Source organism: Coregonus lavaretus, assembly GCF_964263955.1.
Source record: "Coregonus lavaretus genome assembly, chromosome: 27".
Lineage (NCBI taxonomy): Eukaryota > Metazoa > Chordata > Actinopteri > Salmoniformes > Salmonidae > Coregonus > Coregonus lavaretus.
The window spans coordinates 33,317,146-33,605,503 of record NC_140014.1 but is presented as its reverse complement, the minus strand read 5'-3'; the positions used below and the strand labels follow the sequence as shown (position 1 = coordinate 33,605,503).

The 288,358-nt window shown below is 42.9% G+C and overlaps 12 protein-coding genes across 15 annotated transcripts in view; 9 read left to right on the top strand and 3 right to left on the bottom strand.

Annotated features, from left to right (window-relative positions):
* Positions 1-4,794: 4,794 nt before the first annotated feature.
* Positions 4,795-5,901, top strand: sstr1a (somatostatin receptor 1a; the record flags this gene model as incomplete). Its single annotated transcript, XM_084144306.1, has 1 exon — positions 4,795-5,901. The coding sequence occupies one exon, from the start codon at positions 4,795-4,797 to the stop codon at positions 5,899-5,901; it is 1,107 nt and encodes a 368-aa protein (XP_084000432.1).
* A 63,362-nt stretch (positions 5,902-69,263) lies between these two features.
* Positions 69,264-118,299, bottom strand: sec23a (Sec23 homolog A, coat complex II component). The gene is made up of 18 exons (XM_084144729.1): positions 118,221-118,299; positions 116,748-116,990; positions 110,732-110,876; positions 110,040-110,356; positions 108,882-109,026; positions 108,282-108,440; positions 104,063-104,178; positions 101,985-102,108; positions 101,590-101,670; positions 101,266-101,355; positions 92,522-92,628; positions 91,574-91,727; positions 91,079-91,156; positions 90,699-90,860; positions 89,233-89,319; positions 74,655-74,810; positions 74,511-74,576; positions 69,264-70,894 (listed from the first exon to the last, which is right to left on the bottom strand). Exons 2-18 carry the CDS (start codon positions 116,966-116,968, stop codon positions 70,805-70,807), a joined length of 2,298 nt encoding a protein of 765 aa, XP_084000855.1. The 5' UTR covers positions 116,969-116,990; positions 118,221-118,299; the 3' UTR covers positions 69,264-70,804.
* On the top strand, positions 93,342-98,785 carry LOC311102581 (adenosine receptor A3; the record flags this gene model as incomplete). The annotated part of the gene is made up of 3 exons (XM_084143956.1): positions 93,342-94,035; positions 94,506-94,659; positions 98,512-98,785. The coding sequence occupies 3 exons, from the start codon at positions 93,342-93,344 to the stop codon at positions 98,783-98,785; spliced, it is 1,122 nt and encodes a 373-aa protein (XP_084000082.1).
* Positions 118,300-118,388: 89 nt separating the features above from the next.
* Positions 118,389-126,361, bottom strand: srp54 (signal recognition particle 54). Its single transcript, XM_084144596.1, has 17 exons — positions 126,284-126,361; positions 125,719-125,832; positions 125,521-125,618; positions 125,276-125,367; positions 125,106-125,190; positions 124,525-124,629; positions 124,350-124,416; positions 124,183-124,240; positions 123,817-123,967; positions 121,561-121,709; positions 121,321-121,421; positions 121,119-121,205; positions 120,891-120,964; positions 120,547-120,655; positions 120,264-120,434; positions 119,854-119,949; positions 118,389-119,570 (listed from the first exon to the last, which is right to left on the bottom strand). Exons 3-17 carry the CDS (start codon positions 125,596-125,598, stop codon positions 119,479-119,481), a joined length of 1,515 nt encoding a protein of 504 aa, XP_084000722.1. The 5' UTR covers positions 125,599-125,618; positions 125,719-125,832; positions 126,284-126,361; the 3' UTR covers positions 118,389-119,478.
* A 273-nt stretch (positions 126,362-126,634) lies between these two features.
* Positions 126,635-138,336, top strand: LOC311102564 (uncharacterized protein). Its single transcript, XM_084143945.1, has 8 exons — positions 126,635-126,790; positions 126,902-127,023; positions 127,679-127,817; positions 136,481-136,602; positions 136,741-136,851; positions 136,961-137,067; positions 137,624-137,714; positions 137,836-138,336. The coding sequence occupies exons 1-8, from the start codon at positions 126,694-126,696 to the stop codon at positions 137,950-137,952; spliced, it is 906 nt and encodes a 301-aa protein (XP_084000071.1). The 5' UTR covers positions 126,635-126,693; the 3' UTR covers positions 137,953-138,336.
* Positions 138,337-139,129: 793 nt separating this feature from the next.
* On the top strand, positions 139,130-182,504 carry baz1a (bromodomain adjacent to zinc finger domain, 1A). 3 transcript variants are annotated; one of them, XM_084144467.1, is made up of 26 exons: positions 139,130-139,220; positions 139,567-139,697; positions 141,159-141,437; positions 145,885-146,034; positions 146,223-146,321; positions 146,448-146,535; positions 151,056-151,190; positions 151,466-151,541; positions 151,799-151,959; positions 152,083-152,178; positions 152,460-152,598; positions 152,778-152,924; positions 153,148-153,243; positions 153,353-153,577; positions 154,067-154,426; positions 154,667-155,227; positions 155,499-155,674; positions 155,984-156,129; positions 159,794-159,957; positions 167,239-167,313; positions 170,487-170,734; positions 171,452-171,630; positions 178,120-178,469; positions 178,768-178,949; positions 181,278-181,365; positions 181,481-182,504. In XM_084144467.1, exons 2-26 carry the CDS (start codon positions 139,585-139,587, stop codon positions 181,651-181,653), a joined length of 4,506 nt encoding a protein of 1,501 aa, XP_084000593.1. In that variant the 5' UTR covers positions 139,130-139,220; positions 139,567-139,584; the 3' UTR covers positions 181,654-182,504. The 3 variants fall into 3 exon arrangements, with proteins under 3 accessions (XP_084000593.1, XP_084000592.1, XP_084000591.1); XM_084144466.1 differs by having other exon boundaries at positions 154,067-154,435; positions 178,771-178,949; XM_084144465.1 differs by having other exon boundaries at positions 154,067-154,435.
* Positions 182,505-182,850: 346 nt separating this feature from the next.
* cfl2 (cofilin 2 (muscle)) lies at positions 182,851-187,362 on the top strand. Its single transcript, XM_084143863.1, has 4 exons — positions 182,851-182,945; positions 185,076-185,383; positions 185,728-185,804; positions 186,201-187,362. Exons 1-4 carry the CDS (start codon positions 182,943-182,945, stop codon positions 186,311-186,313), a joined length of 501 nt encoding a protein of 166 aa, XP_083999989.1. The 5' UTR covers positions 182,851-182,942; the 3' UTR covers positions 186,314-187,362.
* A 6,218-nt stretch (positions 187,363-193,580) lies between these two features.
* Positions 193,581-203,914, top strand: snx6 (sorting nexin 6). Its single transcript, XM_084143603.1, has 14 exons — positions 193,581-193,614; positions 193,780-193,830; positions 194,674-194,778; positions 198,106-198,216; positions 198,497-198,618; positions 198,853-198,976; positions 199,194-199,289; positions 199,788-199,893; positions 200,691-200,766; positions 200,866-200,905; positions 201,108-201,194; positions 201,416-201,575; positions 202,643-202,728; positions 202,826-203,914. The coding sequence occupies exons 1-14, from the start codon at positions 193,609-193,611 to the stop codon at positions 202,877-202,879; spliced, it is 1,224 nt and encodes a 407-aa protein (XP_083999729.1). The 5' UTR covers positions 193,581-193,608; the 3' UTR covers positions 202,880-203,914.
* A 526-nt stretch (positions 203,915-204,440) lies between these two features.
* eapp (e2f-associated phosphoprotein) lies at positions 204,441-207,626 on the top strand. Its single transcript, XM_084144331.1, has 6 exons — positions 204,441-204,622; positions 205,020-205,207; positions 205,593-205,703; positions 205,910-206,027; positions 206,813-206,938; positions 207,037-207,626. Exons 1-6 carry the CDS (start codon positions 204,552-204,554, stop codon positions 207,332-207,334), a joined length of 912 nt encoding a protein of 303 aa, XP_084000457.1. The 5' UTR covers positions 204,441-204,551; the 3' UTR covers positions 207,335-207,626.
* A 461-nt stretch (positions 207,627-208,087) lies between these two features.
* Positions 208,088-217,930, top strand: sptssa (serine palmitoyltransferase, small subunit A). Its single transcript, XM_084144333.1, has 2 exons — positions 208,088-208,265; positions 215,980-217,930. The coding sequence occupies exons 1-2, from the start codon at positions 208,163-208,165 to the stop codon at positions 216,081-216,083; spliced, it is 207 nt and encodes a 68-aa protein (XP_084000459.1). The 5' UTR covers positions 208,088-208,162; the 3' UTR covers positions 216,084-217,930.
* Positions 217,931-221,343: 3,413 nt separating this feature from the next.
* Positions 221,344-239,261, top strand: LOC311103141 (prolyl hydroxylase EGLN3-like). 2 transcript variants are annotated; one of them, XM_084144686.1, is made up of 5 exons: positions 221,344-221,925; positions 228,725-228,841; positions 237,887-238,023; positions 238,243-238,316; positions 238,968-239,261. In XM_084144686.1, exons 1-5 carry the CDS (start codon positions 221,437-221,439, stop codon positions 239,003-239,005), a joined length of 855 nt encoding a protein of 284 aa, XP_084000812.1. In that variant the 5' UTR covers positions 221,344-221,436; the 3' UTR covers positions 239,006-239,261. The 2 variants fall into 2 exon arrangements, with proteins under 2 accessions (XP_084000812.1, XP_084000813.1); XM_084144687.1 differs by lacking the exon at positions 221,344-221,925 and adding an exon at positions 222,694-223,327.
* Positions 239,262-256,127: 16,866 nt separating this feature from the next.
* Positions 256,128-288,358, bottom strand: part of npas3 (neuronal PAS domain protein 3) — a gene marked incomplete at both ends in the record, with an annotated part of 490,733 nt that continues 458,502 nt past the window's right edge. Inside the window, 6 exons of the mRNA XM_084144362.1 lie at positions 256,128-257,581; positions 258,315-258,430; positions 259,067-259,214; positions 273,133-273,239; positions 274,696-274,889; positions 280,638-280,756. Of these exons, the coding sequence (XP_084000488.1) occupies positions 256,128-257,581; positions 258,315-258,430; positions 259,067-259,214; positions 273,133-273,239; positions 274,696-274,889; positions 280,638-280,756 (2,138 nt within the window). The remainder of the gene's footprint in view (positions 257,582-258,314; positions 258,431-259,066; positions 259,215-273,132; positions 273,240-274,695; positions 274,890-280,637; positions 280,757-288,358) is intronic.

Below are 288,358 nucleotides of genomic sequence, written 5' to 3'. Positions count from 1 at the left end.
TTTGAAAAAAGTGTTTTATGCAATTGACAACTGAGTCAAAGGCTGAGAAATAGCTTATGGTTTTGGAGATTTGGTGTGTAGTTTTGCACTTTGAGTGAGAGGTTTCAAAAATCGTGTGACATGAAAAGAGTTTGTGTGTAAGCAGTTGGAAAAAACTGTAATTACTGTTGTCACATTCTGTTGCAAAATTCAACAAGTGTGTCAAGGGAAGGATACCCATACATTTAAAATAAATTGCTTGGCTCTAGATTATACCTATCTATATATACTTTACATTGTTTGCGAGATCAGACATAATATCACTATAATCCAAGTGTTATTTTCAGAAGTTGCTTTTATTTCAGCGCATCTAATTTGTAAACATTTCAACTGTATTAAATCATATATTTTTTCAATTGCACGAAAAATCAAACACCCACCAAAATAAAGTTATCTTTGTCTCTTTCTTGTGATGTAACTGTCGAGATGGTGCGTTAAATCCAGACTGAGCATAAGCGTTTTTATAGATGCAACGGAAAGCCAATGTATTCCATTGAGGCCATTTCAGCCATTACTGGAGTGTGTTTGACAAGTCATTACAAACGTTTACGTTAGCGAAAAAAATAATTGCACATGCATGAGTGGAAAATAGTCGAGAGTAAAATGAAAGCAATCAATCCAGCGAGATTTAAGTGACAAGTGGATTTTGCACCCAAATAAATGTCTGAAAGGGAGAGGAGCTCCTCAGGTGGGCGGGGCATGCGAGTTGCTACTCAATGTGTTCACTGTTGAGTAGTTTTAGTCCAATGTGTACCAGATATTGTACAGAGATTTGTCATAACAAGTTACAAGGTCAGATGGTTGTATTGTGCTGTAGTGTAAAATGTTTTTTGTATTAAGTACTTGATGTGTTTAGGCCTGTTAAATCAGTCTGTCTCAAGGATATGTGGTTCAGTGCATTGTGTTGTGTTGCAGGCCATGTGGTAATGAATCAAACCCACAACCTCTGCCATTGCAGGCTCCATGCTCCAGCCAACTGAGCCAATGGGTCTTATTTCCCTAATGACTTGTGATTGGCCTGCCAGATTAGATTCAGCAATTGTGGCCAAGGATTTTAATTAAACCTGGGTGATGAATGTGACCCGGCCGGCTGGGTGCTATGACAGCCGTCCTGTTGTTCTGTCAGCAGGGCTGCTATGTTTCACACACTGCTGTTGGGTCTCTGATACCATTATTTCATACATTTATTTTAATTCAGTTCCACTGATTTAATAAAATAATGTTTTTTTAGGTGCTGTTGCATACTTGTTGACTTGATTGTATTGTTGATAGTGGGATTGCATGGAACTCAATCAAATCTTTAAATTGATTGTTTTAGCATAGACCAAGACCATTCAATTCATAAGGTGTATGTGGAGAATTCAAGTGTTATGACTTTAAAAACTATAGTTAGCTATGAATAGACAGCCTCAAACTGTTTGGGCTTGGTTTTACTGTGTGTGTGTATTCCCTAGCTCTTCTCCTCCAGCCCAACGATGCCCTGGTCTGCCAGCTCCGTGCTGATGTCAGAGGCCACATGGGCTTGACTGACAAAGCGGTGGAAGGCTACAGAACAGCAGTGGAACTCAGAGTCACTGGAGGGCTGAGATGAGCCATCCCCATAGTAGTGGTACTGTACCGTCTGTCTCCATATGACGCTACTCAAATCAAATCAATGTTTTTTGTATTAAGTACTTGATTTGTTTAGGCCTGTTAAATCACTCTACACGACAGGTTCAGACCTACTGGTTATGGTTGACAGTAAAGATATGCTGTCAATCAAAATGGATACTTTGTGATATTGTGCATAGGAATCTTTATTTTTTGTATTTTTTTGTTACATGTTTAATGTAACTTCCATGACATTGCATTTGAGTGTTTCAAGAGTCATGTTTGATGTGCAATCCTGTCTTAAGTGCAGGTGCATTTACTGTGGGTGTTTTGAAAAAACACTTATAGCTGATATACTGCTTGAAAAAATAGATATTGCTTCGTGCCAAGTTCAATATCTAACTTCATTAATCCCCATTGAGTAGTTGGAAACAGCTTGCAGTGACAGTGATTGAATCAGAGAGAGACCATTTTGTCTCAGCATACACAGTATCCCAACAAACAAACACATTGTATTTCATTGGCTTTGGAGCTCTTTCCCAGTGAAATAACTGGTTTATTTCTTGCCCATCCAAATCAGCTGAGTCAGTCATCATAAAACATGAGCTAGAGAGATGAGTAGGAGGCCTATGGAGTATGAAAAACACCTGCCAAATGAACCGGTGTGCATCCAGGAGGGAGCGAGAGATAGGAGTCTGTTCCACTCACATACTGAGACGGTGTATGTGTGCGCTGCTTGTTGCATTTCAAGGGCAATCATGCAGTCATTCTCTGAGAACAATGCTAGCAAAAATGATATGGCTGACCCAACTGAATGCAGTGTGTTTCTCAGTGGCGACCCGTCATTCAGGGCAGGTACTAAAACGTATTGCCTGTTTTGCATGTAATTTTGGCATTAATACATGTCACATATCAGTTTGCAAACAATGTAAAAAATAAATAAATCATTGAGTTAATAAAGCCGCATACAAACATGGTCTCTTTTTTTGCTTTCTTGAGTAAGGCAGCACGTGTTTCAGCCTAGCTCAGTGCTTTCTGTGGTGGTGGGGCAGCCAGCGGAAAATACGGAGCGTAGGGGGTGGTAATGTTCTCTAGTTGCGCCGTGATTGGCTCAGTGTTCTGTCACTCATTCGGACACTACATCACCGCCAAATCTAAGGGTAGAGCTCGAAAATTCAAGCCCCTTGGGTGCTGCCATAGTTACATTAACAGTGCCCATCTAAGAAGGCTCAAGGTCATTGGCCACAGATAAAATGACGTCAAATCACGTTATATCTACAGTAGCTTTGTTTGGACTGATCATGTCAACATACTTTCAAAATCTTAGCTAGCAGTCATGAATCAAGTTGACAATCTACTGGCAAATCCTTTTTAATCCTTGTCATATGAAGAGAAATTATGAAGAGAAATTATAGATAAAACTTATCGGTGCTCCTTGGCCATTGGACATAAACATTACACAACAAGTTGGAAATTGCAAATTCAACAATGATTGGTTTGGAAGGAATCAGTGGATAACTGCAAGCATTGCAATGCAATCACTAGCCTGCTATTCAGTGGAGTGGCTGTGTGGTCTCAAGTCTGGGTTCAAGGGTCTCTTTTCCAAGCTTAAAATGATAAACATTCAGCATTGGCCATGCTGTCAATCCAGCATGATTTCTGCCGCGCTCAAAACAACTTAACTCGGAACTGGGAAATCTGACTTCAGTGAGTTCAAGACAACTGTTAACTCGGGGAAAAAAAGAGCTCGGACTGGGAAAATATGTTTTGAACAGTCATCCAACTCGGAATTGTAAATCGGGAACTCGGGCCTCTTTCTAAAGCTACAACCTGAAGGTCACTGACATCATTATGATTCGACCTTGTTTTTTCAGAGTTCCCAATTGTCTTGAAAGCACCATAAATCCAGAGAATGCCAGACTTTAAGGTCAAAATTTGCCCACCAACAACCGCTGTGCCACCTTCCTGTTCAAGTGAGCACAGCACAAAAAGGTGAGTCCAAAAAGGTATTGTATGCTGCTGCATAAATGATGTAATATGCCAGGGAGATATGTATACTGTAGCTAAGAAAGTAATACTAAGTGTATGTGTAGTAAGCTGTTAGTAGCCCATGTGCCTCACCCTAATAACTTTGTCAACACAGATATTGCATTTAACTTTCCTCATGAAACTGTATTTACTTACTTTGATTTTCAGTCCTAGAGCAGGGAGTGTCGCGAGTACTGCAGGATTCTGTTCCAACTAGGCACCACACCTGACCCACTGAGCTAATTGATCAGTTCAATGATTGACTAAATTCAACACACCTGGTCTTCCAGGTCGGTTTTAAGGAAAAGCATGAAGCGCATGCAGCACTACAGGATCAGGGTTACCTACCCCGTCTCTAGAGTGAGTCTCTAATCTGTTTGTGTACCAGAGGGCCATACTGTGATCTGAGTATGACGCACTTCCATTGACTTTATTAATTAAACATTAATTAAAAAATAACACTGTCTTATTTGAAATTATCTGTGACATTCCCCCATGACGTGGAGATTATTTGTGATTTTCTCGTCTGTAATAATTATAGTTGGTATGACAGCTCACCTATTTCAAAATGAAGACTATCTTTGTGCTCTGTAGCCTACACATGCCAGGTATGCTTTTTGATTGTCATTTTAAGATGAAAATCTAAGGAAGATGACACATCATTGTTGTTAAATATCACAATATGTCAAAACACAATGTATGCAGTTGTATTAGTCTCATACATTTTCAATAGTGCTGAGTGTGTTTTGATTTAATTGTGAAATTGCTGATATGAAGAAAACTAGTGGAAACATTTAACTATTGTGCTTTGTCATCAAAAGACAAGGCTCTGCAGCAATTTACCAATCAATCAGTTGAAATTGAATGTGTGTTTTGACGTTCAACGACATTTCTATTTCAGATTACAGTGGTGTATATAGATTAGGATCTAGCCTATACCCACCGTTACGTCATTTTACGACGTCTGAAGCTGCGTCTCTCAAATGACTACAGCATTCGTAGCTATCCATGGTCCTGAAACGCACCGTCTGCGCGCTGCACCACCGATCAACTGCGGTGAGGAGATGGGTTATCTGGACAGTAGCACTGTCTGAGAAGGGTTATTTAAGATATTTTTGAAGAGAAAAAACGGCCAAAATGCTCCTTAACAGCTCTTTCAGGAATCTAACACTGGAGGACGGGTTTTCCCCAATAAACAACTCGTCTGGGAACGGAACGTACAGCGAGTCTCACGGCAGCGCTATCCTCATCTCCTTCATTTACTCCGTTGTCTGTTTGGTCGGACTATGCGGGAACTCTATGGTTATCTATGTCATTTTCAGATATGCCAAAATGAAAACGGCAACAAATATTTACATTCTGAACTTGGCCATCGCGGACGAGTTACTTATGCTGAGTGTCCCCTTCTTGGTGACATCTTCACTCCTTCATCACTGGCCTTTCGGCTCCCTTCTCTGCCGACTTGTTCTAAGTGTTGACGCTATTAATATGTTTACGAGTATTTACTGCTTAACTGTACTTAGCATAGACCGATATATTGCGGTTGTGCACCCCATCAAAGCCTCCCGGTACAGGAGACCCACAATAGCTAAAATAGTCAACTTTGGGGTTTGGATGTTTTCTATCCTGGTAACTTTGCCCATTATTATATTTTCCACGACCGTTCCAAACTTGGACGGTTCGCTCGCTTGCAACATTCAGATGCCAGAGCCAGTGAACCAGTGGATGGCTGTGTTTGTGATTTATGCCTTTCTCATGGGCTTTCTGTTCCCAGTCATTGCGATCTGTATGTGTTACATCCTCATCATCGCCAAGATGAGAGTGGTGGCAATGAAGGCAGGCTGGCAGCAGCGTAAGAAGTCGGAGAGAAAGATCACTCTGATGGTGTTGATGGTGGTGACTGTGTTTGTCATCTGTTGGATGCCCTTTCACATTGTGCAGCTCGTTAATGTCTTTGTGGAGCACCATAACGCAACACTCATGCAACTCGCAGTGATTTTGGGGTACGCAAACAGCTGCGCCAATCCTATACTGTATGGATTTTTATCAGACAATTTCAAACGTTCGTTCCAAAGAATTTTGTGCCTGCGGTGGATGGACAATGCAACGGAGGAATCAATAGATTACTATGCCACGGCTCTGAAAAGTCGTGGTTACAGTGTGGATGAATTTCAACCGGACAACATGGAATGTGACAGCACTTATAGAAATGGAATCTGCACTTCGAGGACAACGACACTGTAGCCTAGCATATGGACATAAAGTGATGAAACGCTATGAACAAAATCATAAATGTGACCACTGAGTGTTTCGCTCATTAGGCCTACTAGTCTGTTACTTCGGTATTTATTAGTTTTGTTTTCTTGCAACTATTTATATGAACTGAATTAAAATGTTGACTAATCAAAATGTCTTATTATTGTTTGTATCTTTGCAATGTGGATTCAGGTGGCACTGTGCGTAATAGTCCTCCAATTATGACAAGTAGCATACAGAGCAGAAACAGACTGGCAGTGTAGTGACATTATTTCCACTGTGAGCCAGAGGTGTGTTGAAGTTGAAGTCACAAATATGATGACCTGAGACTGGACTTGATAGAAAATACAATAACTTGAGACTTGACTTCAACTTGGAGCCTCAAGACTCGGGACTCGACTTTGACTTGAGACTGATTACTTGAAATTATCTAACGTTTTGTCACTCATTTTGTGAGTCTCCATGGATTAGTCTACTCTCCACGCAGCCAGAGACAGCATCACACTTGAAAAAAATATATTGGCTTGTGAAACGCACACTCCGCCCTCTCTCTGATTGGACCAACTGTCAATCAACACAGGTCGGATGAGCTAGCGCAGTGAGAAGGTTTTGGGGGGTCGCGAGTGTGAAACTGAGTGGGAATATATATTTAAATAGGCTACATATAGTCTACCATTTGTATTTTATATCAATATCTTTGATTATTCGATCTGGTCACTAACATAGGCCTACAGCATTGAACCAAATGTTTGTTTCTAAAACACCTCATCTATGCTTCAGAACCAAAACGTTGTGCATTTTGACTGTTGACCAGTCATCAGCATTGGCGCGCAAAGACGGGCTCACATATCCAGATCAGTGACCAGAAAGCGCTTGTTTCATTTTCTCCGGTTTTGCTAGGCAAAAATAGAGTAGCCTACCTAAGTGTTGTGATAATTGCGTTGTTTGCTCTATGACCTGTTAGTTCATAGGCCTATATATCATGGTGTCAAGGCATAAGGCCAAGACAATAAGAAGACAGTGGCAGGATAAATTCAAACACACATTTGCTTCATTACAAACGCAGAGTGCAACATCTGTCAGGTGAAGTCCTGTAGGGTAACATGGGGTAAGACGCCCCACTAAGATCAGTGTCTAATTGCTGACCAAAAAAAAGCAAAGTTTGGAAAACATTGTAGGTCAATGATGGCCATGCTTAGGGTAACAAACTATAAAAGAAAATAAATAAATACATATTCTATTGGGGGCAACTTGTGCCATGGGGTTTCACAGAAGTGTCCCTATTTTTTACCTCACCTGCACATAAATGATCTTTCTTCTTTTTACCTTTTCCTTACACTCCATTATGTAGCCTACAGTTAAACTAAACTCATTATCATTTGAATAAAGCAATATTTTTAATCCCAGCAGTCTTTAAAATGAAATTCAAGAGCAAACAGTTTTCAATAGTTTGTAATGTTGTAATTCATTGGAATATAACTGATTAAATATTGATTACACACACACACACTAAACATTTGATAACAGTGGTGGCGCCTCAGGGTTTTGGGTGGCACATTAAAAGCATGGGCAGCTGCCCTAATGTCCTTCCCATTTCAATACCATTCAGGGCACAATGAAGCGCCTCTTCGCCATAGCCACCACGATCAGATATTTTCTTGTAAACTCTCATCTGAAAAGAAAAAAATGAAAAGTATTTTAGGAACAGTGGAGAATTGACCCCTAATCTAACCCTAACCCTAACTCCTACTATGACCCTAACATAACCCTAACCCCTATTCTAATCCTAACCCTGGCCCCTATTCTAACTCTGACCCCTAACCCTAACCCTAATCCTGCTAATTGAGGGTTAGCTAGCTATGCTAGCAGACGTTACCTTATGCTAGCTAGCTGGCTAGCATTTATTTCACCTCAGACTTTCTGCTAGTGAGGTTGCTAGGGGCACTGTTTAGTTTGCTGGGATGCCTTTCTCCAGTGAGATACATTTCCTTCAATTTACAAGAGGCTGAATGTACGAAACACAAAGGCTGCACTCCAAACACATTCTTTTTACCCCCTCAGCCCTCGCCCTAGACACTTTCTCTTGGGGGCATCCCCGTCGAAACTGGATGCAGTTTGATTGCCATTTTAAGTTGAGGTCCAATTCGATAAAGTTGCCCACTCCGCTCTCAATTTAGCTCGAGGGAGCGAGTGAAGAACTATGATCACTTGTGGGGTTAATATGATCACAATTCAATGCAAACTGTAGTCAAGTGTCATACTCTGGTGTAAAATGTAATCAACAAGGCTGCATTTCCGGCATGTCAGACAAAATTCTGAAGCTAGCTTGCAAAAAATATATATAGATGACATTGATTTTAGCGTTGGCAAATTGGCTTAGTCTCGTAGTGAGGACCCTATAAAATGTAGCTAGCTTCATAAACATATTTTGGGGAATTCTGAAATGTATTGGAATAAATTACCAAACTATAAAACTACCTAGCCAGCTATGGGTAACTGTAGCTTACTAGCTCGCTACCTGACAGGAGTGTTAGCTAGCTACGTTAGCTTGCTATGCATATTCATAGCTTTAGGTTGGTTGTTTTTAAGCTCAATTTCAAGATTTCCACCAAGGACGTTGCCTCTCCGATCATCACTCTGCCTCGCTTGGGCAAGGGACATTTAAAGGTACACTCGGATGTGACGATATAAAACGTAATTCAAAGGCTGAGGATTTAGGGCTGAGGGCTGTCTACTTTGAATTTGGACTGCTGCCAGCAACAGGGCCGGCGTTATGGGGAGGCCTGGCCCGCCCTACCGTACGTCCTTGCCTGTCCAAATAAAATATTGAAATATTGATCATTTATTTGACCGAGACGCGCGCCGACAGAAAGACGCATCAATCTCAGTTAAAGCATTCGAACGAGCGAAACAGCGCATCTCTGTCTCAGCATGTGTTGACCATGTATCTGATGCTGTCTGGTTCAAAAGAGTATGGCATGTCATACTATTTCTGTCCAGACAGCATCAGATACATGGGCTTACATATAGAGGGCCGCTGTTTCGCTCGCTCGGATGCTTTCTCCTGTGATATAGTTTCAGCAGAGAGGAAGAGGCAAAGCAAGAGGGCTTACTCTCGCCAAACTCTGTCCAGTATAAACCCAATGCGTTTATATGGGAATACATGTAGACCTAAGGTTGTCGCCTTCCTTCCTGCCTTTGGAAAAAGACTCCCGTTGTTAGGGCGGAGACATGAGCATCTCGTCATTATATACAGCTCTTGGGTTTCAGCCTCTTGCGAATTGAAAAGAAAAGTTGGCGCAACGTTTATTGCCCTAAAGTAAATTGACGTTTCGCCAAAATTATATTATTAGGCCTACTCCTGTCTAAATAAAATCATTCAAAATACTTAACCAGGGACCATGACTTAGACACAGAGGATCACTAGCTTCTTTAAAAAAAATAGCTGTGTATTGTTTAAAATCACAGGTGTGTTTGGGAAGTCTGCAATTTGGGTAGTGCGCGAGCTGATTGAGTAGTGGCTGTCAGTGAAAAGCGTCTAAAATATGTGTGAAAACAATGTGTCTTGAGTATAATTTAAAATGTTCCATCAAGAAGAAGGGGTGTGGCGAATATATGGTGCGTCTCCAGAATGCATGCATATGTAGGAAAATACCCATTTGGCAATGTCTTATTTCTGATTGTCTTAACTCACCACGTACACAACTCATTATTTCTTCGCCTCACACAAGTCAACAATGTCTGGGTTTGTTTAACATCCATTGCTAATGATGGTTCCTCAGTGTTTGACCATGTGATGATTTGATACGATGTTGAACTTCACTAGCAATAGTCAAGACAGATAGAAAGGGAGGCAGACAGGCGGAGAACCGGCATTTATCATGATATTTTCTACTGTTTTTATTTGTCGGCTTTAGGCCTATATGTATTTGACTTAGTTGATGATTGGACATATAGGCCTACTGCTGCATTGGCCTATAGGCTGTCTCTGAGTTATATGTTCTCATTTCTTTAGCCGCCAATGGATCACAGTGAATCAATGTGTCCATATTGCAGAGGCTAGTGCTCTCGGCATAGTCGAAGTTTAACTTTTAATTTGTGTCATTTTACTTCACATTTGTATGATTAACCACGTGACAATGATTTTGAGAAACGAAAACGTTATTATTGAAATGAAACTGTTTCACGAACATTTTCATATATATACATATTCATAACTGGCACGCAGATCGGTATAAATGGTAGGATAAATTGTAAGCTTCCCCAAACTTGAAACTCATGAGCTGCCTATGGTCTTTACTATTACACCCATTTAAAACTATGTGCAAGCGCGTTCACACATTGGAGGTCCAGTGAAAAAACGGGCCGCCTATGGAAATCAAATGCCCGTCCAACTGATTCGTTCTAGCGCTGGGTCTGCACAGAGAGACGAAAGATAAATTATTGTTTCTTTTTTCCTGGTACATTTTTCAGGAAGATTGGCTTCCCTTGGCATCCATTAATACAAGCCACTGCCCAGATCTCAGAACTTTTTGGTAGTGGATTCTTCTTTCATAACCCATTAAGGTCCTCATCTTAAAAAATACCTAAAGTACAAATGTCTATCTGGGTTCAGCCATAAGGTTCTATCTGACACTTTTGAATTAGACATGTTCAGTATTTAAGAAGACTGTAGCTATTTGAATACATAAATGATAGAATAACACTTTTACCAAGATAGTCAGAACACATCATCAAATACATTAGGAAATGTATTATGAGCATCAGACAAATTACTGTCATCACTGAACAATGATGTGACAACATCATTACTTTAAGATGTTTTTTTAAATTGTTCCTTGTGTGCCATTATTGCTAGCTAGATTAGCCTAGACCAGTGGTTCCCAACTAGGGGTACTAGGACCTCTGGATGTACTTGGCCTATCCACAGGGGGTACTTGAGAAGACTCATGAGACCATAGGCCTACTGGTAAAATGCACATGAGGGGGTACTTCTGGAGTACTCCGGGCAGAGCAAAATTCAGTTGGTGGTACAGTAATCGAAAAAGGTTGGGAACCACTGGCCTAGACCATACATAGAGTGAGATGGCAAAGACATGTCTTGTGATTGGTCTGTCTGGATTTGTTCAGGCTTGTGATTGGATTGCAGATAGAACCTTATAGCACCAAGTTCTAATGGGTTAATGCAGATATAACTTTCTAGTTTTTCATTTCTTTCACTTAAAATTCACAGACATATGTAGAACCATCTAAAGATCTATTATTTGTGACTAACTCATTTTTGACAAAAATATCAGATAGAACCTATAGTCCCAAGGTCTCGATTTGTAGTTGAACAAGTCATTGCATGTATAGATTTTTTTCACTTGACTTGAACTTGTGTCTTGACTTGCTCTTAATATGTATGACTTGGACTTGACTCGAGATTTGACCCACTCTACTTGGGACTCGACTTGAGACTCGGACCTTGTGACTTGAGACTTGCTTGTGACTTAAATAATAGTGACTTGGTCCCGCCTCTGGTGTGAGCACATACAAAAAAAGTGTTCAACCCTGCTGCCTATGATTAATTTATTCCAGATTTCTTGGAGAGTAAAAGGAGATGGATGCACAGTTCAAATTCAGATTTATGCTCAGTCTCTATGATTCATTATTCATTGTGCAAGTTCAAGTTAAAACAGCAGCAGTGAGTTTAGCTTTTAAATCTCTCAGGCAGAGAGCAACAGGAAAACTTGTTTACCATTGGCAAAACGACCACATCCTGCTCCGCAGTCCTCTCTTTGGTGCATATTTACTCGGTCCTCTGTAGGCTAGAAGATAAACCTGCCCACAGTGTCTGTTTACTCATAATTAATTCATCCTTTATTTTCAATTATAATAAAATCATTCCTTTTAAAATCAGTTGATTTATTGACAAGATATGGTCTTTCTTTTGAACTGAGAAAGAACTAGGTTAATATGGGCTCAACATTTTAAGCCATGGGCAGAGGCTATGATCTTTTATATCAGGACTAGAGACTTCCAAAATACTGAAACATCAAATTAATGTCACGCCCTGACTCAGGGGACTCTTATATGTTGAGTCAGGGTGTGTATATTCTTTGTTGTGTATGTTCTATGTTGTATATTCTAGTATGTGTGGATCTATGTTGGCCGGTGTGGTTCCCAATCAGAGGCAGCTGTAGCTCGTTGTCTCTGATTGGGGATCATACTTAGGCAGCCTATTGGCACTAGTGGGTTGTGGCATCTTGTTAAGGTTTGTTGTATCTACCTTAGGACTTCACGTTTCGTTTCGTTTCTTGTTTTGTCGTTGTGTTTATTAAGTTAAATAAACATGGACGTATATCACGCTGTGCCTTGGTCTGTCCCGTCATTCAACGAACATGACAATTAATCTTCATATGTTACATGATGCCTTATATATGCGCACACAAACCACATATATACACACAACAACATTTTAATAAGTAAATAAATATAAAGGCCTAGCAAATATTATGAAGAAATGTGAGCCCACATACAAATCCTCAAAATAAAATAATATCCAAAGCCTTCATTTTCTCTACTGCAGAGAAAATTAACATTATATTGTCTAAGTAGTGGTCAATCCTAACTATGAAGACATTTTATTCAAGTGCTTATTGACAACTAACTGTAAGGTAGTGATGAGTCTGAACTGAAATCAGACTTACACTACCAGTCAAAAGTTTGGACACACCTATTCATTCAAGGGTTTTTCTTTATTTTTAATATTTTTTACATTGTAGAATAATAGTGAAGACATCAACACTATGAAATAACACATATGGAATCATGTAGTAACCAGAAAAGTGTTAAAAAAATCAAAATATATTTTATATTTGAGATTCTTCAAATAGCCACCCTTTGCCTTGATGACAGCTTTGCACAGGCTTGGCATTCTCTCAACCAGCTTCATGAGGTAGTCACCTGGAATGCATTTCAATTAACAGGTGTGCCTTCTTAAAAGTTAATTTGTGGATTTTCTTTCCTTCTTAATGCATTTGAGCCAATCAGTTGTGTTTTGACAAGGTAGTGGGTATACAGAAGATAGCCCTATTTGGTAAAAGACCAAGTCCATATTATGGCAAGAACAGCTCAAATAAGCAAAGAGAAACGACAGTTATCATTACTTTAAGACATGAAGGTCAGTCAATACGGAACATTTCAAGAACTTTGAAAGTTTCTTCAAGTGCAGTCGCAAAAACCATCAAGCGCTATGATGAAACTGGCTCTCATGAGGACCACCACAGGAATGGAAGACCCAGAGTTACCTCTGCTACAGAGGATAAGTTCATTAGTTACCAGCCTCAGAAAGTGCAGCCCAAATAAATGCTTCACAGAATTCAAGTCACAGACACATCTCAACATCAACTGTTCAGCGGGGACTGTGTGAGTCAGGCCTTCATGGTCGAATTGCTGCAAATAAACCACTACTAAAGGACACCAATTAGAAGAAGAGACCTGCTTGGGCCAAGAAACACGAGCAATGGACATTAGCCAGTGGAAATTTGTCCTTTGGTCTGGAGTCCAAATTTGAGATTTTTGGTTCCAACCGACGTGTCTTTGTGAGACGCGTTATGGGTGAACGGAAGATCTCCACATGTGTAGTTCCCACCGTAAAGCATGGAGCAGGTGGTGTTATGGTTCTTTGCTGGTGACACTGTCTGTCCTTCACTTGGACAACAGAGTGAAGGAAAATCAGCCAACAAATGCTCAGCGTATGTGGGAACACCTTCAAGACTGTTGGAAAAGCATTCCAGGTGAAGCTGGTTGAGAGAATGCCAAGAGTGTGCAAAGTTGTCATCAACAAAAAGGGTGGCTATTTGAAGAATCTCAAATATAAAATATATTTTGATTTGTTTAACACTTTTTTGGTTACTACATCATTCCATATGTGTTATTTCATAGTTTTGATGTCTTCACTATTATTCTACAATGTAGAAAATAGTACAAATAAAGAAAAACCCTTGAATGAGTAGGTGTGTCCAAACTTTTGACTGGTACTGTATATATTGTCAATTTAAACGTTCAGGTTGTCTGAGTCTTTGCTGTGTTCTCCGTTCAAACTTCTGCTTAAATTGCCTCCTTCTCATTTGTGTTTTCCAGGGAGTATTTTTCCGTTGAGGCCTCTGCCCTCTTCATTGCCATTTTCTCTGCATTTTTCATGGCCAGTTTCTGCAATCGCCTCCTGAGACAGCACTTAACAATAGCCAACACCACGACCACCAGAACAACCAAGGCCATCACTGCTATCAGCACGGGTATGAAGATTTTGTCTTGTTCTCCACTCTTGTCCACTGTCTCAACGTCATCCGTAGGGGAAGTGGGAGTGGGTTGGTCCGGCAGAAAGATGATAATAGGCCTCTCCTGAATTGTTGGCTTGGGAGTTGGAGTGTGGTCTTGGACCAAATAGGTTTCACTTCCTTCAGGAGTAACGGTAGCTACTGGTAGTTCATTGCATGACACTGAGCCCTTGTCTTGAAGATTTCCATTTTTATCACGGCATTTACAGAGGTAAGAACCCTCAGTGTTGACACATTGGTCTTTACAGGGCTGATCTCTGCATTCGTCAATGTCCACACAGTTTCCAGACCCATCTCTCATATAACCTGCTTTGCACGAAGCACAAATGCCATCTATAGCCGATCGATCGTCACGTTTCCATGTCAGAGTCGTTGCAGAGCAAGTCAGTTCAAACAATTCCCCAGACCAACATTCTAGCTCCAGTTTATGAGGATAATTTGGGTTTGGCCTGAGTGATCGGGCCTCAGGTATGTGTGGGGTAGGACACTGGTCCATGGAAAGCATCTTTCCATCACGTTGTTTACAAATGAATGGATGCTTTGTCTTACAGGTACTGGGAACAAACCCCCAGTTCACTATCTCAGTTCCATTAAACTCACCGTAGAGAAATACACAGAGTATACCCGTGCAGGTTGGTTGGGGCAAAGACTTCCACTGATCCAGTTCTGTGTCACTGCTGCTGTCCACTGTCCACTTGAAACCATTCAGAGATGTGTCATTTTTCACACAATCCCACTTTCCTTTCCTCAAACCCACCCAAAACTCAAATGTACCTTCTATGGAATGCATGTTCGTGATGACTTTTAAAATCTTTGAGGCTTCCTCCATACTGGCCACTTTAGTTAGGAAACTGTCAGGCAGACAGGCTTCTAAAGCTTTGTCGAAGTTGAGAGGATTCAGATGAAGAGTATAGTGTTCATCATCAGTAACACACAGACCCACCCCCAAGACGCTCCACAGGCATATCCAGTAGTACTCCATTCTCCCCGCTCGCATCAATTGATCTGACGACAGTGGTTCTCAGTCAGACTGATGATGGTCCTCCTGCTAGCTGCTTCTGTAATGGACTGGCTGACGATGCTCATTTTCCTGCTACTTTCTTAGCTGCCCCTGAGAGGTCCTCCCAAGACAACAAGCACAGGAAGTGTGCTTAGACTTGATACAGCCATCCACTTCCTCTGCAGAGGGGGTGGTGGCATATCCAAACAATAGCAACTTTTAAATTAATTATCTTTGTCATAAAAGTACACAGCAGACTTAGGTCCAAGGCCTGGCAGGTGAGTTGTGAGAAAAATACACACATGTACTCCAGGTCATATCAGCATAATAACTCCAGTAATTGAAATCCTTTGGCTCTTTGATAATATTTCCCCATGAGATCACCAGGCCATCTTCACTTTTTGTTGTGGGAGATGCAGGAAGTTTTCCTTCACAGAAAAGGCTAGCAAAATAAAGAAAATAACCAGTGTCACAAATGGGTGCTGAGATCCAACTTGAAAAACAGAACTTGTGAGAGGATATGCCAGCCTGCTGATACTGTCCTGGTATCAGGATGTGATGATAAAAGCAGACGTATGATTCATTCCCTCAGGGAATAGACCCCTCGCTAATGTTTGTTTTTTATCAACCCTAAAACACGAAACTCAGAAAGTCATTGTGTCATTGTATAACAACTTGACTTTGTAAGGCATTCAGGAGGGACCCTCACTTGGGATATACAGAGTATTCCATGACTATTATTTAGGTTTTACGGCAGTGTTTCTTTGTCAGAGAAAAGCAGATGCTTCCTGGGGAAGTGCCAGAGAATGGCAGGAAGAGAGGCTGAGGTGGTGTGCATTTCTACAGCACAGTTCAGATAGGAGAGGACCTTGTCCACAGCCTAATCTCAGACAGGAGAGGACCTTGTCCACAGCCTAATCTCAGACAGGAGAGGACCTTGTCCACAGCCTAATCTCAGACAGGAGAGGACCTTGTCCACAGCCTAATCTCAGACAGGAGAGGACCTTGTCCACAGCCTAATCTCAGGCAGGAGAGGACCTTGTCCACAGCCTAATCTCAGACAGGAGAGGACCTTGTCCACAGCACATCTCAGACAGGAGAGGACCTTGTCCACACACCTCAGACAGGAGAGGACCTTGTCCACAGCACAACTCAGACAGGAGCAGTCCAAGGGACACAGAGAGGGAAGGGTCCGGGGTCAGGGAACCAAAGGAAATGGAATTCTGAATGCACAGGAAAGGAGTCACCCCAAAAGCCATCAGAGAGCGAGAACAAGGGAACAAGGGAGTGAAGTCACACTTCCTTTTGGCTACTTACTGTGAAAATGTATGGGAACTCCACTCAGGTTTTAATTAACGCTTTCCATTTAAGACAGAAAAAAGAAACAACCCTGTCGTGTACTTCAGACTGTATGGTTTGAGTGTGATTTGCAAAGGATTGTGGGTAGAGGATTTGTATCATCATTTGCATTCCCACTCCCTACAGTGACCAACCACACAGTCCTTCAGGGGAGGAGGCAACTGTCTCTGCCGTGGTGGATGGAAATCTGCCACGGTACCCCTGCCAAACATCATCCGGTCGAAGGACCATGAAAAATTAACCCAAGATAGGTAACTGGGTGGATAGATGTCTCCAGAGGTACTCCGCTCCGGTCAGAGAGCAAGCAGACGACAGAGACAGTGCCATAATTTACATATTTATTGGTTGGACGTGGTAAAGGTGTGTGATCCTGAAACAAAGGAGCGACAACATGAGCAGGTTGCATAACATAAAAGCTAATGTTGATAAGGATAAAGCTATTAAAACATATCTCAAATGATGAAAATAAGGGAATTCTATGACATTGTTAGGTAATGACAACTACAATATATATGGAAAATAGGAAACAAACTTACTCTTAACTTGAACGCACACAACTGGAAAGACATTTAGGAAAGGTGTGAATGAGCCTATCAGGGCAGTCCTGATAATTAGTGACAAGTTTGTGGCATTGAGAGAGTCAACAGGTGAAGTCAATTTGGTTGATCAAGTTCCATCTCAGCAGTATGCTGCACCACTGAACGCTTTTGTACAATACCAGTAACACCCCTTGGAGTATTGTGTCAGTGCAATGTCCTTCATCTTATCCTCCTAAAAGCCAATTTATGCTTGATCTGAAAATTTGGTCGGAGGCTTCGTATGGAGAGTGTGATGCAATTGAGGAGCCTCCGGAGGCATGCAGAGGCCAAATCAAGCTCCTTACCGCATCGCCGTGCACTTCTCAAATGTTGTAGCCCTCTGCATTGTTACTTATAGCTCCGCATTGACATGATTGGTGGATGGTAGGTGGGGGCGGGAGGTCCTGTATAAACACAAACTCACTTCCTTGACAACTTCTTTCACAATAACTCTGCTCTGCGAAGCGCAAGAAGTATGAAAACCCTGACTTCTGCGGAGGCTGCATCACAGTAAATGCTGTACGGCCACTTCAGACTCCAGATTGACCATGCAGAGCCTTTAACACACTGCTGTAATTGAGGACCTCTGGATCGTTAGCTGATGGCAGTTCCACTCATACAATTAGGATAATTATTATTATATTTCTATGGTTTTACTTTGTGGGAGTCATGACGCCAAATGTCGAATTATGATATTAAAGTAATGCACGCTACCTACACAACGCTTCTGAAGACTATTGTAGCAATTTTTTTGTGAACACCAATTCATGTAGCAATACAATGAGTGGTTGAATGATCCAGTACCACTTCAGGTCATTTGTTTTCAGGTTGTTTTATTTTTCAATGTTTATTCAAGAAAACGTACAGTACACTTGATGGTTGCTCCAAACTGTCCCCCTATTTTTATACCCCCACCCCCGCCCCGCATGTCAAAAATGTTATAAATTGATTTGCATTTCAATGAGGGAAAAAAGTATTTGATCCCCTGCTGATTTTGTAAGTTTGCCCACTAACAAAGAAATGATCAGTCTATAATTTGAATGGTAGGTTTATTTGAACAGTGAGAGACAGAATAACAACAAAAAAATCCAGAAAACGCATGTCAAAAATGTTATAAATTGATTTGCATTTGAATGAGGGAAATAAGTATTTGACCCCCTCTCAATCAGAAAGATTTCTGGCTCCCAGGTGTCTTTTATACAGGCAACGAGCTGAGATTAGGAGCACACTCTTAAAGGGAGTGCTCCTAATCTCAGTTTGTTACCTGTATAAAAGACTCCTGTCCACAGAAGCAATCAATCAATCAGATTCCAATCTCTCCACCATGGCCAAGACTAAAGAGCTCTCCAAGGATGTCAGGGACAAGATTGTAGACCGACACAAGGCTAGAATGGGCTACAAGACCATCGCCAAGCAGCTTGGTGAGAAGGTGACAACAGTTGGTGCGATTATTCGCAAATGGAAGAAACACAAAAGAACTGTCAGTCTCCCTCGGCCTGGAGCTCCATGCAAGATCTCACCTCGTGGAGTTGCAATGATCATGAGAACGGTGAGGAATCAGCCCAGAACTACACAGGAGGATCTTGTCAATGATCTCAAGGCAGCTGGGACCATAGTCACCAAGAAAACAATTGGTAACACACTACGGCGTGAAGGACTGAAATCCTGCAGCGCCCGCAAGGTCCCCCTGCTCAAGAAAGCACATATGCACGCCCATCTGAAGTTTGCCAATGAACATCTGAATGATTCAGAGGAGAACTGGGTGAAAGTGTTGTGGTCAGATGAGACCAAAATCGAGCTCTTTGGCATCAACTCAACTCGCTGTGTTTGGAGGAGGAGGAATGCTGCCTATGACCCCAAGAACACCGCTTTGGGGGTGTTTTTCTGCTAAGGGGACAGGACAACTTCACCGCATCAAAGGGACGATGGACGGGGCCATGTACCGTCAAATTTTGGGTGAGAACCTCCTTCCCTCAGCCAGGGCATTGAAAATGGGTCGTGGATGGGTATTCCAGCATGACAATGACCCAAAACACACGGCCAAGGCAACAAAGGAGTGGCTCAAGAAGAAGCACATTAAAGTCCTGGAGTGGCCCAGCCAGTCTCCAGACCTTAATCCCATAGAAAATCTGTGGAGGGAGCTGAAGGTTTGAGTTGCCAAACGTCAGCCTCGAAACCTTAATGACTTGGAGAAGAACTGCAAAGAGGAGTGGGACAAAATCCCTCCTGAGATGTGTGCAAACCTGGTGGCCAACTACAAGAAACATCTGACCTCTGTGATTGCCAACAAGGGTTTTGCCAGCAAGTACTAAGTCATGTTTTGCAGAGGAGTCAAATACTTATTTCCCTCATAAAAATGCAAATACATTTATAACATTTTTGACATGCGTTTTTCTGGATTTTTTTGTTGTCATTCTGTCTCTCACTGTTCAAATAAACCTATCATTAAAATTATAGACTGATCATGTCTTTGTCAGTGGGCAAACGTACAAAATCAGCAGGGGATCAAATACTTTTTTCCCTCACTGTATGTAACAACACAGTGAAACTTTGCTGTGATGTGCTGGATGGGTGGTGTGTACCAACACTGAGGCTTTATGCATCTCTCCCACAAACCGCACTGACTCATACAGACGATGGGTTGTGATGTGACAAAAATATATATTTCTTGAGTGATTCTAAGCTACCTGTCGAAAGACTGATATATTGATAACATTCTTTTGACGGACCATGAGCTTTTAATGTCAATGCCCATCTATTCAGAATTAATATTAAGTATTGTGCCATCTGCCAAACACACAGCAATGAATGAATATCACGGCCAACTGAACCTCTCATATAAGATTTTAGGGCAAATAAAGTATATTTTTCCACCAACACTGAATCTATAATAGGACGGTCTGACAGTCGGCAGTGTGAAGGCTGATTGTGGTGAGGTCCAGCAGGACCTCTCTAAGTGTGAATGGATCTCCAGTGATACATGAAGACGGATATACTGTGTGGGAGGGTGGGAGGCAGCCCAGTCACACATACAGTGCCTTCAGAAAGTATTCACACCCCTTGACTTTTTCCACATTTTGTTGTGTTACAGCTTGAATTTGGAATGGATTAAATTTAGATTTTTGGTCACTGGCCTACACACAATACCCCATAATGTGAAAGTGGAATTATGTTTTAGACATTTTTACAAATTAATTAAGCTGAAATATCTTGAGTCAATAAGTATTTCACCCCTTAGTTATGGCAAGACTCACTCTGTGTGCAATAATAGTGTACTGTGCATTAATAGTGTTTAACATGATTTTATGACTACCTCATCTCTGTACTCCACATATACATTTATCTGTAAGGTCCCTCAGTCGAGCAGTGAATTTCAAACAGAGCTTCAACCACAAATTATTTTCAAGCATAGTGGTGGCTGCATAGTGTTATGGGTACGCTTGTAATCTTTAAGGACTGGGGAGTTTTTCAGGATAAAAAATTAACGGAATGGCGCTAAGCAAAGGCCAAATCCAAGAGGAAAGCCTGGTTCAGTCTGCTTTCCAACAGACACTGGTAGATGAATTTACCTTTCAGCAGGACAATAACCTAAAACAAGGCCAAATCTACGCTGGAGTTGCTTACCAAGAAGACAGTAAATGTTCCTGAGTGGCCGAATTACAGTTTTGACTTAAATCTACTTGAAAATCTATGGCAAGACCTGAAAATGGTTGTCAACAACCAATTTGACAGAGCTTGACGAATTTTGAAATGAATAGCGGGCAAATGTTGCACAATCCAATTCCAGTGTGCCACATAGTTACGCAGAAATGCGTAAAAACACTCCAGTGTGCAAAACAGGGGCACTGGAAATTACAAGGCACACGGGGAATATTCCCGGCGATACAAAATACACGGAGCTCCACCGAGCTTCTCTCCTCCACAATACACAATCACACACAAAGACAAGGGGGCAGAGGGAACACTTATACAGGTACTGATGAGGGGATATGAACCAGGTGTGTGTAATAAACAAGACAAAACAAATGGAATGATGAGAGGCAGTGGCTAGGAGGCCGGTGACGACGAACGCCGAAGCGTTTTTGTGCGCCGCCCCATGGGTCTCCCGGTCGCGGCCGGCTACGTCAGAGCCTGGATTCGAACCAGGATCTCTAGTGGCACAGCTAGCCTTAGACCACTGCGCCACTCGGGAGATGTGGTATGACCATCTTAAAACAATTCCATATGTTAGCTTACACTTTTGGCGGTTTTCTGGCTGTAACACAACAAAATGTGGAATAAGTCAAGGGGTATGAATACTTTCTGAAGGCACTGTATAGATGAATTCACACTGATCCCATCATACCATGTGGTCCCAAGATCCCTGACATTTACTCTCAATAAATCCCTGCAAATATGAGAGAAATAATCTACTCTTTATGAAAAGGATGACATGGTTCGATATGTGTGTACGTGTGTACTTGTGTGTGTGTGTGTGTGTTTGTACGTGTATACGTGTGTACTTGTGTGTGTGTGTGCGCGTGTGTACGTATGTGTGTGCACGTGTACATCTGTAAACTGAGAAGAGGACTGTCTATTGGTACATGCCGTGGCGATTTTAGCATGTAAATCTTGGTGGGGCAACGCCAGGGTTGTGGGTTCGATTCCAGTGTAAAAAATAAAAATGTATGCACTCACTAACTGTAAGTCGCTCTGGATAAGAGCGTCTGCTAAATGATGTAAATGTACTGACAATTGAGCTGTACAAACTATGGCATATGGGGACGATGAGCAGATAAGAGGCAATCTGTAATTTCGATTAAGACATTAATGAGCGAGCTAGGACGGACGTAGTCAATATACAGTGGGGAGAACAAGTATTTGATACACTGCCGATTTTGCAGGTTTTCCTACTTACAAAGCATGTAGAGGTCTGTAATTTTTATCATAGGTACACTTAAACTGTGAGAGACTGAATCTAAAACAAAAATCCAGAAAATCACATTGTATGATTTTTAAGTAATTAATTTGCATTTTATTGCATGACATAAGTATTTGATACATCAGAAAAGCAGAACTTAATATTTGGCACAGAAACCTTTGTTTGCAATTACAGAGATCATACGTTTCCTGTGAGAGACGGAATCGAAAACAAAAATCCAGAAAATCACATTGTATGATTTTTAAGTAATTAATTTGCATTTTATTGCATGACATAAGTATTTGATCACCTACCAACCAGTAAGAATTCCGGCTCTCACAGACCTATTAGTTTTTCTTTAAGAAGCCCTCCTGTTCTCCACTCATTACCTGTATTAACTGCACCTGTTTGAACTCGTTACCTGTATAAAATACACCTGTCCACACACTCAATCAAACAGACTCCAACCTCTCCACAATGGCCAAGACCAGAGAGCTGTGTAAGGACATCAGGGATACAATTGTAGACCTGCACAAGGCTGGGATGGGCTATAGGACAATAGGCAAGCAGCTTGGTGAGAAGGCAACAACTGTTGGCGCAATTATTAGAAAATTGAAGAAGTTCAAGATGACGGTCAATGACCCTCGGTCTGGGGCTCCATGCAAGATCTCACCTCGTGGGGCATCAATGATCATGAAGAAGGTGAGGGATCAGCCCAGAACTACACGGCAGGACCTGGTCAATGACCTGAAGAGAGCTGGGACCACAGTCTCAAAGAAAACCATTAGTAACACACTACGCCGTCATGGATTAAAATCCTGCAGCGCACGCAAGGTCCCCCTGCTCAAGCCAGCGCATGTCCAGGCCCGTCTGAAGTTTGCCAATGACCATCTGGATGATCCAGAGGAGGAATGGGAGAAGGTCATGTGGTCTGATGAGACAAAAATAGAGCTTTTTGGTCTAAACTCCACTCGCCGTGTTTGGAGGAAGAAGAAGGATGAGTACAACCCCAAGAACACCATCCCAACCGTGAAGCATGGAGGTGGAAACATCATTCTTTGGGGATGCTTTTCTGCAAAGGGGACAGGACGACTGCACCGTATTGAGGGGAGGATGGATGGGGCCATGTATCGCGAGATCTTGGCCAACAACCTCCTTCCCTCAGTAAGAGCATTGAAGATGGGTCGTGGCTGGGTCTTCCAGCATGACAACGACCCGAAACACACAGCCAGGGCAACTAAGGAGTGGCTCCGTAAGAAGCATCTCAAGGTCCTGGAGTGGCCTAGCCAGTCTCCAGACCTGAACCCAATAGAAAATCTTTGGAGGGAGCTGAAAGTCTGTATTGCCCAGCGACAGCCCCGAAACCTGAAGGATCTGGAGAAGGTCTGTATGGAGGAGTGGGCCAAAATCTGGTGTGCAAACCTGGTCAAGACCTACAGGAAACTTATGATCTCTGTAATTGCAAACAAAGGTTTCTGTGCCAAATATTAAGTTCTGCTTTTCTGATGTATCAAATACTTATGTCATGCAATAAAATGCAAATTAATTACTTAAAAATCATACAATGTGATTTTCTGGATTTTTGTTTTAGATTCAGTCTCTCACAGTTTAAGTGTACCTATGATAAAAATTACAGACCTCTACATGCTTTGTAACTAGGAAAACCTGCAAAATCGGCAGTGTATCAAATACTTGTTCTCCCCACTGTAACTATTTGTTCAGCACTTTTGAAATGTACAGCGACAGAATTCAGAACATGGGCCGTTCTTACAGTATTCTCCCTGTACACCAAGTCAGAACCGTAGGATAAATAAAGGGGGCATATAAGTAGACAATGAAAGCTCTTACAATATTTGATGATGACATTTCTCTAAAACATGTTATAGGCTACATGTGCACCACCAAGTCAGAACAGTAGGCTAAATTATGAGGGGAAACGGGACCAAATTATTAGGGTGAGGCACATGGGCTACTAACAGCTTACTACACAACATACACTTAGTATTACTTTCTTAGCTACAGTATACATATCTCCCTGGCATATTACATCATTTATGCAGCAGCATACAATACACATTTTGACATCAAACTTTGTCATAAAAGTCTGGCATTCTCTGGATTTATGGTGCTTTCAAGACAACTGGGAACTCGGAAACAAACAAGGTCGAATCATGACATTAGTGATCTTCAGGTTGTAGCTCTAGAAAGAGGCCCGAGTTCCCAGCTTGGAATTCCGAGTTGGATGACCGTTCAAAACGTATTTTCCCAGTCGGAGCTACATTTATTCAGAGTTCCCAGTTGTCTTGAACTCACTGAAGTCTGAGATTTCCCACTTCCGAGTTTCCAGTTGTTTTGAAAGCGGCAGAAGTCATGCTGGATTGACAGCATGGCCAATGTTGAATGTTTATCCTTTTAAGCTTGGAAAAGAGACCCTTAAACTCAGACTTGGACCACACATCCACTCCACTGAATAGCAGACTAGTGATTGCTTTGCAATGCTTGCAGTCAACCACTGATTCCTTCCAAACCACTCATTGTTGAATTTGCGATTTCCAACTTGTTGTGTAATGTTTATGTCCGATGGACGATGAGCACTGATACGTTTTATCTATAATTTCTCTTCATAATTTCTCTTCATATGACAAGGATTGAAAAGGATTTGCCAGTAGATTGTCAACTTGATTCATGATGATTACTGCTAGCTTGCTAGCTAAGATTTTGAAAGTATGATGTTGACATGATCAGTCCAATCAAAGCTACTGTAGATATAACGTGATTTGACATCATTTTATCTGTGGCCAATGACCTTGAGCCTTCTGCGATGGACACTTCTAATGTAACTCTATGGCAGCACCCAAGGGGCTTGAATTTTCGAGCTCTCACTGTAGATTTTGTGGTGACGTAGTGTCCCCATGAGTGACAGAACACTGAGCCAATCACGGCGCAACTAAAGAACATTACCAACCCCTAGGCTCTGTATTTTCCGCTGGCTGCCCACCACCATAGAAAGCACTGAGCTAGGCTGAAACACCTGATTTTGGAGCTGCGTTACTCAACAAAGCAGAATAGTGACCATGTTTGAATGAACCTTTATTAACTCAATTATTCTTATTTTTTTTACATTGTTTGCAAACTCATTTGTGACACGTATTAATGCCAAAATAACATGCAAAACAGGAACACCCCCCAAAAAAAAAAATATATAGATATATATATTTTCTTACCCAATAAATGACTGGGAGTTTATACATAGAGTGTGCGACTCTCTTTATTTGTTTTTATAGCTTCCAGTTTATTCTCCGTTGGTCAGCACCTCTACACTAAGTGATGTCCTCTGGGAGTGCGCCAGCTCATGCTTTTTATGCAAACTCATATGTGACACATATTAATGCCAAAATAACATGCAAAAAAGGCAAAACATATATAGATTTTTTGCTAAACAGGTGGTGCCCCACCTGCCCTGAATGACGGATTGCCACTGGGTACATGGGGTTAAAGACAGAGTCCTGTATCTCCTGGATGCAATTAAAAGTGTAACCTCCTAATTGGACGAAACACTGGCGGTTATGCAGCCTCTCAACACATTAATAAAATATGATGACATTTAAAGAATCAATACACAATGGCAATGATGCCTGTGGGTAAACAGATCTGCTAACATTGACTTAATGAGGAATGATCTTCAGAAGTGACTGCAAGTCAACACAAGTGCTTACTGACAACGCATTTATATATATAATAGTGTTGTTCACTCATTACTGTAGCTACTTTTGTTAGTTGGCAGCTCTATAAACCAGTAAATGGCCTGCTATAATATGTGTTTTAGTTGCAGAAGGCAGTAGAAAGTTTTTCTCACACTTTACAATGAATTTCATTCCCATGTATCCGTAGGTACTGTGCAAACAGTATTCAGTGCATCAGAACGCTTTTCTTTATCCACAATTTGACCTGAGGATGACCTCAGATATCAATGAGAAAATTGACATAACTTTGAAAGAATAAACTCTGAGACATTTCAACTTAACTGGTTATGGCAAATTACCTTCTGACATGACTATTCATATCCATGTAGTACAAACAGTTTTCAGTTTGTTAGAACACAGTGCTTTGCTTTTGCCACTGACCTAGGGATGACCTGAGAGCTCTGTCCAACCACATGTATCCAATAAAGGTAAGTGCTGTGGGAAATGCTTTCATTCTGAGGCGGATATTTACCCTTTGTTCTCGACATAGTACTTGAATGGTGGGATTCTTGGCGAATACAAGGTGCAGGAAATGAACTGACCCCGGCTGCGGCTGGTAGTTAGACAGACCCGAAGGCCAGACCAGAAGGCCGTTTGAAACTCCTTTCTCTCTTCTCTACATTTTACATTTACATTTGAGTCGTTTAACAGACGCTCTTATCCAGAGTGACTTACATTTCTATTATTATTATTATTATATTATTAGTTTATTTTGGTTTTTAGACAATACGCAAATATACATAGACAACTTAACATTCCACAGACATTGATTCACTAAACTAGACATTACATTGGCTGGGACTTAACCTTCAGCATAAAGTAAAAAGACAAATAAAGACACTACCTTTCAAGTTTGGGGTCACTTAGAAATGTCCTTGTTTTCCATGAAAACATACATGAAATTAGTTTGAATAGGAAATATAGCAAAACGAATAGGAAATGTAGTCATTGACAAGGTTAGAAATAATGATTCTTAATTGAAATAATAATTGTGTCCTTCAAACTTTGCTTTCGTCAAAGAATCCTCCATTTGCAGCAATTACAACCTTGCAGACCTTTGGCATTCTAGTTGTCAATTTGTTGAGGTAATCTGAAGAGATGTCACCCCATGCTTCCTGAAGCACCATCCACAAGTTGGATTGGCTTGATGGGCACTTCTTATGTACCATACGGTCAAGCTGCTCCCACAACAGCTCAATAGGGTTGAGATCTGGTGACTGTGCTGGCCACCCCATTATAGACAGAATACCAGCTGACTGCTTCTTCCCTAAATAGTTATTGCATAGTCTGGAGCTGTGCTTTGGGTCATTGTCATGTTGTAGGAGGAAATTGGCTCCAATCAAGCGCCGTCCACAGGGTATGGCATGGTGTTGCAAAATGGAATGATTGCCTTCCTTCTTCAAGATCCCTTTTACCCTGTACAAATCTCCCACTTTACCACCACCAAAACACCCCCAGACCATCACATTGCCTCCACCATGCTTGACAGATGGCATCAAGCACTCCTCCAGCATTTTTTCAGTTGGTCTGCGTCTCACAAATGTTCTTCTTTGTGATCCGAACACCTCAAACTTCGATTTGTCTGTCCATAACACTTTTTTCCAATCTTCTTCTGTCCAGTGTCTGTGTTCTTTTGCCCATCTTAATATTTTATTTTTATTGGCCAGTCTGAGATATGGCTTTTTCTTTGCAACTCTGCCTAGAAGGTCAGCATCCTGGAGTCGCCTCATCACTGTTGACGTTGAGACTCGTGTTTTGCGGGTACTATTTAATGAAGCTGCCAGTTGAGGACCTGTGAGGCATCTTTTTCTCAAACTAGACACTCTAATGTATTTGTCCTCTTGCTCAGTTGTGCACCGGGGCCTCCCACTCCTCTTTCTATTCTGGTTAGAGCCAGTTTGCGCTGTTCTGTGAAGGGAGTAGTACACAGCGTTGTATGAGATCTTCAGTTACTTGGCAATTTCTCGCATGGAATAGCCTTCATTTCTCAGAACAAGAACAGACTGACGTGTTTCAGAAGAAAGTTATTTGTTTCTGGCCATTTTGAGCCTGTAATCAAACCTACAATTGCCAATGCTCCAGATACTCAACTAGTCTCAAGAAGGCCAGTTTTATTTTTTTACAGCTGTGCTAACATAATTGCAAAAGGGTTTTCTAATGATCAATTAGACTTTTAAAATGATATACTTGGATTAGCAAGCACAACGTGCCATTGGAACACAAGACTGATGGTTGCTGATAATGGGCCTCTGTAGATATTCCATTAAAAATCAGCCGTTTCCAGCTACAATAGCCATTTACAACATTAACAATGTCTACACTGTATTTCTGATCAATTTTATGTTATTTTAATGGACAAAAAAATTGCTTTTCTTTCGAAAACAAGGACATTTCTAAGTGACCCCAAACTTTGAACGGTAGTGTACATACATTTCATCAAACATTAATGACATCAAACTTGCTCAGACCCATACGCTCCCACCGTGTTCATACGCATCCTGTCCGTCTCACAATAACATCCCTTCACATTTCTCATCTTGTGGCTATCTCCAGTGCTTGTAACACTTCATGCCATATGGCCCACATTTGTTAAATATTTAAATAATAAAGCATTTGATTCATCCACTGTCTTAACAATGGAGGATCATTTGATTTCCAGTTAAGTGAAAGTTTTTTTCAAAATGATTGATGAGAAAAGTATGGTCCAACACATTGGGTATCTCAGCGCACTCTTACAGTGGGGAAAAAAAGTATTTAGTCAGCCACCAATTGTGCAAGTTCTCCCACTTAAAAAGATGACAGAGGCCTGTAATTTTCATCATAGGTACACGTCAACTATGACAGACAAAATTAGAAAAAAAATCCAGAAAATCACATTGTAGGATTTTTCATGAATTTATTTGCAAATTATGGTGGAAAATAAGTATTTGGTCAATAACAGAAGTTTCTCAATACTTTGTTATATACCCTTTGTTGGCAATGACACAGGTCAAACGTTTTCTGTAAGTCTTCACAAGGTTTTCACACACTGTTGCTGGTATTTTGGCCCATTCCTCCATGCAGATCTCCTCTAGAGCAGTGATGTTTTGGGGCTGTCGCTGGGCAACACGGACTTTCAACTCCCTCCAAAGATTTTCTATGGGGTTGAGATCTGGAGACTGGCTAGGCCACTCCAGGACCTTGAAATGCTTCTTACGAAGCCACTCCTTCGTTGCCGGGCGGTGTGTTTGGGATCATTGTCATGCTGAAAGACCCAGCCACGTTTCATCTTCAATGCCCTTGCTGATGGAAGGAGGTTTTCACTCAAAATCTCACGATACATGGCCCCATTCATTCTTTCCTTTACACGGATCAGTCGTCCTGGTCCCTTTGCAGAAAACAGCCCCAAAGCATGATGTTTCCACCCCCATGCTTCACAGTAGGTATGGTGTTCTTTGGATGCAACTCAGCATTCTTTGTCCTCCAAACACGACGAGTTGAGTTTTTACCAAAAAGTTATATTTTGGTTTCATCTGACCATATGACATTCTCCCAATCCTCTTCTGGATTATCCAAATGCACTCTAGCAAACTTCAGACGGGCCTGGACATGTACTGGCTTAAGCAGGGGGACACGTCTGGCACTGCAGGATTTGAGTCCCTGGCGGCGTAGTGTGTTACTGATGGTAGGCTTTGTTACTTTGGTCCCAGCTCTCTACAGGTCATTCACCAGGTCCCCCCGTGTGGTTCTGGGATTTTTGCTCACCGTTCTTGTGATCATTTTGACCCCACGGGGTGAGATCTTGCGTGGAGCCCCAGATCGAGGGAGATTATCAGTGATCTTGTATGTCTTCCATTTCCTAATAATTGCTCCCACAGTTGATTTCTTCAAACCAAGCTGCTTACCTATTGCAGATTCAGTCTTCCCAGCCTGGTGCAGGTCTACAATTTTGTTTCTGGTGTCCTTTGACAGCTCTTTGGTCTTGGCCATAGTGGAGTTTGGAGTGTGACTGTTTGAGGTTGTGGACAGGTGTCTTTTATACTGAAAACAAGTTCAAACAGGTGCCATTAAAACAGGTAACGAGTGGAGGACAGAGGAGCCTCTTAAAGAAGAAGTTACAGGTCTGTGAGAGCCAGAAATCTTGCTTGTTTGTAGGTGACCAAATACTTATTTTCCACCATAATTTGCTAATAAATTCATAAAAAATCCTACAATGTGATTTTCTGAAGAAAATAAATCTCAATTTGTCTGTCATAGTTGACGTGTACCTATGATGAAAATTACAGGCCTCTCTCATCTTTTTAAGTGGGAGAACTTGCACAATTGGTGGCTGACTAAATACTTTTTTCCCCCACTGTATATGCCATGTCTTGAATATGTAGATAGACTAATTAAAAGTAAACTTATAATGTAAAACTTCTGACATCCAACTTTCTAAGTCCGGGAGCCATGAGAGTTATTTAAGATACTTTTCAAAGAGGTAGGCTTTCAGACGTTTTCGAAAGATGGGCAGGGACTCCGCTGTCCTGACTTTAGGGGGAAGCTTGTTCAACCATTGGGGTGCCAGGACAGAGAAGAGCTTTGACTGGGCTGAGCGGGAGCTGCCCTCTCGTAGGGGTGGGAGGACCAAGAGACCAGAGGTGGTAGAACGGAGTAATCGGGTTGGGATGTAGGGTTTGAGCATAGCTCCTTGGCCCTCTTTTCATCATGTCTGTACTTGTAAAGGAAGTGACAACAGGACTCCTCTTTCTGCTCCTCTCTCAATAAAGCCACATCATTACATTTTTGGGAGGAGAGGAAATGTTTCATATTGCCCCAGGAGGCTCCATTATTGCAATAATGGTATTAACACAGACCACAGCCTGTCAAACCCTGGCCATCCCCCATCCTTCCCCCTCGGGGAACAGCCCAGGGAGCCCGACAGCAAAAGTTGGCCATAATTTCAGGAGGAGGACTATTTATAGGTGTAGCCCATCAATCCCATGCAGATTAGCCCTGGATATTTAATTACAGTTTACCGCCTCTCCCTGTTGTCCTCCTACTCACTATCTGCTGTGTGAGTTGTGGGGTAGAGAGAGAGAGAGAGAGAGAGAGAGAGAGAGAGAGAGAGAGAGAGAGAGAGAGAGAGAGAGAGAGAGAGAGAGAGAGAGAGAGAGAGAGAAAGAGAGGCAGAACTATAAACCATTATCATCAGCACAGAGGATCCTGGTATTTACTTTGATTAACATCCCCCCTTCCAAATCCCAAGAGGGAGCAATTTATCCAAGATGAAAATAGATCCTGATTTAATCTTTAGGAAACCATTCAAACGGGAAATGAATGTCAGAGATACAATTTTGAATACGCTGCTGAGATGAAACTGATGTATTCACTCCCCCTCTCTTTTGACAGGCATATGCTAATTACCTGCGTATGAAAGTAAGGTATTTAGAGAAGTTAAAGACCTGTTTAATGTTAGCTCTAAGAGCATCTGTTCTTCAATCCTGGTCCTGGAAACTTACAGTGAGGGAAAAAATGATTTGATCCCCTGCTGATTTTGTACGTTTGCCCACTGACAAAGAAATGATCAGTCTATAATTTTAATGGTAGGTTTATTTGAACAGTTAGAGACAGAATAACAACAACAAAATCCAGAAAGACGCATGTAAAAAAAATTATAAATTGATTTTCATTTTAATGAGGGAAATAAGTATTTGACCCCTCTGCAAAACATGACTTAGTACTTGGTGGCAAAACCCTTGTTGGCAATCACAGAGGTCAGACGTTTCTTGTAGTTGGCCACCAGGTTTGCACACATCTCAGGAGGGATTTTGTCCCACTCCTCTTTGCAGATCTTCTCCAAGTCATTAAGGTTTCGAGGCTGACATTTGGCAACTCAAACCTTCAGCTCCCTCCACAGATTTTCTATGGGATTAAGGTCTGGAGACTGGCTAGGCCACTCCAGGACTTTAATGTGCTTCTTCTTGACCACTCCTTTGTTGCCTTGGCCATGTGTTTTGGGTCATTGTCATGCCGGAATACCCATCCACTACCCATTTTCAATGCCCTGGCTGAGGGAAGGAGGTTCTCACCCAAGATTTGACAGTACATGGCCCTGTCCATCGTCCCTTTGATGCGGTGAAGTTGTCCTGTCCCCTTAGCAGAAAAACACCCCCAAAACATAATGTTTGACGGTGGGGATGGTGTTCTTGGGGTCATAGGCAGCATTCCTCCTCCTCCAAACACGGCGAGTTGAGTTGATGCCAAAGAGCTCAATTTTGGTCTCATCTGACCACAACACTTTCACCCAGTTCTCCTCTGAATCATTCAGATGTTTATTGGCAAACTTCAGACGGGCATGTATATGTGCTTTCTTGAGCAGGGGGACCTTGCAGGCGCTGCAGGATTTCAGTCCTTCACGGCGTAGTGCGTTACCAATTGTTTTCTTGGTGACTATGGTCCCAGCTGCCTTGAGATCATTGACCAGATCCTCCCGTGTAGTTCTGGGCTGATTCCTCACCGTTCTCATGATCATTGCAACTCCACGAGGTGAGATCTTGCAAGGAGCCCCAGGCCGAGGGAGATTGACAGTTATTTTGTGTTTCTTCCATTTGCGAATAATCGCACCAACTGTTGTCACCTTCTCACCAAGCTGCTTGCCGATGATCTTGTAGCCCATTCCAGCCTTGTGTAGGTCTACAACCTTGTCCCTGGCATTCTTGGAGAGCTCTTTGGTCTTGGCCATGGTGGAGAGTTTGGAATCTGATTGATTGATTGCTTCTGTGGACAGGTGTCTTTTATACAGGTAACAAACTGAGATTAGGAGCACTTCCTTTAAGAGTGTGCTCCTAATCTCAGCTCGTAACCTGTATAAAAGACACCTCATTAAAATGCAAATCAATTTATAACATTTTTAGCATGCGTTTTTCTGGATTTTGTTGTTGTTATTCTGTCACTCACTGTTCAAATAAACCTACCATTAAAATTATAGACTGATCATTTCTTTGTCAGTGGGCAAACGTACAAAATCAGCAAGGGATCAAATATTTTTTTCCCTCACTGTAGTACTAACACAACTGATTCAACTAACCAAAAATCATGTATTAGAACAAAAGCCGGCAGCTCCTGTGGGCTTCTAGGACCACTGTCCTAGAGAATATTCTGCCTAAGTGGTTTTGCTGGAGCATCGCCAAAGAGAAGATTACTATCAGACGTGGAATTCTCCAGTGATTCAATATGAACACTGTATGTGGGTGTACAACCAGACATAAACACTAGAGCTCTGAAAGGGTACATAGAAAACACAAAGATGGTGATCAGCAGGAAAGGAGTTGAAAAACCAATGAAAGGAAAGGATGCATAGCCATACAGCATCACAGGGCTTCAAAAGTGATATGTAAAATGTACTATATAAAGCTTGTGAGATTTGACAGCAGAGCGGATTGGGTGAAGTAAATAACAGGTAAATGACAGGTTCACATTACTCAAGGTAATTTCATAGACTATGATGGAGTTTGGCGGTTTTCCCCGTTGAAAAAGGGGTTGAATTTAATTGAAACCCCAGATCTGATCCATCTTGGATACCACTGGAACAATAATTTCTAAGTAGGTCAATGTCAACACTGAGAAATCACATTCCCCATCAGCAGCAGAGAAGATGTTTGTGCTTTGCTCTCTATACCCAGTGCTGTGCACAGACAGGGGTACATGCTAAACTTGCAGGCTGTGGGTTCTGAAGAACAACGACAAAAAAAAACAACATAGTATACAAAATTGTTAATTTGTCATTTATACCACCGGCCAAAGGGGCTTGCTTATACCATTACTGACACTATGGGTTAATACAGTGTAGGACGGCAAGACAATACATCTACACAAATGATATGATACAACTTGTGTCAAAGACATTTCACCACTTGACCGTTGTTCTAATTTTACAATACAACAGCGGTGGATCCTATTTAGAGACTATGTATTTCAAAGGATTTGCAGATTTGAATGAGCCATAATGAGCAATAGTTTAATTTGTAGAAAGCTTAAGGCAGTGAGGTGGTTTTCATTGAGAGTTGATACATGTGGAAAAATAACTCCCTTTCTGATTTATTTGATCCTTGACCAGAAGTGTTTTCAACAAATTATTCTTTCCTGGATTTACAAAATGGTAGATAGCAAGAGGAGAAACACCCTACAGGGGAAATTGTTATGCTGTTATATTGTTATCACAGGAGCCTGCTGAGGAGAGAACGGCTCATAATAATGGCTGGAATGGAGCAAATGGAATGGCATCAAACACATGGAAACTATGTGTTTGATGTATTAGATTCCCTTCCACAGACTCCACTCCCGTCATTACCACAAGTCTGTTCTCCCCAACCTCCTGTGATTGTTACACTCCAAAGTGTTGACTGGTACATTATTTTCTATATTGTTCCTTGAACCTGAATACTGTTGGAAAATTGTGTACACTTATATGAACGATTGAAAAGAATGTTCTACCGTCAACAGTCAATCTAACGATCTGTCCCATAATAGTTCACTATGGTCTGCTAAAAGCTTTCCTTCACTTAAGTACCAAAGTAGTTGTAATTGTCCCTGTACAGATGTAGTATCTTAATTTGAGCCAGTTTGCTACACCAGGAAAATAATCCTGCAGCAACAGGACATTTGAATTATTATGTGGATTATAATTAATGGACATTTTCGTAGGGGTTGATTCCTTTTTCGTAAGGGAAAATTAAGTCCGAAATTTCAAAGTGGAAATTACAACCTTCAGAAGCCTTTTTAAACCTCAAATACACTACACGTTTTACATTTCCTGCAAAGTTCTCCTGCAACAGGGTGATCAAATTAACATCCTATATCTGTAGGCCAACTCAGAAAACAAATTGATCTGTCACTGCTAATGACTTTGGTGGCCCCTCTATAGTGTTCTAGTCTTTTTCTTATAAACAACTCAAAAAGCATAGAATCCAGTAGCATACTATGCGTCATAATCATATTTCTTGGTATCTTCTTTGTCTAGATGAAGATAGCAGAACCACATGTTGAGCAATTCATCCAATTGCATTGAGGAGTATACCACCTCAGTCATCGGCTTCACCAATAAGTGCATCGACGACGTCGTCCCCACAGTGACCGTACATACATATCCCAACCAGAAGCCATGGATTACAGGCAACATCCGCACCGAGCTAAAGCCTAGAGCTGCTGCTTTCAAGGAGCGGGACACTAATCCGGACGCTTATTAAAAATCCTGCTATGCCCTCAGACGAACCATCAAACAGGCAAAGCGTCAATACAGAACTAAGATTGAATCCTACTACACCGGCTCTGACGCTTGTCGGATGTGGCAGGGCTTGCAAACTATTACGGACTACAAAGGGAAACCCAGCCAAGAGCTGTCCAGTGACGGAAGTCTACCAGACGGGTTAAATGCCTTTTGTGCTTGCTTCGAGGCAAGCAACACTGAAGCATGCATGAGAGCACCAACTGTTCCGGACGACTGTGTGATCACGCTCTCCGTAGCCGATGTGAGCGAGACCTTTAAACAGGTCAACATTCACAAGGCCGCGGGGCCAGACGGATTACCAGGACGTGTACTCCGAGCATGTGCTGACCAACTTGCAAGTGTCTTCACTGACATTTTCAACATGTCCCTGACTGAGTCTGTAATACCAACATGTTTCAAGCAGACCACCATAGTCCCCGTGCCCAAGGACACTAAGATAACCTGCCTAAATGACTACTGACCCGTAGCACTGACGTCTGTAGCCATGAAGTGCTTTGAAAGGCTGGTCATGGCTCACATCAACACCATCATCCCGGAATTTGCATACCGCCGCAACAGATCCACAGATGACGCAATCTCAATCGCACTCCACACTGCCCTTTCCCACCTGGACAAAAGGAACACCTACGTGAGAATGCTGTTCATTGACTACAGCTCAGCGTTCAACACCATAGTGCCCACAAAGCTCATTACTAAGCTAAGGATCCTGGACTTCCTGACGGGCCGCCCCCAGGTGGTAAGGGTAGGCAACAACACATCTGCCACGCTGATCCTCAACACGGGGGCCCCTCAGGGGTGCGTGCTTAGTCCCCTCTTGTACTCCCTGTTCACCCACAACTGCGTGGCCAAACACGACTCCAACACCATCATTAAGTTTGCTGACGACACAACGGTGGTAGGCCTGATCACCGACAACGATGAGACAGCCTATAGGGAGGAGGTCAGAGACCTGGCAGTGTGGTGCCAGGACAACAACCTCTCCCTCAATGTGAGCAAGACAAAGGAGATGATCGTGGACTACAGGAAAAGGAAGGCCGAACACGCACCCATTCACATCGACGGGGCTGTAGTGGAGCGGGTCGAGAGTTTGAAGTTCCTTGGTGTCCACATCACCAACAAACTATCATGGTCCAAACACACCAAGAAACGCCTTTTCCCCCTCAGGAGACTGAAAAGATTTGGCATGGGTCCCCAGATCCTCAAAAAGTTATACAGCTGCACCATCGAGAGCATCCTGACCGGTTGCATCACCGCCTGGTATGGCAACTGCTCGGCATCCGACCGTGAGGCGCTACAGAGGGTAGTGCGTACGGCCCAGTACATCACTGGGGCCAAAGTTCCTGACATCCAGGACCTACAGTGGGGAAAAAAAGTATTTAGTCAGCCACCAATTGTACAAGTTCTCCCACTTAAAAAGATGAGAGAGGCCTGTAATTTTCATCATAGGTACACGTCAACTATGACAGACAAAATGAGAAAATAAAAATCCAGAAAATCACATTGTAGGATTTTTTATGAATTTATTGGCATATGATGGTGGAAAATAAGTATTTGGTCAATAACAAAAGTTTCTCAATACTTTGTTATATACCCTTTGTTGGCAATGACACAGGTCAAATGTTTTCTGTAAGTCTTCACAAGGTTTTCACACACTGTTGCTGGTATTTTGGCCCATTCCTCCATGCAGATCTCCTCTAGAGCAGTGATGTTTTGGAGCTGTCGCTGGGCAACACAGACTTTCAACTCCCTCCAAAGATTTTCTATGGGGTTGAGATCTGGAGACTGGCTAGGCCACTCCAGGACCTTGAAATGCTTCTTACGAAGCCACTCCTTCGTTGCCCGGGCGGTGTGTTTGGGATCATTGTCATGCTGAAAGACCCAGCCACGTTTCATCTTCAATGCCCTTGCTGATGGAAGGAGGGTTTCACTCAAAATCTCACGATACATGGCCCCATTCATTCTTTCCTTTACACAGATCAGTCGTCCTGGTCCCTTTGCAGAAAAACAGCCCCAAAGCATGATGTTTCCAACCCCATGCTTCACAGTAGGTATGGTGTTCTTTGGATGCAACTCAGCATTCTTTGTCCTCCAAACATGACAAGTTGAGTTTTTACCAAAAAGTTATATTTTGGTTTCATCTGACCATATGACTTTCTCCCAATCCTCTTCTGGATCATCCAAATGCACTTCAGACGGGCCTGGACATGTACTGGCTTAAGCAGGGGGACACGTCTCGCACTGCAGGATTTGAGTCCCTGGCAGCGTAGTGTGTTACTGATGGTAGGCTTTGTTACTTTGGTCCCAGCTCTCTGCAGGTCATTCACTAGGTCCCCCCGTGTGGTTCTGGGATTTTTGCTCACCGTTCTTGTGATCATTTTGACCCCACGGGGTGAGATCTTGCGTGGAGCCCCAGATCGAGGGAGATTATCAGTGGTCTTGTATGTCTTCCATTTCCTAATAATTGCTCCCACAGTTGATTTCTTCAAACCAAGCTGCTTACCTATTGCAGATTCAGTCTTCCCAGCCTGGTGCAGGTCTACAATTTTGTTTTTGGTGTCCTTTGACAGCTCTTTGGTCTTGGCCATTGTGGAGTTTGGAGTGTGACTGTTTGAGGTTGTGGACAGGTGTCTTTTATACTGATAACAAGTTCAAACAGGTGCCATTAATACAGGTAATGAGTGGAGGACAGAGGAGCCTCTTAAAGAAGAAGTTACAGGTCTGTGAGAGCCAGAAATCTTGCTTGTTTGTAGGTGACCAAATGCTTATTTTCCACCATAATTTGCAAATAAATTCATTAAAAATCCTACAATGGGATTTTCTGGATTTTTTTTTCTCAATTTGTCTGTCATAGTTGACGTGTACCTATGATGAAAATTACAGGCCTCTCTCATCTTTTTAAGTGGGAGAACTTGCACAATTGGTGGCTGACTAAATACTTTTTTTCCCCACTGTATATACTAGGCAGTGTCAGAGGAAGGCCCAAAAAATGGTCAAAGACTCCAGTCACCTAAGTCATAGACTGTTCTCTCTGCTACCGCAAGGCAAGTGGTCCCGGAGCGCCAAGTCTAGGTCCAAAAGGCTCTTTAACAGCTTCTACCCCCAAGCCATAAGACTGCTGAACAATTAATCAAATGGCCACCCAGACTATTTGCATTTTTACACTGCTGCTACTCGCTGTTTATTATCTATGCACAGTCACTTTACCCCTACCTACATGTACAAATTACCTCGACTAACCGGTGCCCCCGCACATTGACTCGGTACCGGTACCGCCTGTATATAGCCTCATTATTGTTATTTTATTGTGTCATTTCTTTTTTCTTTTTTTTTTTAAATTTAGTTTATTTAGTAAATATTTTCTTAACTCTATTTTCTTAAAACTGCATTGTTGGTTAAGGGCTTGTAAGTAAGCATTTCACGGTAAGGTCTACACCTGTGACAAATACAATTTCATTTGATAAAGTCTATGAAAGCAGGTCTGATTTCACTTGAGTTCTGCTAATGTTCTCTCTCTGCTGGTGTGATGTGCTGCTGTTTGCGACTGCATGCTGAATGCTGCACATTTCCCTGTAGCCTCCAGAGGCCAATTTTACACAAACACAAAGCAGTGCACCGAGTTCATTTGACAAAGAACAGTATTACTGCATCCTCAGTGCATCTCAATTTGGTGAGCGAATGCAAAATGTAATAGTTGTTCTGTCAACCAGAGTCCCACCAGACAGTCCTCTGATGCTCACTTCTCCAGAGACTTTTAGCATTACACTATTGTGAATCAACATACGTACATAGTAGCAATACGAGTGTCTCTCTTGAGAAGCACAAAATTGCTCTGGATGTGCATTAGTCTTGCAGGACCATCCTTCCAAATCTTGTCTTATTGACTCAAAGCCTGGGCTTCCGAGGCTAGGTTTGCAGTACCTAACAGAAAGTCTCCAATATGCAATCTGTCTCTTGGAGCAGCCCCCTTGGCCTTATCAAACCACAGTGTAGTGACAAACAGTAACTCGCCATCCTGCACTGTTTAATTGGGGTTGACCCCTTTCTTGGCTTCATTATCAACATGGCCCCTTCAAACCACACCTGACACCCAATCTGAGCTCTCACAGCTGCCTTGCAAGGCAAAGTCTGGTTTTTGTCTTGATTTGTTTTTTTTGGTGGCCAGACATTAAATCAAAGATGACATCCCATGAATATTTATGCCTTCTAGGAATGAGACCTTGTAGGTTCCAAGAGGAAGAGAACAGGCTTTGTAAATATGTCTTTGTCCCGAATGGGACCCTATTCCCTATATAGTGCACTACTTTTGACCAGAGCCCTATAGGCCCTGGGCCCTTGTCAAAAGTAGTGCGCTACATAGGGAATTGGGTGTCATTTGGGTCGCAGCCATGTTGGACCTTTTTGGTGACCACTTCTCAGTGCCTGCTGGGGCAAGAAAGACATTTGTGTATCCCCAATTGTATCCCCAATGGCACCCATAGGGCTCTTGTCAACAGACCTGCACTATATAGGGACTAGGGTGCCATTTGGGACATAGCCACTATTCCACTGCCATTTATCCATCTCCTTATATTTAAAACTCTTGGCCCTGTTGTGCCAGTAATCCATGACAGAATGCCATACGGTCCATTATTGCAGTGGCAATAAATGTAATTGTGTGTCATGTGGATGTCAGCTATGCTGATTTAAGCTAAGCCTGACTGTCTAAGAGAGGAGGGTATGTTGTGTCATCAGATAATGCAGTCAGCAGGATCGGATTCATGGCTTTTTCACTCCCACCAGCCATTTGATTAATTGAATGGGTCTTGCCAGGTTTTGTGTTGATTGCTAATGGCACAATGCATATGGGATTTGTTGGCCGACGAGTAAAATGTTATCCCATATTCAAAGCATCTCTCTCTCTCTCTCTCTCCATCTCTCTCTCTGATCTGCCAGAATGCTATTGCATAATGCAGATAAACTGTTAGAGGACAAATATGAGGGCCACTCTATAGCATCATACACTGAGTGTACAAAACATTAAAGTGGAACTGACATCATTTTAGCAACATGAAATCTTATTAAAATATGTTCATATGTAATAATCGCATCTCTGCATGTCTGGCAGACATATCAGTGTGGATGTTGGATCACCACCTCAAGCTGAACCTCGGCAAGACGGAGCTGCTCTTCCTCCCGGGGAAGGACTGCCCGCTCCATGATCTCGCCATCACGGTTGACAACTCCATTGTGTCCTCCTCCCAGAGTGCAAAGAACCTTGGCGTGACCCTGGACAACACCCTGTCGATCTCCGCTAACATCAAAGCGGTGACCCGATCCTGCAGGTTCATGCTCTACAACATTCGCAGAGTACGACCCTACCTTACACAGAAAGAGGCACAGGTCCTAATCCAGGCACTTGTCATCTCCCGTCTGGATTACTGCAACTCGCTGTTGGCTGGGCTCCCTGCCTGTGCCATTAAACCACTACAACTTATCCAGAACGCTGCAGCCCGTCTGGTGTTCAACCTTCCCAAGTTCTCTCATGTCACCCCGCTCCTCCGCACACTCCACTGGCTTCCAGTTGAGGCTCGCATCTGCTACAAGACCATGGTGCTTGCCTATGGAGCTGTGAGGGGAACGGCACCTCCTTACCTTCAGGCTCTGATCAGACCCTACACCCAAACGAGGGCACTACGTTCATCCACCTCTGGCCTGCTAGCCCCCCTACCTCTACGGAAGCACAGTTCCCGCTCAGCCCATTCAAAGCTATTCGCTGCTCTGGCACCCCAATGGTGGAACAAGCTCCTCCACGATGCCAGGACAGCGGAGTCACTGACCACCTTCCGGAGACACTTGAAACCCTACCTCTTAAAAAAAATAATTTAAAAAATAAGTGGCTATCATAAGTTCAATGCACCAATTTGTAAGTCGCTGCTAAATGACGTAAATGTAAATGTGAATATACACCCCCAGGAAGAATGACACTTTTAAAAACATTTTCTGACAATCGAGCACTTAGATATGGTCATTTTCACGTTTTCATAAATTCTTAGAATGTTTGGGATTTACAGTGCATTCGGAAAGTATTCAGACCCCTTCACTTTTTAAACATTTTGTTACGTTACAGCCTTATTCGAAAATGGATTTGAAAAAACAATTCACATCAATCTACAGACAGTACCTTTCCCCAGATCTGTGCCTCGACACAATCCTGTCTCGGAGCTCTATGGACAATTCCTTGGACCTCATGGCTTGGTTTTTGCTCTGACATGCACTGTCAACTGTGGGACCGTATATAGACAGGTGTGTGCCTTTCCAAATCATGTCCAATCAATTCAATTTACCACAGGTGGATTCCAATCGAGTTGTAGAAACATCTCAAGGATGATCAATGGAAACAGGATGCACCTGAGCTCAATTTCGAGTCTCATAGCAAAGGGTCTGAATACTTAAGTAAATGTTTTTATTTGTTATTTTTTTGTGTGCAAAAATTCTAAAACCTGTTTTGGCTTTGTCATTATGGGGTATTGTGTGTAGATCATTTTAATCAATTTTAGAATAAGGCTGTAACGTAACAACATTTGGCAAAAGTCAAGGGGTCTGAATACTTTCCGAATGCACTGTATGTATACTAAGGCATTTGTGAAAATTCTATAGCAATATAGAGTGGGAAAGCGGCCATGTGTTTGGACAATTAATAGACACTGCAGTAAATAAAAACATCCATCTCATCCAGCTCCAGAGTCTACGCAGACCGGTGCACCATAGCCAAATCAGAGCTACAGTAGGCCTTTGTGAAAAACAAGCCATTTACCACACAGGCCTGCCATCATTCACGTTGAACTGTTTACAGGCAGTTGCAACAGCGCGACTTTAGATCATTAGAACGCATTCGCCAAAAGCCACAAAATACACCTGAATGGATTTCTGCAAATATGTCAATACCACAGGAGTCCTCTTACATTTGGGAACTTTACAGTCCTATTGATCAAACAATCATGAAAAGGTAGTCTCTCTCTCCCTCAGTTATGCACATCAACAAGATCAACAACTAATGCTAGCCAGAGCAAGATGAGCTCAAATCTAACAAAGGAACATTAGATAAACCCTCTCAAACTTTTTCAGCTAGTTGGCCGTCAAAATTGCACTGATAAACGATTGGGAATTGTAGCCTACTCCTCCTTCTGCAGCTTGCCTGCCAATGGCTACTTCCAGACACAAATGAGAGAACATCTCACTCTGACTATTTTACTCGCCATAGCAGAGCTGGTTAGTTAGGCTGTTTACATGTTATCTAGAGCGTTCGTGACTAACTATTACTTTTTTTGCCGATGTTTACTGACACCGGCCATATTGAACTGGTGTTGAGCGTTTGTAAATTCATCAGTTATTCTGCGCTCTGGCACACTCAGACGAGAGTGCTCTGAAATCGGAGTAGATAGCCAGAGTGAATTTGCGAACGCAAGAGATATGCTAATTGGATAACAGTCGTTCAAGTTCTTGCTAGCTAACCAAATGACACGTGCATCTCTAGCTCTGTATAGCCACTGAAAAACGATATGAGGGGAAAAAGTCAGTCACTCACCCACTCCTCTAATGACATAACATGACATCCTCCTAGCAGCTAGCTAGATATCTAGCTAACGTTAGGTTGTGTGTTTTTAGCTTGCTGCATAAATATATATGCTAGCCTATTAGCCACATTATGACTGACTTTTGGTCATTGCCCTTGCTAGTTTGATTATATTGACTATGCTAGCCTTGTTTATATTTGTCAGTTTTTGTCAAAAATATTGAGTCATTGAAACTGGAACAGTGCATCTCGAATGGAGGCAGCAAACAATGTAACAGGCCAGCTGTGATTTATTCGGAGAGTACGACCCTGCCTTACACAGGAAGCGGCACAGGTCCTAATCCAGGCACTTGTCATCTCCCGTCTGGACTACTGCAACTCGCTGTTGGCTGGCCTCCCTGCCTGTGCCATTAAACCCCTACAACTCATCCAGAATGCCGCAGCCCGTCTGGTGTTCAACCTTCCCAAGTTCTCTCACGTCACCCCCCTCCTCCGCACACTCCACTGGCTTCCAGTTGAAGCTCGCATCCGCTACAAGACCATGGTGCTTGCCTATGGAGCAGAGAGGGGAACGGCACCTCTGTACCTTCAGGCTCTGATCAGTCCCTACACCCAAATGAGGGCATTGCGTTCATCCACCTCTGGCCTGCTGGCTCCCCTTCCTCTGCGGAAGCATAGTTCCCGCTCAGCCCAGTCAAAACTGTTCGCTGCTCTGGCACCCCAATGGTGGAACAAGCTCCCTCACGACGCCAGGACAGCGGAGTCACTCACCACCTTTCGGAGACATTTGAAACCCCACCTCTTTAAGGAATACCTGGGATAGGATAAAGTAATCCTTCTACCCCCCCCCCCCCCAAATTGTAAAGTGGTTATCCCACTGGCTATAGGGTGAACGCACCAATTTGTGAGTCGCTCTGGCTAAGAGCGTCTGCTAAATGACGTTAATGTGCCCTTGAGCAAGGCACTTAACCCTAATTGCTCCTGTAAGTCGCTCTGGATAAGAGCGTCTGCTAAATGACTAAAATGTAAATGTAAATGTAAATGTAAATTTACAACCTGATAGCAATATTTTTGGGACTACCAATACATTTATTGGTGAATTATATTAAATCATGCATTGAACTGCATCCAAGAACACTTTCCTAATATTGAGTTGCACCCCTCCCAGCCTCAATTCCTCGAAAGTGTTCCACAGGGATGCTGGCCCATGTTGACTCCAATGCTTCCCACAGTTGTGTCAAGTTCGCTGGTAGTGGATCTCTACACCGAATAGCTCGTTCCATCTCATCCCACAGATGCTCAATTAGATTGAGATCATGGTGACTGGGCAGGCCACTGCAGTAAACTGAATTCACCGTCATGTTTGTGGAACCATTTCTGGACAATGCTAAACTTGAGGCATGAGGCATTATCCTGCTGGAAAAAATTAATTCTCAGATGGATACACTGCTGCCATGAAGGCATGTACTTGATTGGCAATGATGTTCAGATATCCTGTTGCATTCAAACGTTGCTCCACTTTTATCAAGGGGCCTGATGTGTGCCATGAAAATGCACCCCACAACACCACCACCAGCCTGGAATGTTGACACACGGCATGATGCATTTACTAGTAGCCCGTCTGTTGCTCTGCACAATTCGTGTCAGCCTCCTTTGTCCTCTTTCATCAATGAACCGTTTTTGACCACTGGCCTGCCATTGCCTCGATGTCCTTTGGGTGGTGGACCATTCTTGATACCCTTTGGTTGGTGGACCATTCTTGAAACTGTTGAGCATGAAAAACCCAGCAGCGTTGCTGTTCTTGACACACTCAAACCGGTGCACCTGGCACCTACTACCATACCCCTTTCAAAGGAACTTAAATATTTTGTCTTGCCTATTCACCCTCTGAATGGCACATATACACAATCCATGTCTCAATTGCCTCAAGGCTTAAAAATATTTCGTTAACCTGTCTCCTCACCTTCATCTACACTGACTGAAGTGGATTTAACAGGATTTAACAGTTAATTTATTCTGTACATAATGTTTCTGCCATCGTCTCTTATAACCAAAAAGAGCTTCTGGATATCAGGACAGCGATTACTCACCTCGTATTGGACGAAGATTTTTTCTTCAACGAGTCGGACGTGAAGGATATCCTACAGACACCCGACAAGGCCCAAATCCCTGTCATTCGCAGGAGAAAGAGACAGAGATATCGTGGACGTAGGTCGGGGTGCCTTGTAAGGATCCAACGGTGAGCGAGTAAACTTCCTCTTCCATCATCCTTTTTACGCTGCTGCTACTCTGTTAATTATTTATGCATAGTCACTTTAACTCTACCCACATGTACATATTACTTCAACTATCTCAACTAGCCGGTGCCCCCGCACATTGACTCTGTACCGGTACCCCCCTGTATATATAGCCTCCCTACTGTTATTTTATTTTACTTCTGCTCTTTTTTTCTCAACACTTTTTTTGTTGTTGTTTTATTTTTACTTTTTTTGTTAAAAATAAATGCACTGTTGGTTAAGGGCTGTAAGTAAGCATTTCACTGTAATGTCTGCACCTGTTGTATTCGGCGCATGTGACCAATACAATTTGATTTGATTTGATTTGATCATCCTCCTGATTCCTGCTTATAAGCAAAAACTAAAGCAGGAAGCACCAGTGACTCGGTTAATAAAAAAGTGGTCAGATGACGCAGATGCTAAGCTACAGGACTGTTTTGCTAGCACAGACTGGAACATGTTCCGGGATTCTTCAGATAGCATTGAGGAGTACACCACATCAGTCACTGGCTTCATCAATAAGTGCCTCGATGACGTTGTCCCCACAGTGACCGTACGTACATACCCCAACCAGAAGCCATGGATTACAGGCAACAACCGCACTGAGCTAAAGGGTAGAGCTGCCCCTTTCATGGAGCGGGACTCTAACCCGGACGCTTATAAGAAATCCCACTATGCCCTCCGACGAACCATCAATACAGGACTAAGATTGAATCGTACTACACCGGCTCTGACGCTCGTCGGAATGTGGCAAGGCTTGAAAACTATTACAGACTACAAAAGGGAAGCACAGCCGCGAGCTGCCTAATGACACAAGCCTACCAGACGAGCTAAACTACTTCTATGCTCGCTTCGAGGCAAGCAACACTGAAGCATGCATGAGAGCACCAGCTGTTCCGGTTGACTATGTGATCACGCTCTCCGTAGCCGATGTGAGTAAGACAGCAGGTCAACATTCACAAGGCCGCAGGGCCAGATGGATTACCAGGACGTGTACTCCGAGCATGTGCTGACCAACTTGCAAGTGTCTTCACTGACATTTTCAACATGTCCCTGACTGAGTCTGTAATACCAACATGTTTCAAGCAGACCACCATAGTCCCCGTGCCCAAGGACACTAAGATAACCTGCCTAAATGACTACTGACCCGTAGCACTGACGTCTGTAGCCATGAAGTGCTTTGAAAGGCTGGTCATGGCTCACATCAACACCATTATCCCAGAAACCCTAGACCCACTCCAATTTGCATACCGCCCCAACAGATCCACAGATGAGGCAATCTCTATTGCACTCCACACTGCCCTTTCCCACCTGGACAAAATGAACACCTACGTGAGAATGCTATTCATTGACTACAGTACAGCGTTCAACACCATAGTGCCCTCAAAGCTCATCACTAAGCTAAGGATCCTGGGTCTAAACACCTCCCTCTGCAACTGGATCCTGGACTTCCTGACGGGCCGCCCCCAGGTAGTAAGGGTAGGTAACAACACATCTGCCATGTTGATCCTCAACAAGGGGGCCCCTCAAGGGTGCGTGCTCAGTCCCCTCCTGTACTCCCTGTTCACCCATGACTGCATGGCCAGGCACGACTCCAACACCATCATTAAGTTTGCCGACGACACAACAGTGGTAGGCCTGATCACCGACAACGATGAGACAGCCTATAGGGAGGAGGTCAGAGACCTGGCCGTGTGGTGCCAGGATAACAACCTCTCCCTCAATGTGACCAAGACAAAGGAGATGATTGTGGACTACAGGAAAAAAAAAAAGAGGACTGAGCACGCCCCCATTCTCATCGACGGGGCTGTAGTGGAACAGGTTGAGAGCTTCACGTTCCTTGGTGTCCACATCACCAACGAACTATCATGGTCCAAACACACCAAGACAGTCGTGAAGAGGGCACGACAAAGCCTATTCCCCCTCAGGAGACTGAAAAGATTTGGCATGGGTCCTCAGATCCTCAAAACGTTCTACAGCTGCACCATCAAGAGCATCCTGACTGGTTGCATCACCGCCTGGTATGGCAACTGCTCGGACTCCGACCGCAAGGCACTACAGAGGGTAGTGCGTACGACCCAGTACATCACTGGGGCCAAGCTTCCTGCCATCCAGGACCTCTATACCAGGCGGTGTCAAAGGAAGGCCCTCAAAATTGTCAAAGACTCCAGCCACCCTAGTCATAGACTGTTCTCTCTGCTACCGCACGGCAAGCGGTACCGGAGCGCCAAGTCTAGGTCCAAAAGGCTTCTCAACAGCTTCTACCCCCAAGCCATAAGACTCCTGAACAGCTAATCATGGCTACCCGGACTAATTGCACTGCCCCCCCACCCCCACCCCATCTTTTTACGCTGCTGCTACTCTGTTAATTATTTATGCATAGCCACTTTAACTCTACCCACATGTACATATTACCACAACTACCTCAACTAGCCGGTGCCCCCGCACATTGACTCTGCACCGAAACCCCCCTGTATATAGCCTCCTTACTATTATTTTATTTTACTTCTGCTCTTTTTTTCTCAACACTTTTTTGTTGTTGTTTTATTAAACTTTTTTTATAAAAAAATTAATGCATTGTTGGTTAAGGGCTGCAAGTAAGCATTTCACGGTAATGTCTACACCTGTTGTATTCAGCGCATGTAGCAAATTAAATTTGATTTGATTTGATTTTGACAAAACATAGAAACACGCCATTTTCACATGTTGATGTTGGGGTGGTGCTGGAGATGATGAATATGAAGTTAAAAGTATGTGAAATTTCCCTTTAAATTACTACCCACTAGATTTGACTTGTTCCCAGATAAAAAAAAAAATGTTTTATCATGTACTTTTGCTTGCCTGCTCACTGGAAATGTACATTATGCATAATGTTTCTAAAGTGACATGGCTGTTTGATATGCTTGTAACAATGCATACAAAATATAACTGACAGAAGCCTAAGTATAGTGACCCGTGGTTACTGTAATGGTTCTTGTTTGTTTTGCTTGTTTGTATCTATATTAGATTGCAGCCAATTAAATGAAGGATGTGTCCCAAATGGCACCCTATTTACTACATAGTGCAATACTTTTGACCAAAGCTCTATGGGCCGTCTATGGTGCACTATATAAACAATAGGGTGCATTTTGAGACACACTGCCAAAGTCTCCATTAGTTGGTAGTGCTGTCGTTAATCCATTAACCTGCTACTATATTTTGGAGCGTAATGGTTCAGCACTGACTGTCAGTCGTAGAATAATGTTCTGTGGCTAATTGGGTTCGCATCAAAGCCTAATTGCATATCTGTCTTATTGAGCAATGTGTTCGAAATGGGGTCAAATAACGAAATCAACAAACCATCAGAGTTGGATTTTATTTCATAGAGAGTTTTTTAAACTATTTTTTCCTTTTAAACCATGTTTGTGGTGATTTCTGTGGGTTTTCTTGATGACGATCCTGATTTACGTAATTTGGCACAATTTGAAGTGATTTCTGTCAGTATGAGGACAGAATCATCCACTCTCAGAAAGAGAGTGAATCACAGGAAAGTTAAAACTCTTTCTGAGAGTGAATGATACTGTCCTCATCTGCTCCTCATACTTCAACTGAAAGAAATCACTTTTCACAATTGCTATTGTCACGCCCTGACTCGGGGAACTCTTATATGTTGAGTCAGGGTGTGAATGTTCTATGTTAGTATTTCTATGTTTCTATCTAGTATGTGTAGTTCTATGTTTGGCCGGGTGTGTTTCCCAATCAGAGGCAGCTGTCGCTTGTTGTCTCTGATTGGGGATCATACTTAGGCAGCCTATTGGCAATTAGGGGTTGTGGGATCTTGTTCCGTGTGAGGCTTGTTTTGTGTTTAGCCTTAGGACTTCACGTTTCGTTTGTTTATTGTTTTGTCGTGTGTTTATCTGTTTAAATAAACATGTACGCATTTCACGCTGCGCCTTGGTCTGACCCGTCCTTCAACGAACGTGACGGCTATATATCGTATAAATCATATGAATAAAGTCACTGAATGCCTACTTCCTGTATAACTCATCCATGTGGGTTATAGGGTACAGCAGAAATAATGATGAATGATCTCGCTCTCTCTCACACACGCATGCACACACACACACACACGCACGTCCTTGTCTTCAAAGAGGAAATTCACTATTACGTGGATTAATATCACACTTATTGGCATAATCACATTTGATTGAAATCAGTGTTGTCATGTGTCAAATTTTGGTTGCCTGGTTGACCTCCCACATATTCACACTGTAAATAGTGTCACACTGAGCACATGAACGCTTACCAACAGCCAATGTGTAGCGGGTGATTTGGATGGAGTCAGGCGCAGAAGGGTAAATCACAGAATAAATGGTTTATTCGGCAAATACAGCGGTACGCAGCAATGCGTAAAACTCTACAGTGCGGTATAACGGCGCACTGGAGAAAATAAAGCACATGGGTGAATATCCCGGCGATACAATACATAACGCTCCACCAAGCTATCATCACCTCCACATGAAAACAATCACACACAAAGACATGGGGGGCAGAGGCAATACTTATACAGGTACTGATGAGAGGATATGAACCAGGTGTGTGTAAAAACAAGACAAAACAAATGGAATGATGACATGAGGAGCGGCAGTGGCTAGAAGGCCGGTGACGACGAGTGCCGAAGCCTGCCCGAACAAGGAGAGGAGGCAGCTTCGGAGGAAGTCATGACACAATGTCAAACACTAAAACGGTTGTAACGTCAAAGAGAAAGGCACTCACAAAATTCTGTTATCAACGTAAACAAATAACGCAATTCAAGTTCTGGATTTCATACACAATATAAAACATTTATCCAAATAACAAAACAATAATGACAGAGGAAGGAAGAAGGAACCATGCTGCTGCTGTTGGTGGTAATGCAAATCCCCCCTCTCTCTAGAGACCCCTGGAGTCCTCTGTAGCTCAGTTGGTAGAGCATGGCGCTTGCACCGCCAGGGTTGTGGGTTTGATTCCTGGGACCACCCATGCGTAAAATGTATGCACTGGAAGTCGCGTTGGAAAAAAGCATCTGCTAAATGGCATAGATTATTTTATCAAGGTCATTTCAGTTCACATCATTGCTATTCATATTCACAATGATGAACAACACCCTTATGTCGTCACCCTTTCCACCAGAATTAAAGTATATTATAAAGCCTATTCCCCTCACACTCACTATAGCCTTCATCACCCTTTCCTCCAGAAGTACAGTAAAGTCTATTATAAAGCCTTTAAAGAACAGTATTCCCCTCACAGTATGGCTTTATCCCAAATTGCACCCTATTCCCTATATAGTGCACTAATTCCCTATATAGTGCACTACTTTTGACCAGGGCCTGGGAATAGGGAGCCATTTGGGACACACCCTCTGCCTTCCCCAGTGCTTCCTCCTCTCTCAGTCAGCCCCAGCCCTCTCAGCCGTCTTTGTGTTCTGTGGCCATGGTCAGCCTTAATGATGACAGACTTAGCATGCAGCTGCCATCCTAGCCTGGCTACCTGTGCCCTGTTATACTCAATTAAAGTGATGCTGCAGAACTTGTGTATAATTTCAGCTAAAACGGGTCCCAGTTTTTTATGTACTACGTCATCCATTTCGTATGATATGGAACGTTTTTTTTGCGATTCTTATGATATGTTACATATTCAATTCGTACTTAAGGAAGGCATCTTTAACTTCACTACTTTTGACCAGGGCCCATAGGGCTCCCATAGGGCTCAGGTCAAAAGTAGTGCACTATTTAGGGAATAGGGTGCAATTTGGGACATAGCTTCAGTGACTACACACTACAGTGGCAGCAGCCGACCCTCCACCTGTACCAGAACATTCTAGGAGAGAGACAGAAGGCAAAGTCAGAAGCCAAAGTGCTTCGCAGGCAGCAGAGAGAGCGACTCATCACTATGTATTTCATCATCAGCATCGGGCCTCATTGTCTATTTAGGACCCATTCGCTCTGCTAAAGCTTTATTACTGCCAGCGTTTCCCATTTGAAGCACCTCATACTTTTTATTATAAATGGCCTTCAGGGGCCAGTGATTTCGCTGGCTCACAAGCTGGCATGAAAGGATGATTGCAGATAAAATATGAAAGTAAAAAGGCCTCAGGGTATCTAGTGTGGATATATATTCACCCATAGTGTACCTGTTACTAATGATGAATGTAAAGGCATTGTGATTACTGTTTTATATGCATATCAGGTTAGGATGGGGGATGTCTTCCTATGAAAGCCATCAAGACAAACCTAACTTCACATCACCATGGCAGTGACCAGTTTACACAGCAGTTGGCTTCATCATCAAACACAACAAAGCAGGAACACATCAAAACACATCAATCATTACAGCATATTATACAGCGGGTGGGTCTAATCCTGGATTCTGATTGGTTAAAACTGCATTCCAGCTGGTGTCTATTCCAAAAGTTACCACCGGGAAACAAAATGAAATGCAGCTAGTTTGCAGTCTTTCCAGCTTCAGTTTGAAGTGATTGTGTTAGCTGTGTTGTTGGCTAGCTCCTCTGAACAAGTGTCCTGACGAGAGAGCACATTTTCTATGCCAGGCGAAATCGCACATCATTAGCTCATTGTTATGGATGTATCCAGATAAATGTCACAAGAAAACATCTTAAACAAACACGAATGCAACTACTTTGCTGTTATTCTGGCTGCACTGTTTGACGTGACTGTAAATTAGCCGTAGTTGGCTAGCTAGCAAGCAAGGGATAAGAACGTTGCCAGCCAGTATGGCAATGGAACATTCAGAATGAACGACTGTCCATAGATACAGAACAAAAATACTTAACGACTGGGTCACTTCTCTGGCAACCGAACTGATAGAATGAACGACCAGCCGGCTTGGGTAGCAACCTTAGATTTGTGTCGGAACTATATCTCGTGGAAGGATGAAATAGTATGAATAAATTCATCAAAATACCATTTATGAAAATCTATTACATTATAGGGCGGCAGGTAGCTTAGTGGTTAAGAGCAGTGTGCCAATAACCGAAAGGTCGCTGGTTCTAATCCCCGAGCCGACTAGGTGAAAAATCTGTCGATGTGCCCTTGAGCAAGGCACTTAACCCTAATTGCTCCTGTAAGTCGCTCTGGATAAGAGCGTCTGTTAAATGACAAAAAAGTTATATTGCACTCCAAGCAAATGCTCAAAGAATTTGAAAGATTTTCCAATATTATCTGAACCCAGTAATATGTAGAAGGGTCAGTGTTAACTCAGTGTAAAGAGATGCAACACAACTCTAAAGACATGTGACAGTGGCACACCATTTTCCTCTGCAGTGCTTTGAGATGTTCTGTTTTCAGATGTCTGTCTAATCAGTTTTAGTTCTGTTTTCAGGTGTCTGTCTGTAATTAGTTGTAGTTCTGTTTTCAGGTGTCTCTCTAACCCACGCGTATGCTGTACACATGCATCGTGATCAATGGAGCCCCAGAATATAGAAGTGTCAGTATGTTAACTGGAGAATGATTGCCTTGTTGTTTGGTTAGACATTGTGTCAGGGGGTGATATGGGCAAGCAGCTTTTGTGTAAAATCACCAGTGGGCTTTCAGGGATGTGAACATTAAACACAGCCCTTGTTTCGTGCAGTTAGTGCTCATTACTCAAGGTATCAAAGGTATCTCAGAATGCACAGCCATTGCCATAGAGACAGAAAGGCCCTGCTATAAAAGGAGAAGAACTGGAGGTGGCATATTAGTACAGTATATGAGAGATCTAACTCATGCATAATATTCCCTGTATGACTTAATGGACTCACTCTCACAGTGTACTCGCACAGTATATTTTGAGTCGCTGAAAGTGGAATGAATTAACTTTTCTTTGTAACTCCACAAAATGTCTTTATATTATACTGAACAAAAATATCAACACAACATGCAATAATTTCAACGATTTTACTGTTACAGTTCATATAAGGAAATCAGTCAACTGACAAATTCATTAGACCCTAATCTATGGATTTCACATGACTGGGCAGGGGCACAGCCATGGGTGGGCCACCCACTTGGGAGTAAGGCCCACCCACTGGGGAGCCAGGCCCAGCCAATCAAAATGAGTTTTCCCCCACAAAAGTACTTTATTACAGACAGAAATGATCCCGCAGGTGAAGAAGCCGGATGTGGAGGTCCTGGGCTGGTGTGGTTACACGTGTTCTGCAGTTGTGAGGCCAGTTGGACGTACTGCCAAATTATGGTAGAGAAATGAACATTCTGTTCAGCTCTGGGGGATATTCCTGCAGTCAGCATGCCAATTGCATGCTCCCTCAAAACTTGAGACATCTGTGGCATTGTGTCGTGTGGCAAAACTGCACATTTTAGAGTGGCCTTTTATTGTCCCCAGAACAAGGTGCACTTGTTCAATTTTTATTTATTTTTTATTTCACCTTTATTTAACCAGGTAAGCCAGTTGAGAACAAGTTCTCATTTACAACTGCGACCTGGCCAAGATAAAGCAAAGCAGTGCGATAAAAACAACAACACAGAGTTACATATGGGGTAAACAAAACAAAGTCAAAAATACAACAGAAAATATATATACAGTGTGTGCGAATGTAATAAGTTATGGAGGTAAGGCAATAAATAGGCCATAGTGCAAAATAGTTACAATTTCGTATTAACACTGGAATAATAGATGTGCAAAAGATGATGTGCAAATAGAGATACTGGGGTGCAAATTAACAAAATAAATAACAATATGGGGATGAGGTAGTTGGGTGGGCTAATTTCAGAATGGCTGTGTACAGGTGCAGTGATCGTTAAGCTGCTCTGACAATTGACGCTTAAAGGTAGTGAGGGAGATAAGAGTCTCCAGCTTCAGAGATTTTTGCAGTTCGTTCCAGTCATCGGCAGCAGAGAACTGGAAGGAATGGCGGCCAAAGGAGGTGTTGGCTTTGGGGATGACCAGTGAGATATACCTGCTGGAGCGCAGACTATGGGTGGGTGTTGCTATGGTGACCAGTGAGCTAAGATAAGACAGGGATTTGCCTAGCAGTGATTTATAGATGACCTGGAGCCAGTGGGTTTGGCGACGAATATGTAGTGAGGGCCAGCCAACAAGAGCGTACAGATCACAATGGTGGGTAGTATATGGGGCTTTGGTGACAAAATGGATGGCACTGTGATATCGTTTCTAATTCTTATTAAATCCAGTATTACTGAAACAGAGGAGAGGCTGCGTTCCAAATGACACACTATTCCCTTAACAGCCCCGTAGGGCTCTTGTCGAAAGTAATGCACTATGTAGGTAATAGGATGCTTTTTGGCACACATCCATGGATTGTGGATAGATTCTCATTAGAGCAATGTGTCCAGACCTCCATTAGCCACCACAGGAATACATCTCAGGATTACCTGTCAAACCAGGATTATAGTACAGCAGTCAATTATTTAGTATCTCCTGTGTATCTAAAGGTCAATGTATAGACAGCACATGTTCAGTATGTTGTGGAATAATATGAATCAATAGGAAAGGAAATGAAAGGAGAAGAAGGGAAAGCAAGGAAAGAAAGCACTTCCTCCTCCCTCAACAAAACACATTCTTTGATGCGAGGAATAAGGAAAACAATGCACATCTGTCTTTATATGCCTTTGACCTTTGTAACCGTGAGGCACATGCCATGAAAGTCATTCTGTCAGGTAAACTGCCTTTTGATGAATCCCATCCAATCCCCTCAGCATAGTGACAGCTACCAGCTCAATGAAGCAACTGACTGACCGTGTCTTGGGCAGAATGACAGGGGAGGCAGACAGGCAGAGCGACCTGGACAAGACTGGATTGGAGAGACCTGGACTAGACTGGATTGGAGAGACCTGGACTAGACTGGACTGGACAGACCTGGACTAGGCTGGAGACACCTGGACTAGGCTGGACTGGAGACACCTGGACTAGGCTGGACTGGAGACACTTGGACTAGGCTGGACTGGAGACACCTGGACTAGGCTGGACTGGAGATGAGGAGGAAGATGAAGGCTTCTTTCCAGGAAGTTAGATGACACATTCAGATGCCGCTATAAATTAACTGATGTGATTTGACAAAAGTGTAAAAACAATACAATGACACAATGTTCTCTTCTACAATGTGGCTGCCTGGCCATGTATTATAGCAGTATTGTTTATGCAGTCACATTACTTAGGCAACTGTCCTCTGCTGTCATTGCAATCAAGGGCTTGGAGGATGGAGTAACAGACAAACAGAGGATGAGCCTTACTGCTCCGGTCCAAAGCAACACCACATCTAATCCACTGTTAATTAGCTCACAGGAAATGGTTCCAGCCATAAAAATCACCATTACGCAAGAAAGTGAAGCCTAGTTAGTGATTGCTTAATATAGCTGGCAATCACATCACATCAGTTGATTATGTTTTAGACATCAACGTTTTTCTTGAAGTGCATGGTAGCTCAATAAATCCATAAAATGGTTCACAGTCATATGTATATTTTGTTATGCTTTCTCCGATTTCTCAAGGTTAAATGTCAAATACACACAGGAGAGTATCATGAATGTCAGCCCAAATGGACATCTGCTGAATCTGCGGAATTAATGAAAGAAATGCCTGAGGGATACTCTGAAACACATGGTCCTATGTTCCTATGGGACTTGAGCTGTAGTATTAGTAGCTTGCTCAGAGTGTCTGCTCTTTTCCATCCATCGGGGCATGAGTCTTATCATTACATTGTCATACATAAGGCCTATTGAAGAGATTGGAAGTGGAAGTAATCAACTACATAATTTGTGAAAGTGAGCCACATCGTTTTGGGGTAATTTTTCTCAGTTGCAGTTTGATTTCTCGTCCTGGATTGATCAAACTCGTTCTAAATAATTCATTAGACAGCCTTGGCAACAGAGCTATGTCATGAAAGCTCAGTTGATTGGCACAGAATATCAAGCTAAAATACCTTTTCACAGCTAAATGGTTAGAGATTTCTCTTACAACAGAAGGCAAATACTTTGATTCAGTCTACACATCATTTAACTGCCACGGCCAATCCATACATCAGTGATGTGTTGTTTCACCAAAACTCTGGACATACCCCCAGCCTGCTGTGATGAGCCTATAAAATAGCATGGCCATTGAAGCCAATGGAAGCACTAGAAAACAGGGACAAATTAGAATGAAAATCAAATATATTTATTTATTCTCTTCATAACTATTGTGTAGGTTGTGCTGAATGTTAGTGAATGGCTCATTCATTATGTATAGTCAGATTATGAGATAAGTACAGCATTGCTTCAAATCTCTTCTCAGTCTCTTGGTATTATTAGCGTCAATAAACAAGAGTGCTGCCTACTTGAATAGCAATTAAACTCATGATGAGTTCATGCATGATATCATCATGTGATGATTGACACTTCAGCACAGCGAACAAGCCGACCGTCATACAGTGAGGGAAAAAAGTATTTGATCCCCTGCTGATTTTGTACGTTTGCCCACTGACAAAGAAATGATCAGTCTATAATTTTTATGGTAGGTTTATTTGAACAGTGAGAGACAGAATAACAACAACAAAATCCCCTCTCAATCAGAAAGATTTCTGGCTCCCAGGTGTCTTTTATACAGGTAACGAGCTGAGATTAGGAGCACACTCTTAACTCTTAGTTTGTTACCTGTATAAAATACACCTGTCCACAGAAGCAATCAATCAATCAGATTCCAAACTCTCCACCATGGCCAAGACCAAAGAGCTCTCCAAGGATGTCAGGGACAAGATTGTAGACCTACACAAGGCTAGAATGGGCTACAAGACCATCGCCAAGCAGCTTGGTGAGAAGGTGACAACAGTTGGTGCGATTATTCGCAAATGGGATGTAGCTCAGTTGGTAGAGCATGGCGTTTGCAACGCCAGGGTTGTGGGTTCGATTCCCACGGGGGGCCAGTATGAAAAATAAAAAAAGTATGTATGCACTCATTAACTGTAAGTCGCTCTGGATAAGAGCATCTGCTAAATGACTAAAATGTAATGTAAATGGAAGAAACACAAAATAACTGTCAATCTCCCTCGGCCTGGGGCTCCATGCAAGATCTCAACTCGTGGAGTTGCAATGATCATAAGAACGGTGAGGAATCAGCCCAGAACTACACGGGAGGATCTTGTCAATGATCTCAAGGCAGCTGGGACCATAGTCACCAAGAAAACAATTGGTAACACACTACGCCGTGAAGGACTGAAATCCTGCAGCGCCCGCAAGGTCCCGGGGCCAAATCTTCGGTAAGAACCTCCTTCCCTCAGCCAGGGCATTGAAAATGGGTCGTGGATGGGTATTCCAGCATGACAGTGACCCAAAACACACGGCCAAGGCAACAAAGGAGTGGCTCAAGAAGAAGCACATTAAGGTCCTGGAGTGGCCTAGCCAGTCTCCAGACCTTAATCCCATAGAAAATCTGTGGAGGGAGCTGAAGGTTCGAGTTGCCAAACGTCAGCCTCGAAACCTTAATGACTTGGAGAAGATCTGCAAAGAGGAGTGGGACAAAATCCCTCCTGAGATGTGTGCAAACCTGGTGGCCAACTACAAGAAACGTCTGACCTCTGTGATTGCCAACAAGGGTTTTGCCACCAAGTACTAAGTCATGTTTTGCAGAGGGGTCAAATACTTATTTCCCTCATTAAAGTGCAAATCATTTTATAACATTTTTGACATGCGTTTTTCTGAATTTTTTTGTTCTGTCTCTCACTGTTCAAATAAACCTACCATTAAAATTATAGACTGATCATGTCTTTGTCAGTGGGCAAACGTACAAAATCAGCAGGGGATCAAATACTTTTTTCCCCTCACTGTATAACCTTTAAACCTCCATATAGGCTTTAGTTCAATCAAGAGCCATAAATTGAAATAATAAACGTATGTGGAAAATGTTCAGTCGAGCCAAAGTTGCCATGGAAACTTAACTGCAATTTTTATCACTGTATAGGTCCCTTCATGTATTCATGTTGTATAAAAGCCTTTATAACTTAATGTTCTCTTTCGCTGACCAGATCAAATGAAAACAAAGTCAAGTGTCACACTGCCTACACCACAGCATTTATTTGCATCATGGATGTGTCATAGGGCAGATTCGTGTTCACTCATCTGAATATATGGTTTCAAGTGCTGTTCCATGAATACATGTTCAGCACAATGAATATATTGTCTGTCAGCCCGGAGCTGTTTATTACATGTTTGTTTTTTTGTGCCAATCAGCCTCTGCTGAACTCTAATGATGTTGCAGCCTATCTAGCTCTCTGGAGGATGGTTTGTGTCCATATATTACATTACAGCGTGTCTTCTATGTGAGAGTGGGAGGTTGGAGGTTTGAGGTTGGAGAGTGAATGGGGAAAAGCAATCTTATAACTGAGCTATAGCACTCTTTTCTGCTCTGACCTGAACATGATCTAGGCTGGCAGCTTCCTCCTGATCTGACAGGGATGTTCCAGGCTCTATTCAATCCACATTGCGGAAGTTCAGCTTTACGGCGTGATTTAAATTTAAAAGGCAATGTTTTCGCTTTAGCAGAGACTGCATTCACGGTAAACACTGCACATATCGGCTCAATCTGAAATTACCTTTGAATTTATATTGTGAAACCTGTAATGCTTCAGCTTTACAGATTGAACAGAGCCCTAAAAGCCTCCGAGATGGTCCTATTTGAGGGGTAGGAACAAGGCAGAAATTGACATTTGGACCAAAAAGCTGAGAACATTCCTAGTCGCACTGTACAGAAGCCATAGGTGATTAGTGACATCTGTAATCCACCCCTGGACATACCCTCAGGAATTTGGAGTGATATTAGTGCCAACAGATTCAAAATGGTTAAATCCAGATTCAATTTCTGTTGGCACTAATATAACTCCATATAGATATGCCTACACCTAGCCATGTCTCTCTTATCAGTCCTATAGAAAAGCTTGGATCAAAACATTCTCTTCCCTCCCAATAACCTATGCATGGTTGAATAGAAAAACAGATAACATTAAAGTGTTCTTATAGGGGGCTGTGTACTGTAAAATTGGTTAAGAGAGAAAAAAGTTACTGAAATGGATTTACATTACTGGTACATTCAACCAACCATGAAATTCTCTGCTGCAAGGCTCTATATAAATGCAAAGTACTACTACTGCACGTGGGGGCTGCCAGGTCCCCCTCGCAAAAGAGGTTTCTAACCTCAAATGTCTTTCCTGGTTAAAGAAAGATTAAAAAAAGGTTAAATAAAGGTTAAATAAAATAAAAACAATACATGTGCATGTACAGTACCTATAGAAAGTCTACACCCCCTTTCAAAATGTTCACGTTTTGTTACCTTATAGCCTGGAATTAAAATAGGATTTTCCCCATTGATCTGGAAATCCTACCCCACAACTTCCAAGTGAAAAAAATATTCTGGATATTTTTGTAGTTGAAAATCTATTTTAAAAAATAAAAGCTGAAATAGCTTAGTTGGATAACCTTTATTTATGTCTCCTGAGTGGCGCAGTGGTCTAAGGCACTGCATCGCAGTGCTAACTGTGCCACTAGAGATCCTGTCGCAGCCGGCCGTGACCGGGAGACTCATGGGCGGCGCACAATTGGCCCAGCGTCGTCCAGGGTAGGGGAGGGAATGGCCGGCAGGGATGTAGCTCAGTTGATAGAGCATGGCATTTGCAATGCCAGGGTTGTGGGTTCGATTCCCACGGGGGGCCAGTATAAAAAAAAAAATGTATTCACTAACTGTAAGTCGCTCTGGATAAGAGCGTCTGCTAAATGACTAAAATGTAAAATGTAATGTAAATGTCCACCCCCCTTGTAATAGCAATCCTAAATTAGCTCAGGGTTAACCAATCACCTTCAAAATCACACACCAATTTAATTGGCCTCCACCTGTGTCAAACTGTAGTGATTCACAGGATTTCAGGATCAATTCAGCAGTTCCTGTAGGTTCCCTCTGCTGGGTAGTGAATTGCAAAGCAAACACTCAACCATGAGCTTTCAAAAGAACTCTGGGACAAAGTTGTGGAAAGGCACAGATCAGGGGATGGGTATAAAAAGATTTCAAAGGCCTTGAATATCCCTTGGAGCGCGATCAAGTGGAAGGTGTATGGCACCACCAAGACCCTGCCTAGATCAGGCCGTCCCTCTGAACTGGATGACAGAGCAAGTAGGAGACTGATCAGAGGCTACCAAGAGTCCAATGGCAACTTTGAAAGAGCTATAGGCTTTTATGGCCAAGACTGGTCAAAGTGTGCATGTGACAACAATATCCCAAACACTCCACAATCTGGCATGTATGGTAGGGTGGCAAGAAGGAAGCCATTAGTCAAGAAAGCCCACCTTGAATCCCATTTGAATATGCAAAAAATGTAGCCATGTGGCAAAACGTTTTGTGGTCTGAGGAAACAAAAATGGAAGTTTTTAGCCTAAATGCAAAGTGCTACAGTTTGGCACAAACCCAACACATCACCCAAAGAACACCATCCCTACTGTGAAGCATGGTGGTGGCAGCTTATCAGGAAGATGGGAAAATGAATGGAGCAATGTATAGAAAAGTTCATGAGGAAAACCTGCTGTCCTCTGCAAGAAAGCTGAAACACCTTTCAGCATGACAACGACCCAAAGCGCACAGCCAAACCTACAGTGGAGTTGCTAAAGAATAAGGTAAACGTCCTTCAGTGGCCCAGTCAGAGCCCCAACCTAAATAAAATCGAAAATGTGTGGCATGACTTGAAGATTGCTGTCCATCAACGGTCCCCAAGGAACTTGACAGAGCTTGAACAGTTTTGTAAAGAAGAATGGTCAAATATTGCCAAATCTAGGTGTGCAAAGTTGGTAGATACCTATCCCAAGACTCACAGCTATAATTGCTGCCAAAGGTGCTTCCACCAAGTATTAACTCAAGGGGGTGGAGACTTATCCAATTATGATATCTTTGAGTTTTGTATTTTTAATAAGTACTTTTCACAATACTTTTTATTTTTCACTTAAAAGTGTGGAGTATGGTGTGTAGATAAGTGAGAAATCATTATTTAAAATGCATGAAACTGAGGCACTGACATGTGAAAGAAGTTCAAAGGTGTGTAGACATTCTATAAGCACTGAGTGTCTCACTCATAGTCTTCAGAGCAGCCATGCATTTATTATTACTCACCCATCCTGTACATATCAATCAAACCTGATGAGTCATAGCATCACTAGCCACAGTATTGATCCAAAGGGAGCATTTGTGTGATGAGTGATTTCGAAAGAGTCAGGCGCAGGAGGGTAAATCACAGAATAACAGGATTTATTCCGAAACACAGAGTTACGCAGTAATGCGTCAAAACACTCCAGTGCGCAAAACAGGTGCACTGGAAAAAACAAGGCACGCAGGGAATATTCCCGGCGATACAAAATCTCATTTAATCAATATGATATTTCTATGATTTAACTGCAATGATTAAAATGTTATTGCTAAAATTACTACATAAAATATAGATACCTAAATCAAAACAGGTTGTGTGTGGAATCATCCATTGACATTCTAATAATTTATATTGCAAGTTTGCTTGTCATTTCAATTGTGAGCATACTGTATGAAAGCCTTCTTATTATGTTGATACACTACATGACCAAAAATATGTTGACACCTGCTCGTCAAACATCTCATTCCAATATTATGGGCATTAATATGGAGTTGGTCCCCCCTTTGCTGCTATAACAGACTCCACTCTTCTGGGAAGGCTTTCCACTAGATATTGGAACATTGCTGCAGGGACTTGCTTCCATTCAGCCACAAGAGCATTAGTGAGGTTGGGCACTGATGTTGGGCAATTAGGCCTGGCTCGCAGTCGGCGTTCCAATTCATCTTCATCCAGAAGAGGACTGGCCACCCCTCATAGCCTGGTTCCTCTCTAGGTTTCTTCCTAGGTTTTGCCTTTCTAGGGAGTTTTTTCCTAGCCACCGTGCTTCTACACCTGCATTACTAGCTGTTTGGGGTTTTAGGCTGGGTTTCTGTACAGCACTTCGAGATATTAGCTGATGTAAGAAGGGCTATATAAAATAAAATTGATTGAAAATTGATTGATTGATCCCCAAAGGTGTTCGATGGGGTTGAGGTCAGGGCTCTGTGCAGGCCAGTCAAGTTCTTCCACACCGATCTCGACAAACCATTTCTGTATGGACCTCGATTTGTGCACGGGGGCATTGTCATGCTGAAACATGAAAGGGCCTTCCCCAAACTGTTGCCACAAAGTTGGAAGCACAGAATCGTCTAGAATGTCATTGTATGCTGTAGCGTTAAGATTTCCCTTCACTGGAACTAAGGGGCCTAGCCCGAACCATGAAAAACTGCCCTAGACCATTATTCCTCCTCCACCAAACATTACAGTTGGCACTATGCATTCGGGCAGGTAGCGTTCTCCTGGCATCCGCCAAACCCAGATTCGTCCGTCGGACTGCCAGATGGTGAAGCGTGATTCATCACTCCAGAGAATGAGTTTCCACTGCTCCGGAGTCCAATGGCGGCGAGCTTTACACCACTCCAGCCGACACTTGGCATTGCATCTTAGGCTGCTTGGCCGTGGAAACCCATTTCATGAAGCTCCCGACGAAGGTCTTGTGCTGACGTTGTTTCCAGAGGCAGTTTGGAACTCAGTAGTGAGTGTTGCAACTGAGAACAGATTATTTTTCCATGCCTCAGCACTCGGAGGTCCCGTTCTGTGAGATTGTGTGGCCTACCACTTCACGGTGGTTCCTAAATGTTTCCACTTCACAAGAACAGAACTTACAGATGACCGGGGTAGCTCTAGCAGGGCAGAAATTTGACAAACTGACTTGTTGGAAAGGTAGCGTCCTATGACAGTGCCACGTTGAAAGTCACTGAGCTCTTCAGTAAGGCCATTCTACTGCCAATGTTTGTCTATGGAGATTGCATGGTTGTGTGCTCGATTTTATACATCTGTCAGCAAAGGGTGTGGCTGAAATAGCCAAATCCACTAATTTGAATGGGTGTTCATATACTTTTGTATATATAGTGAACTTTAGTTTTAACCTCTGCTTGTCAAGCGATTACCAGGAGTCAAAACAGGACATAATTCAACCATACTCGAATAGCATCATAATCTTCTCCGGAACTGAATCTTTAATTTACTGCAGCTGGGCATGTCCAAACTTTCCAGTTCACTCTATGTTCCTCTCCAACATTACCAATGTCTTCATATACATGTTTTATCAGATCACCATCAGAAAACATTGAGCACCTACTTACATCATAGATGCATGGCATGTACGGGTATTATTGATTGATGTATGATTAATGTCTTTGGCAGCGTCTTAAATGGCACCCTATTCCCTTTACATTTTAGTCATTTAGCAGACGCTCTTATCCAGAGCGACTTACAGTTAGTGAGTGCATACATTTTTCATACTGGCTACACTTGTATTTGTGAGAGGTATTGACATATTGAATGCACCAAGCTGTCTGTTTGAACTACTGGCACACAGCTCGGACACCCATGCATACCCCACAAGACATGCCACCAGAGGTCTCTTCACAGTCCCCAAGTCCAGAACAGACTATGGGAGGCGCACATTACTACATAGAGCCATCTTTGGTATGGCCAAACAGTTATATTTTTGTTTCATCAGACCAGAGGACATTTCTCCAAAAAGTACGATCTTTGTCCCCATGTGCAGTTGCAAACCGTAGTCTGGCTTTTTTATGGCGGTTTTGGAGCAGTGGCTTCTTCCTTGCTGAGCGGCCTTTCAGGTTATGTCGATATAGGACTCGTTTTACTGTGGCTATAGATCATTTTGTACCTGTTTCCTCCAGCATCTTCACAAGGTCCTTTGCTGTTGTTCTGGGATTGATTTGCACTTTTCGCACCAAAGTACGTTCATCTCTAGGAGACAGAACGCATCTCCTTCCTGAGCGGTATGACGGCTGCGTGGTCCCATGGTGTTTATACTTGCGTACTATTGTTTGTACAGATGAACGTGGTACCTTCAGGCGTTTGGAAATTGCTCCCAAGGATGAACCAGACATGTGGAGGTCTAACTTTTTTTTCTGAGGTCTTTGCTGATTTCTTTTGATTTTCCCATGATGTCAAGCAAAGAGGCACTGAGTTTGAAGGTAGGCCTTGAAATACATCTACAGGTACACCTCCAATTGACTCAAATGATGTAAATTAGCCTATCAGAAGCTTCTAAAGCCATGACATCATTTTATGGAATTTTCCAAGCTTCAAGCGTCAACTTAGTGTATGTAAACTTCTGACCCACTGGAATTGTGATACAGTGAATTATAAGTGAAATAATCTGTCTGTAAACAATTGTTGGAAAAATTACTTGTGTCATGCAAGTAGATGTCCTAACCGACTTGCCAAAACTATAGTTTGTTAACAAGAAATTTGTGGAGTGGTTGAAAAACAAGTTTTAATGACTCCAACCTAAGTGTATGTAAACTTCCGACTTCAACTGTATACAGTATTTGTGTGGCTGTTCTTGTCTATTGGTGTTAAGTATGTATTTTGTCATGTTTCATGTTTTGTGGACGACAGGAAGAGTAGCTACTGCTTCTGCAACAGCTAATGGGTTTCCTAATAAAATACCAAATTGTATGCTCTTGTATCTTTTCTAGTATGCTCTTGTCAACCCATGATTCTGAACTGAAGATATTGGAGATCTTTGCTCATAACACTATACCAGCAGCTGACATTATAAAAAAATTGTTTTTTACTTACTTTGAACAAATAGTACAGCTTATTAGGGAATGATGAGTAATTTGCCCTATGTAACCTGTAACATATTGTCCGTAGAGCTCCGAGACAGGATTGTGTCGAGGCACAGATCTGGGGAAGGGTACCAAAAAATGTCTGCAGCATTGAAGGTCCCCAAGAACACAGTGGCCTCCATCATTCTTAAATGGAAGAAGTTTGGAACCACCAAGACTCTTCCTAGAACTGGCCGCCCAGCCAAACTGAGCAATCGGGGGAGAAGGGCCTTGGTCAGGGAGGTGACCAAGAACCCGATGGTTCCTCTGTGGAGATGGGAGAACCTTCCAGAAGGACAACCATCTCTTCAGCACTCCACCAATCAGGCCTTTATGGTAGAGTGGCCAGACGGAGGCCACTCCTCAGTAAAATACACATGACAGCATCTAAAGGACTCTCAGATTGTCTGGTCTGATGAAACCAAGATTGAACTCATTGGCCTGAATGCCAAGCGTCACGTCTGGAGGAAACCTGCCACCATCTCTACGGATGTTATTCAGCGGCAGGGACTGGAAGACTAGTCAGGATCGAGGGAAAGATTAACAGAGCAAAGTACAGAGAGATCCTTGATGAAAACCTGCTCCAGACCTCAGACTGGGGCGACGGTTCACCTTCCAAAAGGACAACGACCCTAAGCACACAGCCAAGACAACACAGAAGTGGCTTCGGGATAAGTCTCTGAATGTCCTTGAGTGGCCCAGCCAGAGCCCGGACTTGAACCCGATCGAACATCTCTGGAGAGATCTGAAAATAGCTGTGCAGCGACGCTCCCCATCCAACCCCACAGAGCTTGAGAGGATCTGCAGAGAAGAATGGGAGAAACTCCCCAAATACAGGTGTGCCAAGCTTGTAGCGTCATACCCAAGAAGACTCAAGGCTGTAATCGCTGCCAAAGGCTCTTCAACAAAGGACTGAGTAAAGGGTCTGAATACTTATGTAAATATGATATTACAGTTTAGATATTTTATAATTTTGTTACATTTCTAAAAACCTGTTTTTGCTTTGTCATTATGGGGTATTGTGTGTAGATTGATGAGGGAAAAAAACGATTTAATACATTTTAGAATAAGGCGGTAACATAACAAAATGTGGAAAAAGTCAAGGGGTCTGAATACTTTCCGAATGCGCTGTATATTTCAATACTTATATAGGTTACTGTATCAATCAATCATTCATTCGTTCATGTCATCATACAGCATGCGAGTCATTCATGATTTGAAATGCAATCAAGCATTTTAGTTTTAAAATAAAATAACATGAGCCTTGAATAATTAGCTTAAACAATAAATAAACCGTTCCATTTCGGAAATTGCATTCACGAACAAACAAATGCGACTTTCTTTAGTCTTTACTGTAATAAAGGCTTTATACTTTTTTTTTTTTTTACAACAGACTCTCTGGTAGGCTTATAATTTATTTTGTGTTGTTTACATTGTTCCAAACTGTCAGAAAAAATATATTGTAATCTATACAGCACCTGTTTGGCACACATAATATGCACGCAGCGCTTGCTCCTTACCTTATTTTTCTTGATCTCCAGTATTTTCTACAACTAGTCAAATTTATTCCACACATCGGACTTTCCCTTTATCTCCTGAGCAACCAGTAAACATTCCCCATTTTGAGTTTATTTGTCACATCCTCTGCATCCATTTTGCTGTCACGTGTTAAGGTGTTCAGAGTTTGTTATAACCATTTTATTGATGTGATGCTATAGGTCAAGCCCTATTGTGTCCTATTCGGACGGGATTAGTTTTACTGGGGGAGGTTGGGCAATGTAATTATGTGCATGAGCACAAAACACCACTTGTAATTTTAGTCCCGTCCGAATCTGCCATGGCAGTAATTTTTACATGGCAGGAGAGTAACTAGGGGCTGCGCATAAGCTATATATGAATGGCCTACATGTATTAACTTTCACAGTGAATGCTTTTGTTTATGTTTTGTGCGTATGAATTGAATATTGGCAGATGCATCAGTAAAACATATTGAGCCTACTTAATGCAACCCTTGCTGTTAAATAGATCGCAAACCAGCATACAACTGACCTAAATGTTTGGAAATGCTAAGTTAACTTTCTCATCCATAGCCTTAACACGCATCTCAAGTGCAATTGCACTGTTTAGCTCACATCTGAAGGCTGGGGGGCATTTAGGACATACTGTAGATTGCTATAATATCCTAATGATTATGATCCCACTTACTCAATTCAAATATTATGGCGACACTATACCAAAGATGGTTTGGTATGGTTTAGAAACTTGGGAACCAAGCTCGAGTTCAGTCTGGCCCTATCACCTGGACATGAATAAAAACCTCCAAGCTTCCATCATAAATGTCAATTTATTGAGAAAAAGAAAAAGAATTACAGGTGCCAGTTTGGAAAAAACGAATCCCGTCCGAATCGTCCTCTGGAATAACGGACATTCTGGAGTAATAATTACATAACCAACGTTCTCTAGTAGTACTAGTCCCATGCGAATAGGTCTTTGGTCACATGCATGTGATTATTCACGTAAAGATAGCAAGAGTTGAAGGAATAGGTAATGTTTTTCCTAAACAAATGAGGGATTTAGGGAACAGAACTTTTCTGTCAGAAATGGCTGTAATTATGTTGCAGCTTCAGCAACACGGACAGCGCGATTAACACTTTTATGTTCTGTGGTGGTCGCTGCAGCAGGGAGGAGAGACAACAGGTGCTAGTCACACAGTCACTCGCTGTCTTTTTTTTTATTTTTTAAACAGAGCAGCAAATCTGAGCCCGGACCGGCACAATCAAGTCAATTGTTGGTCGGACTTCCTCTAGTAACTTGTGTGTAGTAATTATTTAGTCAAACAGTGTGCTTAAAGCATCAGACAAGCTCAGTGCATATACAGTGAGGGGAAAACGTATTTGATCCCCTGCTGATTTTGTACGTTTGCCCACTGACAAAGAAATGATCTGTCTATCATTTTAATGGTAGGTTTATTTGAACAGTGAGAGACAGAATAACAACAAAATAATCAAGAAAAACATGTCCAAAATGTTATAAATTGATTTGCATTTTAATGAGGGAAATAAGTATTTGACCCCCTCTCAATCAGAAAGATTTCTGGCTCCCAGGTGTCTTTTATACAGGTAACAAGCTGAGATTAGGAGCACACTCTTAAAGGGAGTGCTCCTAATCTCAGCTTGTTACCTGTATAAAAGACACCTGTCCACAGAAGCAATCAATCAATCAGATTCCAAACTCTCCACCATGGCCAAGACCAAAGAGCTCTCCAAGGATGTCAGGGACAAGATTGTAGACCTACACAAGGCTGGAATGGGCTACAAAACCATCGGCAAGCAGCTTGGTGAGAAGGTGACAACAGTTGGTGCGATTATTCGCAAATGGAAGAAACACAAAATAACTGTCAATCTCCCTCGGCCTGGGGCTCCATGCAAGATCTCACCTCGTGGAGTTGCAATGATCATGAGAACGGTGAGGAATCAGCCCAGAACTACACGGGAGGATCTTGTCAATGATCTCAAGGCAGCTGGGACCATAGTCACCAAGAAAACAATTGGTAACACACTACGCCGTGAAGGACTGAAATCCTGCAGCGCCCGCAAGGTCCCCCTGCTCAAGAAAGCACATATACAGCCCCGTCTGAAGTTTGTCAATGAACATCTGAATGATTCAGATGAGAACTGGGTGAAAGTGTTGTGGTCAGATGAGACCAAAATCGAGCTCTTTGGCATCAACTCAACTCGCCGTGTTTGGAGGAGGAGGAATGCTGCCTATGACCCCAAGAACACCATCCCCACCGTCAAACATGGAGGTGGAAACATTATGCTTTGGGGGTGTTTTTCTGCTAAGGGGACAGGACAACTTCACCGCATCAAAGGGACGATGTACGGGGTCATGTACCGTCAAATCTTGGGTGAGAACCTCCTTCCCTCAGCCAGGGCATTGAAAATGGGTCGTGGATGGGTATTCCAGCATGACAATGACCCAAAACACACGGCCAAGGCAACAAAGGAGTGGCTCAAGAAGAAGCACATTAAGGTCCTGGAGTGGCCTAGCCAGTCTCCAGACCTTAATCCCATAGAAAATCTGTGGAGGGAGCTGAAGGTTTGAGTTGCCAAACGTCAGCCTCGAAACCTTAATGACTTGGAGAAGATCTGCAAAGAGGAGTGGGACAAAATCCCTCCTGAGATGTGTGCAAACCTGGTGGCCAACTACAAGAAATGTCTGACCTCTGTAATTCCAACAAAGGTTTTGCCACCAAGTACTAAATCATGTTTTGCAGAGGGGTCAAATACTTATTTCCCTCATTAAAATGCAAATCAATTTATAACATTTTTGACATGCGTTTTTCTTGATTTTTTTGTTGTTATTCTGTCTCTCACTGTTCAAATAAACCTACCATTAAAATTATAGACTGATCATGTCTTTGTCAGTGGGCAAACGTACAAAATCAGCAGGGGATCAAATACTTTTTTCCCTCACTGTAGTTGATTTGATTGAAACACATAGGAAGTGTCAATATATGGTTTTAGTCGGGGACAGCCCTAGTTTCCTTTATTTTGGCAGTTACCTGTACAAGTTCATACAATCAGGTACGTCTAGTTGAAAACAGCATCACTTAAAGTAAATCAGATAGAAAGTGTTAATACACAAAAAATAAATATTTTAACAGGGAGTTATTTTATTAGAAATGTCAAAAATAACACAAGGCAGATATGATATGAGATCCAGAGAAGAGGGAGGGCAGCTTTAATACCCTGCAAATCTGTCTGTATCGTGGAGCATGTTTGTACCAGTCTGTATAGTACAGATGTAGGATCTTAATTTGAGCCAGTTTGCTACAGCAGGAAAATAATCCAGCAGAAAAAAGGAAATGTAAATGATGTGGATTATAATTAATGGCCATTTTTGTAGGGGTTGATACATTTTTTTGTAAGGGAAAAGTCTGAAATTTCAAAGTGCAAATTACAAACTTCAGAAGCCTTTTTAAACCTCAAATTCACTACACTAGTTAAATGTCATGCATTGTAGGAATGTTAATCTGCAACAGGGTGATCAAATTATGATCCAACATCTGTACTAGGCAGGGTTTTGTACCACAATGAGTGATATGAATGACTAACATGAATTAGATAGCACACACTAAAGGTCTGAAAATAACCTATTATTCTGTGGCATATGCAGGGAGAAGAACAGAAAACACTTGGCTCTAATTAAATTAAGTTGTATTGGATTCTCCAAGCTTTACCAACCGACGATACGACACCCACCTGTCCTCTTTCTGTAGCCTGCAGCAATGACAGCTCTGACTGACTGGACGATAATATTATACATTTCTCTGTTTGATAAATATTTTTTTTTATAGAAACACAAGACAGAAAATATCATATAAAGCCCAGATGCTGTGTTGTTGTAGATAAACTAGACGTATTGCCATTGAAGCATCAAAATAAAAACATCCAATAAAATGTATCCAACTGGATGTTGGGTTAGTTAGTGTTCTGAGGGGAAAGTACATGTACATAAATATCAGACTCATCTTACGATTCATATACTGATCCAGGACCAAACATTTAAGCTAGTAGTCAACAACTGATGTTTTATTTTGTTTGTTCTTTTTACAATCACTGACCACCGACTAGTCGCATAAAAAGGCTGTACTGCAGATCATTTTCTGTACTTCGTCACTTTCCTGTACAAAGCTCTTTGTTTTCAATATAAAAAGGGAAAAAGAGGACATTTTTAGTCATTTAGCAGACGCTCTTATCTGTCCAGCGACTTACAGTTAGTGAGTGCATACATTTTCATACTGGCCCCCCGTGGGAAACGAACCCACAACCCTGGCGTTGCAAGCGCCATGCTCTACCAACTGAGCTACAGGGGACTCTTTTGGTTGTTGACTTTCCCATGTATAGTATGAGTTGACTACTGTTGAGCAAACTTGGGTTCATATAGTATTTGTTTTCTTCCAAATACTTTAAGCGCTTGATTGAGCCTGTCTCGAGTGCCAGATGGGAGGGGTTTGCTTTTGGGTCTATTCCATTGGCTTTATTGCGCCAGACAAGCTCAATCAAGTGCAGATTAAGTCCTTGAAAGAAAACAAATACAATCTGAACCCAGGTGTGCTGTTGAGTGGATGATGAGGCGGAACAATGGTCTGTGATGCTGATGCTCAGTGGTTACTATGGCGTCTGTCTCAGTGTCAGGCAGCACTGGACACAGCCAGCTTCTTCAGGTGGTCCATGAACACCTGTAGACTGACGTCATCTGTCAGGATGGGGGCTCCCGACTCCTACACACAGAGAGGACAAGAGTGGAATTCAGTTATATAATCTTGGAAAGTAGTTACACCCTAGAGGCTCCTCAGAGAAGGAATTTCATAAAAATAATGAAACATTAAATAAAATTAATAAAACTTTACTAAATATATTAATGTCATCAAATAATTGATTAAAACACACTGTTTTGCAAAGAAGGTCTACAGTAGACTCAACAGCACTCTGTAGGGTAGCACCATAGTGTAGCATGAGGACAGGTTCTCAGTTCTCACCCCGTTCCATAGACTTACACAGTAATTATGACAACTTCCGGAGGACGTCCTCCAACCTATCACAGCTCTTATAGGATGAACTGACATGTTGTCCACCCAATCAAAGGATCAGAGAATGAATCTAGTTCTGAAAGCAAAAGCTACATCTAGCTAGCACTGCAGTGCATAAAATGTAGTGAGTAGTTGACTCAAAGAGAGAGAAAGACAATAGTCTAACAGTTATGAACAAACAAATTTCTTCAAAAATGAAGGAGAAGCAAGAGAGAGAGATAGCTATATTTTTAAAACTTATTTAGCTAACAAATGCAGCTAGCTAGTTTAGCCTACTCAAACACCCGGCTCAAACTGAGAGGGATGCTATGTTAGCTAGCTGGCTATGGCTATCCAACACTGGAACTCTTCCAAGTCAAGGTAAGCTTTTGGTTTTATTAATTTATTGCCACCAGGGCCCACCGGTGTAACTGCTAAACTACTTGCTGACTGTACACTGTACTGCATGATTGTAGCTAGCGGGTTTACTAATGCGTTAGTTCTAGTAGCTATGTTGACTATGACGTTAGCTAATACGGTGACAATGATGTAGACTGTGTGTAGCGATAAGCGGTTATGATACGAAGGTTTGGCTTGGAAAGGTTTTCTCGCCTGGTCATAGACAGCTGATGTGTTGTACACTGAAGTCCACAAGTGAAGGGAAAAGGTGAGAGGAGGAGAGTGCGTAGATATAAGAAGGAATTATACAACGCGCAAAGTGATCATAATGTTTGTATGTGGCTGCTATGAAAGTAAACTGTGTTTGCGCGTGATCAGGGTTGTATTCGTTCTGCCGATTCTTAAACAAAAGCAAACTGAATTAAATGGGGATAAACATACCTCAATTTGTCCAATAGAAACTCTCGTTTGCAACTGTTGGGACTAATGATTACACCCTAGATCAACTAGATGCAGGCAATAGTGTGCAAGGCGGTATTGAATGCGTCACTGTCTGTCACCTTGATTACTCAAAATGTTATCTCGACCTGTGCAATTACGTTGTAAACTTTAATTCATAGACTAGGTTGTAGCAACCTCTTGATCATCCGGTACAGGAACAATCTGAGTATCATGTAGTAGCCTAAACCTATCGATGTTACATTGAGCTGGGTGAATGTAATATGAATGACAGTCATCCAATATGCTGTAATAGAAATAAGGCCACGCTCCCCCCAACAACAAAAAACTTCCTCCCTCATCTTAAACGGCACCGACCAAAGTCACACCTTCATTCTCCACTAAAAAATGTAAGATGACTACACTAATTTGTGCAGACTTTACCTGCTCGTGTAAAAGAAACTGACAACAAGTAGGAGTTGTAGAAAAATTATTAGTCAAGAACAGGAGTAGGATTGTGTGCATCTCAGTTGGTGTGACTGTCCATGTAATAATAATCCTGAAAGGTTTCACAGGTCCACTACTCTATGTGTCTCCTCTAATAAGCAGTAGTAGCAGCTGTAAGCCATGACAAACAGGTACAGGGACTCTCTCTCTCTCCAGCTACATAATGACTTTCATTACGACATTAAGCTGAGTCAGGCTGAACCACAGTGGACCCTACGCTCCTCCAAGATCAACAGTCATTATTGCACACACAACTTGCTTATCCTGTACATACAGTGGGGGAAAAAAGTATTTAGTCAGCCACCAATTGTGCAAGTTCTCCCACTTAAAAAGATGAGAGAGGCCTGTAATTTTCATCATAGGTACACGTCAACTATGACAGACAAAATGAGGAAAAAAATTTCAGAAAATCACATTGTAGGATTTTTAATGAATTTATTTGCAAATTATGGTGGAAAATAAGTATTTGGTCAATAACAAAAGTTTCTCAATACTTTGTTATATACCCTTTGTTGGCAATGACACAGGTCAAACGTTTTCTGTAAGTCTTCACAAGGTTTTCACACACTGTTGCTGGTATTTTGGCCCATTCCTCCATGCAGATCTCCTCTAGAGCAGTGATGTTTTGGGGCTGTCGCTGGGCAACACGGACTTTCAACTCCCTCCAAAGATGTTCTATGGGGTTGAGATCTGGAGACTGGCTAGGCCACTCCAGGACCTTGAAATGCTTCTTACGAAGACACTCCTTCGTTGCCCGGGCGGTGTGTTTGGGATCATTGTCATGCTGAAAGACCCAGCCACGTTTCATCTTCAATGCCCTTGCTGATGGAAGGAGGTTTTCACTCAAAATCTCACAATACATGGCCCCATTCATTCTTTCCTTTACACGGATCAGTCGTCCTGGTCCCATTGCAGAAAAACAGCCCCAAAGCATGATGTTTCCACCCCCATGCTTCACAGTAGGTATGGTGTTCTTTGGATGCAACTCAGCATTCTTTGTCCTCCAAACACGACGAGTTGAGTTATTACCAAAAAGTTATATTTTGGTTTCATCTGACCATATGACATTCTCCCAATCCTCTTCTGGATCATCCAAATGCACTCTAGCAAACTTCAGACGGGCCTGGAGATGTACTGGCTTAAGCAGGGGGACACGTCTCGCACTGCAGGATTTGAGTCCCTGGCGGCGTAGTGTGTTACTGATGGTAGGCTTTGTTACTTTGGTCCCAGCTCTCTACAGGTCATTCACTAGGTCCCCCCGTGTGGTTCTGGGATTTTTGCTCACCGTTCTTGTGATCATTTTGACCCCACGGGGTGAGATCTTGCGTGGAGCCCCAGATCGAGGGAGATTATCAGTGATCTTGTATGTCTTCCATTTCCTAATAATTGCTCCCACAGTTGATTTCTTCAAACCAAGCTGCTTACCTATTGCAGATTCAGTCTTCCCAGCCTGGTGCAGGTCTACAATTTTGTTTCTGGTGTCCTTTGACAGCTCTTTGGTCTTGGCCATAGTGGAGTTTGGAGTGTGACTGTTTGAGGTTGTGGACAGGTGTCTTTTATACTGATAACAAGTTCAAACAGGTGCCATTAATACAGGTAACGGGTGGAGGACAGAGGAGCCTCTTAAAGAAGAAGTTACAAGTCTGTGAGAGCCAGAAATCTTGCTTGTTTGTAGGTGACCAAATACTTATTTTCCACCATAATTTGCAAATAAATTCATTAAAAATCCTACAATGTGATTTTCTGTAAAAAAAAATCTCAATTTGTCTGTCATAGTTGACATGTACCTATGATGAAAATTACAGGCCTCTCTCATCTTTTTAAGTGGGAGAACTTGCACAATTGGTGGCTGACTAAATACTTTTTTTCCCCACTGTAATACAATACTAAAAACACCATCCTTAGCAGTATGTCCTTTTTATTAATAGTATCTTCTCTAGTTCCTGGGCAAATCAGAATAGAAAATAGGCAGTAGAAGTCTTACCTGGCCCCATGCATACATGTTGTTGTGGGTTTGTGATGGGTTAACTTTAGATAGCAGGAAACGAGCCTAGAACACAACAAGAACATCAATACAGGAAGTTGAATAGACTTGACAGTTGACATACACTCGCTAAAATGTATGTACCTGTGATCCACCAAACTCTGTGTCTATGTATCGGGGCATAGGGAAGCGGCTGTGGAGGATCTCCTGGGCGTCGTCCGCTGGAGCCTGCAGCAGGTGGCGGAAGTTCTCGTACTCTGGCATCTCCTGGTAGCCTGCCTTACGCCACTGAGACACAGTCTGATGGATGGACATAGAGAAAGGGTTAGAGAGAGAAAGAGAGGCCAGTTAGAGATGTCCTGAAGACATGAAGAATTACATGTAGACGTTTACAGATCTGAGAAATAAAGAGAAGTCTGTTTAGGAGCAGATTGCTATTTAAGTAATGTCACACAAAACCAATCAACGACAATTGATTTATTTTTATTTTCTAAACAATACAAAACATACACATACAAATGACAGCATAAAAACGCACACAAACATCAACGACATCACACCTGCCCAGACCCACCTGCTCACACCCCTTTCTCCTGCGCCCGCATCACTCTACGCCACATGGCCTCAAACTGCACCATTTTGTTTCTCTCCGTCGTCCAAGCACTTTCAACATTTAGATAATAAAGCATTTGACCTTTCCATTGTGTTAACGATGGAAGATTGGTTGATTTCCCGTTTTTAAGTATAACTTTTAAAAAGATGATTGAGGATAAAAGTATCGCCCAACCCATCGGGTATCTCTATGCACCCTCATATGCCATGTCTTGAAATATGCAGACAGACAGATTTACATTGTAATACTTCTGACAGCCAACTTTCTAACTCCGCCCATAACTTTTTTACTTTATAGCATTCCCAGAAGGCATGGATTTTTGAGTCATTGTTAGTTTTACACTTAAGACATGACTCTGCCGTTGTGCTGTAGAATTTGTGAATTTTGTCGCTTGTATAATACATTCTATACATTAGTTTATACTGCATTAAGCATACATTTCCGTTAACTGTAATTTCATTAGTTTTGTCCAACATTCCCTCCATCTTGTGCCAATATCAGTTATTTTTAAGTCATGGTTCCAATAGTTTATGTATTTTTCTAAAATGGTTGTCAGTTGGATAGGCTCTCTGCAAGGTTTTGTATACCTTACCTATCATATGAATATCGTTTTCTGACTCAAATAGAATTCCCTCAAGATTGCTCTGATGTCCAAAAGATTTCAAATCTAAATTTCGTGATATTAAACTTTTAAGTTGCATGTATTTGAAAAAACTCCATTGGTCAGTCCAAAATTGCTTTTTAATTCTGTAATGGAAATAAATGGATTTCCTATTACCAAGTCCTTTATGGTTTCTATGCCGTGAGTTTTCCAAGGAGGTTGTTCAACAGGGTTGTGTTTTTAGGGAGGGATATTGGTTCTAGTAGAATACGTTTCATTTTCATCCATATTGTTATAGTGTTCTTAACTATGAAGTTAATGTTCTTAGCTTTATCCTTTGAAAATAGACAAGTGAAAAGATTCTGGGGATGCGCATCTTCAATATGTAGCCATTGTTCCTCTTTAGTGCATTTAACTAAGTGTCGCAAGTAAAAGCCTTGGATGGTGAGTTGATACAATTCCAAGTCTGGAAGGTTAAAACCACCCTCAGATTTTGGAAGATGTAAAACTTTCCTTTTTATTCTGAGTTTTATTTGCCCATATAAAGTCTGTTATGACTGAGTATACTTTTTTAAAAGAATATCTTCGGTGGGGTAATTGGTATTACCGAGAATAAATATCAAACCTTTTGGAGCCATGCCATTTTGAAGAGGTTTATTCTACCTGTAAGATTTATTGTTCCATTTAATAAGATCTGCTTTCATATTGATAAGTAATGGGATTAAGTGATCTTTATATATTTGTTGTTTGTTGTCACTTATTAAGCATACTAATAAGTATTTGATATTTTTTGTGTTAGATCATGAGTTATTCTTTTTCTTTTTCCTATTGCCATTATTTCGTTATTTTCCACGTGAATTTCATATCCTGAAAATATTTTTAGCAAGGTGGGTATTGAGTTTTCAATATTGGTCAGGTATATCAGGAGATCATCTGCAAATAAGTTTAGTTTATATTAATGTTCACCAAATACTGATACCTGTTATGTTTGGGTCCTGTCTAATTCTTTCCGCAAGTGGTTCAATTGCCAGTGCAAACAGGAGGGGGAAGAGAAGACATCCCTGTCTTGTGCCCCTTTCTAAAGCAATTTCATCAGATAATGTATACTGAACAAAAATATAAACGCAACATGCAACAATTTCAATGGTTTTACTGAGTTACAGTTCATATAAGGAAATCAGTCAATTGAAAAATGAATTAGGCCCTAATCTATGGATTTCACATGACTGGGCAGGGGCGCAGCCATGGGTGGGCCTGGGAGGGTGTCACGGATTCTGCCGAGCCTGCCCCTCCTCCTTGCTCGGGCAGGCTTCGGCGTTCGTCGTCACGGGAATATTAGCTGCTGCCGATCTATGTTCTATGTTTTTATGTTCTACCTGTTGTCTGATTGTCACACACCTGTTTCCCATCATGTAATTACTCCTTCCCTATTTAACCCGGTGGCTCCCATTGTGTTTTGTGCGTGTTTGTTTTTTCGTTTCGTGTGTCGTTTGGTGAGCGGGTTTGTTCCTCCCTGTGTGGAGGTATTTTGTATTGGTTTCTTTACTTATTCAGTAAAGTACGTTTTCATTGAGTTCTGTGTCCTGCGCCTGACTTCGATCCACCGCATTACACTGACACTCGTGACAGAAACACGCACCAGTATGGAGTCAGCAGGTACAGCCAGTCAGTCCGGATCGATGGATGAACGCGTCCAACGACAGGAGAGCATGATCCAGGCTCTCGGCACCGCTATGGAGAGAGTGGTTAACACTATGGACCGATGGGAGAGAGGTGGCTTTCCTACACCTCCAACCACTCAACCACCCATACCACTGTCCACCCCTTCGCCACCTGGGTCCAGTGGGATTCGGCTCTCGCTCCCGAGGGCATATGACGGTACACCAGCCGGGTGTCAGGGTTTTCTTCTCTAGGTAGAGCTCTACCTGGCAACCATTCACCCGGCGCCCTCGGGATACAAGAGCGTGTCCGCCCTCATCTCCTGTCTGTCGGGGAAGGCGCTCGAGTGGGCAAACGCCGAGTGGGGAGGAATTGACGCTACATCTGTCCGCTACAAGGATTTTACCCGCCACTTCCGGGCGGTATTCGATCAACCACCGGAGGGGAGAGTGGCGGGCGAGCGTCTGTTCCACCTAAGACAGGAGAGGAGGAGCGCCCAGGATTTTGCGCTGCAGTTCAGGACTCTGGCAGGCAGCGCAGGATGGAATGAGAGGGCCCTGATCGACCACTATCGATGCAGCCTAAGGGAGGACGTTCGTCGGGAACTGGGCTGCAGGGATACCAACCTCAACCTGGACCAACTGGTGGAGATGTCCATCAGGCTGGATAACCTGTTGGAAACCCGCGGACGTTCTGATCAGGGCCCGTCCATTCCATCCCCCAGCACCTCCGACCCTACCCCCATGGAGCTCGGAGGTGCTGCGCTTAGGGAGACCAGGAGAGGGGCCGTCCCCTGTACCAACTGTGGCCGCAGAGGACACACTGCTGGTCGGTGCTGGGGAGGGTTCGCAGGGAGTCGAGGCAGTAGGCAGAGCACTGGTCGACCATCTCAGGTGAGTAAGCACCCGACTCACCCAGAGCTCCCTGTTGGTCATCTGTGTATTGAGGTTGTTTTCCCAGAGTTTTCTCCACATTCCCAGCATAAGGCGCCAGTAGAATCAGGCGCAGCTGGGAATTTTATTGATTGTCAGTATTCACTTAGTTTAGGGATTCCCACTGTTCGTGTTGATGTGCCCTTCCCTGTACATGCATTAGATAGTCGCCCGTTAGGGTCAGGCCTAATCAGGGAGATCACCGCACCACTCTTAATGAGGACGCAGGGGGGTCATGAGGAGAGGATTAGTCTCTATCTGATTGATTCTTCTGCGTATCCTGTGGTGTTGGGACTTCCCTGGTTAACCACTCATGACCCCACTATTTCATGGCAACAGAGGGCTCTCAAGGGATGGTCCAGTCAGTGCTCAGGGAGGTGTGTAGGGGTTTCCTTAGGGGCTACTACGGTGGAGAGTCCAAACCAGGTCTCCACAATGCACATTCCTTCCGAGTATGCCGATTTGGCTCTTGCCTTCAGTAAAAAGAGGGCGACTAAATTACCACCCCATCGTCCGGGGGATTGTGCGATAAATCTCCAGGTGGGCGCTGCACTTCCCCGGAGTCACGTGTACCCTCTGTCACAGGAGGAGAAGGCGGCTATGGAAACATATGTCTCCGAATGTCTGAGACAGGGATACATTCGGCCTTCCACTTCACCTGTTTCCTCAAGTTACTTTTTCGTGAAGAAGAAGGATGGTGGGTTACGCCCGTGCATTGATTACCGTGGTCTTAATCAGATCACCGTCAAGTACAGCTATCCATTACCTCTGATAGCTTGTATGACGGAGTCATTGCACGGGGCGCGCTTCTTCACGAAATTGGATCTCAGGAGCGCGTACAACCTGGTGCGTATCCGGGAGGGAGGTGAGTGGAAGACGGCATTCAGTACTACCTCAGGACACTATGGGTACCTCGTCATGCCATACGGGTTGATGAATGCTCCATCAGTCTTCCAATCCTATGTCGATGAGATTTTCAGGGATCTGCACGGACAGGGTGTAGTGGTGTATATTGATGATATTCTCATATACTCCGCTACACGGGCCGAGCATGTGTACCTGGTGCGTAAAGTGCTTGGACGACTGTTGAAGCATGACCTGTATGCCAAGGCGGAGAAATGCCTGTTCTTCCAGGAGTCCATCTCCTTCCTAGGGTACCACATGTCCGCGTCTGGGGTGAAGATGGAGAGTGACCGCATTTCGGCCGTGCGTAATTGGTCGACTCCAACCACGGTGAAGGAGGTGCAGCGATTTTTGGGGTTTGCCAATTACTACCGGAGGTTTATCCGGGGCTTTGGTCAGGTAGCGGCTCCCATTACCTCGTTGCTGAAGGGGGGACCGGTGCGTCTGCGGTGGTCAGCTGAGGCGGACAGGGCGTTCAGTCATCTGAAGAACCTGTTTACCTCGGCTCCAGTGCTGGCCCATCCGGATCCCTCCTTGGCTTTCACGGTTGAGGTGGACGCGTCGGAGGCTGGGATAGGTGCTGTACTTTCCCAGCGCTCGGGCACACCACCCAAGCTCCGCCCCTGTGCATTCTTTTCGAAGAAGCTCAGCCTGGCGGAGCGCAACTATGATGTGGGGTACCGGGAGCTGTTGGCTGTGGTCCAAGCCCTGAAAGCGTGGAGACATTGGCTTGAGTGGGCTAAACACCCTTTTCTCATTTTGACTGACCACCGCAATCTGGAGTACATCCGGGCGGCGAGAAGATTAAACCCTCGCCAGGCAAGGTGGTCCATGTTTCTCGCCCGTTTTGTTTTCACCCTTTCTTACAGGCCACGTTCCCAGAACGCTAAGGCAGATGCTCTGTCCCGACTGTATGACACGGAGGAGAGTTCCGTGGAGCCCACTCCCATACTTCCGGCGTCGTGTCTGGTGGCACCGGTGGTGTGGGAGGTGGATGCGGACATCAAGCGGGCGTTGCATAACGAACCCACTCCTCCCCAGTGTCCAGAGGGTCATGTGTACATCCCGCTGGAGGTCCGCGATCGTTTGATCTATTGGGCTCACACGTCACCCTCCTCTGGTCATCCTGGCATCGGTCGGACAGTGCATTGTCTTAGTGGGAAGTACTGGTGGCCCACCTTAGCTAAGGACGTGAGGGTTTATGTTTCCTCCTGCTCGGTGTGCGCCCAGTGTAAGGCTCCTAGACACCTGCCCAGAGGGAAATTGCAACCCCTACCCGTTCCACAACGACCGTGGTCCCACCTATCGGTGGATTTCGTGACGGATCTTCCCCCCTCACAAGGGAACACCACGATCCTGGTCGTTGTGGATCGGTTTTCTAAGTCCTGTTGCCTCATTCCTCTGCCCGGTCTCCCTACGGCCCTACAGACTGCCGAGGCCCTATTTACACACGTCTTCCGGCACTATGGGGTCCCGGAGGATATAGTGTCTGATCGGGGTTCCCAGTTCACGTCTGGAGGGCGTTCTTGGAACGTCTGGGAGTCTCGGTCAGCCTGACCTCAGGGTTCCACCCCGAAAGTAACGGGCAGGTGGAGAGAGTCAACCAGGAGGTGGGTAGGTTTCTGAGGTCGTATTTCCAGGACCGGCAGGGGGAGTGATCGGTTTTCCTCCCCTGGGCAGAGATGGCCCAAAACTCACTCCGCCACTCCTCCACTAACCTTACTCCATTCCAGTGTGCATTAGGTTATCAGCCGGTTCTGGCACCTTGGCATCAGAGCCAGATCGAGGCACCTGCGGTGGATGAATGGTTTCGGCGCTCGCAGGAGACCTGGAACGCTGCCCATGTGCGCCTGCAACGGGCCATCGGGCGGCAAAAGGCGAGCGCCGACCGCCACCGCAGTGAGGCTCAGGTGTATGCACCGGGGGACCGGGTCTGGCTCTCGACCCGAAACCTGCCCCTTCTTCTGCCCTGCCGGAAGCTGAGTTGGCGGTTTGTGGGGCCATTCAAAGTCCTGAGGAGATTGAACGAGGTATGTTATAGGTTACAGCTTCCTCCTGAGTATCGTATTAACCCCTCGTTCCATGTGTCTCTCCTCAGGCCGGTGGTAGCTGGTCCACTCCAGGAGTCTGAGATACGGGAGGTTCCTCCGCCCCCACTGGACATCGAGGGGGCACCGGCGTACTCGTCGGGTGGGAGGCCTGCAGTATCTCGTGGAGTGGGAGGGGTACGGTCCGGAGGAACGGTGCTGGATCCCTAGGAGGGACATCCTCGATCCCTCCATGTTGAGGGATTTCCACCGCAGTCATCCGACTCGCCCCGCGCCGCGTCCTCCTGGCCGTCCCCGAGGCCGGTGTCGACGCACGGCTGGAGCCGCGCGTCGGGGGGTACTGTCACGGATTCTACCGAGGCTGCCCCTCCTTCTTGCTCGGGCAGGTTCGGCGTTCGTCGTCACCGGAATACTAGCTGCTGCAGATCTATGTTCTATGTTTTTTTTTCCCGTGTGTCGTTTGGTGAGCGGGTTTGTTCCTCCCTGTGTGGAGGTATTTTGTATTGGTTTCTTTACTTATTCAGTAAAGTACGTTTTCATTGAGTTCAGTGTCCTGCGCCTGACTTCGATCCACCGCATTACACTGACACTCGTGACAGAGGGCATAGGCCCACCCACTGGGGAGCCAAGCTCAGCCAATCAGAATTAGTTTTACCCCAACGAAAAAGCCTTGCGTTACTATTTTTTTTGTTTTGTTTCGCACTGTTGGTGGTAGGTGCACTTGATTCAGCAGCCCTAGCACCGGGAAGGCAAAGTATTCTCATTTTGAACCATTTCATGTGTCTGAAGATTGAACTCCGCCTACCCGGCAGGCCCAGAGATCAAATCAAGGGCACCTATAGGCCTACCGCTGGCCAATCAGACAGCTCAGATCACCGTGTCTGCACAGTTTCTACGCGCCATAGACTGTAAAAGGAAGCCTCAAATGCACAGAAAAGTTGATAATATTAGATTTTTTAACTTTTAAAACCATGACTAGAGAGAGACTCAATAAATACCGCAGAGCTACTGTATTTTTTTGTTGTGTTTTTTTGTTGTTGTATTTTACCCCCAATTTCGATCGTCTCATCGCTGAAACTCCCCAACGGGCTCGGGAGGCGAAGGTCAAGTCATGCAACCTCCGAAACATGACCCACCAAACCGCGCTTCTTAACAACCGCCCGCTTAACCCGGAAGCCAGCCGCACCAATGTGTAGGAGGAAACACCGTTCACCTGACAACCGAGGTCAGCCTGCAGGCGCCCGGCCCACCACAAGGAGTCGCTAGAGCGCGATGAGCCAAGTAAAGCCCCCCCGGGCCAAACCCTCCCTTAACCCGGAAAACGCTGGGCCAATTGTGCGCCGCCCTATGGGACCCCGATCACAGAAATAATGCAATTCGCCATCAGTCGGAAGACTGTGTCCCCTTTTCTCAGCGGAGAGAGGAGAATTTTGACTGAGAAAGTGATCTGGACTCAGATAAGGTTCGTGTCCACTGGTGTAGGATGAAGGGGAGGAGACAGGTTAAAGAAGGATTTTTAAGCGGTGAGACATGGATTGTGTATGTATGCCATTCATAGGGTGAATGGGCAAGACAAAATATTTAAGTGCCTTTTGAACGGGGTATGGTAGTAGGTGCCAGGCGCACCGGTTTGAGTGTGTCAAGAACTACAACGCTGCTGGGTTTTTCACACTCAACAGTTTCCCGTGTGTATCAAAATGGTCCACCACCCAAAGGACATCCAGCCAACTTGACACAACTGTGGGAAGCATTGGAGTCAACATGGGCCAGCATCCCTGTGGAACGCTTTCGACACCTTATAGGAGTCCATGCCCCAACGAATTGAGGCTATTCTGAGGGCAGAAGAGGGTGCAACTCAATATTAGGAAGTTGTTCCTAATGTTTTGTACACTCAATGTATTCTTGTTTTTTAGCGTATTGTATTAAACTGAAACATGTTCATGTATTTCTTTGTAAGTGTCTATTTAAAAAAAAATATGTCTGATTGATATGTATCAAGTCTGGTAAGACTTTTGCGATTCTATTGCTTATGAGCTTTGTTATTATTTTATAGTCACAATTTATTTAAAAAAAGTATGGGTCTGTAATCAGCAGGAGACACTCCAGATTTTCCAGGTTTTAATATAACTGAAATAACTGTTTGATACATGGAACTAGGAAGCACTGAATTCAGTGAGGTGTGTTGTCATTTGTGTAAATAGGGGGGCTACTTTGCCTCAAAATGTTAAATAAAATGATATGGGAAAGCCATCCATTTCTGGTGCTTTTCTCGGTGCACATGTTTTAACAGTGTCTAATATTTATTTTTGGGTGATCTCTGTTTTTAGTGATTATTTTTTGTTTGCTGATAATTGCTTCAGAGTTGTTAAGTCTAAAGGCGTCAGCATGCTTCAGTTCGGATGGCGGCTAGCCGATCCGAACTAGAGTGCTCGCAGACTTCCTTAAAAGACATTCGCTTGAAAAAAGATAAAAAAGCGACATTTATTGTTTGACCATTTAGAGAGACTGTAGCCAGTATACACTTCCTAAAAATAGTCAGAATTCATCTAAGATAACTCAAGAAATCTGTCATTGATTTTGACGTTTTCGCCGAAGAGATCTTAGTCGTGCAATTTGACACCGAACTAAGATGTTTGGTGCAGTATTTCTTAATGAGAAAATTTGCAGGAAAACGAGTTGTCTCTCATTGAATGACAACAAAGACTTTACTGAAGAATCCCTACTGTTGACCAATCACCGACGAAGGGGCGTAGATTTCGGCTACTGACTTCGGCTTGCCTCAAGAAAACAAATTGTGTGCATGAACAACCGAAAAAATACCTTACTGACGTCCAAATCGTCACCAAATGTCGTCATAATATATGCACAAACTTTCTCGAACTGTTTCGGCTGAGAAGCAAGCGGATGCCTTAAGAAGGCTGTAGGATCAATCCAACTATTGTTTAATTCTGATTTATATAGATTTTCATTGAAGCTTTTTAAATTGTCATTAATCGCGTTGTTTCTAATAACACATTTGTATCTTTATCTTTTTAAATTATAACTGGTTTGGCATGTATTTGTTTTGTGAGGGCTGCGAGATGTTTACCAGGTTTATTTGCCATTATGTATTATGCTTTATTTGAGTTTAACCTGTAGTTGTTGGCTCACTTAAAAAGTAAAAGATCATATTCCTGCTTAAGTTCAGAAACATTATTTTATTCTTTACCTTGTAAAGATTTTTTAATGTTTTTTTTCTAAAATAGTGATATATTTTTCTTAAATTTTAATTTCTAAATCAGATTAAATTTTTGGCGAGTTTGAGATTATCTTTCCCCTAATGAGTATGTAGTATGCTTATTGGTCATAGTATGTACAGTGGGGAAAAAAAGTATTTAGTCAGCCACCAATTGTGCAAGTTCTCCCACTTAAAAAGATGAGAGAGGCCTGTAATTTTCATCATAGGTACACGTCAACTATGACAGACAAATTGAGGAAAAAAAATCCAGAAAATCACATTGTAGGATTTTTTATGAATTTATTTGCAAATGATGGTGGAAAATAAGTATTTGGTCACCTACAAACAAGCAAGATTTCTGGCTCTCACAGACCTGTAACTTCTTCTTTAAGAGGCTCCTCTGTCCTCCACTCATTACCTGTATTAATGGCACCTGTTTGAACTTGTTATCAGTATAAAAGACACCTGTCCACAACCTCAAACAGTCACACTCCAAACTCCACTATGGCCAAGACCAAAGAGCTGTCAAAGGACACCAGAAACAAAATTGTAGACCTGCACCAGGCTGGGAAGACTGAATCTGCAATAGGTAAGCAGCTTGGTTTGAAGAAATCAACTGTGGGAGCAATTATTAGGAAATGGAAGACATACAAGACCACTGATAATCTCCCTCGATCTGGGGCTCCACGCAAGTTCTCACCCCATGGGGTCAAAATGATCACAAGAACGGTGAGCAAAAATCCCAGAACCACACGGGGGGACCTAGTGAATGACCAGCAGAGAGCTGGGACCAAAGTAACAAAGCCTACCATCAGTAACACACTACGCCGCCAGGGACTCAAATCCTGCAGTGCCAGACGTGTCCCCCTGCTTAAGCCAGTACATGTCCAGGCCCGTCTGAAGTTTGCTAGAGTGCATTTGGATGATCCAGAAGAGGATTGGGAGAATGTCATATGGTCAGATGAAACCAAAATATAACTTTTTGGTAAAAACTCAACTTGTCGTGTTTGGAGGACAAAGAATGCTGAGTTGCACCATACCTACTGTGAAGCATGGGGGTGGAAACGTCATGCTTTGGGGCTGTTTTTCTGCAAAGGGACCAGGACGACTGATCCGTGTAAAGGAAATAATGAATGGGGCCATGTATCGTGAGATTTTGAGTGAAAACCTCCTTCCATCAGCAAGGGCATTGAAGATGAAACGTGGCTGGGTCTTTCAGCATGACAATGTTCCCAAACACACCGCCCGGGCAACGAAGGAGTGGCTTCGTAAGAAGCATTTCAAGGTCCTGGAGTGGCCTAGCCAGTCTCCAGATCTCAACCCCATAGAAAATCTTTGGAGGGAGTTGAAAGTCCGTGTTGCCCAGCGACAGCCCCAAAACATCACTGCTCTAGAGGAGATCTGCATGGAGGAATGGGCCAAAATACCAGCAACAGTGTGTGAAAACCTTGTGAAGACTTACAGAAAACGTTTGACCTGTGTCATTGCCAACAAAGGGTATATAACAAAGTATTGAGAAACTTTTGTTATTGACCAAATACTTATTTTCCACCATAATTTGCAAATAAATTCATTAAAAATCCTACTATGTGATTTTCTGGAATTTTATTTCTCATTTTGTCTGTCATAGTTGACGTGTACCTATGATGAAAATTACAGGCCTCTCTCATCTTTTTAAGTGGGAGATCTTGCACAATTGGTGGCTGACTAAATACTTTTTTCCCCCACTGTATATAGTTAGTATGCCAAATGTTCCCGGATGTCGTGCTACATTCGCCAAAATAAGAAGTGTACAAACAGTGGACACTATTTCCATGCTTTTAGGGCCCATAATACAATTCTTCAGAAAATGGGTGTGGCTTCACAACGTTTTCTAATTTGAGGAAAATTTCGGAAAATATGCAGCGAAGTCCGACGAGAGCAGATACAAATTCATTGCTTTAACTAATTATGACAAATGTTAAGAAAATGTTGAGCAATGTAATAAAGTAATGACTTTTCAAATAAGTTACATTACACGTTATGTTGGCTGACAATTTGTTAGCTTCGCTATCCTTACGAACCGCATAGCATATCATTACAGCAGTATGTACGAGTATGTTAGCTAGCTACCTAACGTTAAAATGGCTACTAATACATCGAACTTGCCAGTATATTAACAATATGCTAACTACCCAAGGGTGTGTTCGTAAATTCAATCTGGAGTGCCAGAGTGCACTCTGGGCGTTCGTAAATTCAGAGCATTGTCAGATTGTCAGTTCATAAATTCAGAGCGTTTTTGCTCTCGGAGCGTTCAGAGCGCACACTGGACGCTCTGGCCGAGGAGTAGGGTTGATCCGAGCGTTCTGACCTCACAACGGCAGTCAAGCACCCACGCTAACTGGCTAACGTTGGCTAGCTTGCGAAACGAATGGACCGGCCGTGGATTTTGATCTCCCTTCCTCCCGTGTCCTCAAAATGTTTATTTTGGTCTGATAGTTCCACAGTTTGAAGATTACAATGCGAGGGTATTTAGCGTTCTTCTGTTTCACGCCGATCCTATGGCGTTGTTCCAGATCTTCTGGTGGTATAGCCCTGTCAAGTTCCTCTGATTTCAGTTTGACCACGTAGCTGGAAGGGTCTCCTTTTTCCTCGTCTTCCGGTAAGGACAATATACTCATGTTGTTTGATTTCAATAGGAAACCCAGGTGGCAAATTTCCACTGAGGACGTACCCCCCCAAAAAGCCTGGGACATGGCCTCAGTGGACCTCTCCTGACTTGCGGCTAAGGTAAGGCTATTGGGGCTTTAAGGGGCTTCATTTACATAACAATAGCTAACTGTGAACATGGGTTTTACATCTTCAGTGGTTAACACCTTCTCACAAAGCAACTGTTTTGACTATGCAGAGGTTGTTGATTCTGCTCTTCACAAGTCCTCAGTGTCAGCCCTATTGAAACAGAATTTCCATAATATAACTTCAGGGTGAATGCACTAGTGCAGGGTTCCCCAACTGGTGGCCCGCGGGTGATTTTATTTGGCCCCCAAGTTTTCTGAGCAAAAATAAATAAATACAACAAAAATAATTATAATAAAATAAATTAAACGTTTTTATTGTAATTTTTAAGGGTTGATCCGAGTGTTCTGTCCTAACAGCAGCCAAGCACCCAAGCTAACGTTGGCTAGCTTGCTAGCTACTTCCAGACACAAATGAGAGAACAGCTCACTCTGACCATTTTACTGGCCCTAGCAGAGCTGGTTAGGCAGTTTTTATTTTATCCAGAGTGTTGGCGACGGCGACTGCAACTGTGCTGCTGGCAACAATTTAATGACGCTTTTTTGCCAACGTTTACTAACACCGGCCATATTCAACGGGTGTTGAGTGTTCGAAAATTGATAAATTATTCTGCGCTCTAGCACACTCAGATGAGAGTGCTCTGAAATCGGAGTAGATAGCCAGAGCGAATTTACCAGCTACGTCTATCAACAGCTGTCGTGTCGCAGTGACATCATGAACATTCTATTGAAATGGATACTTGCATAGTGGAGTCTTTTGTTAAGACATGTAGCTAGCTAGCTAAACAATGAACCATAATCCCAACTCATGATGTTACTACCCTGCATGAATCTGCAGGTAGCTAACCAACCAGGTTCAATGTTAGCTAGCTAACATTAGGCTATAACTAGCAAAGCAAATGGCTCTGAGATATGAATAATATTACTACACATCATACACGTAACGTTAGCTAGCTGACCTAACAACAGCATTCAAGCACCCAAGCTAACTGGCTAACGTTGGCTAGCTACTTCCAGACATACAAATGTAAGCAAGGTTTGAAATGATTATGTTTTAGTCAAATATTATATCTGTTTTGGCTACTTGCAGTCTACAATTATTTGTAGTTATGTTCCCTGACCACCCACTCAAGAAAAAAATTGGCCCGCGGCTGAATCTAGTTGATGATCCCTGCACTAGTGCAACACTGGTATTACAGTCCCCACTGCTCCCTAATCTATTCACAAATGTCAAACAAGGACAATAGTATCTGGCTGCAACCTGAAATGAAATCAATCTAGTGTTACATAGAACAGGGATCATCAACTAGATTCAGCCACGGGATGATTTTTTTCTTGAGGGGATGGTCAGGGTGCCGGAACATAATACAAAATAATTTGTAGACTGCAAATTGACCGCAAGAAGGCCAAACAGATAATGTTTTTTTTTTTGTCATTTAGCAGACGCTCTTATCCAGAGCGACTTACAGTTAGTGAGTGTATACATTTTTATATATTTTTTCATTCTGGCCCCCCGTGGGAATCGAACCCACAACCCTGGCGTTGCAAACGCCATGCTCTACCAACTGAGCTACATCCCTGCCGGCCATTCCCTCCCCTACCCTGGACGACGCTGGGCATACGATCACATCTCTCTATTATGCATGGAAATACTTTGGAACAGATTTCCAAAACCAAAATAACTTGGTCTGATGTGCTGGTGTTTTTACAGTCTTTTATGTCCAACAATAATTTTCATTTTTTTTTCTCAGAAAACTTGCGGGGGGCCAAATACAATCACCCGTGGGCCAAATTTGTCATGCGGGCCACCAGTTGGGAACCCTGCGATAGAATCACCTGATAGATAGAGCTGCCTCTCTCTGAGTGTAAAGAGATCGTAGCTGTGTGAGTGGTGAGATCATTAGGAAAGTCATGTTTTGATGTAGTCTGTTAGTGGGTATGTTGATTATGATTGGATGACTGATGATGAACATACCTCTCCATGATAGATGAGGATCTGGAAGAAGGTGTCCATGAGAAGGATGCGATCAGGAAGGATACTGCTACTGTCCAGCAACACAGGCTAGGAGGAGAAAATAAGAAACACAGTTTTACATTTAAACCACATTTAAACTATACTATAGGCAGGATACTGAACACAGGCTACAAGGCGAGAAAAGCGACACCGTCTTAAACCACTGCCCTCTAAACAAAATGGCATCCTTCTAATGCAGCTCCAGTCAATAATGCTGTTTCATGATTAAACCAGGTTTGTTGAAGATTAGAGCGGGGGGGCAGTTTAATCCCAGACACTGATAGGAATGTCACAATATTGCCTTTTTCCTTTCCAAAACAAACTCTCAATGTCACAACACACCAACTCCAATCTCAGGTACAAAGAAATACAAAGATGGACGATCTTGACAGACAGGTAGTAGTATATCTTGTATCTTTTATAGTGTGTTGGCCGTTTTAAAAGGCCACAAACAGCGCAGATAGAGTGGTTCTGCTTATACGTTACGCCATCTGCTTTACAAGGGGCACAGAGATGAGAAGAAGATTACTCTTTCAATGTTTAACAGGCAGGAGTAGAAAGAATGAAAAGTCAGAGCCGGTGGAAACATTACAACTGCATCCCAAATGGCACCCTATTCCCTATATAGTGCACTAGGGTCAAAACTAGTGCAGTATAGGGAATAGGGTGCCATTTGAGAGGTAGCCTAGGTCTCTGCTAATCTAAAAAATAAACACCTGAAGTGCTGCGTCTCCTGGTTACATGCATTACAGCTGATACAGAGCCAGTTTCACTGTTAAAATTACTAAGGTTAAGTCCCAAAAGGCAGTCTCAAAAGGCACCCTATTTCCAAGGTAGTGCACTATTTTTGACTAGAACCCCATTGGCCCTGGTCAAAAGTAGTGCACAATATAGGGAATAGGGATCCATTTGTGACACAGAAATGGTTAAATAACTTACCCTTTTCAGAGAGGTGTGTACTACGCTGTCTGTCTGTAAGGTGTTAAAAACCACACTGTTGATATCTGCACTGAAAGAAGCTCTGGTCTGGAACACACTACTGTACTCACACATGCTACACTAATTAACCACAAGGTTATCTGTAATAAAATAACCGGGGCATTTGTGCACTCTCTGTTGACCTGGGCAACACAGCTATGCCTGCAGAATGTGAGTGGGAGGAAGGTGGGAGAGTCAGAGAGATTGAGGTCTTCACAAGGCATCCATGATTTACGTTTATAAAGAAGAAGGAAAGCTAATTTTTCAATGGAAAAATTAGTCTGTGTCTGTGTTTGTGTGTGTCTGTGTGTGTATATGTTTGTGTGCGTGTCTGTGTGCGTGTCTGTGTGCGTGTCTGTGTGTGTGTGTCTGTGTATGCTTGTGCGTGTCTGTGTGTGTGTGTGTGTGTGTGTGTCAGTCTGTGTGGGTGTGTGTGTGTTCGGTCTTACCTCTGGGGGCCCGTTGAAGGAGTAGGCATAGAGAATGGGTTGTATCATGATCAGAGACTGGGTCAGGTCCTGACGCATGAACTGGTGTCTGTAGTAAGAGCTCTCATCTGGACTGTTGTTGAACACTTGCAGGAAGGGAGACCTTCTCAGGTGGAACATAAACTGAGGGACAAAGGAAAAGCAGAGAGATGTTTTAAAAAGCATTCCATCATGCTGCCAAAGCTATAATGTGCATTTTAAAATAGTCTTTATGCTAAGCACGAAACACTACTTGAAAAAAATATTTTAGCGGTAAGATATTTATCATACATCTGTTTACTAGCTATAACTGTGTTGTTCCACTAAAGAGCCAATCAGCCATTCAGCACATGATCACTTACCTGGGGATAGAGAGAAAAGGTTTCTGAGAAGCGGAAGGAGTTGGGATCATCCTTATTATAATCTCCAAACTTCTGACACTGGAAAGGAGAGAGAAAAAGCCAATTCAAAGTTGCCCATGTAACACGAGACCAACCAGAAAGTCCTGCCTGCAACTGAGTCTACACTTATCTATAAAATGTCACGTCACACTTCATCACACTATTTCAGCATGCCTGCTAGCCTGAAATTGGTACTTTCACTGGTTAGCAGTAGGAAATAATGATATTGTTGCATTTCAACATCTCAATGTTTAAAAATCCTGGTCCATTTATGAAGGCTCTGGGGAGGGGGCTGATAGAATATGTGAGGGGATGAGAAAATAAAGCAGCCCCCTCCCTTGACCCCTGCCAATCTTCCATGTCATAAGGCTCTGGCCAAAAGTAGAGCACTATAAAGGGAATAGGGTGCCATTTGGGACGCAAGCACTGAGAATACGAGTGAGAATACTATCTTACCAGTCGGATGAGCTGTCTGTCCAGCCAGCGCAGCACGTCGGGGCCCTCCTCGGTCTCAGCACGGTACACAGCCAGTCTGGCCATCAGGATGGCTGAGGCCTCCTGGTCAAATGATGCTGCAATGCTCTGGATCTGGGTCCCTGCATCTGCCCAGCTGAGAGAGAGGGGGGGAGGGACAGAGAGCGAGGGGGGAGGGACAGAGAGAGAGGCGGGAGGGAGAGAGAGAGACAGAGACAGAGAGAGGAGAGAGAAACAACCTGCATAAGCATTGCATATCATTTGACACAAAAACACTTTTGTTTATTTCACAGTTGTAAGGTTCTCCGTTATAAGGCAAGTGATACTACCAACACGAATCTGTACTATAGTTAGTACGGATACATGAGTTAAATAAGGGATATTATGTCAGATGTTTTGTTCTGGTTGCTTTGGCATTGAAAAGCCCTTAGTCACCCCATACTATAAGTCAAAGTAAATTGAACTGATCTTTTAATAACAGCCTGGGGCTCTGCTTATCTATAAAAAATTCCACTCGCCACTGCCCTGTCACATGTCCAACATTGTATAAACACAGGTCTCATAAGGTAAAATTCAATAACAAACATGAACTGCAACATTGATCAAACCCCATACTGAGAGCTATATTACTGCTCAGCCAGAATCTACATAAATACACATTTAACACTAACAACCAAGATCATCTCCTCCTCTGATCACAACACACAACAAACACACTTTGCCCTCTCTCCCTATCGCGTTGCTATGGAAACAAGGTGAGCTTGCAGATGCAGTTACATAGTGGAATGAAAAGTGGTAGATAAACCTTAAAGTCTGTAGTTACTCTGAAAAGAAGATGTGAATGATGAATCAAATCCAGATTCATATGTTTGTGTTTTTATAAGTTTTAATGTGAAGTGAGCTAAATATGCAATGTGTGTGTGTATTTACTTTCTGGCGGTGGTGGTGACTCGGATGCGTTTCTGTCCACTGGAGTGTTGGTACTGGGTGACGTACTGGACCCCCCCGCGGCCCCCCTGGGGTATAGGTGCATTATGCTGTGTTGAGAGGAGACAAGAACTGTTGGTTATCTGATTATGAATGTGCACATGTTATAAAAACACCAAGATATGATACCAATAAATTCCCCATCTAACTAGGCTAATATAAGTGGGTGGTGCCTGTGAGTTTTATTCAAATGGTTTGCCCTGTACAAACACACACACATAACTGCTACTGCCTTATGGACAACTTATGGACAATTGGGTGATATGAGGGGGCTTAATAATTTATAATAATTCATTCATAATGAATGATTGGGAGCTTAGATCGAATTAGAGGCATGCGTCTTACCAATAACCCCAACAACACTCCAGAGTCAAATGGCTCATTAACTGTGCTGCAGCCATTAGAGTGGAGGAGAGGATATTGGATCTCAAGCTTCTGTTTACACAGGCAGAGCATCTCTCTCCCTCTCTCACGCTCACTCCTCAAAATTCTAGTGCTTGAAAGTGGGTTGTTCTAGACTGTTTCTCTCTCCCTTCCTCACTCTTGATAGATAGTGCATAGTAAGAAGCAAGCTAAGCCCTTGTACTGAACACCACAGGGCGGCCAGTCAGCCAGACAGTCAGCCAACCAGTCAGTCCACCAGTCAGCCAGACAGTCAGCCAGACAGCCAGTCAGTCAGATCTCATGGACTGAAACAGGCGAGAGGAGAGTGAGCAGCCAGCCAACACAGGGAGGACTTCTCTTCCACCAGGAGGCCATGAGGATGCAGCCGGTGGCCCTGGTCTATGCAGCTCTGATGGTGGTCTCCAGTCTGTGCTCTGTGTGTGGTAACGTGGTTCTACTACTGGTGGTTCTGCTCAACAAGGAGCTCCGCACCGAAACCTGGGCGCTGACCCTGAGCTTCTGCCTGAGTGACCTGGCCCTGGGTCTCTCCACCATTCCCTTCGGAGTCCATAACAGCCTGTTCAGGCCGCAGGGCTACCCCAGCGACGGGCCCCTCTGCCAGGGCAGCGCCTTCCTCTACCTGCTCCTTCAGTTGGCCTCCATCCACTCCCTGACCTGGGCCACCATCGACAAGTTTACAGAGATCTGCTTCGCCCTGAGCTACACCACCATCTGCACATCCAGGAGGATCAGGGTGGTGCTGGTCCTGGTGTGGCTCTACTGCCTGATCAACGCAGCCTTGCCACTGCTGGGCTTCGGCAGCTACACCTACAGCAGCACCAGGTTCCTGTGTGGCCCCAGCTTCCAGCCAGACTACAGGGGCTTCAGTATGCTCTTCATCATGGTCGGGATCATAGCACCCATACTCATTATGTGCTCCATGTATGCGTACATTGTGTATATTGCGAGGAAACAGGTGCGGCGGGGGACGTTCGTTTGCAACGACCAGCACTGTTTTTATGTCCCTGCTAATAACTACTTCAGGAGCTCCATAGTGATGGTGGCAACTGTGGGTGAGTCTCATTGGTGGTTAAACTTGTGAATAGTACAGTGAAGCTATCGATTTGTTTATGTAATTTATTTCAAACAAAGCAAGGCATAAGCCTTTGATATAACAATTTGATATACTCTGAGCACCGAGCAGATAGACACAGAATAAAAGCCTTTTATGTAAGGACAAATGCAAATAAGATTTCAAGGTCCATCAGTGGCTGTTATTAAATACATTTTTCTGTAGGCTACATTTGTAACCGGTGAAATTCAGTCTTCTTCAATTTGTTAATATTAATGTGCTACAATACCATTACATGCATCACAATAAGGCTCACTGTTATGGAGTCTCGCAAATATATAAATATACTAAATAGAATTCTTGTAATGTTTCCGTAATTAGTCTAATAACTGCCTGTCTATTTCTCCATAAATATACTTTTCTATCATAATTACTCTAATAATCTCCTGTCTAAATTCTCTCCATTGTCAGTGTGCTTGCTGGTGTGCTGGCTGCCTTACATCTCCACCTGTTTCTATGAGACGTTTAGTGGCCATGACCCGCCAGCAGCAGCCTCAGCCGTGGCTACCTGGCTCGTCCTCCTCACCTCCGCTCTCAACCCATGGATCAACTCCATGACACAGACGTAAGCAATAGCCAACAACTGCTCCCCGGGCACCAATGACATGGACGTTGATTAAGGCAGCCCCTTGCACCTCTCTGATTCAGAGGGGTTGGGTTAAATGCGGAAGACACATTTCAGTTAAATGCATTCAGTTGTGCAACTGACTAGGTATCCCCTTTCCACTTCCCCTTAATAGCCCCAAACAAACAGTCATTCAGACAATATACAGTAATTTCAATGCTGTGTCTCAAGAAGAATAAGGCTCAATCTTATGAAGCTGTTATACCTCAATATAAAGCCCCTCAATATCCTTGTGGTCCATCAATGGCCACATGAACCCAAAGTCAGAGGGAATTGAGAAGTGATCAACTCCATGATTCAGATGTAAGGGATAGCCAATAGGGCTGGGACATCACGATACGATATTATCACCATACTTAGGTGCCGATACGATATGTATTGCGATTCTCACGATTCTATATGTATTGCGATTCGATACTGTGATTTGATGTTCCAAACATATTGTAGGGCGTTCACTCACTGCTCTAGAATGTAGTGAAATACGGGTAAATTGAACAGGGTGCTACTAAATGTTTTCTTTAGCCTATGCCATTATGAATCACATACAATAAATCATTAGATTGTTCTCTACAATATTACAACCTTAATAAGCTTGTACTTAACAGTGTTGATGAAATAAGAACGTTTGTTGTGACCGTTGCTAGTTTAGACCGCTCAGCTCTTGGTTGTATCTCTTCCATATTTTGCTGTTGGGAGGTGGTAACATTTGAAGGTGTTTCCGTGTGTTGGACCAATCAAAATCAATTTGATACCCTCGTCATTTTCATCTCCAAATCCGTGGCTTTCTATTCCTCTAACCTCAGTCAACAGGTTTTTATAAAGTTTTGCAAATGTATTAAAAATAAAAAAACAGAAATACCTTATTTACATAAGTATTCAGCCCCTTTTCTATGAGACTCGAAATTGAGCTCAGGTAAATCCGGTTTCCATTGATCATCCTTGAGATGTTTCTACAACTTGATTGAGTCCACCTGTGGTAAATTCTATTGATTGGACAAGATTTGGAAAGACACACACCTGTCTATATGACAGTGCATGTCTGAGCAAAAAGGAATTGTTCGTAGAGTTCCGAGACAGGATTGTGTCGAGGCACAGATCTGGGGAAGGGTACCAACATATTTCTGCAGCATTGAAGGTACCCAAGAACACAGTGGCCTCCATCATTCTTAAATGGAAAATGTTTGGAACCACCAAGTATCTTCCAAAAGCTGGCCCCCCGGCCAAACTGAGCAATCGGGCGAGAAGGGCCTTAGTCAGGGAGGTGACCAAGAACCTAATGGTCACTCTAACAGAGCTCTAGAGTTCCTCTGTGGAGATGGGAGAACCTTCCAGAAGGACAACCATCTCTGCAGCACTCCACCAATCAGGCCTTTATGGTAGAGTGGCCAGACGGAAGCCACTCCTCAGTAAAAGGCACACGACAGCCTGCTTGGAGTTTGCCAAAAGGCACCTAAAGACTCTCAGAACATGAGAAACAAGATTGTCTGGTCTGATGAAACCAAGATTGAACTATTTGGCCTGAATGCCAAGCGTCACGTCTGGAGGAAACCTGGCATCATCCCTACGGTGAAGCATGGTGGTGGCAACATCATAATGTGGGGATGTTTGTCAGCGGCAGGGATTGGGAGACTAGTCAGGATCGAGGCAAAGATTAACGGAGCAAAGTACAGAGAGATCCTTGATGAAAACCTGCTCCAGAGCGCTCAGGACCTTAGGCTGGGGTGAAGATTCACCCTCCAACAAGACAACGACCCTAAGCCCACAGCCAAGATGATGCAGGAGTGGCTTCGGGACAAGTCTCTGAATGTCCTTGAGTGGCCCAGCCAGAGCCCGGACTTGAACCCGATTGAACATCTCTGGAGAGACCTGAAAATAGCTGTGCAGCAACACTCCCCATCCAACCTAACAGAGCTTGAGAGGATCTGAAGAGAAGAATGGGAGAAACTCCCCAAATACAGGTGTCCCAAGCTTGTAGCGTCATACCTAAGAAGACCCGATGCTGTAATCGCTGCCACAGGTGCCACAGGTGCTGAGTAAAGGGTCTGAATACTTATGTAAATGTTATTTTTCAGTTTTTTATTTGTAATAAATGTGCAATAATTTCTAAAAGCCTGTTTTTGCTTTATCATTATGGGGTATTGTGTGTAGATTAATGAGGGAAAAAAACAATTTAATCAATTTTAGAATAAGGCTGTAACGTAACAAAATGTGGAAAAAGTCAAGGAGTCTGAATAATTTCCGAAGGCACTGTATATTATTTAGTAGGCCTATATGTAAAGACAATATTACATTAAGAATAGTCTGATGAGTGACAATACTATCACTTGTGAATGATGTATTTATTATCACTTGTGAACGATGCCCAGTGTGTGCAGTAAATCAAGAAACAGCGCACGCCTTTTCTTTGGCGACTTTTTCAAATCATAGTCGCACACCTCATGTAGCCTAGCCCATAGGCCTATATGTTTGATACGTTTTGTATCACAACTAAAGCGGCCTAATAACTTCTTTAAATTAAGCACATTCATCCGCTTTACAACCGGTGTAGAGCCTAACTGGCATACACTGGATGACATGGGTCCCATTATGCCTGGCAAAAACCAAACACTGCATTCCACAGTAAGAGCATCATACCAACGGTCAAGCATGGGGATGGTTTCGGAATGCTTTGCTGCCTCAGGACCTGGATGATTTGCCTTAATAGAAGCAACCATGAATTCTGCTCTGTGTCAGAGAATTCTACAGAAGAATGTCAGGCCATCCGTCTGAGCTTAAGCTAAAGCGCAGCTGGGTCATGCAGCAAGACAATGATCCATAACACACAATCAAGTCTACATGAAAATGGCTAAAAAGCAACACATTTGTAGTTTTGGAATGGCCTAGTCAAAGTCTAGACCTAATCCCAATTGAGATGTTGTGGCAGGACTTGAAAAAAGCAGTTAATGCTTGAAAACCCACAAATGTCACTGAGTTACAGCAGTTCTGCAGGGAAGAGTGGGCCAAAATTCCTCCACAGCGACGTGAGAGACTGATCAACAACTACAGGAAGCGTTTGGTTGGAGTCATTGCAGCTAAAGGTGGCACAACCAGTTATTGAGTGTAAGGGGGCAATTACTTTTTCACACAGGGGCATTGGGTGTTGCATAACTTTGTTTATGGAATAAATGAAATAAGTATGTAATTGTTGTGTTATTTGTTCACTCAGGTTCCCTTTATCTAAAATTAGGTTTTGGTTGAAGATCTGATAACATTCAGTATCAAAAATATGCAAAAGTAGAGAAAATTAGAAGGGGGGCAAATACTTTTTCACAGCACTGTATATAATATTTCTACAAATCAATACTTGGAGTCAAAAATATTGAGATAATAGCATCCAAAATAATAATATGTAACTGTATTGATTTTTCCCACCACATCACTAATAGCCAATAGCCCAAACAGTCATTCAATAATATAGTGAGTAGTTCTCTCTCTCATTCAACAAATATAAAGACTTCTCCAACTTCCCCCACATCTCAAGAACAAGGCTCAATCTTGTACAGATGATATGAAGGTCCCTCAATAGGCACTTGAAACAAATTCTGATGGAATTGAGAAGCTAGCTCCAGTACATTTCGAAATAACGGCTGCTGTGAGGGGGAAAAGCTGAGCACTTGAGATTATGAAATTAGCTTCTCAGTGTTGGAGCAGAGCTGTGGAGCCGATGAGGCGGAGTGGCTGGCTACACTGCATTGTTGGTTATTTTTTCTCTCCCTCTCTCCCTCCCTCCCTCCCTCCCTCCCTCCCTCTCAGGCGCTACAGAGCGGCTCTGCGGAAAAGCCTGAATAAAATACGACAGCTGTTCCAGCGCCCTCTGAAGAACTGCCGCCCACAGAGCACCGCCATCCAACTGGATATAGTGAGCCAAGATAACAACTTCTCCAACCCATCACTCTTGTCAGAAACCAACTCCAAAACAGGGTCACCAGAGGCCAAGTCCATGTCAGAGGTGACTATGGAGGATCATAAAGACACTATACTGGACCAGGACTCTGTCACCATGGAGCAGTCTGGAAAACTAGCCTGACTACAGACTCAAATACACACTTGATTTTATGAATCCCAGGACTCCCTGGAAAACAGTGGCAATTGTTACTGAATGGACAATCCTGGCTAAAAATATACAAATGAATTAATGAAATTAAATACAATACAGGTTGGGACTAAACACCAGAGAAGGACCATATGAAGGATCATTCTAGTATGACCAATGGGATGTCATTGTGACACTTATGTCTTAAGTGGATCTACACAACAAGACTGTCATATCAGCGATCCTATCTGTTCTGTTTCTGACTAAAAAAAAGGTTAGCTTGCAATGCACATTGTACAGTCACTCAGGGGCATTGGACCATTATCTGTTTGAACTACAATGTTGAACTACAATGTTTGAACTAGATTGCAGACTGTACATATACAAACATCACTATCTGTCCAAATGTGTTCTTCCTCAATGAATATACCTATGGCAACACTGCCTATCTAAAATCATTTAAATGTAATCTTTCAGTTTTGTATAACTGGGTTAAAATGAATGTGACCATCTCATTTACATTTATAGATCCATCTTATACTACTGTATGTTTTATAAAGATGCCATAGTGGTTTCATATACGAGCACACCATCTGGTGGCATAGTGATGCTGATGCACCTCTATCCAGTACCTCTGAACAGCCAAGTACAGTCGTGGTCAAAAGTTTTGAGAATGACACAAGTATTGGTCTTCACAATGTTTGCTGCTTCAGTGTTTTTAGATATTTTTGTCAGATGTTACTATGGTATACTGAAGTATAACTACAAGCATTCCATAAGTGTCAAAGGCTTTTACTGACAATTACATGATGTTTATGCAAAGAGTCAATATTTGCAGTGTTGACCCTTCTTTTTCAAGACCTCTGCAATCCGCCCTGGCATGCTGTCAATTAACTTCTGGGCCACATCCTGACTGATGGCAGCCCATTCTTGCATAATCAATGCTTGGAGTTTGTCAGAATTTGTGGGTTTTTGTTTGTCCACCCGCCTCTTGAGGATCGACCACAAGTTCTCAATGGGATTAAGGTCTGGGGAGTTTCCTGGCCATTGACCCAAAATGTCGATGTTTTGTTCCCGAGCCACTTAGTTATCACTTTTGCCTTATGGCAAGGTGCTCCATCATTCTGGAAAAGGCATTGTTCGTTACCAAACTGTTCTTGGATGGTTGGGAGAAGTTGCTCTCGGAGGATGTGTTGGTACCATTCTTTATTCATGGCTGTGTTCTTAGGCAGAATTGTGAGTGAGCCCATTCCCTTGGCTGAGAAGCAACCCCACACATGAATGGTCTCAGGATGCTTTACTGTTGGCATGACACAGGACTGATGGTAGCGCTCACCTTGTCTTCTCCGGACAAGCTTTTTTACGGATGCCCCAAACAATCGGAAAGGGGATTCATCAGAGAAAATGACTTTACCCCAGTCCTCAGCAGTCCAATCCCTTTATCTTTTGCAGAATATCAGTCTGTCCATGATGTTTTTCCTGGAGAGAAGTGGCTTCCTCGTTGCCCTTCTTGACACCAGGCCATCCTCCAAAAGTCTTCGCCTCACTGTGCGTGCAGATGCACTCACACCTGCCTGCTGCCATTCCTAAGCAAGATCTGCACTGGTGGTGCCCTGATCCCGCAGCTGAATCAACTTTAGGAGACGGTCTTGGCGCTTGCTGAACTTTCTTGGGCGCCCTGAAGCCTTCTTCACAACAATTGAACCTCTCTCCTTGAAGTTCTTGATGATCCGATAAATGGTTGATTTAGGTGCAATCTTACTAGCAGCAATATCCTTGCCTGTGAAGCCCTTTTTGTGCAAAGCAATGATGACGGCATGTGTTTCCTTGCAGGTAACCATGGTTAACAGAGGAAGAACAATGATTTCAAGCACCACCCTCTCTTTAAAGCTTCCAGTCTGTTATTCTAACTCAATCAGCATGACAGAGTGATCTCCAGCCTTGTCCTCGTCAACACTCTCACCTGTGTTAACGACAGAATCACTGACATGATGTCAGCTGGTCCTTTTGTGGCAGGGCTGAAATGCAGTGGAAATGTTTTTTGGGGATTAAGTTCATTTTCATGGCAAAGAGGGACTTTGCAATTAATTGCAATTCCTCTGATCACTCTTCATAACATTCTGGAGTATATGCAAATTGCCATCATAAAAACTGAGGCAGGAGACTTTGTGAAAATTTATATTTGTGTCATTCTCAAAACTTTTGACCACAACTGTACAGCAGTGGAAGAGATCATTATGGAACAGCTAGTTCACCTCTGGTGGTGCAATCAAATTATCTGAGTCTTTGGAACAAGTGGAACATTGCTCTGTGGATCGCCTAATCTCAGATTACTGTGATATAAAAATGACTACTCAGCAACCTTGACAATCAAAAGCTTTTAGTTTCTGATCGCAATATAACACAAAATACGGCAGTTATTGCCAAAAGTAGCTTAGTGATCACAATCCAGAGAGTGTAATATGAAGGCATACCTGATTGACCACCTCAAAGTACACTGCCAGAGTGGTGTTATGGTCAAGACCACATATCTTCCATTGAGAGGTGCCCCCTGTTCCAATTTCCTTTAAGGAAACAAACAGAAGGGATCAGAATCAGAATTACATTATTCTAGAAGGGATCAGAATCAGAATGACATTGTTCTAGAACGGATCAGAAACAGAACAACGTTGTTACATCTCCTTCGGCAGAGATTCAGGACACACACTATTCTGGATTAACAACTGCAGTTACAAAAGGGTCGACCGGTCAAAAGTACTATATTAGGTCACTGTTCTATGTATTTGACATGGACTCACATTTTCAGACACACACGGTCCTTTGGCATTTAATGACACACATGGCCCGATGGCTCCTGAAATCTTGATCTCTCGAGACGTCTGAAATGAAGGAGGACAGATGATATTGGAACATATTAGCAGTTTGTGCACAATTATATTTGGTAAAAGGCAAAGTTAAGAAATCTGATATTTCACATAGTTTTATGGATAGAATCAACTATCCATGAGAGCATGTCGCTCTGTTCCAATATCCACACTTACACACTACGTAGAAGCAATGTATTGGGTATGTGTGGATATTGTAACAGTGGCTGCATCTAAAATGACACCCTATTCCTTAAGAGTGTACTACTAGTACACTATATTGGTAAAAGGGTACTATTTCAGACAGCCAGTCTGTGCAATGGCTCTACCTTTATCTCCAGGGTGCCAGCGAAGGCCATCTTGAAGGCTCCAGCCACATCTTTGGTGAAGACCCTCTGGAAGGTTTGTTTGAATAGGGAGGTGTTGAAAGAGTCTGCCATCACCATGTAGCCTCTGCAAAACAGATATACTCATATGAGTTCAACTATACAGTGGGGGAAAAAAGTATTTAGTCAGCCACCAATTGTGCAAGTTCTCCCACTTATAAAGATGAGAGAGGCCTGTAATTTCCATCATAGGTACACGTCAACTATGACAGACAAAATGAGGGAAAAAAATCCATTAAATCACATTGTAGGATTTTTAATGAATTTATTTGCAAATTAAGGTGGAAAATAAGTATTTGGTCAATAACAAAAGTTTCTCAATACTTTGTTATATACCCTTTGTTGGCAATGACACAGGTCAAACGTTTTCTGTAAGTCTTCACAAGGTTTTCACACACTGTTGCTGGTATTTTGGCCCATTCCTCCATGCAGATCTCCTCTAGAGCAGTGATGTTTTGGGGCTGTCGCTGGGCAACACGGACTTTCAACTCCCTCCAAAGATTTTCTATGGGGTTGAGATCTGGAGACTGGCTAGGCCACTCCAGGACCTTGAAATGCTTCTTACGAAGCCACTCCTTCGTTGCCCGAGCGGTGTGTTTGGGATCATTGTCATGCTGAAAGACCCAGCCACGTTTCATTTTCAATGCCCTTGCTGATGGAAGGAGGTTTTCACTCAAAATCTCACGATACATGGTCCCATTCATTCTTTCCTTTACACGGATCAGTCGTCCTGGTCCCTTTGCAGAAAAACAGCCCCAAAGCATGATGTTTCCACTCCCATGCTTCACAGTAGGTATGGTGTTCTTTGGATGCAACTCAGCATTCTTTGTTCTCCAAACACGACGAGTTGAGTTTTTACCAAAAAGATATATTTTGGTTTCATCTGACCATATGACATTTTCCCAATCCTCTTCTGGATCATCCAAATGCAACTTCAGACGGGCCTGGACATGTACTGGCTTAAGCAGGGGGACACGTCTGGCACTGCAGGATTTTAGTCCCTGGCGGCGTAGTGTGTTACTGATGGTAGGCTTTGTTACTTTGGTCCCAGCTCTCTGCAGGTCATTCACTAGGTCCCCCCGTGTGGTTCTGGGATTTTTGCTCACCGTTCTTGTGATCATTTTGACCCCACGGGGTGAGATCTTGCGTGGAGCCCCAGATCGAGGGAGATTATCAGTGGTCTTGTATGTCTTCCATTTCCTAATAATTGCTCCCACAGTTGATTTCTTCAAACCAAGCTGCTTACCTATTGCAGATTCAGTCTTCCCAGCCTGGTGCAGGTCTACAATTTTGTTTCTGGTGTCCTTTGACAGCTCTTTGGTCTTGGCCATAGTGGAGTTTGGAGTGTGACTGTTTGAGGTTGTGGACAGGTGTCTTTTATACTGATAACAAGTTCAAACAGGTGCCATTAATACAGGTAACGAGTGGAGGACAGAGGAGCCTCTTAAAGAAGAAGTTACAGGTCTGTGAGAGCCAGAAATCTTGCTTGTTTGTAGGTGACCAAATACTTATTTTCCACCATAATTTGCAAATAAATTCATTAAAAATCCTACAATGTGATTTTCTGGATTTTCTTTTCTCAATTTGTCTGTCATAGTTGACGTGTACCTATGATGAAAATTACAGGCCTCTCTCATCTTTTTAAGTGGGAGAACTTGCACAATTGGTGGCTGACTAAATACTTTTCCCCCCCACTGTACATAGGGTGAATCTCAGAAGTCTCTCCTCGCCTCCTCCTCTCTCCTCGCCTCCTCCTCTCTCCTCGCCTTCCTTCTCTTCCTCAAAGCCTCAGAGGAGAGCATTGGAGGAGAAAATAAGAGGACAAACTCTCCTCTTACTATGGGAGGAGCCAGAGAGATTGACATATGTGTGTGTTCTGCGTATCAAATGGCATTTTGTTCCCTATATAGTGCACTACTTTTGACCAGAGCTCTGTAGGCCCTAGTCAAAAGTAGTGAACTATATAGGGAGCCATTCTGGACGCAACTTGTGTGTTCACCAGACAGACAGAGCATCCTCACCCAGTGTGATTGGAACAACACTTCATCTCCAGCAGTCCGGTCTGGTCCAGAGCGCAGGCATAGATGTCTATGATGTGGCCGTTGGTGGAGGCACGGCTCGCCAATGCCTCGTAATGCTGAAAATGAAGGAAAGGGTTTTACCCCAACTTCATACAGGATAAAAACAGGATCCAATATCAGGGTTTTTTCTGGATCAGAAAGGGGCTTAGGTGGTGTGTAAGGCAGGGGGCGTGCCACTACGCTCACTGCGCGAGGCTGAATTTTAGAGGCCTCCCATCTTGGTGGTGTAGAGATGTTTTTCAATTTTTAAGCCAATTTCCTGCAATTCTACAAATGTCTTCATGGAGCTGAGAGAAATGTTTACAGTTTTAAAAGGACATTTCCTGCAATTCTACACATTTTACCATGGATCCGAGAGATAATGTTGCAGTTTCAAAGCTAATTTACATAGATTCTACATATTCTGCCATGAAGCTGAGATAACATTTATCAGTTTTAAAGCTAATTTCCTGCAATTCTATTCATTTTGCCATGGCTAATGCTGTGTTCTTTTGCTCAAACATAATAACAAAATAAATTCTGCTAAATTCATTGTTTGAGGAATTTTTAATTCTAATTAACTTTCTAGCTTTTATGGTTATTGTTAGTTCTCAAATATTATATTATAAAAAAATATGTATATATATATACACACACACCACCAGTCAAAAGTTTTAGAACATCTACTCATGCAAGGGTTTTTCTTTATTTTTACTATTTTCTACATTGTAGAATAATAGTGAAGACATCAGAACTATGAAATAACACATATGGAATCATGTAGTAACGAAAAATTTGTTAAACAAATCTAAATATATTTTATATTTGAGATTCTTCAAATAGCCACCCTTTGTCTTGATGACAGCTTTGCACACTCTTGGCATTCTCTCAACCAGCTTCACCTGGAATGCTTTTCCAACAGTCTTGAAGGAGTTCCCACATATACTGAGCACTTGTTGGCTGCTTTTCCTTCCCTCTGCGGTCCGACTCATCCCAAACCGTCTCAATTTGAAATGTCTTTCCTTCTTAATGCGTTAGAGCCAACCAGTTGTGTTGTGACAAGGTAGCGGGGGGTATACAGAAGATAGCCCTATTTGGTAAAAGACCAAGTCCATATTATGGCAAAAACAGCTCAAATAAGCAAAGAGAAACGACAGTCCATTATTACTTTAAGACATGAAGGTCAGTCAATACGGAAAATTTCAAGAACTTTGAAAGTGCAGTCGCAAAAACCATCAAGCACTATGATGAAACTGGCTCTCTTGAGGACTGCCACAGGAATGGAAGACCTAGAGTTACCTCTGATGTAGAAGATAAGTTAATTAGAGTTACCAGCCTCAGAAATTGCAGCCCAAATAAATGCTTCACAGAGTTCTATTAACAGACATCTCAACATCAACTGTTCAGAGGAGACTGTGCGAATCAGGCCTTCATGAAAAAATTGCTGCAAAGAAACCACTACTAAAGGACACCAATAATAAGTAGAGACTTGCTTGGGCCAAGAAACACGAGCAATGGACATTAGACCGGTGGAAATGTGTCCTTTGGTCTGGAGTAGAAATTGGAGATTTTTGGTTCCAACCGCCGTGTCTTTGTGAGACGCAGTGTGGGTGAACGGATGATCTCCCCATGTGTATTTCCCACCATAAATCATGGAGGAGGAGGTGTGATGGTGCTTTGCTGGTGACACTGTCTGTGATTTATTTAGAATTCAAGGCACACTTAACCAGCATGGCTACCACAGCATTCTGCATTGATATGCCATCTTGTTTGGGCTTAGTGGGACTATCATTTGTTTTTCAACAGGACAATGACCCAACACACATCCAGGCTGTGTAAGGGCTATTTTACCAAGAAGGAGAGTGATGGAGTGCTGCATCAGATGACCTGGCCTCCACAATTCCCCGACCTCAACCAAATTGAGATGGTTTGGGATGAGTCGGACCGCAGAGTGAAGGAAAAGCAGCCAACAAGTGCTCAGCATATGTGGGAACTCCTTCAAGACTGTTGGAAAAGCATTCCAGGTGAAGCTGGTTGAGAGAATGCCAAGAGTGTGCAAAGCTGTCATCAAGGCAAAGGGTGGCTATTTGAAGAATCTCAAATTTAAAATATATTTAGATTTGTTTAACACTTTTTTGGTTACTACATGATTCCATATGTGTCATTTCATAGTTTTGATGTCTTCACTTTTATTCTACAATGTAGAAAATAGTAAAAATAAAGAAAAACCCTTTAATGAGTAGGTGTTATAAAACTTTTGACCGGTAGTGTATATATATATATATTTTTTACACGGTTTGGATTTAGGCAGCCCGAAAAAACGCTTAGGAGGAACCCCCCCCCCCCCCAAGGATCTCAAGGGCAGAAAATCCCTTAATATAATATATAGAAAAAGGTATTGCCTGTTTGTATTTTTGTTATGCTAAAACACACATCTAGCCATTAACTGGTTGTCTCACTTTAATGTGCTGTAACACACAACTTCATCACCATTCACAGACAGTGGCAACAGACCTGAAAAAAGTTCAGATCATGGTAAACCCATCTACAGTGGGGGGAAAAAGTATTTAGTCAGCCACCAATTGTGCAAGTTCTCCCACTTAAAGATGAGAGAGGCCTGTAATTTTCATCATAGGTACACGTCAACTATGACAGATAAAATGAGAAAGAATAATCCAGAAAATCAAATTGTAGGATTTTTAATGAATTTATTTGCAAATTATGGTGTAAAATAAGTATTTGGTCAATAACAAAAGTTTCTCAATACTTTGTTATATACCCTTTGTTGGCAATGACACAGGTCAAACGTTTTCTGTAAGTCTTCACAAGGTTTTCACACACTGTTTCTGGTATTTTGGCCCATTCCTCCATGCAGATCTCCTCTAGAGCAGTGATGTTTTGGGGCTGTCGTTGGGCAACACGGACTTTCAACTCCCTCCAAAGATTTTCAATGGGGTTGAGATCTGGAGACTGGCTGGGCCACTCCAGGACCTTGAAATGCTTCTTACGAAGCCACTCCTTCGTTGCCCGGGCGGTGTGTTTGGGATCACTGTCATGCTGAAAGACCCAGCCACGTTTCATCTTCAATGCCCTTGCTGATGGAAGGAGGTTTTCACTCAAAATCTCACAATACATGGCCCCATTCATTCTTTCCTTTACACGGATCAGTCGTCCTGGTCCCTTTGCAGAAAAACAGCCCCAAAGCATGATGTTTCCACCCCCATGCTTCACAGTAGGTATGGTGTTCTTTGGATGCAACTCAGCATTCTTTGTCCTCCAAACACGACAAGTTGAGTTTTTTTTGGTTTCATCTGACCATATGACATTCTCCCAATCCTCTTCTGGATCATCCAAATGCACTCTAGCAAACTTCAGACGGGCCTGGACATGTACTGGCTTAAGCAGGGGGACACGTCTGGCACTGCAGGATTTGAGTCCCTGGCGGCGTAGTGTGTTACTGATGGTAGGCTTTGTTACTTTGGTCCCAGCTCTCTGCAGGTCATTCACTAGGTCCCCCCGTGTGGTTCTGGGATTTTTGCTCACCGTTCTTGTGATCATTTTGACCCCACGGGGTGAGATCTTGCGTGGAGCCCCAGATCGAGGGAGATTATCAGTGGTCTTGTATGTCTTCCATTTCCTAATAATTGCTCCCACAGTTGATTTCTTCAAACCAAGCTGCTTACCTATTGCAGATTCAGTCTTCCCAGCCTGGTGCAGGTCTACAATTTTGTTTCTGGTGTCCTTTGACAGCTCTTTGATCTTGGCCATAGTGGAGTTTGGAGTGTGACTGTTTGAGGTTGTGGACAGGTGTCTTTTATACTGATAACAAGTTCAAACAGGTGCCATTAATACAGGTAACGGGTGGAGGACAGAGGAGCCTCTTAAAGAAGAAGTTACAGGTCTGTGAGAGCCAGAAATCTTGCTTGTTTGAAGGTGACCAAATACTTATTTTCCACCATAATTTGCAAATAAATTCATAAAAAATCCTACAATGTGATTTTCTGGAATTTTTTTTCTCAATTTGTCTGTCATAGTTGACATGTACCTATGATGAAAATTACAGGCCTCTCTCATCTTTTTAAGTGGGAGAACTTGCACAATTGGTGGCTGACTAAATACTTTTTTTCCCCACTGTAAATAACAGGCAAAGTGAACAGTCAAAGGTTGACCCAAAACGTACTTTGGTCCCCTTTTTCATGAACTTGGCGTTGTCCTTCTCAATGTCGTGCCAGGATCGAATAGGGGTCTTTAGCTCATCTCCTACCACCATGCCTGGGCCCTGAGTGGCTGGTCCACCGATGAAGGTCATGATGCGTGCCCCAGTGTTAGGGAAGGTGCACTGGAAGGAGAATGGATGGTGGAAAAAAAGGGACATTTTATTACAAAACATTTCTATGAAGCTGAGTAAACAATCCTGCCCCATTCCACGGCGTAATAGGTTTATACATCTTACAAATCCCACTTCATACAGAGGAACACAGGGAAATATGAATTTGAAGTAGTGTGTGGGGGCTGATCAGACGAAACGGTAATATTAAAAATATGTACCATTATATTCCAATGACAAATATGAACAGACCTGGTTTTAAATAGTATTTAAAATCTTTCAAACACTTTGAAAGCTCTTGCTTGAGTCTGCCTAGGATGCCAGATAACTATTATATTGGTGCCATTGTGCCAGGAAAAATCTATTAATCAAGCCAAAGTATTTGAAAGATTTAAAATACTATTTGAACCCAGGTCTGCAGTGAGGCAGTATATATGTATGTCCAGGTCTAACCTCCAGCAAGCCAACAGCGATTGACATGGCCGACCCTAACGAGCGGAGGGGCCGTTTGCCCTGAGTGACAGGCCAGGGATCCCTCTGGAGCTCTCCAAGCAGGTCTGTCAGGTTCATGTCAATCTTCTGGACAGGCTGTAGGAATCTAGGCAACACAAGAAAATTGAAATAAGTCCTAACATTATACTTATTTTGTGTACGTACTGCCAATGCATTGGTGTGCGGCTGTATGTGTATTTTTTTCTTATGCATTCAATAAATCAATAAATCAGTCAAGTCAACCAATCTACAGACCACAATCAAAAAGGTACTATACTGAACAAAAATATAAATGCAACATCCAACAATTTCAACGATTTGACTGAGTTACAGTTCACATAAGGAAATAAGTCAATTTAAATTAATAAATTAGGCCCTAATCTATCGATTTCACATGACTGGGCAGGGGCGCAGCCATGGGTGGGCCTGGGAGGGCATAAGCCCCACTGGGGAGCCAGGCTCAGCCAATCAGAATATGTTTTTCCCCACAAAAGGGCTTTATTACAGACACAAAATACTCCTCATAAGCTGTCCAGGTTGCTGGTCTCAAACGATTCCGCAGGTGAAGAAGCCGGATGTGGAGGTCCTGGGCTGGCGTGGTTACATGTGGTCTGAGGTTTTGAGGCCTGTTGGACGTACTGCCAAATTCTCTAAAACTACGTTGGAGGCGGCTTATGGTAGAGAAATTAACATTCAATTCTCTGGCAACAGCTCTGGTGGACATTCCTGCAGTCAGCATGTCAATTGTACGCTCCCTCAAAACATGAGACATCTGTGGCATTGTGTTGTGTGACAAAACTGCACATTCTAGAGTGGCCTTTTAGTTTCCCCAGCTCAAGGTGCACCTGTGTAATGATCCTGCGGTTTAATCAGCTTCTTGATATGCCACACCTGTTAGGTGGATGGATTATCTTGGCAAAGGAGAAATGCTCAATAACAGGGATGTAACTAAATGTGCGCACAAACTTTGAGAGAAATAAGCTTTTCATGGTCTGAAAAATGTCTGGTATCTTTTATTTCAGCTCATGAAACCAACACTTTACATGTTGCGTTTATATTTTTGTTCAGTATACAATGTCTATACAATGCTGTAGACTGTATCTTTGTAGAGTGGTTTACCTGTTGGAGAGGGGGGGCTGTGGAGCTTGTGGTCCCCGTCCTGCCTGTGCAGCAGTGGGTTTGGTCAAGCCCAGCATCTCCTGCAGCTGCTTGGCGTTAAGGTCTTTGGTTCCTCTGAAGACGTAGCTCTTGGAGATGCCATCGCAGCCCAGCTCATGGACTTGGATCATGCGTCCGAAGGTGATGAGGCCCACCAGGGCCGCAGGAGGCAGCAAGGACAGGGACATCTGTAAGGACTCCTTCAGGGCCTGCAGGTCTTCATCCTCCATGCAGGTGTCCACCACGTACAGGAAGACCAGAGGCATCTGGGGACCTCTCTGCAGGGTAAAGAGAGAGAACCTGGTCAACTATCCTATTGCATAAAACAGTGAAAGGATGCTAGAATCCAACAGATGAGTGACGGTTTCATTTTCACCTCTCTGTGGGGGCCAGGGGGATAGTAAACTCATTTTAAGGTGGACTAATAAAAAAGGACAAAATGGTTTTCAAGTAAAATGAACAAGGTGTGTGAGATATCCATCATAGGCCTTGTTTTAATGTACTATATGAAAACGAAATAACACACATTTGTAGGAAAGATGAGATCTGATCTGAATGCTGTTGAACACTACTATAAAACGGATCAAATTGAGATAAATCAAAATACTGTATAACAATTCGAGAATCCAGCATCGATCAAATAGAAACCTTACCTGGACAACATATTCAATGGTGGAGAACTGTGGCAGCAGCTCAGCTGGCTGGTTGACCTCTGATATCCCAGCATAGGTAGGTGGAAACTGATTTCTCTGATAGCAGAAGTTGCAAGCCCACAGTTTGGCTCCGTAATCCACTTGGCTAGGTTGAGAGTGTAAGAATATTTGAAGATAAATACACAACGCAGAGGACTAAAGGTCAAGAGGGAATTAACGATCAATGGAAATAGTTGTTTTTCAGTTCAACCTTGTTTAGAATCTGTGTAGGGGTTCCAACCAGGGACTCAGCTACATGTGGCAAGTTCTCATTGGTCCAAATTGTCTATACATTGAGCCTGAAACAGGATACTTGGGGGTTTGGCCATTGGCCCAATTGTATTGCAAGGAATTCTAATTGGTCAGCCACATGCTAGGCTTGAGGCTATAAACTACATCCTGTCTCTTTGTTCAGTGGAGAAACATTGAGGACAGGGAAGAATGAACATCTACCATCTACTTTCCAGCATAACAACTATGATTTGTTCTCTTTTAATAAATACATTTTTCTCCCTCTGATTTGATTTGGGGTCTGTGTTATTGAAGAATAACATCAACTGCTAACAAGACACAAATTGATAAGAGTGGTACAAATCTGTGAGAGAATGACCACACAGTTAAGGGACCATTCCATGGTAACAGAATTACGCTTTGACTCATATTTTTCAACAATAAACATTGATTTCTAAGTTTAACAAACAATACAACTCCATGCACAAGGACTACGAAGAAAAATGTACACAGAAAAATTCACAAACACATTTACTGGAAGAACTGTGCAGATGCAAAGTTTGGTAACGGAATTACGGTAAAATGTCCCTCCATTTTTTATGCGACCACGTTTTCCAAAAGCTCTTAAATATCTGCTCTGAATTACGATTCAAAGATGTCTGCAGAAAGAATGGGGTGTCAGCTATGGCATGACACATTGAGTTTGAAAAAATATACATTATTTTGGTTATTCAACTAGTAGGTGAAGTGGGTTGACATCCGGTAATAGAATTACAGTAACCGAAAGACATCATGGTTCCCTGATCTGTACTATACAGAAATGCATAATTATGGATATGAATATCCTTCTCTTCATGGTGATGTATCCTGAATAGGTACACAAAAAGGTAGAAATATGCAATATCCTTCTTTTGCATATTTGGGTATTATTCTACACACTGGCTATTATTGTAATGAGCTCATCCCCCAAACAAGACCACATCAGCCCCCCGCGGCCCAAGGTTTTCGAACCACTGTCAGAAAGAGCCGGGAGAGGTGACATTAAATGGAGAGAAAAGAGAGAGAGCGGCAGAGAGAGAGGGAGGCAAGGGTTGTACAGACTCTTTTCACAGTCTTGCTTTGACAACCAGACGACAGAAAGAGAAGAAAAAAACTGTTATGAGCTGAACACAACAGTCTGCCAGTGGAAGGGAGGACAGTAGCAGGTGACCCTATGAGCTGAACATAACAGTCTGCCAGTGGAAGGGAGGACAGTAGCAGGTGACCCTATGAGCTGAACATAACAGTATGCCAGTGGAAGTGAGGACAGTAGCAGGTGACCTAACTGTGGTTTGTGACTACTATGATTTCCCATTGTAGCTAATTCAATTGCAGTAATTCCGTTACTGATTTGGTAACAGAATTACGAGTTTTAATCAATTAATAATTCATAAACAAACTTTGATTTCAGTAAAAACACTATAACTAAATTGGTAGGTCTACCTTTACTTGTTACTTCTGTGAACTTTCATTATCCTCCCTCCTCACGAGGGATAGAAATTAGGAAATATCTTAAAGATGTGGGTTTTTGGTAACGGAATTACAAAGCACAAGGCAATGTTTCTTAATCTTACAGAAGGCAAATAATTTATCCAAAACTAAATATAAGAGTTGATATCAGTTGGGAGGTGTCTTTACTTCAACATTATTGTGTTTTGATGTATTTCTAATACCTTTTAAGACTTTCTGGTAGACCCCTTTTCTTTATTTTTGACCAGAAATCAAAGCCTTTGCTTATTCCACATTTTTATATGCCTTAATTTCTCAAACATATAGACTCTTAGCTTTCATTTGAAACCCAATTTGACATGCTCCTATGAACTTCACATGTTGGTGGTCATGGGTCCTTTTAGATGGAAATGCCCCTAGGCTATAATTATTTAAACAGTACATGTGAACCTTCTGAAGACTGAGGATATGTGCAAATCACCTGATTACAGTTAGGCTACAAATTGAGGAGTAGGCTATAAGTCATGAATGAGGAAAAATAGAATAGGGCAGGGGTCTCCAACCTTTTCTAGCATGAGTGCTAATTTTACAAAATGAAACTTTGTGACCTACTCATTTTTGTCTAGCTTTTAAATTGGCGCTTTCTTCTCCTCTCCTCTACAACTCTTCCCCGGGTTCTTAGTGCACTACTTTCTATTGTACACTATGTTTTCTGTCAATATACAGTACCAGTCAAAAGGTTGGACACACATACTCATTCCAGAGTTTTTCTTTATTTTTACTATTTTCTACATTGTAGAATAATAGTGAAGACATAAAAACTATGTAATAACACATATGGAATCATGTAGTAACCAAAAAAGTGTTCAACAAATCAAAATATATTTTAGATTTCAGATTCTTCCAAGTATAATATAATAATATATAAATAATATAATATGCCATTTCGCAGACGCTTTTATCCAAAGCGACTTACAGTCATGTGTGCATAAATTTTTACGTATGGGTGGTCCCGGGGATCAAACCCACTACCCTGGCGTTACAAGCGCCATGCTCTACCAATTGAGCTACAGAGGACCACAGAAGTAGCCACCCTTTGCCTTGATGACAGCTTTGCACACTCTTGGCATTCTCTCAACCACCTTCATGAGGTAGTCACCTGGAGTGCATTTCAATTAACAGGCGTGCCTTGTTAAAAGTTAATTTGTGGAATTTCTTTCCTTCTTAATGCATTTGAGCCAATTAGTTGTGTTGTGACAAGGTAGGGGTGGTATACAGAAGATAGCCCTATTTGGTAAAAGTCCATATTACGGCAAGAACAGCTCAAATAAGCAAAGAGAAACGACAGTCCATCATTACTTTAAGACATGAAGGTCAGTCAATTCGGAACATTTCAAGAACTTTGAAAGTGCAGTCGCAAAAACCATAAAGCGCTATGATGAAACTGGCTCTCATGAGGACTGCCACATGAATGGATTTTTGGCTCCAACCGCCGTGTCTTTGTGAGACGCAGAGTAGGTGAACAGATGATCTACGCATGTGTGGTTCCCACCGTGAAGCATGGAGGAGGAGGTGTGATGGTGCTTTACTGGTGACACTGTCTGTGATTTATTTAGAATTCAAGGCACACTTAACCAACATGGCTACCACAGCATTCTGCAGCGATACGCCATCCCATCTGGTTTGCGCTTAGTGGGACTATCATTTGTTTTTCAACAGGACAATGACCCAACACCTCCAGGCTGTGTAAGGGCTATTTGACCAAGAAAGAGAGTGATGGAGTGCTGCATCAGATGACCTGGCCTCCACAATCACCTGACCTCAACCCAATTGAGATGGTTTTGGATGAGTTGGACCGCAGAGTGAAGGAAAAGCAGCCAACAAGTGCTCAGCATACGTGGAAACTCCTTCAAGACTGTTGGAAAAGCATTCCAGGTGAAGCTGGTTGAGAGAATGCCAAGAGTGTGCAAAGCTGTCATCAAGGCAAAGGGTGGCTATTTGAAGAATCTAAAATATATTTATATTTGTTTAACTCTTTTTGGGTTACTACATGATTCCATATGTGTTATTTCATAGTATTGATGTCTTCACTATTAATCTATAATGTAGAAAATGGTAAAAATAAAGAAAAACCCTTGAATGATTAGGTGTGTCCAAACTTTTGACTGGTACTGTACCAGGTAAAATAATGATTAATTAAAAAAACTCTAAGGGGGCCCTATAAAATCTGTGTTTTTTTCTCCCCAAATGATGCTCTCAGTTTTATTTTTCCTGGTTTTAGATTTAATTTATTTCACTCTCAAAATTACAATTGTTCTTAGAGAAAAAACAAAATTGGATGTTCCGAGTCGATGTCAATGCTTAAATCACATGAGAAGGGGGTCTGGAAAAAAACAATTCCCCTTTAATTGCGCATCTAGTGTGTCATCTAATGTGCCGTCTAGCGATGGTTCTGTACTGCTGCTGCTCACTTCATGGCAAGGTTTGCAAATAACAAATAGATACAAATGATATATTTACTCATGATATACTTTTGCCAGGGAAGCCTACTTTGCATTTAACATTTAATTGAGAAGGTTTTGGGGAAAGTTTTTCTGTCAACCCACAAGACGGTTATCACATCAACTGCTAGTGATGGGCATTCCGAGTATTTTCTGTGAGCCGGATCATTTGGCTCCCAAACGGCTCTTGGGAGCCAAATTTTACAGACTAAAGAAATTAGTGTGGAACAGAATGAGGCACTCTCCTCACTATATTGTTTCTGCACTGAGGAATTACCATCTTCAGAGAATGTTTTTATAATTTATCTGCAGATAATCGATGTCTGGAGCTCAAAAAGCAATAGAAAAAGTATGCAAATCAGGGATTTGGTCCCCGACGTTCACCAAAAAGAGCCGTTCAAAAAGAGCAGTTCGTTCGCGAACGACCCATCCCTACTGGCTACACCTGGAGTGATAGACAAACGCCTGCACTACACAGACAGAAAGGGACAATATTGCTGGAAATTAATTGGCAGATATTGGCTTTATAAGCCAATAGTGGCTAACCAGTGGTGGGATAATGTCAATGTTGCGTTGGTTAGATAGTAGCTGGGAGTTTTTGGTGTCTTGATACTTGGTAGATTTGTTTATGACAGTTTGTTTATGACAAAATTGCATGTACTTTCAGAATTGCTTGGCAAGCTACTCATAGGTGGTCTGCGAGCTACTGGTAGCTAGTGATCGACCTGTTGGAGACCCCTGGAATAGGGAATGCTGCTTTGTTCCAGTGAAAAATACAAAAGATTTGGAGCACAATCACCAAAATGTACAAGGCATTTATACACTCAGTGGCCAGTTTATTAGGAAAGCCACCCTGTTCACAAAAATAGTTAGCTCCTACAGATAATGAGTCGCGTGGCCGTGGCTTGCTATATAAAGCAGACAGGCATCCAGTTACTGTTTGATTGAACGTTAGAATGGGCAAAACGAGTGACCTAAACGAATTTGAGCGTGGAATGATCGTCGATGCCAGGCGCGCTGGTTCCAGTATCTCAGAAACGGCCGGCCTCCTGGGATTTTTACGCACGACAGTCTCTAGGGTTTACCGAGAATGGTGCGACAAACAAAAAACATCCATTCAGCGGCAGTCCTGTGGGCGAAAACAGCTCGTTGATGAGAAAGGTCTAAGGAGAATGGCAAGAATCGTGCAAGCTAACAGGTGGGCCACAAACAGGCAAATAACAGCGGCAAACAACAGGCGTGTGCAGAACGGCATCTCAGAACGCACAGTCGGTCCTTGTCACGGATGGGCTATTGCAGCAGATGATCACACCGGGTTCCACTCCTATCAGCTAAAAACAAGAAGAAGCGGCTCCAGTGGGCACGCAATCACCAAAACTGGACAATTGAGGAGTGGAGAAACATTGCCTGGTCCGACGAATCCCGGTTCCTGTTGTTGATGGCAGAGTCAGGATTTGGTATAAGCAGCATGAGTCCATGGCCCCATCCTGCCTGGTGTCAATGGTACAGGCTGGTGGTGGTGGTGTAATGGTGTGGGGAATGTTTTCCTGGCACACATTAGATCCCTTGATACCAATTGAGCAACGTTTCCATGCCCCGAATAATTCAGGCTGTTCTGGAGCCAAAGGGGGGTGGGGGGGGTCCAACCCAGTACTAGATGGGTGTACCTAATAAATGGGCCACCGAGTGTAGTGTATATCTGCTTTATTTGAAACGTGAAAAATACTAAAGTGAAAAAGGATTGTTGTCTCACTTACCAGAGCGGGTTGAGGACAGCGCGGCAGGTCGCCCTGCTACACAGCACAGGCTCATACTGGATGGGGGGCAAGTCTGGGCGCTCCTTCAGGGGGGTGAACAATGAGGCCACGGGGACCACCATGCGGGTGGCCTCCAGACGACTAGAGGGCCAGACGTTCCAGCTGAAACGCACCCCATCACGCTCCTCATTCTGGGCAATAAACTCCGGGAAGGTCGCCATAGCACCCTATGAGAACTACAGACTGAGAAGGAGAGAAAGGAGTGTCTGCGTGTTATAGCAATATAGGCTATACAATTTATGGTCATGATTCCATTTGATATTTCAACATAGCATTAATTATATAATAGTCCACTGCACTGCAATGAGTTGAATGTGTCATATCAATAAACGGGCAGAGAAAATGCAGCCAAATATGATGTAACCTATGCTATGGGAAATTCTGGCTTACTTCTAAATGGGGCAAAAATTGGGTCTAAAAGTCATGGCTAGAACTAGGCTAAAGTACAGAATATGATCCTGACTGTGACCCACTTCTTCACCCACTGTCTGATCAAAGTGTTTAAAATAATTTACTTTGAAAACACACTGAATCTGAATAAAAGTGTATGCATAGTTGTGCTAGCTAGTAGTAAGCTAATTGTATTAAACCATCACTAACCTTTGCCGTCTCCTGATGTCAAAATATTTGAATTGATGAGATTCTATCAGATGCAAATGTTCACAATTCCTTTATAGTTAAAGGTCTTTCAAAATGGAAACACTCACTGTACTGGGCTTTAATCTAGCTAGTTAGGTAGCTGACCTGAATCAATCAAACACAGACACGCGCACTCTACACACACGTACATTGTAATATTGTTGTATGGTGGTATTACACATTTTGTATTGTAGATATGAAGTGGTGTATTAATGTTATATCATGTACTGTTTTATGTGTGATGTAAGTGCCTTAATGTGTTTGGACCCCAGGAAGAGTAGTTGGGATCCATTATAAATACAAATGGTGAATCAATCAACAGGCTTTACAAACGGATGCTGGATTACCAGCAAAGCTATTTTGATTGAATGAACATCCAGTCTCTCTACAACAACATTAGCTAGATACAGTAGCTAACAAGGGCACGCCAAAAACAATTACAATTGTTCAATAGATTTCAGGGGAGAAAATCCCATCCCAAAAAAAGATAGCCAAAGCCAAAAGTAGACACGCTAGCTAACTAAAAGAAATAGTGTTCACCATGTTAGCAACCAGCTAGCTATCTAATTTAGTTACAGATCTAGCGGACCCACCGGCGAATGCCAATGCAATGTGCAAAAAATTAATCGCCCTGCTCGGATAGCTAACCGCCACACTACTGTAACTTGTCAGTTAAGAAACATTACATCCAAAATACATTACGAAATACACATATCCCAAAGATATGTCTTAGTCAATATTTACAGCAAATAGTAGCATATTTGGAATATTTACCTGATATCCTCAGACTGGTTCACTCTGCTACGTACTGTAGCAACAGTGAACAGCGCCCCGCACAACATAGGCTGACAACGTAGCAAACAACATGGCTGCGGAAAGTAATGCCACGTCAAGGTGTCCAATCATAGGGCCTCACCAAAAATAGTTTTAAGGACAGCTTCATGACAGAGTTAACTAGCTTTAATCATATTCTTATTTATTTTCAACAGTACATTTTTTACCTGTCTGGCTTTGATCCAAACGAGAGAATTACCTAAATAAGACGTTTTCTGTTTATTGGACTGATAGGAGACTCTTGGTTAAACATTTCCTTTTGAATAAATTAAATATGTGAAGTGCTTAACTTGGCCTGAAATAGATGCCATTACTCATTTTCAGGGCAGGTACTGTTTATATGTAGATGCATAAACTCTGCAATACTTTTGAGCTAATATTCTATAAGAGGTGCTGGTACTCCGCTCCAGTGATCTCCTGCCCAAGTTAAGCACTGTATGTGATCAACACCACATAAATCAACATGAATATCAGTAGTTTTATGCACATTTTCTGCTCACTTTCCTTTGAAATGCAGTGCCCCAACAATAACACGTTTCAATAGTCATAGGTAGCTCATACTAGTACTGTCTATTAAAGTATGTGGTCTAATCTTTGACAAGTTTTATTGATAGACCGATAACTATGATTGACAACTATGACAATCATTGATCTACCAAACTATGAAAGAAAAGAAAACTGGCTTTTTAAAACATTGCAATAAAATTTATTACATTATGACAAAAAAAAATGTCCAACTAATTTCAGCATATCTTTGCAACATCTCCAAATCAGGGTTGTGTTCATTAGGGCACACCGGAAAACATTTTAAATTGTTTTGCAATAAAAAATACAAATAAAACTGTGGGTATCTTATTGGACAAGTCCAAGTAGTGACTCCCGGTTTAAGTTCTTCCTTTTGGTGCTTAATGAACATAACCCAGGACAAGCATCATGATCCCACTATTTAAGCATCTTTTGTGCCTCATTTACAATTAGTGTAAAATCACAGAACTTATTTTGATTTATCCTGACAAGTAAATAAGCCTCTGCATAGTTTTATACACAAACATCTTAATTAATTATATTACGGAGGCAAAATAACTGTCCTCTCCTTTTTGCTAAATATTCTCCATTCCTTGCTAAATCAAAACTCCTCACACCTTCTCGCTAAATCCAAATGACAACCTTTTATTTAGCTGGGTTCAGGCTCAGTGGTTCACATGTTGTTGAATCCCATCATTCCTTTGGCGTTGCCAGCTGCACCCTGTTGGAACTGTCTCATCATGGACTGGAGACCAGACATTCCACCTGCAGAGGAGACAAACAATAATCAGCGTGTTTCAGGGGGATCAGTTCAACTCTAGAGCAAGGCGGAGAGGCACAGAATCGCTAAACTTCATCCAATAATGAGAGATTATTTGAAGTGCAAGGTGATTTGTAGATCAGAGATTCTGTGCAGCCTATCTCAAACATACACTATATCACATCTATGTCATTACGTTTGGACCGACCATGCTCAAAGTAAAGTAACAAAAGGAAGTTTGGGAAATGTGACATGACTTATTGTAATGGAAGTGAAAGTCAAGCCTACCCATATGGTGGAGAACCCTTGGATCCATCATCTTTGCCATCTGTTGGTTCAACTTAGCCATCTGAGAGGGGTTGACATTCTTGGACATATCACCACCTGCAAACGTGTAAAATTGCAAAAATAATTTAGAGACATAGCCTGTTACTTGATGAACGCAAAATTGTGTAATTGGACCAGTGCTTCCGTTTCAAGGCTGAAAACGTGACTAGGCATGAAATCCTTGCTTCCTCTGTCCTGGTTTCCTCTATTCCTCCCCTCACAGTGCATTGGAGGAGAGGATCCAAGGTCCTTCCCTCATACCTCCTCTAATGCGCTTTGAGAGGGGAGGAGGGAAATGGAGGAAACAAGGACGGAGGAAGCAAGGACTTGACAGCTAGTAATGTTTTAAGATGCATCCAAGAAGTGCATACCTTTGAACAGGCCCTTGATGCCACCCATCTTCTTCACCATCTGGGCGAACTTGGTGTACTGGGTGAGCAGCTCCTGGACATCCCTGGTGGCGACCCCTGAACCGCGCGCCACTCTGGCGATTCGGTTCGGCCCCTTGCTGAAGAGCTTTGCACCGTCTTTGTTGTCAAGTTCTGCAAAAACCAAAGAAAGAAACCACAGTGAGGAAAACATGTACGCATCTTGTATAACCCTTTTGTTTGTCACTTACTGTTGCTTATTGATGAAAGCGGATTACATCTTTACCTTGGTCGTTCATGCTGTCCATAATTGTCATGAGTTTCTTCAACCTGGCCATGGACTCCTGCTCGTTGCCTTTGCTCATGAAGTCTGTTCCGAAGCCTGGGATCATACCCTTGTGACATTAACAGAAGTAAGATTAGCATTGTCATCTTTCAATACATCCCATTCGTGACCAGAACAATGTAAAATATTGTTAGGTAAAACAAGAAGAGGGGATACAGCTGAGATTGTTTCGAAAGGGCGTTGTGCTGAAACGTTGACATTCTTCTTGTTTCATCTATAGTATGTAGCCATATGGGGGACCTTAATTTTTCTCCCTATAGTTATTCTGGTTGCCGCTTACTTACCATGATCTGGCCGAATGGTCCCATCTTCATGATGTTCTGAAACTGCTCGTACATGTCTCGGAGAGTGAACTGACCTGTGGTGCAAATGGTGATTAGAAGAAGCTTAAAAAACCATACCACATAACAATGTATAACTGTGTTATAGACTGCAGAGCATATGCATACTGTATGTCAATTATGATATGGGGCCTATATTACAAGTATGTCAGCTGATGATCTCATTCTCACCATGTTTCAGCTTGTCAATCAACTCCTCGTTGTCATCCAGCTTGAGTTCATTGACTTTGTCTATCAAACCTTCAATGTCTCCCATGCCTGAGGACAAAATACACACAACTCATTCAATACAGGTTGTACAAAATGGGTAAAACTAAATGTAATGTGACCTCTTATGATGATCCATTATTCAAAAAGGGAAAAAACAGCTTACCCAGTAGCTTGCTGATGAAGGGTTGTGTCTTAAATGGTTCTAAGTCGTCAATGTGTTCTCCAGTACCAATGAAAATGATGGGACTCTTAGTAGCAGCCACTCTATAAAAAGGCAACATGAGTATGAAACATTACCTAACCATCAGGATTATCATTGAGTTAATGAATTCTGCAGTAGTAAGGAAACTCAGTTCACCATTACTTGGATAAGTTGTCGAAGCAAAGAGTGCCATTTACTTACGCACTGAGAGCGCCACCACCTTTGGCGTGACCATCCAGCTTTGTCACTATGACGGACGCAACTTCTACTTTGTCTTTGAAGGCCTTAGCCTGGGCTTCGCAAGCTTGGCCAATGGAGGCATCCATCACGTACACAATGTTGTCGGGTTGCTGGAGGAAATAGAAACATGCATGCACTTTATCTAAAGCAATACAGTGCATTCGGAAAGTATTCAGACCCTTTGACTTTTTCCACATTTTGTTATGTTACAGCCTTACTCTAAAATTGATTAAATTGTTCCCCCCCCCCCCCTCATCAATCTACCCCATAATGACAAAGCAAAACAGGTTTTCATAAATGTTTGCAAATGTATTACAAATAAAAAACTGAAATATCACATTTACATAAGTATTCAGACTCTTTACTCAGTACTTTGTTGCAGCACCTTTGGCAACGATTACATCCTCGAGTCTTCTTGGGTATGATGCTACAACCTTGGCACACCTGAATTTGGGAAGTTTCTCCCATTCTTCTCAGCAGATCCTCTCAAGCTCTGTCAGCTTGGATGGGGAGCGTCGCTGCACGGCTATTTTCAGGTCACTCCAGAGATGTTCGATCGGGTTAAAGTCCGGGCTCTGGCTGGGCCACTCAAGGACATTCAGAGACTTGTCCCGAAGCCACTCCTGCATTGTCTTGGCTGTGTGCTTAGGGTCATTGTCCTGTTGGAAGGTGAACCTTCGCCCCAGTCTGAGGTCCTGAGCGCTCTGGAGCAGGTTTTCATCAAGGATCTCTCTGTACTTTGCGCCGTTTATCTTTCCCTCGATCCTGACTAGTCTCCCAGTACCTGCCGCTGAAAAACATCCCCACAGCATGCTGCTGCCACCACCATGCTTCACCGTAGGAATGGTGCCAGGTTTCCTCCAGACGTGACGCTTGGCATTCAGGCCAAAGAGTTCAATTTTGGTTTCATCAGATCAGAGAATCTTGTTTCTCATGGTCAGAGTCCGTTAAGTGCCTTTTGGCAAACTCCAAGCGGGCTGTCATGTGCCTTTTACTGAGGAATGTCTCCCGGGTGGCGCAGTGTTCTAAGGCACTGCATCGCAGTGCTAGCTGTGCCACTAGAGATCCTGGTTCGAATCCAGGCTCTGTCGTAGCCGGCCGCGACCGGGAGACCCATGGGGCGGCGCACAATTGGTCCAGGGGAGGGGAGGGAATGGCCAGCAGGGATGTAGCTCAGTTGGTAGAGCATGGCGTTTGCAACGCCAGGGTTGTGGGTTCGAAACCCACGGGGGGCCAGTATGAAAAATAAAACAATGTATGCACTCACTAACTGTAAGTCGCTCTGGATAAGAGCGTCTGCTAAATGACTAAAAAATTTAAAATAAATTGACTTCCGTCTGGCCACTCTACCATAAAGGCCTGATTGGTGGAGTGCTGCAGAGATGGTTTTCCTTCTGGAAGGTTCTCCCTCTGGAGCTCTGTCAGAGTGACCATCAGGTTCTTGGTCACCTCCCTGACCAAGGCCCTTCTCCCCCGATTACTCAGTTTGGCCGGGCGGCCAGCTCTAGGAAGAGTCTTGGTGATTCCAAACTTCTTCCACTTAATTATGATGAGGCAACTGTGTTCTTGGAGATCTTCAATGCTAAAGAAATGTTTTGGTACCCTTCCCCAGATCTGTGCCTCGACACAATCCTGTCTCAGAGCTCTACGGACAATTCCTTCGACCTCATCGCTTAGTTTTTGCTCAGACATGCACTGTCAACCATGGCAACTTATATAGACAGGTGTGTGCCTTTCCAAATCATGTCCAATCAATTGAATTTACCACAGGTAGACTCCAATCAAGTTGTAAAAACATCAAGGATGATCAATGGAAACAGGATGCACCTGAGCTAAATTTTGAGTCTCATAGCGATGGGTCTGAATACTTATGTAAATAAGGTATTTCTGTTAATACATTTGCACAAAAGAATAATAACCTGTTTTCGCTTCGTCATTATGGGGTATTGTGTGTAGATTGAGGAGGAAAAAAATATAAATTGTAATCAATTTTAGAATAAGGCAAATTGTAACAAAATTTGGAAAAAGCCAAGGGGTCTGAATACTTTCCGAATGCACTGTACATTTTATAATGGACTATCAAAAGCTCAGGCTGGCAGAGAGATACAAATGTCCCCAGAGATTATGTTTGCATTAGTTGACTGTATTGATGACATTGAAGGGCCCTGGATGGTTCACAGATTTAAATGATTACAGTGGCGCAAAAATACTACTTACCACTGCATTGGAAACCTGCAACATCTCCTCAAAAAGGGAATCTTCTTGCTTGTGTCGGCCACTGGTATCAACAATGATTATTTCAAAGCTCTCATTTTTGAACTTTTCCACACCTTCCGCAGCTATGACGACAGGGTCCATCTCTGTGTAACTGTGGATTATACAACGTTAGTGTACTGTATGCAGGCAAGGCCCTGCGATAGACTAGCATCCTGTCCAGGGGGTGTATTTACACATCAAGCTGCCAAAGCTTGTGCAAGGCTCCTTACCTTTTACATTAGCATAAAAATCTAATATCACTAAAAAATTACTTGATGAGATGCATCACATACATATGAGAAGCGACCAAATGCAAAGCATACATACCTTCCATAGAATGGAATTCTGGCTTTTGTTGCATTTTGCTTCAACTGATCGAAGGCACCTGCACACACATAAAAAACGGTTGTTGTTGACTTTGTTTGTTTTTTAGCTCATTTTCTTTATTTTGAGGAGGAATATCAAACAGATAGATTTAGAAAATGAAACTTTACCAGCTCTGAAAGTGTCAGCGCATATCAAACAGGTCTTCCACCCTTTTCTTTGGTAGTAGTAGGCCAGCTGTGGAAAAGGGATTCAATACAGTACATTAGTGATGGCATAATATATTTTGGCCAAATGGCCACCTGAATGTCCTTATCTTTAGGCTGAAATCCAGGAATGGCTCACCTTGGAACATGTTGTGGTTTTCCCACTGCCCTGAAGACCCACAAACATGATGACGTTGTTCTTTCCCTTCGTGGGTGTCCAAGCCTTGACCCCTGGATCCACCAGCTGAGAGACAACCACAACAGAAAATCTTAGACACACTCCCATCGCATCAAATGCGACTAACACAGAAACATTGCATCTTTGTAAAATATGTGAAGTGAGAACATTGGGATGTGCCTCTTCCAACCACACAAGCTTCTTTAAAAGTGTAAACAAGCCATCTGAAAGTCTTCTCCCCCACCCAAAAACCCACATGAAATCTAAACTGATCAGTTGAGTATCCATGTCCGAGGGTAGGCCTTCTAATGTGAAACTAATTATGTATTGAGCTGAGCAATCAAAACCTTTAAATACAGGTAGACTACAGCTGTTGGATCCCTTAGTTCAATTAAGGTAATTGTTTGACGGGAATGACTGGTTTGAAGGTATAGTACATTACCGAAACAGTTTACAAAACACTATTATAATACGTTCAGTTTCACGCCACAATAACTGACTAACAAACAATGACGTAAGAATCGTCAGAGAATGAGACTGACCTTGACGAGCTCCTTGAACACTGAATGCTGGATCATTCTCCTCTTGTTCAGCCCAGAGGCCATCTCCTCCAGGTCAATGGATGATCTGTTGTCAAAGACAGATTACATTAGTAGGATACAGAATTCAGCTTCAGCTACAGTACAATGTGTTCCTGAATAATGTCACTCACTTTACATTTTCTCTGAGCTGCTTCACCAACTTGATGTTGACATCAGCTTCCAGCAGGGCAGCACACACTTCTTTCAGCATGGCATTTAATACCTAGAGAAAGAGAAGACATTATCTATGAGAAATATCATATGTTCTTGCGTGGGTGAAACCTGGCAACATATGTAACTACTATTTAGTTAACAACCACAAGTTGCCAAAAGTTGTACAAAAAATAAAAAAAGTCTGATTTGGTACTAGATATACCTCCTCATTGATGATGGTGGCATTGCTCAGTGATCGCAACGCCGAGGTTATTTTTCTTCCCAAATCGGCTAACACCATGTTGGCAGGTCTTGTGGAACCTGGAAAAATTATTTGGATTAGTAAGTTTGGTCATACTGCCACTGCCAACTACTATTCCACTTCAATGCTGGATAATAAATGTTATGGAAAGGGACTTACAAAATCAGTTGAGAAATACGGCCTCTTCGGCTTCAATGTTGAGGGCGGACCCCCTTGTCTACACAACTTTCACTGCCACTTATTGGTGATCAAACGTCCGTTGTTGACTTCCAGCTGAGCAGTGAACGAAAACAATGAGTGAAATCTGGAGATTAGTTTAGCAGATAGCCAAGACAACATGGCAGGATTTCTTCAATAATTATTCTACATAAATTAGCTAGAAAAATACCGTAGTTAACAAATACAACACTTGTATGTAAAGAAGACATAATATTGACACGATTCCAATTTGTAAGTCGCTCTGGATAAGAGCGTCTGATAAATGACTTAAATGTAAATGTAAAAATTGCATCGACGCAGCTTTTAAAACTATCTAGCTAGCTAGTTAACGTTAGCATCGACAACTAGACTCGGGCGAGGCCGTGGTTCTCCGAGTATATGATACGAATAACGACAGCATCATAATTTCGATGGATAGCTAGCTATCTAGCTAGTATTTCGACATTTAAAAAACAGTAGCTAGCTACTACATTATCATTATTATAATTATAAAGAAGATCGTTACCTCAGGTTTGCCAACTGGCTTGAAAAATGCAATCAAACGAACGTCATCTCAATCCAAAATATCCCAGAATTCCTATCTACTTCCGGGGTTATGTTTACTTCTTTGTGACGCCTGGATTTTAAGGGCTTCTGAAATGTCCTTTTTCTACTTAGAGTAAACGGTAATTTTATACAACACATGTCCATTTAATTTGCCAAAATCAATATTCAATATATTTCTACAATACAAGTTACATGAAATGAAATAATATATACTAAATTCTCTCAATTTCCCATTGATTTCACCACTACTATTAATAGGGCTCCAATTATCGTGCCTCCTTAAATCTCAAATACGTATCCGGTATTTTCTACACATGCGTTCAATACATTCAAGCGTGAGCAATCGTATGTGGCAAAATATTTGTTGAAATGAACTTTTCAGACGCAAAAAACGAAATCGTACGATTACTCTCCAGAGTAAATTCCAAGGACCTGCCAAGGTTAATTGACTGGATGAAAAACTCTGGTATTTAACCCTGGCATTAGCTATTTTAAGCCTAAATCAACCATGCCATGTTCATGTTGGATAATGATGATTAAACTGAATAACATTAGCTAGTGATTTTGTTTCTTGCAGATGAAGTGGATGATGGATTGGTTGACAATCAAAAGGTGATACTTCAAAGTATTTCAGAGGATCTTAGGACATGTCTTCCTTTGGAGGCTGTGCTCTCCTCCGAGTCCTTGGCTATTCAGAAGGTGGGTTACTGTAATTGCTTTCTTTACACAAGAAACTTCTTTACTCAGGGCCAGATTTACTAGCTGGGTGCTTGTATTTGGTGCAAGGTGTGTGTATTTTATTTTCAGAGAGGAATACAAAAAAATATATACTCACACTTAAAGTTAGACTTTTCAATAATTAAAGGGGTAGTTCACCCAAATTACAAAATGACATCGTTTCCTTACCCTGTAAGCGGTCTATGGACAAGGGATGACAACAATCCATGCTTTGGTTTAGTTTCCCTGGCACTGTTTCCACATGCTAACACGTGTGTGTGGTACAAATCATGGGACTGATATTAGCATTTTTCACACATCATCTCCAAAAAATCCAAAAGTGTCTAAAATTGATTGTGAAGCTCAACAAAGTCACAGATGATTTGAACATGATGTGTGAAAAATGCTAATATCGGTCCCATGACTTGAATGGGATTTGTGCCATAAATGCTAAAATGTTAGCATGTTGAAACCGTGCAAGGGAAACTAAACCAAAGCATGAATTGCTTTCATACCTTGTGCAGAGACTGCTTACAGGGTAAGGAAACCGATGTCATTTTGTAATTTCGGTGAACTATCCCTTTGACTAACAAACGAGTTAACAACTAATTATGTTCATCATCAATTGATTATTCAGACCCAACAGAACCCCCAGCCCACACTGCATGTGGATGCTTTCCTGTATGACGAGGAGACCGTGGATACACTCTGTGAGGAGGGCAAGATGAGCCGCAACTACTGCTTGAACTGTGGCACTCACAGAACAGCTCCCCTGGGTAGGTTTGCTTTACCTGGGCCTCCCGAGTGGCGCAGTGGTCAAAAGCACTGCATCGCAGTGCTAAGGGCGTCACGACAGACCCGGGTTCGAACCCAGGCTGTGTCGCAGCGAGCCATGAGGCGCCGCAGAATTGGCACCGCGTCGTCTGGGTTAGGGGAGGGTTTGGCCAGCCGGGATGTCCTTGTCCCATCGCGCTCTAGTGACTCCTTGTGGCGGGCCGGGTGCATGCACGCTGACTGAGGTCGCCAGCTGTACAGTGTTTCCTCCGCCACATTGGTGCGGCTGGCTTCCGGGTTAAGCGAGCAGTGTGTCAAGAAGCAATGCGGCTTGGCAGGGTCGTGTTTCGGAGGATGCATGACTCTTGACCTTCGCCACTCCCGAGTCAGTACAGGAGTTGCAGCGATGGGACAAGACTAACTACCAATCGGATATCACGAAAAAGGGGTAAAAAGTACAACAAATAAAGGTTTGCTCTGCCTGTTTAATCATTGTACTTGTTCTGAAGGATCATGCCATCTCACCAACAATCCAATTACCCAAAGCCCATCAATAATTATACTGAACAAAAATATAAACGCAGCATGTAAAGTGTTGGTCCCATGTTTCATGAGCTGAAATAAAATATCCCCGAAATGTTCTATATCGTGGAGCTCCGCCCCATAGGGGAGCTCTGCTCCTAATGGTTTACCCTCTGCCCTAAGGCAGCAGCAGCCTGAGACAAAATTATGCACACACCTACAGCCAATAGGAGTACAGGTGTCCCTATAAGAGGGGGTGCCTCCCCTCAATCAGCCTCCCTTTTTCTTCAGCGACTGGATGACTAGACTGAAGAGCCAAGAAGAGACGAAGCACGAAGACTCAGGAGACGAAAACGCCGTTGATATTCCAGTCATCAACGTCGTCTAAATGAGCACACCGGGAGATTTTCCACCCCCAAAAGCTCTTTTCAGAGCTCAGTGCAGATGCACTTCCATGGCGGCCGGTGACCACCACGACTTATGTTTCGTGTGTTTGGGATCCCAGCATGCCAAGGAAGGCGTCTGCAGTCCCCCGAATTGCGCCTCCTGCGCCCTCCTTTCTTTAAAGGAGAGGAAGCAGCGTTGGGCGTTTTTCAGGGAGGACATCCCCCTTGAGGATGTGTTGTCGATACTAGCCTCTGCTTCAGAGGCGTCGTCCGACGGCGCAGACTCGGGGGAAGATGGGGATTTTGAGGAAGGGTCTGGCATTCCAATGGAACAGTCGGACCCCGTCCCTCATACTTTCAAGCCCCCCTTTCCTTTGGAGAGCGAGAGGGCTTGTAGTCCCTATAGCGAAGGGGATACGAGCTCTGAGAGATCAGAAGCTCTCTCTTTCGCTGCAGCCTCTCTGAGAGCGGATTTTCCGGGTCTCATTGAGAGAGCTGCTCAACGGCTGGCAATAGAGCTGCCCCCTCTTCCCTCCGCACCGGAGGTTGATATGATGGAGGGCGGTCCTTATTCCAGGCTAAGGAAGGCGGCAGAGCCAGTGGCTCCTGCCATGCCTTCTTTGGCTAGGTACGTTGGAGGCTCGTGGGAGGCACCTTTAGCGGCGCGTTCGCCTGTAAAAGCGTATCTCCCATTCACGAGAGTGGAAGGAAGGCTTCAGGGTCAGGGAATCCCCAGGTTAGAGAGCGCCATGGCGGCATATCTCGTACCGGGTTCGAGCCCTTGGCCCTCTTCCAAGAAGGCCACGTTGCCATCCCAGAAGGACCGACTCACAGCGTCGCTGTTAGAGAAGTCTTTTGGGTTGGGAGCCCAAGCTGTAGCAGCAGCTAACAACATTGCCCTCTTGGCGGCCTCTCTGTCCCGTTTAACCACGGGTAAGACAGAGATGGCACCGGAGGAGGTGGAGGAGGCGTCCAGAATTTCTGGCGCCATACTCCACCTTACACAGGCGTCCGCAGTCTGCGCGGGGAGATCCATGGCCACTTCGGTGGTCGGGGAACGACACCTCTGGTTGTCTTTGACTTCCATGAAAGAGGCAGACAGGACGTCTCTCTTGAACGCCCCCCTCTCTGACGACGGCCTCTTTGGGGTCGCAGTCAAAGAGGCGACGGAGCGTTTTTCAAAGTTGGAGGAGGAGAAGAAGCAGTTGGCCAAGCACCTGCCGTTGGCAGGACGACTCGGCCCCCCTCCTCCCCAAAGGCCATCTACCTCCGCCCCTCTAAGTAGACCGGGATCTACGACGAGGCGGCGTAATCGGCGTCATCCGGCGGCCACGAGCAGCAAGGGAGCGAGCTCGGCCCTCCCAGCAGCTACGGTAGCCCCACTACAGCCAGCGAGGGAGGTGACGAGGACGCCGACCTGGCCCTCCAAGGGAGGCAAGAGGAGGCGTACGTGACGGGACGCGGGGGAGAGGATGGAGGACGCATCGATGGTGTCGAACGCGCCCACTGTTCCCCCCCACCCTTCGGTTGAAGGGACGGGTGCTGATGTAAATGCTTTTGTTGATGTGTTTAATAAAGAGTTGGCTCCACCTGACTTTGTCAAAAAATAGCCTCTTTTCCATAATACGTCAGAGAGCGTTCAAATCTCACCCTCTCTTCCTTACCACTCTAAGAGCCGTTCAGCCCACCGAGGGTGCGTTGCTGAACAGGCACTAAGAGTAGGTATCCAGAAGACCTCAATCAGGTCGTCACATCACACTTCACGTATAAGAAGTGCTTTACATAGAAGGCAGCAGTCCCGGTCAGATTCTGACATGAGGACGCAGCCGCTATTTGGGGATGGCGCACTAGTACAGACTAAGGTCTCCACTAGTACGAGCCAGACCCATGCTGCGTTCACGGAGGGCCCGATTACCGCGGTCACCAAGGTGCCCAGAGTATCGGCGCCCCCAGGCATTGTAACACAGCAGCTATCTGGGGACGGCGCATTATCGCAGACCAAGGTCTCGGTTAATGCGATTCAGACCCATGCTACGTTCACGGAGGGCAGGATTACTAGCGTTATGGGTATAACCAAAGTATCAGCTCCCCTGACAGAACGAGCCAGTACTCATCACACTGAGCGTGAATCAACCCACCAGGGGTGCAGAGTTGAACACACACAGAAGGTGAAAGTTAAGAAGGTATCAAGGCGCCGCCTTGTTTTACCTCATAGAGACCTCATACTACAGACTTCTAGGAGTACTGTAGTGAAGGGCTCTGATAGCGAATTGCAGTCACCTAAAATGACGCAATCGCTTGCTGGGGATGGTGCCCTGCCGCAGGCTGTGGCCTCGGTCAGTGCAATTCAGACCCGCGATGCGTTCAAGGAGGGCAGGAATACGACGGTTACGGGTTTAACCGACGTCCCTACTCCTCTTTCTTTCTCAGAACGCATTTCCTCTCTCTTTCACGGGAGGCCCACCTTGGGCTGTTCCACCACTTCAATGTTGGGGAACAGTGGCGGTAAGGGCCATAGAGGAATACAGGTCCTTCCTACTGGATGCACCACAGCTTCGCGCCCAGCCACTTTCTCAGCATTGCTGGCAGTGGCGAAGAAGCTGCACCCTCTCACGCTGGCTAGAACAGACGTTGCAGAAGGGTTATGCTCTCCAATTCCACCGGACCCCACCCCCGTTCAGGGGAGTGGTGGAGACGGTGATGAAAACGCCAGACAAAGTGGCCGCTCTGATGACAGAGATTACGGAACTTTTGTGAAGGAGGCGGTGACAGTAGTTCCCCGGGAGCAAAGGAACAAAGGGCTATATTCGCCTTATTTCCTAGTGCCCAAAAAGACGGGGGGAGTGAGGCCGATTTTGGATTTACGCATTCTCAACGAGAGCATAACCAAACGGCCCTTCCGAATGCTAACGACAAAACGTCTTCTGGAATGTGTCCAGAGAGGGGACTTTTGTACGAGCATAGACCTAAAGGACGCATACTTTCATGTGCCGGTTCAGCCGCGTCACAGGACGTTTCTGCGGTTCGCCTTTCAAGGGGTGGCGTACGAATACACGAGGATGCCATTTGCGTACGCCCTGGCACCTCGCACATTTTCCAAGTGTGTGGAGGCGGCATTGGAACCGTTGCGTCGTCAGGGAATACGGCTACTAGCCTACCTGGACGACCTACTGGTTCTCGCCCCGTCAGCAGAGCTGGCGATCACTCACACAACACAGACAGTGATGCATCTCACAAGTTTGGGGTTCGCTGTGAATTGGAAAAAGAGCGCGCCCTGGCCCACTCATCAGATTGTCTACCTGGGGATACAGCTAGACACTGTGAGGATGAGGGCTCGAATCTCGGACCCCCGAAGGGTAGCCTTGTTGCTAGCCCTAAGGAAGTGTCGTCCGAATCACACGGTGACGGCGCTGTCGATCATGTCACTTTTGGGTCTCATGTCGTCAGCCCACTCTGTGGTTCCGCTGGGACTCCTGCACATGCGCAGGACGCAGCGATGGTTCGCCCAACTAAGACTAGACCCATTGCGTCAACGTCATCGGTTGGTGGTGGTTCCCCTCTCGCTCAGTGCAGACCTAAACTATTGGAGAAACTCGCGCATTCTCACGCACGGAGTCCCGATAGGAAAGGTGTCCTCTCACATCCCAGTATTCACGGATGCGTCCCTGACGGGATGGGGAGGGACATGTCAGACACAAGCGATAGGAGGTGTGTGGCCTCAATCAGGTCGTCACATCAACCTCCTGGAGTTGGAAACGGTTCGACTGGTTCTGACCCACTTCACGTCTACCCTTCGGGGTCGCGATGTGCTGGTCTGGTCAGACAACCGGACCACAGTAGCCCACATAAATCGCCAGGGTGGAGTCAGGTCGCCTGCTCTCCATCGGGCGGCAGAGGAATTGTGGCTGTGGGCTCACGAGCACCTTCGCTCATTGAGAGCAGCACACATTCCGGGCTACTTGAACGTAGGAGCAGACCTCATGTCAAGAGGGGGTCCTCGAGACGACGAGTGGTGTCTGCATCCAGACATTGTTCTCCAGATTTGGGAACAATTCGGGAGAGCCGAGGTGGACCTATTCGTGTCACGCGTGAACGCGCAATGTCCTCTGTGGTTCTCTCTGAGGGAACAGGACGAACCGCCACTGGGAAGGGACGCCTTTGCGCACCAACCGTGGCCGAGAGTTCTCCTGTATGCATTCCCTCCGCTGTCCTGCATTCTCCCACTGCTAGCCAGGGTGAGGTCAGGGGGGCTGTCAGTGATACTGATAGCGCCCGATCGCCCGGGGGCTCTGTGGTTTGCGGAGATGAGTCAGATGTTGATTGCGCCACCTTGGCCAATTCCACATCGACGGGACGCGTTGTCTCAGGCGGCTGGCACGATAGGGAAATTGCCCATAATCGGCCAACCACTGAAGGCCTGGCTGCTGAGAGGGACAGGCTAGAGCGCCGTGGGTTATCTGATGCAGTGATCAGGATCATACAGGGTTCACGTGCCAGTTCCACTTCTAAGATGTATGCCAGTAGATGGAACGTGTTTTCACGATGGTGTGTCACACAAGGTGTGGACCCCATGAGCTGTCAGGTGGAGAGTATTCTCTCTTTTCTGCAGCTCATGTTTGATAAGCAAAAATCGCCTGCCACGATTAGAGTGTTTGCAGCAGCGATTTCAGCTTGTCATGAGGGTTTTGGCAGAGACAATGTCTTTAGTCACCCTCTAGTGAAACGCTTCCTATTAGGAACGCGGCGACTCGAAACGCTTCCTATTAGGAACGCGGCGACTTAGGCCAACACCTAGAGTCACGCTTCCTCAGTGGGATTTGGCTTTGGTACTCGAAGCGCTATGTAAGTCGCCGTTCGAGCCATTGAATCAAATACCCCTCAAGATGCTGTCTATCAAGACAGCACTGTTGCTCGCTTTGACTACAGCTAAGCGGGTCAGTGATTTGTGTGCTCTTTCGACGAGACCTGACTGCCTGGCCATCAATGGTGACCTGAGCAGAGCAGTGTTACGTCCTAACCCGGCATTTGTGCCGAAGGTTATTAAGAGTTCATATAGGTCACAGACCGTGGAGCTGTGGGCTTTTTCTCCTCCTCCTCATAGAGAGAGGAGTGAGGAGAAGCTCCATCGCCTGTGCCCGGTACGCGCTTTGGCGTGTTACGTCGAGCGCACAGCAGCGATTAGGTCATCGCCTCAGTTGTTTGTGTGTCACGGTGCGGCTGCACTAGGTAGACCACTTTCAAAACAGAGGCTGTCTCACTGGCTTTGTGAAGGCATTGAGACAGCTTATGAGGTAGCAGGGCGGCAATTGCCTCAGGGTATCAGAGCTCACTCCACTCGTGGAGTAGCGGCTTCTACTGCCCTTTTTAGAGGAACAGGAGTAGAGGATATCTGTAGAGCAGCATCCTGGTCGACGCCGTCTCCATTTATCCGTTTCTATCTCTTAGATATGTCTTCTAATTCTCTGGCTCGATCTGTACTCAGCGTGGCTGAAGGGAGATCTTGAGCAAGAAAGAGAGGAGAAGCAGGACTGTGGACTCAGGTTTCCATCAGGTCCGCTTTGGTTAGGAAGACGTGTTTTTGACAGATGTGTTTTCTAACTCTTTGGCTCGGTCTGTACTCAGCATAGCTGAAGGGAGATCTGGAGCTAGGAAGAGAGGGAAAAGCAGGACTATGGACTGGGTTTCCATCAGGTCCGCTTTGGATAAGAAAACATATTTTGTGACATGAATCCTGACTGACAGGATCAGTACAGTAGAGGCATGCGTTGATTAACAGAATATGAGGTCATCTATCTGCTTGTTCAGTTAGTATGACTCATGTTTTTGTTCCTGCCCACTAATCTCTGGGATTCTATTGAGTGAGTGAGGCGGTCTACCGCGTTCATAATGTAGAGTGACACTTGATGTCATTCCATTAGTGGTCGGTAGTGTTTTCACAGGATATTGAGGCACATCTATCTGCTAGTACAGATTAGTATGGCTTCTATTCTGGTGATCTGCCCACTAGTCATTGGCATTGCCATTGGACTAGGTGGGGCGGGTTTTTTAACCGATGACGCGGTATATTGTGACGCCCGTAGGGTTTTTTAGTTGCAGTACTGCGGGACTCGGTTGCAGCCATTGCTAGGCTTGACTTTCTCGTTTCGATGGGAAGTGTTAGGCTCGGCAGGGAGTACATTTTGGAGCGCTACGCTCCGACCTTAAACCATTAGGAGCAGAGCTCCCCTATGGGGCGGAGCTCCACGATATAGAATGATTAGTTACCGGAGTGTAACTCCAGTTCTATGAGTGGAGCGGAGCCCCATAGGACTTAAGGCCCTGCCGACCCTCTCTAGTCTCGCTGAAGAAAAATATCTCGGGAGGCTGATTGAGGGGAGGCACCCCCTCTTATAGGGACACCTGTACTCCTATTGGCTGTAGGTGTGTGCATAATTTTGTCTCAGGCTGCTGCTGCCTTAGGGCAGAGGGTAAACCATTAGGAGCAGAGCTCCCCTATGGGGCTCCGCTCCACTCATAGAACTGGAGTTACACTCCGGTAACTAATCGTTCCATACGCACAAAAAGCTGTCGTGCACAAATTTGTCGTGCACAAATTTGTTTACATCCCTGTTAGTGAGCATTTCTCCTTTGCCAAGATAATCCATCCACCTGAAAGGTGTGGCATATCAAGAAGCTGATTAAATAGCATGATCATTACACAGGTGCACCTTGTGCTGGGGACAATAAAAGGCAGCTCTAAAATGTGCAGTTTTGTCACACAACACAATGCCACAGATGTCTCACATTTTGAGGGAGCGTGCAATTGGCATGCTGACTGCAGGAATGTCCACCAGAGGTTTTTCCAGAGAATTGAATGTTCAATTCTCTACCATAAGCCACCTCCAACGTCGTTTTAGAGAATTTGGATTTACGTCCAACCGGCCTCACAACCGCAGACCTAGTGTATGGTCTTGTGTGGGCGAGCGGTTTACTGATGTCAACGTTCTGAACAGAGTGCCCCATGGTGGGGTTATGGTGTGGGCAGGCATAAGCTATGGACAACGAACAAAGTGGCATTTTATCGATGGAAATTTGAATGCACACCGATACCGTGACAAGATCCGTGCCATTCATCCGCCGCCATCGCCTCATGTTTCAGCATGATAATGCACTGCCCCATGTCGCAAGGATCTGTACACAATTCCTGGATGCTGAAAATGTCCCAGTTATTCCATGGCTTGCATACTCACCAGACATGTCACCCATTGAGCATGTTTGGGATGCCCTCGATCAACGTGTACGACAGCGTGTTCCAGTTCCCGCCAGTATCCAGCAACTTTGCACAGCCATTGAAGAGGAGTGGGACAACATTCCACAGGCCACAATCAACAGCCTGATCAACTCTATGCGAAGGAGATGTGTCGCGCTACACGAAGCCTAATGAATTTATTTAAATTGACTGATTTCCTTATATGAACTGTAACTCAGTCAAATCGCTGAAATTGTTGCATATTGCGTTTTATATTTTTGTTCCGTATAGATGTGTAATTTAGGGTGGGTTTATAACCCTCATGCAGGGCCTCCTGTAGCTCAGTTTGCATAGCATGGCGCTTGTAACGCCAGTTTTGTTGGTTCGTTTCCCACGGGGGGCCAGTATGAAAAATGTATGCACTCACTTAACTGTAAGTCGCTCTGGATAAGAGCGTCTGCTAAATGACTAAAATGTCATGTCGCAGCATTGTATCAAAATTAATGTTTATTTTAATGTTTATTCTCAGAGTTCATCTCTCACTCCTTCTCTATATTGGAGCTCCAGTTCATATTCCAGCATGTCCTACCAGACCTGACTGGGAGACTAGTGGTGGATGTGGGTTCCAGGCTAGGGGCAGTACTTTATGGGGTAAATTACAATGTGTTTACATGCTGTCTGTCTGTACGGTATTGTTAATGGTTATGTGAAAATATTGCAGGAAAATTGGTGTCATGAATTCTTTGGCACAAAAGTATTTACTCTTCCAGTCATCTGTTTGTGCTTCAGGGGTACCTGTACAGCTCTGCAGCTCGGCTTGTTGGGGTAGAGATCAGTGCAGAGTTTGTCAGGCTTCAGAATATGGCTGTGGAGAAGTATGGCTTCAGTGACCGAATACAGGTAAAGCGATCATAAATATAATTTTAAGTTTATTTCTCTTGGTCTTTGTTTTATGTTTTTAAAGAATGTAAGTGCCACAGCTTTCTCTCATTGTCTCACATTTCTGCAGGTCATCCATGCAGATATAAGTACTCAGGATTCCCTGTTACAGAATGCAGATGTTCTCATCATGAACAATGTGTTTGAGTACTTTCTACAGCCCAATGACCAAATGAAGTAGGTAAACCTGGGACACCACATCAGGGGTGTATTCAATAGCGTTTCTCATTGTAAAAGTCCAAGTAGTCTCTCACTGTTTCAGTTAGTATTTTATTTTTTATACATGACCCAGAACACCATGAACGTGCTCAACTTACAATGTCTCATCATTACCAGATACAATACATGAGGAAGATCTCAAATGCATCCTTGCTCCTCTCTCATCAAAACCCATTGGAGGAGAAGGTCAGAGGGGCGGGACATCTGGCTTTCTCATCCAATGGATTTTGAGAAGGAGACAGGACGTGAGGAGTATGCAATTGAGATATTCCCATGATCACTTACTGCGTCCTATTATGCAGTGTTTCCCAAACTAGGTCCTCGGGAGCCCAAAGGGTGTACGTATTGGTTTTTACCCTAACACTACACAGCTGATTCAAATTATCAAATCTTGATGATTATTTGAATCAGCTGTGTAGTACCAGGACAAAAACCAACACGCGCACCCTTTGGGGTCCCGAGGACCGAGTTTGGGAAACCCTGCTCTAATGTCTCTATCCTCTTTCTTTTATAGAGCCTGGTATTTTATCGTTGACAATTTCCGCAAGAATGGTGCTCTATTGGTTACAGTTCCAAGCCTCCAGGAAGCACTTTCTTCACATCAGGTAAATACTGAAAATGCCTGTAAAAACGGTCTGTTTTACACTTTAAGAATGTAATGTTTCTATGATGTGTAACTTCAAGCGTAATGCACACTTCTAATGCTGTACTGTGCTGCTCCTTCAGGGAGGGCTCAACCTCAGCCAGTGGGTAGAGGAACTACCTCTGGATTACAACGTCTATCTGGGGAAGGACGGTGACCCGGACGCATTCAAAAATGTACACCTGTATAGGGTACTGTAACCATGAGTGAAGTCCAAACATCCGCACAGACTTTCTGGCCCTTGGAAATTGACTTTCTGCTACAATGCAGATGGATTCTCTGATAGGACTGTGCCTTACCATATCATGTTCAAGGTATAACAATCTATAAAGATGACCGAGTGATCTGTGACAAGAAATCCCAATGATATTTGTTATGTACTTTACAGTTCAGTGAATAATCTGGCAGCCTTTTTACAGAAAATGTTTGACCAATGTCTGAAATACTGTAGTAAATGAATGGTTAAAACATTTTCCTGATGGTTCTTGTACAGTCCCCTCACTCACACTACTGAAACACGAAGCATGGGAGGGTAGCATAATTACAGCAGAAAGTGGCTATTAAATGGCACCAGCTCTGATGAACTTTTGTGTTGCCTTCTTTACCAACAGCATGGCATCATGTCTCAATCACTGTAACCCATCCTTTTTGCAGAGCTTTAATAGTGCTTCATTTTGGACTCTGGACATTGTAATTACAACTTCTGATGGATTTTGCACCTCAGTTATGAAGCTCTCAAACTACACCAGACAGGCATCATGCAGCCGTCATGTTAAACTGAACAAGCCGTCAACACCATGTTGAACATTGGCCTTCAGTGACCCTCAATATTCTATTTATTGAAATATGACAGAAGCCGAAGTAAGGCTGCGTTTACACAAGCAGACCAATAATTTTTTTTTTACCAATCAGATCAGCTCTTTTGCAAATATCAGAATTGTGCTGCCTGTGTAAACGCAGCTTAAGAACAAGGCATGTACATATTTGTGATTCATAGCCCCTTATGGCGGACAGACGGGAAGTTGGATGAGTCATGCATGTGGAAAATGATGGGCGCTATAATATGATGTAACTGATTATGATCACTCACTTAGACCTGTACAAAAGTTGTGTATCAGTTGAAAAAGTATGTTTTACCAGAACAGATATATGTTATGTTTTACTTTTCATTTGTACGATGCTCTGATTCAAGTAGTAACAAATCCAATACTGCTTCTCCACTCCGTTGATGTTCAACGAACATAAACATGATTGGTGGTGATGATGCGAGTGGCGGGATAAACAACCAATGGAGATAACGTAGTCTTCACTCAGGCTACGCCCTCCTACGCGCTTCCTCATCTGTGAAATAGAGCGGATCAAATTTATCGTCAACACGCAGTCCGTCGGCTGGAGAAGTGGGAGAGTCCGCTGACTTTTTGTATTTTTCTCCCGCGGATTATTGTTTCAACGTTGCATAACCGAACCGGTAAATCTGTTGAATTCTTCCTCTAGTATGCGAAAATGTTCTCAGGTGGTTTAAACATCGAAGTTTTTAATTGATAATATCAGACTGATTCCCATTCTCTCAGTCATTGAGCACATTTTCATGTGGGTTGGTTGGAAAAGCGTCACTTCTGTGTGTTACTGACTGGGAAGCGTGTGTCATTAACAAAGGCTGGATTTCCTCTTAAATTCTCGTAGATTATCCCGTCCATTTCTAGAATATTCGGGTCACTGTCTTTATGTCTGAGTTTATTGCAGATGAATACTGATTTTAAACTTTATGTAATTACATGGTTTCTGGCTTTCTTTTTCCCTCCTTTTTTTAAAAGTCTCAAATAGAAAGAAAGATGCCGCTTCTCCACAGAAAGCCGTTTGTCAGACAGAAGCCCCCAGCGGACCTCAAACCAGATGAAGAAGTGTTCCTTTGCAAAGTCACACATGAAATCTTCAGGACATACGAGTACGTGAAGTCCAAACTGATAAATTAATATTTCAGAATGATCAATGTTATAACAAGCTATCAAATGACCATCCGATATTGGCTCAACTCAAATTAGGAAAGTTTAACATGATCTAGCTTGCTAGGAAGCTAAAATCCTCTGCAGTGCTGGAAGATGGACAAAGTACTACTTATTATAAACAATTGTAAATCATTAATAATGTATTGTCTGGTTGACACCTATTTAGCTAGCCATCAGATTAAATGGGTCAGAACAGTTATTTCTATCCAGTTGTCAAACTTATTGTTTGGCAGGTGTAGCAAGTAACGTTAGATCACTGCTAGTTTAGCGGCTAGCTAGCTAGTAGTGTTGACGCGAGTACCATTACCAGCCGTGTTAGCCAAGTATTTGGGCCTGCTAGCCAGCTGGAAGCTAGCGTTGCAAAATATCCAACTTGAGTCAACTTTAATTTGACTAGGTTATCATTATTGCCATAATTTACTGTCATATCCGTCGAATAACTGGTTGGTAAAGCTAGCCAGTCTTGTTAGAAGTTATAGGATGGCTCTTTTCTCAGATCATTTTACATAGTCCTAAGGACCTAAGATTAGAGCAGAGCAGTTCGCGCTCCTCACAACGCGTCTTGCCTCGGTTCGCGAAAGAAACGTGTGTAGGGCTATTGTTGTGTGATTTGTTTATAGCTAGCAAACTAGGAAGCAACATGCTAACTGTGGTGTATTTATTTCAGTAGTTTATAGTTTATTATTTTAGCAAGTTGTAACTCATAGCATAGATAAACTTTTTTTAAATGTAGGACTTGCCTACGAATAACATACTGACTTAGTCCAAGGGGGTCTTGAAAGGTAAACAATTTCACCCTGATCCTCATATTCCAGATAGACCACAACTTCGCATGTTACTGTACATTTAGTAGAGGGACAGTGACAGACATCTTTTAGTTCTGTTAATTATTTTATCACAATTTTGAAGATGGACTATTTTATATTAGATTGTGGTTTTGTTTTAAGGTATCATTTTTTTGGAATTGTATTTAGTCAGCATGTGTGACAGACTGATCAACATGACTTTGGAAAACTTGAGGACTTTGAGGTCCTATCTATGCAGAAACTGTGGAAAAGCATCTCGATGTTAAGTGTACACAGATGAGCAAGGGATACGTCATTGTAAATAAGAATTTGTTCTTAACTGACTTGCCTAGTTAAATAAAGGTAAAATAAAAATGTTGTGCAAGTGAGGTTGTGTGATAATGTTTTTAACGCTGATCTGGGTTAAGCATTTCTTTTCGTTTCCTCCAATGATTGTGTGGGCAGCAGTATTTTGCAAGTGTCCAGTCCAACATTCAAAATTAGTGCGCAATTTCATTTCATGCTCTTACACATTAGGGCCCTTGTCAAAAGTAGTACACTATAGGGAATATGCACTGACCTGTACTGACTAGAACCACCCTGTCTCCCCACAAGTGACTTCTTTGAGAGGACCATCCTGTGCAACAGCCTGGTGTGGAGCTGTGCGGTGACGGGCAAGCCTGGCCTGACCTACCTGGAAGCCCTGGACTGTGAGAAGAGGGGTCGTCAGAGCCTCCAGAGCTTCCCCTCAGCTCTGGTGATCCCCCTGCTGCACCTCACAGCCCTCACATACCGCACCCGGCTCCACGAGATCTGTGATGATGTGTATTCTTACGTCAAGGAGAGGTTCTTCCCCGGGGAGATCGTGGACGTTGTGACCCGCACCGGTACCAGGTAAAGTGTTAATTTAACCACATGACCTCACCTAGCATCAGTTTCACTTTAGATTAGGTCATATGTACAAAATAGTGTAATCAGTTTCACTTCTAACCAGGGGTCTGATATCATTTGGTTTTATACCACCTTCCCGAAGGACTACAATGCCTTTTACGTTCTCTCCCTATGCGTTTGTGCTTTGATAGTTCCCCTATTTAGCCAAAGGAGTATTCATTCAATGTCTGATGTTCTTTATGTTCACTAGCATTACCTCTGACTGTAGATCCCAGCTCTTTGACAGTGGAATCATGTTCTCTGTAGTAAACCGATACATTGATTTTTGACAAGGTTGAGAGTTCGCTATGAGCTGTTGGGAGAGGGGCACCAGAGGACCTCTAATATCAAATTGTATTTGTCACATGCGCCGAACACAACCGGTGAAATGCTTACTTACAAGCCCTTAACCAACAATGCCGTTTTAAAGAAAAAATAAGAGTTAAGAAAATATTTACTAAATAAACGAGCAACAATAAAATAATAACGGGGCTACATACAGGGGGTACAGAGTCAATGTGCGGGGGTACAGATTAGTCGAGGTAATATGTACAGTACCAGTCAAAAATTTGGACACACCTACTCATTCAAGGGTTTTTCTTTATTTCTAGTATTTTCTACATTGTAGAATAATAGTGAAGACATCAACTATGAAATAACATACCAAAGGACACATTTCCACCGGTCTAATGTCCATTGCGCGTGTTTCTTGGGCCAAGCAAGTCTCTTCTTATTATTGGTGTCCTTTAGTAGTGGTTTCTTTAAAGCAATTTGACCATGAAGGCCTGATTCACGCAGGCTCCTCTGAACAGTTGATTTTGAGATGTCTGTTACTTGAACTCTGTGAAGCATTTATTTGGGCTGCAATTTCTGAGGCTGGTATTTCTAATGAACTTATCCTCTGCAGCAGAGTTAACTCTGGGTCTTCCTTTCCTGTGGCGGTCCTCATGAGAGCCAGTTTCATCATAGCGCTTGATGGTTTTTGCGACTGCACCCAGACTATTTGCATTGCCCCCCCCCCCACCCCATCCCCTTTTATGCTGCTGCTACTCTGTTTATTATTTATGCATAGTCACTTTAACTCTACCCACGTGTACATATTACCTCAATTACTTAGACTAACCGGTACCCCCTGTATAAAGCCTCCCTACTGTTATTTTATTTTACTGCTGCGCTTTCATTATTTGCTCTTTTGAATTTTTTACTTACCACTTTTTTTATTTTATTTTTAACTGCATTGTTGGTTAAGGGCTTGTAAGGAAGTTTTCACTGTAATGTCTACACCTGTTGTATTCGGCGCATGTGGCAAATACAATTTGATTTGAAGAAACGTTCAAAGTTCTTCATTTTCCGTATTGACTGACACTTTTTTGCTTACTACATGATTCCATGTGTTATTTCATAGTTTTGGTGTCTTCACTATTATTCTACAATGTAGAAAATAGTAAAAAAAAAAAAACTGGAATAAGTAGGTGTCCAAACTTTTGACTGGTACTGTGGATGGGGGCGTGCTCTTCCCTCTTTCTCTTGTAGTCCTAGGCCAGTGGTTTAGGTACAGTTGAAGTCAGAAGTTTACATACACTTAGGTTGGAGTCATTAAAACTTGTTTTTCAACCACTCCACAAATTTCTTGTTAACAAACTATAGTTTTGGCAAGTCGGTTAGGACATCTACTTGCATGACACAAGGTATTTTTCCAACAATTATTTACAGACAGATTATTTCACTTATAATTCACTGTATCACAATTCCAGTGGGTCAGAAGTTTACATACACTAAGTTGACTGTGCCTTTCAACAGCTTGGAAAATTCCAGAAAATGATGTCATGGCTTTAGAAGCTTCTGATAGGCTAATTGACATCTTTTGAGTCAATTGGAGGTGTACCTGTGGATGTATTTCAAGGCCTACTTTCAAACTCAGTGCCTCTTTGCTTGACCTCATGGGAAAATGAAAAGAAATCAGCCAAGACCCCAGAAAAAAAATGGTAGACCTCCACAAGTCTGGTTCATCCTTGGGAGCAATTTCCAAATGCCTGAAGGTACCACGTTCATCTGTACAAACAATAGTACGCAAGTATAAACCCAATGGAACCACGCAGCCGTCATACCGCTCAGGAAGGAGACGCGTTCTGTCTCCTAGAGATTAACGTACTTTGGTGTGAAAAGTGCAAATCAATTCCAGAACAACAGCAAAGGGCCTTGTGATGATGCTGGAGGAAACCGGTACAAAAGTATCTATATCCACAGTAAAACGAGTCCTATATCGACATAACCTGAAAGGCCTCTCAGCAAGGAAGAAGCCACTGCTCCAAAACCGCCATAAAAAAGCCAGACTACGGTTTGCAGCTGCACATGGGGACAAATATCGTACTTTTTTGAGAAATGTCCTCTGGTCTGATGAAACAAAAATAGAACTGTTTGGCCATAATGACCATTGTTATGTTTGGAGGAAAAAGGGGGCAGCTTGCAAGCCAAAGAACACCATCCCAACCGTGAAGCACGGGGGTGGCAGCATCATGCTGTTGGGGTGCTTTGCTGCAGGAGGGACTGGTGCACTTCACAAAATAGATGGCATCATGAGGAAGGAAAATTGTGAAATATATTGAAGCAACATCTCAATACATCAGTCAGGAAGTTAAAGCTTGGTCGCAAATCAATGACCCCAAGCATATTTCCAAAGTTGTGGCAAAATGGCTTAAGGACAACAAAGTCAAGGTATTGGAGTGGCCATCACAAAGCCCTGACCTCAATCCTATAGAAAATGTGAGGGCAAAAGGTGTGGGCAGAACTGAAAAAGCGTGTGCGAGCAAGGAGGCCTACAAACCTGACTCGGTTACACCAGCTCTGTCAGGAGGAATAAGCCAAAATTCACCCAACTTATTGTGGGAAGCTTGTGGAAGGCTACCTGAAACGTTTGACCCAAGTTAAACAATTTAAAGGCAATGCTACCAAATACTAATTGAGTGTATGTAAACGTCTGACCCACTGGGAGTGTGATGAAAGAAATAAAAGCTGAAATAAATCATTCTCTCTACTATTATTCTGACATTTCACATTCTTAAAATAAAGTGGTGATCCTAACTGACCTAAGACAGGGAATTTATACCAGGATGAAATGTCAAATTGTGAAGCTGAGTTTAAATGTATTTGGCTAAGGTGTATGTATACTTCCGACTTCAACTGTATTAGTGAAAGCATGTATTAAGTTACAAATATTCTTAAGTCCTGGCTTGAACCAATGACTGTTCTTAACAATTCTGCTACCATGACACTTGTTACAAGTTCAGTTACTAAGTCTGCTCAATGTAGATAAAAGTTTATGAACTGGACCTAGAGCCTTGCACAACATTAATTTTAAGCCCTACCCATGCTCGTGAAGTACAGACCCTACCTAGGCCCGATTGCTTCTGCCAAATTCATGGCTCGGTCCTGCCCAAAATCAGAAATAACTTCCATTAGCTGCTCGTCTGTCCCGCGCTGCATGCACTCCGTGCCTGGCTCTGCTTGTGAGTATCCATAGCAACGCCTCTGCTTGCTGTTCTGCTTGGTGACGAGACTGAGCGCAGTTAACTGTGAACCAGCTACTTTTCATCACTAAACTCAAGGAACATTATTTTCGGTAAAATAATCTATCCTCTGGAGTCGGACAATGTTCTGGTCTTATTTAAAGAGGTTGAAGCACTTCTGACACCATGATATGTACTGCACAGCAGAGCACAAGCAAATGGCTCAGCTTCAAAATGTTAATGATCAATTTAGTGATACCCGAGCACTAGCTGTACCCTAGTTATTGATGAAAAAACAAGCCCTAACCCACTGTATAATGTTGGGACCTATCGGGGTCGGTAGTAGAGCTCTAACTGGACCTTAGAAGCCCCATGGACTTGTTATACAGGGGTTTTCAGTGATTTACCTTTGTCTTTCCTATTTGCTATCCCCTACGTGACTTACCAATGCATTGGGCAACAAAACAAACATGTATTTCATTCAAGCTTGGCATTGTTTTTCTATAAAAAATTAATAAACTGTAGTTTTTACACCATTTTACCCTCAATGGGCTCGGGAGAGGCGACGGTCGAGACACGCGTCCTCTGAAACATAACCGCCTAGCTGCCTACTTCTAAGACACTGCTCACTTTACCCGGAAGTCAGCGGAGGGCTCCGTATAGCTCCGCATTGACATGATTGGTTGACGGTAGGTGGGGGCAGGAGGTCCTGTATAAACACAAACTCACCTCCTTGACAACTTCCTTCTCAACAGCTCTGCTCTGCTACACGAAACGCAAGAAGTATAAATGCCCTGACATCTGCAGAGGCCCTATCACCGACATCAGATTGACCCATGCATCACCTTTTAGACCTTGGCAGTGTTTTTCAATCAATTTAAATGTGTTTTGAATGTTTCCTACAGGCAGCTATGTGAAATCCTGAATGTGCAGTCTCCCCACCATTCCAACGGGCCGGTCAACGGGCATGCCAAACTTCAGATGGAGGGGGACTTCATCGTCATCAGTGACAGTGACGAGGACACTCCTAAAAGCCCCAAATCAAAGGCCAATGGGTTAGTCTGTAAGCCAAGCAATTCAAGGCTGCATCTGAAATTGCATCCTAATCCCTATGGTCAAAAGTAGTGCACTTTATAGGGACTAGGTGCCATTGCGGATGCACACAGTCTTTGTCCCTGTCCATTTTCCTTGTTGGCATGCATTCAAACCTTTTTTGTTTCTTTTTCCCTTGTCATGTCTAAAGCAAGAAAAAGAAATCTGTCAACCCGTCTGTGTTCAAGTACAAAGTACGACCCATCAAGGAAGGCAGTGAGCCCATATTCGCCAAGTCTGGTCAGATGAGGTGAGACTAACCTACTGACTAACAATGTTCTGTTAGCTTGTATTGTTCTTATTCGACAGTTAATCCCCTCTGACTTTTTAAATGTAACCACTAACCGTTATTCCATCTCTCGCTCCCTTATTTTAGCCGTAAGAAGAACACGTTTTCACGGGACAGACTAAAGCTGCTGCTCAAACAGCACTGTGAACCACAGAATGGAGTCGTCATGATCAAGGTATTATGATTTAACTCTAAAGTATTATAAAATATGTCAGTTGGTGTCTAGTAGGTACGTTGGGGGTAGTATAGTAGGTACGTTGGGGGTAGTATAGTAGGTACGTTGGGGGTAGTATAGTAGGTACGTTGGGGGTAGTATAGTCGGTACGTTGGGGGTAGTATAGTAGGTACGTTGGGGGTAGTATAGTCGGTACGTTGGGGGTAGTCCCGTGTAGCTCAGTTGGTAGAGCATGGCGCTTGCAACGCCAGGGTTGTGGGTTCGATTCCCACGGGGGGCCAGTATGAAAAATGTATGCACTCACTAACTGTAAGTCGCTCTGGATATGAGCGTCTGCTAAATGACTAAAATGTAAAAAATATTTTTTTATTTATTTAACCAGGTAAGCCAGTTGAGAACAAGTTCTCATTTACAACTGCGAATGTGTCTGTTCCTTTTTAAGCAAAAACTATAAGGATCTTGTGGTCATTTGAATTAAGTAGGGCTGTCCCCGACCTAAAGAAAAGCTTGGTCGTCTGTTCTTTCGACCAATGGATTTGTATAACAAAATTCAACGTGTCTTTTTCCATATATAGTACCCTATGTGTTGTAATAAAATCTACTATATGCATTAAGCTTATCTGATGCTTGAAGCTTACTGTTCGATGAAATAACACACAAATGACTCGAGGGAGCCAGAGATCTAGATAACCAGAAGAAGAAAAAAATTTATCCTGACCCAACCATTTTCCTCCTGCTGGCTTTCGCAGTGCCATTACTCTCCTGAAGTTACTGGTAATAGGGTACACGAGGAGTCTGCAACCTTTCTCATGTGGAATGTCAATTTATCTTGCCATTTCTCCCAATCTGCGTGCCAGTTATGGTTTTCATATAAACATTTTCGTGGAACAGTTTAATTGAATTTATAATAAGTCTTCATATCTCAATCATTGTCATGTGATTTAATACAAATTATATCTAAATGATACTTTTTAGGTTTGTAACTTCTATTGCCATTGCCAACTATGTAAAAATAGCCTGCATAAAGCCAACAAATAAAAACCATGCAGCCTGCATGTAGAAGAAAAAAATAATATATACATATACAGTGAGGGGAAAAAGTATTTGATCCCCTGCTGATTTTGTACGTTTGCCCACTGACAAAGAAATGATCAGTCTATCATTTTAATGGTAGGTTTATTTGAACAGTGAGAGACAGAATAACAACAAAATAATCCAGAAAAACGCATGTTAGAAATGTTATAAATTGATTTGCATTTTAATGAGGGAAATAAGTATTTGACCCCCACCTCAATCAGAAAGATTTCTGGCTCCCAGGTGTCTTTTATACAGGCAACGAGCTGAGATTAGGAGCACACTCTTAAAGGGAATGCTCCTAATCTCAGTTTGTTACCTGTATAAAAGACACCTGTCCACAGAAGCAATCAATCAATCAGATTCCAAACTCTCCACCATGGCCAAGACCAAAGAGCTCTCCAAGGATGTCAGGGACAAGATTGTAGACCTACACAAGGCTGGAATGGGCTACAAGACCATCGCCAAGCAGCTTGGTGAGAAGGTGACAACAGTTGGTGCGATTATTCGCAAATGGAAGAAACGCAAAAGAACTGTCAATCTCCCTCGGCCTGGGGCTCCATGCAAGATCTCACCTCGTGGAGTTGCAATGATCATGAGAACGGTGAGGAATCAGCCCATAACTACACAGGAGGATCTTGTCAATGATCTCAAGGCAGCTGGGACCATAGTCACCAAGAAAACAATTGGTAACACACTACGCCGTGAAGGACTGAAATCCTGCAGTGCCCGCAAGGTCCCCCTGCTCAAGAAAGCACATATACAGGCCCGTCTGAAGTTTGCCAATGAACATCTGAATGATTCAGAGGAGAACTGGGTGAAAGTGTTGTGGTCAGATGAGACCAAAATCGAGCTCTTTGGCATCAACTCAACTCGCCGTGTTTGGAGGAGGAGGAATGCTGCCTATGACCCCAAGAACACCATCCCCACCGTCAAACATGGAGGTGGAAACATTATGCTTTGGGGGTGTTTTTCTGCTAAGGGGACAGGACAACTTCGCCGCATCAAAGGGACGATGGACGGGGCCATGTACTGTCAAATCTTGGGTGAGAACCTCCTTCCCTCAGCCAGGGCATTGAAAATGGGTCATGGATGGGTATTCCAGCATGACAATGACCCAAAACACACGGCCAAGGCAACAAAGGAGTGGCTCAAGAAGAAGCACATTAAGGTCCTGGAGTGGCCTAGCCAGTCTCCAGACCTTAATCCCATAGAAAATCTGGAGGGAGCTGAAGGTTCGAGTTGCCAAACGTCAGCCTTGAACCCTTAATGACTTGGAGAAGTTCTGCAAAGAGGAGTGGAACAAAATCCCTCCTGAGATGTGTGCAAACCTGGTGGCCAACTACAAGAAACGTTTGACCTCTGTGATTGCCAACAAGGGTTTTGCCACCAAGTACTAAGTCATGTTTTGCAGAGGGGTCAAATACCTATTTCCCTCATTAAAATGCAAATCAATTTATAACATTTTTGACATGTTTTTTCTGGATTTTTTTTGTTTTTCTATCTCTCACTGTTCAAATAAACCTACCATTTAAAATTATAGACTGATTATGTCTTTGTCAGTGGGCAAACGTACAAAATCAGCAGGGGATCAAATACTTTTTTCCCTCATTGTAATCCTATAAATCACATTGGCTACGCATGGCCTCTGCAACTATTGTTAACTTGGGTCCGGCCTAAAGCTTGTGCTAGGGAACTTGCAACATTGTATAAAATATTCTGGGCCCTCAGTTTCCAGCGCCAATGAGCTTGGGACAGACACAGCTGTAGGCTATTTGCGTGAGGGATAAGAAGCAGCGCTTGACTTGGACAGGAGCTCACCAGAGAAATTCCTCATCAATCTACACATAATACCCCATAATTACAAAGCGAAATGTTTGCCAATTTATTAAAAATGTTTAACATACCTTTATTTACATAAGTATTCAGCCCCTTTGCTATGAGACTCAGTTGAGCTCAGGTGCATCCTGTTTCCAATGATCATCCTTGAGATGTTTTTACAACTTAATTGGAGTCCACCTGTGGTAAGTTCAATTGATTGGACATGATTTGGAAAGGCATCCACCTGTCTAGATAAAGTCCCACAGTTGAACGTGCATGTCAGAGCAAAAACCAAGCCATGAGGTCGAAGGAATTGTCTTTAGATCTATGAGACAGGGTTGTGTCGAGGTATAGATCTGGGGAAGGGTACCAAAAAATGTCTGCAGCATTGAAGGTCCCCAAGAACACCGTGGCCTCCGTCATTCTTAAATTGAAAAGTTTGGAACCACAAAGACTCTTCCTAGAGCTGACCGCCCAGCCAAACTGAGCAATCGGGGGAGAAGGGCCTTGGTCAAGGAGGTGACCAAGAACCCGATGGTCACTCTGACAGAGCTCTAGAGTTTCTCTGTGGAGATGGTTGTCCTTCTGGAAGATTCTCCCATCTCTGCATCACTCCACAAATCAGGCCTTTATGGTTGAGTGGCCAGACGGAAGCCACTCCTCAGTAAAAGGCGCATGACAGCCCGCTTGGAGTTTGCCAAAAGGCACCTAAAGGACTCTCAGACCATGAGAAACAAGAATCTCTGGTTTGATGAAACCAAGGTTGAACTCTTTGGCCTGAATGCCAAGTGTCATGTCTGGAGGAAACCTGGCACCATCCCTACGATGAAGCATGGTGGTGGCAGCATCATGCTGTAGGGATGTTTTTCAGTGGCAGGGACTGGGAGACTAGTCAGGATCGAGGGGAAAGATGAATGGAGATAAGTACAGAGAGATCCTTGATGAAAACCTGCTCCAGAGCACTCAGGACAGGACAACGACTCTAAGCACACAGCCAAAACAACACAGGAGTGGCTTCGGGACAACTCTCTGAATGACCCTGAGTGGCCCAGCCAGAGCCCGGACTTGAACCTGATCGAACATTTCTGGAGAGACCTAAAAATAGCTGTGCAGCGACGCTCCCCATCCATCCTGACAGAGCTTGAGAGGATCTGCTGAGAAGAATGGGAGAAACTTCCCAAATTCATGTGTGCCAAGGTTGTAGCATCATACCCAAGAAGACTCGAGGCTGTAATCGTTGCCAAAGGTGCTTCAACAAAGTACTGATTAAAGAGTCTGAATACTTATGTAAATGTGATATTTCAGTTTTTCTTTTTAAATAATTTAGCAAAAATGTATAACCTGTTTTAGCTTTGTCATTATGGGTTGTTGTGTGTAGATTGAGGGGGGGGGGGGGGACTATTGAATCAGTTTTAGAGTAAGGCTGTAACGTAACAAGGTGGAAAAAATCAAGGGGTCTGAATACTTTCCGAATACACTGTGTGTGTGTGCTACTGCTCGACTAAAAAAATCTTGGTCGACCAAACAATCGACAAGTCCACTCATTTGAGTCAGCACTACAATCAAGCAACTGTCATTTTGCGCTAGTGTTGTTGCTAACTGTTTCTTGTTTGTTTCATGGTTAGGCATCAACTGTTGCTAAGTACAAGTTGGCAGAACAGCACTTCTCCCAGTTCTTCCCTGACCAGCCGCCTGTGTTTGTCTTCAGTCCTCCTCCTAAAGGGCAGGGCAGGCCCCAGAATGATTCTTCTCCTCGAGAGGTGAGGATTGGCAATGTATGTGTCCCAAATGGCCCTACAGGCCCGGGGCAAGTCGTGCACTATATACTGAATAGGGTGCCATTTGGGGTTCATCCCATATGTACAGCCTTAATGATTACTCAGCGAAGATGTTATTATAACAATGTAATAACCATCTTATTACATTGTAATAATAACTTGTTGGACTTCCACCATGAATTTGGTCAGTACGACTTGTAAAGACCACTGAAATGTAAAGCATCTCGAGACAATTGCGTTTTGATTATTTTCTTTAGTTGGGGCACAATTTATTGAAGGCAGCAGAGGAAAAGCTTCGTCTGATACAGCAGAAACAGGAGATGATGGCTACGGGTGAGTCCAGTGGATTAGTTGGATATTAGTAGATAATTGTTAGCATGTTAGTTGGCATCTAAGTGCAAAAAGTAGTGCGCTGTTAGCATGTAAGTGCTAGCGAGACTGTGCCAAGAGATGTACGAATGATCCCAAGGTTTGGCTGCCACATTAATCTATCTATATATATATATATCCATCCAGAATGGTGACTTTCACAACATTAAAACAATGATGCGTGTTGTTATTATAACAAAACAAAAAAACCATATGTTCAGCACATGGAAAGGCCAATCAGGAGAGGGAAGATGACCTGGGGGCCAAAAAGAAAGAAAAGGAGGACAGAGAAAAGAAGAGGGAAGAGATGAAGATGTTGTTTGAAGAAGAGAAGCAGAGGAGGAAAGAAGAGAAGGAACGCATGAAAGTGGAAAAGGAAAAAGTAAGCTGATATGATTAACGTTATTTTTGATCCATGTCAGTTTAATTTACATTTGTTCACCAGACAACGTCTCAAATCACTTGATATAGATTATACTGTATGTATCGTTATGCTGTATTGTAGGAGAGGGAGAAGCTTAAGGAGGAGAAGAGGAAATATGCAGAGCGACTAAAGATCTGGAGCAAACCCAGAGAAGACATGGAGTGTGAGGACCTGAAGGTAAGCAGCCCCAAAACCTCCTTAGCTAGTCTTTGTTTGGTTTCATCCTCCGTAGTTGAAACGCTTATATTTTCTATTTGGTACAAGAAAGTTGGTGCTGTATAGGCAACTTCTATGTTCGATATGAGTTGGCTATACAGCACAAACACATCTGGGACCTTGCTAGCTTTTTGTGGTTAAGGACAAAGGTTGTGAAACATTGTCCTAAATGGTATCTCTAAGTTGGTAAATAAAGTTAGCATGTTTAGGCCTCTGACTCTCCTCTATGGAATCATGTCCAGGATCTCCCAGCCCCCATCCTGGTGAAGACCCGTCTGCCTGCAGAGCTGTTTGGAGATGCTCTCATGGTGCTGGAGTTCCTCAAAGCCTTTGGAGAGCTCTTTGACCTCAAGGACGAGTTCCCAGAAGGCCTCACACTCGGTGAGAAACACTGGCAAAACAATGTATTTTTACAATCACTCTTCTACAACTTTAGGTTTATCACCCATGTTTGATATTTGAATGTAGTTCATAGTGTGAAAGTACGCTGGTACAGTGAGTCTGGTTTAGTGTTTGTGTCAGGAGTTTTCTGACTGTGGGGCCTTGTCTGTGTGTTCCAGATGTGCTGGAGGAGGCCCTGGTGGGTTCGGACCCTGAGGGGCCGCTTTGTGAGCTGCTCTTCTTCTTCCTGTCGGCCATCTTCCAGGCCCTAGCTGAGGAGCAGGAGGAGGTGGCCCGCGACCAGGTGGCTGAGACTGACGCCAAAGGTAGGGACAGAAACGGGCCTCGACAACGCTTGTTTACTGTCAACACCCTGTTTAGTCTACTTAACCCATCGTGGTTGGTCACCAAATATACTTTGGCAGTGAGCAATGCAACGTTATCAATGGCGACATTTCATCCAGGCTGTAGGATTGACTAATGACAAGATTTAGCATATGGCGAAATATCGTAGTTTTGTCAGTGTGTGTAAATCTTCCTTGTTGTCAGATCTGAGTGAGGCCCTGGACGATGATGCCGACCCCACCCAGTCTGCCATCAGTGCTGTGGCTTCTCTGGCTGCTGCCTGGCCTCAGCTCCACCAAGGTGAGAGAAGGACTACAACCTTTAATATAGTCGATGTTCATATACAACTACTCGCACATTTTGTTAATTTTGTACTGCGAGCCTGACTCTTCAATGCATGTCTCTGTAGGCTGCAGTCTGAAGCAGTTGGACCTGGACAGCTGTACTCTGTCAGAGATCCTGAGGCTGCACATCCTGGCATCGGGGCCTGACTGCAACTCTGCCAACGCCAAGTTCCGCTACCAGAAACGTGGAGGATTCGGCTCTACAGACGACCCCTGTGTTGAGCTGAGACTGGCCAACCCTGCGCTGCTCAAGAGGCTGTCCTGCACTGCTGTCTACGACCTGCTGCCAGGTGAGACTGAGAGGCACACACACAGCCTCTTCAGGTTGTTGCCTAACAAAAGAAGCAGAACTGAAGAAGCTATCCCTTTTCCTTTCTTTCTGAGCCCCCAAGTGTTGGGATATAGCCTACTAGTAAAGTTATCAGGCCCGCCAATCAGACAACCAGTAATATGGGTCATATCTTGTGAACTGTTTTGGTCTAGAAACACACCGTTTCCGCTGTAGTAATGGTACAACCACAACGCTAAGGAATATGCACACTTTGTTTTATTTCTCTAGGGCTCTTGGAAACAACGGTAGAGCGACGCTTAATCATTACAACATATCTGGAATTTATTTATTTTTTCTAGGCACACTGGTGCTACCAAATTAAAATTCCAGTTCTCACTGCAAAATATTTAGCTGCAAATGCAACCAAAATTGTCACACTTTAGAGCCATGCTTGGGAATAAGTAACGTTTATTGAATTGAGTGTAATTTGTCTGGTGTTCTGTCCCAGGTGAGAAGCTGAAGATCCTCCATGCGTTGTGTGGGAAGCTGCTGACTCTAGTGTCTACCAGGGACTTCATAGAGGACAGCGCTGATGAGCAGAGACAGGCCAAGCAGGAGCTCAGGGAACTGAAGGCTGAGCAGCACCGCAGAGAGAGGGAAGAGGCTGCCATCAGAGTTCGCAAGAGGAAGGAGGAGAAGTTGAAGGAACAGGAGATGAAATTGAAAGAGCTGAAAGAGAAACATGAAAAGCTGATGGAAGAGGAAGGAAGAAATGGTGACATGAAGACTGAAGAGATGAACACCAGCACTGAGAGCCTGAAGGACGAACATCAGACCGAAGACGAGGAGGAGCAGACGACCAACAAGAGTAGGAAGAGTAAATAATAGCCTTCAGTCCTCTTAGCCTATCTTGGCATACTGCTAGCAATCATAGAAACCTTTCACATAGTGTGACTTGATCAATTGTTGCGCAGAACAATAGAATGCACATTTTGGAATGAAAATGTTCTATATTCTATAGTCCAGTTCTATGTGCATTGTAAAATATTTCCCCCTCAGGTTAGTCCCATATTGCCATTCTAACGCAATCGTTTGATTTCACCCTTAGAGAACGGCAGCAATCCCAAGGAGAAGCAGCCTAAAGAGGAGGTGAGCCCAGGCCTGACCCCAGAGGAACTCCCTGAGCAGCAGCCGAGGGAGAAGGATCTCCAGGAGCGCATCCAGAAGGCTGCAGCCTGCACTTATATCCTCCCCCTGGGGCGCGACCGCCTCTACCGCCGCTACTGGCTCTTCCCCTCCACACCTGCCCTCTTCGTGGAGGACGACTACTTCGGCCTGACGGAGGACATGCTGGAACCCCAGGAGCCAGCCAAAGCTGAGGAGATGGAGGTGTCTCGGAACGAGGCCGGAGAACCAGAGGACCTCTCCCAGACAAGCCCTGTCTCCAAACCCATCCTCCCAGCCCCCGTCCAGAGCAGCTCTGCTCCCCCAGTGAACCGTCCTAACCAGTGGGCCTTCTACAGCAGTCCCCAGGAGGTGGAGGCACTGATTGAGGCCCTAAACCCGCGGGGTCACAGGGAGAGCAGCCTGAAGGAGGTCCTGGTGCAGGAGAAGGAACGTATCGCACAGCTCCTCGGTACAGCAGCCGCTGACCGCTACCACCACACAGGTAGGTACTGACTACTGCAGTCTACCAGACTGTAGAGGAGAGGCCTCTGGCTAGACTAGAGCAACCTGATCCAAATGGCAAATCAATCCAATGTATTTATAAATCCCTTTTTTACATCAACAATTGTCATCGAGTCCACTGGTTGGTTTGTCTCACTGCACTTCAGCTGACAATTGCTTCAGGAGTGAATGATTGACTGCGTGAGTGGAATATCCTGAAATACTGGACGTTTGGGATATTCACTGTTTTGCCTGTCTTTCTTTCCCTCCAGATATTAAAGCAGAGGCTGGTGGTAACAAAGCTGTCTCAGCCAAGTCCAAGGCTGCCCCTGCTCCTCTCCCAGAGGGCACAGCGGCTCCTGCTGAGGACTTCATGGGCAATAGGCTGAGAGACCTGCTGCTAGATATAGAGGACCGCATCTACCAGGGTACACTGGGACAAGTCAAGGTACACTGGCTTTGATTGGTCAATAGCGCTTTCTGATTTAATATTGTTTTATTTCACATGGTAATAACGTTGAGATGCAACCGCATTACATTGACATTTTAGTCATTTAGCATACTATCTTATCCAGAGCGACTTAAGTTAGTGCAAATCAGTTCTTTTTTTTAAAGTAATGATTAGGTATTTACACTTCGGTAAGATGAGGAATGAGCTGGTATGCGGAAGTGCTGTATGTTGTTGAGTTATGAATTGCATCTGAATGCATAAAAAGTGAGAACATTGGTAATTATTGTCTGACGTCTTGTATCGTAGGTGATGGAGAGGAGTGCATGGAGGAAAGCACTTGAGGAAGGCCACTATGAACTACTGAGCCCTGAGCTGAAGGAGAATGGTGTCACTAAAGGAGAGAACTGTGATGTGGAGAACATGGAAATGAATAACAACTTGAAAAAAGAAAGGTAAGTACTGTAAATGCACAGCATCATAGTACTGTCTGTCATATATGCACCGAGGTTAGCTAGCTATAATGAATATGGTTTAGGGGTGTAAACATGAAAACGAAGTTGGGATCCTTAACGTTAAGAAAAATCCCTAACCGAAAAAAGAAATAAAATCCCCCCCACATAATTAAAATCAGTGCCGTTATCACAAAACATAATGTTCTGTGTTATAGCCTAACTAGACTATATGGCTATAAAGGCCTGGGGAAAGTTGGGTAATTTAAGGAGAACCAGAGGAAGAGGAACTTAAAGCTACATGGTGAATTTGCGAGGCATGCAAGACAATTAAGAAATTGCGAGATGTTGATTACCAAGACATATGCGCATGCCTGCCCGCCTCTCTCTCCCTCGAGCTGCCCTGCCTGCTTTTTAATCTTTGCTACTGACAGGAGTGTTCAGTCTTTGGTCTGTTGCATGTAGAATATTCTAGCTTAGGGTATTTATGGGACCGAGATACAGAGGTACAGTATCTTCGGGCCAGTCTTGCAAGCACGGGGTAGGCTATTCTTCGTTGCTGAGTGGGTGGGAGTGTGTTTGTCTTATATGAAATTACAGTAGGCTACCGGTATAGTCTGTATCGATTAGGCCTACCCTTTTCAGATATAAAGATATGTGGCCCTTTGAAAGCGCTATGGCTTGTCTGTTAGGCTAGGCTACACTAAGGCTTTTTAAACACTGACACGAAACCTTCTCTGGCGATATGGGCGGTATTTTACTTGTCTGTAAAGTAATGCTGCTTCTGAAGCGGGACTGACTTCCATCACTAGGCGACCAGAATTGTAAATTCTAACCAGCCTGCTGCCCTCTGCGCAGACCACTCTTCCGTTTAAAAAAGTACTTTAAAGTTTGTTAAATGTCGCGACTTACCGAGACATTTAGTAGAAAGAAAGCACATCTAGCTACCATACCATAAAATAAAATAAACACAGCAGGACATCAATCAGCAGCACTTATTGTTGTCAGGGAAACAATAGAACATTTATATGCTGGCACTGTCTGAAAAGGTACCAAAAAAAAAAGTCTGAAATGTTATCAGTTATTGACGTGTTACTGTAGCTGCGTTCTATGTCTTTTTAAGGGTTGCGGTAGATATAACTTCATTGCCCGGCCCTAGCGGTCATACATACGCAATTGGACCATTAAAGACTCTGCATGGTCAGTCTGACATCTGCAGTGGCCGTACAGCATTTACTGTGATACAGTCTCTGCAGAAGTCAGGGCATTCATCATTCTTGCGCTTCGCAGAGCTGTTGTGAGGAAGTTGTCAAGGAAGTGAGTTTGTTATACAGGACCTCCCGCCCCCACCTACTGTCAACCAATCATGACAATGCGGCGCTATATGGAGCCCTCCGCATTGTTATAACATTTGTGAGGCGCATGGTGATGCAGTACGGAGCTCGATTTGGCCTCTGCAGGCTCCACAATTGTCACACCTTCCGTACGGAGCCTCGGATCGCATTGCGGGAGCAAGCAGAATTCTATGATTTTTTTCCTTATCGTTTTAACGGAGAACCAATTTTTAAATGGCAGTTTAAACGTTAACATTTTTCCATTTGTCACATCCCTAATATGGTTACATTGAGATTAATTATGGTTACGTCTGAGAAAAAGCCATAGCCACCAAATATTTTTATTCCCAATGTATCTTTATTGACTCTCCGAGGTGAGACTGCACAGGATCAGTAAAAAGCATGCATCTTTTTTTTATTTTTTATGTTGTGCAGGTTACAGGTTTCACTGGTCATGTTACAGGAGCTGAAGGGGGAGACCAAGAGGTTAGCTAGATATTCACTATCAGTCAAAAGTTTGGACACCTACTTATTCAAAGGTTTTTCTTTATTTTACTATTTTTTTATGTTGTAGAATAATAGTGAAGACATCAAAACTATGAAATAACACATATGGAATCGTGTAGTAACCAAAAAAGTGTTAAACAAATCAAAATATTTTATATTTGAGATTCTTCAAATAGCCACCCTTTGCCTTGATGACAGCTTTGCACATTCTTGGCATTCTCTCAACCAGCTTCATGAGGTAGTCACCTGGAATGCATTTCAATTTACAGGTGTGCCTTGTTAAAAGTTAATTTGTGGAATTTCTTTCCTTCTTAATGCGTTTGAGTCAATCAGTTGTGTTGTGACAAGGTAGGGGTGGTATACAGAAGATAACCCTATTTGGTAAAAGACCAGGTCCATATTATGGCAAGAACAGCTCAAATAAGCAAAGAGAAACGACAGTCCATCATTACTTTAAGACATGAAGGTCAGTCAATACGGAAAATTTCAAGAACTTTGAAAGTTTCTTCAAGTGCAGTCGCAAAAACCATCAAGCACTATGATGAATCTGTCTCTCATGAGGACTGCCACAGGAATGGAAGACCCAGAGTTACCTCTGCTGCAGAGGATAAGTTCAGTAGAGTCACCAGCCTCAGAAATTGCAGCCCAAATAAATACTTCACAGAGTTCAAGTCACAGACACCTCAACATCAACTGTTCAGAGGAGACTGCGTGAATCAGGCCTTTGTGGTTGAATTGCTGCAAAGAAACCTCTACTAAAGGACACCAATAATAAGAAGAGACCTGCTTGGGCCAAGAAACACAAGCAATGGACATTAGACCGGTGGAAATGTGTCCTTAGGTCTGGAGTCCAAATTGGTGATTTTTGGTTTCAACCGCTGTGTCTTTGTGAGACGCGGTGTGGGTGAACGGATGATCTCTGCATGTGTAGTTCCCACCGTAAAGCATGGAGGAGGAGATGTTATGGTGTGGGGGTGCTTTGCTGGTGACAGTGTCTGTGATTTATTTAGAATTCAAGGCACACTTAACCAAGTGGCTACCACAGCATTCTGCAGTGATACGCCATCCCATCTGGTTTGGGCTTAGTCCCACTATCATTTGTTTTTCAACAGGACAATGACCCAACACACCTCCAGGCTGTGTAAGGGCTATTTTACCAAGAAGGAGAGTGATGGAGTGCTGCATCAGATGACCTGGCCTCCACAATCCCCCGACCTCAACTCAATTGAGATGGTTTGGGATAAGTCGGACCGCAGAGTGAAGGAAAAGCAGCCAACGTGCTCAGCTTATTTGGGAACTCCTTCAAGACTGTTGGAAAAGCATTCCAGGTGAAGCTGGTTGAGAGAATGCCAAGAGTGTGCAAAGCTGTCATCAAGGCAAAGGGTGGCTACTTTGAAGAATCTCAAATATAAAATATATTTAAATTTGTTTAACACTTTTTTGGTTACTACATGATTCCATATGTGTTATTTCATAGTATTGATGTCTTCACTATTATTCTACAATGTAGAAAATAGTAAAATAAAGAAAAGCTCTTGCATGAGTAGGTGTGTCCAAACTTTTGACTGGTACTGTATGGTTACAGTGTGAGTTAGTTGAGAAAAAGCATAGGTACCAGACTTGTAAAAATGTGGTGTTGAACTTGTTTGTCATAATGTTTAATGGGGAAACTCATGACCCCAAGAACGAGCAACATCTGGTGCAATACGTCTTTTAAATTCCACATACCTTTCTATTTTCTTTACTCCCCATAGTATCTTTGACTCCCGAGGAAGCACAGTCTTAAGTTTAACACAATCTCTCTCGTTCTTGTCCTTGTTGTTCAGGTTACAGGTGTCATTGTTCAGGGTACAGGAGCTGAAGAGGGAGAGCATGAGCGCAGCTTCCACCAGCACCCCTCAGCTGGTCAACAACACTGTCCGCTACCTGGCTCAGGCCCTGGCCCACATCCAGCAGGGAATCGAGAGAAAGTTCCTCAAGGCTCCACTGGGTAGGCCATCTACTCCTCCTTCTCACATCATAACGCCTTCCTGCAAAGAAAATAAATTGTCCCAATTGGCACCCTAGTCCCTTTTATAGTGCACTGCTTTTGACTAGGGCCTATAGGGAATAGGGTGCCATTTAGACGCAGAGTTTGCACACTTCGATCAATGCTAATTGTAGTAATTTTGATATCCAGATTGAGACTATTCCTGGATTTAAAAAATTGCAATTGAGAATCTCTTGAAATGCTTTTTAGGCCAAGCTTTTAGTCACAGACAATGTTCCCTGTAAGCCCACATAGAGAAGCACGAGATTGAACTTCACTCAACTTTCTAGAGCAGTGGTCACCAACCGGTCGATCGCGAACGACTGGTCGATCTCCAAGGCATTCCTAGTTAATCGTCAAACATTTCTGTAACAAACGGTCTGTTGGCGGTAGGTGCAGCTGCCTTGCGTGCCGGGAAGGCGAACTGTTGCCATTTTGAACCATTTCATGTGTCTAAAGGTACAAACTCTACCTTCCCGGTGGGCCCAGAGAGCAAATTAAGTGCACTATAGGCCTACCCTTGGCCAATCGGATGGCTCAGATGACCCTGTCTGCAGTAACGTAGCAGGCATAAAAGAAAGATACAGCAAAGTTGATACTATGAGACTTCAAAACGTTTAAAACCATGACTAGAGAGACTGTCAATGAATACAGCGAAGAGCTGCTGTTTTTATTAGTGAGTTTAAGTTCTTACTCAACACTGTCAACACCTTTTTATAAGCCATAAAATGCGTGTTCTTCCTGTTTCCACTCAGCGCTACAACAAGCACTACAGCTGTAATTAATGAGTAGGAAAGTGTATCGATAAGCTTGCGTTATTATTAGCGGCTTGGTCTTTTTTAATATCGAGGATATTTCACTTTCTCTGTTCATAGGAGTAACAACATGAATTTGTGCCTGAGGCAGAAATAATGCGGTGCGACTCAAGGTTCGCATCAGTTGGAAGATGGTGTCCCTTTTTAGTCAGTGGAGGAAAGGGAGAGCGGAGGGATGAGAGGCGGACACTCAGTCTGCTGCTCTCTCCCTCCGCTGAGACTGACCATCAGATGCAGGCACAGTAAAATAAAAAGCACATTATTTAAATGTATGCTCACTCGGTTGTGCTTCACAAGTAATACAACAATGGATCTATTACCGGTGTGATAATATAGCCTACCTCAAATGTTTTTAATATACATTTTTAAAATGGCCCGAACAACAATGCATTAATTGGCAGGGCAATTCAAGCAAAGACAATATGCGGTGGTAATGTATTGGGCCTATAGCTTACTGCACAAACCCATTGCTAAAGTATTGTTTTTAAATTGGTTAACCTCTTAAGGATCTGACTCTTTTATTATTATTTTTTTCGCGTAGAATGACACCCAGATCTAATTGCCTGTAGCTCAGGACCTGAAGCATGAATATGCATATTCTTGATACCATTTGAAAGGAAACACTTTGAAGTTTGTGGAAATGTGTAATGAATGTAGGAGAAATAACAACTTAGATCTGGTAAAAGATAATACAAACAAAAAAACATGCTTTAAAATTTTTTAAATGTGATCTTTGAAATGCAAGAAAAAGGCCACAATATGATATTGCAGATTAGGCGCAATTTAGATTCTGGCAACTAGATGACAGCAGTGTGTGTAGATTGATCCAGTGAAGCATTGCAATACTGGACTATTTTGTATCAAGTCTGCCCAAATGTGCCGAATTGGTCAATTGATACATTTTCAAGTACATAACTATAGAGAACATACAAAAATGATATGGTAATACAAAATGTAAGTTTAAACACTCCCAGGAATGTCATACATGATGGATCATTAGCTTATACACTAACTTTCACACATCTACAGTTGAAGTCGAAGTTTACATACACCTTAGCCAAATACATTTAAACCCAGTTTTTCACAATTCCTGACATTTAATCCTAGTAAAAATTCCCTGTCTTAGATCAGTTAGGATCACCACTTTTATATTAAGAATGTGAAATGTCAGAATAATAGTAGAGAGAATGATTTATTTAAGCTTTTATTTCATCACATTCCCAGTGGGTCAGAAGTTTACATACACTCAATTAGTATTTGGTAGCATTGCCTTTAAATTGTTTAACTTGGGTCAAATGTTTCAGGTAGCCTTCCACAAGCTTCCCACAATAAGTTGGGTGAATTTTGGACCATTCCTCCTGACAGAGCTGGTGTAACTGAGTCAGGTTTGTAGGCCTCCTTGCTCGCACACGCCTTTTCAGTTCTGCCCACACATTTTCTATAGGATTGAGGTCAGGGCTTTGTGATGGTCACTCCAATACCTTGACTTTGTTGTCCTTAAGCCATTTTGCCACAACTTTGGAAGTATGCTTGGGGTCATTGTCCATTTGGAAGACCCATTTGCGATCAAGCTTTAACTTCCTGACTGATGTCTTGAGATGTTGCTTCAATATATCCACATAATTTTCCTTCCTCATGATGCCATCTATTTTGTGAAGTGCACCAGTCCCTCCTGCAGCAAAGCACCCCCACAGCATGATGCTGCCACCCCACGTGTTTCACAGGTGGCTCTGTCGTAGCCGGCCGCGACCGGGAAACCAATGGGGTGGCGCACAATTGGCCCAGCGTCGTCCAGGGTAGGGGAGGGAATGGCCGGCAGGGATGTAGCTCAGTTGGTAGAGCATGGCGTTTGCAACGCCAGGGTTGTGGGTTCGATTCCCACGGGGGGCCAGTATGAAAAATAATGTATGCACTCAATCTGCTAAATGACTAAAATGTACAATGTAAAATGTGTTCTTCGGCTTGCAAGCAACCCCCTTTTTTTCCTCCAAACATAACGATGGTCATTATGGCCAAACAGTTCTATTTTTGTTTCATCAGACCAGAGGCCATTTCTCCAAAAAGTACGATCTTTGTCCCCATGTGCAGTTGTAAACCGTAGTCTGGCTTTTTTATGGCGGTTTTGGAGCAGTGGCTTCTTCCTTGCTGAGCGGCCTTTCAGGTTATGTCGATATAGGACTCGTTTTACTGTGGATATAGATACTTTTGTACCTGTTTCCTCCAGCATCTTCACAAGGTCCTTTGCTGTTGTTCTGGGATTGATTTGCACTTTTCGCACCAAAGTACATTAATCTCTAGGAGACAGAACGCGTCTCCTTCCTGAGCGGTATGACGGCTGTGTGGTCCCATGGTGTTTATACTTGCATACTATTGTTTGTACAGATGAACGTGGTACCTTCAGGTGTTTGGAAATTGCTCCCAAGGATGAACCAGACTTGTGGAGGTCTACCATTTTTTTCTGAGGTCTTGGCTGATTTCTTTTGATTTTCCCATGATGTCAAGCAAAGAGGCACTGAGTTTGAAGGTAGGCCTTGAAATACATCCACAGGTACACCTCCAATTGACTCAAATGATGTCAATTAGCCTATCAGAAGCTTCTAAAGCATGACATCATTTTCTGGAATTTTCCAAGCTGTTTAAAGGCACAGTCAACTTAGTGTACGTAAACTTCTGACCCACTGGAATTGTGATACAGTGAAATTATAAGGGAAATAATCTGTCTGTAAACAATTGTTGGAAAAATTACTTGTGTCATGCACAAAGTAGATGTCCTAACCGACTTGCCAAAACTATAGTTTGTTAACAAGAAATTTGTGGAGTGGTTGAAAAACAAGCTTTAATGACTCCAACCCAGTATGAAAAAAAAATTCTAATAATGTATGCACTCAGTCGCTCTGGATAAGAGCGTCTGCTAAATGTCTAAAATGTAAAATATGTAAACTTCCAACCTAAGTGTATGTAAACTTCCAACTTCAACTGTAGATGGCCGGGCGGGGTGGGTGTGGAGCCAGAGACAGCAGGAGTTCAAACTGTAGAACCCAGTTCCTACATTTGAATATAAAAATGGATTTTATCAAACAAAACTATGCTACATTTTATCTCTGGGACCCTCAGGATGACAAATCAGAGCAAGATTACTGAATACATTATTTACCTTCAGAGCTGAATGTATCAAACCAGTTGCTGTGATATGTTTTTTATTGTTGTGCACTCTCCTCAAACAATAGCATGGTATTTTTTCACAGTAATAGCTACTGTAAATTGGACAGTGAAGTTACAGTGGGGGAAAAAAGTATTTAGTCAGCCACCAATTGTGCAAGTTCTCCCACTTAAAAAGATGAGAGAGGCCTGTAATTTTCATCATAGGTACACGTCAACTATGACAGACAAAATGAGAGAAAAGAAATTCAGAAAATCACATTGTAGGATTTTTTATGAATTTATTTGCAAATTATGGTGAAAAATAAGTATTTGGTCAATAACAAAAGTTTCTCAATACTTTGTTATATACCCTTTGTTGGCAATGACACAGGTCAAACGTTTTCTGTAAGTCTTCACAAGGTTTTCACACACTGTTGCTGGTATTTTGGCCCATTCCTCCATGCAGATCTCCTCTAGAGCAGTGCTGTTTTGGGGCTGTCGCTGGGCAACACGGACTTTCAACTCCCTCCAAAGATGTTCTATGGGGTTGAGATCTGGAGACTGGCTAGGCCACTCCAGGACCTTGAAATGCTTCTTACGAAGCCACTCCTTCGTTGCCCGGGCGGTGTGTTTGTGATCATTGTCATGCTGAAAGACCCAGCCACGTTTCATCTTCAATGCCCTTGCTGATGGAAGGAGGTTTTCACTCAAAATCTCACAATACATGGCCCCATTCATTGTTTCCTTTACACGGATCAGTCGTCCTGGTCCCTTTGCAGAAAAACAGCCCCAAAGCATGATGTTTCCACCCCCATGCTTCACAGTAGGTATGGTGTTCTTTGGATGCAACTCAGCATTCTTTGTCCTCCAAACACGACGAGTTGAGTTTTTACCAAAAAGTGCTATTTTGGTTTCATCTGACCATATGACATTCTCCCAATCCTCTTCTGGATCATCCAAATGCACTCTAGCAAACTTCAGACGGGCCTGGACATGTACTGGCTTAAGCAGGGGGACACGTCTGGCACTGCAGGATTTGAGTCCCTGGCGGCATAGTGTGTTACTGATGGTAGGCTTTGTTACTTTGGTCCCAGCTCTCTGCAGGTCATTCACTAGGTCCCCCCGGGTGGTTCTGGGATTTTTGCTCACCGTTCTTGTGATCATTTTGACCCCACGGGGTGAGATCTTGCGTGGAGCCCCAGATCGAGGGAGATTATCAGTGGTCTTGTATGTCTTCCATTTCCTAATAATTGCTCCCACAGTTGATTTCTTCAAACCAAGCTGCTTACCTATTGCAGATTCAGTCTTCCCAGCCTGGTGCAGGTCTACAATTGTGTTTCTGGTGTCCTTTGACAGCTCTTTGGTCTTGGCCATAGTGGAGTTTGGAGTGTGACTGTTTGAGGTTGTGGACAGGTGTCTTTTTTTATACTGATAACAAGTTCAAACAGGTGCCATTAATACAGGTAACGAGTGGAGGACAGAGGAGCCTCTTAAAGAAGAAGTTACAGGTCTGTGAGAGCCAGAAATCTTGCTTGTTTGTAGGTGACCAAATACTTATTTTCCACCATAATTTGCAAATAAATTCATAAAAAATCCTACAATGTGATTTTCTGGAAAAAAAAATCTCAATTTGTCTGTCATAGTTGACGTGTACCTATGATGAAAATTACAGGCCTCTCTCATCTTTTTAAGTGGGAGAACTTGCACAATTGGTGGCTGACTAAATACTTTTTCCCCCCGCTGTATTACCTCAGCAAAAAAACTGTATGAACATAACAAGATTCAACAACTGAGACATAAACTGAACAAGTTCCACAGACATGTGACCAACATAAATGGAATAATATGTCCCTGAGCAAAGGGGGGGTCAAAATCAAAAGTAACAGTATCTGGTGTCGCCACCTGCTGCATTAAGTACTGCAGTGCATCTCCTCCTCATGGACTGCACCAGATTTGCCAGTTCTTGCTGTGAGATGTTAACCCACTCTTCCACCAAGTTCCCAGACATTTCTGGGGGGAATGGCCCTAGCCCTCACCCTCCGATCCAACAGGTCCCAAACATGCTCAATGGGATTGAGATCCGGGCTCTTTGCTGGCCATGGCAGAACACTGACATTCCTGTCTTGCAGGACATCACGCACAGAACGAGCAGTATGGCTGGTGGCATTGTCATGCTGGAGGGTCATGTCAGGATGAGCCTGCAGGAAGGGTACCACAGCTTTGAGATTGCCTGCAATGACAACAAGCTCAGTCCGATGATGCTGTGACTCACCGCCCCAGACCATGACGGACCCTCCACCTCCAAATCGATCCCGCTCCAGAGTACAGGCCTCGGCGTAACGCTCATTCCTTCGACGATAAACGCGAATCCGACCATCACCCCTGATGAGACAATACCGTGACTCATCAGTGAAGAGCACGTTTTGCCAGTCCTGTCTGGTCCAGCGACGGTGGGTTTGTGCCCATAGGCGACATTGTTGCCGGTGATGTCTGGTGAGGACCTGCCTTACAACAGGCCTACAAGCCCTCAGTCCAGCCTCTCTCAGCCTATTGCGGACAGTCTGAGTACTGATGGAGGGATTGTGCGTTCTTGGTGTAACTCGGGCAGTTGTTGTTGCCATCCTGTACCTGTCCCGCAGGTGTGATGTTCGGATGTACTGATCCTGTGCAGGTGTTACACGTGGTCTGCCACTGCGAGGATGATCAGCTGTCCGTCCTGTCTCCCTGTAGCGCTGTCTTAGGCGTCTCACAGTACGGACATAGCAATTTATTTCCCTGGCCACATCTGCAGTCCTCATGCCTCCTTGCAGCATGCCTAAGGCACGTTCACGCATCTTTCTTTTGGTGTTTTTCAGAGTCCGTAGAAAGGCATCTTTAGTGTCCTAAGTTTTCATAACTGTGACCTTAATTGCCTACCGTCTCTAAGCTGTTAGTGTCTTAACGACCGTTCCACAGGTGCATGTTCATTTAATTGTTTATGTTTCATTGGACAAGCATGGGAAACAGTGTTTATACCCTTTACAATGAAGATCTGTGAAGTTATTCAGATTTATACAAATGATCTTTGAAAGACAGGGTCCTGAAAAGGGGATGTTTCTTTTTTTGCTGAGTTTAGGGGCTCTCTTTACATAACCTGTCCAACCATCAAGGTCTGTGTCCTATTTTATTATCTCCGCTTATTACCTTTTAGGGTTCAGAGCTTTTGATTTATATGTTTGACGTGCAAATTGATCTCTCGACTGTCATGGCAAAACAGTGCCTCACCTTATGCCATCCCCTCCAACAGGCGACGACGACTCTAAAAAGGACCAGAAGGCAAAGAAGAAAGAGAAGAAGAAAGATGAGGATCAACACAGTGAAGGTAAGGATGATGGCAACAAGGAAGGCTAAATGAAATCTTGTACTTTTTCCTCTAGCATAATGGATTTGATGGTCGCTCTCTCTGCCTGATCTCTCATGCAAAAGACTGATTGTACCTCAATGAAGGTAACCTGAAATAAGATGACAATATAATAATTATAGACAGTCAGTCAGTGAAAGAAAACTATTTGATCCCCTGCTGATTTTGTACGTTTGCCCACTGACAAAGAAATGATCAGTTGATAATTTTTATGGTAGGTTTATTTTAACAGTGAGACAGAATAACAACAAAATAATCCAGAAAAACGCATGTCGAAAATGTTATAAATTGATTTGCATTTTAATGAGGGAAATAAGTATTTGACCCCCTCTCAATCAGAAAGATTTCTGGCTCCCAGGTGTCTTTTATACAGGTAACAAACTGAGATTAGGAGCACACTCTTGGGACAAAATGCCTCCTGAGATGTGTGCAAACCTGGTGGCCAACTACAAGAAACGTCTGACCTCTGTGATTGCCAACAAGGGTTTTCGCCACCAAGTACTAAGTCATGTTTTGCAGAGGGGTCAAATACTTATTTCCCTCATTAAAATGCAAATCAACTTATAACATTTTTGACATGCGTTTTTCTGGATTTCTTTGTTGTTATTCTGTCTCTCACTGTTCAAATAAACCTACCATTAAAATTATAGACTGATCATGTCTTTGTCAGTGGGCAAACGTACAAAATCAGCAGGGGATCAAATACTTTTTTCCCTCACTGTGTATATATATTTAAAGGGAATTAGTGAGTGATTTGCTGTTTGTCTCGGCTCGGAGGGCTGTGACAGTGGTGGGGTGGTGAAGACGGTTGGCTTGTATTGTAGATGATGGAGAGGAGGGCTGTGACAGTGGTGGGGTGGTGAAGACTGTTGGCTTGTATTGTAGATGACGGAGAGGAGTGCTGTGACAGTGGTGGGGTGGTGAAGACTGTTGGCTTGTATTGTAGATGACGGAGAGGAGTGCTGTGACAGTGGTGGGGTGGTGAAGACTGTTGGCTTGTATTGTAGATGACGGAGAGGAGTGCTGTGACAGTGGTGGGGTGGTGAAGACTGTTGGCTTGTATTGTAGATGACGGAGAGGAGTGCTGTGACAGTGGTGGGGTGGTGAAGACTGTTGGCTTGTATTGTAGATGACGGAGAGGAGTGCTGTGACAGTGGTGGGGTGGTGAAGACTGTTGGCTTGTATTGTAGATGACGGAGAGGAGTGCTGTGACAGTGGTGGGGTGGTGAAGACTGTTGGCTTGTATTGTAGATGATGGAGAGGAGTGCTGTGACAGTGGTGGGGTGGTGAAGACTGTTGGCTTGTATTGTAGATGACGGAGAGGAGTGCTGTGACAGTGGTGGGGTGGTGAAGACTGTTGGCTTGTATTGTAGATGACGGAGAGGAGGGCTGTGACAGTGGTGGGGTGGTGAAGACTGTTGGCTTGTATTGTAGATGACGGAGAGGAGTGCTGTGACAGTGGTGGGGTGGTGAAGACTGTTGGCTTGTATTGTAGATGACGGAGAGGAGTGCTGTGACAGTGGTGGGGTGGTGAAGACTGTTGGCTTGTATTGTAGATGACGGAGAGGAGGGCTGTGACAGTGGTGGGGTGGTGAAGACTGTTGGCTTGTATTGTAGATGACGGAGAGGAGGGCTGTATTCTGTGCCATGTTTCAAGTTTTTTCATGTCACATGCACAAGTACAGTGAAATGCCTTTCTTGCAAGCTCTAAACCCAACAATGCAGTAATCAATATCAATGTAGCACAAAAAATAACATAAGGTAGAACAAAAACACACAAGAAATAGAAATAAGAACGCGTAGGTAAGAAGTTAGATACAGGGTCCGTTCCAATACCATATTTACAATGATATTTGTAGGGGTAAGGTGACTAGGCATCAGGATATATGATAAACAGTAGCAGCAGTGTATGTGAGTGCGTGTGAAGTCAGTATAAATATGTGCGCATGTTATGTGTGTTTTGAGTGTGTAGAGTCCTGTGAGTGTGCTTAGATGGTGTAAAAATAAAATACAAGGGGCAACTCAGTCAGTGAAGCCATTGTTAGCTATTTATCAGTCTTATGGCTTGGGGATAGAAGCTGTTCAGGACCCTGTTGGTGTCAGATTTGATGCACTGGTACCGCTTGCCATGCGGAAGCGGAGGGAACAGTCTATGGCTTGGGTGGCTGGAGTCTTTAATGATTTTCTGGGCCTTCCTGACTATGTCTCTTCTCTTTCTGAACCTCAGACTGTAGGGACAGTGGTCGGGTGTAGGGATGGGCACGGATATTCGAATATCCGAACAGACTTTAGTATTCGATTACTTGCGAGAGTATTCATTTTTGAGAAGTTAGAGGCCTTTTTTTAATGTAAAATGCTTTGTCTAAAATTAAATTATCAATATGACATTGCTACATACAAGGATAGACCATGACATTCAACATTTTTAGAAAAAAAGTTTTGACCGTTTTTGAGTGCGCCCAATAAAGAAAGATGTACCGGTAGCCTACACACTTTTCACGCTTGTAATTGTCGGTCAATCAAAGCAGCATTACCGTCAGAGGCTCCATGTGTAGCAGGTGAAGTGGGAGATTTCTAATCGATGCAAAAAGGAATAACAATGACGTAATTAAGTTGGCTAAATGAGAAGGAGTAGGCTACATTGATCAACCAACTGGTAGGCTGTTTAATACGAATGGACGCGGGAAGTGCTGCAAAATGGCCTCGCTAGCTGACTAACTTAACTGGCTAGTGTAGCTAGCTAGCTTCTTTACATGAGATGATAATCTATCACCGCAACAAGTTTGTCTAACTTGCGCGAGTCAGTTGGGCTACTTTCTCTCTCCTTCCGTGTCAGACACACTGGCCCCTGCTCATCTCGCGTCCCTCCCCACCATCTGTGCTGAAACAAGAGAGCGCCACGCAAGCAAGACCCCATTGAAGTAGGAAAAGTCGTTTTTCTATAAAACGCATGTATGTTGACACTCCGGATAAAATAATTGTGAAATAATTTCAAATGCCCATCCCTAGTTGGGGGAAGACTACTGTAATAATGTATGACTGTATGACTCTTCTCTCTCTGACCAGACGGTAGTGACAGTGGTCAGGTGGTGATGACTACTGTAATAATGTATGACTCTTCTCTCTCTGACCAGACGGTAGTGACAGTGGTCGGGTGGTGAAGACGGTCCAGGAGCGTTGGAGGGAGTCTCTGCTGGGCTGTTCCAGCCTGTCCCAGGTCTTCCTCCACCTCTCCACCCTGGAGCGCAGTGTCATCTGGGCCAAGTCCCTGCTCAACGCCCGCTGTAAGGTCTGCCGCAGGAAGGGAGATGCAGAGAACATGCTGCTGTGTGACTGTTGCGACCGAGGACACCACATCCACTGTGTCCGCCCGAAACTCAAGGTAGGATGAATGATGCTTTTCTTCACACCTGGTCTATGGATGCCCCGTGTTTCCCCTCTGCTACCAAAAAATTGGTATGCAACCTTTCAAGGTTCATTTGGGGACCCTGTTGTCTTTTCTTCAAAAGTAACCTGCTGAAAGAGTGTAGTTCCAGGTTGCCTGTAACCCTGCTGTCAACTGTACCGGTGTAATCATCTAAACCTGTAACCCTGCTGTCTACTGTGCCGGTGTAATCTAAACCTGTAACCCTGCTGTCAACTGTACCGGTGTAATCATCTAAACCTGTAACCCTGCTGTCTACTGTGCCGGTGTAATCTAAACCTGTAACCCTGCTGTCAACTGTACCGGTGTAATCATCTAAACCTGTAACCCTGCTGTCTACTGTGCCGGTGTAATCATCTAAACCTGTAACCCTGCTGTCAACTGTACCGGTGTAATCTAAACCTGTAACCCTGCTGTCTACTGTGCCGGTGTAATCATCTAAACCTGTAACCCTGCTGTCAACTGTACCGGTGTAATCTAAACCTGTAACCCTGCTGTCTACTGTGCCGGTGTAATCATCTAAACATGTAACCCTGCTGTCTACTGTGCCGGTGTAATCATCTAAACCTGTAACCCTGCTGTCTACTGTGCCGGTGTAATCATCTAAACCTGTAACCCTGCTGTCAACTGTACCGGTCTAATCTAAACCTCTCCTTTGCTCTGTGTTGTGTCCAGGCCGTCCCAGAAGGGGACTGGTTCTGCCCTGAGTGCCGTCCCAAACAGCGAGCCAACCGCCTCACCTCCCGCCAACGGTCCTCTGTTGACTCTGAGGAGGAAGTAGAGGAAGAGGAGAACTCGGAGGAAGAAGACTCTGAGGAAGTGGAATCTGGGGAGGAGACTGAGGAGGAGAAGAGGTGTGTGTGTGTGTGTGTGTGTGTGTGTGTGTGTTCTGAGCGTCACTAAACTTCATTGGGTTGATATTAGGGCTGACCCCGTTTAGTCGATAGGCTGTTGGTTGACCGAGACTTCTTTAGTCGAGACACCTGTCTGATTTGCGCCTTTCTCAGTGGACTAATCCATTGTGGAGGCCGTGGGGATGGCACAGTCCATCACTCGAAGACGTGCTACTGAAGTTGTATATGGTTATATTACATGAGAACAATGGTGCAACACTATTACAAATAATATTTATTCCATAACATGCGCTTTCTCCCGCGTTGGATAGTGGTTGCTGTCCGTGGTTCTGAAACGTGATCTTCAGTGTGCCGTTGAATTGGCGCCTTGTCCTAGACCATGTTACTATGTTAACCAGCGTATTGGTGTTGAGAACAATGTGGCGGAGGCAGCAGCAGAATGAGGAGATGAGGAAACGGCCCTTGCCTTAATTGTCTTAAGAATTTAGGCGAGATGAAACCCCAACTTAATTAGGTCTATAATCAACCTAACTGTTAAATTTGCCTGGCTTTATAACTCATCCATATATATCTACAGAAATGAGACATATCCTGTTTGAGTGTTTGTTTAATAGCCTACTGATTCCGTGAGCACAAAGCCTCACGCAACCACATGTCGGATAAAGCAATTTCACAAATTAGGCTGTTTTTAATATCTTTATTATGCTGTAATAAAGGCTTTAAAAAATATTGTTAGAAGAAACTCTGGTATTAAAATGTATTTAGTGTTTACACTGTTCCAAACGGTCAGAAAAATATTGTCATCTAACAGCACTTGTGACACATATGCACGCAGCTCTCATTTTTACATTTACATTTTAGTCATTTAGCAGACGCTCTTATCCAGAGCGACTTACAGGAGCAATTAGGGTTAAGTGCCTTGCTCAAGGGCACATTAACGTCATTTAGCAGACGCTCTTAGCCAGAGCGACTCACAAATTGGTGCGTTCACCCGATAGCCAGTGGGATAACCACTTTACAATTTGGGGGGGGGGGGGGTTAGAAGGAATACTTTATCCTATCCCAGGTATTCCTTAAAGAGGTGGGGTTTCAAATGTCTCCGGAAGGTGGTGAGTGACTCCGCTGTCCTGGCGTCGTGAGGGAGCTTGTTCCACCATTGGGGTGCCAGAGCAGCGAACAGTTTTGACTGGGCTGAGCGGGAGCTATGCTTCCGCAGAGGAAGGGGAGCCAGCAGGCCAGAGGTGGATGAACGCAATGCCCTCGTTTGGGTGTAGGGACTGATCAGAGCCTGAAGGTACAGAGGTGCCGTTCCCCTCACTGCTCCATAGGCAAGCACCATGGTCTTGTAGCGGATGCGAGCTTCAACTGGAAGCCAGTGGAGTGTGCGGAGGAGGGGGGTGACGTGAGAGAACTTGGGAAGGTTGAACACCAGACGGGCTGCGGCATTCTGGATGAGTTGTAGGGGTTTAATGGCACAGGCAGGGAGGCCAGCCAACAGCGAGTTGCAGTAGTCCAGACGGGAGATGACAAGTGCCTGGACCAGGACCTGCGCCGCTTCCTGTGTAAGGCAGGGTCGCACTCTCCGAATGTTGTAGAGCATGAACCTGCAGGAGCGGGTCACCGCCTTGATGTTGGCGGAGAACGACAGGGTGTTGTCCAGGGTCACGCCTAGGCTCTTCGCACTCTGGGAGGAGGACACAGCGGAGTTGTCAACCGTGATGGCGAGATCATGGAACGGGCAGTCCTTCCCCGGGAGGAAGAGCAGCTCCGTCTTGCCAGGGTTCAGCTTGAGGTGGTGATCCGTCATCCATACTGATATGTCTGCCAGACATGCAGAGATGCGATTCGCCACCTGGTTATCAGAAGGGGGAAAGGAGAAGATTAGTTGTGTATCGTCAGCGTAGCAATGATAGGAAAGGCCATGTGAGGATATGACAGAGCCAAGTGACTTGGTGTATAGGGAGAAAAGGAGAGGGCCTAGAACCGAGCCCTGGGGGACACCAGTGGTGAGAGCACGTGGTGCGGAGACAGCTTCCCGCCACGCCACTTGGTAGGAGCGACCGGTCAGGTAGGACGCAATCCAGGAGTGAGCCGCGCCGGAGATGCCCAGCTCGGAGAGGGTGGAGAGGAGGATCTGATGGTTCACAGTATCAAAGGCAGCAGACAGGTCTAGAAGGACAAGAGCAGAGGAGAGAGAGTTAGCTTTAGCAGTGCGGAGAGTCTCCGTGACACAGAGAAGAGCAGTCTCAGTTGAATGACCAGTCCTGAAACCTGATTGGTTTGGATCAAGAAGGTCATTCTGAGAGAGATAGCAAGAGAGTTGGCTAAAGACGGCACGCTCAATAGTTTTGGAAAGAAAAGAAAGAAGGGATACTGGTCTGTAGTTGTTGACATCAGTGGGGTCGAGTGTTGGTTTTTTGAGAAGGGGAGCAACTCTCGCTCTCTTGAAGACGGAAGGGACATGGCCAGCGGTCAAGGATGAGTTGATCAGCGAGGTGAGGTAGGGGAGAAGGTCACCGGAGATGGTCTGGAGAAGGGAGGAGGGGATGGGGTCAAGCGGGCAGGTTGTTGGGCGGCCTGCAGTCACAAGTCGCAGGATTTTATCTGGAGAGAGAGGGGAGAAAGAAGTCAAAGCATAGGGTAGGGCAGTGTGAGCAGGACCAGCAGTGTCATTAGACTTAACAAACGAGGATCGGATGTCGTCAACCTTCTTTTCAAAGTGGTTGACGAAGTCATCCACAGAGAGAGAGGAGAGGGGGGGGGGGATTCAGGAGGGAGGAAAATGTGGCAAAGAGCTTCCTAGGGTTAGAGGCAGATGCTTGGAATTTAGAGTGGTAGAAGGTGGCCTTAGCAGCAGAAACAGATGAAGAAAATGTAGAGAGGAGGGAGTGAAAAGATGCCAGGTCGGCAGGGAGTTTAGTTTTCTTCCATTTCCGCTCCGCTGCCCGGAGCTCTGTTCTGTGAGCTCGCAATGAGTCATCAAGCCACGGAGCTGGAGGGGAGGACCGAGCCGGCCGGGAGGATAGGGGACACAGAGAGTCAAAGGATGCAGAAAGGGAGGAGAGGAGGGTTGAGGAGGCAGAATCAGGAGATTGGAGGGAGAAGGATTGAGCAGAGGGAAGAGATGATAGGATGGAAGAGGAGAGAGTAGTGGGAGAGAGAGAGCGAAGGTTGCGGCGGCGCATTACCATCTGTGTAGGGGCAGAGTGAGTAGTGTGGGAGGAGAGTGAGAGAGAAAAGGAAACAAAGTAGTGGTCGGAGACATGGAGGGGAGTTGCAGTGAGGTTAGTAGAAGAGCAGCATCTAGTAAAGATGAGGTCAAGCGTATTGCCTGCCTTGTGAGTAGGGGGGGACGGTGAGAGGGTGAGGTCAAAAGAGGAGAGGAGTGGAAAGAAGGAGGCAGAGAGAAATGAGTCAAATGTGGACATAGGGAGGTTGAAATCCCCCAAAACTGTGAGGGGTGAGCCATCCTCAGGGAAGGAACTTATCAAGGCGTCAAGCTCATTGATGAACTCTCCAAGGGAACCTGGAGGGCGATAGATGACAAGGATATTAAGCTTAAATGGGCTAGTGACTGTGACAGCATGGAATTCAAATGAGGAGATAGACAGATGGGTTAGGGGAAAAATTGAGAATGTCCACTTGGGAGAGATGAGGATTCCTGTACCACCACCCCTCTGACCAGATGCTCTCGGGGTATGCGAGAACACATGGTCAGACGAGGAGAGAGCAGTAGGAGTAGCAGTGTTTTCAGTGGTGATCCATGTTTCCGTCAGCGCCAGGAAGTCGAGGGACTGGAGGTTGGCATAGGCTGGGATGAAGTCAGCTTTGTTGGCAGCAGAACGGCAGTTCCAGAGGCTGCCTGCGACCTGGAACTCCACGTGGGTGGTGCGTGCAGGGACCACCAGGTTAGAGAGGCAGCAGCCACGCGGTGTGGTGCGTTTGTGTAGCCTGTGCAGAGAGGAGAGAACAGGGATAGGCAGAGGCATAGTTGACAGGCTGTAGCAAATGGCTACAAAAATGCAGAGGAGATCGGAATGAAATGGGCTAAGCATCTGGGAGCGGAGAGAGCAGGGCCTCCCTCACCAAAAACTTCTACCTCAGAAACTAAAATTGTTTCACTGAACCACCCGAACAAAAACTCTCCCAACTTCCGCCTTTAGAAATCAGAATTGTTGTGAACCACAGCGGTTCAATGTTTAAAGGAATAGACTCAACCCACTTTATTCAGCTAGCCAACTATGACACCATAGCCAACTAGCAAGCTAGCATCCAATAACAATAACACACCGTTTAGCACCAACACTTGGTCACAACAAACCACCAATAATGTGATAACACACTAAACAGATCATTCGTGTCTGTGTCAAGTTCCTTTCATGACGCAGCAATGATTAGACGTTGGCTAGCTAGGACAAGTATATTGTAGTTAGCTACTACAGTACAGCTAGCTGGTCGTGTTGGGGAGCTAGCAATGGCCACTGTGTTGACTTTGTTTGAAGAACGGCTAGCTAGCTAGCTTCGTGCTACAGCCGGCACGGCCGAGGACACTGCCAAGACACAGTAACTACCCACAACAACCCACGAAGCCTAGCTATGACGCCGTAGCTAACTTGCAAGCTAGCATCCATTAACACACAATTTAGCATCAATACTTGGTTACAACAAACTGCCAAGAGTGTGTTAGCACACTAAACAGATAATTCAAGTCCGTGTCTAGTTCCTTTCATAACGCATAACGCAGCAAAAAATTTAAACGTTGGCTAGGACTACATTAACATTGGAAACAGCTCTCCAGCGTTGCTAATCGTTACCAGTAGCTACCCGCTAGCTAGCTAGCCTCGTGCTTCGATACTAACCTACAATTACCTACGGAAACCTACAATAACAACAATACTAACCTATAATAAATACAATACCTAACTACAGCTAACTACCTACCTACGATCTAATACATGGTTAAGCAAAAAATTAAACGTTGGCTAGGACTACATTAACATTGGAACCAGCTCTCCAGCGTTGCTAATCGTTACCAGTAGCTACCCGCTAGCTAGCTAGCCTCGTGCTTCGATACTAACCTACAATTACCTACGGAAACCTACAATAACAACAATACTAACCTATAATAAATACAATACCTAACTACAGCTAACTACCTACCTACGATCTAATACATGGTTAAGCAAAAAATTAAACGTTGGCTAGGACTACATTAACATTGGAAACAGCTCTCCAGCGTTGCTAATCGTTACCAGTAGCTACCCGCTAGCTAGCTAGCCTCGTGCTTCGATACTAACCTACAATTACCTACGGAAACCTACAATAACAACAGTACTAACCTATAATAAATACAATACCTAACTACAGCTAACTACCTACCTACGATCTAATACATGGTTAAGCTTTACTCAACACCATATGAGAAGCTTACCTCCTGCTTACCTCCAGCTAGAGAAAAACACGACCTCTCCCGACAGCTCTCGCTCCTATACCCTCCTTTTTCTAGATCTCCTGATCTCATTGTTATTATTACAGTTATTATTAGCTGTAGGCCTAAGAGCACGTCCTGTTTAGTGTTAATACCGTAACTTAGGCCTATTTCAATATATAGGCTACTGTATTAATCATTCGTTCATGTAATCTCACAGCATATGTGCTTTGAGATGCAATCAAGCATTTTAGTTTTAAAATGAAATAACAAAGGGAGCTTTGGATAATTATCCTAAACAATAAAAAATAACTGTTTTTGTCTTTGCTGTAATAAAGGCTACATAAAAAATATCGTTAGGACAGTCTCTGGTACAGTTATAATTTATTTAGTGTTTACACTGTTCCAAAAGGTCCGAAAAAAAGTATACTGTAATCTGACAGCACCTGTTTGGCACATATAATACTCACACAGCCCTTGCTCCTATACCATCCTTTCCACAACTAAGTCAAATGTCTTAGAGATCGGACTTCCTCCTGAGCAACCAGTAAACATTCCTCTGTTTCGAGTTTATTTTTCACGTCCACCGCATCCATTTTGCTGTCACGTGTTGAGGTATTTCAGTAACAACTTTTCAGTCAGAAACAACAAACAAAATGGCTGTAATTATGTTGCAGCTTCAGCATGGACGGCGCGATAAACACTTGCTCTGCTGCCTGTCCGCTGCAGCAGGGAGGAGAGGGACAACGTGCGCTAGTCAGACACTCGCTGTCATTTTTAATGTATTTTTTACTCAACGTGGCCATCGATCTCCCTTTTGAGTCATTTGTGTGTCTTAATTATTTCATCAAACATTGCGCTTAAAGCATCAGACAAGCTCAGTGCATAGGGGGTGTCTACATCGATTGGTCGGAAGAACAGACTCTCGGTCGACCAAGATGATAAAAAAAATGTTGTACATTTTAATACTTTAAAACATAATAAAAACAACCCAACACATTTTGTTTATTCAGATATCTGAAGTTTCCCTCCCCCGATTCTGTCTCCCTCTTATCCTTTAGTGCTGCTAAAAAGGTCCGGACTGCTGTGAAACCTCCTGTGCCTACTACCAAAGGAGGTCGGTCGAACAGCAGGACCAACTCAAGTCATTCCACCCCCCGGAGCCAGCAGACCACCCCCAAACAGGTCCTCTCAGCCGGGAAGGGAGCCACCTCCAGGTCTTCAGGGAAGAAGCCCACCCCAGTCTCCAACAAGCCCACCCCAGTCTCCAACGGCAGACCACGGCCAGGCAGCAGAGTCAGCTCCCGGCTCAGTAATGAGATATTGGCCACCAACGGTAGCTCCAGCAGGCCAGGAAGCCAGCCCGTTCCATCTCCCTCTCAGGCAGACTCCCGTAAAAGACCAATCTCAGGTAAGACCAGTTCTAAAGACGGGGAGTTGGAAGAGGGTTGTTGTATTGGGTGATAAAAATACAAAATGGTGTTCTTGTAAAGTAGTGTGTCAACATTGCCAGGGTCTTTATATTGCTGAAGATGTAATGCAAAAAAAATCTGTACAGAAGTGTTGAATTGTCATTTTCTCATGTAGCACTTGAAAATACTCAGGGGGGTGTATCAAATACACAACTTCCCTCTAGTTGGGGCTTTCTCACTCTGTGCTCATCTTTGCATTGATATTCACCATCAACTGCTTCGACTCTGTTTCTCCAGCAGAGGTCTCCCACAAGCCCAAGCTGGTCCTGACTCCCTCAGTCTCAGGTTCTTCGTCCAATCGTCGTAGCTCAGGGAGGAACCTAGGAGTCCATGAGCTGTCTGCCTGCGAGCAGATGACTGTAGAGCTAGTCAGACATGAAGACAGCTGGCCCTTCATGAAACTGGTGTCTAGGACACAGGTAATACATTACTTTAAAGGTAGATAGGAGAGGCACACAGAGCGACATGCATGCAAACACAGAGCCATGCATGCATGCATGCATGCATTTAAAGACCCAGCACACACCCATGCAAGCGCTTCTATGAATACACGTTTTCCTATAGTATTACCTAACTAGCTACGTCACTTGTGACACATATACCGTGCCTTCAGAAAGTATTCATATACAGTTGAAGTCGGAAGTTTACATATTTTACATTTTAGACATTTAGCAGACGCTCTTATCCAGAGCGACTGAGTGCATACATTATTTTTTTTATTTTTCATACTGGTCCATACACTTAGGTTGGAGTCATTAAAACTTGTTTTTCAACCACTCCACAAATTTCTTGTTAACAAACTATAGTTTTGGCAAGTCGGTTAGGACATCTACTTGCATGACAAGTAATTTTTCCAACAATTGTTTACAGACAGATTATTTCACTTATAATTCACTGTATCACAATTCCAGTGGGTCAGAAGTTTACATACACTAAATTGACTGTGCCTTTAAACAGCTTGGAAAATTCCAGAAAATGATGTCATGGCTTTAGAAGCTTCTGATAGGCTAATTGACATCATTTGAGTCAATTTGGAGGTGTACCTGTGGTGTACCTGTGGATGACCCCAATCATACTTCCAAAGTTGTGGCAAAATGGCTTAAGGACAACAAAGTCAAGGTATTGGAGTGGCCATCACAAAGCCCTGACCTCAATCCTATAGAAAATGTGTGGGCAGAACTGAAAAAGCGTGTGCGAGCAAGGAGGCCTACAAACCTGACTCAGTTACACCAGCTCTGTCAGGAGGAATGGGCCAAAATTCATCCAACTTATTGTGGGAAGCTTGTGGAAGGCTACCTGAAACGTTTGACCCAAATTAAACAATTTAATGGCAATGCTACCAAATACTAATAGAGTGTATGTAAATGTCTGACCCACTGGGAATGTGATGAAAGAAATAAAAGCTGAAATAAATCATTCTCTCTACTATTATTCTGACATTTCACATTCTTAAAATAAAGTGGTGATCCTAACTGACCTAAGACAGAGAATGAATTTTTACTAGGATTAAATGTCAGGAATTGTGAAACTGAGTTTAAATGTATTTGGCTAAGGTGTATGTATACTTCCAACTTCAACTGTACCCCTTGACTTATTCCATATTTTGTTGTTACAGCCTGAATTCAAAATGGATTCAATTGATTTTTTTTCTAACCCATCTGTCCATTAATGAGAAAGTGAACACATGTTTTTAGAAATGTTTGCGCATTTATTGAAAATGAAATTTCTTTTTACATAATTATTCACACCCCTGAGTAAATACTTTTGTAGAAGCACCTTTGGCAGCGATTACAACTGTGAGTCTTTCTGGATAAGTCTAAGCTTTGCACACCTGGATTGTGCAACGTTTGCCATTTTTATGCTTTTCAAAATTCTTCAAGCTCTGTCAAATAGTTTGTTGATCATTGCTAGACAACCATTTTCAGGTCTTGGCATAGATTGTAACTCGGCCACTCAGGAACATTCACTGTCTTGTTGGTAAGCCACTTTGGCCTTGTGTTTTAGGTTATTGTCCTGCTGAAAGGTGAATTCATCTCCCAGTGTCAGGTGGAAAGCAGACAACCAGGTTTTCCTCTAGGATTTTACCTGTACTTAGCTCCATTCCATTTTTTTTATCCTTAACTCTCCAGTCCTTAACGATTACAAGCATACCCATAACATGATGCAACCACCACTATGCTTGAAAATATGGAGCGTGGTATTTAGTAATGTGTTGTATTGGATTTGCTCCAAACACTTTGTATTGAGAACAAAAATGTATTGCTTTGACAAAAAATGTTTGTTACTTTAGTGCCTTGTTGCAAACAGGATGCATGTTTTGGAATATTTGTATTTTATACAGGCTTCCTCCTGTAACCAAAATATAGGTATCGGGTGTATGTGAATGGTTCTCTGCTTTTTTGCAGGTGAATTCATTAACACTTCAATTGGCTAACGCCTCCCTAATTTCAAATGCAAACAGCCCCCATGGTTTAATACCCCCCACCCTCCCAATTTGCCAGTTACCCACTGATATGTATAGAAGGGTTATACTTGCAAGAATGTGGAAAATAACGGGCTGTTTGAAAGGGGTTCATATAAACATTGCCCTATATATTTTTACTGGTAACATACCTTCTGTCATACTCACTAGTGATGTCTTAAATACTTCACTAGTCAACCTAAATACTAACTTGTTGTATTGCTTTGAGATTCGCTGATTGTTTTCTTTTTAATTGACCTGATTTTGTCTGTCCTCACTTCTGCAGGTTCCAGACTACTTTGACATTATCAAAAAGCCCATTGCGCTGAGCACTATCAGAGAAAAGGTTAACAACTGTGAATATAAAACAGCCAGTAAGTTGAGCTTTTGTTTTTCCCTGTTAACTAAAACGTGTTTATGCTGTCATGTTTCTGTACTTCACCAGATGGGAAATTTGATTTGATCCATTTTCCTTTTTTTTTTTCACAGTGGAGTACGTTGACGACGTGGAGCTCATGTTCGCCAACTGTTTACAATACAACCCTCAGCACACAAATGAAGCTAAAGCAGGAACAAGGCTCCAAGCCTTCTTCAACTCAGAGATCTCTAACCTGGGGCTGGCGGACCGGACCACTCCTCCACAGAAGCGGTCCCGGATGTAAAGCTGACTGACTGAAACTACTGAGTCATATTCATTAGTGCACACCGTTGCAAACTGTAGCAAAATGTTTTTTACCTTAATGTTTTTTGACAAAAACAAGTTTCTTATTGGACAAATTCAGGTAGTCCCTCCCTGTTTCACTTTTTTGTTTTCATCCATTTGTTTTCTAGTGAATACCACCATTCATTGGAAAGTCTGAACATTCCCAAAGCATTGGCAGTGTAATATAATTCCCTCAAGATAATGCAGGAACAACTAACTCGCTGTGAAAGTTTTTGCACTGAATATTTGAAAACTACTCCTTTCTATTCGTATTCACTCAGGGAAAACGAATTGTGGTTTGAAAAAACAATGTTTTTAACAGTGCATTTTTATATTTTGTATCTTGGCAGCATTTCTAGACAAATACAATTGTGCACATACTTTTCTTATTTGACTATTTCAGTTCAATTTAGATGACTTAAGTATTAACTTTGAATATGGACAGTTTTGCATTTGTGCATTTCACATTAGTGAACAGTAAAAACACATTTCGCATGGACTGTTTCAGGTTCCCATCTTTCAGTGAAACACTACACTGGAACCTGATTTATTGTTCCTTATTTCCTATAATTCATTGGTTATTTATTTTAGTTTTGAAGGTAAGAACTTTTATTTATATTTTTATAGAACATGTTTGTTTTGTTTTTGTAAAGAATTATTGGCATAGTTTTGAGTTCCAACTATAGAAAACTGTTTCCGGGTAGGGTTTAAATACTGAGCGTTGTCCCCCTAAATTTCTCACCTCTGCTTTTGTATTTGCTATCGTGTATATTTTCTATATGTAAAAAATAAATTCACCTGATTTTAATATTTCTTGGTCATCTCTCACTTTTGTTGCCAATCTGATCCATAAATATGAAGTGCATGAATGTATTAATGGCGTGTATGTTTTAGGATAATATTTTTTCTACACCTCACTGAGTTAAAATGGCCTCAATCTTTTGGTAGGGTTAGAGAAATAACTTGTAACTTTCCTGCCGGGAAGTTGGTTAGCCGGAGTTGAGTGTAGTAGTCCGCAAGTCAACCTAGCTTCATTGTCAACCGTGTCCAGGACAAATTCCTCTTATCCCTTCGAATCCCATTCCTGATCCCTCCCGCCGCAAGTGCAGTGACTCATACTCGCTCGCCCCTTACTCCGCCCCTCGCTCTCTCTCTCACACCCGGTCAGGTCGTTCATACCCATATCTCTTTACCCCAAAAGATTTCCCCACATAATAGCAAATCTCACGGGACCGACGATCGGACAACATGGTAAGATTCTTTACTCTTCTAGTTGAGTGCTGAAACTACTCTGGTAGTTTCTAGTTGAGTGCTGATTTTAACTTTTTGTAACTTTTGCAACATTGGGCTGTGTGTTCGACAGTAACATTGGCTTACTTGCTTTCGCACCCATGTTTGATTGCTGGTTACAGTTCGGCATTCGGCAGTGGTGAGCTATAGCTACAATGTTTGTTCAATATATATATAAAAGTTATTTCGTTTGTAAAATCAATTCCAATTTAAGATCATTACAGGGCCTGCATTGTCAGGCGGCCATTTTAACCTAATTATAGCGCAGTCCGCTATCTAACGGTAAAGTTATTCACTCTACTACTGCCAGTTAGCTTCATGATCTAAAAGTTTAGCGAAGTTGGCTTGCTAGCTAATAACATAGCTACGTGATAGCAATGACGTTTTCTACACGACAAGCTACCTAAAATGATTGGGACTAGCTAACTTGTAATGGTCTTGCCTGCATCCTGTTTTGTTTGATTGCACTCAAACCAATGCGCCCATGCGGATTTCCACGCTTGTTTGACCGTGGAAACTAGCTAGCATTTGCAGCTAATACTGTTCCCATAGCTACTGGTTTACTGCAATGGGCCTAGCCGACTAAACCCAACTCCACGATTTACAATGGAGTTGAGTGGCGACTAGTGTGGGCGCACTGGAGCTCCGAAGTCACACAATTATTTCAGGACCCAAAAGACTAGCCTGCAATTACATAACAATGTTGTGTGTAATTGCAGGCTTTGCGTGCTGAAATCAGTCGTTTTTGACAACGTCATTTTGTGACGTCCTAGGTCCAGTCAGCCCATACTGGTCGCAGCTCAACACCATAACTCGTGGAGTTGTTTAATCGGCTACCGTGGTACGTGACACATGCACATGTTGCTAGACATGCAAAAGTTTGCTGTCTCATTCACTGACGGTTACTAGTGTGGTGGTCACTAACTAGTCACAGGTCAGCGAGTTTCGTACACTTGATATATTGAGGGTGGCTAGCCAGCAGTCACCACTGTGTTGGAATGTCGTACTATTGACACGGCTTGGCTTTCTGGTCCGATTGTCATCTTTAATAGAGAGAACACTTTGGCCAACTGACATAGCAGCCTATGTAGCCCAAATGCCGGCAGATGGCGATATTGATCCGTTATGATGGTTTCATCTTGCTGTCCAAACGTATGTAGTCGGCAATACACTCATATACCCCGTGGACCGGTTCGTACCTCAAACGTTCTCCATTCAGGCTGCAAGGGCGTCGATTTCCTCCTTAACTACATTTAATGGCGAGAAGGCGGTAAAAATATAGGAAAATATGCGTACTTTATGAAACACCATTTCCACCACCATGCTAGTGGCTAATGCTACTTCCTGAGGTTGCCCTGCTTTCAGCCAGAGGTAAACAACAGACTGTTGCAAGCTGAACGCGGTTCGCAACATCCAGGACTAGTATTCCTAGGCGCATTAGCTACTTTAGCATTGTGGTGGAAAATGGTGTTTCATAAAGAAAGTACGCATATTTTCTGTTATTTAAAATCTAGTTCAGGAGGAAATCGACGCCTTTGCAGCCTGAATGGAGAATGTTTTAGGTAAGAACCGGTCCAAGGGGGATATGAGTGTATTGCTGGCTGCATACAATGCTTTTGGAAGGTAAGATGAAACCATCAATATGCCACCTTCCGGCCTTTGGCCTGCAGCCTATGCAAAATGACTCTGCATGTGTGGTGGTAGATAGTGTCAGAGTGAAATAGTGTTGATTCATTGTAAGTGAGTGTCAAAGGAAAGAAAGGCTATGATCAATGCTGCAGTCATTTGTTATTCTGTCTGCATGACTACTGGTAACTAGCTACATACTGTATGTGTGAAGGTTTGTATTTCCAATACCTTGTTAAGGAAAGCATTTCCTATCTCCATGCTGTTAGCTATAGGCCTAGATTCAATGTCCACATCATAAATAAACAGGATGTCTTTGCAGTCTTTAATGTCAGCCATGTACCCTATGTTTACTAGCTATTGAACAGGTAACAACAATCTAGGCAGCTATGTCATCTGGTTCACATTGATTTCTAAATCACACCTTGAATGAACCTTGTGTATCATTCTCCCCTCTTTCCACAGGCCTCTGGTGTCACTGTAAACGATGAAGTCATCAAGGTCTTCAATGACATGAAGGTCAGGAAGTCATCCTCTACTGAAGATGTAAAAAAGCGTAAAAAGGCTGTGCTGTTTTGCCTCAGTGATGACAAGAAGAAGATCATCGTAGAGGAGGGCAAGTGGATCCTCGTTGGTGACATTGGGGAGTCGGTGGACGACCCATACGCCTGTTTCGTCAAGCTTTTACCTCTCAACGATTGCAGATATGGCTTATACGATGCCACATATGAAACAAAAGAATCCAAGAAAGAAGACCTGGTATTTATATTTTGGTACGTTTGTACGTTGTCCTTTGTTAGTTTGGATGGTGCAAAGCTACTGTCAAGAATGTTTCTTAAAAGCCTATATTCCCTAGCCTGGCTGGGGAGTCATTTGGTAGGTACCCTAGATCAGTGGCTGTGTTAACCACCGGTTCAATCTCTGGGATCTGACACCGAATTAGTCAATTATTATTAAGTGTTGTGTAGGAGGACCATAACTTGGTGGTCCCTGGTATAAAAAAGTTTGAGAAACACAAATGTTGCTGCTGCTTTCATTTGTGTGGTATGGATTACTATGGAATAAGGACGTTATTAGCTAGGCTTATTAAGTTGTTGTGTTTCCCTCCTTATTCTAGGGCACCTGAGGGTGCGCCCTTGAAAAGCAAGATGATCTATGCTAGCTCTAAAGATGCCATTAAAAAGAAGTTCACAGGTAAGTGAAAATTGCTATATCAAATAACTATTCCTGTATGTTTGACCTGATATTGTATGATCGTGTGGTTCAGTAATTTATTCAGGTGATGTCAGAAAATTTGCATAGCCTAGTTTTTACTATCTTATCAAAACTATTAACTATTAATAACTACATAAGTTATTTTATTTTCCTATATATGTTCTATGAAAGTGTCATGAATGTCGTTGTTGGCGTTTCAAGTTATTCAATATACCATTTAATTTGTACCCCATAGATCCATAGAAAGTTTAGAGAAGAAAAGGTGTGGTATCAAACAAAATCCCCCTGCAATTATTGAAAGTGCCTCCTTAGTATTCAACACAACAGTATAAAACAGATGGGAATTAACTCTATATACACCCCTTTGTTTTTCAGGTATCAAACACGAATGGCAAGTCAACGGATTAGACGACATCCAGGACCGTGCCACCCTGGCAGACAAGTTGGGAGGCAACGTGGTGGTATCACTCGAAGGGTTACCATTGTAAATGGAAAATACTACATGCCATCTGGATTCCTGACGCTTTCATCTTAGCAGCTGTATCTATAGCATTTGAGCCTAAAGGAATTGCTTTAGGCTTTTTTTCTGTTTTTTTTTCTTCATACAATGGAAGGAGATCTCATTAACATATGCGAAAGACTACAAGTTATTTTGCCAGACGACTTCTTCAAAAAAAATCCTTGTTGTTTTTTGTTTTTTTAACCTTCAAGGAATGCTCACACATCACGTGTTTTTCCAAACAAATATGAACAGCAACGCCACACTACCTGAGATTAATAACACTCCCACAACAAAAACATTAAGATTAGCACTGTTTTTGCATTCTTTGCCACTTAAACAGTGACTAAATGCTCAGTAGCGTAGGAAAATGTGAATGCTTTCTATAATGCCTTGACAGTCATATTCACTGCCCCGGTTACAGCTAATAGCAAGTATTTTGCACTCATGAGGTTTTCATATGACTGACTTATTTATTTGAACTGTTCTATCTTATCCAATATGTTATTTGACATTGCAAAACACGTAATAGACTATGCATATACTAAGCACTTTGTTTATACACTACAGAAGTTGAGGCAAAAAGGTCAAGAATAACTAAAGAATATCTGTATTTATGTCAACTAGATAGAGATGTTACTAGTTTTCATTCCTTTTATGCAAATGGACAAGAACAGATTAGTATTTGACTGTTCAATTGCCGCCTTACTTTCATTTGAATGTACAGTACACCACAGTAAAAAGGAGGGTTGGTGCTTGCAGTTTTTTTTAACACTAAAAGTATCAAAAATATCAGTAAAGATGGCAATATGTGCATTTGGAACCTTAAGTGGAACATTGTTTTTGAGATGGGGCGAGGAGGTTGCCACTTTACAATAAAACCTTGTGGCAGATAACAGAATGAAGTGTATTCTGTTCTGGGTTGTCTATCTGTATCTGTTCATCAGGAGGGCTGGGCAGCAATAAAGAGATGCATGACTGATTTTCTTTAACAGGAAATCGAAAAGATCTGGTCTACATGCTGTGTTTTGCTACATTGCCTTGGTTAGTGTTTTATTCAATTAAACCGGATGCAGTGAGTGACGATCTTCTTGGCTCTGTTCAGAACTGTACAATGTTACGGAACATTCGGATATAAATATATTGTTTAGAATAGATAGCATTCTCTGTCGTGTAGAATAGGGAATTTCAGTTCTATATTTTCTGTGTACGGTGGTTTCTCTGATGCTTTTCATATCTAATGTCTACAGTTTTATGAGGGAAGCCAAGCTAGTAAAAATCAAATTTTATTTGTCACATACACGTGTTTAGCAGATGTTATAGCGGGTGTAGCGAAATGCTTGTGCTTCTAGCTCCGACAGTGCAGTAATATCTAACAAGTAATATCTATCAATTTTACAACATATACACACAAAACTAGTAAGGAATGGAATTTAAGAATATATACATATATGGACAAGCAATGACAGAGCGGCATGGACTAACATACAGTAGAATATTATAGAATACAGTATATACATATGAGATGAGTAGTGCAAGATATGTCAACATTATTAAAGTGACTAGTGTTCCATTTCTTAAAGTGGCCAGTGATTTCAATAGGCAGCAGCAGCAGCCTCTAATGTGCTAGTGATGGCTATTTAACAGTCTGATGGCCTTGAGATAGAAGCTATTTTTCATTTTCTCGGTCCCAGCTTTGATGCACCTGTACTGACCTCGCCTTCTGGATGATAGCGGGGTGAACAGGCAGTGGCTCGGGTGGTTGATGTCCTTGATGATCTTTTTGGCCTTCCTGTGACATCGGGTGCTGTAGGAGTACAGTAAATCATTAATGACCGATCATACTGTATGTCATGGTGAATTGGAGTACTGTCAACTGTAATTTGAACGTCTATAGATTAACTCATATTTGTAATTTATTTAATGTAGCGATCTTTCAACATTAACACTAAGAGTACTGCAGCTTCCCGAAATTAATTTAGCCAGCTTTTCGTACGCTCTAAGGGCAGTTGTTCCCTGTCCCTTCATTTGAGCAGGGCAGAGTGTTTCTAGGAGAGAGAGCAGACTTGTGTGTCTTCTACTGCAACTGGGCTGGGGTCCAGGCCTGCTGCCTGCTCCCTGTGGAGAATTTGATCTGCAGGCAGTGAGCAATCCTCTGCTGGTCAGAGCTATTTATGGCCAACACATGCTTTTGTGCCTTGTCATCGTTGTCCACAAATGGCAAAACGGACAAGCTTCCAAAGAGCAATGAAAGGGAAGCCCTGTTAGAGGAGGAGAGCAGTAAGTTAGAGTACACATGCCCGCTGCACCCTACCAAGAATGCTTTTCCCACTCAAGGAACAGAATAGGAGAGGAATGGAAAAACACATTGAAAAAATCCTTGAAGTATTATAAGATGTTGTAAACCCCTGCTTATGGGAACTATCTAACTCAACAGATGGCCCATACCTGTGACAGCTAAGATATACTGTATGGTGTAGCTTGGTGTCACACCGAATACACTTGAACCAGCTCTGAATGTAACTGCCTGGATTGACTAGAGTTACGGATATCCCAGACCCAGGGCAACAGCACTAGTTTTATACTAGCGTATGCTGGAACATTGTTTACATGCAATAAGACTAGATTGACTAGGCTACAAATCTGTGAGCGATGAGTAGTACCCAGTGATGTCCCCAGTGGTGTCTGGAACCTACTAGTCATGGTTATGAAACTGGTCTCCAGGCTCCTGCTGTGTAACTTCTCCCATATAGACAAGTCACACAAACATGTCCCTGGGTGTATTATCAGACAGGGTCAAGACAGGTTATTAAAAAAAAAGTATAAAAAACGTTTATCTTTCAAATACTTCTACTATATGCTGCCAAAAGTCTCAGTAAGCTCAGCGCATCATGTTCAGGCATCTAAATGTTATTGGACTTCAGTGGTGGAAAAAGTACCCAATTGTCATACTTCAGTAAAAGTAAAGATACCTTAATAGAAAATGACTCAAGTAAAAGTGAAAGTCACCCAGTGAAATACTACTTGAGTAAGAGTTTGATTTTAAATATACTTAAGTATCGAAAGTAAATGTAATTGCAAAAATGCGTGAATTGGGCCATTTTCCTGTCCTGCTAAGCATTCAAGATGTAACAAGTACTTTTGGGTGTCAGGGAAAATGTATGGAGTAATAATAATATGCCATTTAGCAGACGCTTTTATCCAAAGCGACTTACAGTCATGCGTGCATACATTTTTGTGTATGGGTGGTCCCGGGGATCGAACCCACTACCTTGGCGTTACAAGCGCCGTGCTCTACCAGCTGAGCTACAGAGGACCACCAGTAAAAAGTACATTATTTTCTTTAGGAATGTACAGGGAAAATGTATGGAGTAAAAAGTACATTATTTTCTTTAGGAATGTAGTGAAGTAGAAGTTGTCAAAAATATAAATAGTAAAGTACAGATACCCCAAAAACCGACTTAAGTAGTACTTTACAGTAATTTTACTTAAGTAGTACTTTACACCACTGTTGGTCTTACGATGAACAGCAGCCTACTGTATTATATTCACAGTTAAGATTTTTTTTAATGTAACTGTTTTCCTGTTTTCCTCTCTCCCATGGCAAATGGTTTCCCACTGTATTGAATTCAGAATGTGGTCCCTTTATCAGACCACTTAACATAGACACCTACATCACAGGGGGTTGGTGGCACCTTAATTGGGGAGAACGGGCTCATGGTAATGGCTGGAGCGGAATTGGTGGAATGGTTTCAAATACATCAAACACATGGTTTGATGCCATTCCATTTGCGCTGTTCCAGCCATTATTCTAATCAAATCACATTTTATTGGTCACATACACATATTTAGCAGATGTTATTGCGGGTGTAGCGAAATGCTTGTGTTCTTAGCTCCAACAGTGCAGTAGTATCTAACAATTCACAACAATACACACAAATCTAAAAGTAAAAGAATGGAATTAAGAAATATATAAATATTAGGACAAACAATGTCGGAGTGGCATTGACTAAAATACAGTAGAATAGAATACATTATATACATATGAGATGAGTAAAGCAGTATGTAAACATTATTAAAGTGACTAGTGTTCCATTATTAAAGTGGCCAGTGATTCCATGTCTATGTATATAGGACAGCAGCCTCTAAGGTGCAGGGTTGAGTAACCCGGGTGATAGCCGGCTAGTGATGGCTATTTAACAGTCTGATGGCCTTAAGATAGAAGCTGTTCTTCAGTCTGTTGCGCTGTTGCGCCTTCTTCACCACACTGTCCGTGTGGGTGGACCATTTCAGATTGTCAGTGCTGTGTAAGCCGAGGAATTTGAAGCTTTTGACCTTCTCCTCTGTGGTCCCGTCGATGTGGATAGGGGCGTGCTCCCTCTGCTGTTTCCTGAAGTCCCCGATCAGCTCCTTCGTTTAGTTGACGTTGAGGGAGAGATTATTTTCCTGGCACCAATCCGCCAGGGCCCTCATCTCCTCCCTGTAGGCTGTCTCGTCATTGTTGGTAATCAGGCCTACTACTGTTGTGTCATCTGCAAACTTGATGATTGAGTTGGAGGCGTGCGTGGCCACGCAGTCATGGGTGAACAGGGAGTACAGGAGGGGGCTGAGCACGCACCCTTGTGGGGCCCCTGTGTTTAGGATCAGCGAAGTGGAGGTGTTGTTTCCTACCTTCACCACCTGGGGGTGGCCCATCAGGATGTCCAGGACCCAGTTGCACAGGGCAGGGTTCAGACTCAGGGCCCTGAGCTTAATGATGAGCTTGGAGGGTACTATGGTGTTGAAGGCTGAGCTATAGTCAATGAACAGCATTCTTACATAGGTATGCCTCTTGTCCAGATGGGATAGGGCAGTGTGCAGTGCGATGCGATTGCATCGTTAGTGGATCTATTGGGGCGGTAAGCAAATTGAAGTGGGTCTAGGGTGTCAGGTAAGGTAGAGGTGATCCTTAACTAGCCTCTCAAAGCACTTCATGATGACAGAAGTGAGTGCTATGGGGCGATAGTTATTAAGTTCCGTTACCTTTGCTTTCTTTCAGCATCCACTGAATAGGGCCATATACACATGTTAAACAAAGTGCTTGTCATTCATGTCAACTCAGAAAATGTGTCAGGACAAGTGAGCTGAAAATAAACAAGTGACCTCTCCTTGTTCTCAACAAAGATTATCCATGCCTACAGGATGAGCACAGCGAGCCAGCGCATGTAGGTTGTCATTCAGAATTATGATCATAGTCATATACATCATATATACTTAGTCACCTCCAAAAGTATTGGCATCCTTGATATAGATGAGCAAAAAAATGACTATCATATAAATAATACAAATATTGAGCTATTTTGTATGCTAAAAAAAAAAGGGGGGGGGGGGGGGGATTATATTATTTTATACTAATACATTTTCTCAGAGAAAGAGATTTTGTTTAAAAAGCAATATTTTGTTTTCTCAAAAAGATAGGCGTCAAAATGATTGGCACCCGTTTTTAATACTTTGTGCACCCTCATCTTGCAAGGATAATGGCACTGGGTATTGTTCTATGTTATGAGATTGGATCCCTCCCAATGTGTTCTCCAATCTCATAAAACATACGGAAGCAGGAAGCCATGGAAGGCCACAATACAGTTCATAAAGCTCAGATGAACTTTAAAAAAGTAAAATGTTAATGCAGATTTTATTTTGTTTTATGTTTAACAATCTTAAGGGGTGCCAATATATTTGACACCTATTATTTTTAGATTTTTTTGTATTACTTGTTAAACAAAATCTCTCTCTGAGCAATTGTATTAGTGTAAAGTAATATAATTTCCCCCATTTGTTTTAGCATAAAATAAAGCTCAGTATTTGTATTATTTATTTTACACAGTCTTTTTTGCTCATCTTTATCAAGGGTGCCAATCATTTTGGAGGTGACTGTATTCAAACCTAAAAGTCAAACAAGAACATCAGCGATGTAATGATGAAAGAGCATACATACTACAGTATCTAGCTGTGTGGGTCAAACGGTAATGTATCGTTATGAAGCAACAAGGTGTTGTCACAGTTCTGCACCATGTCAAAACATATTTCTCAATTTATAAGGATTGCAAAATAGAACAACAACAAGCCATGTTGATGCTGTGATAAAGTTACACTCACGTCTAGAATTTAAGCGATTCATTACATTGTTTGTGCGTGTTTTGTATAATTGCATCAAATCACAGAAAGACACAATGCATGTTTTGTAGTTAATATAATGAATATTTAAGATATTACTTTCAAGGTAAGACTAAAAGATTTGCTGTAATTTATTACATGGTAATAACATGGCATCATACCAACACTCGCATACTGTTTATTATCACCGTGTGAGTTTTGTGCCATCTAGTGGTCGTTATAATATATACATGCCAAAGCTTTATGTATTTCAACAAATTGTAGTCAGCACACAGAACAAAGCTCATACCACAACGGTACCTCCAAGACGAGTTGTAGACAAGCCTCTTACCCCCTTTGCTTAAGACTGACCAGTATATATTTTTCATTCTGTTTCCCCCATTTCACACACATCTTATGCAATAACAAAGACAACAGAACTAATATAATTTGGGTCAGCTGTTCTGGACTGTCAGATTGTAGTTTATAACCATCACATTTCAAAGTACATATTCTGTGGGGTGGTAGAGAGTCAGATCAGTAGCCAGAAGATATTCTATTCTTACAAAACATATTAGGTTAATTGATTTTGATGTAGCTATGGTAGCTATGGCACACACATGTGCACACACACAAATGGATTAGGGCAAAAGTCATGAAATGCAAAGAATTATGGAAAGCCTTTTGCTGTTGATTCTGAATCAATTGGTTATTCAGATTCTAGATCACATGATCACTAACTCAGGGGGGTTAACCACTGAGGTATATGATTGAACCAAGGTCATACATTGGTGGTCTGTGCTGCAAATGCAAATCTAATCCCCAAAGGTCAAATAACTCACTTGGATCTATCCATAGAGCTGCCTAGTCAATGTTTAAACCTTTAGAAAAGTTTTGTGAATGTGGTGGTTGAAATTGTAAGAGTGAAAATATTTGTAAGGGCCTATTAGTAAAAATAAATAAAAACATGTATGCATTCACTAACTGTAAGTCGCTCTGGATAAGAGCGTCTGCTAAATGACTAAAATGTAATGTAAATGTACTCTTGGCCCCACTTGAAGGTTTGGATTGAAAGCTCCACGTTTTCAGATCCCACTGCGGCCTCGTCACGTGACGTCACACGACTTCCTCACTACTCTACCCGCAGCAGCCATGATGGTAGGTGTTATTCACAATTTACTCTAGCTAGCTAACCTTATTGTTTTATATGTGCAATCATCCGACACAGACACATTCATCAATAAACGATGATTTGCGCATTGAACGGTAATGTGGCTAATGCATGTTGTCTTGTGCCGCCGTCTTCTGTTTAACGTTACCTAGCAAGAAGGGCTGGACGATGGTCCCGATTTCCTCTCCGAGGAGGACAGAGGAGTAAGTTTTTTTCTTCTTAGATTAAAAATATATATATTTCTCTTATTTGTCTCTGGTCGTAACAGTTAGCTAGATTATATTTTTGTCTTATTCGTACTCTGCAGTAATTACTTATTGCATGATCTGATCAGCTGTTAGACAGGTGACAACAGAAGTCACATTTGTTGAATAGCTAGCGTTAGCTAAGTTAGCTACATACAGTAGTCAGCTTGACCACATCAGAAGTCAGTTGACTTCCTAGCTGGCCAGCTAGCTGGCAACTGTTACAATCCATTAGGAGAGCTCCCTCTTGTTAACAATGAACTTACATAAGCTTATGTTAACTGCTCACTGTATTAATAAGAAGTCTATTGCCATTGCTAACTAGTAGCCCACCCATCTAACTATGCATATGTATTAGCTTTCTGCTATTGTTTTGCAGGCTAGTTTGCTAGCTAAGCAATCATTTGACAGAGCTAGCTAACTAGCCGTTAGATGTAATTGTTGTGTCCTGTTGGAGCATTAGCTATGTAGCTATAATGGCATTGTATGCTAGCGCATTTCATTCATTCATAATGCTGAGCAATATTGTGCTAGCTTGCTAGTATAATTGGATAACAACAACATTACTAACCCTAGTAAGCAAGGAAGACTGCTGTCAACGCTAGTTGAAAGTTTCACATACCTTTTCATTTGCATATTGGTATATCCCTCTCCTCCAAAAGGGGCAAAACAAACAGTAGTCTTGCTATATCTGTCATCTCTTTCTGTGGAATGTAGCCAGCTTGTGGGGAATGGTGATTTTGTCATTTGCTTGTCACTAAATACAATACTAAATTCAATATCTATTACAATATTTTACAGCCTAGGGCAGTCAATGTTGACCTCCAAACTGATGCAACACTTCAAGTGGACATTTCTGATGCATTAAGTGAGCGGGACAAGGTTAAGTTTACTGTCCATACTAAGGTAAGAGAGTTAAGCTATCTGTCAGTATTTCTTCCTGTTTGCCCTGACACTTGGCAAATAAAAGGGCAATAACACAGATAGAACAATGAGACAGATATTTCACCGGATGTATAAATGTGAAGCATCCGCTTGGCGTTTCCACTCACTGCCAAATATGGTAGTGAGAGGAAGCCCACTGGCTGGGTGTGGTAGAAGATGGAACGAGATGGATTTTGGAAGACATTCTGCAAATTTTCTCATCTATGAAACAGTTGATCTCAATACAGTTTTCTGTTCCCAAAACTAGAATCTGTTATGAACAGAGTGGACTAAGTTTTAAAAAATTGTGTTGTTTAGAAGGAGTGCAAAGGCAAATGGAGTTCCTTGTAGTGGTCCTCTGTAGCTCAGCTGGTAGAGCACGGCGCTTGTAATGCCAAGGTAGTGGGTTCGATCCCCGGGACCACCCATACACAAACAATTTATGCACGCATGACTGTATGTCGCTTTGGATAAAAGCATCTGCTAAATGGCATATTATTATATTATGTCACACACTGTACAGAGTAGGCGTTCCTTAACGGAAATATGCAGATGCATGCTAGAATGCACCACTAGGATCTTGCTAGCTCGTGCTAGGCTCTGCCCACCTCCTTGCTTGATCTGCCCGCTATGACTAATTTGTTCCCATTAGAAACGACAGGCAGTGGTCTATCTTGGTTTAGTTATAAAAATCTTGGCAATAATGTACAGTGGGGAGAACAAGTATTTGATACACTGCCAATTTTGCAGGTTTTCCTACTTACAAAGCATGTAGAGGTCTGTAATTTTTATCATAGGTACACTTCAACTGTGAGAGACGGAATCTAAAACAAAAATCCAGAAAATCACATTGTATGATTTTTAAGTAATTAATTTGCATTTTATTGCATGACATAAGTATTTCATCACCTACCAACCAGTAAGAATTCCGGCTCTCACAGACCTGTCAGTTTTTCTTTAAGAAGCCCTCCTGTTCTCCACTCATTACCTGTATTAACTGCACCTGTTTGAACTCGTTACCTGTATAAAAGACACCTGTCCACACACTCAATCAAACAGACTCCAACCTCTCCACAATGGCCAAGACCAGAGAGCTCTGTAAGGACATCAGGGATAAAATTGTAGACCTGCACAAGGCTGGGATGGGCTACTGGACAATAGGCAAGCAGCTTGGTGAGAAGGCAACAACTGTTGGAGCAATTATTAGAAAATGGAAGAAGTTCAAGATGACGGTCAATCACCCTCGGTCTGGGGCTCCATGCAAGATCTCACCTCGTGGGGCATCAATGATCATGAGGAAGTTGAGGGATCAGCCCAGAACTACACGGCAGGAACTGGTCAATGACCTGGTCAATGACCTGAAGAGAGCTGGGACCACAGTCTCAAAGAAAACCATTAGTAACACACTACGCCGTCATGGATTAAAATCCTGCAGCGCACGCAAGGTCCGCCTGCTCAAGCCAGCGCATGTCCAGGCCCGTCTGAAGTTTTCCAATGACCATCTGGATGATCCAGAGGAGGAATGGGAGAAGATCATGTGGTCTGATGAGACAAAAATTTAGCTTTTTGGTCTAAACTCCACTCGCCGTGTTTGGAGGAAGAAGAAGGATGAGTACAACCCCAAGAACACCATCCCAACCGTGAAGCATGGAGGTGGAAACATCATTCTTTGGGGATGCTTTTCTGCAAAGGGGACAGGACGACTGCACCGTATTGAGGGGATGATGGATGGGGCGATGTATCGCGAGATCTTGGCCAACAACCTCCTTCCCTCAGTAAGAGCATTGAAGATAAGTCTTGGCTGAGTCTTCCAGCATGACAACGACCCGAAACACACAGCCAGGGCAACTAAGGAGTGGCTCCGTAAGAAGCATCTCAAAGTCCTGGAGTGGCCTAGCCAGTCTCCAGACCTGAACCCAATAGAAAATCTTTGGAGGGAGCTGAAAGTCCGTATTGCCCAGCGACAGCCCCGAAACCTGAAGGATCTGGAGAAGGTCTGTATGGAGGAGTGGGCCAAAATCCCTGCTGCAGTGTGTGCAAACCTGGTCAAGACCTACAGAAAACGTATGATCTCTGTAATTGCAAACCAAGGTTTCTGTACCAAATATTAAGATCTGCTTTTCTGATGTATCAAATACTTATGTCATGCAATAAAATGCAAATTAATTACTTAAAAATCATACAATGTGATTTTCTGGATTTTTGTTTTAGATTCAGTCTCTCACAGTTTAAGTGTACCTATGATAAAAATTACAGACCTCTACATGCTTTGTAAGTAGGAAAACCTGCAAAATCGGCAGTGTATCAAATACTTATTCTCCCCACTGTACATGTCTGAATCGAGACTCATGTCACATGACTTGCAAATATGTTCCTCCCCAGCAGTTGTGTTATCGCCACATTCATATTGTCTTCTGAAACCTAGTGTGCATGTATGCAAAATATGCTTTGTTGAAGTCATGGAATGCAAATGAAGAAATTAAGCTCTGTGCATGATCGCATTTCACTCCACTTAATTTTCAATGCAGAGAGAATTCCAATAGTCATTACCTGTCACTGTCAGTGTAACCTCATAATGTCATGGGTTTATATGTTTTTACAGCAACTTTTATCATGTTGCAAGGACTCTTGTGAAGGAAGGAATTAAATCATGATTGAAAGGGGTTAGCCGTTGCCTTGACACTTGAGATGATCATTCTGATCCAGATCAAGTCTGGTTTTCCCTTTTTATTGAGCTGCACATTCTAATTTGCAGATAGATATTTTTAGGAGACCCATGATATGCCATACATACTCTATTCGGCTATGATTTTCAGTAGAATTTGTCCCAACAGTGACCAATGTTCCCTCTAAGCTGCATCAAACACATTTTCAGTCACCTCCTTGTCTGAAGGACAAGTGGATGAACAGGTTAATGTCAAGCCCTGCATGTTTTTTTTTTCAAAAGGCTCATGGAATGTAGGCATTGAAGACCACACATTGGCTGCTACTATAGGCTGAATGATAGAACAGCTATTTCCATGTTAAAATGTTATGGGATGCGTTTTCCCCATTGTTTTTGATGGTAGGCCACTCTGGTAGGCCTACATTATGATCAAATAGCCACAGTAGCCTACTTGGCCACTATTAAAACTGTAACTTAAAGCGGATACAACCTCAGTGTTCACAGTAAACGCATGCTGGAAGTTGCACAGAATTTTCACAACGTTCAAGTTTGTGCTCAGCAGACCTGGAATTTGCTCAGTGCCGGAATTTGTTTTAGATGGAACATCATCAGTGACATCTGATTCCTATTGTTTTGTTTCCCAGAGCACTCTTCCTAACTTCAAGCAGAATGAGTTTTCAGTGGTGAGGCAGCATGAGGAGTTCATCTGGCTCCATGACTCTTTTGTGGAGAATGAGGAATATGCAGGCTACATTGTAAGTACTGAGCTCCATCAGAGATACTCTGTGTATGGGTCCCAAATGGCACCCTATAAAGTAGTGCACTATATAGGGAATAGGGTGCCATTTTGGGACTCAGCATGTTTTGGCTTTCAGGATAAGCTCATAAATTTAGTGTTTTGTAAAACAACTTAATTATTCATTGTCAATCCCCTTTCTTATTCAAACTCCCTGGTTCCATGTAGTAAGAACTTATTAGCAAGATGTTCAATTAAAAAAAACTACTGATTTAAAGTGTAATGGTGATTCCCCATAGATTCCCCCAGCCCCACCAAGACCTGACTTTGATGCCTCCAGAGAGAAGTTACAGAAACTAGGGGAAGGTGAAGGTTCCATGACCAAGGAAGAGTTCACCAAAATGAAACAGGAACTTGAAGCGTGAGTGATTTAGAGTTCATGGCGGGGTTCATTAGGGCACATTGTGTGAAGTTTCTTGTTGGACAAGTTCAGATAGTACCACACTGTTTTTGTGTTTTCTTCCGTTTCGTTCCTACTGAACACGACCGATGTTGCTCTGACATTGTTTTTGTGTTTCAGTACAGTGGTTTGGTTGGGATAATTTGCTAATAATAATGCTATTGGTAATATCTAGGCTATATCTGTGTGTTTCAGCGAATACTTGGCTATCTTCAAGAAGACTGTGGCGATGCATGAAGTGTTTCTTTGCCGTGTGGCTGCGCATCCTGTCTTGAGGAAAGACCTGAACTTCCATGTATTTTTAGAGTACAACCAAGATGTGAGTGTGGTTATAATGACCAAATTAGGATTTTGGTGACGATTGTTGCTGTGGACATGTTCTTAGACAAGCTCTCTCTCGTTTTATTGAACTTTAGATAACTGAAAAGTCGGATGTGCCTGAAAACATTAGAATATTCTGTTCCCTTACCTTGTCTTAGTTTTATCATTGTCAGTTTGTCCTTAACTGACATTTTGTCCTTATCATTTGTTCACAGCTGAGTGTACGAGGCAAAAACAAGAGGGAGAAGATGGAAGATTTCTTCAAGAATGTGGTGAAGTCTGCAGACGGTGTGTTAGTGGCAGGGGTGAAGGTGAGTTGGGTTCGCTTTTCTATGTAAACCATTCGTCCACTCTTTTCTATGTATAGGTCCCCTGTAGCTCAGTTGGTAGAGCATGGCGCTTGCAATGCCAGGGTTGTGGGTTCGATTCCCACGGGGGGCCAGTATGGAAGAAAAAAAAGTATGCACTCACTAACTGTAGGTCACTCTGGATAAGAGTGTCTGCTAAATGACTGAAATGTAAATGTATACCGTTCATCCACTCTTTTCTATGCAAATCCATTCAGCCAAGCAAATGGGTATTGAACTTGCTTTGAGTTTTATATTATAATGAAGGCACAACATAAGCATTTCACGACTTAAACATTGTTTGAAAAACATTGTTAGCATCATGAATGGTGCTCACATTTGTGTAAATGCATTTGTCAAATTAGTTTATTTTCTGATTTTTTTACTTCCGATTTTTATATAATTTATTTCTAACAGTTATTACTTGTATAAAGTTTGACGTGATTGTCTTTTGGATTTCAGGATGTAGATGATTTCTTTGAGCATGAGAAGACATTCCTTTTAGAATACCATAATCGTGTCAAAGATGCCTCCGCCAAATCTGATAGAATGATCAGGTCTCACAAAAGTAAGTCTCCTCTCTGTCTCAAAATCTCCACGTGCTAGGTAAGCTTTCTGCTATATACATGGATTTTAATCAGTTATTGAGAATGAGATTGATTTGAGTAATTCCAATGGAAAGTATTGCATTTTTTTCTGTGAACTGTGAGTGGGACTGAGTCACTTTGGTATCATGTTTTAATGTTTGTGGAAACCAGCCTGTCTGTTTGTCCTTGTGCTGTGCGTTGTATTTTACGTCTATTTTTTGTTTTATATTAATTCGCTGACAAATATGGAAATTGGTAAGTTGTATGTTTATTTGTAGTTGGGTCAGTCAGTCTTAAAGTGTTGGGGATGACAGCCGACTCAATTTGAAACTTGTCATGTTCCATTTGTTTTTAAAAAATGTATGAGGACAATATCTTGTAAATATCCTAACAGGTAAGAGCCATGAGCTTGTCTTTAGTCTCTTGAATGAAACGTTTGACTTCAGGCTTCAGGATCCAAATTTCCCTCAAAAATAATATATAATATATAGTCGTCTGTCATTCCCATGGATCAGACTGTACATCTGTCATATCCTAAACTCCGGTAGGAACTATTATGTATTGTCATTTACTTCATTTCCACAACATTAAAACGTGATGCTATATTAGAAAAGTGAAAATGTCCAGCTGCAGATGTTATTTTCTAAAAATCTATGCTTGCATTTTGTTCGATGCATTTTGTACATGATTGACCGACCATCTGTGTGTATGAGTACGGGGGTTTAGGTGTTATTTGGAATGTCGTGATGTAATCTAAAGTTGTGTTCTTGTGTTGCAGGTGCTGCAGATGATATCAATAGAATTGCCTCCACACTGTACACTTTAGGAACCCAGGACTCCACAGATGTGTGCAAGTATGAAACTAAATTATTTGTCCTTTTCTCCCTATACATTGTTTGGTGCCAATAAGCTTTGATCCAACCGTAACTCAAATGCAACCCACTGTTTTCCAGATTTTTCTTGAAAGTCTCTGAACTGTTTGAGAAAACACGGGTACGTTCTTTTTTTGCCTGGTCTTTTGATTCTATGTATCACACAATTGTGTACTAGCAATGGCCGCTGAAGTCAATAACTAGCCCTATATTCACTACATGTCATGTAGCTTCATCTATCGGCTGCAATGCAGATTAGCATCAATGACAAAATGAGTTTTGTCTGAAGTTCACAAGTTTCTGTTGGTGTCCTTCCTCTACAGAAAATAGAGGCTCGAGTGGCTGCGGATGAGGACCTGAAACTTGCAGACTTACTGAAGTATTACCTCAGGGAGTCGCAAGCTGCTAAGGTACAATATCTAACTTGACCCTGCATTTTTTAAATCATCAAACAATTATGATCAGATACGCTGGTCAGTTATCAGAGGTAGTATTGGCGCATTTCCTGAAGAATAGTCTCTTCAACCTCCATCCGTTTGCATTTGTTTGCCTTAATGGATTTTTCATCAGACAGCATAGTGTTTAGATTATTATTAATGTGCTAAATGGAATCTGCTGTTTCTTTCTTCAGGATCTATTGTACAGACGAGGGAGGGCCCTGGTTGATTATGAGAACGCAAACAAAGCTCTGGACAGAGCCAGGGCAAAGAACAAAGATGTGCTTCAGGCAGAGACCAGCCAGCAGGTGTGCTGTCAGAAGTTTGAGAAAATCTCAGAGTCTGCAAAGCAAGGTACTTTATCCACTTGCATTTATAAATGTTTATACTTGTTTAAGAGTATTAACAATTCAAGACATTTCATACTTTTCCAAAAAGTATTCCTCCCTGTTAATTAAACAATAGTCCCAGATTTTGCATGTAAGAGAAGCTAAACCAGATTCAAATCAAATCAAATTTTATTGGCCACATGCGCCGAATACAACAGGTGCAGACATTACAGTGAAATGCTTACTTACAGCCCTTAACCAACAGTGCATTTATTTTTAATTTAAAAAAGTAAAATAAAACAACAACAAAAGAGTGTTGAGAAAAAAAGAGCAGAAGTAAAATAAAATAACAGTAGGGAGGCTATATATACAGGGGGGTACCGGTGCAGAGTCAATGTGCGGGGGCACCGGCTAGTTGAGGTAGTTGAAGTAATATGTACATGTGGGTAGATTTAAAGTGACTATGCATAAATAATTAACAGAGTAGCAGCAGCGTAAAAAGATGGGGTGGGGGTGGGGGGGCAGTGCAAATAGTCCGGGTAGCCATGATTAGCTGTTCAGGAGTCTTATGGCTTGGGGGTAGAAGCTGTTGAGAAGTCTTTTGGACCTAGACTTGGCACTCCGGTACCGCTTGCCGTGCAGTAGCAGAGAGAACAGTCTATGACTAGGGTGTCTGGAGTCTTTGACAATTTTGAGGGCCTTCCTCTGACACCGCCTGGTATAGAGGTCCTGGATGGCAGGAAGCTTGGCCCCAGTGATGTACTGGGCCGTACGCACTACCCTCTGTAGTGCCTTGCAGTCGGAGGCCAAGCAGTTGCCATACCAGGCGGTGATGCAACCAGTCAGGATGCTCTCGATGGTGCAGCTGTATAATTTTTTGAGAATCTGAGGACCCATGCCAAATCTTTTCAGTCTCCTGAGGGGGAATAGGCTTTGTCGTGCCCTCTTCACGACTGTCTTGGTGTGTTTTGACCATGATAGTTTGTTGGTGATGTGGACACCAAGGAACTTGAAGCTCTCAACCTGTTCCACTACAGCCCCATGGATGAAGAGCAGTTAATCTGATAACTTTCTGTTTATTCCGGAATACAGAGCTCATAGACTTCAAGACAAGACGAGTAGCAGCCTTCAGAAAGAACTTGGTGGAACTTTCTGAACTGGAACTCAAACATGCTAAGGTAATTTTGCATTATACATGGCTGTCTATTAAGACATCCAAAACTGCTGCCTGTGCTTAGTAAAAGGCTGAACCTCTATCTCTCTGTTTCTCCACAGGGTAATTTACAATTATTGCAAAGCTGTCTCGGAGTCCTCAAAGGAGACACTTAGGTCTTTGCTTAAGGTTCACTGTACAGGGCTTTCCCCGCTTTGGCCTAATCTTCACTGAGAAGATGGAAGAGAGAGCATATCTGGGGTCAGTTTGTTTTCAGGATGCCTGTTCGTAGTCATCACTACTACCAGAGACACCAAACTCCCTTCACAACCCCACCTAAAAACGTGAGGAAGCCAGTGTGGAATACCTGCAAAATCCACACAGCACATTAACCTATAACTTTGTTTAATCACGTCAACTTTTTAATTGTTAACAATCATCGGTCTCCATGGGAATCTTCTCTCAATCTATATCATGTCATGTCTGTCCAGATGTGTTATTTGTTATTATTTTGCTTAGAGTAATCGTTGAGGCCAATAGTTTCAGTAAAACTTTTCTGTGATGCTGCTCAGTTACTTTGTTCAAGATGAGCTGATTGTTACTATTATTAAAGTGTATTGTCACTAAAAGCCTTGTAAATGTTGTATTAGTTCTTACTGTACTGCTAATGATCGTTTGTCTTCACTAATACTTTTGTTTTCAGTTATTTCATACAAATTCTGTTCTTTTTCATTCCAGACAAGTAATGCTTCAGTATGTTTGCCTTAATGTAGATTAATCCTATCAAGTATTGTAAAAAACAAAACAAAAAAAACATAAATGGATACGTTTGTTTTGTTTTCACCCAGATTTTTTAAAAGTGCACTGTATATGAATGTTTTTTTCACTCTGTGACCAAAGCTTCCATTTATTTAGATGGAGAAATGCTGAAACAAACGGTAATATGGATAATTATGATAAAAATGATGAAAATAGTAATAAATGATACTATTTACCTTAGAACCATTCTGAACATAATTTCATTCAATGTTTTGAGTAGGCTCTTTGTTGTCCATCTATCTAGTTGTAATCATTTTCATTTCTGTAGCTTTTATGACCCCGAGAAACATGGAATAAAAGCCAGGGGAAGCAATGGATAATGTCCTTCAATATATTAAACTCCATATCAACTGTTCATATTAAGGTTGAATAAAAAAAGATGGCCACTTTTTAAACCGCTTGTAATAGGTTTCTTTCACCCTGAAAATGTGGAGTGTATTGTGTAGATCAGTGGGGGGAGGAAATCAACATTTCATTAATAGAAGGGGGTGAATACTTACACAAGGCTCTGTATTTGAGCAATTCTCTTTTACTCTAGTCATTATGATATGCCATTTAGCAGACTTACAGTCATGCATGCATACATTTTTGTGTATGGGTGGTCCCAGGGATCAAACCCACTACCTTGGCGTTACAAGCGCTGTGCTCTACCAGCTGAGCTACAGAGGACCACTACAAGGAATACACTGACATTTAACTAATTAATTGAAAACTGTCCACTACTTCAAACAAGAATTTCATTTTCTACTGAAGTCTCTCACTATATCACACACCTTATATCTGTCTACTGAATTCATACTGAACTGAAAACAGCACTTATTGTATGTATCTCACACTAAAATCTACAGTTGCCTACTAATTTTGAATACTGGAACTTTTACTTTGAAAAGCGCAAACCGGACGTAATATGACCTCATATCAGGAAGTAAGCTACAAAATCCTGGCGTGCATCTAAAAAAGTGTTCTCTGTTTACCTTTAGCTACCGCTTAACCGTTTTCGTAAGTTTGTTAGAATTCTCAAAAGACCAAATGAACAGACACGTAGAGGATGATTCATATGAGATAGAGGAGCCAAGTGATGAAGAAAGAGCTGAAGACAGGTAATTATGGGTGTATGGTTTGGCGTTAGCATTTGGATAGCTAGCTAGCAGACTTAGGTAAACTGGTCGTTCAATGCAAGCATGGCCGCTAGTGATGCTATCTAGCTAGTAGGCTAACGTGTCAATGTTAAATGTTTGGGTATTGTGTTAACATATTATGTACCTTGATTTGCTTGAAGGCCCATAACATTCAAGATTACTTGGACAAATCTGTGATGCAGGGTTGGGGTCAATTCCATTTCAAAAATTGACTGAATTGAAATAATCGACCCCAGTCCTGCTATCAATAAGTACTTTATTGTAGGGGCGCAAAAGTTGTGAGTGTTGTTCAAACAGGATCTGACCAATTAAAACTGTACATCATCAAGAACCTCCTATGTTGTTGCTGTATTTCCAGCTCTGAGGATGAGCTGGAAGTGCTCTTGAACGGGACCCCAGATCAGAAGAAGAAACTCATCCGAGAATACCTCACTGGGGAGAGTGAGTCCTCCAGTGGGGATGAGTTTGAGAAAGAGATGGAGGCAGAGCTCAGCACCACCATTAAAACTATGGAGTGCAAATGGGTGCCACCTACAGCATCAGCAGGTGGAATTTCCTTCTAGCATCATTGTGTGTCTTTTTTTGTGTGGGATACCTGTCCAATTAGTAGGCCTATGCACAGTGTTCTGTTATGAATAGGGATAACACTTCAGCTGCATTTACTGAATTTGTTGGCCATTTTACATTTACATTTTACATTTTAGTCATTTAGCAGACGCTCTTATCCAGAGCGACTTACAGGAGCAATTAGGGTTAAGTGCCTTGCTCAAGGGCACATTTACGTCATTTAGCAGACGCTCTTATCCAGAGCGACTCACCAATTGGTGCGTTCACCCTATAGCCAGTGGGATAACCACTTTACAATTTTATCTTAATTACCGCTGTACTCATATTATCACTGTACTCATAAGTGTCCATCTGTCCATCCCAGGGGAGACTTCAGGTACCAATGATAATGCTTCAACACCTGGGTTACCACAGCCAGAGCTTTATGACAACGTTTATTTTGACTCCGATTCAGACGAGGAGGAAACAGCTCCAAGTAAGTGTGTAGCTCGGATTCATTGGTAAACCAAACTCTGAGACACCGAGGGACGGTTTCCTGGACACAGATTAAGCCTAGCCCTGGACTAAAAAGCTATTTCAATGGAGATTCTCCATCGAGCATGTTTAAGTTCAGGACAGAGTCTTATTGTGTTGTACAGATGCTGCAAAAGAAAAACATAATCGTTTGATCCTCTTCTGCAGGTAGTTCGTCAGGTCAGAGACGCAGGAAACAGCGATCCATCCCCACCAATGATGAACTACTGTACGACCCTGATGAGGATGACCGGGATCAGGCATGGGTGGACGCCAAGAGGAAGAGGTAAGCAATGTATCCATAATACAAAATGTTCCAAAAGTGTTTTGGTGTGTAAGAGGTACCGGTATATCAAGTCTGACACCAACAGGCTCTTGAACAGCTTCTATCCCCAAGCAATACGACTGGTAAATAGCTAACAGAATAGCTACACAGACGGAGTTTACTTTGTATCTTTATTGACCTTTTATTTCAGTATTTGCACTGTCTCTATGCACACTCACAGGGCCATACACACTCACACACACTGTCACTCCAACACACGCACACGTGTCACTCCATCATTTGCTCACGCACACATAATATGCACATACATTTATACTGACTCTGCACACCCACTCACATGCAAGCTGCTGCTACTCTATATCTTATATCCTGTTGCCTAGTCACCTTACTCCTATACATATTTACCTCCATCACTCCAGTATCCCTGCACATGTATGATATTGGAACTGACTATTTATATTTCCTGTATATAGTATGCTTACTTACTTTATTGTGTATTTCTTGTTTAGTTTTTTCTAGTAATACATCTTTATTGATTATTGCATTGTTGGGCTTTGAGTTTGCAAGAAAGGTATTTCACTGTACTTGTGCATGTGACATTAAAACTTGGAGGGGAAGAAATTGCCAGGTGAAAGTTGAAAGAAAATCTAAATATTTAGGGTCGGTTTCCCGAACCCAGATTAGTAAAGCATGCTTGGTGGAGAATCTCATTTGAAAGTGCTTTTTAGTCAAGAGTAGGGTTGGTTTTGGTCACAGATGTCAATTATGTTCCCCTATTTGATCAGGTACAATGAAAAGAGAAGATTGCCATCATCACGGAACAGAAGAGGGCAGTCCCAGGGGCTTCCAAGCAGCGATGCTGTCCTTAACTGTCCAGCATGCATGATCACGCTGTGCCTCGACTGCCAAAGGTAGGAAATTAAGACTTGTAGATTAATTTGGCTGTGAATATTGTCTTTAAATGAAAAAAATTGAAGAAAACCAATTGTCTGAGTTTTTTTGTCCACAGGCATGACAAATACAGGACTCAATACAGAGCCATGTTTGTCATGAACTGCACCGTAAACAAAGAGGAGATTTTACGGTACAAAACGCTCAATGAGAAAAATCTGAGGAACAGAAAGAGGAGGAAAGGGTGTCAACCAGAGCCAACAACAGCAATGGAAGCCACAGATTCAGGAGCGGTGTTGGGGATGGGCGGAGAGATCTACCATCCTGTCCAGTGTACAGAGTGCTCCACTGAGGTGGCAGTGCTCGATAAGGACGAGGTCTACCACTTTTTTAACATCCTCGCCAGCCACTGCTAAAATTACACTGTTGCTGTGACCTTTGTGATATCTCTGATAAGACTTCTGTTGCCTGAATGCACATGCCAACATATTTTTGTGGTATAAGACAGGTGTGTATTATCATGTACAGTACCTGTACAGCCACTGTCCTCCAACATTATATTAAGTTTACCCCTATGGTATTTGTATTTTTCTTGGTATTTATATATTTTTTGTGTGCAACAAATCTACTTATTTTGTTTTTCTGAAGTTGGACCTGGCTACCACAGATATTTAGTCATTAGTACATATTAAAAACATTAACATTTTATTTTGATGTTATTATTTGTATGATTGTTGGGTGTCATTCCAAAATCAGCATTAATCAGGTAGCTGAACTCTCTTACAGAACTTTCCTCTGATTTTATTACTAGAAGAAGAAAAACATGAGTTTATTGCAATGAGAAAAAAATGTAAAGGGAATATTTAAACCCAATGTCATTGAATCATGTAAACTAGATGTTAGTTGTATCATATGATTTGGTATAAAGAGATTTGGTTAAGATTTATCTTAAGTTTTATCCCGAAAGCAAGGAGGGACCAATTAGGAAGGGGCCACCGCATGGTGACATTACTGCCCCTCAGTGGGCTTAAAGTAGCACCGAAGATTGTACTTTCCATCTCCCTGTCTTTGGTAGCAGTGTATTTTGTAGAATAGGCTTTTAAGGAGACAGGAAGTGGGAACTCCCCTTTGCGCGTCGTTTTTCATGGGATTCGTGATTGGTTGACAAAGACAACCGTGTGATTAAACGTCATTACAAGGAAATAATCGGAGATCACAAAGAAGAGAGAATACAACGTAAAGTTATGACGTTTGAAGATGTCTGGAAGAAAATCTCATGGTTGTATTACCAGTATATTCTCGTCACAGCTTTATACATGTTGGAACCTTGGGAGAGAGCAATCTTCAGTATCCTTTTTGGGTCGAGAATGGTTCGAAAATAACTAGGCTACTTGGGTAGCTTAGCCGGATAGGTAACTACAACACCTTGCCTAACTTAGTCGACTAAACTCAACGTTTTACGATGTAGTTGGGCAGCGACTAGTATGGTAAATCGTTGAATTTAGTCGGCTCCACCTTGCCCTATAATTTCGAGTCGTTACCAAGTAATGAACAATTACTGCAGATGGACAACCGTAATAGTCCGCCATAGGACACAGTGTAGTGAAATGTCAAATTTTTACAGCCAGGTAGGGCCTTGTCTCACCTGTAAAAATGGGTATTTGCGCAACTCTCGTGTAAATGTAGAACTCTGGTCGCCATCTGTATTTCAAAGATTCATTCCATTAGCTTTATCTGGCATAAGAAGTGTGTGCAGACCAAAGATTCTTTATAACTAACCCAAGATAGACCGCAGCTTGTCGTTTCGGGAACAAATGAATCATAGTGGGCAGAGCTAAGCACGAGCTAGCGAAAGCTTATTGGCGCGTTCTAGCATGTATTTGCATATTTTTGTTAGGGAACGCCTACTCTGAAGTGCGCGTGTGCAATAACTCAATTCGCCCTTGCACTTCTAAACAACGCAATTTTTTAGGAACTTTGGCAAAGGGTAAAGTCTACAAAACGTAGTCCACAATGTTCGTAACAGATTGTAGTTTTGGAAACAGAAAACTATTGAGATCAAATGTTTCATCGAGGAGAAAATGTGCAGAAAGTCGGCCAAAATCCATCTCGCTCCATCTTCTCCAACTGCCGGCCATTGGGCTTCCTCTCATCACCATATTTGGTTGTGAGTGGAAACGCCAACCGGATGCTTCACATTTATACATCCCGTGAAATATCTATCTCATTGTTCTATCTGTGTGTAGACTGATAGTTAGATAAAGTAAGTTTAGAAACTGGTTAAAAAAATAAAAAAATAAATAAAGGCAAGATAGGCCTATCCAAAAATGTGTCATCACACTAGTAAATGATCACAAGACTGAAGAATTATACAGTAGCCTGCCAGTCACAAAAGGGGCGCCTCCTTGTAATGCGCTGACATTTGAGTACTCCCGTGCCACATGAAAATTGGAACGAGCTGTAGCCGTGGGGGCAGTGTTATGTAGGCAATGAAGCTTGCTTGGTTCCTTGATCAGATCTATAGGACATGCATCAAAGTACCCTATTTTGCATCGACAAGCAAATATAATCTAAGCGACGGTTCAAACAATAAACCAAACAACATTGGAGCCTTATTAGAATCCCCCCAAAATGTTTTGGGTTTAAAAGTAATAAATAGTGATTACAGGCGATTGTGAAATGGTAGAACCTAATTAGCTAGCCATGTGCTTTTTTTCTCCATGACCAAAACATGACTTTCTATTTTTAGCTGATATAGTATAGGAATGAATACACACGCAGCATATCAAACTGAGATAATGTTTTAGGTTACACTGGCAAGTATAAGAATATTTGCCAGGCGTATTTTGAAAATTATACAGTGCCCTGCAAAAGTAGTCATCCCCCTGGCGTTTTTCCTATTTTGTTGCATTCAAACCTGTAATTTAAATGGATTTTTATTTGGATTTCATGTAATGGACATACACAAAATAGTCCAAATTGATGAAGTGAAATTAAAGAAATAACTTGTTAAAAAATAAATAACGGAAAAGTGGTGCGTGCATATGTATTCACCCCCTTTGCGATGAAGCCCCTAAATAAGATCTGGTGCAACCAATTACCTTCAGAAGTCACATAATTAGTTTTTAAAAAGTCCACCTGTGTGCAATCTAAGTGTCACATGATCTGTCACATGATCTCAGTATATATACACCTGTTCTGAAAGGCCCCAGAGTCTGCAACACCACTAAGCAAGGGGCACCACCAAGCAAGCGGCACCATGAAGACCAAGGAGCTCTCCGAACAGGTCAGGGACAAAGTTGTGGAGAATACAGATCAGGGTTGGGTTATAAAAAAATATCCGAAACTTTGAACATCCCACAGAGCACCATTAAATCCATAATTAAAAATGGAAAGAATATGGCACCACAACAAACCTGCCAAGAGAGGGCCGCCCACCAAAACTCAAGGACCAGGCAAGGAGGGCATTAATCAGAGAGGCAACAAAGAGACCAAAGATAACCCTGAAGGAGCTGCAAAGCTCCAGAGCGGAGATTGGAGTATCTGTCCATAGGACCACTTTAAGCCGTACACTCCACAGAGCTGGTCTTTACGGAATAGTGGCCAGAAAAAAAAACAATTTCTTAAAGAAAAAAATAAGCAAACACGTTTGGTGCGCGCCAAAAGGCATGTGGGAGACTCCCCAAACATATGGAAGAAGGTACTCTGGTCAGATGAGACTAAAATTGAGCTTTTTGGCTTCAAGGAAAACGCTATGTCTGGCACAAACCCAACACCTCTCATCACCCCAAGAACACCATCCCCACAGTGAAGCATGGTGATGGCAGCATCATGCTGTGGGGATGTTTTTCATCGGCAGGGACTGGGAAACTGGTCAGAATTGAAGGAATGATGGATGGCGCTAAATACAGGGAAATTCTTGAGGGAAACCTGTTTCAGTCTTCCAGAGACTTGAGACAGGGACGGAGGTTCACCTTCCAGCAGGACAAGGACCCTAAGCATACTGCTAAAGCAACATTCACGTGGTTTATGGGAAAACATTTAAATGTATTGGAATGGCCTAGTCAAAGACCAGACCTCAATCCAATTGAGAATCTGTGGTATGACTTAAAGATTGCTGTACACCAGCGGAACCCATCCAACTTGAAGGAGCTGGAGCAGTTTTGCCTTGAAGAATGGGCAAAAATCCCAGTGGCTAGATGTGCCAAGCTTATAGAGACATACCCCAAGAGACTTGCAGCTGTAATTTCTGCAAAAGGTGCCTCTACAAAGTATTGACTTTGGGGGGGTGAATAGTAATGCACGCTCAAGTTATCTGTTTTTTTGTCTTATTTCTTGTTTGTTTCACAAGAAAAAAATATTTAGCATCTTCAAAGTGGTAGTCATGTTGTGTAAATCAAATGATACAAACCCCCAAAAAATCAATTTTATGTCCAGGTTGTAAGGCAACAAAATAGGAAAAATGCCAAGGGGGGGTGAATACTTTCGCAAGCCACTGTAAATCTGATAATTTCACATGGAGATGTGGGAAGCTAAAAAGGATAGCTAGCTTGCTAGCTATGTTTTTAGCCAGGCTGCCAGCTAGCTACTACTTGCAAGGGAAGGATACTCTTCCTTGTTTTCACAAAATGAAAAGACAAAAATGAAATACTTTGCTATCGCCCCCTTGGGAGTGGGACCGGCGAGGATATCATGTTACCAAAAGGTGTCCACTACTCCAAAAATCCAACTCCACCCATTTGCATGCACACACATAGATCAAAGGAGGGGAGCTTGTAGTAACCTTATGTCGGCCTTCCTCATCTGCAGTGGAAGGTGACCGAGCTACATCAGTGTTTGACAGACCATGAGACATCCCAAAAATCGGTCTTCTCATGAAAATGTTGGTTTGGCCTACAAACTATTATGACCACTCTATAGAAAGGGGAGACTCTCCATTTTGCTCTACGACCCGTCTGAAGGTAACCCATACAAACAAATGGAGGTAGTTTTATTTCAACAAAAATAAGGGTAAATGTGTCCTACATTTTTATATATATATATATATATATATATATATATATATATATACACACACACACACACACAGTTGAAGTCGGAAGTTTACATACACCTTAGCCAAATACATTTAAACTCAGTTTTTCACAATTCCTGACATTTAATCCAAGTAAAAATTCCCTGTTTTAGGTCAGTTAGGATCACCACTTTATTTTAAGAATGTGAAATGTCCGAATAATAGTAGAGAGAATGATTTCTTTCAGCTTTAATTTCTTTCATCACATTCCCAGTGGGTCAGAAGTTTACATAGACTCAATTAGTATTTGGTAGCATTGCCTTTAAATTGTTTAACTTGGGTCAAACGTTTCGGGTAGCCTTCCACAAGCTTCCCACAATAAATTGGGTGAATTTTGGCCCATTCCTCCTGACAGAGCTGGTGTGACTGAGTAAGGTTTGTAGGTCTACTTGTTCGCACACGCCTTTTCCGTTCTGCCCACACATTTTCTATAGGATTGAGGTCAGGGCTTTGTGATGGCCACTCCAATACCTTGACTTTGTTGTCCTTAAGCCATTTTGCCAACTTTGGAAGTATGCTTGGGGTCATTGTCCTTTTGGAAGACCCATTTTCGACCAAGCTTTAACTTCCTGACTGATGTCTTGAGATGTTGCTTCAATATATCCACATAATTTTCCTTCCTCATGATGCCATCTATTTTGTGAAGTGCACCAGTCCCTCCTGCAGCAAAGCACCCCCACAGCATGATGCTGCCACCCCCGTGCTTCATGGTTGGGATGGTGTTCTTCGGCTTGCAAGCATTCCCATTTTTCCTCCAAACATAACGATGGTCATTATGGCCAAACAGTTCTATTTTTGTTTCATCAGACCAGAGGAAATTTCTCCAAAAAGTACGATCTTTGTCCCCATGTGCAGTTGCAAACCGTAGTCTGGCTTTTTTATGGCGGTTTTGGAGCAGTGGCTTCTTCCTTTCTGAGCGGCTTTTCAGGTTATGTCGATATAGGACTCGTTTTACTGTGGATATAGATACTTTTGTACCTGTTTCCTCCAGCATCTTCACAAGGTCCTTTGCTGTTGTTCTGGGATTGATTTGCACATTTCGCACCAAAGTACATTCATCTCTAGGAGACAGAATGCGTCTCCTTCCTGAGCAGTATGACAGCTGCGTGGTTCCATGGTGTTTATACTTGCGTACTATTGTTTGTACAGATGAACGTGGTACCGTCAGGCGTTTGGAAATTGCTCCGAAGGATGAACCAGACTTGTGGAGGTCTACAATTCTTTTTCTGAGGTCTTGGCTGATTTCTTTTGATTTTTCCAAGATGTCAAGCAAAGAGGCACTGAGTTTGAAGGTAGGCCTTGAAATACATCCACAGGTTCATCTCCAATGATGTCAATTAGCCTATCAGAAGCTTCTAAAGCCATGACATCATTTTCTGTAATTTTCCAAGCTGTTTAAAGGCACAGTCAACTTAGTGTATGTAAACTTCTGACCCACTGGAATTGTGATACAGTGAATTAAAAGTGAAATAATCTGTCTGTAAACAATTGTTGGAAAAATTACTTGTGTCATGCACAAAGTAGATGTCCTAACCGACTTGCCAAAACTATAGTTTGTTAAGAAGAAATGTGTGGAGTGGTTGAAAAACTGAGCAAGAGTACAGATACATTTAGAGTGTCTAGTTTGAGAAACAGACGCCTCAGGTCCTCAACTGGCAGCTTCATGAAATAGTACCCGCAAAACACCAGTCTCAACGTCAACAGTGAAGAGGCGACTCCGGGATGCTGACCTTCTAGGCAGTGTTGCAAAGAAAAAGCCATATCTGGCCAATAAAAAGAAAAGATTAAGATGGGCAGTCTGAGATATGGCTTTTTCTTTGCAACTCTGCCTAGAAGGTCAGCATCCTGGAGTCGCCTCTTCACTGTTGATGTTGAGACTGGTGTTTTGCGGGTACTATTTAATGAAGCTGCCAGTTGAGGACCTGTGAGGCGCCTGTTTCTCAAACTAGACACTAATGTATTTGTCCTCTTGCTCAGTTGTGCACCGGGGCCTCCCACTCCTCTTTCTATTCTGGTTAGAGCCAGTTTGCGCTGTTCTGTGAAGGGAGTAGTACACAGTGTTGTACGAGATCTTCAGTTTATTGGCAATTTCTCGCATGGAATAGCCTTCATTTCTCAGAACAAGAATAGACTGACAAGTTTCAGAAGAAAGTTATTTGTTTCTGGCCATTTTGAGCCTGTAATCGAACCCACAATTGCTGATGCTCCAGATACTCAACTAGTCTCAAGAAGGCCAGTTATATTGCTTCTTTAATCAGCACAACAGTTTTCAGTGGTGCTAACATAATTGCAAAAGGGTTTTCTAATGATCAATTAGCCTTTTAAAATGATAAACTTGGATTAGCAAACACAACGTGCCATTGGAACACAGGACTGATGGTTGCTGATAATGGGCCTCTGTACGCCTATGTAGATATTCCATTAAAATCATCAGTTTCCAGCTACAATAGCCATTTACAACATTAACAATGTCTACACTGTATTTCTGATCAATTTGATGTTATTTTAATGGACAAAAAATGTGTATATATATACACTACCGTTCAAAAGTTTGGGGTCACTTAGAAATGAGTGTGCAAAGCTGTCATCAAGGCAAAGGGTGGCTATTTAAAGAATCTCAAATATAAAATATATTTTGATTTGTTTAACACTTTTTTTGGTTACTACATGATTCCATATGTGTTATTTCATAGTTTTGATGTCTTCACTATTATTCTACAATGTAGAAAATAGTGAAAATAAAGTAAAACCCTTGAATGAGTAGGTGTGTCCAAACTTTTGACTGGTAGTGTGTGTGTGTGTATATATATATATTATTTAAAGGGGTCCTAAAATTCAAAATCAAATAGCTAAATGATCCATGGTATAACCATCTTAAAACAATTTTGTATGTTAGCTTAGTACTTTTAGAGGTTAAATCCACTTAAATCAGTGTAGATGAAGGGGTGGAGACGGGTTAAAGAAGGATTTTTAAGCCTTGAGACATGGATTGTGTATGTGTACCATTCAGAGGGTGAATGGGCAGGACAAAAGTGCCTTTGAACGGGGTATGGTACACCAGTTTGAGTGCATCAACAACTGCAACGCTGCTGGGTTCACTCTCAACAGTTTCCTGTGTGTATCAAGAGTAGTCCACCACCCAAAGGACATCCAGCCCACTTGACACAACTGTAGGACTGATTGGAGTCAACATTGACCAGCATCCCTGTGGAACGCTTTCGACACCTTGTAGAGTCCATGCCCCAACGAATTGAGGCTGTTCTGAGGGCAGAAGGGGATGCAACTCAATATTAGGAAGGTGTACCGTATTTAGCTTGCTGTGTTTTACTGTAGGCCTAGGTTGCGTTTCAAACACATAGAAGACACACCCTCCTCCACTTACCCTCGCCTTATGCCCTTGGGGGAATCCCCGCGGCAGTCTTTGTCGTCAGTCCGAATGATTAGCCAAGCAAGGGAAGTTGGCAACGTAAGCCCAAGTCAACATACAAGTGTAAGTAAAAACGAATGTAAATAAGTTAGAAATGGTGCTACTAATGCACATGACGGCTCAAACACATATGATAAAAGTAATGATTTTTTTGTTTGGTTAGCTTTTGGAAACGTTAGCTTGCACATACAACTTTCCCTGACATTGCTAACATTCGATATCTGCGAATGTGTTGTCTTCTAGCCAAGATATGAAATGCAATCATAATTGACTGTAGTGCGCATAATGCACACAACAGCTACCGGTGGTTCCATGATGACTGAAAACACAACCGTGGGACAAACGAGTGACACATTTCCGGGCAAGGGTGGTCCATTTAAAATGTATTCATTCTTCCCTTGCCCTGCAAGTGTCTACTCGTCAGACGTCATGATACGTCATCAGAAGGTCCACTTAATTTGAGGGCTGAGGGGAGAGGGTGTATCTTTTAAGTGTTTGGAATGCAGCCCTAGTCAATAATAGTTATAAGTATTGGTACATTTCCTTAACCTCTCTCTCAGACTCCATCCTGGTATCTGTAGCAGGGATGGCTGTGTACACTGGCTACGTGTTCATGCCTCAGCACATCATGGCCATACTACACTACTTTGAGATGGTTCAGTGACACAAATTTACCCACGCCTGGATGTGCCTGTGACTGCTGTCACCATGGAATTAGAATGAATTCTCATTTTAATTTTATGGCTGTCACCTGGACCTAGAGGACAGACGGGGGGAGAGAGAGAGAAAGAGGATCTCATTCCATTCCCTGGAACTATTTTTTATCTGTGCTCATCATCATGGAAACATCAACAGTGTTGTTGGACAAGGTGGGGGGTGGAGGAGTACAGAGAGGAGTGCAGCGGCACGTCTGATGTTCTAGGACATTAAACCATTGTTGCCTTACTGAGTTGCTTTGCAGTTTGCACAGATATCCTTGTTATTATTCACTGTACCTTTTTATAAATCGCCTTTTATTACATTCTAAATCCCTCCTGCAATTGTGATTATTATTTTTATTTTTTTTCTCTCCCCCGTATGGCATATTTTCTCTCTTATGCGTATATACGATTTTATGAGATTTATATACATATCTGTAACATTTTCTATTTCAAATGTTGGTTAGCAAAAATGTTATATTTGTTATGAAACTAACTGAGCAGTCTCAGGCTGGAAAGCCATGTTTTGGGGGCATTGCGGAAGCTAACTGTGATATCTTTCCTTTAATATATGTAAGAAAAATTAACAAATGTCTGTATTCTGAGTCCTGAATCCAAAATAACACAACAACAGCTCCCCCCCCCCCCCCCCCCCCCTCACCTCTCCAAAACGTGTGTGTGTCTTTTGGAGGGGATGGGATAAAAGCAGAAGTCCCATTTCAGTTGGTCCATGTGTGCAATTGACCAATAAACTGATCTTAATCTTAAATTGACATAGTGTAAGTCAATATATTATTAAAATAAAGATTTAGCGTTGTCACAAATGTCTTAGCTGGTTTGTGCGAAATATAATTTATAATGAATGATGTGAAGGCAATGACATAACTGTATTTAGATTATTTCCTCATATGCCTAGTTTGCCACTCAGTCGTCAATCAAGAGGTCAGTGGGAGTGGCTATAATAAGGAATAACCAATGGCCAAATTCAACACACTGGCACCGGCTCGAAATGAAAATAGCAGCTGGTTACTTTTTAAGCTTGGGGGTGATGATGTTCTCACGTACACACTCTGCACGTTGCCTGGAGTTTGTACTGCTCCTCTCAGGTCTAGTGTAAATAAAGTGCTCAGCCCGCCAGCGTTGCAATTAGAACTAAGCTCCCTGTGACCTGAAGCAGCAGTTCAGCTGTTGGTGAGGGAGGGAGGCTGGTGGAAAACAAAACCTGTTCACCCTTCACATCACTCTCTTGGGTCGTGTTAGGTCGTGTTCTGTATAGGGAGAAAAGCATTTAGAAACCGAGGCACTGCCTGAATTTGTACAATAAGAACACAGCTTTCTGTGTTCTGTTGCAAAACGTTTTGCTACGGTGTGCCCTACTGAGCACGACCCTGTTCAGTTCCCTCTCAGCAGAATCCATCCTGACTTGCTTTCAACTTTCAATTCCTGGCCAGAGCCTTCAAGTGTGAATGTATCCTTTAAGGTTATGCTCAGACTTTCTTAGACATGTAGGCTACAGTAGGCTTACCAAGCCATGCATGGATATGTACACAATATTATTATAAGTGCCCAAATGTCCTATGCTCCATTCATTCTGTTATCAATTATCTGTTGAATGTTTCCTCCACTTTTTTATGCTTTTTTATGACTGTTTATCATATGAAACCTGAGAGACAAACTAAGACCTAAATCTATATTCCTTGCAGAGGCCTACAATGGAGACAACTAAAGTTAATATATCTTTAGAAAATATTTCACTGCTTTCTACTCTGTGACACCTTCCCTGATTTCCTGTGTGTAAATATGTGCATAAACCAAACATAGTTATTGTTATTACTCCAGTAGGAGTGCAATCTCCCAGAGCCAAGAGGAAGTGGGCAAACAAGCACCCCATGGCATGTTATCAGGTGAACAAAAGCCAACACCCAGCAAGAAGTACCAGCTTGCCAAATCAAGTTTATAAAGCAGGACTCCTGTTACTCTCTGCAGCGGGTAGAGTCTCATGTAGGCTATGCATGCATTTCTCAGAAATCAAATACAGTATTCTTTCTGTCTGCACAGAAAAATAGAGGGGATCTGTTGGCCTGTCTGTCAATCCTATATGGGTTCATTATCTGAATCAGGTTTCAGATGGTTGTACATTTTGATTTATATAGTGATTTTTCTAAAAGTTTAAATGCAAAACTTAAGAAACACAGATTTATTCCATAGCACTGCAGTTTAAAACAGCTTTTCAGGAATGAAAATATGTTATGAGAATTTGTCAAATCATCCTCAGTTGTCTTATTTAAGTATCTAATTAGTTGTTTTATTGTATAAATAGCCTCCAAATATAATATTGCATTTATAAGGCCTCTTACAAGTTATGCATAATTATATATTGTGAGCTTTAATGAGGAATACATTTATCACACCTGAATATAAGAAATTAAACACATTTATATAACCAAGGCAGTTCAGGGCCAAAATCATGTCACTTCTGATAAAAGTTATGTTATTAATCCATGATCATGTGCGTTGTTCTTTAAATGGCCCTTATGATTGGGGAGGCGAAATTAAATCTGCTTTACATTGAAGATGATAAAATCAAAGTTCACATTGGCTATTGTTTCTCTCTCCCTGCGCATCTTTGGCATTCTTAGTGCGCGCGGACAAAACTGGGAAACATGGCGCTGTTGCACGAAGCGCATGCAAAACACTGGGCACGTTTGAGCGGATAACTTTTGTCAAGTCGTGACCATCTTTGAACACCGCCTTTCAAAGTGTGTTGCCATATGGGGACAAAAATTGTCCGACTTGCGCCTACATGTCGACTGCATGAACTTTACATAAATCATGTGATCAAAGGTCATGACGTTTTGACTGCAGTCAACTGAACGTTTCTGCAGTTGCTATTCACGAACTTCATCCTGCAGCCATTGGCTGCATTGTTGGAGGCTCTATTCATTAGGATGTTTTTGTTTGACCTACAGGAACGTGACCAAAGACACTGACTGAAACAGGAATCAATTTTGCCGCCATTCATGTCAACCTGGACTCCGGGATAGACGTAACATAGTAAACAACATTCCGTGACACTCAAATTAGGATCATACAGTATATTACGTTTGGTATGGTATGTACTAATTTGTGGATGTCCATCATCCATTTTGTATGATATGTTATGAATTACAATTTGTACGATATGTTAGGAACAGTAGCAGTGATTGGGTAAAAACACTGAGGAAGCCAAGCCAGAAGAAAAATCCATATTACAACCAATGTGTTGTTTGCTCTATAACCTGTTAGTTCATATGCCTTGCGACCGGGATATATAGGCCTAAGGCCGAGACAATAAGAAGACACAGTGGAAGAATAAATTAAACCACCTTTGTTTCATCAAAAAAGCGGAGAGCAACCTCTGTCCAGTGAAATCCACAAAGCATATTGTATGGTCAAGCAAGTTAATGTTTCCGACATTTTTGGACTACTAAACAACTCTATATTTCGAACCATACAGTCGCGAAGAAAACAGGAGCTGCCTCCACTATTCCAACTAAAAAAGATGAAAAACAATTTAGTCCAATCAACGTCAGCTAAATATGATGTGGCTGTCCATGGTTCTGATTTCTGTGTGTGTGTGCAAGTAGAAAAAACATGTTAACTCACCTTTCTTGTAGAGAAACATCAATGCCATCCTCCTCTCTTTCATGTTGACGAAACGGTCTATCACTCTGTCATACTGTACACGCTTTTAGTTTTTGTTGTCCTAGGCTACCTGGCTAAAATGCTTGCTCGCAAGCCTAACTTCCTTTCATGGGCAACAATGAGTAAGCTAGTTAACATTAGCCAATATATCTAGCTACATATTGAACTTCCATTCACTCAGGCCAGGCGCACAATGTATGACTTTATGGTTGAATCGGAATTGCCATTATAATCATTGGCCAGTACAGAGAATTAAGTAAAACCACAAGTCCAAATCCCTATCTCCATCCATGGCTAATTTAGGAAAGGGACCATTTTAGCCTGCTAGCTAGCTAGCCAACGAAGGACAACAACACAACGAGATGCAACAATTCAAGTTAATTCTGTCAATGACGTTTTGCTTTTGATGTGATGTGATTGGTGTGAAGACAAATCCAAACTGGCTTCCCTTGACAGTTTGTTTTGGTCCACCAGGACCATTCACAGTTGAGCTCACTCAGATTAGCTCAACGCTGATTGGCTATTATTTTATACTTTTTAAATCAAGGGAGGTCAAATGCTCACTGGCTTCTGTTGCATTTAATGCTACGGGCGGCAACAATGTTATACTCTTTTTGACCAGACAGCATCAGATAGATGGGCTACACATACGCTCGGATGCTTTCTCCGGTAAGATACATTCAGCCTCTTGCAAATGTAAGGAAATTATTATATGTTTTTTTCTTGGTACATTTTTGGGGGAAGCCTGGCTTCCCTTGGCATCCATAAATACACACCACTGATTATGAATTGCAATTCATTCAATGTTACGAATTTGCAATACATATTATATGTACAAATTCCAATTCGTTGTGGCTAACACTAACGTTAGCTAGGTGTCTAACACTAGCTAGGAGTTAAGGTTAGGGTTAAGGTTAGGAGTTAGGCTAAAGGGTTAAGGTTAGCGTTAGGGGAAGGTTTAGCTAACATGCTAAGTAGTTGCAAAAAAAGTCCCTAATTAGCTCAAATGCTAAAGTTGTCCGTGATGAGATTCAAACACACACCCTTTGGGTTGCTAGATGTTAGTGTTATATGCCCACCCATCCACCTCGACCAACCAACCCTCCTTCCATTTTTGCCTTAAGTAACCTTCTGTCTTATGTAACCACACCAAATGTAACACATCATACTAATTTGAGTGTCCCGGATTTTCGTTTACTATGTTACTTCTAGTCTATGAGACCAGGCTATTCATGTAGGCTCAAGTGGTCTACAAATGAATGTGATATTTGAGACTCTCACACATTTGTGTTCAGTTTGTGTGTGATATGGCTGTTGGAGGAATGTTTATTTCAACATGATAAAGAAACACGTTTATTAACAATGACAACACTGTCATGTTGATCTGAGTCTTGCTGTTGGAAAACCACATTAGTGGCAGACTTTCGGCTGTCGCAGATGCACCTCCCCCGACTTCACTCTTCGACTTTCGACTACAGTCGGTTGCTTCAGCCTTACCACTCAAACGAGCCCACTATCAATTGAGTATACTGAGACGACAAGTAGGCCTATCAAACGGCACAGTCGGAAGATATTGGGCTACTTTAGGAAAATAACAATTAGAGGGGACTCTGTCTTCAAAGAAAAGCCCTCAAAATGAACAATATTGCAGTGGAGGGGGATGACCACAGTTTGGAAGTGTCCTCAAATGGTAAAATCACTGTTGATAATGATGACAAGTCGAGGGAGGGGGTCTTGCCGAGTAGCCTCAGAAGACCCCGCAGTTACAGGCCAAAATCTAAAGATCATAAAAGGCTTAACCCTCACAAATTAGTTTTGCGATATATTGTGCCATGTATGAATTCATATGGTCTGTGCATTGTGGACAATTTTCTCGGAAACAAAATTGGAGAGCGAGTTCTACAAGAAGTCCGACACATTCACCAAGGTGGAAAGATGCAAGACGGAGAACTTGCAGGTGGAAACTTTGGCAAAAACAAGTCCATTCGAGGTGATACAATTTCTTGGGTGGAAGGGACTGAAACAGGTTGTGAAAACCTTGGCTTTCTATTGACAAGAATGGACAAACTCGTCACGTATGCCGACGGTAAACTGGGAAACTACAACATTAAAGGGAGGCATAAGGTTAGTAGTATTTTCCCCAATCAGATCTGATTAGTATGAATGCATAATCACTCATATTAACCGAGTTAAATTATGAATGTGTTAGTTTAGGATGTATAGCCTATTCCTTAGGGCAACAGGTGGAAAAAACTGTCTATTCATATTTGATTCAATTGACCTGTTCTGTCGCCTAGAAATTGACACCATTCTATAATTATACACAATTACTGAATAATAATAAATACTTCAATAAATTATTTATATTGTGTATTTATTATTATTATTATTATTATTATTATACCCAGACACTTTTCATGGAGATGCAAATAGTCGGGGTTTGTGGCACTTTGCCATGGTCATGTTTACCTCAGTGGAGAGGAGGTGCAGCGAGCGGCTTCAAGAGGGCTACATGCGCCTGGTGGAATCCTCAATGGCGGAGGACACGCCTAACGCACGCGCACAGAAATAAACATATATATTTTTTTTATATCAATTGCATTGGAGATGTTTGTGCAACATTTTTTATCTACTTATCATTAGCCCAATGAAAAACAAAATTTTAAAGGATCACTTTACTTTGACGCCCAAAATAAAATGAGGGATGTTCATCGTTTATCCTTTGTCCGTACTTATGTTTAATTGTGCACATAGAATAACATGCTTTTATATAGTCTTGCTTATATAATAATCTGTGATCGTGCGTAGGCGTTCTGAGTCAGTTCAATAGAATGAATGACAGTCCTTGCTTCCCTCCGCCCCACTAGTGCTACAACACATCTTGCACGTTCCGTATTTATATCTAGGTGCCTCATTCGCTGCTTGTTTCTACTTTGGAGTTTAGAGTTGCTGCAGAACATAACTCTTCTGCAGAAAACAATTGTGACATTTCCTCTCTTAAGAATTGAATCTAGTCGTTTCTGAGAGCGAGTAGGGTTGCATTGTTGAGAAATATTTATCAGTGATCCATACCCTTATGCACTGACATTATCTTGCAGTTGTGGTAACATAATTTTAGGAGCTGATTTAAGCTGAATTAAATTACTGATAAATCGTCAAAATGCCACTTCTGCAACATGTAATGGACGCAGAGTTGGAGCGGTTAGCCATGGACCAGATTGTCCCATCTCTACTGGACCAAGGATTATTTTACGTGGACAACTTTCTAGGAGAATTGGTTGGGCACTTTGTTTTGAACCAAGTGAAAGAGATGCACAACTCTGGAGTTCTGCAGGATGGACAGCTGGCTGGTCCTTGCCCGAGTTCTGGGGTCTCCAAAAGGAACATTAGAGGAGATAAGATAGCCTGGGTCAATGGCGGTGAAAGGGGGTGCGAGGCTATTCACCTCCTTCTTACATTAATCGATAAATTGGTTTCTCTTTGCATCGGCCGACTTGGAAAAAGTATAATTCGAGAAAGATCTAAGGTAAGTTGTGCGACAGTTGTGCGTAAATTGCGCGTGTCCATGGTGTTTGAGGGGGGTCACTGTTTTGACGACACAGAGATAATTTAGTAGGCCTGTACAGTACTATATTACTATATACTCTACAGTTGTGGACACACCTCTAAACGTATTGTTCATGGAAGAAATATGTATATTGTTATTACATGACCTAAACTTTATACAACATGTTAGTGTCACGGTTTCGGCCGAGGCTGCTCCTCCTCCTTGTTCGGGCAGGTTTCGGCGGTCGTCGTCCCCGGAGTACTAGCTGCCACCGATCTATGTTTCATGGTCGTTTGGTTTTGTCTTGATGTTGTACACCTGTGTCTAGTTAGTCCTCGTTAGTGTCCTATTTAGTTCTCGTTGGGTGTTGTGTGTGATTGCTCCTCTGTTTGGTGTTCTGAGCTACGTATCTTCCCTCCGTTGTTTGGCGAGGTTTTCGCACATGTTAGTGCGCCTTTTGTTTGACGCCTGTGTGCGCCTTTATTTCGCCTCCGGGCTTATGGTTCTCGTGTATTACGTGAATAACTCACTAAAGTCTTTTGGACTAAGCTTCTGCGTCCTGCGCTTGATTCCTGCACCACACCCACCTTCAGCACCCCTGACAGAATCACACACCACACCCAACACACACAACGAGAACTAAATAGGACACTAACGAGGACTAACTAGACACAGGTGTACAACATCAAGACAAAACCAAACGAACATGAAACATAGATCGGTGGCAGCTAGTACTCCGGGGACGACGACCGCCGAAACCTGCCCGAACAAGGAGGAGGAGCAGCCTCGGCCGAAACCGTGACAGTTAGACTCTGGCCTAGGTCTATATGATATTCTTAGAAATGTACTGTTTATATATAAGGGGTTAAAACAAGTAAAATGTAAAGTTGTAATGTCATGTGCACAAATACAGTGAAATGCCTTTCTTGCAAGCTTTAAACCCAACAATGCAGTAATCAATATCAAACAAAAAATAACATAAGGTAAAACAAAAACACACAATAAATAAAAATAAGAAATAAGAAGAACATGAGAAGTAAGAAAGCTATACTGTATACAGGGTCAGTTCCAATACTATATTTACAATGTGCGGGGATACTGGAGTGATAGAGGTAATAATAATAATAATATAATATGCCATTTAGCAGACGCTTTTATCCAAAGCGACTTACAGTCATGCGTGCATACATTTTTGTGTATGGGTGGTCCCGGGGATCGAACCCACTACCTTGGCGTTACAAGCGCCGTGCTCTACCAATTGAGCTACAAAGGACCACATTGAGCTACAAAGGACCACAAACATACATATACTACATGACCAAAAGTATGTGGGCACCTGCTTGTCGAACATTTCATTCCAAAATCATGGGCATTAATATGGAGTTGGTCCACCCTTTGCTGCTATAACAGCCTACACTCTTCTGGGAAGGCTTTCCACTAGATATTGGAACATTGCAACAGGGATTTGTTTCCATTCAGCCACAAGAGCATTAGTGAAGTCGAGCACTGATGTTGGGCGATTAGGCCTGGCTTGCAGTCAGAGTTCTAAATCATCCCAAAGGTGTTCGATGGGGTTTAGGTCAGGGCTCTGTGCAGGCCAGTTAAGTTCTTCCACACCGATCATGACAAACCATTTCTGTATGGACCTCGCTTTGTGCACAGGGCATTGTCATGCTGAAACAGGAAAGGGCCTTCCCCAAACTATTGCCACAAAGTTGGAAGCACAGAATCATCTAGAATGTCATTGTATGCTGTAGCGTTACGTTTTCCCTTCACTGGAACTAAGGAGCCTGAACCATGATAAACAGCCACAGACCATTATTCCTCCTCCACCAAACTTTACAGTTGGCACTATGCATTGGGGCTGGTAGTGTTCTCCTGGCATCCACCAAACCCAGATTCGTCCTTCAGACTGCCTGATGGTGAAGAGTGATTCATCACTCCAGAGATCGCGTTTCCACTGCTCCAGAGTCCAATGGCGGCAAGCTTTACACCACTCCAGTTGACGCTTGACATTGCGCATGGTGATCTTAGGCTTGTGTGCGGCTGCTCAGCCATGGAAACCCATTTCATGAAGCTCCCGACTAACAGTTATTGTGCTGACGTTGCTTCCAGAGGCAGTTTGAAACTCAGTAGTGAGTGTTGCAACCGAGGACAGACTCGCCGGTCCCGTTCTGTGAGCTTGTGTGGCCTACCACTTCACGGCTGAGTCATTGTTGCTCCTAGACATTTCCACTTCACAATAACAGCACTTACAGTTGACAGGGGCAGCTCTAGCAGGGCAGAAATTTGACAAACTGACTTGTTGGAAAGGTAGCATCCTATGACGGTGCCACGAAAGTCACTGAGCTCTTCAGTGAGGCCATTCTACTGCCAATGTTTGTCTATGGAGATTGCATGGCTGTGTGCTCGATTTTATACACCTGTCAGCAATGGGTGTGGCTGAAATAGCCGAATTCACTGATTTGAAGGGGTGTCTACATACTTTTGTATATATAGTGTATGTATAGGGGTAAGGTGACTTGGCATCAGGATATATGATAAACAGAGTAGCAGCAGCGTAAATGATGACTGTATGTGAGTGCGTGTGTAGAGTCAGTATAAATGTGTGTGCATATGAAGTGAGTGAGTAAGTGTGTGTGTGTGTGTGTGTTGGAGTGTCAGTGTGCGTGAGTGTGTAGAGTCCTGTGAGTGTGCATAGAGACAGTGCAGTAAAATACAAGGGTCAACTCAGATAGTCCATGTAGCCATTTTGTTAGCTATTTAGCAGTCTTATGGATTGGGGATATAAGCCTGTTCAGGAGCCTGTTGGTGTCAGACTTGACGTTTGCCATGCGAAAGCAGAGAGAGCAGTCTATGGCTAGGGTGACTGGAGTCTTCAACAATTTTTTGGGCCTTCCTTTCAACCCACCTGATATAGAGGTCCTGGATGGCAGGGAGCTCGGCCCCAGTGATGTACTGGGATGTCCGCAACCAGTCAAGATGCTCTCAATGGTGCAGCTGTATAACTTTTTGAGGATTTGAGGTCCCATGAGGTCTTCACGACCGTGCGCGTGTGTTGACCATTTTAAGTCCTTAGTGATTTGGACACAGAGGAACCTCTCGACCCGCTCCACTGCAGCCCCGTCAATGTAAAACACAACTATTGAGCTATATGGATTTTTATGTCCTAATATTCTATTTTATTCTATTCTGTTCTATTTATTTAAGAGTTGGCCTATGCATTCTGAAATATATACTGTTTTAATGCATATCAGTCAACTTTTTAAAATGTTGACAGTGTACTTTGGATAGCCACCATTTTGTGTATTTATTACTCCCCTTTTTATCATCATACATTTATAATAATTGTGAGCCTCAAAGTGTAGGTTTACAGGTGGACCAATTGCTTACGTACTGTAAACATACTTCATTACACATTTTGCAGGGCTTTGTAAAGTGTTATTGCATAGAGCCATGACAATCCCACAATCTACTCACAATAACTTTGATCTTATATGCAGTCAACAAGTAACACGTGATGCAATCACACACACGTATGTTGTGCTGAGTGCAGTGCAGGTTATGGGTGGTACGTGACTCCTCACACTGCCTATAGCTGTTTGTACTCTCAGAAAGCCAGAGTTTAAGCAGGAAATAGCGTGTGAACACTACACCACAATGCAATACACCAAACTTGGCCATAGAGTCAGTCAGTACTGCACATCCCCTCACCACCCACAGCCCAACACCACCTAGGGAGAGGGAGAGAGAGAGGGAGAGGAATACACAGAGGGAGGGAGAGTGATAGCGAGGGACATAGAGGGAGGTAGAGGGAGAGAGAGGGAGATGGGGTGAGAGAGGGAGAGGGAGCGCGAGAGGGAGGGAGAGGGAGAGAGAGAGGGAGAGAGGGAGAGGGAGCGAGAGAGGGAGGGAGAGGGAGAGGGAGAGGGAGAGGGAGAGAGAGGGAGCGAGAGAGGGAGGGAGAGGGAGAGAGATGGATGAGAGAGGGAGAGGGAGCGAGAGAGGGAGGGAGAGAGAGAGAGAGAGAGAGAGGGAGAGCGAGGGAGGGAGAGAGAGGGAGAGAGAGAGGGAGAGGAATACACAGAGGGAAGGAGAGCGATAGCGAGGGACAGAGAGGGAGAGAGAGGGAGATGGGGTGAGAGAGAGAGAAAGAGAATGAGAGGGAGAGGGAGAGAGGCCTGTAGACCTAGCAGTGCTATGTTGAGTCTGCTGGCTCATGCTGTACACGTAGCACTGTCATTAAACCTTCAACAGCCTGGCAGCCTGCCAGCTCTGCTCTGTGTGGACTTCCCACTCCTTTCTCTTGCTTCATATGTTTTTGCTCTTCTTTGACAACACTGTGTACGTGCGTACATGCCCCCACTGTAGACAGTAAACACTGGGTGCGTCATAGTACTCCTTTCCTCAGTATGTGCCGACAGGAAATATGCTGCTGTGCAAATAAACTAAAGGATCACTTTATCAGATAAGACCCTTGTGATGTTGCTCCAGAAGAGTGATTCTATTACAGCTTTATTATATAGGTGTGTGCATAGTAGTGATCGTTCAACATTCAAAGGAGATGAATAGTTAAAGGAATAGTCTAAAGGTTGCTGTGAAATTGATAGGTTGCTGGCATGACACGATTCCAATGCTATCTTTATGGTCATCCTATTATTCTTTTGTTTCCGTGTCTGCGGATATTCTTCCTTCAGGAACCTAATATGGACTCTCCCTGGAGAAACGGAAAATCCCAGGATAAGAAGAAGCGTTTATTTCCAAAACGCTATATCTATCTATTAAACAAATAAATCCTTGTCCGATTACGTTCCTTCGTGTCTACAAGTACTAGCCTTAAAATGTGTCCCATATCTGATGCCCAAATCAAATGTTACATGACAGAATGTTGCTTGGCCTCTAGCAAACCCTCTATCTGACCCAACGTGTCCATCCCTGGTCGTAACCACGTCTTTATTCGCTTTGCTTTGAGTGCTTTTCTTTACTTTCTTATCACAAGATCGATTACCACAGTTTGGTTAATTGTGCTTCCTTGGATGCTGACTGAATGCACGTAGGCCAGTCCTGCTGAAGCCACAACGCTCCCTCCCAAAGCAACGCTTACAGGAAATGATCTGCAACCAAGATATTAACCCATAAATGTCTTCATGTTACATTTTTATCTCTGATTTGCAGAAACTATTTCTGTATTCTTAGAATATAGTCAAGGCATTTCCACAAATATTTTCTCACAAAAAAGGCTTCTGTAATGGTGTACACTACAGTTATCGTGTCACATATTATCATGATTAATGATGATCAGCATCAAGGATACAAAATCTAATGTGTAACAGACTGAGAACTTATATGTTTTCTTTTGTGTTTTGTCTGTTTCAGGCGATGGTGGCGTGTTATCCAGGAAATGGGACAGGATATGTGAAACATGTGGACAATCCCAACGCTGACGGTCGCTGTATCACCTGTATCTACTACCTCAACAAAAACTGGAACCCCGTGAGCTGCAGATTTATGACATATTTATTACATATTATTGCATATATTTAATTTAGGGAAGAAGTAGAGTGTGCTCAACCAACGTGAGTAGAGGTGCAGCCTAAAAATGTGTAGACATCATTGGACAGGAAAAGGCGCAACGCTCACTCACCATTAAAAATTATTCGTTTTATTTCTACAAGTTAAAAAAATAGATGTTTCGGCTTTCAATGGCCTTCTTCAGTATCTGAAGAAGGTGAATGATGACCGAAACGTCTACCTTTTAAACTTGTCTAATAAAACTAAGAATGACCTTTACGGAACAAATAATGATGATTCACACTTTGACAATATATATAATAAATTATCAACCCTGAAAGCAATACAAGACTCTATTATTATGGTGGGAGATTATAATACTGTTTTAAATAGCTCAATGGACCGTAAAGGAAATCACACTACAAACTATCACCCTCATGCTCTTAAGGAAATCATGAATGTCATGGATACATTAAAATTAGTAGATATATGGAGGCTTAAATATCCTGACCTAGTGAGATATACATGGCGGAGACTCAATCAAGCTAGTCGTCTTGACTTCCAAAAGTTTAAAAAGTGTTGATAGGGGACAGAATGCGGTCGGACCATCATATAATTGTCAGAGGCGACGTGTATGCGGTGAGTGAAGTCAAGCGCAGGACACAGAGATACTAGCAGACGTACTTTACTAAATGTAAAGAACATGCAAAAACCAAAACCTCCTAACAGGGAGGAAAACAAATACACGAATACGACAAACAGCAATGCCGATACAGCCTAGACACAAAACAATAACACACAATTACCAAACGAGAGACATGGGTAAATCTAGGGACTACAATCAAACATAATAGCAAACAGGTGTAACCACTCAAGACAGAACAAGACAAACACCGAAACATCGATCGGCAGTAGCTAGTACTCCGGGGACGACGAACGCCGAAGCCTGCCCGAGCAAGGAGGAGGAGCAGCCTTGGCAGAATCCGTGACAATAATTGGCATATACATTACTCTTAGTGAATTTCCAAGTGGGCGAGGATATTGGAAATTTAATCTAAGCCTATTGGATGATAACTTGTTTCTAACAAGGACAGAGGAATTTATAACTGATTTTTTCAGACATAACATAGGTACAGCAAATCCCCTTATTGTATGGGACACTTTTAAATGTGCCTTTAGAGGCCATGCAATTTAGTACTTAAAAACAAAAGCAGTTTAGGTCAAAAGAGTCAATACTAACAAAGGAAATAGAAGGTCTAACAGAACAGATAGATAGCAATAAAAACTGTAACATAGAGGCTCAGAATAAATGAGAGGAAAAACAAAAAGAAATTGAGAAACTTATTCATAGCAGACTTTGAAAAGGCATTATATAAAGTACGACTGGAGTTTATATATAAATGCCTGGAGCGTTTCAATTTTGGAGAATCTCTTAGAAAATGGGTTAAACTCATGTATAGTAACCGTAGGTATAAAATAGTAAATAATGGCTATTTCTCTGAAAGTTTTAAACTGTCAAGAGGAGTAAAACAAGGTTGTCCACTATTGGCATATCTATTTATTATGGCCATCAAAATGTTAGCTATTAAAATCAGATCCAACAATAATATCAAGGGATTAGAAATCCAGGGTTTAAATCCACAACTTGAATCCCTCCACAGCCTCATAGAGGATCTAGATACATTTTCTAACCTCTCTGGATTACAACCAAATTATGATAAATGTACTATATTATGTATTGGATCACTAAAAAATAAAAATTTTACATTACCATGTAGTTTACCAATAAAATGGTCTGATGGTGATGTGGATATACTCGGAATACATATCCCAAATGAAATAAATGATCTCACTCCAATACATTTTAATAGAAAGTTAGCAAAAATAGGTAAGATCTTGCTACCATGGAAAGGTAAATACCTGTCTATTTGTGGAAAAATCATCCTGATTAATTAACTCTTTAGTATTATCGCAGTTTAGCTACTTGCTTATGGTATTGCCTACGCCTAGCGAACAGTTCTTTAAATTATATGTGAAAAAAATATTCCATTTTATTTGGAACGGCAAGCCAGACAAAATTAAACGGGCCTATTTATATAATGAATATGAATTCGGAGGACATAAATGATTCAATATTACAGCATTAGACCTATCACTAAAAGCTTCAGTCATTCAAAAGTTATACTTAAATCCGAACTGGTTCTCTAGTAAAGATTTTCTCACCCCATGTTCAAGAATGGCCTTTTTCCCTTTATTCAAATTACAACCTCTCACTTTCAGTTATTTGAAAAGGAAATAATCTCCCAAATATCACTATTTCTAAAACAAGCCATAGAAAGTTGGTTGCAATTTCAATTTAATCTTCCAGAAACAACAGAACAAATAATGCAACAAATATTGTGGTTAAACTCAAATATACTAATTGATAAAAAGCCAGTATTTTTTGAGAAAATGTTTAAAAAAGGTATAATCTTTGTAAATGATATCATAGGTAGGACTGGTGGAGTTATGTCGCACATGCAGCTAACAAAAACATATGGAAATGTCTGCTCTACCCAAAATTACAACCAAATAATTGCAGCATTACCGCAAAAATGGAAGAAGAAAGTGTAAGGGGGAAAAAAGTAAGGAACTTGTCTGTCGGCCCTGCATTAAAAAACAGAATTGGTTAAAGAAAATTGTGATAAATAAAAATATATACCAGTTTCATTTAAAAATTGACAGCCGTGCCATATAGATTGCAAAATAGTTGGGAAGAGATTTTTGACGTATCGATTCCATGGCATAGTGTTTATGAACTGATACGCAAAACGATGCCGGATTCAAAACTTATAATTTTTCTATGTCAATTATTATACAAAATTCTTGCTACCAATAGAATGTTATTTATATGGGGGATACAATCTTCCCAGCTCTGCAGATTTCGCTGTGTTTTTGTACCGTCCATTTGTGGCTTGTTTTTGGTCACAGGTCAAGGAATGGCTGAAAGATTGCAATATTTACCTGGAGCTAACCCTGTAGATAGCACTACTGGGTGATCTGAAAAGTCATAGTCAATCGATCAATAATATAATAATACTTTTAGCAAAAATGTTTATTTTCAATTTACAATCTGTAGAAACAATGAGAATAGAAGGGTTCAGAACTTTTGTGAAACATCACAGTACAGTTGAAAAATATATGGCAAATAGAAATCCAATATGGATGGTGTTAAGAGATAGATGGGAGGTGTTGAATGGAGCTGAAGGATGGGACTAATAACAACTAACAACAGCTAATAACAGCAATATAATTAATGTAGGGCATGCTGTGTCCATAATAAGTATATAGGTTATAGGTTGAGAGCTTTTGTGAAGGAGCACAGTTGGAGAGATATGGCATATAGAAGCAAACCGGATGGACATCATGAAAATGAACGGAGAGGTTGAGGAAGTTTACATTTGAGTCATTTAGCAGACGCTCTTATCCAGAGCGACTTAGTGAGTGCATAAATTTTTTTTCATACTGGTGCCCCGTGGGAAACGAACCCACAACCCTGGCGTTGCAAACGCCATGCTCTACCAACTGAGCTACACGGAACTTTCAGAAAATATAATTATTGTAAAATTGACTGTGTCCATAAAATGTATATAGTATGTACAGTTAAAGTCGGAAGTTTACATGCACTTATTTTGGAGTCATTAAAACGTTTTCAACCACTCCAGAAATTTCTTGTTAACAAACTATAGTTTTAGCAAGTCGGTTAGGACATCTACTTTGTGCATGACACAAGTAATTTTTCCAACAATTGTTTACAGACAGATTATTTCACTTATAATTCACTGTATCACAATTCCAGTGGGTCAGAAGTTTACATACACTAAGTTGACTGTGCCTTTAAACAGCTTGGAAAATTCCAGAAAATTATGTCATGGCTTTAGAAGCTTCTGATAGGCTAACTGACATCATTTCAGTCAATTGGAGGTGTATCTGTGCCTCTTTGCTTGACATCATGGGAAAATCAAAAGAAATCAGCCAAGACCTCTGAAAAAAATTTGTAGACCTCCACAAGTCTGGTTCATCCCTGGGAGCAATTTCCAAATGCCTGAAGGTACCACGTTCATCTGTACAAACAATAGTACGCAAGTATAAACACCATGGAACCAAGCAGCCGTCATACCGCTCAGGAAGGAGACGCGTTCTGTCTCCTAGAGATGAACGTACTTTGGTGTGAAATGTGCAAATCAATCCCAGAACAACAGCAAAGGACCTTGTGAAGATGCTGGAGGAAACAGGTACAAAAGTATCTATATCCACAGTAAAATGAGTCCTATATCGACATAACCTGAAAGGCCGCTCAGCAAGGAAGAAGCCACTGCTCCCAAAACCGCCATAAAAAAGCCAGACTACGGTTTGCAACTGCACATGGGGACAAAGATCGTACTTTTTGGAGAAATTTCCTCTGGTCTGATGAAACAAAAATAGAACTGTTTGGCCATAATGACCATCGTTATGTTTGGAGGAAAAAGGGGAACGCTTGCAAGCTGAAGAACACCATCCCAACCGTGAAGCACGGGGGTGGCAGCATCATGCTGTGGGGGTGCTTTGCTGCAGGAGGGACTGGTGCACTTCACAAAATAGATGGCATAATGAGGAAGGAAAATTATGTGGATATATTGAAGCAACATCTCAAGACATCAGTCAGGCAGTTAAAGCTTTGTCGCAAATGGGTCTTCCAAATGAACAGTGACCCCAAGCATACTTCCAAAGTTGTGGCAAAATGTCTTAAGGACAACAAAGTCAAGGTATTGGAGTGGCCATCACAAAGCCCTGACCTCAATCCTATAGAACATTTTTGGGCAGAACTGAAAAAGCGTGTGCGAGCAAGGAGGCCTACAAACCTGACTCAGTTACACCAGCTCTGTCAGGAAGAATGAGCCAAAATTCACCCAACTTATTGTGGGAAGCTTGTGGAAGGCTACCCGAAACGTTTCACACAAGTTAAACAATTTAAAGGCAATGCTACCAAATACTAATTTAGTGTATGTAAACTTCTGACCCACTGAGAATGTGATGAAAGAAATATAAGCTGAAATAAATAATTATCTCTACTATTATTCTGACATTTCACATTCTTAAAATAAAGTGGTGATCCTAACTGACCTAACACAGGTTATTTTTACTAGGATGAAATGTCAGGAAAAACTGAGTTTAAATGTATTTGGCTAAGATGTATGTAAAGTTCTAACTTCAACTGTGTAAGCTGGAAGTAGAGGCCTAAGCGTTGTTGTTCACTAGTTTACTCCAATTAGGGATTGGGTGGTGGGGTTGGAAAGTAATAAAGGGAAATCTATATATTTTTAAAGGATATGTATATATATGTATGTGTATGTATGTATATGTATGTATATGTATATATGTGTATGTTTATATGTATATATATGTGTATGTATGTATATATATATATATATATATATATATATACATTGAGGGAAAAAATAATTTGATCCCCTGCTGATTTTGTACGTTTGCCCACGGACAAAGACATGATCAGTCTATAATTTTAATGGTAGGTTTATTTGAACAGTGAGAGACAGAATAACAACAAAAAAATCCATGTCAAAAATGTTATAAATTGATTTGCATTTTAATGAGGGAAATAAGTATTTGACCCCTCTGCAAAACATGACATACTACTTGGTGGCAAAACCCTTGTTGGCAATCACAGAGGTCAGACGTTTCTTGTAGTTGGCCACCAGGTTTGCATACATCTCAGGAGGGATTTTGTCCCACTCCTCTTTGCAGATCTTCTCCAAGTCATTAAGGTTTCGAGGCTGATGTTTGGCAACTCGAACCTTCAGCTCCCTCCACAGATTTTCTATGGGATCAAGGTCTGGAGACTGGCTAGGCCACTCCAGGACCTTAATGTGCCTCTTCTTGAGCCACTCCTTTGTTGCCTTGGCCGTGTGTTTTGGGTCATTGTCATGCTGGAATACCCATCCACGACCCATTTTCAATGCCCTGGCTGAGGGAAGGAGGTTCTCACCCAAGATTTGACGGTACATGGCCCCGTCCATCGTCCCTTTGATGCGGTGAAGTTGTCCTGTCCCCTTAGCAGAAAAACACCCCCAAAGCATAATGTTTCCACCTCCATGTTTGACGGTGGGGATGGTGTTTTTGGGGTCATAGGCAGCATTCCTCCAAACACGGCGAGTTGAGTTGATGGCAAAGAGCTCTATTTTGGTCTCATCTGACCACAACACTTTCACCCAGTTCTCCTCTGAATCATTCAGATGTTCATTGGCAAACTTCAGACGGGCCTGGACATGCGCTGGCTTGAGCAGGGGGACCTTGCGTGCGCTGCAGGATTTTAATCCATGACGGCGTAGTGTGTTACTAATGGTTTTCTTTGAGACTGTGGTCCCAGCTCTCTTCAGGTCATTGACCAGGTCCTGCTGTGTAGTTCTGGGCTGATCCCTCACCTTCCTCATGATCATTGATGCCCCACGAGGTGAGATCTTGCATGGAGCCCCAGACCGAGGGTGATTGACCGTCATCTTGAACTTCTTCCATTTTCTAATAATTGCGCCAACAGTTGTTGCCTTCTCACCAAGCTGCTGGCCTATTGTCCTGTAGCCCATCCCAGCCTTGTGCAGGTCTACAATTTTATCCCTGATGTCCTTACACAGCTCTCTGGTCTTGGCCATTGTGGAGAGGTTGGAGTCTGTTTGATTGAGTGTGTGGACAGGTGTCTTTTATACAGGTAACGAGTTCAAACAGTTGCAGTTAATACAGGTAATGAGTGGTGATTAGGAGGCCTTCTTAAAGAAAAACTAACAGGTCTGTGAGAGCCGGAATTCTTACTGGTTGGTAGGTGATCAAATACTTATGTCATGCAATAAAATGCAAATTAATTACTTAAAAATCATACAATGTGATTTTCTGGATTTTTGTTTTAGATTCCGTCTCTCACAGTTGAAGTGTACCTATGATAACAATTACAGACCTCAACATGCTTTGTAAGTAGGAAAACCTGCAAAATCGGCAGTGTATCAAATACTTGTTCTCCCCACTGTATATACAGTGCTATGAAAAAGTATTTGCCCCCTTTCTAATGTTCTCTACTTTTGCATATTTGTGATACTGAATGTTATCAGATCTTCAACCAAAACCTAATATTAGATAAAGGGAACATAAGTGAACAAATAACACAACAATTACATATCTATTTCATTTATTTCATCAACAAAGTTATGCAACACCCAATTCCCCTGTGTGAAAAGTAATTGCCCCCTTACACTCAATAACTGGTTGTGCCACCTTTAGCTGCAATGACTCCAACCAAATGCTTCCTGTAGTTGTTGATCAGTCTCTCACGTTGCTGTGGAGGAATTTTGGCCCACTCTTCCATGCAGAACTGCTTTAACTCAGTGACGTGTGGGTTTTCAAGCATGAACTGCTCGTTTCAAGTCCTGCCACAACATCTCAGTTGGGATTAGGTCTGTCTGGACTTTGACTAGGCCATTCCAAAACTTCCAATTTGTTGCTTTTTAGTGTCACACCCTGGCTCTGGGACTCTATATGTTGAGCCAGGGTGTGTTCATTCATTGTGTTATATTTCTATGTTGGGGGTTCTAGTTCTTCTGTTTCTTTGTTGGCCTGAGTGACTCCCAATCAGAGGCAACGAGTGTCAGCTGTGGCTGGTTGTCTCTGATTGGGAGCCATATTTAAACTGTCTGTTTTTCCCTTGGTGTTTGTGGGTTTTTGTTCCTGTTGGTTTGTTCCGTTTTGGTTGTGCTAAACCTAGGATGACATGGTTCCAGTAATGCCTGGCGAAAAACAAACTCTGCATTCCACAGTAAGAACATCATACCAAAGGTCAAGCATGGTGGTGGTGGTGTGATGGTTTGGGGATGCTTTGCTGTCTCAGGACCTGGACGACTTGCCTTAATAGAAGGAACCATGAATTCTTCTCAGTGTCAGAGAATTCTACAGGAGAATGTCAGACCATCCGTCTGTGAGCTGAAGCTGAAGCGCAACTGGGTCATGCAGCAAGACAATGATCCAAAACCCACAATCAAGTCTACATGAAAATTGCTAAAAAGCAACAAATTGGAAGTTTTGGAATGGCCTAGTCAAAGTCCAGACCTAATCCCAATTGAGATGTTGTGGCAGGACTTGAAACGAGCAGTTCATGCTTGAAAACCCACACGTCACTGAGTTAAAGCAGTTCTGCATGGAAGAGTGGGCCAAAATTCCTCCATAGCGACGTGAGAGACTGATCAACAACTACAGGAAGCATTTGGTTGGAGTCATTGCAGCTAAAGGTGGCACAACCAGTTATTGAGTGTAAGGGGGCAATTACTTTTCACACAGGGGAATTGGGTGTTGCATAACTTTGTTGATGAAATAAATGAAATAAATATGTAATTGTTGTGTTATTTGTTCACTTATGTTCCCTTTATCTAATATTAGGTTTTGGTTGAAGATCTGATAACATTCAGTATCACAAATATGCAAAAGTAGAGAAAATTAGAAAGGGGGCAAATACTTTTTCATAGCACTGTATATTTGCGAGAGAGAAAAACATGGTGGATTGGAAGTGATGCAGACAATTACATTGATGGAAGTTACAATCTATCTGCAATATTAAAGCTGATCTACCCCCCTAAAAAAAACATGGTGAGTGAGCGCTGCGCCTTTTCCTGTCCAATTATATATTTATTTTCGTACAAATTCTTATTACATTTTATTTATTTTTACCTATGGAATACACGCAATCACCCACAGTCCATTCAGATTACAGTTAGGTTTTCAAGACAGTCACTGTATTGTCTATTTAATTGTTTGGTTCCCTTTATAACATCAGGATTCTTGTCATATTTAAGGTTTATTTTTTAGAGACTATGAAAATGTGAGATATTTCCATACACCGCTGGTTGGAAAACCCCCTCTGGCTTATGATCTTTGTAAATTGCAGAGCCTCTTAGGGCTCAACGTGTTCTTCTGTAAAGCTGAAATAAACTATGGGTCTTCGTTATTTTGCAGGAACATGGCGGAATTCTTCGCATTTTTCCCGAGGGCAAATCCTACGTTGCAGATGTTGAGCCCCTGTTTGACAGACTGCTGTTCTTTTGGTCAGATAGAAGGAATCCACATGAGGTGCAGCCTTCATATGCAACAAGGTCTGTTTGATGCAACGTACTGTTATTATACAGATAATTATTCTGTTCATTCATATGCAAAAAGGTCTGAATCTGCTGTTGAATGTATCATACTGTTATTATTATACAGACAACATTTCTCTGTACATTTTCTTGACACTGTTAGATTTTCATAAAATGCTAAAGAAGATGTAATGTAATTATGTAATAATAATAATTCAGAATGTTGCTTTGTTCCAGATATGCTATAACCGTGTGGTATTTCGATTCAGTAGAAAGGACAGAAGCAAAGAGACGGTTTAGAGACTTAACAGGTACATTTCTTCATTGGAATATTTAACTTACATCTATGTGTAAACAAATACATTCGGTAATGCTTTACATTAAGTTGCTCTTAATCCTGTATAGTAACATTGTAATTACAACAGTCAGGTTAACTGTCATCAGGTTACAACATGTATCCTAATGTAACCTAATCCTTGAAGCTAGAATTCTTAGTCGCTACATTTTCAGATGTATAGATTAATCATATACACCCATTGATTCTTGAAGAATATAACAAATAAATGCCTCATTAGCTTAGTTCAACTGTCGTACCCCATCAGAACCCAAATATAAGCTTGTTTTACTCCTATACTTGTAAACAATGTAAATGTAAACACACACTGTATAGCCTCAAAACATGGTTAAGGGCTCAAGGGCTCTATTCATTCTGTAAAGCTGAAGCGTTACAGATTCTGCGATAGAAATGTAAAGGTGATTTCCGATTGAGCCAACATATGCAGCGTTTACCGTGAATGCAGTCTCCGCTAAAACGGGAACATTGCCTTTAAATTTCAATCACGTTGTAAAGCTGAACTTCTGCGATGCGTATTGAATAGAGCCCTAAAACTATAATTGATAGTGACCGCTATGTTATTGTTTCAATTAAGGATTCTAGCTTTAATGGCATTCATCTATTTCAGCCTCCACCCAAGATCTGGACGGAAGCACTACTCCCTGAACTTTGACCTTATAAGAGACTCCATCCTGTGTGACACAATACAACACTGGATCCCTAATCCTTTGTGCTGACATGGGCTGACAGAGTTTTCATGCTTTGGTCTGATCACTGTTTGGACTGTGCTGTGGTACCTCTTCTAAACGCTACAAAGAAGTTGAAAGCTACAAAGATGTGTAGTTGTGGTAGATGATAAGAAGATATATGTTAATGGATTTGTGCATATATTTAGAAATAAAATGATTTGCTGCTCTTTCAATATCAGTGGTACTCATCATTGTTTTTAAACCTAAGTGTCCTGAATCAACCCAAATAATACTGTACTACTTCCTGAAATGTCTTTATAGAATGTAGTTAAAAAGTGTAGTTGGGTTCAAATCAACTGAATTCCCTCATTTAACTACTGCTGTTCTAAAATAATTGTTTACCAGTTCATGCATGCCGGTTTGTTGTATTGTTCCGTTTCAGTCAGGTAGACAGAGAGAGAGAGAGAGAGAGAGAGAGAGAGAGAGAGAGAGAGAGAGCGAGAGAGAGGGTGTGTGTGTGTGTGCATGTTCACGTGCACGCATGTGTGTATTATACAATTTGGCCCATCTAGAATTAAAATGTGTGCATGTAAATCTTGAACAGTAAAGATTAATTGAGGTGACAATGTCATGTTGAAAAACACTAAGGCCTAGATTCAATCAGATCAAGCATTAACCGGCGATAGCCAACACCCGCATAGCTGAGGTTTGGCGGTGTCGGAGGTGGAACTGCGTTGGAGCCGTCAAATCGCAGCTGCTCTTGATCATTGTCAGGAAGCCACAGCTGTCACACTCGCGTTAGAAGTTCAGAATGAGAAAGTGTAGGCTATATAGAAATAATGAAGCTCAAACTGAAAATCATTAAACAAACTAATGAGGATTTCTATCAGCCTAATCGAGGTGTAGATTATATCTCACATTCCAGTGTTCCAACTTGTAAACAAGGCTGCATGGGATTTCTCTTAATGCGAACTCTGTGCAGCCAATGGCAATGTCCGCTTTAGGTATATGCCAGGTGCTGCTTGTTGATTTGACAGCTCTAACGCAGTTCCCCCTCCGTCACCGCCAAAACGTCCAAAACGGGTGTTGGCTATTGCCGGTTAACGCTTGATCTGAATGAATTTAGGCCTCAGTAAAAATCTGAATGGGCTCCTGTCGGGCACACTGTAACACTGTCACATCGTCTGTCTTGTTTTAAGTTGGTAATGCCATCTGGAGCACTCAAGGGTAAATCCCAAATGGCGCCCCTATTTTCTATTTGGTGCACTACTTTCGACCAGGGCCACAGGCCCTTCTCACAGAGAAGGAACAGGGTTTTAGATCATCCAAATCCTTACTAGTTTATTACATATCAACAATCGTTATAAACTAGTTGAATAGTTAGTTATGAGTGACTCCCAGGACTGCTGTCATTACTGATTGCTCTGAGCAGCCATGTTGTTCTCTTTCCTAAATATACAGCTTCGACAATAACTGCATATGTTCAGATTTTTTGTGAAGCTTCTGTATACGCCTTGTGAGAAGCAATCAACCTCCTATTCTAACCACCTCTTGCCGGCTTTGTATTCATGTTACCTGATGAAATTGCTGTACAATATGATCTTGTTGCCTTTTGATGCACATTCAAATGTCATAAAAAATCGACACTGCAGAGCTCTCCCGTGCCCTGATTGTATTACTGCTGATGATATCTGGAAATGTGCACGTACACCCTGGCCCATCTACTGTTGCTAGCCCCAATTCTGACTTGTGCTCTGATATCTACTTCACTGATTTCTGCTCTCGTAAAAGCCTGGGTTTTCTGCACGTTAACACTAGAAGCTTATTATCTAAAATGGATCAATTGAAAGTGTGGGTTCACAGCTCTAATCCAGATGTGTGGGTCATTACTGAGACGTGGTTAAGAAAGAGTGTTTTGAACACTGACGTTAACCTTTCTGGTTATACCCTTTTTCGGCAAGACAGATCTTCTAAAGGTGGTGGAGTGGCAATATTTACCAAGGAACACCTTCAGTGGTCGGTTATCTCCACCAAGTCTGTCCCCAAACAATTTGACTTGCTGGTTTTAAGCATTAAACTTTCAAATAGCTCTTTGTTGACTGTTGCTGGGTGTTATCGTCCACCATCAGCACCGGACTGGGGATCGAACCCACTACCCTGGCATTACAAGCGCCATGCTCTACCAATTGAGCTACAGAGGACCTCATCATCCTCACAAATAATCCTGATAGGTATCAGTCTGGTGTTTTCTGTAATGACCTTAGTGATCACTGTTTTACAGCCTGTGTTCGTAATGGCTGCTCAGTGAAACGACCTGTCCTGATTTGTCATAGACGCTTGCTAAAAAACTTGAATGAGCAAGCCTTCCTTCATGACCTGGCCTCTGTAAATTGGTATGGAGTCAGCTTGATCCCCTCTGTCGAAGACGCTTGGACCTTCTTTTTTGATATTTTTAGTGGTATTGTTAACAAACATGCCCCCATAAAGAAAATGAGAATTAAAAAAGGTTCAGCCCCTGGTTCGACCGTGGTCTGGCAGAGTTACTCCACCTCAAGAATTCCATTGGCGAAAGGCTCAGCACACGCATACTCAGGCTGACTGGCTCTTGTTCAGGCAAATGAGAAATAAGTGCACTCAGGCTATCCGGAAGGCCAAAGTTAGTTACTTGAAGGAGCAGTTCTCTCTGTGGGTCTAACCCCAAGAAGTTCTGGAAAACGGTTAAAGACCTGGAGAATAAACCCTTCTCCTCACAGCTGCCCATGTCCCTTAATGTTGATGATGTGGTTGTGACTGACAAGCAGCACATGGCTGAGCTATTTAATCACCACTTCATTAAGTAAGGATTCGCTTACGCCCGCTACAAAGTTTCTCCCTGTAGGCGGTCACTGAGTCCGAGGTGCTAAAGGAGCTCCATAAACTTGACCCCAAAAATACATCTGGGTCAGATGGTTTAGACCCTTTCTTCTTTAAGGCCGCTGCCCCTATCATTGCCAAGCCTATCACTGACATTTTTAACCTGTCTCTCCTCTCTGGGGAGGTTCCCATTGCTTGGAAGGCAGCCACGGTGCGTCCTTTATTTAAAGGGGGAGATCAAGCTGATCCTAACGGTTATAGGCCAATTTCTATTTTGCCCTGTTTATCAAAAGTGTTAGAAAAACTTGTCAATAATCAACTGACTGGCTTTCTTGATGTCTATAGTATTCTCTCTGGTATGCAATCTGGTTAGCTCTCAGGTTATGGATGTGTCACTGCAACTTTAAAGGTCCTAAATGATGTCACCATTGCCTTTGATTCTAAGCAATGGTGTGCTGCTATTTTTATTGACTTGGCCAAAGCTTTTGATACGGTAGACCATTCCATTCTTGTGGGCCGGCTAAGGAGTATTGGTGTCTCTGAGGGGTCTTTGGCCTGGTTTGCGTCTTTGGCCTGGTTTGCTAACTACCTCTCTCAAAGAGTGCAGTTTATAAAGTCAGAACATCTGCAGTCTCAGCCACTGCCTGTCACCAAGGGAGTACCCCAAGGCTCGATCCTAGGTCCCACGCTCTTCTCAATTTACATCAAGAACATAGCTCAGGCAGTAGGAAGCTCTCTCATCCATTTATATGTAGATGATACAGTCTTATACTCAGCTGGCCCTTCCCCAGATGTTGTGTTAAATGCTCTACAACAAAGCTTTCTTAGTGTCCAACAAGCTTTCTCTGCCCTTAACCTTGTTCTGAACACCTCCAAAACAAAGGTCATGTGGTTTAGCAAGAAGAATGCCCCTCTCCCCACCGGTGTGATTAATACCTCTGAGGGTTTAGAGCTTGAGGTAGTCACCTCATACAAGTACTTGGGAGTATAGCTAGACAGCACACTGTCCTTCTCTCAGCACATATCAAAGCTGCAGGCTAAGGTTAAATCTAGACTTGGTTTCCTCTATCGTAATCGCTCCTCTTTCACCCTAGCTGCCAAACTAACCCTGATTCAGATGACCATCCTACCCATGCTAGATTACGGAGATGTAATTTATAGATTGGCAGGTAAGGGTGCTCTCGAGCGGCTAGATGTTCTTTACCATTCGGCCATCAGATTTGCCACCAATGCTCCTTATAGGACACATCACTGCACTCTATACTCCTCTGTAAACGGGTCATCTCTGTATAAACCATCGCAAGACCCACTGGTTGAAGCTTATTTATAAAACCCTCTTAGGCCTCACTCCCCCCTATCTGAGATACCAACTACAGCCCTCATCCTCCACATACAACACCCGTTCTGCCAGTCACATTCTGTTAAAGGTCCCCAAAACACACACATCCATTGGTCGCTCCTATTTCCAGTTCGCGGCAGCTAGCGACTGGAACGAGCTGCAAAAAACACTCAAACTGGACAGTTTTATCTTCATCTCTTCATTCAAAGACTCAATCATGGACACTCTTACTGACAGTTGTGGCTACTTCGCGTGATGTATTGTTGTCTCTACCTTCTTGCCCTTTGTGCTGTTGTCTGTGCCCAATAATGTTTGTACCATGTTTTGTGCTGCTACCATGTTGTGCCTCTGCCATGTTGTGTTGCTACCATGTTGTTGTCATGTGGTGTTGCTACTATGCTATGTTGTTGTCTTAGGTCTCTCTTTATGTAGTGTTGTGGTGTCTTTCTTGTCGTGATGTGTGTTTTGTCATACATTTTTATTTTTTATCCCAGCCCCCGTCCCCACAGGAGGCCTTTTGCCTTTTGGTAGGCCGTCATTGTAAATAAGAATTTGTTCTTAACTGACTTGCCTAGTTAAATAAAGGTTAAATAAAATAAAAAATGAAATAAAAAAATATTGATGCAACATTCAACTCTTTACAGAGGTGGTGAAGGAAAAACGGTTCATTATGGATATACAGCACTGTATGTGTGGTTGTTAGCTGTAAAGGATTTTTGTGCTTAAAATCAGCGACCATGCTGGTAAGCCAAGCTGGTGGACATAGTCTATAGTATGGTGAATAATGTGGTTTTGTTAATGTTTGTTACTTATATTTAAGACAAAATACAATTATTTTCCACCTGAATATTGTTACAGTTTGTTCTACATTTTTATCGTAAAAAGGGTTGGGTGAAGGTTAAACATTTGGCTAGGGTTAAGGTTGAAGTGGGGTGTGGTGTGGTCATGAAGCTAGGGTTAGAGTTAGGGTTGGGCTTGTGGTTAGGGTTAGGGACATGAAGCTAACCCTAGCTTACCCTAGCTTCATGTCCACACCCCAGTTCAACCCTAATCCTAGCCATAAACACAACCCTAAGCCTAACCCTAACCCTAACCATAAACCAAACCCTGACCCTAACCCTAGCTTCATGTCCACACCCCGGTTCAACCTAGTTCAACCTAGTTCAACCTAGAGGCTAGTTAAGGATATCATATCTTCTCTACCTTACCAGACACCCTAGATCCACTGGATCCTGGACTTCCTGACGGGCCGCCCCCAGGTGGTGAAGGTAGGAAACAACACCTCCACTACGCTGATCCTCAACACGTGCTCAGCCCCCTCTTGTACTCCCTGTTCACCTATGCCTGCGTGGCCACGCACGCCTCCAACTCAATCATCAAGTTTGCAGACGACACAACAGTAGTAGGCTTGAATACCAACAATGACGAGACAGCCTACAGGGAGGAGGTGAGGGCCCTGGCGGAGTGGTGCCAGGAAAATAACCTCTCCCTCAACGTCAACAAAACGAAGGAGCTGATCGTGGACTTAAGGAGACAACAGAGAGAGCATGCCCCTATTCGCATCGACAGGACCGCAGTGGAGGTGGAAAGCTTCAAGTTCCTCGGCGTACACATCACTGACAATCTGAAATGGTCCAACCACACAGACAGTGTGGTGAAGAAGGCGAAATTCAGCTTGGCCCCTAGGACCCTCACAAACTTTTACAGATGCACCATTGAGAGCATCCTGTCGGGCTGTATCACCGCCTGGTACGGCAACTGCACCGCCCGCAACCGCAGGGCTCTCCAGATGGTGGTGCGGTCTACCCAACGCATCACCGGGGGCACACTGCCTGCCCTCCAGGACACCTACAGCTCCCGATGTCACAGGAAGGCCAAAAAGATCATCAAGGACATCAACCACCCGAGCCACAGCCTTTTCACCCCAGTACAGGTGCATCAAAGCTTTTATTTTATTTTTTATTTTATTTAACCAGTTAAGCCAGTTGAGAACAAGTTCTCATTTACAACTGCGACCTGGCCAAGATAAAGCAAAACAGTGCGATAAGAACAACAACACAGAGTTACATATGGGGTAAACAAAACATAAAGTCAAAAATACAAACAGAAAATATATATACAGTGTGTGCGAATGTAGTAAGTTATGGAGGTAAGGCAATAAATAGGCCATAGTGCAAAATGGTTACAATTTCGTATTAACACTGGAATGATTGATGTGCAAAAGATGATGTGCAAATAGAGATACTGGGGTGCAAATTAGCAAAATAAATAACAATATGGGGATGAGGTAGTTGGGTGGGCTAATTTCAGAATGGCTGTGTACAGGTGCAGTGATCGGTAAGCTGCTCTGACAACTGACGCTTAAATTTAGTGAGGGAGATAAGAGTCTCCAGTTTCAGAGATTTTTGCAGTTCGTTCCAGTCATTGGCAGCAGAGAACCGGAAGGAATGGCGGCCAAAGGAGGTGTTGGCTTTGGGGATGACCAGTGAGATATACCTGCTGGAGCGCAGACTACGGGTGGGTGTTGCTATGGTGACCAGTGAGCTAAGGTAAGACAGGGATTTGCCTAGCAGTGATTTATAGATGACCTGGAGCCAGTGGGTTTGGCGACGAATATGTAGTGAGAGCCAGCCAACAAGAGCGTACAGGTCACAATGGTGGGTAGTATATGGGGCTTTGGTGACAAAACGGATGGCACTGTGATAGACTACATCCAATTTGCTGAGTAGAGTGTTGGAGGCTATTTTGTAAATGACATCGCCGAAGTCAAGGATCGTTAGGATAGTCCGTTTTACGAGGGCATGTTTGGCAGCATGAGTGAAGGAGGCTTTGTTGCGAAATAGGAAGCCGATTCTAGATCTAACTTTTGATTGGAGATGCTTAATGTGAGTCTGGAAGGAGAGTCTACAGTCTAACCAGACACCTAGGTATTTGTAGTTGTCCACATACTCTAGGTCAGACCCGCCGAGAGTAATGATTCTAGTCGGGTGGGCGGGTGCAAGCAGCGTTCGGTTGAAGAGCATGCATTTAGTTTTACTAGTGTTTAAGAGCAGTTGGAGGCTACGGAAGGAGTGTTATATGGCGTTGAAGCTCGTTTGGAGGTTTGTTAACACAGTGTCCAATGAAGGGCCAGATGTATACAAAATGGTGTCGTCCGCATAGAGGTGGATCCGAGCTTCACCAGCAGCAAGAGCAACATCATTGATATACACAGAGAATAGGGTCGAATTGAACCCTGTGGCACCCCCATAGAGACGGCCAGAGGTCCAGACAACAGGGCCTCCGATTTGACACATTGAACTCTATCTGAGAAGTAGTTGGTGAACCAGGTGAGGCAGTCATTAGAGAAACCAAGGCTATTTAGTCTGCCAATAGGAATGCAGTGGTTGACAGAGTCGAAAGCCTTGGTCAGGTCGATGAAGACGGCTGCGCAGTACTGTCTTTTATCGATCGCGGTCTTGGACCGAGAGACTGAAAAACAGCTTCAATCTCAAGGCCATCAGACTGTTAAATAGCCATCACTAGCTGGCTACCACCCGGTTACTCAACCCTGCACCTTAGAGGCTGCTGCCCTATATACATAGAAATGGAATCACTGGCCACTTTAATAACGGAACACTAGTCACTTTAATAATGTTTACATACTGCTTTACTCATCTCGTATGTATATACTGTATTCTATTCTACTGTACTGCCACTCCGACATTGCTCGTCCTAATATTTATATATTTCTTAATTCCATTCTTTTACTTTTAGATTTGTGTATATTGCTGTGAATTGTTAGATACTACTGCACAGTTGGAGCTAGGAACACAAGCATTTCGCTACACACGCAATAACATCTGCTAAATATGTGTATGTGACCAATAAAATTTGATTTGACTTTAACCCTAGCCATATGCCCAACCCTAATCCTAACTCTAACCCTAACCCTAGCTTCATGTCCAAATCAGGGGTGTCAAACATACAGTCTGCCATTGCGGGGGTAATCAGACCGGTGGGTGGGTTGAGTAAATAGAATAGAGGACTATCTTGTGCAAATTTTGACTGCGAGGAAATATAAGACGTTTTCAGTGCGGCCCCGGACCTTGTTGAAGACCGAATGCTGCCCCTGGGGCAAAATTGGTTTGTGGCTATAGACCACATATACCACAAACCCCCGAGGTGCCTTATTGCTATTATAAACTAATTAGAGGAGTAAAAATACAAGTTTTTTCATACCTGTGGTATACATTCTGATATGCCACAGCTTTCAGCCAATCAGCATTCAGGGCTCGAACCACCCAGTTTATAATTGATAATTTACTGTGTCTGTTATGCACTTATGTATTTGTCCACTAGATGTCACACTTGCACCTCGTGTAGCTTATTTTCCCATGAAAGGTGGCTACACCGCTTTGGGGAGATGTCATGCAGTAGGAAGGGGAGGGAATTCATGAAACCCTTTTCAACCAATCCCAGTAACTAGGTGCACTGAAAGAATGCAATACAAATAAACTCAACAGTAGGCTTGTAATAATTCAAACATTCTCTCTGAATCTCCACGGGCCCCGTGTAGCTCAGTTGGTAACGCATGGCTCTTGCAATGCCAGGGTTGTGGGTTCGATTCCCACAGGGGGCTTGTATGAAAAAAAAAAAAAAGAAATGTATGCACTAATGTCTGCTAAATGACCAAAAAGAAATAAAAAATCTACTGTAATAGCCTATATGAATGCTCCCTGTGTTACCAATGTTGACTGAATAGCGTCTAGTGTTGGTCCTACTTACAGTGTGTACACATAGTTCTTATACCTGTACACTTCTAAGGATTTGCTAATCTTAAACTCACAAATGAGATAACTGAGTGATTTAAAAATAAATCTAGGGTAGCTAGCCTACCATGTAAATAAATTAGGGACACATATTGTGGTCCTCTGTAGCTCAGCTGGTAGAGCACGGCGCTTGTAACGCCAAGGTAGTGGGTTCGATCCCCGGGACCACCCATACACAAAAAATGTATGCACGCATGACTGTAAGTCGCTTTGGATAAAAGCGTCTGCTAAATGGCATATTATTATTATTATTATTATTATTGTAAAGTCCCACCAAAGTGTTCAGATTAATATTCAATTCGGGAGCATACAACAGTGTTTGAGTATTCCTTTCATAAATCAAATGTTTTCACCTTATAATTATGGGTTATGTTTTATGTGTATGTACAAGTTTCCTTGATTGTTGTGAATAATGCAAGAAGAGTTTCATAACAATTAAATTGCAATTAAACTAATGAAAACAAGCTTCATTTTAATCTCTCCTGTTTGTGCAGTGATTTTTGTCTGCTGATTAAAAGGGTGGATATATCAGTCTAATCATTTGTACACTAGAAAGCTCACCCATTATTCTAGCGTACAAACAGAACACTGTGAAATTCTAAATCAGAATCAGAAGGCTGGTCTGGTTGGATGAGTTCTGAGATGGACAGCTTGAGGGCATTAGAGAAGCTTCAGGTTCATAGTTTCTCTCTGCCCTGTGATCTATCTATCATTCATAACCCTCATTTCAAATAGTGTAAAATATTTAAAATAGTCTGGATAGCCTTATCGGGCTTCTGCTATGATATGACCTCTCTTCTCCTCACCGCTGCCTGAAATCATGGCAGGAATATTGACAGACAGGCAGCAGTTGGAGTTTGACACACAGACAAACATCTTAGAGAGTAGATTGACACAGTCAGTGTTGTCCATATAGTTATGCAACATGGTGCTAATCATTATCCATTGATTGATTCAACAGACATATTTACAGTGATCCGATCCTCCGGTCATGCATATCAAAATGGCAGGTAGCTTAGTGGTTAAGAGCGTTGTGCCAGTAACCGAAAGGTCGCTGGTTCTAATCCCCAGAGCCGACTAGGTGAAGAATCTGTCGATGTGCCCTTGAGCAAGGCACTTAACCCTAATTGCTCATGTAAGTCGCTCTGGATAAGAGCGTCTGCTAAATGACTAAAATGTAAAACGGGTTCAATATTACACAGCCTTTAAGTCAGGGGTCTCACATTCGAATAGCCTTTTGGTGGCCCTAAGCAAGATTTGATTGCCCCCCCCCCCATCAAGTGGGCAAAATGTTTTTGTGGCCCCCCACTTGACAGCGGAGAGAAAAACGTTATTTTTTAAAGTACATTTCCTGCAATTCTACACATTTTGCCATGGGGCGTAGAGAAAATGTAGCAGTTTTAAAGCAAGTTTTCTGTAGTTGTACACATTTTGCCATAAAAATATGCCATTTAGCAGACGCTTTTATCCAAAGCGACTTACAGTCATGCGTGCATACATTTTTGTGTATGGGTGGTCCCAGGGATCGAACCCACTACCTTGGCGTTACAAGCGCCGTGCTCTACCAGCTGAGCTACAGAGGACCACGATGCATAGAGAAAATGTTACAGCTTTAAAGCAAGTTTTCTGTAGTTCTACACATTTTGCCATGGGGCAGAGAGACATTTTTGCAGTTTTATAGCAAGTTTTCTGCAGTTCTACACATTTTGCCATGGGGCGGAGAGACATTTTGACAATTCTATAATAAATTGCATCTAATTCGACAACTTCTTTCATGGGCCCAGAGATAACCTTGTGTTGTTGTTTTAAAGCAAGTTTTCTGCAGTTCTACACATTTTGCCATGGGCGGAGATGTTTTTCTGTGCAATTTTATTACTAATTTCATACAATTCTACTCATTTTGCAATGGGGCAGAGAGAAACGTTTGCAGTTTTAAAGCACATTTCCTGCAATTCTACCCACTTTGCCATAGGATGGAGAGACATTTTTGCAGGTTTAAAGCACGTTTTCTGCAGTTCTACACATTTTGCCAAGGGTAGGAGAGACATTTTTGCAATTTTGTAACACATTTCATGCAATTCTACTAATTCTGCCATGGGGCAGAGAGAAATGTTTGCAGTTTTAAAGCATGTTTTCTGCAGTTTTACACATTTTGGCATGGGGTGGAGAGATATTTTTTGCAGTTTTAAAGCTAATTCCCTGCAATTCTAACATTTTGCCATGACTTATGCCATGTTAGTGATATCTGAGTGAGAGTGACTAATAAAATCAATGGGGGCCCCCTGGAGGTCAGGGCCCCTGGGCACGTGGCCTGCGTACTCGGTCGGTATTCGGCCATGATTACAAAAAATGTAGATAACTGGCTAGACTAATTTACCAATCTAAAAATGGTTAGCTGACATGGTTAATTGAGTGACAGTCAGTGACTGACAAAACAAGAGAAAAACTGCTGATGCTCAACCAAATGTTGAACTTGAACCTTGTGTATTCTACTATTCTATCAACAGTAAGTTGAGACCATAGAATTAGGAATTAGAATACTAGAATGGTCATGAACCTTCTTATGATCCCCTGTAGCTCAGCTGGTAGAGCATGGCGCTTGTAACACCTGGGTAGTTGGTTCGATCCCCGGGACCACCCATACGTAAAAATGTATGCACACATGACTGTAAGTCACTTTGGATTAAAGCGTCTGCTAAATGGCATATTATATTATATTATGATGGTCCCAAGGTCAGCCATGTTGGTCAGGGAGTTCGTCAACCATGCTTTGCCAGTGCAGTGATAAGATATTGTGTAAAACAATTAATGTGAAGAATTTATCTGCACTGTATGTCTTAGCTAACTAATCAGACAGTGTTAGAGGAATGATTCCATGACTTTTTCAAATTAACTGCCAATATGTCAACATTCCATTCAAACAATGCTGTCAATCCACAGCCATACACTGGCTGAAATCAGTTGATGATAGGACTTAGACAAGATGGAAATGGAACAAGTACTGATATTGTATCATATAATAGCACTCACAGCTTTCCAAGAAAACAAAATCTGAGACATTTATGGTCTGTTTACATATATTTTAGAGGCTTTTTTTTTTTTTACGTATAAAACCCATATAAACTGTATTTATAATTATACGACAACATGTTACATTGACTATAATTCCATTACACCATTTCTGATCCATCACATGCCTTACTCTTATTTTCCTGCATAAGTAAAAGCAGGAACTGCCATTTATTCCAATTAGACTGATTTTGGATTCCTCCCTGACCAAGATGGCTGCCATTTCTGGCCCATTATGGAACTTTGAAGGTTTAAGACATATCCCCTCTAGTAATGTAATAGGATCTCTATGGTTGAGACCCGAACTGAGTTTCCCCCCCAAAAAAATTATGTTGCTTATGCCTGGAGCCGGCCCTGCATTCAAATTATCATGGGGCCAACGTCAGACTTGCTGTTCTCATAGGGGGCCATTTCATTTACCAGGTGTAACACCTAAAAAACTGTTATTACCAGGTTTCGAAACATCAAAGTTACCAGATTTCCGATACACCATAAAGGAAAAAGAAGAAAATCACTCAAAATGCTCATACCATTTACTGCATTTATTACAGATGTAGTTAGTCATTTATCACATTTAATATGAAAAATGATATTAACAGATTATGCTCATTAAAAAAACACCAATAGAGAGAGACATTTGATGGCTTGGGCATCCTTTTTGTAGACAGGTCTTGTCGGCAATATCTGGGGAAAGTGTTCAAAATGTTTAATACATTTTCTTCTGCTTAGTGCCTTAGTTTAATGGTTGACTCATTACTCAAATCAAACGTATCTGCAAATAACTAAGTTATTTCTTAAGAAGTCAGTGTTTTCGATGCATTTCCACTAGACCTCTCTCTATGCATGATATTGGGCAAACAAAATGAGAGACAGAACATCGTAGAGGACATAGTTTGAAAGACAGTTTCAGCTTTAAACTGGTATCATACCACAGTGACATTGACAAGATCGTCAGATTGTCAGTCCAAGATAATGACGTGTGTGTGTTATTCCATGTGATGATAGTCGCTTCATTTATCCTGTTGTTAAAGTATTTAATGATCACAGTATTGTTTATTTATCCATGGGTGAGCTAACATCATACTGTGTGTGCTTTCATCTAAGTGACAATGTGAGTTAAATCAGTGTACTGTAACAACCAGTACTAGCTGCACTCTGATTAATGATGTGACCAATCAGACTACATTAAATAATGAACAGAGTATTCTGATTGGAGGGGAATGAACCCAGACTGTGGTCTGACATAGCTACCATTATGGCAGGATTTGTAAGTGTGAACATACAGTACCTGAATGGATGTCCCAGCAATATACACAGATTCCAACTTTTTCAAGCAAGATCAGAAAAGAAAGGCAGAAAGAAAGAAAAACTGAGGCAGCTTACTGAGGTGTGGGGCATTCATTGAGATGGTTGCATGTAAAAGAAATGATGCCAGATATTAGCAAATCCAAGAGAAGTTTATTATGAATATGGCACCTGTAAGATGGTAAAAAAAAAAGTGTTACAGACAGAAAACAACCATGGATGATGATGACATTTTTCTTTGAACGGATGGAAACCTACAAAAGTATAAAATAACCCTGTTGTAAAATGAAGTATGTACATTTCTGAAATTGCAGCATTATTCAAAAATGGAAACAAAAATGTTTTTCAAAAAAATATACAAAATAAGCCAGGCACTCAAAGTTAGCTTCAGTTAGTTGTTTTTTTTCTTCAAAGAAAAAAACAAATAAAATAAAAGTTATATTTTTAATATTTTAATTTGTTTGTATTTAGAATTTATAACACTGTTAACATTGATACTAAGAGAATCCCTTTCTCCTGTAGTATTCATCTACTTGGTTCCTCATAAAATAATCTGTATAATTGTACAAGAAATAGTTAAAAACACAGACACAGTCTTCACAGGTAATGAAGTGATTTTTCATATTTAAACTTTAAACACTATGTATCTGACAGTAGCTGAGATTAGTTTAAGTTTAAATCACCAGCAATTCATTTTGACACAACACAGAGACATTAAAACAGCTCATCCCGCTGTTCTGTTGTAACATATGGGTGTATTTCCTGGTCCGTCCACAGTGTCTGTTTTAAGTGAGCTGTGCCCCGATCCGTCTCATCCCGCTTCGCTACATCGTAGAAAACACTAACATCTAGGATAGAATCAATCTCAAGAGGTGACACCAAGCTCTGCAGGAACCATTTCACCATTCCAACCAACTAACCCCAAATTTTAATATATATTTTTTCACAACATTTATTTCATGACCTGGATTTGATTAACAACACATCTACACAGAAACCACAGACACTGTTTCCTGATGTAGGGGAGTAGCCTGATTCAGTTCAAAAGACAAAGGCTCCCCCTCCCTTTGTTGGACAGACTAAAAAACACTGAACGTTGAGACAAAGCTGCTGGACCAAACAAAATAAAGTAAACCAAACAATCAACTTAGTACAATCAACATGCATTTCCAAAACATCTATAAAAATAGATTTATAGTGCGAAATATTTTTTCTTTTAATTTCTTTAGAAATTTTTAAAATTGTTTATTGTCCTGAAATACTACCGTCATCTTTTTGTCCTGTGAGTTGCATGGTCCTTGAAGTCAACAGGTTTGATGGAAACCAATGAAATACACCCAATGCATACAAGAAGCCCAAGGGACTCTGGGAATGTTTCACAACTGAGGCTTTTATGGTTCCAGTCTAGAAGATACATCTAAATGCTACTTTAGCTTTTTGTCATAATTTTTCCATAGGTAAATGCAAGCTGGAAACTGTAATCCCAGAATTCCTCAATGGCAAAAAAACGGCTCCTTAAACCTTTGAGCTAGTTAAGAGTCTTCTATCTCTGAGAGAAAGAGAGGTCTGTAGACTACACAACAGCAAAGCAACAGCAGAAACAGAAAGAAATACAGACAAAAGGAAGCAGCAGAAAGGTGACGCTACATTGGAAGGCCACCACACCAAATCCACTAACCTCCACGGTTCACTAAGACTGCAGAGGAGACAGAGAGGGTTACAAACGTTCCCTGTCCAACCCCAGACTACAGATAAAGCACAGCGAAGACAAAACAGCTACATCAGCTCAGTAACACTGCATATAGTAACACACACTGAAATCGCTATGGAGACTGACAGCCAGTGACACTTACACATTGTACACGTTTACGGTTATCACGCTTGGTAATAGATGACTTGATGGACGGCTGTCAAAAGATGAAGTGACAGTTTTTCCATTTTATGAAAATTTTCTAAACAACAATCACAGTGTTCTTAACACCAAACTGTGAGATAACTTTTTTGGCAACAGAGAAAAAAATTAGGGAATGTGATCTTTCCAAAAACGTATATTCCGTTTTGATTGAAATGCATGTCCTTATTACAATCTCCTTGATATGTGGTTTCAGGAATCCGAAAATGGCTGATGGAAGAACTGATTTGGGAGACTGACGTTGATAGTAGTGAGGTTTAGGATGTAAAAGAAAGAGGAAGGGTAGAAAAAACAACTGACAAAAGCCGGTCAAAGTTAAACATTCATTTTTCAAGTTAATGATGCAAATTAGCCTCTGTTACACTGAGACTAGAAAGTGATCTAGTAAAAAAAAATCCAAACAAAGTCAACCTGCTCCATATAGGTATATTCTATCCTTCAGGCCCAATCTGATTGAACCTTTGAACTTGACTGAGGGGAGTAGTAATGAACATAAAAATATGTTGATTAGAGGATTGACTTAACTGAAGAAAGAAAATCTCCCCAGCTGTCACTCAATCACTCATCTCTGTGAGAGAGCTGTGGAACAGAACCTACATCAGCCCGCTGAAGGAGGGTAGTAACTTGATGGAACAGGAGCACCATGGATCTGCAGAGAACGAGTGCGTTCCAAATGGCACCCTATTCCCTAAATAGTGCACTACTTTTGACCAGGGCATGGGCCCTGGTCAAAAGTAGTGCACTATTTAGGGAATAGGGTGTCATTTGAGATGTAACCAAGGAAATGGAACTGGGAGAATACTTTTATCTCGTACTGACCTGTACTTGTTCCAAATTCCTGGGATTTATAACATTCTATTCACAGGTAAATACCCGGCTAAAATTGCTTTTTTAATGCTTGATTTGCAAGTTAAATCTGTTCTATAAAAAAAGAAACAAAATTAATTATAAAATAAACTACTATACCCTCATTATGATCTAACCTTAAAACCTACTTCTTAAGGTTATTTCTATGACAATGTCAAACAGAGTAACATCCTTTTGTCTTAGTCAACCTTGATCACATCAAGATATGGAGCAAAATCATCTAAGGGTTTCTTTCCATAGAAATATATCTTCCACCATCATTCTTTAAATACACTAGACATCTTCATAAAGATGCAACATAATCAACTCAAATAAAAATAATTATAAACTGGGTGGTTCGAGCCCTGAATGCTGATTGGCTGACAGCCGTGGTATATCAGACCGTATACCATGGGTATGACAAAACATGTATTTTTACTGCTCTAATTATGTTGGTAACCAGTTTATAATAGCAATAAGGCACCTCGGGGGTTTGTGATATATGGCCAATATACCACGGCTAAGGGCTGTATCCAGGTACTCCGCGTTGCGTCGTGCGAACAACAGCCCTTAGCCGTGGTATATTGGCCATATACCACACCTCCTCGGGCCTTATTGCTTAAGTTTACCCAAGACTCCAGTAGGAGACAAACGGTAATATGAATTCTCTGCTGGCAAAAATGAATTCTTTACAATAAAGAATAGTCAGTTTAGTTTGATCAGAGAAAATGTCATCGATCATACTGTAAGAGGAGTAAGAAGAGGATGAGAGATTGATAGAGTGGGAGTCAATAGAGAGAGAGAGAAAAGCTAGAAAGACATGGAGCCATTCATTTATATTACACAAGCTCAATTGCTCAAATTCAAAGTGCTAGAATATATTTATTTCCCACTTGAAACACAGTCCTATGCCTCAAAGAGTCTTTGACAGTTGAACACAGTAATATGGTCTTGGTGTTTTGCTTTAATCTTCTTCGTGCTCCAGTGTTTGTGTGGTGTGTATCCCGTTACTGTAGACAGGGAATGGAAGAGTGGAGAACAGTCCCTCTGCCGTGGTGAATACATTGGCTGCTGGCATCTGGGTGAGGCTGGCGCCGGACACGGTACCCCCAAAGGGGCCAGCCATGTTGAGCCGGTGGACGTGATGATACAGCATCTCCATGGGCGTCTTGGGGTCGATGCCGAAGCCGGGGCTACCGTTGACATCCACAAAGTTCATAGCGTGGGCAACGTTGTTGGGCAGCAGGTTGGCGCCTGCCTGCATGGCCAGGGTGACGTCGGCGGGGGCGTAGCGGATGGTGCCAGTGGTGTAGACCCGTGAGGCGGCAGTGTTGGTCGTGGCGAGGGTGCCGGTGACCCGGTGGACCAGTGGAAGCACTACGTTCCCGGCCTGCAGCCTCTGCAGGGCCTCCAGGTCGCTGGTGTACAGCAGGGAGGAGCTGGTGGTGGTGGGGGTGCTCTGACCATGCTGTTTGTCGCGCGGCGAGGCCGAGAGGGGCGGGGACAGGGGGTCGGAGGAGGACCCAGAGCCGGAGGGAGGGGCCAGGCTGGCAGCGCTGGAGGCCGAGGATGGGGCACTGCTATAACCGCTGAAGGAGGGGGGTACGCCCTTCCTGGTACCTCCGCCCCCACCGCCTCCCTCTGTTCCTGGGGGAGTGAGCACTGAATCTGGGATGGAGATCTGCAGACTGCCAGGCTGCGAGGAGGGGAAGGTATCGTGGGCTGGGACGGGCTTTGTCATGCTGTAGGGAGACTCATTCCTGGAGATCTCTCTGTTGGGTGGGTAGTTCCAGATGATGCTGTCATTGTCGAAGTTGATGGGCTCGGACATTTCCGTTTTGATCTTAAGCACAGAGGTACTGGCAGGGGAGGGGGGTGGCAGGAGGGGGGCGTCCCCACCGAAGGTGTGGTGGACCATGGTGCCAGAGCTGGGGGTGGCAGAGGAGAGGCACAGGCGTTTAGAACGACTACCGTCCCATTTCTGCTTTTTCCTCCTCTTCTTACGCTTCTGCTGCTTACTGGCAGCGGGGGCGGCAAGAGTCTCGGTGGCGCTATCACGGTCTTTAAAGCTGTCGTAATCATCATCATCATCATCATCTTCCTCTTCTTCAGAGGAGGACGGCGAGTCGTGCAGCTCCACCCCTCCGTTTCTGTCTCCGTAGTGCTCCACCTTGATGTGCAGGTCCCCCAACCGGCCCAGCCTGCCCTCCTTGGTCTCCAACTCGCAGTCGCTGGGCTCCAGATCGTCCTCGCTCTCCTGGCTCTCTGGGTTGGAGGAGCTGTCTCCCTCCTCCTGACGCCTCATCTCCTGCTCTGAGGACGACTGGCCCTGCTGCTGCTTTTTACTGTCTGTTTCCGGGTCCTCTGTGTTCTCAGTCTGGTTCCCCTTCCCGTCCCACTTGGAGTTCTCGTTGTCTTCTGAGAGAAAGATGCCGTTTAGTACACAGACTTCAACAGCTCTCAAAAAAATCCATGTATACTGCATAAATATCTGTCCAAAATAACCACTAGAAATTAAATAATCTTTCATGCCCTTCATTAAGATCTTTTTAATGTCCAGTATTTTGATATAGAGAGATAGATGGAATATTCCCATTACCACTCAATTAGAAGAGTTTACTTATTAACTCCACCACTGTGTTCTATTGCTGTTATAATAATGTCTGTCTGTCTGTAGCTATGGTGCCTGGTGTGTTGGCTTGGCACCCGATCACCCCCTGGATACTGGAGCAGTGGAGCTCTCCAACCGTACTGTCAGAGTGAGGAGGACAACTCTACCCAGCAGCAGCTGGCATGGGCCACAACCCTCACCATGCCCGCTGGCATAGGGGGCACTGAGGGAGGCCTGGTGCCAATGGCCAATATACTGGCTCTTCCCTCAGACTGTCACCCAAAATCACCTTCTCCTCCCCCCTCCTGCCCCCTTGGCTGTGCTCCATTGAATATGTTTAATTCAACATTTTCTTCAAACTAATGATGAGGGCTTTTCTCCTCTTTCTCCATGCAAGGCCACCGTATAATACAAGGTATGCTTGCTCTTAGGGAGTTTAGGCCAGGTTATACTGTAAAGCACTTTGTGACAACTGTTTTTGTAAAAAGGGTTTTATCAATGCCCTTATATTGATTTATTGATTTATTGATGGTACCGTACCAGAGTTCTCCTTGGACTCGGACTCAGAGTCGGACGTCTCTGAAGACTCTGAGGCTTTCTCTGGAAGGTTGGGCAGCTGGGCGATGTCCATGGGCGTGTCCTTGTACTCTGGATTACTGCAGGAACAGACAATGGAGACAACCAGAGGTCTTTATTAGCTGGATTACTACAGGAACAGACAACCAGAGGTTTTTATAATCTGGATTACTGCAGGAACAGTCAATGGAGACAACCAGAGGTCTTTATTATCTGGATTACTACAGGAACAGACAACCAGAGGTTTTTATAATCTGGATTACTGCAGGAACATACAACCAGAGGTCTTTATAATCTGGATTACTGCAGGAAAACACAATAGAGACAATCAGAGGAAGATTAAGTCAGTGAGCATGTTTAAATGCACACTAATAATTAGATATTAAACGGATTATGGCAGTAGGCAGATTATGCAATAGTCATGTACACTACCGGTCAAAAGTTTTAGAACACCTACTCATTCAAGGGTTTTTCTTTATTTAAACTATTTTCTATACTGTAGAATAATAGTGAAGACCTCAAAACTATGAAATAACACATATGGAATTATGTAGTAACCAAAGAAGTGTTATATTTTAGATTCTTCAAATAGCCACCATTTGCCTTGATGACAGCTTTGCACATAGGGAAAAGAGTGCCATTTTGGAAGCAGACTGTTTCTGGGCGCTGGCTGGCTGTCATGTGTTGGGTGGTTCACAGATGGAGCCCAGCCTTACCTGAGTACGTAGTTGACCCAGATTATGTTCTTTTCATTGGCGTTCTTAGCATTGATGGCGATGGTGGCACTGGACTGGATCCAGATGTACCCACCGTTCTTCTGGATCCAGCGGTAGTACTTGGTCACACACTGGCCCTTGTTTATCACTGGGGGTGGAGAGAGGGGAGAGGATAAAGAGGTAAGAGGAGAGACGAGGGGAGAGGAGAGAGGAGGGGGAGGAGAGAGGAGGGGAGAGGAGAGAGGAGGGGGAGGAGGATAGAGGAGGGGGAGGAGGGGAGAGGAGAGGAGAGAGGAGGGGGAGGAGAGAGGAGGGGAGAGGAGAGAGGAGGGGAGGAGAGAGGAGGGGGAGGAGAGAGGAGGGGAGAGGAGAGAGGAGGGGAGAGGAGAGAGGAGGGGGAGGTGAGAGGAGGGGAGAGGAGAGAGGAGGGGGAGGAGAGAGGAGGGGGAGGAGAGAGGAGGGGAGAGGAGAGAGGAGGGGAGAGGAGAGAGGAGGGGGAGGAGAGAGGAGGGGGAGGAGAGAGGAGGGGAGAGGAGAGAGGAGGGGAGAGGAGAGAGGAGGGGGAGGAGAGAGGAGGGGGAGGAGAGAGGAGGGGAGAGGAGAGAGGAGGGGAGAGGAGAGAGGAGGAGGAGGAGAGAGGAGAGAGGAGAGAGGAGAGAGGAGAGAGGAGAGAGGAGAGAGGAGGGGAGAGGAGAGAGGAGAGAGGAGAGAGGAGAGAGGAGAGAGGAGAGAGGAGAGAGGAGAGAGGAGGGGAGAGGAGAGAGGAGGGGGAGGAGAGAGGAGGGGAGAGGAGAGAGGAGGGGAGAGGAGAGAGGAGGGGAGGAGAGAGGAGAGAGGAGAGAGGAGAGAGGAGAGAGGAGAGAGGTGGGGGAGGAGAGAGGGGAGAGGAAAGAGAGGAGAGACAAGGAGAGAGGAGAGAGGAGAGAGGAGAGAGGAGAGGAGAGAGGAGAGAGGAGAGAGGAGAGAGGAGAGAGGAGAGAGGAGAGAGGAGGGGAGAGGAGAGAGGAGGGGGAGGAGAGAGGAGAGAGGAGAGAGGAGAGAGGAGGGGAGAGGAGAGAGGGGAGAGGAAAGAGAGGAGAGACGAGGAGAGAGGAGAGAGGAGAGAGGAGAGAGGAGGGGAAAGGAGAGAGGAGAGAGGAGAGAGGAGAGAGGAGAGAGGAGAGAGGAGAGAGGAGGAGAGAGGAGAGAGGAGGGGGAGGAGAGAGGAGCGGAGAGGAGAGGAGAAGAGGAGAATAGATAGAGGAGAGAGGGATAGCGGGGAGGAAAGAAAGAAAGAAAGATAGGAGAGAGAGCATCAGGTGGCGTCCAACAGCTGTGCGAGGGGGCTGTGCTGCTCTCTGCTCTAGCTACCTTCATTAATCAAGTTCTCTGAATGGCTAAAACAGGAACGTTGCACAGGGCACACTATTAAATACCTCAGAGGACAGTGTGTGTGCTGATCTGGAAACCAACGATGAGGGAACAATGCAGATGTAATGAATGAGTCAATCGGGACTACTTATGAATGAGTACATCATGGTGCAACTCTATAGGTGTGTGATTTCAGGACAGAAACAGAATACACATTGTACATTTTAGTCATTTAGCAGACACTCTTATCCAGAGCCACTTACAGTTAGTGAGTGTATACATTTTCATACTTTTTTCATACTGGCCCCCCGTGGGAAACAAACCCACAACCCTGGCGTTGCATGCGCCATGCTCTACCAACTGAGCTACACGGGGCCCACAGACTAGTTTGTTAGTTAGATATAGAGATTGAATTTGTATTTATGGGTCTTGATTTTGTGGGTAGGGTTAGGCAAGGGGTGTAATTATAGGGTAGATGCTTAAAATCTATAAATAAAATAAAATAATTGTGTGTATGCATCACTGTGTCTGTCTGCTTTGAGGCTGGCTGCAGTGAGCCTCTCCCACCACCAGGTGGCACTGTGACTCTGTAACAGCTACTAACAACACTTCACTACACTACACTACACTACACTACACTACACTACACTACACTACATTACACTACACTCTGCCGGTTGTGTCCTTGCCTGGTCTGCCTGTGCATAAGTGAAGATGCTCTGGCAGTTGCAATAAATCTGGCTAAATTAACCGCTCAATGATCTCAATCAATATGTATTTGCATTGATCATGGTGCTCTAAAACAGAAACAGTCAGAATCTGAGCAAGGTAGGAAATGCATATTCTTAGTTTAATTACAGCTACAAATAGTCTCTACCATAAAAAGAGTTCCACGAAGGGGGATGATTTATATAAAAATAATGCCAGTAATGAAAAACTATTAGGAACTAATAGCATTGTTTAAGAAACCTTCCCAAGGGTTCTAATAATTGACTTTAGATCACTGACTGCTTTCTTTTCCAATATATATATAATTAATAGAAAAGACAAGGAAATTGAAAAATATTACTTGTTTAGTACTGAGGAGGTACAGTATACTGTAGTGCAGGGATGGGCAACTGGCTGCCCGTGGATACATTTCCAAAGACACAAAATATATATACACTACCAGTCAAAAGTTTGGACACACCTACTCATTCAAGGGTTTCTCTTTATTTTTACTATTTTCTACATTGTAGAATAATAGTGAAGACATCAAAACTGTAAAATAACACTTATGGAATCATGTAGTAAATCAAAATATATGTTATATTTGAGATTCTTCAAAGTAGCCACCCTTTGCCTTGATGACAGCCTTGCACACTCTTGGCATTCTCTCAACCAGCTTCAGTCACCTGGAATGCATTTCAATTAACAGGTGTGCCTTGTTAAAAGTTAATTTGTGGAATTCCTTTCCTTCTTAATGCATTTGAGCCAATCAGTTGTGTTGTGACAAGGTTGGGGTTGTATACAGAATATAGCCCTATTTGGTAAAAGACCAGGTCCATATTATGGCAAGAACAGCTCAAATAAGCAAAGAGAAACGAAAGTCCATCATTACTTTAAGACATGAAGGTCAGTCAATCTGGAAAATGTCAAGAACTTTTAAAGTTTCTTCAAGTGCAGTCGCAAAAACCATCAAGCGCTATGATGAAACTGGCTCTCATGAGGACCGCCACAGGAAAGGAAGACCCAGAGGTACCTTTACTACAGAGGATACGTTCATTAGAGTTAACTACACCTCAGATTGCAGCCCAAATAAATGCTTCACAGAGTTCAAGTAACAGACACATTTCAGCATCAACTGTTCAGAGGAGTCTGTGTGAATCAGGCCTTCATGGTCGAATAGCTGCAAAGAAACCACTACTAAAGGACACCAATAAGAAGAAGAGACTTGCTTGGGCCAAGAAACACGAGTAATGGACATTAGACCGGTGGAAATCTGTCCATTGGTCTGATGAGTCCAAATTGGAGATTTTTGGTTCTAACCGCCGTGTCTTTGTGAGACGCAGAGTAGGTGAACGGAAGGTCTCCGAATGTGTGGTTCCCACCGTGAAGCATGGAGGGGGAGGTGTTATGGTGTGGGGGTGCTTTACTGGTGACACTGTCAGTGATTTATTTAGAATTCAAGGCACAGTTAACCAGCATGGCTACCACAGCATTCTGCAGCGATACGCCATCCCATTTGGTTTGCGCTTAGTGGGACTATCATTTGTTTTTCAACAGGACAATGACCCAACATACCTCCAGGCTGTGTAAGGGCTATTTGACCAAGAAGAAGCGTGGTGGAGTGCTGCATCAGATGACCTGGCATTCACAATCACCCGACCTCAACCCAATTGAGATGGTTTGGGATGAGTTGGACCGCAGAGTGAAGGAAAAGAAGCCAACAAGTGCTCAGCATATGTGGGAACTCCTTCAAGACTGTTAGAAAAGCATTCCAGGTGAAGCTGGTTGAGAGAATGCCAAGATTGTGCAAAGCTGTCATCAAGGCAAATGGTGGCTACTTTGAAGAATCTCCAATATAAAATATATTTTGATTTGTTTAACACTCTTTTGGTTACTACATGATTCCATATGGGTTATTTCATAGTTTGATGTCTTCACTATTTTTCTACAATGTAAAAAAATGTGAAAATAAATAAAAACCCTTGAATGAATAGGTGTGTCCAAACTTTTGACTGGTAGATTCTATTTTGGGCCCACTGTTGTTTATTTTGTATATCAACAACATTGGGGATCCTATTGAAACAGTGTCATTTTTATGCAGATGATGCTGTTCTTTATTCAAGTGGTAGTAGTTTATCTTTAGCTTTTGAAAATGCCCAAAGAGCATTTAACACCATACAACAGAATCTGTATGATTTGAAGCTGGTTCTGAATTCGGGTAAAACAAAATGCATGTATTTTCAAATGCCAGGCATGTTACTAATCATGTCATTGCTACATTGGATGGGCATACTATAGAGCAAGTCAAAGTGTATAAATATTTGGGAGTGTGGGTGGATGACAAGCTGAGCTTCACTGTTCATGTGGAGAACTTGATAAGGAAGCTCAAGCTGAGAATAGGTTTAAACACTTGATCGATGTAAATATCATAGAAGAGTGTAATTGTCTTTAGGACAGCTGTTTTTTAGTTATGACATTCGTGTTTCTTTACGTAATATGTAATTGTTGTACTGTATGTGTGTAGAAAATAGTAAAAATAAAGAAAAACCCTTGAATGAGTAGTTGTGTCCAAACTTTTGACTGGTAATGTATATATCGTTTTTTAAACTAAGTTGGGGTCTGAACTTACTGTTGAAAGTTAGAATACTAGAATACAAAAGTTGCAATTTCGAAAAATTAGGTTGTGAATTAGCAGTTTTTCTCTTGTTATGTTAGTCAATTAGCCCATATTAGCCCATGTTAGCATTTACATTTTTTTATTGATAAGTTAGTCTAGCGGCCAGCTATCTAAACTTGTAGTAATCATGGTTTAATTACCGCTGCAAACATTTCTCACCACCCTATGGCAAAATGTGTAGAATTGCAGGAAATTAACTCTACACTTAAATAGTTAACTCCTAGTATAAACCTTGATTGTTTATACTAGGAGTTAACAATGATATGATATACACAATATACTACATTTGAAAAGGGAGAGATATAAACAATATTTATATTATTTTCAGTTGAATAGTCATTTATGATTATCCAACTATCCAAATATTGGATTTAAACTGCACCTACAATATTTGGGAACGGTAAATGTGGTGGTTCTAATATTTATTTGAAATAATTAAGAATTTATATACTGGATCTTTATACTGTGTCTGCTGTGAGGATATTGATTCATAATATTGGTACTCATTTATTATTTTAGAATGTATTTATTACCATATTTCTTTCAAGTAAAAAATAAACATTTTCTAACCCTAACCCTAATCTTGGTAAATAACTTGACAAATTAAGTATACACGACAAACTCAAAATTCTACAGTCATATTCTAATTTCAGGCCCAGACCTGGACCTCTACAGTATAGCAAGTGAACTGTATATCCATGAAGACACCAGACCTGGACCTCTGTATCTCTCTGCCTTTGAACGGCAGATACACCAGATCTCTCTCATCAGTATTAGCGTCAATACATTTAAATTTGAGTAGATGCTCTTATCCAGAGAAACTTAGAGTATCAATTATTGTTAAGTGCCTTGCTCAAAGGCACATCGACAGATTTTTCACCTAGTCGGCTCTGTGATTTAAACCTGCGACCTTTCGGTTACTGGCCCAACACTCTTAACCGCTAGCTTACCTGTCCTACCCAATACACTCCACCCCTGGCTTACCTGGCACAATGTCTTTGCAGGTGATTCTTATTTTTTAACCCTTTTCACTTACAGTGCCATTTAATCAATCAGGGGCCTGCTTGCGCCTATTTATTTAGTGTTAATGAAGGCCGGTGTTTTCCGGTGCCGGATTTGTCCGCTAGCTTTTGGAGGCATGAAAAGGAATATGAGCCCTTTAATCTGTCTCTCTCTCCTGCAGCCCCAGGCATGCCTGTAGGATGGCTTCACTTTCCTCTACTCCCTCTCTCTCGCTGTGAGCCTCTTCTCTCTCTCTCCTCTCCTCTCTTCTCCTTCTGTCCTTCAGTTTGTTTTAATCACTTGGATCCTTTCCATAATGGTGACTACCTTTCAGATAACCTTTACCTCAAGTGGCCTTGGCTTGCGACAAGGGGTGTCACCCACAGGAGGCTGCTGAGGGGAGGACAGCTCATAATAATGGCTGGAATGGATTAAGTGGAATGGTATCAAACACATGGAAACCATGTGTTTGATGAGTTCGATACCATTCCATTGATTCCGTTCCTGCCATTACTGTGAGCCCGTCCTCCCCGATTAAGGTGCCACCAACCTCCTGTGGTGTCACCGTCTGTGGAATAGACGCTCACCCGCTGCTGTGTGAGGGTTTCACGCTCACAGCGGCCGGGTGTCAGGGTTTCCTGCTCCAGGTTGAACTCTACCTAGCAACCATCCACCCGGTGCCCTCGGGATACGAGAGCGTGTCCGCCCTCATCTCCTGTCTGTCCGGCAAGGCGCTGGAGTGGGCCAATGCCGAGTGGGGGGGAATAGACGCCGCTACTGTCAACTGTGCGGAGTTCACCCGCCGCTTCAGGGCAGTATTCGATCATCCACCAGAGGGTAAAGCAGCGGGTGAGCGTCTATTCCACCTTAGACAGGGGAGGAGGAGCGCACAGGAGTTTGCGCTGGACTTCCGGACGCTGGCTGCCAACGCGGGATGGAATGAGAGGGCCCTCATCGACCACTACAGATGCAGCCTGAGGGAGGACGTGCGTCGGGAATTGGCCTGCAGGGACACCAACCTCAGCTTCGACCAACTGGTGGACAGGTCAAGAAGGATGGGGGTTTACGCCCGTGTATTGATTACCGTGGTCTCAATCAGATCACAATCAAATACAGCTATCCTCTCCCTCTGATTGCTAGTATGACGGAGTCATTACACGGGGCGCGATTCTTCACAAAATTGGATCTCAGGAGCGTGTACAACCTGGTGCGCATTAGGGAGGGAGATGAGTGGAAGACAGCATTCAGTACCACCTCGGGTCACTATGAGTACCTCGTCATGCCATACGGTTTAATGAATGCTCCTTCAGTCTTCCAATCATTTGTGGACGAGATATTCCGGGACTTGCATGGACAGGGTGTAGTGGTGCATATTGATGACATTCTAATATACTCCGCTACACGAGCCGAGCATGTGTCCCTGGTGCGTCGAGTGCTTGGTAGACTGTTCGAGCATGACCTGTATGCGAAGTCGGAGAAATGTCTGTTCTTCCAGGAGTCCATCTCCTTCCTGGGACATCGGTTGTCCGCGTCAGTGGTGGAGATGGAGATTGACCGCGTTTCTGCCGTGTGTAATTGGAAGACTCCCACCACGGTGAAGGAAGTGCAGAGGTTCTTGGGTTTTTCCAATTACTACCGGAGGTTTATCCGGGGCTTTGGACAGGTAGCAGCTCCCATTACCTCCCTGCTAAAGGGGGGTCTGGTGCGTCTGCAGTGGTCGGCTGAGGCGGACAGGGCGTTTAGACATCTGAAGGACCTGTTTACCTCGGCTCCGGTGCTGGCATATCCGGATCCCTCTTTGGCGTTCCAAGTTGAGGTGGATGCGTCCGAGGCTGGGATCGGCGCTGTGCTGTCTCAGCGCTCGGGTACGCCACCAAAACTCCGCCCCTGTGCTTTCTATTCTAAGAAGCTCAGTCCGGCCAAGCGCAATTATGACGTGGGGGACAGGGAGCTGTTGGCTGTGGTTCAGGCCCTGAAGGTGTGGAGGCATTGGCTTGAGGGGGCTAAACACCCTTTTCTCATTCTGACTGACCATCGTAACCTGGAGTACATCCGGGCAGCGAGGAGGCTGAACCCTCGCCAGGCAAGGTGGTCTATGTTTCTCTCCTGATTTGTATTTAAGCTCACCTATAGACCAGGGTCACAGAACGCTAAGGCTGACGCCCTGTCCCGACTATATGACACAGAGGAGAGGTCCATTGAGCCCACTCCCATACTCCCGGAGTCTTGTCTGGTGGCACCGGTGGTGTGGGAGGTTGATGCGGACATCGAGCGGGCGTTACGTACCGATCCTACTCCCCCACAGTGTCCAGAGGGTTGGAGGTATGTGCCGCTCGAGGTTCGCGATCGATTGATATATTGGGCTCACATGTCACCCTCCTCTGGTCATCCTGGTATTGGTCGGCCAGTGCACTGCCTTAGTGGGAAGTACTGGTGGCCCACTTTAGCTAAGGACGTGAGGGTTTATGTTTCCTCCTGCTCGGTCTGCGCCCAGTGTAAGGCGCCTAGACACCTGCCCAGAGGGAAGTTACAACCCCTACCCGTTCCACAACGGCCGTGGTCTCACCTATCGGTGGATTTTGTCACGGACCTTCCCCCCTCCCAGGGGAACACGACGATCTTGGTCGTTGTGGATCGGTTTTCGAAGGCCTGCCGTCTCATTCCTATGCCAGGTCTCCCTACTGCCCTACAAACTGCTGACGCCCTGTTCACACACGTTTTCCGGCACTACGGGGTGCCTGAGGATATAGTGTCTGATCGGGGTCCCCAGTTCACCTCTAGAGTCTGGAGGGCGTTTATGGAACGTCTGGGGGTCTCGATTAGCCTTACCTCAGGTTTTCACCCCGAGAGTAACGGGCAGGTGGAGAGAGTGAACCAGGATGTGGGTAGGTTTCTGAGGTCCTATTGCCAGGACCGGCAGGAGGAGTGGTCAGGATATATTCCCTGGGCAGAGATAGCCCAAAACTCACTCCGCCACTCCTCCACTAACCTTACGCCTTTCCAGTGTGTGCTAGGTTATCAGCCGGTCCTGGCACCTTGGCATCAGAGCCAGATCGAAGCCCCTGCGGTGGACGAGTGGTTTCGGCGCTCGGAAGAAACCTGGAACGCGGCGCATGTCCATCTGCAGCGGGATATCAGGCGGCAAAAGGCGAGCGCCGATCGCCACCGCAGTGAGGCTCCGGTGTATGCACCAGGAGATCGGGTCTGGCTCTTGACCCGAAACCTGCCCCTTCGCCTGCCCTGCCGGAAGCTGGGTCGGCGGTTTGTGGGGCCATTTAATGTCCTGAGGAGATTGAACAAGGTATGCTATAGGTTACAACTGCCCATTAATTACCGCATTAACCCCTCGTTCCATGTGTCTCTCCTCAGGCCGGTGGTGGCTGGTCCACTCCAGGAGAATGAGATACGAGAGGCTCCTCCGCCCCCGTTGGACATCGAGGGGGCTCCGGCGTACTCAGTGCGTTCCATCTTGGATTTGAGGCGTCGGATGGGGGGCCTGCAGTACCTTGTGGAGTGGGAGGGGTACGGTCCGGAGGAACGGTGCTGGGTCCCTAGGAGGGACATCCTAGATCCCTCCATGTTGAGGGACTTCCACCGGAGTCATCCGACTCGCCCTGCTCCGCGTCCTTCTGGCCGTCCCCGAGGCCGGGGTCGGCGCACGGCTCGGGGGGTACTGTCACAGAAGCAAGGAAGAGGCTGCCCCTCCTCCTTGCTAGGGCAGGCTTCGGCGTTCGTCGTCCCCGGAGTACTAGCTGCCACCGATCTATGTTTCGGTGTTTGTCTAGTTTGTCCTGATTGTTTGCACCGGTTTCCCATTATGTTATATTGTATTCCCTTTATAAACCCCTGTCTCTCATTGGTTATTGTGTGTGATTGTTTTCCGTTAGGTCGGCAGTGCTGGTTGTATGCGTTATTTGTTCCTCCCTGTTTGGAGGTTTGTTTTGTACTTTCTTTACTGTGTTAAGTAAAGTACGTTCTGCCAGTAGTTCGGTGTCCTGCGCTTGACTTCGTTTCCCGCATACACGTCACCTTGACACCGTCATATCAAAGTAAGTAATTTACATCTGTGAAATTGCTTCATGAAAAGTCCTTGCAGTCCATCAGGGTATTATTGTACAGGCAAACATTTTATGAATGAGGGAGGAGACAGGAAGGAATGTTCTCTTCTCTACCGGGTTTTACATTTTTGTCTGGCTTCACAAGAACATTCTGCCTGTGTTGTGGCGAGTGGTGTTCTTCATGTTTTTCTGAGGTACACTCTATTGTGGAAGCCCAAAGTTATTGTTTTCCAAAGCTTTGAATTTACAGCAACTCTGCCTGTGTCTTCAACATTCAACATTTCAGCTGTATTTTGCAGTATCTGTAGAGTGTCCTAACAAGTGAGTTTGTATTAGTCAGTCTGAACGAGTCTCAGGAGACATGTTCTGGTACTATGTCTGGAGGCGGATGGCTTAAGTCCTCAGAGATTTCAGTTATTTCAGTGAGCTACAGTATCTCTCTCCATCTCATGAAAATCATCTATTTTCCCCAGTCTGATATAACAGAGTCACTCAAAACCATTTGTTCCTACGGTGTATGCTACAGTTCAGTTATCAGATCGTCAGACTAATGCATGTCTTGTCTTAACATGTATCCTTCTAGAATGAATTAAAAATAACCTTTCCAGTCATAACACATGCGTTGATCAGTGAAGTATGAACCGTAGCAATGTACATACACACAGTATAGACTTAGTCCATATGAAATGGAGTCTATCTGATCGTTTCCTAGGATACGGTATGAATAAAAAGTTGAGCGACTAAATGGCCATATAATAAAGCTTGGACAAAAGCCAATTCATTTAAACACCTTCTCAAGTCTGGTGGTTCACTTCTGACCTTGCGTCTAGAGAGTTGGAAGTGGAATAATATATTACATTTCCTTCAGATCCAGTGACCTTGTCACCCTGCCTCACCAGCTGATTGCTGCTATTCACACCAAACTTCCACAGTATGTCAGAACATTTTTGGTAACTCTCCCTATGAATACCTTCTTCATAATGCATTATCAGCACATGTATGATGCCTTATGAGCTATGCCCAATGCATGACTTAGCTAGCTGTTAATAGCTGCTCATATACATCTATAACTACATATTTTCAGTTAGTTATCATCACAAAGGCCAAGTTATCATAAGATATGTGGTGATACTGTCACTGATGATGATAATGATGGGGATATGTCATGGGCATTAACCCTTTACACTCGTACCCGTAGACAGGTTGAAAATGGCCGATTTGGGCACTGGTAAGCGCCTAAATTGGAAGAAATTGTCTGTACAGTAACATGTTATACATGACGTCAGAGCTCAGGCTCTGCACTTCACAGCTCTGTATGGGTTTTGACTGACAGCCGTTCTGAACTTGAGCACCGCACGCGACAAGAAGGTGCCCCCATCCCTTCCGCTAATTGGGAAACTTTTGCAAATGTTTGTTGTCTGAGTGAGGGAAATGTTGTAAATTAAGAGGACTCTATGTATTTTGAGACATTGAGGATTATAATAAATACCACTTTGATGTCATACAAGCAAGCCAAACACCCGCGAGTCCAAATGTGCACTTCACATTTCCATATCATAAAACTAATGTCATATACAGGGTCAACGTTTATGATCACTATGTTTGATGTACAGTTACAAGATGACATGGCGTCATACCCTGGGTTGTCCTGAACAGAATGAGCCTATGTTTGTCTATTGTAAAGACCATGCACTCATCACTCCTTTCTATGCACACCAAAATTATGATCTGTTTCCCTGAATTGCCTTGTAAAAGCCTAACACTGTAAGATCTTATTTTATAACTTAGCAAGTCATGTTGGCAATAGAACAAGCTTTCAAGTGATGCCCACATGACCCAGACTGCGATTTAAAATGGGCCGTTTTTGGATTGCGTAAACAACAACAGTAATTGTGTGATGGCGGGGAAGCAGGGCTGTGTGCTTGCTCTAGTTCCTCAACGGGACAGCTAGGAGAGCTCAAAAAAGCATCTTATAGTTGAAGACTCTTCTTTGAGTCATAAAAGTGCATTGAAATGACTTTGGAGAGGTCTGTGGCCACTTGGAGACACCAGTTAGTCCATTCACGCCAACCCTTGTAATATTTTCGAATTGCTCATCGGATAGTTACAATGGCTTTGTTCTCTAACTGTAAATACTGTATAGTAGCCCGTTTGCCAGTCTCTGTTCAGCTATTATATTCCAGACATTGTACTCTGTGTCATTTGTTTAGCATGACAGGAGTGGCAAGGAGTGGAATGACAGCTAAACAGACTAGTACAATGCTGTAATACATCTGAATATTGTTAATTCAACGTGTCAATGTTTTAATTGTATCTGTCCGTAAACAAATAAATAAATGAAATAACTATTTAACAGCACTGCACACTCAACCAATTTCCCGGCTCATGCACTGACTGTAAATTGACTAAAGCCTGGGTGGAGTGTATTAGATAATAGATGGGAGACAGCCAGGGGTAGCTGGAGATATGCAACGGTGGAGCCACTGTTTGCTGCTACTGTCTAGCCTGCCACCTCAATCTGCCTGCTTTAGCCTCAATCTGCCTGCCACCTCAATCTGCCTGCTTTAGCCTCAATCTGCCTGCCACCTCAATCTGCCTGCTTTAGCCTCAATCTGCCTGCCTTATCCTCAATCGGCCTGCCTTATCCTCAATCGGCCTGCCTTATCCTCAATCTGCCTGCCTTATCCTCAATCGGCCTGCCTTATCCTCAATCGGCCTGCCTTATCCTCAATCTGCCTACCTTATCCTCAATCAGCCTGCCTTATCCTCAATCGGCCTGCCTTATCCTCAATCTGCCTGCCTTATCCTCAATCGGCCTGCCTTATCCTCAATCGGCCTGCCTTATCCTCAATCGGCCTGCCATATCCTCAATCTGCCTGCCTTATCCTCAATCTGCCTGCCACCTCAATCTGCCTGCTTTACCCTCAATCTGCCTGCCGCCTCAATCTGCCTTCTGCCTCAATCTGCCTTCTGCCTCAATCTGCCTTCTGCCTTCTGCCTCAATTTGCCTGCATTAGCCTCTCTTATCAATGTGATCCATGGGCAGCCCTCCCTCTCTACTTTCCCTCTGCTGGGTTTCATATCAGCCGCTAATGGACCCAATCTGGTGCATTTTTAAGGCACAGGGACAGTGCAATGCAGCAGTAATTGCGCTCTAATTCAGTTGAACTCCCAATATCTAATCAGACGGCTCCAAATTTCCCAGGCGAGGAGGCAACCCCAAGGACACTCGTCCTCCCACCTAATAAAGCAATTTACACCCTTTACACTTACAATCCAGCATCCAGCACGAAGGAAGGGCCCAGGACGCAGCTCAGCTCACAGATCTCCAATAATGGCAGCCTGCCTAGTACAGTATCCATGTTGCAAAGCCCAATCAAATGGTGCACTGCTCCCGCAACGCCTCCTCAGTGTTTAACCAGCCACAGTAAAGGTTTCATTGGCGAAACATACAGTCCATAGCAAATCATGGCACGTTTTGGAATGAAGAAGTAAAGCAAGCGGAGAGTACCTATAAAAACTGCTCAGGTGGGGTAGAGATGCAAAGACACCTTTGCAAAGATGACCGTTACTCTAAAAGTAAACTTAGCTCAAAGTTGAACGCAAACAAACAAAGAAGGCATGCAGCCATTTAATTAGAAACGTTAGGAGTGAACTTGTGTGGGGTCTTGGTTTCCCGTCTCCCTCCCTGGGGTCTGAAGATCAATGGGATACATATTGACCTATGGGGAGGCTTTCTTTTAATGGCATTTATTTCTACCCCTGAGCTCTGATATTGCAACCCCAGAATATTTCCCCCATCCAAGGTAAGTAAGTCACTGAGGCAGATCATGTGGATCATCTAGATGTTGTCTCTCTAAAGGCCTATTACCCTGATTCAGGGTTTAGCTTATTGGGCTAACCAGGTCTTGTGGCATGTAGGAGATCCGAGTTCAAACCCTAGAAAGTCACAGAGGCAGATCACATGGATCATCTAGATGCTGTCTCTCTACAGGCCGATGACACCTATTCTGTACACTGATAAGATCAGAACAACTTTGTTCTGAACAACAACTGCTCTGTGGTGAAGCAGACGATGACCGATGACTTTGGTGTTTGGGTGGAGAGGAGATGATGCTGGAGATAGTTGTGATGGTTGTCGTGATGGATCACTTCCCATAACAAGAATCACCCTAAATCCGGAAATTTGTTCTGCAATAGTGTGTTCATAATAAGTTGTGATCAATACTGAAATGATGTGGTAACCCTTAAAGTATAGGTATAATACTCACAGTCTAAATGGCTGTGCCGGATGCCCTCCACGTCCTCCGCATGAATAAACTGGTAACACCTCTTCCCTACAATGTCCACTGGCATCAGGTCCATGTAGTCGCTAATTCTAGAACAGGGATTTGAAAAGGATTCAGCATGTGATGACGGCAAGAGAAGAAGCACCAATGGAAACGGAGACAGATTCAAACGGCTCTTAAAATGCGATGTCATTACAGTGTAACCAGATAGAGCATTTTTCTTGTCATCCTGATATGTCAGACTAATGCCTCTGACAAAGATACAGTAAGTATTATACAAACATTCAGGGACAAATGGATATAATGGAACATAGGATTACATTTTTACATTTTAGTCATTTAGCAGACGCTCTTATCCAGAGCGACTTACAGTTAGTGAGTGCATACATTTTCATACTGGCCCCCCGTGGGAAACGAACCCACAACCCTGGCGTTGCAAGTGCCATGCTCTACCAACTGAGCTACAGGATGTCTTCCCATTTCGCGTGATAAAATGCCTATCATTTAGTATTGAATATAATCTATCTATTATTTTTTTGTTCACCCAAAAGCAATCTGTCTACTATCTGTCTTAAATATTGTGTGGTTATTTCTGATATTTCTAGTCTTCCCAAACACCCTATGAAACTCATGAAAGTAGTCCTGATCAGTTTCCCATGTTATTTACCAGAAAGGCTGAGGCTATCTCACTGTAAAACTGACTGTCCAAATGTGATTTCCCCATAAATAACTGACTGTCTGGCAGACAGGGGTAAAAAAAACCCGATCTCAGTGATCTCAATCCCACAGAGATGAGGACAGGTAGCAAAGAAATATAATGTACATGATGAGGTGTACAGTATATAGGTGTGATGAGGTGATTTCGAAGGAGTCAGGCGCAGGAGGGTAAATCACAGAATAACAGGCTTTATTCTGAAACACAGAGTTACACAGAAATGCGTCAAAAACACTGCAGTGCGCAAATCAGGCACACTGGAAAATACAAGGCACACTGGGAAATATCCCAGCGATACAAAATACACGGAGCTCCACCGAGCTTCTCTATCCTCCACAATAAACAATCACACACAAAGACAAGGGGGCAGAGGGAACACTTATACATGTACTGATGAGGGGATATGAACCAGGTGTGTGTAATAAACAAGACAAAACAAATGGAATGATGAGATGAGGAGCGGCAGTGGCTAGAAGGCCCGTGACGACGAACGCCGAAGCCTGCCCGAACAAGGAGAGATGACAGCTTCGGAGGATGTCGTGACAATAGGCCTATTACGATAAGAGCGTCTGCTAAATGACTTAAATGTAAATGTATTACTATGAAATTACAAATACATTATTAAAGCAATTTGTAACAACACTAGCGATTAGTGTGTAACTACCTACACAACTATAAGAGCAACGTAATGCCAAGTTTTGCTGTGGAATTATTTAAGATACTCTTTGAAGAGGTAGGGTTTCAGACGTTTTCAAACGTTACAAATGCATTTCAGTTATGTATTTCACTGCCATGTGGGTACAGTAAAATAAAGTCAAGTCAAGTCTTACCTATTCTCACAGTAGACAATGTTGAGGTCCATGTTGACCCTGGTGACAAACATCTGGCAGTCTATGCGCACCTCGTTGATGGTGGGAGGGGGGAGGGCGTGGGCTACCACCACCATGCCCATGATCTGAATGGGTACCGACCGACTGTGGGTCAACGCCATCTGGATCCTCAGCCTGCCTGTAACATGGATCACCTATAGGAGGGAGAGAGGGGGAGACACAGAGAAAGAGAGAGACAGAGACACACAGAGAAACAGAGAGAGAGATGGAGAGAGAGAGAGAGAGAGAGAGAGAGAGAGAGAGAGAGAGAGAGAGAGAGAAAAAGAGAGAGAGAGCGAGAAGGAGAAAGAGAGAGAGACGGAGAGAGAGAGAGCGAGAGCAAAAGAGAGAGAGCGTGAGAGAGAGAGAGAGAGAGAGAGAGAGAGAGAGAGAGAGAGAGAGAGAGAGCGAGAGAGAGAGAGAGAGTTTTCAGTCCAAAATATTCTAAACACAAAATAGCGAGGGTGGAGGTGAGGACAAATGTTTTCTCCTCAAATGATATTCTACAGAAGAGAAGAGAGAGAGTTGAAGGTCCTAATTATCGCTAGCTTTAAAGTTTTTGCTAAGCTTTAAAGTCTTTGTAGCTCCATTCTGCCCTAGAGGAGGAACTGACTAGATATGCAAACTACACTTTCAGATCCATCCATTTTAATCACTGCCAGGTTAAACCCAGGGGGAATTGTTTTGTAGTCTTTAAACTACTGGCACTGGCCTCTCAGTGGCACACCTCTGAGATTGGTGAGACGCCATTATCATCATTCACACAGACAGATCCTGCTCCCTAAACTCATTCAAAGCCTCAGAGCCTTTCTGCCCCACCAGGGACAGGCAACCCTCAACAATGGGACCCAGACATTGAATGCCAATTGGGAAGAGAGACACAACAAAAAAATAACAGCCCTATTCCAGGCATGTCATTGTTGTTGAAGCTTGGAAAGCTAACAGAACATTGACATGTTACAATGGCCCCATCAGACAGCTGGTCCAGGAGGAAAATGGTTCTGATGGTGTATGATGTCTCCTTTTCAAAGGGAAACCATCAGTGATTGTGACATGCTAGAAGCCATCAACAGTCTCCACAGTTAAATGATACTGACTCCTTTTCCCTGGAGTTTCTAAAGACAAAGAAGAACTGTGAATCATTGTTTCAAACCCATTTTGAATACAACTAAACTACAACGCTGTATAGCACATCCAATGGCATGATGGAACAGTGTTTCTTTTAAAGTGAGTATGAGCCAAGACCGGCTAAAACACATCAAACAGAATGCTAGGCGTTTTGGGGCCGAGGTGTGCAGCCTGTCTAGTGCTTGAAGTCATACTGCTCTGAGAGAGAGAAGAGGAGTGAGACTTTGCTGTCTTTTTAAAGCTGAAGAGTGCAGTGAGACCTTGTTCAATGTCACCAGTGGAATGACTGTGAAGAATAGTTAAGAACAGTTAAAGGTGCTCTCAATCAGCTACCCATCCAGATTATATTCTGTTAGATATGCCCCCCATGATTTTGCAGTTACAGTAATTTCTGTAACATGTTAATCAGCTACTGTGCAGAATATGTGTTAGATATATTTTATGTTTTAGATATATCATATTATTATGAGTTACATGTGATATACATGTCCCAGATATTTTGTAGTTTCAGTAATTTCTGTAACATTTTACATCATGTATGTATTATTTAATCATGTAAATAAAGTCTGGTTGACCCACCCAGAATCACTTTGTTGAATGCATATGAGTGCTACCTACAGTCTGATAGGTGTTATCTAGATCTATGCAGCAAATCAGCCTCCTCACACTCAGACCTGTGTTCACACACTATTTGTGCCAGGCAAGCTAAATCAAGCCCAGATGTAGTATTTTAAATTATTTTAAATAGTACTTGAACCCAGGTCTGATACAGTATGCTGATCAGCCTCACACATCAGACAGACAGTTAGCTGATCAGCCTCACACATCAGACAGACAGTTAGCTGATCAGCCTCACACATCAGACAGACAGTTAGATGATCAGCCTCACACATCAGACAGACAGTTAGCTGATCAGCCTCACACATCAGACAGACAGTAAGCTGATCAGCCTCACACATCAGACAGGCAGTATGCTGTCTATCTTGATCAGACCACAGAGTGACAGCCAGGTAGGTGCTGACACACACTTGACAAGGCTGTTGGTTGGCATGCTTCAATAAGACATCACAGCAGCACAATGAGACCAGGGCAGAGGAAGATTACTAATGACTGTACTGGCTGGATGGAACAAGGCCATGGTGCTCTGCTTCAGATATTTAAATTTTTGTCATTTAGCAGACGCTCTTATCCAGAGCAACTTACAGTTAGTGAGTGCATACATTTTCATACTGGCCCCCCGTGGGAAACGAACCCACAACCCTGGCGTTGCAAGCGCCATGCTCTACCAACTGAGCTACACAGGGGACTATAAATAAGATAAACACCAGCACCACTCCACAGGACGCCAGACCATGCACAATAAAATGCACACCGCTCTGCTCCACTCCAATGAATACAAAGGAGCTCTCTGTTAAATAAATAAACATTAAAATGTATTAAAAACACATATAAAATGGAAATTATCTCTTCGGAAGCCCAAACCTAGGGGTATAAATTTTTTTAGTTTAAATAAGACAACTTTTTAAGCAAATGGTGGGCAGCTAGATTGCTACAGGAGTGCTCTTGGCAAGAACATCATAAGCTCTGGCGAAACATTAAATATGATCAGGCAGTTAAATGCAAACTGACACGTCAAGGGTTCACAACAGCGGCAGTGAGAGGCAGTCGAATAGCATATCTAAACTTAATACAAGCCAACATAACAAAGGGATCCATTTTTATAATTCATGGTTCAGCACACAATGAATGCACTCTCTCCCTCCACCGGTGAATATAGAAGAGGTATACATAAGAAATAAGATTCATCTGTTCCTGGGGATTCTCTGGAGTGCTTTTGAAATGTGATACAGCACAAATAATAAAGGAGAACCTTTACATGAGTGCATTAAATGAGATTTGGGGGGGGGGATTGAGATCTGTTAAAAAAAAGCTGGAGCTTTGATTTGACCTCCAGAGTAGAGTGGGGATATAAGCAGACATGATGCGTGCCGCCAACGCCACCATGCCTCGCATTGCCACCCAGGATGGAGGCGCAGATCACCTAATGCCCGGTAGATGCCGTATGCAAAATTAATTCCTACCTACCACCCACCTGTATTATGTACTGTAACAACACAAAGTGTTGACTTAATTTAAAGTAAATGTAATAAGAAGTGCCCTTGTCTGGCTGGTAATATATGCATGTGTGCGTATGTGAATATTTATGCCTGGACACAATGGCGACCATACTTCATGGTTATTTGCATCGAATATACAGTGCCTTGCAAAAGTATTCATCCCCCTTGGCATTTTTCCTATTTTGTTCCATTACAACCTGTAATTTAAATTGATTTTTATTTGGATTTCATGTAATGGACATACACAAAATAGTCCAAATTGGTGAAGTGAAATAAAAAAAAAAACGTATATTTTGCATCTTCAAAGTGGTAGGCATGTTGTGTAAATCAAATGATACAAACCCCCCAAAAATCAATTTTAATTCCAGGTTGTACGGCAACAAAATAGGAAAAATGACAAGGGGGGTGAATACTTTCGCAACAGTATGTCTAGGTGGACATTGCAAACAACATTTATTTCTCTCTCTCTCTGTCTCTCTCTCTCTCTCAATTCAATTTCAATTTAAGGGCTTTATTGGCATGGGAAACGTATGTTAACATTGCCAAAGCAAGTGAAGTAGATAGTAAACAAAAGTGAAATAAACAATAAATATTAACAGTAAACATTACACTCAGAAGTTTCAAAAGAATAAAGACATTTAAAATGTCATATTATGTCTCTCTCTCTCTCTCTCTCTCTCTCTCTCTCTCTCGCTCTCTCTCTCTCTCTCTCTCTCTCTCTCTCTCTCTCTCTCTCTCTCTCTCTCTCTCTCTCTCTCTCTAGCTCTCTCTCTCTCTCTCTCTCTCTCTCTCTCTCTCTCTCTCTCTCTCTCTCTCTCTGACAGACCTTCGTTCACTACCATAGACAGCCATTACCTTCCATTTTTTATACAAAATAAATATTAAAACAGTTTTTTTCCTCACAGTCCAAGACTAATGAAACACAATATTATAAAGGCATTGAAGAGCTATATCCAGCCCCACTCCACTGCTGTTGGGTCCACCCTTGAGAACCCAAAGTGCATTAGCGTGTGATGAAGCCAAAATGAGGCCAGAGACAGAGATGATCTGGAGATCCTTGGAGAGAGAGAGGGGCATCAGGATGAGGCTGGGCTCGTCCCTGTGTGTCCTCACTACCCAAAGCATCAGCCTTAATCCTATCTCTCTGTCCCAAAGCCCCCACAAGCCATACATCTTATCAACTTAATGTTGAGCCTGTGTGACTCTTTTTCCATACATACAGTATGTTAACACCGACAACTAACATTGTTCTGTCATGCTGAGTACGATTGTCATGATTTGGCCATGCTCTCTTTTTCACAACTCAAACTGAAATACAAAACAATATTTACATACTAGAAAAAGACTGGAATGTAAACTGAATATGAAATGAAATATCACATTTACATAAGTATTCAGACCCTTTACTCAGTACTTTGTTGAAGCACCTTTGGCAGCGATTACAGCCTCGAGTCTTCTTGGGTATGACTCTACAAGCTTGGCACACCTCTATTTGGGGAGTTTCTCCCATCTTCTCTGCAGATCCTCTCAAGCTCTGTCAGGTTGGATGGGGAGCGTCACTGCACAGCTATTTTCAGGTCTCTCCAGAGATGTTTGGTCGGGTTCAAGTCCGGGCTCTGGCGGGGCCACTCAAGGACATTCAGAGACTTGTCCCGAAGCCACTCCTGTGTTGTCTTGGCTGTGTGCTTAGGGTAATTGTCCTGTTGGAAGGTGAACCTTTGCCCCCAGTCTGAGGTCCTGAGCGCTCTGGAGCAGGTTTTCATCAAGGATCTCTCTGTACTTTGATCCGTTCATCTTTCCCTCGATTCTGACTAGTCTCCCTGTCCCTGCCACTGAAAAACATCCCCACAGCATGATGCTGCCACAACCGTGCTTCACCGTAGGGATGGTGCCAGGTTTCCTCCAGATGTGACGCTTGGCATTCAGGCCAAAGAGTTCAATCTTTCATCAGACCAGATAATCTTGTTTCTCATGGTCTGAGAGTCCTTTAGGTGCCTTTTGGCAAACTCCAAGCGGGCTGTCATGTGCCTTTTACTGAGGAGTGGCTTTCGTCTGGCCACTCTACCATAAAGGCCTGATTGGTGGAGTGCTGCAGAGATGTGTTCTAGGGGACCTTCAATGCTGCAGACATTTTTTGGTACCCTTCCCCAGATCTGTGCCTCGACACAATCCTGTCTCGGAGCGCTACAGACAATTCCTTCGACCTCATGGCTTGGTTTTTGCTCTGACATGCACTGTCAACTGGGGACCTTATATAGAGAGGTGTGTGCCTTTCCAAATCATGTCCAATCAATTGAATTTACCACAGGTGGACTCCAATCAAGTTGTAGAAACATCTCAAGGATGATCAATGGAAACAGGATGCACCTAAACTCAATTTCGCAAAGGGTCTGAATCTGAATTTCAGATTTTAATTTTTAATAAATTTGCAAACATTTCTAAAAACCTGTTTTCACTTTGTCATTATGGGGTATTGTGTGTAGATTGATGAGGGAAAAAACAATTTAATCAATTTTAGAATAAGGCTGAAACGTAACAAAATGTGGAAAAAGTCAAGGGGTCTGAATACTTTCCGAATGCACTGTATAACAATATACGGCTGTGGGGGTGTGAATTATAGGATATCTGTGGCTCGGCCACCATGCCTCTGGGTCTTACCTTATAGCCTGAAGACTTGATGTGGACGCCTCTCTTGGTCAGTGTGGACTTCATACGGATGAAGAAGGAGCGCTCTAGAGTGTTGTCTGGGGGCAGCATGGTGGGGCTGGTCGACTCGACTGTGGAGGCAAACACACACACACACACACACACACACACACACACACACACACACACAATTACTTAACATTACTTGGCCAATACATCTGTGTGTTTTGTAGTAAAGCCCAGGAGAGGTGGGGCGATATTAAAAACTCCAGCTGGTAAGACAGGCTAGCTGTAATAACTTTTAATTGAGTTTCTATCATCTCCCAGGTAATAGTCTAATGGAAAAAGAACACATAAATAAAAACAACACATTACCATTAAACAATGTTTTTATTATGTTCTGTAATAGCATACAACCTCTGTTTGGACTAACACCATAATTGGTGAAAACATTTTATTGGAAGTTCAGTGGCAGTTAAAAAGTCAACTGCATGTTTCTCTTCATTGAGCCCAAGTGTAGTATTTATTTTCCAAGTACAATATTGCAATTTCATGTCATGAGAGTTATATTATTATACCTATTAGAGTTAACTCAAGTTTATTTTATTTTATACTGTATGCAGAGTGAATCTAATTGTAAACAAAGATATTGATTGTTGCTTCAACAAAGTTCAAAGATCTTAAGTCAATTCTAAACATAGATAAATAATATGCCATTTAGCAGACGCTTTTATCCAAAGCGACTTACAGTCGTGCGTGCATACATTTTTTTGTGTGTATGGGTGGTCCCAGGGATCGAACCCACTACCTTGGCGTTACAAGCGCCGTGCTCTACCAGCTGAGCTACAGAGGACCACATTAAATCATCACATTAAAACCCCATAACCAATGAGGTCAGTCAGTCTCGTTAACAAAACACAACAAAGATACCTAGGTAAAGGTGAAACGGTCCATTTGTCACTCCGTGCTCCTGATCAATGCTTAATGATCAATTGCATATTTAAAACATTAAATCCATAAGGGGAGGTAATATACTGTAGATGTAGTCATGCCAGCTCCTCCTGATCTCCCTGACTGTGTGTGTGATGTGTGTGTGTTTGTTAGATTGACATTTCCCCTCTGCCTGTGGTCATGAAGGTAGAAGCTGTGAGAGAGGTGGCCCTAGCAAAGATTCAACATCTGCTTGCAAATGTGCATCTCTCAAAGAAGGTTCTGAGGGATGTGAATAACAAAACTGTGATGAGAAAGTGGCTATGCTTAAAAACACACACCACACGTGACATTGTCTTCCTGAGCCAAAGAGAGGGGGGTTTAGGTGTCCTGAATATTGTGTGGATTTACACTGCTACCAGACTGATTCACCTGTTGAACATGCTCAACACTGTCGATGTGACAGTTAAGGAGTTAGCCAGAGCATCCCTCCTTCTGGACCTACGGAGGAGGAAGGTTCCACTGGCCAGGGACGCTGAGGACAACTTCCTGGGCTTCAAGGAAAATTGAACAATCGTGCTACGGCCTTTGGAGTCTGGTCAGACTGGCCTGACCTCAACGACCTGTGCAACCGGACTGGAGTGGAGCTCAGGTGGACACGGACTGATATGCAAACTGAGTCAGTGACTGCCTCTGATGCAGTTGTGGCAGATTGCGATGTTGTTGTGGAGGCTTCGGTCACCCATGATGGAACATCTCATTCTACATCCAGGACAACACTCCTTGGTATCAGACAGATGCAGCTACTGCAACACTGGACTGGCCTGAGGCTGAAGGGGAAACTCTCTGCTCTGGACTGTGCTCCCATTCCATGTACCAGAATGCGGCTGTTGGCGAGGACATTCTCACCTTTACTGTTAAGGTCAGGCTGCAAGTTCTACAAACAAGTCCATTGCCCATGTTGTGAATTGCTGCTGTTCATACAAGGATTTTTACATTGCTAGACATGACCGCCTTTTTGACCTGATCGCCAGCGAGGTGAGACAAGTAGTCTCACCAACAGCACACATGCTTAAACATGATTGTGTAAGGGGAAACTGGTTTGATGTTGATGATGATGTGTTTTCCTGTGTGCCAAATCCGCCAGATATTGTTGTTGTGGGGGGAAGCCAGGGGGAGGTGCTCATTTTAGAAGTTGGCTGCTCATTTGACGGCTACATGGAGCAGGCCTTTGCCGAGAAGCTGCTTAAATACCTGCCCCTCGTGGCTGGTGACACTGATATTTGGCAGTCTCGGCCACGTACACAGGCTTGCAGTGCATGGCCTCCAGATTGCGGGCCTGACAAAAACTAGGGCAAAGCAATTGGCTAGGTACTGCTCTGTTTCAGCTGTCGTGGGCAGCATAGCTGTTTGGAGAAGGAGGTGCTTTCTGTACCCTTGAGTGCCATGCATACAGGGACCTTTGAAATGTTTGGATCCTTTTTTTGTAAATTTGATTGGCGGATTCAAATAAAGTATTTAAAGTGTGTGTGTGTGTGTGTGTGTGTGTGTGTGGTGTGTGTGTCTCCCGGACTGTCTCTGTCCCCAGAGCTGGACAGGACATTAAATATAGACAGGCCCCTGTGAGTGATGTCTGGAGGTCTTCAAACACCACTTTACACTACAGACAGGCAGACAGGCAGACAGGCAGGCAGGCAGGCAGACAGGCAGACAGGCAGACAGACAGGTAGAGAGGCAGACAGGCAGACAGACAGACAGACAGACAGGCACACAGTGATATGACGATGCCCAGCTCACAGGCAACTCAGCCACACAGCCATGGACAAGGCTAGGAGATAACATTGAAATGGGATTACTAAAAGAGTACACCTGGAAAATCCTTTTTTTCTGCTACTCTCCATATAACAAGGCTGCAGTGAGGCTCTCTAGAACTGGAAACAACGTGATCAGTATGAAGGAGGAGGGTGGGGGTGGAGGGATGAGGGAGGGGTGACGGTGAGGAGGCTGGGGGGAGGGCGTGAGGCGTGGTGGCGGCGGCTGCCATTATATTTTTTTTCTCTTCTTTACTGAGGAATTAAATGTAATTTTAAATCTATCTCTGGGGAGAAGCCAGAGTCATGTTATATTTAGTCATTTTATTTCTTCTGATTAAATGTGAATTACTATGACATCATCTAACACAGCAGAATACACCAACAGCTTTTTAATACACTGCATAAGCAGCAGTAGCAACTCTAAGAGTTTAATTCGCCTCTCTAATCCAATCACATCAACCTTATTTCTCTTATCACAGATTCCCATTTTGAATTAAGTGAGCTCATTAGTTTTAATCAAAGGCAGAGAGATCAAAACTTACACTTAAATTCTTTAGATCAGATCTGCCAGTCAGCCGCAGAGTTCTATTTTACTAAAATGAAAGATCAGAGCCTCTTAGAACTGAGCATTTTCCTTAGGGAAGGAGGGAATTCACAAGCCAACCAACCGACTGGCCTTAAAGGCACAGGAATCTTTTTTCACCCTACCGACGTCTAACTAAAGCAACCAATCAGGTTAATTTGTGAGGGGTTGGGGGATGGTGGTGTGTTTCACCACCAGTGGGCTTCTGTTAGTTGGTGGTTATGATGTGAATGTGAATTATAGACTGGGCAATTTACGAGTCAGACACGTCGGACGCCATTGCAATACTTTCTTCATCCAACTAATGCTAATATGAGCTCTGTTGGAGTATTACTCTGGGTATTAGAGTGCGGAGTGGGAGAGTTATCAGGAACACTTTGGGGATAGGGTGCCATTTGGGACATACACAGAGACCAATGAACAGTTTTGACACTGCACAGGAGAATAATGATATACTGTATGTATCTGTTATAGGGTTATAATACATTAAGCACTGTGTTAACATGTAAAAACGATAGAGCGATTACCACCTAACAGTGTGGTTATGCTTCCCACAGTATTGCGATCTATGCATGTTTATGTTGATAGTACAAAGAAGGCATGGCCTACAGCGTGAGAGGAAGTGAATGTAGCCAACCTCATTTACATGTAGAGTACCAGTCAAACCAAACATCAAGTACCAGGGCACTTTGGAGTGAAATGTGAAACTAGAAACTTCAATCCCTGGATCTCATATAAAAATGACACCTTTTAAAGAAGAATTCTTAAGAAGGAAAATAAATAATAATTTGTGAGCATTATTTATGGTTTGGCAGGGGTCTGCCGGTCTCCATTTATTTTCCTGATGAAAGCCCTCAGAATGAACCACATCTGTGTGTAAGTGATGAGATTTTAAAAGTATTACTTTCTGTGCTGTGATGGTGAGTGTTGACCATCATCAATAACTCACTGGCAGTTCTTTAGCCCTCCGTTGCCCCACTCCTCTCCCTGACAACCCCCGTCACCATCACCATACCATTTCTACACACCAGAGACAACTCAGAGGAGGAAGCTCCTACAAAGCAAGACACTGCTACAAATGACATGCTTATACTGTATGACTTATACGCCTAAGTGAGGCTCCCCTACTCCGCTTGCTAATATTCCAAATACATTTATATAAATATTAGTACCAATTCAAAGCGTCAAGCGTTTAACGTACAGATACATCAAGATAAAGTGTATGGCCCATGGCCCAGTGTGTCTGTTCTCCATCTATAGACACTGGGAGGTCCTTGTCTGGCCCTGCTCTGATGAATGCGTGCGTCTCTCTGTACATTAGTAATGATAGATTATGTACCAGGCCGTGTACTAATTGGAAGGTAGAGGGTGATTTTTCAATACAGCTCACCCATGTGTGTGGGAGAGATAGTGTGTCAGTGTGTGTGTGTGTGTATGAGAGAGAGAGTCAGTGTGTGTGTGTGTGTGTGTGTGTGTGTGTGTGTGTGTGTGTGTGTGTGTGTGTGTGTGTGTGTGTGTGTGTGTGTGTGTGTGTGTGTGTGTGTGTGTGTGTGAGAGAGAGTGTGTGTTTGTGAGCGAGCGTGTGTGTGTAAGTGGGATGTGAAACATACAGAGAGGGACTTGTATTGCATTGGCAGCTTTAATAATTAGAGGGTGACAGGAAATATGTCGTCAGGCACCGTCACTTGTGCCTGTCTCCTCTCATCTATTCCCAGCCTCTCTGTAACCTACACTCCCAGGAGATACTATATATGACTTAAAAACATACATCTATACCATATATCATTTCTGGCAGAGTGACATTCAAAATAAAATAATAATGTAATAATTTCCACAATTTCCGCAAATTCAACAAGATATCAACTAATAATTGGGGGAGGGTGAATATGTACAGTAGGTTATTTCTATCAAGAGTGGAGAACTGAATTTTTTGTTGTTGAATCATGGTCAAAATCAGGCTTCAAAGAATAGTGTGAGTCAGATGAACTCATGGATATTATGCGTGCAGTTTGAAGGAAGTTGTAGGTAGTTTCGCAAATCACTGCTAACTAGCGTTAGCGCAATGACTGGAAGTTTACAGGTACAGCTAGCATGGCCTTAATTGCATAAATCTTTTACTATCCCTTTAAATGGTGGCCAATTGATGCCATTTCATTATAATTTAATGCCACTGAGACAGCTAGTGGAATGTAACATGTATGGAAAAAAAAGTATAGAATGCACTCATTACTGTAAGTCGCTATGGATAAGAGCGTCTGCTAAATTACAAAAAATGTAAAAATGTAAAAATATATATTTTTTATGTATCATACATGTTCTAGAGCTGTGCTCTCCCTAAAGGACCCTCCTGAGACCTTACAATAGGCACCGCTTTTAATACAATATCACAATAATATATTATCTGCGTTTCCATGAAAACCAATTTTGCTCCCCATTAGTATGTGTGGCAGGCCACTTTGCTGATTTCACAATACACCTCAAAAGATAAATAGAAGAAAATATGTTAAATATTTTTCTTCCAAACCAAGTGAAGAAGTTAATTGATGAAAAAAATTCTAAATCAAAATATGGACTAATATAGTTTAATTAAGTGGTGATATGCCTTGGTTGAAAACACACCATTATTTTTATCTAGAAATAGGAGAGCATACAAAAAGTTGTTTCTAAAGTAATAATGTTGTCCCAAAGTGATTTCTATATGATATACCCTGAATAATATACACTGAGGTACCATTGTGACCACAACATGATTAAACCAGGAACAAGGAAAAATAATTTATATATTGGTCTGTTTGAAAACTAAACTTCCAAAGCTTTTCCCTAAAACATTATCTAAACCCCCCTCTCTGTACATGTACACTGTAGTGGCAATGTGACACCAACTACATGACAAACCATGAGTACAAATACACTCATAAAGGGTATACTCATAAATATATCCTTTATATTCCCGAGTGGCGCAGTGGTCTAAGGCACTGTATTGCAGTGCTAGCTGTGCCACTAGAGATCCTGGTTCGAATCCAGGCTCTGTCGTAGCCGGCCGTGACCGGGAGACCCATGGGGCGGCGCACAATTGGCCCAGCGTCGTCCAGGATAGGGGAGGGAATGGCCGGCAGGGATGTAGCTCAGTTGGTTGAGCATGGCGTTTGCAACGCCAGGGTTGTGGGTTCAATTCCCACGGGGGGCCAGTAAAAAAATAAATATATATATATATAAAAAAAGATTAAAAAAAGAAAACTGTAAGTCACTAACTGTAAGTCGCTCTGGATAAGAGCGTCTGCTAAATGACTAAAAATGTGTAAATGTATATACTGGCCTGTTTGTATTTGCTTAGAAAACTAAACTTCCAACGGTTTTCCCTAAAACATTCTCTAACTCTCCTCTCTGTTTAAGATATGACGTATGTATCTAAGCTGGAGCCGCACCTCAGTCAGCATGTCAGCAGTCAGCAGTTATTATGTCAGAAGTCAGCATGTCAGCAGTCAGCATGTCAGAATGTATGCAGTCAGCATGTCAGAATGTCAGCAGTCAGCATGTCAGCATGTTAGCAGTCAGCATGTCAGCAGTCAGCATGTCAAGGTGCAGCCAGCTGAAGCTGTAGATGAAGGCAACGTGAGGCGTGCTTACAGGCAAATGGAAGGATTAAACGTAATAATGATAAACACAGCAGATCAATTAGGAAATAAAGCTGACAGGCCCCGAAGAGGGAAGTGATAATTAAATCCAGAGTAGTAAACTCTTTAAAAGTGCTCTAATTGACAAGGTTTTCTCTCAAATTGACATATGTCCTTTCAAATTAATTGATTATTCTAATCAGGGAGCTACGGTTGCTGCCATACAGTTCTCAACGTGAATTAAAAAAGATCAGGGGTCTTGTTGTTGATTAACTAACTATGCTTTTTTTTACAAGAGTTTATTAAAATGTAAAGAGGCTAAATCAGAAGCTTGTCAAAAGAGTTTGGTCATTAAAAAAACTGAAGATGAAAGGTTTTTAGATGCCCAGCCCACACCTGCTGGCTGTTGAAAATATCATACTTGACTTGTTATATTTTGGAGACCATCCATACATTGATTAGGGTTATCCCAAACCTAAAGATGTCCATCTAGACAAGTTAAGATAATATTAACTTTATTGTTTGTCCCTGAAGGGACATTTGTCTTGGACATTCAAGACAAGGCCTGTTAATGAAGACTCAGACAGAGTGTTCTCCAAGAGAGCTCCTTCCTGTCCTGTCCCTGTGTATATACACTGCCATAGTCAGTGGTAAGATAAGCCCATGCTCCCCTAGACAACCCAACCTGCCACCCTGTAGGGGAGCACAGGACAAGGTAGGCCAGGGTGACGTGGACCGGGCCCATCCATTATTAATATGGTAATGAGGTGACGCGGTGACACGGCAGGCCAG

Coding starts and splice junctions, on each gene's coding strand:
- sec23a (XM_084144729.1), bottom strand. CDS start 116,968: ATGGCGACCTTCCCGGAGTTTATTGCCCAGAATGAGGAGCGTGATGGG. Junction 89,320..90,698: donor CCTTCAACGGGCCCCCAGAG/GTAAGACCGAAC, acceptor TTCTCCTCCTAG/CCTGTGTTGCTGGACAGTAG. Junction 70,895..74,510: donor ACATGTATGCATGGGGCCAG/GTAAGACTTCTA, acceptor CTCTGTGTGTAG/GAGTCGGGAGCCCCCATCCT.
- LOC311103141 (XM_084144686.1), top strand. CDS start 221,437: ATGAACAATATTGCAGTGGAGGGGGATGACCACAGTTTGGAAGTGTCC. Junction 221,926..228,724: donor ACATTAAAGGGAGGCATAAG/GTTAGTAGTATT, acceptor TGTCTGTTTCAG/GCGATGGTGGCGTGTTATCC. Junction 238,024..238,242: donor CAGCCTTCATATGCAACAAG/GTCTGTTTGATG, acceptor GCTTTGTTCCAG/ATATGCTATAACCGTGTGGT.
- baz1a (XM_084144465.1), top strand. CDS start 139,585: ATGCCGCTTCTCCACAGAAAGCCGTTTGTCAGACAGAAGCCCCCAGCG. Junction 146,536..151,055: donor ATGGAGTCGTCATGATCAAG/GTATTATGATTT, acceptor TTTCATGGTTAG/GCATCAACTGTTGCTAAGTA. Junction 152,179..152,459: donor TGGAGTGTGAGGACCTGAAG/GTAAGCAGCCCC, acceptor AATCATGTCCAG/GATCTCCCAGCCCCCATCCT.
- LOC311102564 (XM_084143945.1), top strand. CDS start 126,694: ATGAACTTTTCAGACGCAAAAAACGAAATCGTACGATTACTCTCCAGA. Junction 136,603..136,740: donor TAGGGGCAGTACTTTATGGG/GTAAATTACAAT, acceptor TTTGTGCTTCAG/GGGTACCTGTACAGCTCTGC. Junction 137,068..137,623: donor CAGCCCAATGACCAAATGAA/GTAGGTAAACCT, acceptor TTTCTTTTATAG/AGCCTGGTATTTTATCGTTG.
- cfl2 (XM_084143863.1), top strand. Junction 185,384..185,727: donor GACCTGGTATTTATATTTTG/GTACGTTTGTAC, acceptor TCCTTATTCTAG/GGCACCTGAGGGTGCGCCCT. Junction 185,805..186,200: donor CATTAAAAAGAAGTTCACAG/GTAAGTGAAAAT, acceptor TTTGTTTTTCAG/GTATCAAACACGAATGGCAA.
- sptssa (XM_084144333.1), top strand. CDS start 208,163: ATGACGTTTGAAGATGTCTGGAAGAAAATCTCATGGTTGTATTACCAG. Junction 208,266..215,979: donor TTGGGAGAGAGCAATCTTCA/GTATCCTTTTTG, acceptor CCTCTCTCTCAG/ACTCCATCCTGGTATCTGTA.
- snx6 (XM_084143603.1), top strand. Junction 200,767..200,865: donor GACTCCACAGATGTGTGCAA/GTATGAAACTAA, acceptor ACTGTTTTCCAG/ATTTTTCTTGAAAGTCTCTG. Junction 201,576..202,642: donor CTCAGAGTCTGCAAAGCAAG/GTACTTTATCCA, acceptor TCCGGAATACAG/AGCTCATAGACTTCAAGACA.
- eapp (XM_084144331.1), top strand. CDS start 204,552: ATGAACAGACACGTAGAGGATGATTCATATGAGATAGAGGAGCCAAGT. Junction 205,704..205,909: donor CGAGGAGGAAACAGCTCCAA/GTAAGTGTGTAG, acceptor CCTCTTCTGCAG/GTAGTTCGTCAGGTCAGAGA. Junction 206,939..207,036: donor CTGTGCCTCGACTGCCAAAG/GTAGGAAATTAA, acceptor TTTTGTCCACAG/GCATGACAAATACAGGACTC.
- srp54 (XM_084144596.1), bottom strand. CDS start 125,598: ATGGTGTTAGCCGATTTGGGAAGAAAAATAACCTCGGCGTTGCGATCA. Junction 123,968..124,182: donor AGAATTCCATTCTATGGAAG/GTATGTATGCTT, acceptor TATAATCCACAG/TTACACAGAGATGGACCCTG. Junction 120,656..120,890: donor GACCATTCGGCCAGATCATG/GTAAGTAAGCGG, acceptor TAATGTCACAAG/GGTATGATCCCAGGCTTCGG.